The 288,358-nt window shown below is 43.2% G+C and overlaps 1 protein-coding gene across 1 annotated transcript; it reads right to left on the bottom strand.

Annotated features, from left to right (window-relative positions):
- Positions 1-68,872: 68,872 nt before the first annotated feature.
- On the bottom strand, positions 68,873-227,263 carry FSHR (follicle stimulating hormone receptor). Its single transcript, XM_037895925.2, has 10 exons — positions 227,035-227,263; positions 165,764-165,835; positions 128,383-128,457; positions 127,862-127,936; positions 104,720-104,791; positions 101,275-101,352; positions 90,834-90,902; positions 90,660-90,734; positions 84,734-84,919; positions 68,873-71,063 (listed from the first exon to the last, which is right to left on the bottom strand). Exons 1-10 carry the CDS (start codon positions 227,217-227,219, stop codon positions 69,830-69,832), a joined length of 2,121 nt encoding a protein of 706 aa, XP_037751853.1. The 5' UTR covers positions 227,220-227,263; the 3' UTR covers positions 68,873-69,829.
- Between the last annotated feature and the right edge of the window lie 61,095 nt (positions 227,264-288,358).

The following is a 288,358-nucleotide window of genomic DNA, read 5'->3' as shown; positions in this document are numbered from 1 at the left end:
TTATTTGAGCATAAGCTTTCATGAGCTACAGCTCACTTCATCGGATGCATTCAGTGGAAAATACAGTGGGGAGATTTATATACACAGAGAACATGAAACAATGGTGTTACCATACACACTGTAACAAGAGTGATCAGGTAAGGTGAGCTATTACCAGCAGGAGAGCGGGGGAAAAAAAACCTTTTGTAGTGATAATCAAGGTGGGCCATTTCCAGCAGTTGACAAGAACGTATGAGGAACAGTGCGGGGGGGGGGGGGGAGGATAAACATGGGGAAATAGTTTTAGTTTGTGTAATGACGCATCCACTCCCAGTCTTTATTCAAGCCTAAGTTAATTGTATCCAGTTTGCAAATTAATTCCAATTCAGCAGTCTCTCGTTGGAGTCTGTTGGAGTCCCTGATGTCTGGGTGTCTCCAAGGTCTCTGGCTCCTTGGCCCGTGCAGCTCCTGGCAGCTCCAATCCTTCTTGGGTGTATGCAGGTGTGTGGGCATCTGCCTGGGTCTCAGTGCCTCTGGCTCCTGCAGTCTGGGGCTTCAGCAGCTCCCAGGCTGGAGCCTGCCATGTGCGTCCTCCCTCTTTGGCAGTCAGTCTCTAGTGAGCTGAATTGCTCTCTTTTAGGGTATGTCTACACTACAGAATAAGGTCGAATTTATAGAAGTCGTTTTTTTAGAAATCGGTTTTATATATTCGAGTGTGTGTGTCCCCACAGAAAATGCTCTAAGTGCATTAAGTGCATTAACTCGGCGGAGTGCTTCCACATTACCGAGGCTAGAGTCGACTTCCGGAGCGTTGCACTGTGGATAGCTATCCCACAGTTCCCGCAGTCTCCGCTGCCCATTGGAATTCTGGGTTGAGATCCCAATGCCTGATGGGGCTAAAACATTGTCGCGGGTGGTTCTGGGTACATATCGTCAGGCCCCCTTCCCTCCCTCCCTCCGTGAAAGCAAGGGCAGACAATCGTTTCGCGCCTTTTTTCCTGAGTTACCTGTGCAGACGCCATACCACAGCAAGCATGGAGCCCGCTCAGGTAACCGTCACCGTATGTCTCCTGGGTGCTGGCAGACGCGGTACGGCATTGCTACACAGTAGCAGCAACCCATTGCCTTCTGGCAGCAGACGGTACAATATGACTTGTAGCCGTCCTCGTCGTGTCCGAGGTGCTCCTGGCTACGTCGGCTGGGAGCGCCTGGGCAGACATGGGCGCAGGGACTAAATATGGAGTGACTTGACCAGGTCATTCTCTTTAGTCCTGCAGTCAGTCCTATTGAACCGTCTTATGGTGAGCAGGCAGGCAATACGGATTGCTAGCAGTCGTACTGTACCATCTTCTGCCGGGCAGGCAAGAGATGAGGATGGCTAGCAGTCGTACTGTACCATCTTCTGCCGAGCAGCCATGAGATGTGGATGGCATGCAGTCCTTCTGCACCGTCTGCTGCCAGCCAAAGATGTAAAAGATAGATGGAGTGGATCAAAACAAGAAATAGACCAGATTCGTTTTGTACTCATTTGCTTCCCCCCCTCCCCTGTCTAGGGGACTCATTCCTCTAGGTCACACTGCAGTCACTCACAGAGAAGGTGCAGCGAGGTAAATCTAGCCATGTATCAATCAGAGGCCAGACTAACCTCCTTGTTCCAATAAGAACAATAACTTAGGTGCACCATTTCTTATTGGAACCCTCCGTGAAGTCCTGCCTGAAATACTCCTTGATGTAAAGCCACCCCCTTTGTTGATTTTAGCTCCCTGAAGCCAACCCTATAAGCCGTGTCCTCAGTCGCCCCTCCCTGCGTCAGAGTAACGGCAAACAATCGTGCATCTGAGTTGAGAGTGCTGTCCAGAGCGGTCAAAATGGAGCACTCTGGGATAGCTCCCGGAGGCCAATACTGTCGAATTGTGTCCACAGTACCCCAAATTCGAGCCGGCAAGGCCGATTTAAGCGCTAATCCACTTGTCAGGGGTGTAGTAAGGAAATCGATTTTAAGAGCCCTTTAAGTCGAAATAAAGGGCTTCATCGTGTGGATGGGTGCAGGTTTACATCGATTTAATGCTGCTAAATTCTACCTAAAGTCCTAGTGTAGACCAGGGCTTATTCCTGGTCTCCAGTCGAGCATGCCCAGCAGGGCCGAGGGGGGTGACCTCCTCAGCCCATAGGATGGAGTTAAGCCTTGCAAAATTAGTGTGGGGCAAGCACACCCCATCACGCTTCTCAGCAAACTATCGAACTTTATTTATGTTGTTTAGCTTTTATATACTCAGCATTTTTTCTGTCTATAGCAGAAACTCAGTGTTGTTTCTATGCATGAAGATGTCTTCCTTTCAGCTTGGGAACACCCTTAATGTCAGTTGGTTAAAGGAGTGGTGCTAGAAGTCCTGTGGTCCATGGGTAAACTCTTCTTTAACTCTTGCTAAGGCATTGGCCTCACAGAAAAGCCCGAGATAAACTATTATAATAATAAACTGCCTTGGGGAATAGGAGAAACTAAAACAGCAGCCCAGAAATATGGCTGAGATTAGCTGGGGTTTGATGGTTTGATGGAGTTTGAGGTTCACTGTCCTGACACCATGCACCCACTGCTACCAAATTAAAATTCATTTTCACTTGGTTTCCAGGTTTTTATTTCTACACAACTGTTTTCATTAACATACAAGCCTGTAAGCCCACAGAGGCATCTCTCCTTTTAAGCCTTTTATGGATGGAACAGGAATATGACCATGTGATGATCAGTGCAGCATCCAGTATGCTGTGTAGACAGCACACAGTGCTGGACACAGTTCCAAAGGCTACAAGTTTTCATGCGCATAAAGCTGTCACATGAGATTTCCATGATAAGCTGGCATGAAATTCAAATTATGGGCAACTATTGCTTTCCATTCTGCTGACTGTTTATTGGGAATCACGCTAAAGCTGAGCTCCAGGCCATATCTATATTTTAACTTGACCTGACAGACAGAACCCATTGCAGGGTGTCATAACACCATACACCACACAGAACATTTGGAGAGAGTGAGAGGTCCTGAGGAAAAATACTTTTCAAGGTTTTCTACAAAAAGAGGAACAGTAGCCAAGAAAGCTCAGGAGGGAGAAAACTGGCTCAGATTTACTCCCAAAATGTGTGCAATTGAATACCAATGTGCAATTAATAATAAAAAAGTGTTTGGTGTATTCTCCATGTATCGCAACTGAGCATGGTTACGCTAGTCACTTGTATTACTATTATTATATATTGTTTGTATTGCAGAAGCACTTAGAAGTCCCAGTCATGGCCCAGGACCCCATTTTGCTAGTCGCTGTTCAAACACAGAAAAAAAAGACAATCCTTGCTGCTTTGGGTTCATGTCGCTTGCAAAAATAGACGAATTTGACAGTTCTGTTTCATATAATTTAAATTTAATGTAATTTAAACCATTTCCCCCTTGAAGTGATTTAATTTGGGGGGAAATCACAACTTTTTTTCTAGTGAAAGCAAGGCCCATGCTTGGTATTAAGAAGAGAAGAACATGCCCCAAAATTTAGGCTGGCACAAGTGGGTGCCTTATATATGATATAACCAATATATTTAATTGTTCATTCCAATTTCTCTTACTCTTCCCTTCTCCAGTCTTTCTCATATTAGCTGTCTGCTATGCAGAACACAAACTCATAAGCCTTGCAGTGTGAGTCAAACTATTCAATCCATCTTGTTTGAGTGGATTTGAAATTAGATAAAACAAGTTTGTCTATCCCCAATAAATGTGTTTCAGCATAGTATTATTAAATTAGTTTTAGCAAATGTGATGTTAAGGCCACTGTATCTTTTGAGATATTTTGCAGTGTAGTGAGGGGGTGTGAACTCCCTTTGAGATTGACAAGAAGACCATGCCTGCCCCGTTGGAAGCGGTGGGACAAGACAGGAAGTCCAAAAGGTGGGCCCAGCAACTCAGTTGGGCTAGAGCCGCTGAGGGGGACAGATGCTCCCCACCTGCTGTTGGACTGGGAATCTGAATCATAGAGGATTAGGGTTGGAAGAGACCTCAGGAGGTCATCTAGTCCCCTGCTAAAAGCAGGACCAATTCTAACTAAATCATCCCAGCCAGGGCTTTGTCAAGCCAGGACTTAAAAACCTCTAAGGATGGAGATTCCACCACCTCTGTAGGTAGCCAATTCCAGTGCTTCACCGCCCTCCTAGTGAAATAGTTTTTCCTAATATTCAATCTAGACCTCCCCCATTGCAACTTGAGACCATTGCTCCTTGTTCTGTCATCTGCCACCACTGAAAACAGCCTAGATCTATTCTCTTCGGAACCCTCCTTGAGGTAGTTGAAGGTTGCTATCAAATCCCCCCTCACTCTTCTCTTCTGCAGACTAAATAAGCCCACTTTCCTCAGCCTTTCCTCATAAGTCATGTGCCCCAGCCCTCTAATCATTTTCGTTGCCCTCCGCTGGACTCTCTCTAATTTGTCCACATCCTTTCTGTAGTGGGGGGCCCAAAACTGGGTGCAATACTTCAGATGTGACCTCACCAGTGCTGAATAGAGGAGAATAATCACTTCCCTCAATCTGCTGGCAATGCTCCTACTAATGCAGCCCAATATGTCGTTAGTCTTCTTGGCAACATGGACATACTGTTGATTCATATCCAGCTTCTCATCCACCTCGTCCAGGTTCTTTTCTGCAGAACTGCTGCTTAGCCAGTGTGTCCCCAGCCTGTATCAGTGCATAGGAGTCTTCCGTCCTAAGTGCAGGAGTCTGCACTTGTCCTTGTTGAACCTTATCAGATTTCTTTTGGCCCAATCCTCCAATTTGTCTGGGTCACTCTGGACCCTATCCCTACCCTCCAGCATATCTACCTTTCCCCCCAGTTTAGTGTCGTCTGCGAACGTGCTGAGGGTGCAATCCATCCCATCATCCAGATCGTTAATGAAGATGTTGAACAGAACTGGCCCCAGGACCAACTAGACATTGAGCCGTTGATCACTACCTGTTGAGCCCGACAATCTAGCCAGCTTTCTATCCACCTTATAGTCCATTCTTCCAATCCATAGTTCTTTAACTTGCTGGCAAGAATACTGTGGGATACTGTATCAAAAGCTTTGCTAAAGTCAAGGTATATTACGTCCACTGCTTTCCCCATATCCACAGAGCCAGTTATCTTGTCATAGAAAGCAATCTGGTTGGTTAGGCATGACTTGCCTTTGGTGAATCCATGTTGATTGTTCCTGATCACCTTCCTCTCCTCCAAGTGCTTCAAAATGGATTCCTTGAAGACCTGCTCCATGATTTTTCCGGGGACTGAGGTGAGGCTGACTGGTCTGTAGTTCCCTGATTTCTCCTTCTTCTCTTTTTTAAAGATGGGCACTATATTTGCCTTTTTCCAATCATCCAGGACCTCCCCAATTGCCACGAGTTTTCAAAGATAATGGCCAATGGCTCTGCAATCACATCAGCCAATTCCCTCAGCACATTCGGGTGCATTAGATCCAGCCCCATGAACCTGTGCATGTCCAGCTTTTCTAAATAGTCCTTACCCTGTTCTTTCACCACTAAGGGCTGCTCACCTCCTTCCCATACTGTGCTGCCCAGTGCAGTAGTCTGGGAGCTGACCTTGTCTGTGAAGACCGAGGCAAAAAAAGCATGGAGTACTTCAGCTTTTTCCACATCATCTGTCACTAGGTTGCCTCCCCCATTCAGTAAACATTCCACACTTTCCCTGACCTTTTTCTTATTGCTAACATACCTATAGAAACCCTTCTTGTTACCCTTCATATCCCTTGCTAGCTGCAACTCCAATTGTTCTTTGGCCTTCCTGATTACACCCCTGCATGCTTGAAAAATATTTTTCTCCTTAGTCATCTGTCCATGTTTCCACTTCTTGTAAGCTTCCTTTATGTGTTTAAGCTCACCAAAGATTTCTCTGTTAAGCCAAACTGGTTGCCTTCCATATTTGCTGTTCTTTCTGCACATCAGGATGGTTTGTTCCTGTGTCCTCAATAAGGCTTCTTTAAAATACAGCCAGGTTTCCTGGACTCCTTTCCCCCTCATATTAGCCTCCTAGGATATCCTGCCCATCATTTCCCTGAGGGAGTCAAAGTCTGCTTTTCTGAAGTCCAGGGTCTGCATTCTGCTGCTCTCCTTTCTTCCTTTTGTCAGTATCCTGAACTCGACTATCTCATGATCACTGCTGCCCAGGTTGCCACCCACTTCTACTTCTGCTACCAATTCTTCCCTGTTTGTGAGCAGTGGGTCACATGGGCAGAGGGAGAGGGGGTGCAGAGCTACAGGGGAAAGAGGATGGCTGAGGCGGGCACAGAGACACATGGAGACAGGGGTACAGAGACACATGGAGATGGGGGAGGGGGTTGGTTGAGGGGTTGCAGGGACACATGGGCAGAGGGAGAGTGGGTGCACAGCTACAGGGGGGAAGGAGGATGGCTGAGTGGGGGCACAGAGACACGTAGTGATAGGGGGAGGGGCTACACAGACACATGGGGACAGGGGAAGGGGGTAAAGAGACACATGGGGATGGGGGGAGGGGTGTCTGAGTTGGGGGTAGAGGGACATTTATGGACAGGGAGTGCAAGCACACAAGGTGGTACAGAAACACATGGGGACAGGAGCAGATGTCTCTGACTGAATGGGAGAGACTAGGGGTCAGCCAGGGACTGCATGGGGGAAACTCCCTAACTATCCCTCCCTGCCTGCCAACCAAAAAAATCTGTTCCATACTTTTCCCACCCATACCCAACAACCTTTCAAGTTCATATCCAGGCTCCTTCCCAGCAATTACTTCCCTCTCCCGCAGCTCCTCAATTACCCCTGACTCCCGGAAGCCTTTGCACTGCTTCTGAGGGATGCAGGAAATATGGTTCTGTAGTGTAGTTTAAATGAATTATTACTCACAGTTCTGTATTAATATGCTTAATAAGGAGTCTATTTGTCAAAAAACATTTCCTGAATCTTTTTTTACTTTCTGTATTGTTACAGACATACTTGCTGACAGGTATTTTGAAACAAATTACCAAAATAATTGAAACTGTTGTGATTATATCATGTTATTTTGACAAATAAAATATGCAGAATTTTGCAGAATTTTAAAATATTGTGTGCAGAATTTTTAATTTTTTGGTGCAGAATTCCCCCAGGAGTAGAGGATTCAGACTGCTATTGTTTAAATGGAAATATTTTTTCTAACTAGCTTTGCAAAGACACAGAGGAAAGAAATGTTACTGTGTTTTATTTGACGAAATGCTCCAGTGCCGAAGTCCCCTCCTAAAACATGACAACTTCCATGCTTTGCCTAGGGTCAGTTTTATTTTTTGTAATATATATAAATAAACTCATAACTGTCAAGGGAGTGGCAGGAGACACAGTACACTGCACTGTACAACTCAATGGGTTTCTCTTTTGCTTTGTTTTCCAATAGCATGTTTGCTGTCAGGATGACAGATTTACTGGTCAGGTTCCCCCCATCCTCTCAGAAAACATTAGAAAAGTTGACAACAATATATTCCTGTGGGGTATGTGCCCAAAGCTAATCTTATAGTTACTCCCAAGGCTATGCAGAATTGCCTCAGGATCACCAGTTTGTTAGCAAAGTAGCCAGCAAGCAATTTACTTGGGACAGCAATGACGCAGACTCAAAGGAGCAAGGGATGGGGGAAGCACCGTGTGAATACACATATCGGAGAGAAAGGATGTAGGTGTTCCAGATCCCTGTTGATGCACCAGGTTTGTATCGCAATGTCATATCTTCTTGCAAGACCTACAGATACTGGAGGAACAACTTTCCTGTGTTTTTAACTACATGGTTCATATCACAGGAAGCTATTGTGTTTAATTGTAACCCTTCTGCCCGTCAGAGTTGGCAGCAACAAGGGCCGGGTTCAATATCTAGGGGATCCATTCCAATAACACAATGCAAACCGGCTCGAGCCCCCACCCAGTGATCTGGGACAAATATATACCACCCCCGCTGGGCGCCTCCAAGAGGCAGTACTTCCCCTCTCGCAAGCACATAGTCTGAGTATAGCAAAAAGCCTTTTAATAACAGAGAGAAACAATGTGGCATTATGTTGGGGAAACACCACCAACAGGATTCATAACACAACCCATGAGCAAAAAAAACCCACCCCAAGCAAATTGGGGCATGCCCCTTTCCCTTTGGTTCTTGAGTCCAGCAATCCCAAATCACCCAAAGTCCCAAAAGTCCAATGACCCAAAAGTCTCTGTCCCTGGTCAGGGCAGCCCCAAAGTTCGAAAGTTTATCTGCAGAGCTTTACCTCCCACCCTGGGTGGAGATGGGTTGGGGGTAAGAGGCACCTTACATGATCTGAAGCTGACCGCCCCACAGCTCCATAGGCCTTCGCTCCGCTCCGCTCCGCCAGCCGCCCCACGAACTCCTTCACTCAGCTCAGCTCCGCTCCGCGGCCCACAAGCAGCTCCAGCCGTCCCACGAACTGCTCCACCAGCCGGTCCACAAACTGCTCCACGTCCCACCAACAGCTCCCGCCGTCCTATGAACTGCTCCGCCAGCCTGTCCACAAGGCACTCCAGCCGTCCCGCAAACTGCTCCACGATATATCTTCAGGCTCCCCCACTACTTAACACAATGCTCAGTGATTTCAGCTCTTAGTCAGGTCAGCTCTTTGGTAAATTCAGCTTGTAGCAGGGGAGCCTCAGTGCTGGTACACTATTAGCCCAAAGTGAGCTCAGCAGCCTGTAACTAGGCTTCTAATGAAATCAAAATTAGCTCTGATATTCCACAGTAGAGAGAGGAGGAAGTGCAATTAGCATGTAAGGCCCACACCAAGGAGCCCATACCACCAAGTATTAATACTTGTCCCCAGCCTCTCTCTCTTCACACAGTTTTGGAACCCATGACCCTTGCCTAGCAAGTGCTACTTAGTTGATGGTGAGTCCCTCCATCATAACAAAAGGCCAAGTACAGTTCCAAGCACAGTTCCCATAATCAGGGTAATAACAATTTATTCTTCCTGCCCCAATAACAGAGACACTGGGGATCCCACAGCAGCCAAAGTGACCATTTGGGCAGCTATGGCCCCAGTCTAGGCGGGGTGGGTGTGCCTATGCAAATGAGATCGGCCCCTGAAGTTTTTTTCCACAACTTGCCACACCTCACCACCAGATGTCAGGGTGGAGCTCATCCTGACACTGCTTACATCATGTTTCCTGGAGGCACATAGGACTATTGAGTACAGCAGTCATGAATTGTATGAATAGTAATCAGTAAAAGACAGCAGTGTTCATAATCTCTGTGTAACACTGTTCATACATTATGCTTCCTGGAGATCCAAAGGGACTTTCTGACAAACATGTCATGGGCACATGAGAGGAAGGTGGCCTTTCAGCTAAAATGGCATGTAATGAAGGCTGTTGCTGGAGGAAATGGGAAGAAGTACATTTAAGGAAGAGATTAAGCCTGATTCTCCACTTACTTACTCCATGTTTGGTCATTGAGATCTATGCCAGGTGAGTTTAAAACAGTACCAGATGAGACAAGGAGTATTTTACACTCTCCCTGCACTCACTTTGCACAGGTGTGGATGACTCTACAAGACACAGGGAAGTGGAGAATCAGACTCACCAGGTCAGATTTTCAGCTGATGTAACTCAGCATAGTTCTGGTGAAAATACAAATCTTCTGGGTAGCAGAGTAGCTGAAATAGCTAGGAGGGCTTTAAATAAGCATCTAAATGGGAGCGTTCTAAATGGATTAACACAGTACATATGCTCAAACATATAACTCGGACACAAGGAAGCGTGAATATAAGGAATCAAGGCATCAAGGGATGTAAAGAGAAGAAATTCTTCAGTTGTCTACCCATATGAGAAGCCTGGGTAATAAACACTATTCAATATTTTTATCAATGATCTGGAAGAAAATATAAAATCATTGATGGTAAAGTTTGAAGATGACTCCAAGGTTGATGAAGTAGCAAACAATGACAGGGACAGGTCAGTTATGCAGACTGATCTGGATTGCTGGATAAGATGGGCTCATTTGAACAACACACATTTTAACACAGCCACATGTGTTACACATCTAGGAATAAAGAATGTAGGTCATATTTATAAGATGGGGGATTGTATCCTGGAAAGAAGTGACGCTGAAAAGGACTAGATGTCATGGTAAATAACCACTTGAACATGAGCTTCTAGTGCAATGCCGTTGCTAAGTGGATGAATACAATCCTTGGATGTATATGAAGGGGAATATCAAATAGGAGTGGTGGAGATATTACCTCTGTATATGGCATTAGTGAGACCATTACTGGAATATGTGCCCAATGCTGGTGTCCACACTTCAAAAAGGGTGTTGAAAAATGGGAAAGGCCTCAGAAAATAGCTACAGGAATGAATAGAGGACTGGAAACATGCCTGAGAATGAGCTTAATTAGTCTCCCCTATACTTAGTTTATCAAAGAATAGGTTGAAAGGTGACTTCATCACAGTCTACAAATATCTATATGTGTAAGAGATGTCTGATAGTAGACAACTCTTTAATCTATCAGAAAAAAACATAACAAAGATAAATTCAGCCAGATAAATTCAGATGAAAAATAAGGCACACATTTTAAATAGTGAAGGTAATTAACAGTTGGAAAAACTATCTAGGGATATGGTGGATTTTCCATAAATTTCAGTCATCAAGGTTAGATATTTCTGAAAGATATATCTAACTCAAACATAAGTGATGGGCCTGATGTGGAGATTACTGGGTGAGGTTCTTTGGCCTGTGGTACAGGAGTTCAGAGTATATGAGTGAAATGGTCCCTTCTGTTCTTAAAATCTATACATCAGTGAAAGTCAAGGGAGCTCTGCCAATTTAAATGGCTGAGGCTCTATTGCAATGAGTGTAATAGTGCAACTCCCATGAGGTCATGAGTGCCCTCAAATTCCACCGGCTTTAATGGTAATTAAGGGTGCTCAGATGCCCAGAGAATTGAGCTCTTATGAACTGGTACTTCAGTTGTACTGCAGATTTCCTATTTCTGAAATAGCATTAATTGATTTCTCATGCTTTAGCACTTTAATTATGTTGTATAGGTTCAGCTTTGCCATTGCAGGGTAATACTACTTTTTCCTTATGCACAGAAGTGCTCAGTTTAGAAAAACCAAACCTTCTTTACAATCTCAAGCCTTACAATAAAAGTATCTAGCTGGAGAAATTGTAGAATACCCTTTCAGCTTATTTGAAATCAAAGCCTTACATATAATTTTTGAGGGAATCATTTTACTTTAAAATATCTTGTTTGTAGTATATATTAAAATATGGTTTGCTACAATCTAATTCTATACTTGCCAGCACAATTTAAAAGAAGATATGATGCAATGAGTGCACTGACCCAATACATTCGCCATCACCTTATCATACTTGTAAAAGCCAAATGAAACAAGTGTTTTCAATACTATGTAAATAAATATGTATTTTAATAACACCTAATATCAGGAGAAAGCACATTGGGAGCACTCTTGAAAGAAGAATAGCCTCAGTGCAATGGCTTTTGATAGCAAGGGCTCAAAAAACAAAATAAAAAAAACCCCAACAAAAACAAAAACAAAAAACCCAACATGCAAAATGCAGTCTGCAGTGTGAAATAAAGTTCCCAGCTCCACTTTGCTCTTTCTCCCTTATGAAAGGTTGAAAGTGGATAAGCATTATTATGGTATATCAATCACATTGTGGTGGGACCTTTATTGCATAATATTAGCATTTTATACGGTACTGGCAATTTCCCTTCATACTGTTTATGTAGCACATCAAACTAGTGTCTGTTTTTCCTTATGTGAAAGGTATAATAATAATTTTTTAGAAGTGCAGGCCTTGAATAATGCATGTTCACAAAGTGCTCTCTGATACTTCAAAATTATCCACTTTTGATAGATATGTAGCTGTTAAATTTTCATCGTAGAGAGATAGAGGAAGATCTTTTTCAGAGTGTCTCATAAACCTTACAATTACTCATGGTGAGCACTTCTCCCCACCCTTGTCTTGAAATTATACAGGTGCCTCTTGTGATTAATATATAGTGTAGGGGTGAATGTAGAACAAATTATAGGTACACAGATAACTAATTTGCAAAAAAGTCAAGAGATTGGCCTGCATCACAAATTTCAGATCAAGATCTGATCTGTTGCAAAGTTTAGGAGTGTTTGGACCCTGGGTTTTGATTCAGCTCAGTATAGAGTTAAGGTCAATGCACAAAGTTTGGATCCAGGTCCCACCTTCTCCAAAATTGTTGTTATATTTATAATTTGTACAGCACCAAAAATATGCATAGTGAGTAAATGCATCATTATGATGTGGTGTGTGCGGTGACATTACTGAAAAGGCCCTACTAGCCATTCTAAGCATTACTTTGGATAATCCATGTCCCCACTTATTCTCTGATGTGGGTTGACAGCTGATACTGTGATTCCATTTTTGGAACTTCAACTTTTTGGATGGTACTTCTGCAAGTCTCAGAAAACCTCTTTTATAACATACCCACTCCAGGTTAGAAGTGAACAGATGACCTTATGAACTGAAGGGGACTGGAGGATTCAGGAGATGTGAGCCCAATTTTCAGCTCAGCCACTGACTTCCTGTGTGATCTTGGGCAAGTCATTTAAGTTACCCTGTGCCTGTATTCACTATGGGGCAGGGATAGCTCAGTGGTTTGAGCTTTGGCCTGCTTAAACCCAGGGTTGTGAGTTCAATCCTTGAGGGGGCCATTTAGGGATCTGGGGCAAAAATTGGGGATTGGTCCTGCTTTGAGCAGGGGGGTGGACTAGATGACCTCCTGAGGTCCCTTCCAACCCTGATATTCTATGATTCTGTGATCTGTAAAATGGGGTATCCCTTCTCTGCTCTACAGGGATGCTATGAGGATAAAGTCCATTAATAATTGGGAGGTGTTCAGATATTAGGGTGATGTCGGTCACAAAAATTCTACCTTGTTTGTAGTTTTGTGAGGCTAGACACTCCTCACCATGGTTACCCACTAACCATCAGAAAACACTTCAAAGAAATAGGGAAAAATCAAATGTAAGACTATTTTTTAAAAGAAAAATCCTTACATAACCTAAATATTAAGCACAAGCTTCTTGTGGCCACACTACCTCATCAACGTCAGAATATAGCTCTGCATCCTTAGAAGAACAACAGTCTTTGGTGCACTAATACATCATTAATGTGTCTGCTCCTCGCTCAGTGAGATCACAAAAAGAAAAGGAGTAGTTGTGGCACCTTAGAGACTAACCAATTTATTTGAGCATAAGCTTTCGTGAGCTACAGCTCACTTCATCGGATGCATACTGTGGAAAGTGTAGAAGATCTTTTTATACACACAAAGCATGAAAAAATACCTCCCCCCCCCTCCTGCTGGTAATAGCTTATCTAAAGTGACCACTCTCCTTACAATGTGTATGATAATCAAGGTGGGCCATTTCCAGCAAAAATCCAGGGTTTAACAAGAACGTCGGGGGGGGGGGGTAGGAAAAAACAAGGGGAAATAGGTTACCATGCATAATGACTTAGCCACTCCCAGTCTCTATTCAAGCCTATGTGAGATCACAGTGATCCTGCAGGGGGCCTCTGTCAGACACTACAAGAAGATTACTCTCCAGGAGGAAAGGCCTGCTGCTTTATGGCTCTCTGGTATTGCAAAGCAGACTTAGCCCTGGTCTACACTACGAGTTTATGTCAAATTTAGCAGCGTTAGATCGATTTAACCCGGCACCTGACCACATAACGAAGCCATTTTTGTCGACTTAATGGGCTCTTAAAATCAATTTCTGTACTCCTCCTTGACGAGGGGATTAGCACTGAAATCGACATTGCCGGGTTGAATTTGGGGTAGTGTGGATGCAATTCGACAGTATTGGCCTCCGGGAGCTATCCCAGAGTGTTCCATTGTGACCGCTCTAGACAGCACTCTCAACTCGGATGCACTGGCTGGGTAGACAGGAAAAGCCCCGCAAACTTTTGAATTTCATTTCCTGTTTGGCCACCGTGGCAAGCTGATCAGCACAGGTGACCATCCAGATCTCATCAGCAGAGGTGACCATGGAGTCCCAGAATCACAAAAGAGCTCCAGCATGGACTGAACGGGAGGTACTGGATCTGATCGCTGTATGGGGAGACGAATCCATGCTATCAGAACTCTGTTCCAAAAGACGAAATGCCAAAATATTTGCAAAAATCTCCAAGGGCATGAAGGACAGAGGCTATAACAGGGACCCGCAGCAGTGCCGCGTGAAACTTAAGGAGCTCAGGCAAGCCTACCAAAAAAACAAAGAGGCAAATGGCCGCTCCGGGTCAGAGCCCCAGCATGCTGCTTCTATGATGATCTGCATGCAATTCTAGGGGGTGCCCCTACCACTACCCCACCCCTGTCTGTGGACACCTACAAGGGGGGAGTCTCATGCAACAGGGATGAGGATTTTGGGGATGAGGAAGATGAGGAGGAAGAGGAGGAGGATAGAGCACAGCAGGCAAGCGGAGAAACCATTCTCCCCAACAGCCAGGAACTGTTTATCACCCTGGAGTCAATACTCTCCCAACCCGGGCTCCCGGACCTTGAAGGCGGAGAAGGCACTTCTGGTGAGTGTACCTTTGTAAATATAATATATGGTTTAAAAGCAAGCATGTTTAATGATTTAATTTGCTCTGAAGACTTGGGATGCATTTGCGGCCAGTACAGCTACTGGAAAAGTCTGTTAACGTGTCTGAGGATGGGGCAGAAATCCTTCAGGGACATCTCCATGAAGCTCTCCTGGAGGTAGTCCCAAAGCCTTTGCAAAAGATTTCTGGGGAGGGCAGCCTAATTGCATCCTCCATGGTAGGACACTTTACCAAGCCAGGACAGTAGCATGTAGTCTGGAATCATTGCATAAGAAAGCATGGCAGCATGGTCCCAGTGTTTTCTGGCATTCAAGCAACATCCATTCTTTATCTCTCTGTGTTATCCTCAGGAGAGTGATATCATTCATGGTCACCTGGTTGAAATAGAGGAATTTTATTAAGGGGACATTCGGAGGTGGCCATTCCTGCTGGGCTGTTTTCCTGTGGGTGAATAGAAATCATCCCCACTGTTAGCCACGCAGTGGGGGGAGGGGTGAAGAGATCATCCCAGAGAATTGGGTGTGGGAGGGGGGTTAGTTTGGTTTGTGCTGCACGTTAACCTGAAAACATCAGCCCCTCCTTTTAAATGGCCAATGTGTCTTTTTCAATTTTACTCTCCCTTTTTTCCTCCCTCAGCTGCAAATGTTTCAATGCTGCCACTAGCATCTCCGTCCCAGAGGCTAGTGCAGATAAGAAAGCAAACAAAATGCACTTGCAATGAAATGTTCTGTGAGCTCATGCAGTCCTCCTGCCCTGAAAGAGCCTAGCAGAATGCATGGAGGCAGAAAATGTCAGAGTACAGGAAAGCAGAAAATGAACACGAGGATAGGAGGGACACGTGAGAGGATAGATGGCTGGAGCAACAGGAGAGGTGGCAGCAGCGTGATGAGAGGAGGCAGGATGCAATACTGAGGTTACTGGAGTATCAAACTGATATGCTCTGGCGTATGGTTGAGGTGCAGAAAAGTCACAGACTGCCACTGCAGCCCCTGTGTAATCAACAGCCCTCCTCCCCAAGTTCCATAGCCTCCTCACCCAGACGCCCAAGAACGCGGGGGGGGGGGGCCCTCTGGATGCCCAACCACTCCACCCCAGAGGACTGCCCAAGCAACAGAAGGCTGGCATTCAATAAGTTTTGAAGTGCAGTGTGGCCTTGTCCATCCCTTCTCCCCTCCACTTCCACCCCACCCGGTGCTTCCCTTCTCCCCCACCCCTCCCGGGCTACCTTGGCAGTTATCCCCCTATTTGTGTGACAAATTAATAAAGAATTCATGAATTTGAAACAGCAATGACTTTATTGCCTCTGCAAGTGGTGATCAAAGAGGGGAGAGGAGGGCGGAGGGCTTACAGGAAAGTAGAGTGAACCAAGGGGGTGGGTTTTCATTAAGGAGAAACAAACAGAACTGTCACACCGTAGCCTGGTCAGCCATGAAACTGGTTTTCAAAGCTTCTCTGATGCACACCATGCCCTGCTGTGCTCTTCTAATATCCCTGGTATCTGGCTGTGCGTAATCAGCAGCCAGGTGATTTGCCTCAACCTCCAACCCCGCCAAAAATGTCTCCCCCGTACTCTCACAGTTATTGTGGAGCACACAGCAAGCACCAATAACAATGGGAATATTGGTTTCGCTGTGGTCTAACCAAGTCAGTAAACTGCGCCAGCGCACTTTTAAACATCCAAATGCACATTCTACCACCATTCTGTACTTGCTCAGCCTATAGTTGAACAGCTCCTGACTACTGTCCAGGGTGCCTGTGAAGGGCTTCATGAGCCATGGAATTAAGGAGTAGGCTGGGTCCCCAAGGATAACTATAGGCATTTCAACATCCCCAACAGTTATTTTCTGGTCTGGAAAGTAAGTTCCTTGCTGCAGCTGTTCATAGAGACCAGAGTTCCGGATGATGCAAGCATCATGTACCTTTCCTGGCCATCCCACATCGATGTTGGTGAAACATCCCTTGTGATCCACCAGTGCTTGCAGCACCATTGAAAAGTACCCCTTTTGGTTTATGTACTGGCTGCCTTGGTGCTTCAGTCCCAAGATAGGGATATGCGTTCCATCTATCGCGCCACCACAGTTAGCAAATCCCATTGCAGCAAAGCCATCCACTATAACCTGCACATTTCCCAGAGTCACTACCCTTGATATCAGCAGCTCAGTGATTGCATTGGCTACTTGGATCACAGCAGCCCTCACAGTAGATTTGCCCACTCCAAATTGATTCCCAACTGACCAGTAGCTGTCTGGCGTTGCAAGCTTCCACACGGCTATCACCACTCGCTTGTGAACTGTGAGGGCTGCTCTTATCTCGGTATTCTTGTGCTTCAGGGCAGGGGAAGCAGGTCACAAAGTTCCATGAAAGTGCTCTTACGCATGCAAAAGTTTTGCAGCCACTGGGAATCATCCCAGACCTGAAACAGCAGTCCCACCAGTCTGTGCTTGTTTCCTGGGCCCAGAATCGGTGTTCCATGGCATGAGCCTGCCCCACTGCCACCAGGATGACCAAATTGCCAGGGCCCATGCTTTGAGAGAAGTCTGTGTCCATGTCCTCATCACTCTTGTCACCACGCTGCCATCACCTCCTCACCTGCTTTTGCAGGTTCTGGTTCTGCATGATAATGCGTGAGGTGTTTACAATGCTCATAACTGCCATGGTGATCTAAGCAGGCTCCATTCTTGCCGTGGTATGGCACCTGCAGGAAAGCATAGTTGAAGGGGAAGTGGTGGTTGGATGACCAGTTTTTCAGACCTACTGTACCGTCTGCTGCCAGGACACAACAGCTGAGTGGGCTGCATGCTTGCCATGGTATAGCGAGACAAGAGCAGCTGAGCAGAGTTGCAGTGGAAACGGCGGATGATGATGGTCATAAAGAGGACCTGCAAGGTGGATTCATAGCACTCGATGACGACGGTTTGCAGCCCTACTGCACCATCTGCTGAAAGCAGTATGGCGCCTGCACGGAAAAAAGGCACAAAACGATTGTCTGCCATTGCTTTCACGGAGGGAGGGGCGACTGATGACATGTACCCAAAGCCACCTGCGACAATGTTTTTGCCCCATCAGGCATTGGGAGCTCAACCCAGAATTCCAATGGGCAATGGAGACTGCGGGAACTGTGGGATAGCTACCCACAGTGCAACTCTCCGAAAGTCGACGCTAGCCACAGTACTGTGGATGCACTCCGCAGACTTAATGCACTTAGTGTGGACACACACAATCGACTGGTTAAAATTGCTTCCTAAAAATTGACTTCTATAAATTCAACCTAATTTCGTAGTGTAGACATTCCCTGAGGCTGGGCTGACATCTGTCCTAAAATAGTAGCTATCATGTTGCATCATGCATCATATATGAATGATGTATAATATATTTAAAAGATTTCTCTTGACGTGACTCACTTAATGATATTGAGCCCTTGCAGCAGTCTGGCAATGGCAGGGGCAGTGCTGGAGGTGTGGGGGGCTTGTGAGGGCTATAGCCACCTGAAATTTGTCTTAGCCCCGCCATACCCTCCTCGCAGTGCAAAGATCAAACATTATTCATAAGTAAGGGTGGTATTGCTACCCTTACTTCTCCACTGCTGCTGGAGACAGCGCTGCCTTCAGAGCTGGGCGGGCAGAGAGCAGCAGCTGCTGGCTTGGCACCCAGCTCTGAAGGCAGCACTGCTGCCAGTACCAGTGGAAACCACCCTTACTTCTGCGCTACTTCTGGTGGCAGCGCTGCCTTCAGAGCTGGGGGCTTGGCCAGCAGCTACTGCTCTCCGGCGTCCAGCTCTGAAAGAAGAGCGGAGAGGACAGTGGCTGCTGGCTGGGCACCCAGCTCTGTAGGCAGCAACACCACCATCAGCAGCTCAGAAGTAAGGGTGGCAATGCCATACCATGCCATCCTTACATCTGCAGTTCTGCGCTGCTGCTTTCAGAGCTGCCAGCAGCCACTGCTGTCCAGCTGCCCAATTCTGAATGTTGACGATGTCCAGGGCTGGCCTTAGGGGAAATGGGTGAACAGGGAATGGAGGGTGCAGCTCCCTTTACAGTGACCCTTCCCCTCATGGCTGAGGAGTGATGGGGGAAGGAAGTGGGGAGGGGCATGAGGAACTTCCTGCACCCAGGGGAGGTTCCCAGAAGTGGGTCTGACCTGACTCCAGGAGTGGCACATGTAGGGGAAGAGGAAGTTCCATCCTTCCCCAGCCTGACTGGGACTAGCAGCTGGAGCCTGGCACACAGTAGGAGCCTGTGGCTGGGGTATCCCCAGCCCTGCCCCTCCCCAGCTCTGAGCCCAGGACTCAGAGTTAAAGGGGCCTTCAGAGATGCCAAAGATTGGCTGTCCTTAAGAGTGAGATTTACACCCCGAAGAGTGAGATTCAAGGCCAGAGAGTGAAACTTTTCAGGTGGAGTGTTAGGTCACTGCTTAAGACAGGGATTCTCATCTTTGGTCCTTGGTGACATCCAGTAGTCCAGGTTTTTAATACAACTAGCACATAATAGTTTGTTTTAAAATTTAAACTTCTTAATATTGCATATGAAACACTTAAATGTCCTAATTCATACTAAAGTCTAGGGCACGTGAGAATTCTATATGTAATGCAAACCAGTGGATTTGATTAAAAACAATTATTTTTTATCACCTTGTCATAGTGATCATCTATTTGGAAAACACTTTACAGTACAAATATTATTTGGTTTGTATATTATTGCTCATATTACATTTGCAGCAAACTAAAGTAATCAGATTCCAAAATAAATAAATGCAAAATAAGTTAATTAAAATTAAATAATTAAAATAAAACACAACCAAACAATACATTTAATGAATGTAAAAATAAATAAAGTAATTAAATTGAATTTAACTAATTTGAAGCTAACAAACCATAGGTAAAGAATTCAGATTCCACATTTCTTTTAATATCAAATTTGGTTTCAGATTTTATTCATGTGCTTTTTTACATTGCTATGTGCCCTCCTTTCTGTTTTTATAACTTCTTTTGGTAGCTCAAACTTGAAACATGGCTCAGGATTTGCCAGCTTCACTTGGATAATAGAAGACAGTATCCCATCTAGTCCAAGGTTTGGACTGAATGGTGTCTTACTCTTTCAAGCAAGACTGAATACTATTCTCCGGCATTTGAGTAGGTGTGATGGGATGGACTAGGCCCAGAGGCTCCATGCTAGAGGCCTCAGGATCCTGCTACACCCTGTACCAAAGAGGGCAGAAAAGAAGTCCCCCAAGCAGCCTAGAGTGGCTGCAGGGAAAACACCCATACAGAGGGGCTGCAGGAGTGGCCAGCCAGGGGCCAGGAGGGCAATATAAAAAGGAGCAGCAGAGACAGAGTAAGTCAGTTGCTGCCTGGAGCTGGAAGAGAGAGAACCATGTTCCTGGCTGGCTGAAAAAGCAGCAGGACCCTGGACAGCTCAGTGCAGGCAGGACTGGGGAGCTAAGAAGGAGTTCCTGCCTGGTTGCAGGAGTGAGCAAGGACTCAGCCCAGGGACAGTGTCTCCAGTGGGGAAGTGCTGGAGCTGTGGCTCCATACCAGGGCCGGGACTATTTAAAGACTGTATACCCTGGAAGAGGTTTGTGCTGTTCTACCTACATACAGTGTGTGTATGACTCAGTCAGAGGTCTGAGTTATCGAAGACCAGCTGAAGAAACCATTGACAAAAGGGGTGCTCGCAAAAGGCGGGTACCACCCTATTCCACAGACTGAGTGATTGCAGGCCTGCACTCGACCAATGGGGTCCTCATGAGAGGAGGGTGCCACCCTGTTACAGCACCACAAACTGAGAGATTGTTAGGCCCACACTCAACCAAGGGGGGCACTCACAAGAGGTCGGTGCCAACCTCCTTACAGTGGCGTAAAACTAAGGCTATGGCTACACTAAAAGGCTTTTAGTGACACGGCTGTGCCGCTACAGCTGTGCCGCTGAAAGGCGCGCAGTGTAGCTGCTGTTTGTTGGCAGGAGAGAGTGCTCCTGCCGACAAAGCACTGTTCACACCGGCGCTTTTCCTTGGTAAAACTTTTGTTGTTTGTGTGTGTGTTTTTTTAACATTCCTGAATGACAAAAGTTTTGCTGACGAAGTGCCAGCGTAGACAAAGCCTGAGACAGGGGTCAGCAACCTTCAGCGCACGGCCCATCAAGGTAATCCGCCAGCAGGCTGTGAGACATTTTGTTTATGTTGATTGTCTGCAGGCACTGCCCCCGCAGCTCTCAGTGGCCGCAGTTCACTGTTCCCAGCCAATGGGAGGTGCGGGGCGGGGGGGGGGTACCTGCATACGGTCAACATAAATAAAATGTCTTGTGGCCTGCCAGCAGATTACCCTGATGGGCTGTGTGCCAAAAGTTGCTGACCCCTGGCCTAAGTCAAGCCTGGCAACTCTAGCCAGTAATGGGAACTTGAGAAGACCACTGGGGCTTTTGACATTGCTAAGATATACCCACACAGTGTTCATCTTGTATTGCACAGTAGTGCTGTCTGTGTCAGTTTGTAGTGCTGCCTCATCCCATATACACTGAGGGATAGCTGATTTTTGCAACAACAAACTTCTCTTGCTGCTTCACTATCCCAGGTGGAGAGAGATTGAACATGTGCTGGCATCTGCCAACAATGTACCCAACCTGTTCAAAAGTGCAGTTTTCCCTAATCTCAAAGTTCACAAATGCTGTCATCTTCAACATTTCATCATTCAAAGGTAGGTTCTCACATGCATACTTGGCTACACTAGTATAGAATGCGCTGGCTGCACAAAAGAATTTCCATTTTGCAAGAGATCTAATATCCTCTTGCTCTTCCAACTTCTGCACAACCTGTTTTGTGACCAAATCTACAAGCACTGTTTGTTATCTCTGTCAGCAACTGAGTAAAAATATTTTAAATCTTTATATATTTAGTCAGAACAAGTGACATGAGCTTAGGAATGTGTGTGAGAGTGAGAGAGCATGCTTATGAATGAGTCTTACACCTGAAGAGTGGGCCTTGGTCTGGCTGTATGTGTGTGTTGGGGAGGAATTATGTATAATGCCACCCCCCAAATATTCTGCCTAGCCCAACTCAGCCCACCCACCAGGAAGAGGTTGGCACTGCCCCTGGGCAATGGTTCCAAATTATTCAAAGGTTTCTTAGTGTGTGTGTGTGAAACAAAGAGGCAAGCTTCCTTGTAATCATTTCTTTTTATGATCATGGGTTGAAATAACCAAATTCAGTAACTCTTCCTCTTTCCCACCCCCCACCTCTGCTGGTGTAAAATACTTTAAATCAAATTCAAAGCCATGTAAAACTCTCCTGGTTTCCAGTTCCTGATCACTGTAAGTTGAATTTTCTTTGAGCTTTTGAACCTGTATATCATCAGTTGAAATTGAAAGTGGACTAGTTTTACTGTATCTGGAGCTAAGTTCCCCCTAAGCTGCGCGGCCTCACAGTAGTCTATTAAATGTCATGCGGGAGCTCAGGGCTGCAGCAGGGAGATATGCCTCTTCCCCAGCTCTGGACCTGCCGCGGCCAGGGGAGAGGCATCCTTCCCTGGACCCCAATTCAGCCCCTGACCTACTGTGGCCAGGGGAGAGGTGTCCTTCCCCTGGCCCCAACCCAGCCCAACCCCAGACCTGGTGCGGCCGTGGGCCCCTCCCACTGCCCTCACCTAGTCCCGGCCCAGACCTGTTGCAGCTGGGGAAGAGGCACCCTACCCCGGCCCCAACTGAGCCCCGGCCCAGACCTGCCATGGCCGGGGGAGAGGTGCCCCTCTCCCCCAGCCCAGGTGCCTCTCCCTCCCAGCCCAGGTGCTGCTGCGGGGAGAGAGAGCTCGGGGAGTCCTCTCTCCCCATCATAGCCCTGGGGCAGCCTGCACCCCTAACCCCTAACCCCTCATCCCCGGCCCCACCCCATAGCCTGCACCCCCAGCTGGAGCCCTCACTCCCCCGCACTCTAACCCTCTGACCCAGCCCTGAGCTCTTCGATCCCAGCCCCACCCGAGAGCCCACACCCCAAGCCTCTACCCCAGCCCTGAGCCCCCTCCCACACTCTGAACTCCTCGGCCTCACCCCGCCATATGAATTTTGTTATGTGCACCAATATGGAAGTGATTTGTCACACATCAGCTCCATATTGATGCACATAACAAAATTCATTCTGCACATGTGTGGGAAAAATTTGACAGAACACTGATCTGGAGAAGCACAGATTTCTGGTGGCAGAGTATTGTTTACTTGTTTCAGGGTAGATTCAGGTTGATGTCTAAGACTATGTCTACACTAGAGAGCTTACAGCAGCAAAGCTGTACCAATGCAGTGGCACCGCTGTAAGATCTTTTGTGTAGCTATGGGAGACAGGTCTCTTGTTGACATAATTAAACCACCCCTAATAAGCAGTGGTAGCTATGTTGGTGGGAGAAGCTCTCCCACTGACATAGCGCTGTGTACACCATCACTTATGCTGGCAAAACTTATGTTGCTCAGAGGTGTATTTTTTCACACCCCTGAGTGACATAAGTTTTGCTGACATAAGTGGCAGTGTAGACATTGCCTAAATGTCTCATAGCAAGTTTTTTGGTTCCTGGTAGATCAAACCTACTTACATCCATGTGATCAGGATGGATAGTCATGATGCTAGTTGTGATTGGGGGTTCACAATGAACCAGATTCTTCACTTCTTTGCAGTCATTTATATCTATGTCAAATAGGTGTAAAATGCTACTAAATCAGAATTCTCCACTCATTTACACCAGTGGTGGTATTAAACTAGTCACACAGAGGCAAATAGCTACACAAGGCGAGAACCTGTGAAGAATCACTATGGTTAATAATTCCAGTTTCCAAAAGAAAAACAATAGTGTAACTTCTAATTAGTTTTTACAAACAGAATTATTATTTTTGTAAATATCTAATGATGCAATTAAAGAAGGAAGGAGGGTTTTCTGAAAATTATTTCTGGCCTTAGTTGTAAGTTCAGCTAGTAATTTCACCTCTAGATAGAAAATGTAGTGGGAGAAAGACATTGTTTTCCATTTGTCTATAAGGCACCATAAACATAAGCAATATTAATAATATTGTACTTGACTGTGCTGTCCAAATTTCTCAGCTTATAATTAAGGCCTCAAATACAGTCACAGCAGCAGAAGCTCTAAGACATTTTTATTCCTTGTATGATGGCTAGCATTAACTTCATCTTCATCTGTACAGTATCTTGCCAATCCATAAAACCTATTATTTTCACACAGTTAAGGCCTCTTGCATGTCTCAGGAAAGACTGAATAGCAGAGACAGTGTTGTACTGCATTCCTGTATTACCATATTTCATTATTTTTTTTGCAAAATGTAGGGCAGAGCATTTAGTAGGTAGTATTACCAAATAACAATCTGACCACTACTATTCAAATAAATGAACAGAGAACATGTGGTGTTGCAGTTGTTAAACTTATCCCTAATTCACAGAATTCCTCAATTTGCAATGCAATAGGTCTCTTACTCTAACGGAGCAGGGAACTGCTGTAATTTCATTTTACAGGCCAGAATTCCCGGCCATACAGGAAACACAGCAGGTGTTGAAGTAAGCAGCAGCAAAAGCCTAAGAAATTTTCAATCCTCAGTGACCCTGTATCTGGCTGTCTCGCTAATAATTGCATTTCTAAGTGGAAAATATTATTTTATTTTGCAAGCCTGAGTACCCTGCCTGCTGTTAGATCACACATAAATAACTATTTAATAATCCTTGCAAAACAATAATAATAGTAATAGATGGTCAGTAGTAATAGTAGCAGAGGTGGCCTTTCATGTTTGAAAAAGCCTCACAGGCAACATTCCTCAGAAAGGGGACATGCCATGAAGCAGAGTTGGGGATTGTGGCTTCCTCCCATTCATGCAGTTCTGCCTCCAAATGTCAGAAGATGTTGCATTAGCCTTAACATCCCTAACTAGCCATTGAGGAAGCAGGAGTAAGATGCTGCTGAAGTGGCCAACAGACGTGATTCTGGGGATGTCTTTGTGTCACTGAATGAACAAGACATTACCTTGTATGACACAGGGAGGATGTAACTTTGGGTGGTAATACTGCAACAATGAGGATCCGGAGTGCACATCAGAGTCTGAGGAAGGAGTACAAAATAGTACGCATTGAAGGAACAGGCTGAAACCATGCACCATAATGACTTTCACTACTGTACCGCCAAATGCAAGGGAAGCGGCTGGCAGCCTTCTTTCCTGAAGACTACACCTGTGGATCTGAAGGGAGCAGGATGACCATGTAAGACCCCAAAGACTGCATATGTAAGTGGACTGGCCAGCCAGCCTCCCACCACTAAAGATGTTTGGCAGGTTGTTATTATGATTTATTTTTTCTATTACTATAGTGCCTAAGATGACTGGGGGAGAGGATACAGGCCTTCAAGTTTATCCAGAAGTCAACCAAATGTAATTGGGAGAACAATAAAGGCCTGGTGGTGGATAGTGGTCATGCTTTGGGGTTAAAACTAGGCCAAACTTAGTAGTTTCAGCTGAATTTAACTTTGAATGCTTAGGCTCTTCTGAATCTGGAGCTTTAGATATAACCAAAAAGAAACACAAGCACATGCTATGAAATGAAACCAGCAAGGTAAGCATAGCTCTGTCTGCTAGTGAGACCTTTCCTGCTAACTATCCTTACAGGGAATGGAAGAGTATCAGGAAATACCAGCAATGCCTTTTTCTTCTTGCTGTTGTATTTTATGGTTTGTTCCTTTAGTGAAAAAACAAGTGCTATTTTTGCTAGTAACCTTGCAGCTGGGAGCTGTCAGTCTTGTACATTTTGCAGTGGAAGTAGCAGCATTTTGCTGAGCTTTGTGCTTTTGGCTGTCAAAAGATAAAAATATTCTCCAGAGGTTCTAGTAATTACACCTAACAAGCTGCATATTTTATGCTTTGTAATGCATCTCCCTTTTAAAAAATGTACTATTGCATTTAATCGAACATTTAATCTGGTCTGTGTTGACGAGAGAGCTTGCATATACTCCCTCCCAGGGATTTCACATAAAAATGATAACCTCTCCAATAATAACTCCAGGAACACTGGAGGGTTTGTTGGTTTTGTTTCTGTGACTGACCATGGTTTTTTAAAATTGCAACACCACCACTACCACCAACAAAAGCAGTGTTTTTGTGTCCAGACATTTATCAGAACACTCAGAGAAAGCATATCTATGCCCCACTGTGGCTCATAAAAAAGAAACATGAGAATGCTGGGTGGATATATGATGCTTAAGCATTAAATTAACGCTGTTCTACTGGAGAATAGTAAAGCATTTAAAATTCTAGACTTAAGTTGGAATGATATACATTAAGCATAAAATATGACTTTATTTTTAAGGAGGTTTCATCCTAGTTCTCCCAAATTACCCCCATATACAATTTGATATCACTGAATCAAGTGTGTGAGGATAAATCCTTTTTGGAGAGGATCATCTCTACGAATGATGCACTCCTAAATCTTGCAAAGTTCCACAAATATTTCCCCTCCTTTAAACCATCTCTTCTGATCAGCACTCATGCTGTAGACCACCAACTTTTGGCCATGGAGAATTGGGTACAGCTCACTTCAGAGCCCTTGCAACAAAACTTTTCAAGTCTTGTCTGTTCTTAAAAAGTGGCCATGCTTGATATTGGTGGGAGCTGAGGGCACTAAGTACCTTGTAGGAGATGTTCAGCACCTCTTAGCACTGGATCCTTAAATGGGGGTAGTTCCACTTGGGAATATAATGCCTGATGCAAAGCCATTGAAGTCTACGGGAGTCTTTCCATTTAATTAATTGGGCTATAAATCAAGCATCCCCTTTCCCCCATACACAACCCCTAAGATGTTTGAAATAATTTGCATTCTACTTGAGAGGCAGAAAAATTTTGCAGCTCTTCACTGATCAACACAGAGTTTTGCTGAGAATGTGAATGTGCTCAAATGTCTATCTGGGCAAGAAATAAAATGGCCTATTATCTTGAATTCTAATTTAATTTTTCCTTCTAAGTTCACGTACAGGTCATCAGATTCACAGTTTCCTCGCTGATCCTCTGCTTGCATCCCAGCATTTTCGGTGCCTTTGCCTTCTTAGCTGCTGATATTATCTGCAATATAAATTCTTCGTAGTCCGCATCAATGTTCTTGGTGACCTTATACTCAAGGTCCATTGCATTCACTTCCTGTGCAAACGCCTCTTCGTTGAAGTGCCATTTCACTTCGGTTTCTGGCTTCTCTTGACTCGATCTTCATAGTCATTATCAATGCATCGTTTTGAGCACAACATATGATGATGTGAGCCTGTCCAAATTATTTGTTCTCCTATTATTGCTACATTATTGAAGATTCTTCTGGTATCTATCAATACATAATCAATCTGATTCAGTGTGACTCCATCCGGGCTTTTCCGTATCCACTGCCAACGTTGGTTTTTTTAAAATATCGTGTTCATTACCTGGAGATGGTTTGCCTCTGCAAATGCAACCCCAAGATGAAATTTGAATTTGCTCCAAGATGAAATTTGTCCTTTTTTGGGTAGCAAACTGACAAATTTTAGGCTGTGGAAGCCAGAAAATATATTAAGGTGAATACACTTTACGAAGTAAATAATTGCAAGAAGAATGAGATGGCTGGTTTTGCTGGTAAGTGAGAATTTTCTGCCAGGCTCTTGTAGGGGTCATTGATATGTGGTGATATAGGGCTCATTGTTAGATCTGATAAGAAGCATATTGCTTATACAGATCTCCTAGTTCCTGCCAGCTCCAGGAAGGAGAGATACAGTACAGAAATAGAATGTGGGTATCTCTCACACAGCACAGCAGAAACCACCACTCCCTACCTCACCTGCACTGTGCTGTCTTAGCCTGGTCATTTGTTTGTTCTTATTCACTTTTTTGTTCCTTTCAGATGATGTTAAAAAGTATAAAGCAAAAAATGCAAAATGTTTCCTATCCAGAGGGAATTAAATTAGTATATACAGAAAAAGGAATAGAATTAAAAAATACAGAGTCCAAAGTGTTAGTTGTTTTGCTGAGGAAAGCGTATGCCTTCTACTGCATTTGTAATGATTTGCACCTCAGTGCCCAGGCTCTGCTCAGTTTTTTGTGAGTGCCCAAGGGAGAGTGGATGCAAAGAACCTCCCAAACTTACTCCCTTGAAAAAATCCAGGGCACTATGTCCTTTCCCTATCACCCACCAGTCAGGGTGGAACGTATGCTGCACCTTCTAACAAAGTGCCACAGTGGCTGTTCTCCCTTTGCACTGCTCAGGCCTCCAGGAGACATTGCATACCCTTTTATTTTTTTCCAAATATCATGCACATTTTCCCTCCACTGGTCTGCTGAGCTACTATAGGTAGAAGTGCTGGAAAATTCTGCTGTATAGTTCCTGGCCACTTTACTGATTCCATTGAGCATTGTTTTCAGTATACAGTAGTTTATTCATTCTCACCCACCCAGGGGAGATTTCAGGGGAGACAGAGGCACCATGTAACTTCCCCCCAACACACATAAGCACATACCTGATCATTGATTATGGAGGTTCCCATTGGCAGTAAGCAGAGAACAGTATGAGTAACATCATTACCACTTTGACTGAAGGAATCCTTAGACATAAGAACCACCTATGGGTCTAGGTATATTTTTACCATACTTGTGGTGATACGTTTTCTGTTGTTCTTCTTAACAAAGAAAGAAAGTTTCTCTGTGTGGGCATGTAATTTTGCATTTTACACATGGAAAAAATAGAGATTACAGTTTGCTTCAAAAAGATCTATGTAGCTAAATTACTTGGCTCAGTCTGCAGCTGTGCGTGGGAGAGAGCGGTTTGGAATTTCATACTTTGAATGATTCATTTTGAGGTTTGCCAGGGAACAACACTGGCAAGGAAACTCCCCATATTACTAAATCAAAGGCCCCAGTGGCTGCACAGAAAGGCACAGGACTGACACTGCACTGTGATGGATGGCAACCACCCACAGTGTCTGTTTAGCTAGGAGACAGTGTCATGCCAAAGATACTACCTATTAGATAGAGTCATCAGTAGTGGTTCTTACTGGGACCATCCTGACCACTGCTGATGTGATGGCAATACCTAACAGGTTGATTTAAATGAAATGGCCAGACCACCCTGTACAGAGCTGGTGATGGGAATACAGGACCCACAGCACCAGGGCCATGGCACAGTGACACAGCCATGTTTCCTTTTGCCTATTCTCCCACATTTTCCTCCTGAGGCTGGTGGAGTGCGACATCTCAGAAAAAGGGCTGAAGGGAGATTTATCTTGCAGTCTCTGCATGTCCTTTTTTCCTACAGTTCTCCACGGTGGAGGAACAGGCAGCACATAGGAATCTCCAGCACCACACCTCTGTCTCCTGGCCTACACCCCCATTTCTGCAGCTCACACACACAAGCATGCCTGCATTCCTCCATCCAATGGAAATGGTGTATTGGGCATGCTTCTCCTGACTTCTGGCCATGGGGAATGGTGGGACAGACCCTGATCCCATTGAAGTCAATGGCAAATCTTCCATCAATTTTAATGGGAGCTGGATGTATCCTGCAGACTTCCCCTGATGTTTGGGTGCACTTTAGGCCTGATCGTCTTAGGTGCTGAGCACCTACCTCTTCCACTGACTTCAGTGGCAGTTGGGGGTATCTCTGACATCATGTCATTTGTGTACAGATTGCCCAATAGACCCTGTGCTGCCAGGGCACGATTGGCATTTGCACTCAGATTTTCCTTGCCATGAACTCTGTTGTATTCCCAGAGGTAAAACATTTGAATTTTATTTTGAATAATTTTGCTCATGGGAAACAAATCTTACAAAAAGTTCTGAAGTTTTAACTAAAACTCTAAAACTTCTCTCAGCTGCTGCTGTCACAACCCTGGCTTCTATGTCCTTCTCTGAACCTGAATCTCCAACATGAAAAACTTGCGTTGTGTTGCCACAAAGCAAGCCTAGAATTTATTATTATTATTATTTTACTATTATAAAGTGACTGCTGTGAAAACTAATCATAATAAATTCCTCTGGGAGGTAATAGTCTGAATGTGATTAAAGAAACTTGGGAAGCACACCTGTAAGGGAACACTTTTAATCCGCTCACATGTGGAATCAATCACTGTATCTCCAAGGACCACATTACTGCATCTGCATGGTCCTTGGGATAGAACAATAGACTTATAGCAATATACTGCCAGCATGCCTGCATCACAAGAGAGAAAGAGATGGTTGCTATGGAAAGGGCTGTAGTTTTGTAAGCACAGTACATAAAAGTGAGTGTGTGGTGTTCTGGCAGTGTTGTGGTGCTCGTTGGGGGTTTGTTTTGCTGTGGGTGGTGGTGTTTTGGTTTGGTTTGTGTGTCCCAGACTAACAGGACTTAGGTGAGAAGGCTATGACAGACACAGAGGCAGCAGTGGTAGTGACCCAAGTAGTGGAAGACACTATGAAGATGACTGAATGTAGAAGCTGTGGCATGTACATGATCCCCGGGGGTGGGGGTACCTGAAAAGAATTTAATCTGCATGAAGTGCCGCCTGTTAGAGCTGATGGAAGAGAAGATCCTAGATTGGAGATGCAGGTGGAGACTCTGGTTGAGTTTAGAAGGGGCTCGAGCGGATGATGGAGCAAAGACATGAGGAGGCTGAAGGGAAAAGCTCAGAATTGCAGATGGAAGCAGGACCGAAGAACTCTGAGAGAATACTGCTCGGTGAGGAAAGTGGACAGTGGAAGCATTTGACTAGGAGAACTAGGAAGAGGAAAAGATGGGGCAGTGAAGGAGAAATAGAGCTCAGGAACAGGTTTGCAGAGTTGGAAAATGAAGAAGGGGCACAGCAGGTGGTCACTGAAGGTGAGAGGGCATGGAAGAAGAGAAGAGCAGATAGTCCTATTGGAAGAGGGCAAGAGCCAATGGAGATAACAACACCAATATGAGCCCCAGGAGGATACAGGATGGATTGCAGAGGATTGAAAGGGACAATAGGAATCGAGAGGACTTGCGGCCAGATGGAACAGGTGATAGACTGGAGAATCGCACCATCACCAGGAAAAGGCAGGTCTACATGATTGGGGACTCATTATTGAGAAGAATAGACAGGCCTGTAACAAGAGCTGATCCAGAGAACAGAAGGGTGTGCTGTCCGCCGGGTGCTAAGATATGGGATGTGGACCTGAGGCTGAAGAGGATCCTAATGGGAGTGGGAAAGAATCCATTGATTATCCTTCACGTGGGAACAAATGATATGGCTAGATTCTCACTGGAATGTATCAAGGGAGACTATGCCAGGCTGGGGAAGACGCCAAAGGAAATTGAGGCTCAGGTGATCTTCAGTGGGATTCTGCCTGTTCCTAGAGAAGGGCAACAAAGGTGTGACAAGTTTATGATGCTCAACAGATGGCTCAGGCAGTGGTGCTATAAGGAGGGCTTTGGGATGTATGGCCACTGGGAAGCATTCATGGACAGAGGACTGTTCTCTCGGGATGGACTTCACCTGAATAAGGAGGGAAATAGACTTCTAGGATGGACAATGGCACAACTGATCAAGAGAGCTTTAAACTAGGAATTTGGGGGAGATGGTTGGGAGATGTCCAGGTAATCTCCATGCCAGTTATTCTCTTTGAGAGGGAAGAAAATGAAGTAAGAAAGGATACAGCTGTGGGTAGGAGAATGGACATAAGGCGGTATCCAATCCAATCCAATTGGTAATATTGGCAGTAGAATGTCTGTGCCCAATCGGGTAAAGAATGTGAGCGAGGCCAAACAGAAAAAATTAAGATGTTTGTACACTAATGCGAGGAGCCTAGGTAACAAAATGGAGAACTAGAGCTACTGGTGCAGGAAGTGAAACCAGATATTATAGGGATAACAGAAACATGATGCAATAGTAGTCATGACTGGAGTACAGGTATTGAAGGGTATGTGCTGTTTAGGAAAGACAGAAATAAAGGCAAAGGTGGTGGAGTAGCATTGTATATCAATGCTGAGGTAGACTGTAAAGAAATAAGAAGTGATGGAATGGATAAGACAGAGTCTGTCTGGGCAAAAGTCACATTGGGGAAGAAAGCTACTAGACCCTGCCCTGGGATAGTGCTTGGGGTGTGCTATAGACTGCCGGGATCCGATGTGGATATGGATAGAGACCTCTTTAAAGTTTTTAAAGAAGTAAATACTAATGGGAATTGTGTGATCATGGGAGACTTTAACTTCCCAGATACAGACTGGAGGACAAGTGCTAGTAATAATAATAGGGCTCAGATTTTCCTGGACACGATAGCTGATGGCTTCCTTCACCAAGTAGTTGCTGAACCAACAAGAAGGGATGCCATTTTAGATTTGGTTTTGGTGAGCAGTGAGGACATCATAGAAGAAATGATTGTAGGGGAAAACCTTGGTTTGAGCGATCATGAGCTAATTCAGTTCAAACTAAATGGAAGGCTAAACAAAAATAGATCTGCGACTAGGGTTTTTGATTTCAAAAAGGCTTACTTAAAAAAATAAGGAAATTAGTTAGGGAAGTGGATTGGATTGAAAAACTTGTGGATCTAAAGGCGGAGGAGGCCTGGAATTACTTCAAGTCAAAGTTGCAGAAACTATCAGAAGCCTGCATCCCAAGAAAGGGGAAAAAATTCATAGGCAGGAGTTGTAGACCAAGCTGGATGAGCAAGCATCTCAGAGAGGTGATTAAAAAAAAGCAGAAAGCCTACAAGGAGTGGAAGATGGGAGGGATCAGCAAGAAAAGCTACCTTACTGAGGTCAGAACATGTAGGGATAAAGTGAGAAAGACCAAAAGCCACGTAGAGTTGGACCTGGCAAAGGGAATTAAAAGCAACAGTAAAAGGTTCTATAGCCATATAAATAAGAAGAAAACAAAGAAAGAAGAAGTGGGACTGCTTAACACTGAGGATGGAGTGGAGGTTAAGGATAATCTAGGCATGGCCCAATATCTAAACAAATGCTTTGCCTCAGTCTTTAACAAGGCTAATGAGGAGCTTAGAGAGAATGGTAGGACGACAAATGGGAATGAGGAAATGGAGGTAGATATTACCACATCCGAGGTAGAAGCCAAACTGGAACATCTTTACTCACAAACCGGGTAGAATTAGTGGGGGAAGCAAAAGTGGATGGGAATCTGGGAGGCAGTGACCATGAGTTGGTTGAGTTCAGGATCCTGACGCAGGGAAGAAAGGTAAGCAGCAGGATACGGACCCTGGACTTCAGGAAAGCAGACTTCGACTCCCTCAGGGAACAGATGGCCAGGATCCCCTGGGGGACTAACATGAAGGGGAAGGGAGTCCAGGAGAGCTGGCTGTATTTCAAGGAATCCCTGTTGAGGTTACAGGGACAAACCATCCCGATGAGTCGAAAGAATAGTAAATATGGCAGGCAACCAGCTTGGCTTAATGGTGAAATCCTAGCGGATCTTAAACATAAAAAAGAAGCTTACAAGAAGTGGAAGGTTGGACATATGACCAGGGAAGAGTATAAAAATATTGCTCGGGCATGTAGGAAAGATATCAGGAGGGCCAAATCGCACCTGGAGCTGCAGCTAGCAAGAGATGTCAAGAGTAACAAGAAGGGTTTCTTCAGGTATGTTGGCAACAAGAAGAAAGCCAAGGAAAGTGTGGGCCCCTTACTGAATGAGGGAGGCAACCTAGTGACAGAGGATGTGGAAAAAGCTAATGTACTCAATGCTTTTTTTGCCTCTGTTTTCACTAACAAGGTCAGCTCCCAGACTGCTGCGCTGGGCATCACAAAATGGGGAAGAGATGGCCAGCCCTCTGTGGAGATAGAGGTGGTTAGGGACTATTTAGAAAAGCTGGACATGCACAAGTCCATGGGGCCGGACGAGTTGCATCCGAGAGTGCTGAAGGAATTGGCGGCTGTGATTGCAGAGCCCTTGGCCATTATCTTTGAAAACTCGTGGCGAACGGGGGAAGTCCCGGATGACTGGAAAAAGGCTAATGTAGTGCCAATCTTTAAAAAAGGGAAGAAGGAGGATCCTGGGAACTACAGGCCAGTCAGCCTCACCTCAGTCCCTGGAAAAATCATGGAGCAGGTCCTCAAAGAATCAATCCTGAAGCACTTACATGAGAGGAAAGTGATCAGGAACAGTCAGCATGGATTCACCAAGGGAAGGTCATGCCTGACTAATCTAATCGCCTTTTATGATGAGATTACTGGTTCTGTGGATGAAGGGAAAGCAGTGGATGTATTGTTTCTTGACTTTAGCAAAGCTTTTGACACGGTCTCCCACAGTATTCTTGTCAGCAAGTTAAAGAAGTATGGGCTGGATGAATGCACTATAAGGTGGGTAGAAAGCTGGCTAGATTGTCGGGCTCAACGGGTAGTGATCAATGGCTCCATGTCTAGTTGGCAGCCGGTGTCAAGTGGAGTGCCCCAGGGGTCGGTCCTGGGGCCGATTTTGTTCAATATCTTCATAAATGATCTGGAGGATGGTGTGGATTGCACTCTCAGCAAATTTGCGGATGATACTAAACTGGGAGGAGTGGTAGATACGCTGGAGGGGAGGGATAGGATACAGAAGGACCTAGACAAATTGGAGGATTGGGCCAAAAGAAATCTGATGAGGTTCAATAAGGATAAGTGCAGGGTCCTGCACTTAGGATGGAAGAATCCAATGCACCGCTACAGACTAGGGACCGAATGGCTAGGCAGCAGTTCTATGGAAAAGGACCTAGGGGTGACAGTGGACGAGAAGCTGGATATGAGTCAGCAGTGTGCCCTTGTTGCCAAGAAGGCCAATGGCATTTTGGGATGTATAAGTAGGGGCATAGCGAGCAGATCGAGGGATGTGATCTTTCCCCTCTATTCGACACTGGTGAGGCCTCATCTGGAGTACTGTGTCCAGTTTTGGGCCCCACACTACAAGAAGGATGTGGATAAATTGGAGAGAGTCCAGCGAAGGGCAACAAAAATGATTAGGGGTCTAGAGCACATGACTTATGAGGAGAGGCTGAGGGAGCTGGGATTGTTTAGTCTGCAGAAGAGAAGAATGAGGGGGGATTTGATAGCTGCTTTCAACTACCTGAAAGGGGGTTCCAAAGAGGATGGCTCTAGACTGTTCTCAATGGTAGCAGATGACAGAACGAGGAGTAATGGTCTCAAGTTGCAATGGGGGAGGTTTAGATTGGATATTAGGAAAAACTTTTTCACTAGGAGGGCGGTGAAACACTGGAATGCGTTACCTAGGGAGGTGGTAGAATCTCCTTCCTTAGAGGTTTTTAAGGTCAGGCTTGACAAAACCCTGGCTGGGATGATTTAACTGGGAATTGGTCCTGCTTCGAGCAGGGGGTTGGACTAGATGACCTCCTGAGGTCCCTTCCAACCCTGATATTCTATGATTCTATGATTCTATGATCTTAATGGGACTAAATCAGGGGGCCCAGAAAATCTTCATCCAACAATATTAAAGGAACTGGCACATGAAATTGCAAGCCCATTAGCAAGAATTTTTAATGACTATATAAACTCAGGGGTTGTTACGTATGACTGGAGAATTGCTAACATACTTCCTATTTTTTAAGAAAGGTAAAAAAAGCGATCCGGGTAACTATAGGCCTGTTAGTTTGACATCTGTAGTATGCAAGGTCTTGGAAAAAATTCTGAAGGAGAAAGTAGTTAAAGACATTGAGGTCAATGGTAATTGGGACAAAATACAACATGGCTTTACAAAAGGTAGATCGTGTCAAACCAACCTGATCTCCTTCTTTGAGAAGGTAACAGATTTTTTAGACAAAGCGAACGCAGTAGATCTAATTTACCTTGACATTCAGAAAATGGAGGCCAAAAGAGATCTTTGCCCCTCAGACACATGAGAGCAATTCCCAGTGGGACAAAAACTTGAAGGTCCTGAGTAGCTGCTTTTCCCACTGGCTTTTCTTTACATGGATCCTCAGGGCAGGAGCTCAGGAGCTCTTTCACTTCTGGGATGACTGGGTCCAAGAGTCTGAGTGCAGAACTGAGACCGCTCTGTAGAAAAACCTATATATCCTGTCCCTAAGGTTGCCCAGAGGTCAGTTAAGAGCTTGGACCAAACAAATGCATTTTATGTTGCACCCTGAAATGTGCCAGACTTTATAAATGTAAAACAAATATAACTGCTACACGTTGATTATTATTTTGCATGTTTTCATTGTGTATCACACAAATATCTTACCATTATTTTGTTATGTACAGAAAAAAAGGTACACATGCAAGGGCTAGGGTGTGTCTGTTTTAATTCCCACTCTGAAGAGGAGCAGACTGGAGTGGGGAGATGACAGTATTTTTAGTCTCAGTCAAGGGTGAAAGAACAAGTTAATCCATCACTGCATCACAGGATGGAATACTGCAAGGGCAGAGGAGGAAAAATACTTACTCAATGCCATCTTTTGGAATCTCTCAGAGAAGAAGGGATAAACCACTGAAGTTCATCCCTAGAAGACCTTGAGGTTGAGTCCAGAAAACTTAATGATCAGAGTATAAAAAATGCTGAAAGATGTAATGAAATCAGCATCTTATCAAGTTGTACTGTTAGAAGGTGATAATCAGTTATAGATAACTCTATCATCTTTGACCCAGCACTGGATGCTATGGAAATCTAGGAAACCTGGTTCTTGCTTTAAGTGAGCAAGGGAGAATTTCTATTTATTGCTATGATGGGTTGATGTTGTATCCTCTGCATAACTGTGGAATATTACTTTAAAGAGGCACAACTAGAAATCTGGGTGAGTGCTCATATGTCAAATGCATTTGGTCATCTTGTTTCCCTAGTTCTGAGGAGACACTGGCTCACACCACAAAATCACCACGTAATTTGTCAAAATTCTTCATAAGTGGCAGCCGTAGGAAGAGAACAATTGGAAGTTCGCACTAAGTGGAACCTGGCTTAGTCTTAGCTCACTTTATATATTGTACCATTCTCTATCTCTCTCATTTTTATAGTTACCAAATTAACCACCAATTCTAAAGAAAGTGTACAAAAGAAATAATTTCTGGAGAGAAAATTGGATCTTAACCCACTGCATCCCACATTTGGCGTTGCAGAAATATTTCTCATTTCCAGAAAAGCCTGTTGATCTTAACAATTTATAAGAATCATAGAATCATAGAATATCAGGGTTGGAAGGGACCTCAGGAGGTCATCTAGTCCAACCCCCTGCTCAAAGCAGGACCAATCCCCAACTAAATCATCCCAGACAGGGCTTTGTCAAGCCTGACCTTAAAAATATCTAAGGAAGGAGATTCCACCACCTCCCTAGGTAACGCATTCCAGTGTTTCACCACCCTCCTAGTGAAAAAGTTTTTCCTAATATCCAACCTAAACCTCCCCCACTGCAACTTGAGACCATTACTCCTTGTTCTGTCATCTGCTACCACTGAGAACAGTCTAGATCGATCCTCTTTGGAACCCCCTTTCAGGTAGTTGAAAGCAGCTATCAAATCCCCCCTGATTCTTCTCTTCTGCAGACTAAACAATCCCAGTTCCCTCAGCCTCTCCTCATAAGTCATGTGTTCCAGTCCCCTAATCATTTTTGTTGCCCTCCGCTGGACTCTTTCCAATTTTTCCACATCCTTCTTGTAGTGTGGGGCCCAAAACTGGACACAGTACTCCAGATGAGGCCTCACCAATGTTGAACAGAGGGGAACGATCACGTCCCTCAATCTGCTGGCAATGCCCCTACTTATACATCCCAAAATGCCATTGGCTTCCTTGGCAACAAGGGCACACTGTTGATTCATATCCAGCTTCTCATCCACTGTAACCCCTAGGTCCTTTTCCGCAGAACTGCTGCCGAGCCATTTGGTCCCTAGTCTGTAGCGGTGCATGGGATTCTTCCGTCCTAAGTGCAGGACTCTGCACTTGTCCTTGTTGAACCTCGTCAGATTTCTTTTGGCCCAATCCTCTAATTTGTCTAGGGCCCTCTATATCCTATCCCAATCCTCCAGCATATCTACCTCTCCTCCCAGTTTAGTGTCATCTGCAAACTTGCTGAGGGTGCAATCCACACCATCCTCCAGATCATTTATGAAGATATTGAACAAAACCGGCCTGAGGACCGACCCTTGGGGCACTCCATTTGATACCGGCTGCCAACTAGACATGGAGCCATTGATCACTACCCGTTGAGCCCGACAATCTAGCCAACTTTCTATCCACCTTATAGTCCATTCATCCAGCCCATACTTCTTTAACTTGCTGGCAAGAATACTGTGGGAGACCGTGTCAAAAGCTTTGCTAAAGTCAAGGAACAACACGTCCACTGATTTCCCTTCATCCACAGAACCAGTTATCTTGTCACAGAAGGCAATTAGATTAGTCAGGCATGACTTGCCCTTGGTGAATCCATGCTGACTGTTCCTGATCACTTTCCTCTCCTCTAAGTGCTTCAGAATTGATTCCTTGAGGACCTGCTCCAAGATTTTTCCAAGGACTGAGGTGAGGCTGACTGGCCTGTAGTTCCCAGGATCCTCCTGCTTCCCTTTTTTAAAGATGGGCACTACATTAGCCTTTTTCCAGATGTCCGGGACTGGTATTGTTTAGTCTGCGGAAGAGAAGAATCGGGGGGATTTGATAGCTGCTTTCAACTACCTGAAAGGGGGTTCCAAAGAGGATGGATCTAGACTTTTCTCAGTGGTAGCAGATGACAGAACAAGGAGTAATGGTCTCAAATTGCAGTGGGGGAGGTTTAGGTTGGATATTAGGAAAAACTTTTTCACTAGGAGGGTGGTGAAACACTGGAATGCGTTACCAAGGGAAGTGGTGGAATCTCCTTCCTTAGAAGTTTTTAAGGTCAGGCTTGACAAAGCCCTGTCTGGGATGATTTAGTTGGGGATTGGTCCTGCTTTGAGCAGCGAGTAGGACTAGATGACCTTCTGAGGTCCCTTCCAACCCTGATATTCTATGATTCTATGATCATAAAACTCAGAAGATTATGGTACACAGGTATTTGTCTTTGTTAAAATTGGTAAATTCCCATAATGTACTTAACAATTTCAATAATAATTTATAATTACAGTAATTGGACTGGACTTAATCTCCATGAGCCTATGAACTCTTCTGGAGGAACCATATTCTTTGGTTACAAAAGTCCCTTCCAAATCAGGAATCTAAACCCTGTCGGGTTTCTCTGTGCTAGGCAGATGTGTCTCCATTTTGGTCTTCATTATGACCTTCTGGGTTTAGTTTCTCTGTGTGTGTCTATCTCTTTGCTTCTGAATGGAACTGTGAACAGGCTCCTGGTGAGGCATCCCTCCCAACAAACTTTCCTGCACTCTAATTATTGCACTATTTGAAAGCCATTAGCTCAGTGTTTGCTTTCAGAACTGAAGTGTCTCAAAGTTGGCACCACTCCTCAAAGACTAGTCTTGCTAAAAGTCACCACAGTAGTGCAAAAATGAGAATGGGAGGAAAGTGAGGGATGAGAAAAGGAGAGAGAGCAGAGAGAGCAGAGAGAGCTGCTCAGGAAATGAAAAAAAAACATTGCATGAAATATTTGGAAATTTTGAATTTGTTCCCATTTCTCAAGGCTCATTTCTTGGCAGCTTTTGCTGTACATGAAAATGTATATCCATTTAAAAAATCCAGAAATTGATTGTCCTCATTATTAAAATGGTTATCAAAATATTTCACTTACCAAAAAAGCCAGTTTGTGGTAACTGAAAAATGTCTAACCATTTCATAACAATTTCAAGATAATTTTTGATAAAAATATTGACAAAAACCTTGCAAAAAGATTTCAAAAAAACAAAAAATTGGGTAAAAGTCAAGTTTTTCATAAAAATGTTTTTGAAAAAAGATCATACTTCAATTTGAAAAATTTATTGTGCACTGGGGTCAGAGGAGAAATGTAGCCAAATGTATCAGGAAGAGATTGGACTTGAAATGGCAACAAAAGGAAATGGAAAAGGTTGGTGTGTACATGGTGGAGTGAGAGGTATGAGAGAGAAAACATTGAGAGGAAGTACAGACAAAGGCGGTGGAGAGAAACTGTTTCTGAAAGTGGAGAATGTGATGGACTATATGAGAAAGGAGGCCAAAAAAGGAGTGAAGTATCTGTACTAACTAGATGACTTCAAAACCTTAGACAATAACAACTCTCCAGCAATCAAGGCCACTTTGTTCCTCCTCGGCACAATAATAAATAAATGGAATAAAAAACTATGTTGCTTTTAGCTCTTAATATTATTCCCCTACTACACACATACATACAATGTACAGAACAGGCAGGAATGCATGGAGGACAGAGCCTGCAAATGCTACAAAGGTCAGGTTTCTGTGGGAAACTCTGACTCAGTCCCTCAGATTCTAGGCCAAATGTCCACAAGATCTCCTAGTCCTGGTCTACACTATGAGTTTAGGTCGAATTTAGCAGCGTTAGATCAATTTAACCCTGCACCCGTCCACATAACAAAGCCATTTTTGTCAACTTAAAGGGCTCTTAAAATCGATTTCTGTACTCCTCCCCGACGAGGGGTTTAGCGCTGAAATCGACATCGCCAGGTCGAATTTGGGATAGCGTGGACGCAATTCGATGGTATTGGCCTCCGGGAGCTATTCCAGAGTGCTCCATTGTGACCACTCTGGACAGCACTTTCAACTCAGATGCACTAGACAGGTACACAGGAAAAGCACCGGGAACTTTTGAATTTCATTTCCTGTTTGGCCAGGTGACCACGTAGTCCCAGAATTGCAAAAGAGCTCCAGCATGGACCGAACGGGAGGTACTGGTGATCACTGTAAGGGGAGACGAATCCGTGCTATCAGAACTCCTTTCCAAAAGATGAAATGCCAAAATATTTGCAAAAATCTCCAAGGGCATGATGGACAGAGGCTACAACAGGGATCCGCAGCAGTGCCACATGAAAATAAAGGAGCTCAGGCAAGCCTACCAAAAAACCAAAGAGGCAAACGGCCATTCCAGGTCAGAGCCCCAGACATGCTGCTTCTACGATGATCTGCATGCAATTCTAGGGGGTGTCCCTACCACTACTCCACCCCTGTCTGGGGACACCTGCAAGGACACCCTGTGGAGTCTCATGCAACAGGGATGAGGATTTTGGGGACGAGGAAGATGAGGAGGAGGAGGAGAAGGAGGATAGCGCACAGCAGGCAAGCGGAGAAACCGTTCTCCCCAACAGCCAGGAACTGTTTGTCACCCTGGAGCCAATACTCTCCCAACCCTCCCAACCCAGGCTCCCGGACCTAGAAGGCAGAGAAGGCACCTCTGGTGAGTGTATCTTTGTAAACATAACATGGTTTAAAAGCAAGTGTGTTTAATGATTAATTTGCTCTGAAGACTTGGGATGCATTCGCGGCCAGTACAGCTACTGGAAAAGTCTGTTAACGTGTCTGGGGATGGAGTGAAAATCCTCCAGGGACATCTCCATGAAGCTCTCCTGGAGGTAGTCCCAAAGCCTTTGCAAAAGGTTTCTGGGGAGGGCAGCCTTATTGCGTCCTCTATAGTAGGACACTTTACCACACCAGGCCAGTAGCTCATAGTCTGGAATCATTGCATAAGAAAGCATGGCAGCGAATGGTCCCAGTGTTTTCTGGCATTCAAGCAACATCCGTTCTTTATCTCTCTGTGTTATCCTGAGGAGAGTGATTATCCCAGAGAACTGGGGGGGGGGGGGTGGTTTAGTTGGGTTTGTGCTGCATGTTAAGCTGAAAACTGCAACCCCTCCTTTTAAATGGCCAGTGGCTTGGTATAGGAAAGGAGGGCTCTGCTATTTGAAACCGTTCCCATGTTATGGAGGTTGAAGAAGCCAAAAGACTGTGGCTTACCATGTCTGCCTGCAAGCTGAATTCTGTTGCCCTACCCTGCATGTGTGATCTCTCACACCAAACCGGCAGGTCCTCAATATAAGAGGCAAAATGCGACCTTGTACCGAAAGCACATGTGCTATGTAATGTTAACAGCTTGGTTCACTGTGAAAGAGTCTACCCATTGTTCTCTAAAATGTGTCTTTTTAAATACTACTCTGTCTTTTTTTCCTCCCACAGCTGCAAATGTTTCAGCACTCCCCCATCATCTCTATCCCAAAGGCTAGCGCAGATAAGAAGGCGAAAAAAACGCACTCGCGATGAAATGTTCTCTGAGCTCATGCAGTCCTCCCACACTGAAAGAGCTCAGCAGAATGCGTGGAGGCAAACAATGTCAGAGTCCAGAAAAGCAGAAAATGAACACAAAGACAGGAGGGACAAGTGAGATGAGAGGTGGTGGGAGCAAGATGAGAGGTGGTGGCATCGTGATGAGAGGAGGCAGAATGCAATGCTGAGACTACAGGGGGATCAAACTGATACGCTCTGGCGTCTGGTGGAGCTGCAGGAAAGGCAGCAGGAGCACAGACTGCCACTGCAGCCCCTGTGTAACCGCCCGCCCTCCTCCCCAAATTCCATAGCCTCCTTACCCAGACGCCCATGGATGCGGTGGGGGCCCTCCGGGCACTGACGACATGTACCCAAAGCCACCCGCGACCATGTTTTTGCCCCATCAGGCATTGGGAGCTCAACCCAGAATTCCCATGGGCAATGTAGACTGCGGGAACTGTGCACCCACTGTGCACCGCTCCGTAAGTCAATGCTAGCCACGGTAGTGAGGAAGCACTCTGCCGACTTAATGTACTTAGTGTGGACATATGCAATCGACTGTATAAAATTGATTTCAAAAATCGACTTCTATAAAATCGACCTAATTTCATAGTGTAGACATACCCTAATTCAAGAACTTTGATTGAGCAGCAGCAGCATAGTGGACTCCTGCTTATATTAGCTTTGGCTACTAGCTACTCTCTGGGAGTCTTCTAATTATAGAATAATAAAGCTGTAGGGGTGGCAGGGACTTCAAGAGGTCATCTAGTTGGGGATTTAGTTGGGGATTGGTCCTTCTTTGAGCAGGGGGTTGGACTAGATGACCTCCTGAGGTCCCTTCCAACCCTGATATTCTATGATTCTATGATGATTCTATGATGTAGTTCATCCCCCCATAACACAGTGTAGCCAGTGCTGTCACAAAAGCTTATGCTCAAATAAATTTGTTAGTCTCTAAGGTGCCACAAGTACTCCTTTTCTTTTTGTGGATACAGACTAACACTGCTGCTACTCTGAAACTTATCTTTATTTTTTTGTCTCAGCACTTAACAACACACGACAGTGTAGGTGTGAAGAACAAGCCACGTGGCAGGAATCCCTGGCTTCATCTTTGCTCCCTGGTGACATCCCCTTAATATCCATGTAGATGTTTTGCAGAAAGACAGAGGAGGCTACGTGGTGTTGGAGAAAATATTCAGCCTTCTGTCTTCTCTCCTCCTTGCAGTCCTTTGTACTCTGTCAGGCGTTCCCTGGTTTTACTCCTTACATACCACACAGCAGAAGGCAGATTGCAGGCCCAGTTATTTCACATGACATAGACTGCAGCTTACTCTCATACTTTGTATGGAGAAGACTAATTTTGTAAACATGCTAAGGGCTTAGTCCTGTTTTCCAATTTATAGAACGTGTTGCTGGATACCTTGGGAAATCATTTAGTACACTTATATGCACTAGTTCAGGAGCTGATTTGCCAAGATACACAGCACTGATAACATTGGGGTTTGGAGACCAGAAATGAGATTGGTTACAAAGAAATAAAAGGTAAAACACAAGCTGATACCTAATTTAACAAGCTAAGTAAACTTCAAGCAAAAGGGTTTCTCTTAGCACATGCTTACAGCAGTGTGGCTGGATACCTTCAGCCAGGACCCCTGGGTTGGAAGAGACCTCAGGAGGTCATCTAGTCCAACCCCCGCTCAAAGCAGGACCAACACCAACTAAATCATCCCAGCCAGGGCTTTGTCAAACCGGGCCTTAAAAACCTCTAAGGATGGAGATTCCACCACCTCCCTAGGTAACCCATTCCAGTGCTTCACCACCCTCCTAGTGAAATAGTTTTTCTTTATATGCAAACTAGACCTCCCCCACTGCAACTTGAGACCATTGCTCCTTGTTCTGTCATCTGTCACCACTGAGAACAGCCGAGCTCCATCCTCTCAAATCCCCCCTTACTCTTCTCTCTGCAGACTAAACAAACCCAGTTCCCTCAGCCTCTCCACATAAGTCATGTGCCCAAGCCCCCTGATCATTTTCATTGCCCTCCACTGGACTCTCTCCAATTTGTCCACATCCTTTCTGTACTGGGGGGCCCAAAACTGGACTCAATACTCCAGATGTGGCCTCACCAGTACTGAATAGAGGGGAATAATCACTTCCCTCAATTGTCTGGCAATGTTCATACTAATGCAGCTCAATATGCCATTAGCCTTCTTGGCAACAAGGGCACACTGCTGACTCATATCCAGCTCATATCTACCTCTCCCGCCAGCTTAGTGTGAACTTGCTGAGGGTGCAACCCATCCCATCATCCAGATCATTAATAAAGATGTTGAACAAAACCGGACCCAGGACCGACCCCTGGGGCACTCCACTTGATACCGGCTGCCAACTAGACATCGAGCCGTTGATCACTACCCGTTGAGCCCAACAATCTAGCTAGCTTTGTATCTACCTTATAGTCCACCTTATAGAGGAGGAAGGGGGAGTGCTCGGTTTCTTTGAACAATTATTAATAGGCCTTAGGTATTTACTCTTGGAGATATTCACACTTGTGCACAGAGCCAGCACAGGGTCAACACATGGCTTGTGCATCACTTATGCCCTACTTTTAAGACCTTAATTTTCACTAAAGTGGTGCATAGGCTTTATGCTAGCTCTCTGAACACGGATGCTTTTTATCTCCAGTGCAGAACATCACAAAAGTTCCTATGCACTACATAAACCTCACTTAAGAAAAGTGGGGTTTAAGTGTTGCATTGAGGTCTTCAAAAGCCTTCTGCACTGGGGTGAGTTTTATTCTTCTTGAAAAATGGATTTCTTGAACTTGCTACTGTTTCATTTCAAATTGCAGAAAGTTGCAGAGAAATTTCATGTGGTCTTTTTCCTCATCGATTCATTGTTTTCAAAATTACCCCAGTATTTAAAATAACAAATATTTTAAAAAGATTTTAAAAGTCCCCACAGGATTGCCCTAAGACCCTTTCCTCCTCTTGACTAGCTGAGGTTCACAGCCCCTGCAGTTGATTGATAGCAGCATATGTGTCTGTTGGGAAAGGAGACACTAGATTGGGCACTGGAATTATCTCCTACCTACTTAAAAATGCTACAGGATCTTTAATTGCCTGGGGCGTAACTAGAAGCCATTTAGATCTGGCAAGAAACTCAAGACTAGAATTAACATGGGACAGTTATAAGACAAAAAATGTTTGCTAATGAATTATTTCTAAAGAAAGAGCAGACTGAGACATTCCTGAATAGTTCTCTCTCTGCTGGAAACTAGTGAACACTCTTGTTCATGCTGAGATATTTAGGGATCACTCCCTCCACTACTGAAATACTGCCATTGCTGGGGTGAAAGATGGCTGGAGTGAAACAATGCAACACTTTGCAAGAGCTTAGGGTTAGGGCGGTAGCAAAAGAGTAACAGATTCAGTTGAAACAATGGTGAGAACTTTAGGGAAGTAAAACATAATTATACATCTTGTAATTTGGCCACTTTGCCCTTAGGATGACCTCGAGCAGTCAAGATCCTAGACTTGTGTTGTCTGAAAGGCAGGACTTAAAACAGCCTTTCTCAGGGGCACAAGCAAGCCACACAGGGGTTGTGGGTTGGAGGATGGGGATGCCAGGGACAGAGTAGGGGCTGCTGGTTGAATGGGGATGCCAAGAATAATGGATTGTCAAGGCTAATTCCCCACTCTGGCACTTTGAGTGCAGAAGGTGGGGGCCCGCAAGGATTTTAAAAATTAATACTGGCCACTACAGGGTTGTATTAAACTCCCAAAGTTACAGCTTTTCTCAGATCTTGGATTGATAGATGCTGCCATCACCCAAGTTCAGAACCCCTTTGAGAGCCCAGGAAGGCACACTTGGAAATTCCTTCCTGTGACGTACTCTCAAGCCCTTTCATCCCCCCCTCTGGGGAAGAGCTGAGAAAGAAAAGAAAAAAAAGGAAATCAGCTGTTGCCACCAACTAATTAAAACAACATGTGCACAAACCTTTTAAGACACAAAAATCCAATTCTGTTCTAAAAAAGGTAAAATTAATTAATAAAAAAAGAAAGAAAATACATCTGGGAACTCAAGCTATTGCTAGATTTTAAAAGAGCAACTACAAGGATTAAGCACCAAGAATAGCTTTCTTGAGGTCCAGCTTAAAGGTTACAAGCAAAACAAAAGCACCTGGGGTTAGCACAGGGGAATCCATACGCCATAATGAAATAAAAGGGATCAACCTAATTGCATCTTCCTAGACATTCCTGATTTACTTACATATCTGGGGAAAAAACAACGAGGAGTCCTTGTGGCATCTTAGAGACTTAGTGCTAACAAGGCCCAATTCAATGACTCCCCACTTGGTAAGGCAACTCTCATCTTTTCATGTGCTGTAATATATATACTGCTTACTGTATTTTTCACTCCATGCATCTGATGAAGTGGCTTTTAGCCCACGAAAGCTTATGCCCAAATAAATGTGTTAGTCTCTAAGGTGCCACAAGGACTCCACATTGTTTTTGCTGATACAGACTAACACAGCTACCGCTCTGAAACCTGTTACATATCTGGGGTTTTAAATGAGTAGTTTCTAGGTATGATACTGATGATTTTTTTCACACTTGGCCCAAGCTTCTTACAGCATAGCTGGTGCCCCTGTCCCCTCTCCCCAGGAGAACAACCACAGACAGACAAAAGGGGAGTCTTGTTTCAATTTTAAAAAGTTCTAGCTTTCCCATTGTCTCCTTTGGCCAGGTGCCCACTCACTTCCTTTTACCTATGCATAGCAGTGAGACTTTTTAACTCTTTACAGGTAGAGCAATTAGAGAACAGCTACTAAGAGGGATTTTATAGCTACTGGCTGGCTGGGTGTCCATAAAAGGGAGCTATCCGGCCTTCCATTTATCACAGGGAGCTGATGGTGAAACAGGGGTCTTGGACTGTTGGGTGGGTAGGGTTGGTAGTGCGGGGCCTGGAGGGGGTTCCTGAGGCAGCTATGTATTTGTGTGTGAGGGGAATAGTGGTTTGTCTGTGTGTTTATAGCAACTGAGTGGGGTGGTTGTCTGTGACCAGGTGGGGTTGTGATGGGGGAACCTGTCACAGAGGGGTTTGTGGGGGAGTGCTTCTGGGTGAGGACTGGCTGGGTAGAGCAGCAGGATTGGAAGGTTCCTAGGACAGCTGAGACTAGTGCTCTCTCCCTGCCTTCTGTCACTGCTGCTGTGGGTTCTACTGCCTCAGCATTCCCCCCTGCTTTGCTGCTGTTCAGTCAGAGGCATCCCCGGGGCCTGCCTGCTGTTCTGATGGACATGCAGGATCCCAAGGGGTAGGTAGGCAGGCAGGTGCAAGAGGGCTGCTAGGTGCATGAATGCCCTGTAAGCTGTGTGACCCTTGGCAGTCCTGGCTCTCTTGAGGTGCTCCATTCAACTACTGATCCAGCCTAACCCTGTTTAGTTTGTCAGGTCAGAAGGAATCGTAGCACAGCTTAGTACTGGGGACTGGGGGTATCAGGTGTGTCACAGACTGGTGTCTTTGCCTAGTTTAAACAGACTTTGTGTATGGCACCTAATCCTCCACATGGACGGCTGCCAAAGGCACCTCTACTAATCACTTTGTCTGAAGGAGGGGCCTCCCTAACCCCCTTCCCTGAAGTAGTAGCATCAGAGATGAGATCCAGTCTCGTGGAACTTGAAGTTAAAGTTTCAGAATCTGAGATGCATGAAAACTATTTGGAAATATCCATGATAAGGTAAGACCCTTTATCAGTAGAAGGCTTTGATTTCTCTCTCTCTCTTTCTTTTTAATTATAGCTATCAGAAAAATAATCACACAAAATTAGCCTAAAAATGCACAGATCTGCAGGAAAAAAAAGATTTTAGGGAGGCATCTTGTTACTATAGCAATATTATAAACAGTATAAAGTGCTGCAGCAGAAATGGATATTTAACAAAGCAGGGTTATGGAAAAAATCTTCTTACTAAAGCAATTTATTAACTTCACTGTTGCTGAATGTGCAAGGTAGGCTGGCAGCAAGCTGTGTTAATGCTGCTGGCTCTACAGCACTTGGTACTGTGGCAAGACTCAGGACTGGTCATTAGGAGATTTGGGTTCTAGGACTGACTCTACCACACCCTTCTTATATACCCTTGAGTAAATTATCTATATTTAAATTTTCAAAAGTTCTCTCTATTTTTGGGTAGTTCAGACTTTGGTGTCCAGTTTGACACATTTGGGTCTTGTCTGCGGTAGAGAAATTGGGCATGCTTACCACAGTTGGCATGCTGGTAACATGCCATGTGTCCTCACACATGAATGCTTCCAATGGAGACGAGGTGACCATACCAATGTTTAGATTAGACTTTGAGCAAGACTAAGTACCATGTGAATCTCCAACATTCCAGCTTTCATTGGTGTAGGACTGGTGTGGCTAGAAAGCATGGGCTTAAGTGTATAGTCATTTCAGGACCATCCCCCAGGGAATAGGTCACTGCCTAGGTGACCGGTCTGATCTGCCATCTGCACTCAAGTTTGGTGGAAGCCACTTACCTGCATAAATAGTGAGGAACAAGCTGTGAAGCTCATTTGTGTGCTATTTTGCCTGCATTAGCATCTTCATTATGGATTTCCATTAATAGCAAGCATATCTCAGAGGAAGCAGGAAGCATGCTACCAGCTGGTGAGAGGCAGACCTGTGGACAATCAAGATTTTTCCACACTGATCAGTTCTCTCAGCCTCATGGTCTGGTGTTGCAATGCCAGGGCAAGCTCACCAAAAAGGTACAGAAGAGGTTCCATCCCCATTCTAAAGTGATGCAGCTACTACTGGTGATCTCAGGTTTTAAGATCAACTTGACCTCCATCACTCTGTGTTCATGTTTTGGACCCCAAAGTGTTGCTCCACCTTGTGACCCTAATCCTCAATCAGAATCAGTCAGTCCATGAAGGGGGATGACCCTTGCAGCAATAAGTCCTTTTTCTGATGGGCTCAGGCTCTGGCTTCTGCAGATACTATTGGAACACCTTCCACCATCTCTCTCCTTTTTTAAAGCTCTAGACTATCCTTTCTTTCTGTGCAACAGCTGAGCATTCATCCTGACCTCCATTTTGAAAATAGAATTGGACATGGTGCTTGTTCCTAGGGTCCTATTAGAGTGCACCGTAGAACTGTGGGAGAGTTTGACCTCTTCTCCCACAATCTCTCTGGTGTCCCTGAAAGTCTTCAGAAATATGCTACAAATGCTTGTTGTAGGGAGCTGTGTTAGGGCCTGTAGTCAGAGGGCAGAGCAAACACAAGGTGCTGTCAAGTGCTAATGTGGACATGGCTGAGGCAGAACAGCACCATTAGAACTCACATCCCTGCAGCGTTTCTAGTTCAATTATAACAGTTCCATTCTCTAGTGTAAAGAACTTTAGGGTGCCCAACTTAAAGCCTGAGTTTCAGAGAAGCAACAGCTCCTGTACAAGTCCATAAGAGCTATGGGTGCTCACTTCTGAAAGTCAGACCCTCACTGTTTACATTTTTACGCCCCAAAGTCATGACACCTAAAATTAGGGCCAGTTTTGACATTCAGAGAATAATGATGCTTGCTCACAAACCCTTGCTCATAGGGTTGTCTGCGGTATTGAGAAGCACAGAACAAAGGTGTTATCTAGGCAGCAAATTCATTTTTTAAATTCGACTATTAATAGAATGCATCAGTGCAGACTCTGGAGCTGACGATCAGCAGCAAATATATTAAATGAATGGAAAAATGATGTGTAGGCAATGTACGACTGTGCAATAAACGACACCTGAACGTGAAAAAACAGAACATGGCCTCCTTAAAAGCTTCTTCAGCAACTAATGAGTGTCTCAGTTGTGACCACATTGGAGTCACGGGATTAGAACACGTGAAAAGATGCCACCTGCCAAGCAGCAGTGAGAACTGATATTGCTATGGGTGTTTGAGGGAGGCTGAGACAGAGTGAAAAGCCATTACAACACAGTGGTGTGGTGGAGAGAAGTACAGTCGAAGGAGACATAATGGAAGCAGATAGAAGAAACAATCAGACAGGGCTTACAGTCTAGGATAGAATTAATCCCTGGATTAGTGCAGAGCCTGGCACAGGTGCTGAGAGGGGAGTGTCTGTGCCTCCCCATGAGCTGCAGTCCATAGAGCACACTGGTGCAGTTTGAGGGCTGATCTAACTTGCCCCCATTCCAGCAGCTGCCCTAGCCCTATGAGCCTTGCATTAGCAAGGAAGCACTGGATGCAGAACCTCACTGGCCCTGCTTCCTGACTGCTCCAGTCCACTCCCGAACCTGCCTCTGACACACTCTGGACTATCCTGTGCCTTGGGTGGGTCTGTGGAGACCAAGCAGAGCCAGCAAGAGACTGTTCCAGAGGCTATTTATCAGGTAGGGCATACAGCTATTTGTATCCCCTTGGTGTTAGCTGTATGGGGATTAAAAACTATTTAAATACTTAAAATAGGCAGGGACAGACCCTAAAAAGCTGGCACATACAGTCCAGTGCACATAGAAGCAAGAAGGGCATTCTGTACTGCCATTTAGTATTGAGGAAGGTACCCTTCACCATGGGATCTGGGTGAATTTTACATAGGAATGTTTTGTCTAGAACATAAGCTAAGTACAGGGAGCATGTACCCCATCACTTGCTCACAGCTATACAGCTTGAATGGACTAAGATGAGATAAACCCAACCTGGGGGATTGAATGCTAGGGGTGCCTGATTACAACAAGAACCTGGATAATGGGAATGGGGCCAAGCTTGAACTTGGACATAGCAAGAGTAAACTAATAACATGAGAACCACTCAACTCAAGCCCCGTCACCCTGCTCCATCAAGCCTCTCCCAGCTAATGTATATAGCATGGCAGGGCAGAGAGGGAACAGCAAACAGCTAGCTGGGGTCTAGGCATTTAGGGCTTTGTGGATTATTAGCAGCACCTTGAAGGGTACCCAAAAGGCAATGAGGCAGCTAGTGCAGAGTGTGGTGCAGATATATGTCAGCATATGCATTCCCATCTTTTAGCTAGATGTGGTGTACGCACCCACCCACATGAACATAGCTCAAACTTGCCCTCCTTCCTGGAGTTTGCCTTTGTTGCTAGCATACATAACAATGAAATAGAAAGCTTGGCTTAAGCTTTTTCACGATGTTCAATGAAGGTCTCAGCAGGTTTCTTCTACTTGTTTTCTGCCTCAGAAAGAGGCTCCAATTCTTCGTATAGCCTTAGATGGAACTAATAGGACCCTGCTGGCATGAGTCAGCAGAAACAGCTCCATGATACAGCATTATACCACAAGCCACTGGGGTGACTTAGGAGAAAAACCTCATATTCCAATATACAGTCCTAGAATCTGCCACCCTTTTATGAAGTGTAATATGTGCTTGTCAGTGCACCTTGCTCATTTTGCATTAGCTAACTCTTCCATGTGGTCTTTCCAATTAGCCCCAGGTACAGCTTGTTGCAGTGATTCTTCCTGGGAGGTTACAAAGTCATGGCTGACACGTGACATGATCTTCACCAGACAGAAAAGGGTGCACTTTTTTGATAAGCTGAAGTAAAGCACTCCTCAGTGTTTAACTCCGAAAACATATTTTTAATCACATTCTGCATCAATTCCCTTGGAAAAACAATGTTTTCTGAAAAGGTCCTTGTCATAAATATAAAGGGAATGGTAAACACCTTTAAAATCCCTCTTGGCCAGAGGAAAAATCCTTTCACCTGCAAAGGGTTAAGAAGCTAGGATAACCTTGCTGGCACCTGACCAAAATGACCAATGAGGAGACAAGATACTTTCAAAAGCTGGGAGGAGGGAGAAAACAAAGGGTGTGTCTCTGTCTGGGTGATGCTTTTGCCAGGGACAGAACAGGAATGGAGTCTTAGAATTTAGTAGGTAATCTATCTAGATATGCGTTAGATTATGATTTCTTTAAATGGCTGAGAAAATAAGCTGTGCTGAAAGGAATAGAATGGTTGTTCTGTGCTGAATAGAATGGATATCCCCAACCACACTAAGGGCCCCTTTGGTACCTCTACCAATTATTGAAATCCCATTTGAGCGAATAGCTATGGACCTAGTAGGGCCATTGGAGAAGTCAGCCAGGGGTCATCAGTACATTCTGGTAGTACTAGATTATGCCACCCGATATCCCGAGGCCGTACCCCTACGGAACACTATGTCCAAGACCATAGCCAAAGAATTAGTCCGGATTTTTTCCAGAGTAGGGGTATCTAAAGGGATCCTGACAGACCAAGGGACCCCCTTTGTGTCTAAATTAATGAAGGACCTATGTACAATGCTCCATATACGGACCCTCAGGACGTCAGTCTGTCATCCCCAGACCGATGGTCTTGTCGAATGCTTCAATAGAACATTGAAGAACATGCTACGGAAAGTGGTTAGTCGTGACGGGAAAGACTGGGATGCCCTGCTGCCTTACGTGCTGTTTGCTGTAAGGGAGGTTCCCCAAGCTTCCACTGGATTCTCCCCATTTGTGCTGTTATATGGTTGCCACCCCAGTGGCATATTGGACATGGCCAAAGAGGGCTGGGAAGAACAGCCAAACCCCGGGAGAAACATCGTTGAACATGTATTGCAAATGAAAGACAGGATAGCCCAAGTCGCCCCCCTTGTGCGCAAATACCTGGAGAAGGCCCAAGGGGCCCAACAGAAATACTAAAATCGCCAAGCAATGACCTGGAAGTTCCAGGTGGGAGACCGGGTAATGGTGCTCATACCCATGGCAGAGAGCAAGCTCCTGGCCAGGTGGCAGGGGCCACATGAGATAATAGAAGCCATAGGAGAAGTTGACTATAAGGTCCGACAGCTGGATCGCCAGAAGCTAGAGCAGATCTACCATATAAACCTGCTGAAACCATGGCAGAATAGAGAAGTGCATGTGTTTGTGCTAGGGGCACCATCCCCTAAAATCAACCAGCCTGACCAAGTGGGAATATCCCCGGAGTTGACTCTGGAGCAACGATCTGCAGGGATCAGCCTGATTAAACGCAACCAAGATGTGTTCTCAGAAAAGCCAGGTAGGACTACTGAGATTCACCATCACATCCTCACAGAGCCTGGAGTGAAGGTGAACATCAAGCCATACCGGATCCCGGAGGCCAAAAGAGCTCAGGAAAATGCTGGCCTTAGGGGTCATTGAAGAATCTCATAGTCAATGGTCAAGTCCAGTGGTTTTAGTGCCTAAGCCAGATGGCAGCATGAGGTTCTGCAACGACTTCCGAAAGCTGAATGAGGTGTCCCAGTTTGATGAATACCCTATACCCTGGATTGATGAGCTAATTGACAGATTGGGAAAAGCACGGTTTATGTCTACCCTTGACCTGACCAAGGGCGATTGGCAGATCCCCCTGGCCAAGGCCGACAAAGAGAAGACAGCCTTTGCAACTCCAGAGGGACTATATCAGTACACTGTCCTTCCCTTTGGGTTGCATGGGGCGCCCGCTACTTTCCAAAGGCTCATGGACAAACTGTTGGGACCGCATGGCAAGTACGCGGCAGCCTACCTCGACGACGTTATCATATATAGCCCCGACTGGGAGACACACTTGGAGAAGGTGGAGGCAGTACTGGATACCCTGAGGAAGGCAGGGCTGATGGCAAACCCCTCCAAATGTTCACTCGGGCTAGCTGAAGCCAAATACCTCAGGTATATAGTGGGGAGGGGCGTGGGGAGGCCCCAGCTCAACAAGTTAGAAGCTATACAGAAGTGGCCCCGACCACTCCAAAAAAAACAGGTCAGGGCATTCCTGGGACAAGTGGGGTACTATAGACAGTTCATTCCCCACTTTGCCACCAAGGCATGCCCATTAACGAACCTAACAAAAGCTCGGGGCCCAGACATAGTAAAATATGGACGACTGCTGCTGAAGACGCTTTTTCAGATCTATGGACGGCCCTCTGCACTAACCCCATACTCGTGGCCCCAGACTGGGGGAAGGAGTTTATCCTACAAACTGATGCCTCTGATGTAGGGCTGGGGGCGGTACTTTCACAAATGGACGGGGATGACGAACACCCCATCCTCTTCCTCAGTAGGAAGCTCCTGCCTAGGTAGCGGAAATACGCCATTGTCAAAAAAAATGCCTGGCAGTAAAATGGGCAGTAGAAAGCCTCCGCTACTATCTACTAGGACGGAGGTTTACCCTTGTCACGGACCACGCCCCTCTGCAGTGGATGCACCAAAACAAAGACAAAAATGCAAGAGTAACGAGATGGCTCCTGTCACTTCAACCCTTCCACTTCAGGGTACAACATAGGTCTGGAATCCAACATGGCAATGTGGATGGCCTGTCGAGAGTGCACTGTTTGCCGACCCAAGTAGCCCAGCCTTGTAGTGTTGAGCAGGGGTGGGATATGTGGTAAACCCAGGACAAACAGCTACAAAGGGGGGGTAGTAATTAGTCCCAGGGAGTTAAAAGGCCCCTCCCTATCCACTGAGGAGAGATACCAGGGGCAATAAGGTTCAGCTGGAAAAGGAGTTGCTAGGGAACCAATTAGGTTCAGCTGACTCAAACTACTTGAGACCTTTTTAAACCCTCCCCTGGGTGGAAGGAGGAGGAGAGTGAGGGGAGCAGTGAAGCTGCCAGTAGGCTGTTTGGAGGAAGACACCAGACCTTCCCAGTAGAGAGGCTGCACTCGCTCCCCAGAAGGGAAGGAAAACAAGCACAAGGGACTGACTGAGGAGAAGAGTAGCACGACCCTGTGCCACCTATAAGGATCTGCCTTGCCCCAAACGTGAGTCTCCAAGGCTAAAAAGGACTGAGCCTGCTGAGGCGAACAAGATATTTTGCCACAGAATGGAGACTGACCACATTTAACTAACTGGGAATTCCCATGACATGGGTGAGTTTCCAGCAGGCATTGATCTGGCATAGCTGGCTTATATGCCCCAACCATTCCCCTCCCCATCCCTGACTGCAGGGGACATGTCAGGGAAGGGAGGAAATGTGACCAGAAGGCACTGCAACTCTGGCCATCTTCAGCTGGCAGATGGTCTCTTGGGGCCCATTGCCAGCTGGCACAGGTTACAGCAGCCCCTGGGCCCTTCTAACATGAGCCAGAGATTGGCAGAGAATCAGTTCCATCATGGTCCCCCCCCACACTTCTTCTCTGAACTTAAACTAAGTGAAGCAGAGAATCTAGTCCCTTGTTTTTAAAAAAGGTAGAGTCGAGAAATATATATAAGCAAAACTGTTTCTAAGTAAAGCTCTTTTTAAAGGTTTCAGAATAACAGCCGTGTTAGTCTGTATTCACAAAAAGAAAAGGAGTACTTGTGGCACCTTAGAGACTAACCAATTTATTTGAGCATAAACTTTCGTGAGCTACAGCTCACTTCATCGGATGCATACTTTTAAAGGATTTCCATGAGGAAAAAGATGTTCTTATTCCATGAATGAAAGGATTAAACCAGCTAAAACAAAGATTTTGGTGCAACTATGTCATCTATTTCATAACTTTCCCATTTATGTTTCTATGTTTTCTCAGTGTTTCACAGCAACTATAGAGAGAGTTATCTTCAGAAAAAAGCCTTTCATAGAGTGAATTCCTTCAGTAGGTCTCAATGACCCTGCCTGTAGAGGATATGATGGATAAATGGAGCTACAGATAAGTGATAAGGTTTATTATATACTTCATCAGTATATCTGCCTTGAGCTGTGCACTTGTTCTCATGACATTTTGTTTTTTATATTAATTTTCATAAAATAGATTTCAGAAATAGAAGTGTAAAGTAATTTAAAGATAACCCATATAAGCAGATTATTCAGTGCTGAGAAAGTCTGCTCCAGGTACCAATAGGCTGTTGATATCATTCCCCACTAGCTTGACTGAAATGTATTTTATTAATTATTAGTTATTTTTCTTAAAATAAAATTTAAAAAATGTAGGCTTTGTAATAACTACTATCAGGGCCAATGTTCCATACAGACAGGAAGACACAGAACACGCCATCTTTGATCCGTCTTCCAATTTCAGAAATCACTTAAAATTTGTATGCAAAGATTTGAAGTACACCAAAAGGGAAGGAGAGCTATGGGCTATACTGTGTGATGTTCCAATGTCTTGTTCAGAGTTTCTTGTTTCGAAAGTATATCTTTATGTTGGCTAGATGGACCCTGATCCCGTGAACATGTTTGCAAGTGCTTAACATGAAACATGTAAACAGTCCTACTGAAGTCAATGGGACTACCCACGTGTTGAAAGTATATGTATCAGAATTTGCAGGACTGGGACCGTAGAATGTATATTTGCTTGTTTAGAGTATTTTTCAGAGGAAGGAACCTTTCATTTATTCTTGTCTTAAAGTCAATACTGTCGGCACAATGCAAAGGGGACCAGATTCTGCTACCCTTACTCATGCTCAATGGTACCTTACTCCCTGGGTGGTCTCGTTGATTTCAATAAGGCTGTTTATGGAGTAACATATAGTTCAACATAAGTGAGGTAGAATCTGGCCGACAATAATTATTAACAACTACTTCCAAACCAGGGCTGTATGAAATAGTCACAACAAAATACAAAACCCTTGACTTTCAAGGTTTTTGTAACATGTTGTGAAAATTGTCTGGTTTAGCTAAAAATGTGCAACATTCTGCAGGATTTTTTTCTCCAAAATTAGGACTTATTAACAATAATGGGTCAGAATGTGCCAAAAATCATCCTATTTTTAAAAGCCGCAATCTTACATTTTCAAAATTTCAAAACTCAGAATTTGCATTGAAATGTGGGGAAATCAAAATGTGTGAACCCATCCATTTCACGACAGGAAGATTTCTGGCCCCAAAAATGGCTTAGAAAGAATTGCAAATATAGTGTTAAAATAGCCCTTTTTAAGACAATCAGATTATAACATTTTAAAAAGCTGATTGGTCTAACCTCAGGAATTTATACATATTTGCAAAAAATTCTGTAAAGAGGTATGGTTTTATTGTGGTTCCACTGCATGTGAAAAGTGATGGCACTGTTCTTTATAGCTAACTTTGGATTATTGTTACTGCTTAGCACTTATATAGAACCTTCTGTCTGAGGATCTCAAAGCAATTTACAAACATTAATTTACTCCCACTATATATCTGTTGACATAGGAATTTTCTGCATTGCCACAGCTGAGAAAACTGAGAGAAATGTGAAAGAGACCTGCCCAAGATCACACAGACAATCTACAACAGAAAAGAAAACCCAGATTTCCTGTTTTCTTGTCTTGTGTTTTAAACACAAGACCATTCTTTCTCTCTTCCGAGAAGTTATTATGAGAATTCTGATTATATAGTCAGTGAAGCTCCTAGTGGACTGTATGTGCACATAAAGCATTGACCAGTCAAGCTGACTATTCTGCAAAACTTGATTAATTTTCCTTTCTCGAGCATTTAGATATATTATATAAAATATGATATATATAAATGGAAGGAAAAAAAGTAAACTTCTATCCTATTCACAAAGGTGTTGGGATCCCCTGATACTCTCTTCTGCTCAGTACCCAAAAAGTCAGTTTGACTGTGGAATTCGTGACTCAGGTACTTTTATATGCAGCAAAATATGGCCAAACTGGCCAGCCTCAGATGCAGGAGGTGGATGACGGGTACATCACAAATCCAAAGTTATACAACAAAAGTTTTCCTTATATACGTATTTACTAAAACCTGTATTTCTGTCAATACATTGCATCACATGCTTCATGATTGACTTGGTAACTTTTCTGAACCAACCCCTGTACAGTATGCACTGCCCATGTATAACCTGATCTTTACATTCCAGGTTTATCTTGTCCATTGTCTCTAGTACCAGGATGTTTCCACTTATTTTAGCTAGACTAACTCCAGCATAATGCATGTTACATCCGTAATCTTCCATTCACCTTCCCAGTCATGTCCACTGAGCAATGAGGTCTTATGTCAAGTTACTCAGATCAAGTTAGGCCTACATTCCTCTCCGGGCATGTAGGAAAGATATCAGGAGGGCCAAATCGCACCTGGAGCTGCAGCTAGCAAGAGATGTCAAGAGTAACAAGAAGGGTTTCTTCAGGTATGTTGGCAACAAGAAGAAAGCCAAGGAAAGTGTGGGCCCCTTACTGAATGAGGGAGGCAACCTAGTGACAGAGGATGTGGAAAAAGCTAATGTACTCAATGCTTTTTTTGCCTCTGTTTTCACTAACAAGGTCAGCTCCCAGACTGCTGCGCTGGGCATCACAAAATGGGGAAGAGATGGCCAGCCCTCTGTGGAGATAGAGGTGGTTAGGGACTATTTAGAAAAGCTGGACGTGCACAAGTCCATGGGGCCGGACGAGTTGCATCGGAGAGTGCTGAAGGAATTGGCGGCTGTGATTGCAGAACCCTTGGCCATTATCTTTGAAAACTCATGGCGATCGGGGGAAGTCCCAGACGACTGGAAAAAGGCTAATGTAGTGCCAATCTTTAAAAAAGGGAAGAAGGAGGATCCTGGGAACTACAGGCCAGTCAGCCTCACCTCAGTCCCTGGAAAAATCATGGAGCAGGTCCTCAAAGAATCAATCCTGAAGCACTTACATGAGAGGAAAGTGATCAGGAACAGTCAGCATGGATTCACCAAGGGAAGGTCATGCCTGACTAATCTAATCGCCTTTTATGATGAGATTACTGGTTCTGTGGATGAAGGGAAAGCAGTGGATGTATTGTTTCTTGACTTTAGCAAAGCTTTTGACACGGTCTCCCACAGTATTCTTGTCAGCAAGTTAAGGAAGTATGGGCTGGATGAATGCACTATAAGGTGGGTAGAAAGCTGGCTAGATTGTCGAGCTCAACGGGTAGTGATCAATGGCTCCATGTCTAGTTGGCAGCCGGTGTCAAGTGGAGTGCCCCAGGGGTCGGTCCTGGGGCCGGTTTTGTTCAATATCTTCATAAATGATCTGGAGGATGGTGTGGATTGCACTCTCAGCAAATTTGCGGATGATACTAAACTGGGAGGAGTGGTAGATACGCTGGAGGGCAGGGATAGGATACAGAAGGACCTAGACAAATTGGAGGATTGGGCCAAAAGAAATCTGATGAGGTTCAATAAGGATAAGTGCAGGGTCCTACACTTAGGATGGAAGAATCCAATGCACCGCTACAGACTAGGGACTGAATGGCTAGGCAGCAGTTCTATGGAAAAGGACCTAGGGGTGACAGTGGACGAGAAGCTGGATATGAGTCAGCAGTGTGCCCTTGTTGCCAAGAAGGCCAATGGCATTTTGGGATGTATAAGTAGGGGCATAGCGAGCAGATCGAGGGACGTGATCGTTCCCCTCTATTCGACACTGGTGAGGCCTCATCTGGAGTACTGTGTCCAGTTTTGGGCCCCACACTACAAGAAGGATGTGGATAAACTGGAGAGAGTCCAGCGAAGGGCAACAAAAATGATTAGGGGTCTAGAGCACATGACTTATGAGGAGAGGCTGAGGGAGCTGGGATTGTTTAGTCTGCAGAAGAGAAGAATGAGGGGGGATTTGATAGCTGCTTTCAACTACCTGAAAGGGGGTTCCAAAGAGGATGGCTCTAGACTGTTCTCAATGGTAGCAGATGACAGAACGAGGAGTAATGGTCTCAAGTGGCAATGGGGGAGGTTTAGATTGGATATTAGGAAAAACTTTTTCACTAAGAGGGTGGTGAAACACTGGAATGCGTTACCTAGGGAGGTGGTAGAATCTCCTTCCTTAGAGGTTTTTAAGGTCAGGCTTGACAAAGCCCTGGCTGGGATGATTTAACTGGGAATTGGTCCTGCTTCGAGCAGGGGGTTGGACTAGATGACCTTCTGGGGTCCCTTCCAACCCTGATATTCTATGGTTCTATGATTCTATGATTCCTTTTGTTTTTCTTGTCTTTTATGTCAGTATTTGTTTCTTCACGCTATAGTCCGGTCTATCTGGCTTGCTTTTTCAAGTTTACTACCCAACAACACATCCCCAAGACCACAGTAGTTATCATTATTTGAACCACCATTAATACTAGGCTCAAACTAAGAATCTGGGGCTGAAAGCTCACATTCTCTGGTATAGCCCACCAGGGCATTTCCACTGCCAATACAGTATTGTCCCCAGTTTCTTGGTACGCGGCTATTAACTGGGCAATGGGCACCAATTGCTCTATTTTTCTCAGTATTAAATAAGTGGTGTTAATGGAAAAGGGAGGTATGGCTACAAAGAGCTTGTTAGTCTCTAAGGTGCCACAAGTCCTCCTTTTCTTTTTTCTTGGTCAGCAGTAATTCCCATTCAGTGTTGTCTGTCATGTTCTCCATCATGATCTCCTTGTTCCTTACACTTGGCCACAGGGCATGGGTCCCAATCTGAGTCAAGGAAATGAAGTTCAGACAAAATCCATCCAGGCTCCCCTGTCCCAACCAAAAAGTTGTGGTTTCCCAAAGCACATACTGTGTCTCTGAGCTGTACCGCCACTTTCATTCACTCCTTAATGACTAGTTGGGCCCAACCTCCCTTGCCTGTGGACCGGTTCATTTGTGCAGAGTACGGCCCATCTGTTCTTTATTTCTTTACAACAAGATGTGTTTATGTAATCTCCTCCTTGTATTGCCATTTTCACACTGGGAAAATGCTATGTATACATCCCATTCTCCATTGTATCCAGACTGTTAACATATGCCAATTTTTTTAGGATTTCCTGTCCATCTAGGAAGAGCAATCATTATTGGCACAGTCATATTATTAATTTCGTGTGGTGCCCAAGGTCCAGGACCTTCTAGCTTTGCAAATTGCAAATTTTCTTCCCCAATATTATAAATTCTCTTTCCCACTAATGTGGTCCAGATCAGCGTGCTGTTTAATAATCTTGACCATTTGCTCCCCACCACGTCCTATTCCCTGGAATATCTTGCCTCTGAGGCTGGATTCCACTCAAAGAATCTTGGCTTCTGGCACTGAGACTGATGTCTTATTTGACCCGCACCTGTGCTTGACTCTTGCTAACAAATCCTCCAAATCATTGGGATCACGGGGCCAATAGTAGAATATACTCTTTGATTCTGGGGGCAGCACAACTAACGATATTTCAGTACGCACTTAGTCGCCTCTCATTAATTTATTAAGTGCATTTCGCTCTTCCAGATTCCACTGCTGAAGGAGGCAATCTGCTAGTTCCCTCAGACCTCCTCTGGGAGGAGCTTCATGTTGAACACCTCCACTTGAGGTGATCTCAAATTACACAGCACCCTTGCCTAAAGCTGAGTCTTCAAGGGTGTGCCCTAAAACCCACCACACACTCCCCAGGATCTCTGCAATAACTTGTCTCAATCCTGCATAATTAATGGGTTCATTTCCTTCAAAGTCATTCTGTGACATTATCTAAATAAAATATGATCATGTAGATCATTGTTGCTACCAAAAAAAACAATGAGGAGTCTGGTAGCATGTTAAAGACTAACAGATTTATTTGGGTATAAGCTTTCATGGGTAAAAAACTCACTTCTTCAGATGCATGTAGTTACAATTACAGATACAGGCATAAATATATGTTATCACATGAAGAGAAGGGCGTTACCTTACAAATGAAGAACCAATGTTGAAGGCCAATTTAGTCACGGTAGGTGTAGTCCACTCCCAATAATTGGTGAGGAGGTGTCAATACTAAGAGAGGGAAGATTGCTTTTGTAGTGAGCCAGCCACTCCCAGTCCCTATTCAAGCCCAAATTGATGGTGTTAAGTTTGCAAATGAATTGTAGCTCAGCAGTTTCTCTTTGAAGTCTGTTTTTGAAGTTTTTTTGTTGAAGTATGGCTCCTTTTAAATCTGTTATTGAGTGTCCAGGGTGATTGAAATGGTCTCCTACTGGCTTTTGTATGTTACCATTCCTGATGTCTGATTTGTGTCCATTTATCCTTTTATGTAGAGACTGTCCAATTTGGCCAATGTACATGGCAAAGGGGCATTGCTGGCACATGATGGCATATATCACATTAGTAGATGTGCAAGTGAATGAGCCTCTGATAGTGTGGCTGGTGTGGTTGGGTCCTATGATGGTGTCGCTAGAGTAGATATGGGGACAGAAAAGGCAACAGTGTTTGTTACAGGGATTGGTTCCTGGGTTAGCGTTTCTGTAGTGTGGTGTGTAGTTGCTGGTGAGTATTTGCTTCACATTGTGGGCCTGTCTGTAAGCGAGGATTGGCCTGCCTCCCAAGGCTTGAGAGAGTGGGGGATCATTTTCCTGGATAGGTTGTAGATCGTTGATGATGCACTGTAGAGGTTTTATCTGGAGGCTGTACGTGATGGCCAGTGCTGTTCTGTTATTTTCCTTGTTGGGCCTGTCCTGTAGTGGGTGATTTCTGGGTACCCATCTTGCTCTGTCAATCTGTTTCCTGACTTCCCCAGGTGGATATTGTAGTTGTAAGAATGCTTGATAGAGATCTTGTAGGTATTTGTCTCTGTCTGAGGGATTGGAGCAAATGTGGTTGTATCTTAAGGCTTGCCTGTAGACAATGGATCATGTGATGTGCCCTGGATGGAAGCTGGAGGTATGTAGGTAAGTATAGCAGTCAGTAGGTTTCTGGTACAGGGTGGTGTTTATGTGACCATCACTTATTTGCACTGTAGTGTCCAGGAAGTGGATCTCTTGTGTGGACTGGTCTACCACTATAATTGCAGCAAATCTTGTACAAAGTATGTCAAGTAAGGTGTCTATGAAAATGTTATGATTTCCTAAATATGATTATCCTATTTGTATGCATGTATCATTTTTGTATCTGAACTATGTACCTGTATTTCAAATGTTTGCTCATGTGGTAAGGTACTTAGCCTGCACATCTTGAAGGGACTATTTAAGTTAAATGGCTCATCAAGAAACATTTAACTTACAATGGACCATGGAAGATGCCTATCTATCCTTAATGGACTTTCTTGTGATGGCCTCTACTATGACTAAGCATAACATTCTCTGAGATGCTCCCAGTTCCATGCATAGAGCCAGTTAGACAGGCAGAATTGCAGAGTCTCAATGTGTGGATGAGATGATGGTGTAGGAACGAAGGGTTTACATTTATTAAGAACTGGGGAAACTTTTGGGAAACGGGGAGCCTATACAGGAAGGATGGGCTTCACCTAAAACAAAATGGAACCAGATTGCTGTCACTTAACTTTAAAAAGGTCGTAGAGCAGTTTTTAAACTAAGGGCTGGGGGAAAGATGACAGGTGCGGAGGAGCATATGGTTCAGACATCCCTTAGGGGAGGATCTATTAATAGAGAATCTCTATGTCCTAGTGAGGACAAGAGAATGGAAAATGATAAAATACAGGCAGGGTCTGATCAGAAACAGTCAAATAAAAAAGAGTCCCATTCAATTACATTGTGTAATGGCAGACAGCTAAAAGCAGACAAGATTTTAAAGTGCTTATATACCAATACTAGAAGTCTAAATAATAAAATGGGTGAACTAGAGTGCCTTGTATTAAATGAGGATATTGATATAATAGGCATCACAGAAACTTGGTGTAATGAGGATAAGCAATGGGATACAGTAATACAAGGGTACAAAATATATCAGAAGGACAGAACAAGTCATGCTGGTGCGGGAGTGGCATTATATGTGAAAGAAAGCGTAGAATCAAATGAAATAAAAATTGTAAATGAATCAAACTGTACCATAGAATCTCTATGGATAGAAATTCCATGCTCTAATAATAAGAATATTATTAGGGATATATTACCCTATATATTACTATTAGGGATATATTATTATTAGGGATATATTACCAACCACCTGACCAGGATGACAGTGACTATGAAATGCTCAGGGAGATTAGAGAGGCTATTAAAATAAAAAACTCAATAATAATAATAATGCGGGATTTCAATTATCCCCATATTGACTGGGTTCATGTCACCTCAGGACGGGATGCAGAGATAAAGTTTCTTGACACCTTAAATGACTACTTCTTTGAGCGCCTGGTCCTGGAACCCACCAGAGGAGAGGCAATTCTTGATTTAGTCCTAAGTGGAGCACAGGATCTGGTCCAAGAGGTGAATATAGCTGGACCACTTGGTAATAGTGACTATAATATAATTAAATTTAATATCCCTGTGGCAGGAAAAACACCACAGCAGCCCAACACTGTAGCATTTAATTTCAGAAAGGGAACTACACAAAAATGAGGAAGTGAGTTAAACAGAAATTAAAGGGTACAGTGCCAAAAGTGAAATCTCTGCAAGCTGTGTGGAAACTTTTTAAAGACACCATAATAGAGTCTCAACTTAAATATATACCCCAAATTAAAAAACATAGTAAGAGAACCAAAAAAGAGACACTGTGGCTAAACAACAAATAAAAGAAGCAGTGAGAGGCAAAAAGGCATCCTTTAAAAAGTGGAGGTTAAATCCTAGAGAGGAAAATAGAAAGGAGCATAAACACTGGCAAATGAAGTGTAAAAATACAGTTAGGAAGGCCAAAAAAGAATTTGAGGAACAGTTAGCCAAAGACTCAAAAAGTAATAGCAATTTTTTTAAAGTACATCAGAAGCAGGAAGCCTACTAAACAACTAGTCAGGCCACTGGATGATTGAGGTGCTAACGGAGCACTCAAGGACGATAAGGCCATTGCGGAGAAACTAAATGAATTCTTTGCATGAGGATATGAGGGAGATTCCCAAATCTGAGCCATTATTTTTAGCTGACAGATCCGAGGAACTGTCCCAGATTGAGGTGTCATTAGAGGAGGTGTTGGAACAAATTGATGAATTAAACAGTAATAAGTCACCAGGACCAGATGGTATTCACTCAAGAGTTCTGAAGGAACTCAAATGTGAAATTGCAGAACTACTGTACCAGATGACTGGAGGATAGCTAATGTGATGCCAATTTTTAAAAAGGGCTCCAGAGGTGATCCCGGCAATTACACGCCTGTAAGCCTGACTTCAGTACCAGGCAAACGGGTTGAAACTATAATAAAGAACAATATTGTCAGACATACAAATGAACATAATTTGTTGAGGACGAGTCAACAGTGTTTTAGTAAAGGGAAATCATGCCTCACCAATATACTAGAATTCTTTGAGGGGGTCAACAAGCTTGTGGACTAAGGGGATCCATTGGATATAGTGTACTTAGATTTTCAGAAAGCCTTTGATAAGGTCCCTCGCCAAAGGCTCTTACGCAAAGTAAGTTGTTACGGGATAAGAGAGAAGGTGCTCTCATGGATTGGTAACTGGTTAAAAGATAGGAAACAAAGAGTAGGTATAAATGGTCAGTTTTCAGAATGGAGAGAGGTAAATAGTGGTGTCCCCCAGGGGTCTGTTCTGGGACCAGTTTATTCAACATATTCATAAATGATATGGAAAAAGGGGTAAACAGTGAGGTGGCAAAATTTGCAGATGATACAAAATTATTAAAGATAGTTAAGACCGAGGCAGACTGCAAAGAGCTACAAAAGGATCTCTCAAAACTGGGTGAGTGGGCAACAAAATGGCAGATGAAATTTAATATTGATAAATACAAAATAATGCACATTAGAAAGCATAATCCCAACTATACATATAAAATGATGGGGTCTAAATTAGCTGTTATCACTCAAGAAAGATCTTGGAGTCATTGTGGATAGTTCTCTGAAAACATCCATTCAATGTGCAGTGGCAGTCAAAAAACCGAACAGAATGCTGGGAATAATTAAGAAAGGGATAGATAATAGGACAGAAAATATCATGTTGCTTCTATATAAATCCATGATATGCCCACATCTTGAATACTGTGTGCAGGTGTGGTCGCCCCATCTCAAAAAGATATATTGGAATTGGAAAAGGTACAGAGAAAGGCAACAAAAATGATTAGGGGTATGGAATGGCTTCCGTATGAGGAGAGATTAATAAGACTGGGATTTTTCAGCTTGGAAAAGAGATGGCCAAGGGGATATATGATTGAGGTCTATACATTATGACTGGTGTAGAGAAAGTAAATAAGGAAGTGTTGTTTACTACTTCTCATAACACAAGAACTAGGGGTCGCCAAATGAAATTAATGAAATTTCTTCACATGACGCAGTCAACCTGTGGAACTATTTCCCAGAGGATGTTGTGAAGGCCAAGACCACAACAGGGTTAAAAAAAGAACTAGATAAATTCATGGAGGATAGGTCCATCAATGGCTGTTAGCCAGGATGGGCAGGAATGGTGTCCCTAGCCTCTGTTTGCCAGAAGCTGGGAATGAGCAACAGGGGATAGATCACTTCATGATTACCTGTTCTGTTCATTCCCTCTGGGGCACCTGGTACTGTCCACTGTCAGAAGACAGGATACTGGGCTAGATGGACCTTTTGTCTGACCCAGTAGGGCCATTGTTATATTATGTTAAGCATGCACAGACATGTGACTTGCCCATATAACTCCAAAAACCATCTTGTTCCTTGTAATTCTCCACAGTGAGAACAATGTGTTTCTTTTCACTTGGCTGAAGCTACAAAAGGCCCTGGAAACATCTCCATTTTGTCTCTTTCCTGCTTAAATCTCTGGACTATGGACTTATACTAATAGAAGCATTCTAACTACAGGACTGAGGACCTGCCAATGATTGGAAGCAACCAGAGACTTAACAAGTCAGCAGTTTATTCCATCGCTCCCACAAGCCTGATCCAACAACTTTGCAATTATTGTATGTGTTTGATTCCGTTAACCAATTTTAACTCTCACCTTTTTTCCTTTTTATAAATAAACCTTTAGATATTAGATATTAAAGGATTGGCAACAGCATGATTATTGGGTAAGATCTGAGTTATATATTGACCTGGGTATGTGGCTGGTCCTTTGGGATCAGAAGAACCCTTTTGTTTGATTAAATTGGTTTTCAAAACCACTCATCATTAAGTCTAGTGTCTGGGTGTTGAATCCAGGACTGGCATACCTAAGGAGGATGCATTTCTGAATTCTTGTTAGCCAGTGTGGTGATCCAGAAGTTTACTTTTGTTGCTGGTTTGATATATCTCATGGAAGAATAACCACTGGTTTTGGGGTGTGTCTGCCCTTTTTCTCAGCAGCTTGTCCTGAATTTGGTATTCTCAGTTGTGATCCTGGAGGCACAGTGGCACACTCCCTTCAACATGCACTGAGTAAACTTATTCCATCTATCCCTAAGAGGGTGTCCGAAGACCTTAACAAGGGATTCCAGCTCCTAGATGCAAAGGGAATGGGTCTCAGTAGTAACCCTTGTAGGAACCTGCATGGGTCCTGCTGCACAATTACATCCCCTAGTTATGCTATGACCTGTGGGAAACTCTCTAGGATCCCTCACAGCTTTCATTCTTTTCCAAAAATGTCTCATTAGGTTATACCACATGTATTTTGTATATCTCTTTTTGCTCCTCCAGCCATTTCTTTCCTTTCTAATTTGTGGACCTGGACTGTCAAGTTCTTTACCTGCTGATTTAAGGCTCCAATTCCCAATATTAAGCTTTGTAATAACAGCTTTTTGTTTTCCCCTTTCTAAATTTTCTATCCAGCACTATCTGTTGGAGTTCCTTTTAATGGAACCGTCCATTACCTTCCTTGCCATCACACTCTTTGGGAGATGACTGAATTCAGCTTCTGTTTTTTAGGACAACAGTTTAATCAGCCTTGGAAATAATGTAGCTGAAACTGAGTGAAATCTAAGTACCTTTTTTGCACCAAACGATGTCAATTTTATCTGTGGCCATTACACAAAATACTGTAAAAGATGTTCATTTGGAAAAAAAACATATAGTTTGAATACATACTTCTGGTGCAATAACCTTAAATGATAGTGTAACACCCCTCTGGGTAAAAAACATATTTTATCTCATGTATTAAATTCTGGCAGTTTAAGCTCCTTGGTAGATTTTTCTGAAATACCATGAGAAAGGAAATACCCTGAAATTAGATGAACACTATCCACTATGGTTTTTTGAACAGTCAAAACATATATTACTTTATGGGAGGCTTCTCTTTCTTGCTTAATAATCCTACTGGGCAAATGAGAAGGCTGGATAAGGACAGCAGCTTTCTGCTTTCCGAAAGGGGAAAAATACCCAACAAAAATAAAATGTTTTACGCAGATCAAATTCATAGGTTTTCTAAAAAAAATTCAAATCTTTGTCTCTGCTACTAAACAGAATAATAAAGCAGAGAAACACTTTTCCATGGCTGGAGATGGAACACTGGATAATGTGGGCCAGGGCTCTGAGGTGGCACTGAGCATTCCCTCTCTCATAGGTCCTTGGCTGGCTGGTTTTTGCTCACATGCTCAGGATCGAAGTGATCGCCATATGTGGGGTCAAGAAGGATTTTTCCCCCAGGACAGATTGGTAGTGATTTTCATCTTCCTCAGCTGCATAGAGTGCAAGTCACTTGCCAGGATTATCTGGGTATAGCTCACTTAATCATATTGCTGCCATTGCAGGGGCCTTGGGCATTGATGCACCTTGGTCCCTCAGATTCTCTCTCTGTGGCAAATAATAGCCTGGTGTCTTGTGGACTGTAATACTTTGGTCTAATTTTGGTTGTGAGATTTAGTGTGTGGGTATCGATTAGATAATCTGGGGTGGTCCCTTCTGGCCTTAAATTCTATGAACTCTGGGCAAATTATAATCTCAGAAAGACTAAGGTGTTGAACCTGCACTACACAGGTACAAAGTTTTGCAGTTATAAAGCAGGACTTGGTGCATGAGGGGAACTTGCTCTTACATAAATGAGAACACTGATGTGTGGTTGCTAAATTACTCCTGCCAAGTAGCAGGGGAAAAATTTAAGAAGAAATGTAGAATTAACCACCTCATTAACAAGATGAGGATTGCGCCTAAGTGTAGGTCTCCCAACACGTCCAGTCTCCCTTATTGACATTTCACACTTGTGAGTAAGGAACCAAGTGCAAAGTGGACTTGAGACTAACTACAGCTCAGTGTGGAAGATAATATACTTACTACTGAGAAAATTTTCAAAAGGGATCCATGATTCTGGGTGTCTCAAGACACCTTAAAGGGCCTGATTTTCAGATGGCAGATATCCAGCACTTTCCGAAAATCATGTCTTTTTAAGGTTTCTTAAGTTCGGCAGTCAAAAATTAAGGCACCTAAAATCACTAATTGCTTTTGAAAATGTAAGTTCTAGTGCTTAACCTAGCTTGTACCCTTAGCTTCTCCTTGAACTTGTTCTGGAGAACAACCATCTTGCATTCACTCTTGAGCACTGTTTCATGTACCAAGTGCTGAATAATAACATGAGAGGACTCCATGTTTCAAAAACAAATTTGGCTCTTTATTAAGAGAAGTATGTACAATGATGCTGCAACTGCAGCTTGCATTCAAATCATGTGCATACAGATTGGCTGTTGCCTCCTCCAAACTCTGTCCTCCTGCAGCCTGTGCTCTTCCCTCAAGTTCAATGCAGCTTGCTACAGGTGCCCACAGGGATTTGCAGGGTCAAGGTGTTTGTCCATTCACATGTCAGAATCTGGTGGTACAAAGTCACAAATACTCTTAATCACCAGATTCAACCAATGTTGTTTTGAAATGAGAGCGACTTCTGCAACTACATTCAGCTCATTAAGGAAAAGTGCATCAATCATTTGCTAGTGGACTTTTATGTGCACACTGGGACACTTCCCACCACATGGATTTGGATCAGAAATAGACCAGTACTGACTTGAATGTGCCTTTTAGCCTACTGCTTTGGTGATGGAAACAAAAACAATGTGGACCAAAATCTCCTCTTCTGATACCATTGTGCGGGGGTAAGTGAAATAATCTTGCACCTTAGCTCTTGTCAGCTAAATGTGTAGTATGTCAAGTTATTGTACCCTTAACAAGACCTCTAGTAAGTTTCTCAGAAAAACATTTTAATTCTGTATTTTTTTCTTTCAGCCATTGATTGTCAACACTGACTTCTCAAACACAATGCATTACATAGCCTAGCACAACTTTAGAAAAGTGTGGGGAGAAAAGACATTCTCCAGAGTTTATGTAATTCTTGAGAAATTCTTCAAAGACAGTGTTACTGAAGTTTTGTTGGTTGTCCTTCAAGAACTGAAGATGATATGTCACTTTTGCTGGCTGTTCATAAAAATAAAATATACAGCAGAAAATCAAAATGTTTTTCCATTTAAAATATAACTTTACATGTTATGTTAAAATCATTTTACAAATTCACAGTTAAAAACAATCATGCTGCCATATACGTAAATCCACCCGAATATTTCAGTTCAAGTGATTCAGAGGAACTAATGAATAAATAGTTCCATCACTGGTTTTAGAAGCTGGAGTACAATGGCCATTTCTCATATGCGAATTATGGACAGATGAGGAAGTCTCTGTTCTGTAAATTTGGGCTTGCATTTCGCAGCAACCAAACTTGCTCAGTAAAATGAAGAAATCCCTGCGGAAGGTCTTTGTGAAAATCGCATACAAGAAAGGATTGGCACATGAATTGATAGGATAGAACAAAACTAGAAGGATCTTGGATTTGGACACAGTGATGAGAGGAAGCTTGAGTGATGCCGATATTGCAAAAAAAGATATTGGTGCCATGCACAGAAAATCGGTGAAGATCAGTATCGCCATGCGCTTGGCAATTTTGGTGTCACTGTTTGAAGAGATTACATTAGGGTTTCTCACTGTGAAGTAGATGCAGATGTAACAGGCACAGATGATCATAAATGCAAGAACATTCAGTACTAAAAGGAATATGATATAAGCCTGGGAAAGGGGCGTTTCTATATCCATGGGCAAGCAAATGCTGACTTTCATGTAGCTGCTGACTCCAAATATGGGAAGAAGGGCCACAGTGAAGGCAAACATCCAACCAAAAATCATAATAACCATGGCATGCCTAAATCGAACCTTGCGGTCCAGTTGCATGGCATAGGTGATTGTATGCCATCTTTCCAGAGTGATCACAGTCAGTGTGTAAACTGAAAGTTCACTTGCAAACACAGTGAAAAACCCTGCAGCACTGCATCCCGCACCAGTCTGCCAGTCTATGGCAAAGTTGTAATACTGGCTTTTGGTCTGTGTATCAACAGATGCAATCAACAACAGATAGATGCCTATACATAGGTCTGCAAATGCAAGATTGCACATTAGAAACCGAGGGACAGTGAGTTTATACTGACTGCTTATTAAAATAATCAGCACAATGATGTTCCCGGTGATAGCTAGAATGTTGATAAACCATATCAGGACTCTGAGAATATTGTATCCCATGATATCTTCACAAGGATTGAAGGCATCAGGCTTAGGAGAGCAAGCCACATGGACTACTTCATTACATAAACCGTAGTCAAAGTCAAATTCATTTTCTAGTGAGTCAAAAGCTATGTAGTCATTGGAAATGTAGTCCTCAGCTGCAGATCTTCTGTGCATCCTGTCCACAGGCTGCTCATCAGCATCTTGCACGACATCAGATTTATTACATATTGGATGCAACGCAGAACTGGAATGGAAGAACAGAATTTAGTTAGTGCCTAAAAAATACAGCAGAAGAAATAGAAGAAATAAGAGATATCATGCAGTTCCTATTAACAGCTCTGCCCCTCTTAACTGATTATTTACCCCAAGTCAAGATTTGAGGCCCCAGTCCTGCAAATCTTATGCACATGCTTAACTTTACAGAGATGATTAATCCCATTAGTTTCAGTGGGATTACTGTCATGCATAAAGTTAAGCATGTGTAAAAGGGTTTGCAGAGTCAGGGCCTATAGGTGCTAAAGTATAGCTTGGGGTGAAATCACATAAACAATGACAAAATATCATTGCAAAACATACAGCTGGTTGAAAAATGGGGGAGGGAGGGAGAATGCAAAAAAAAATGAGAATGTTTGTTTTAGTTTTTCATTGAAATTTTCCAATAATCTCCTTTTATGCAAAGGGACTGAAATATATATTCTCTTCCCAGAATTTGGTGTGCATCTCAAGAAACAAACCAAGGAAGCCAAGGGGTAGGGAGGGTGTATAATGGTCCAAAAGAGGGTGCCAAAAGTAGACAAATGAGACAAGATGCTCCAGATAAGCACATTACATTCACTACCATCTTTTCCTCAATTTATGCAGACTTGACCAGCACAATTAATTACAGGTAAATTACTTCCTCTGCTTATAGATAGCAGATTTGCATGTCTGCTAGTAAATCATTTTGCTTGTATTTTCTTAATACAGCTGAATACAAAACTTGTTCTAGCACCCAGTAAGAGTACTTATGTGGTTAAACATATTGCTGAATCAGGGTCCTACATATCCCCAAAAAAGTACATGTTACTGTTCTACTGTTCTAAAGCAAGTCTTCCTTTATTTATACAATTCATCAATTTGCTTTCTTTGTCTCAAAATATATTCTGAATCCACTCCAGATTAATTCAACATTAATACTCTGTTGAATATGCTTAAGAAAGAGTATGGAAAAATTTAAGAGTGAGGACTCAGTTATTTGTTTTCCTCTCAGTCTGTCTCAACACACAAATACACAATTTTATCTTATGGTTCCTTTCACAACAGGATGGGCAAAATTTGAAGAACGCTGTGCAAACAACATTCAAATTATATGATTTCATGCTGGCCTTTGAGGAGGGTTTCATCAACCAAGTATTTGAATCCAGATTTAAACATTCTGTCCTGAAAAATCCTTTTTTTGTTATTATTATATATTGCAAGGGATCCATTCTAGTTTTCAGTGTGAAAGAGGAGGTACATGTTAGCTCTGCATATCCCAATTTAATTTTCCCCCCTAAAAGTAAAAACTTATTTAGCATGAAAAAAGATCAAATAAAACTGCCAGTCACTCTGTAAGATTGAAATCACAGACAATTACAGTATTTCATGGTAAAGACTGAGAGTAAAAAGTTCAAAGTACCTATTGACCGTGGCAATTAAGTATAATTTTCAAAAGTGACTTAGGGAGGGCCTAAGGGTCCCAGTGGGACTTAGGAACTTAAGTCACTTTGGCATTTTTGAAAAAAAATTACCCAGTGTCTGGAATTATTTTCTGTACTTTTTCATCACCCCAGTGTCATAGAGTAACTGATCATTTTAGTTATCTTTCATGGTAATTAAAACTCTGCTTTTTTTAAAGGAAAGGGATTTGAATTGTTCTCTGAAGTTGCTCTTCCTAAAGTATTCAGGGGCATGTCCACAGTGGAAATAGTTTATAAAGTCAACAATATCTTGAAAACTTAACTATAATTACAAATCAGTAATTTTCCTTTGCACAGTACCATTCATAGCTACCTGTTCTTGTACAATGAAGAGCAAGAGTAAGTTTCTCTTAGAAGGCACTGGTTCCCTTAAAGGAATTTGAATTGAGGCACAGTCAGATTAAGTAACTTGCTCAAGGTACAAAAGCTAGCATCAGAACTAGGATTAGAACTCAGAAATTCCTTTTTCCAGCCTTGTACTCAATCCACCAAATGAAACTGCTCAAATAAATGGGAAGAAACAACTTAGTAAATACTCCCCCTAGAAGCAGAGAAAATATATCTGTGTTTAGCAACACTATAATACACAGAATATGAACTGTTCAAAACCACAGAGCATAAATGAAGAAAAGAAAGCCAACGATATTGCAAGGCAAACAAAGGGGATAGCTGGGCCTTGAGCTCAGAAATAGACTCAGTAGAATAAATGGGCCAAATCTAGATTCCATACGAGACACTAACTCTAAGTAATTCGGCTTACTGAAAAGTGACAGAGTGAGGCCTGGTCTAAACTACAGGGTTAGGTCAACATAAGCTGCCTTGCAATTGACCTAGCTACGCAAATGTCTTCACTTAAATTTGGCTCCTGCCAATGTAAGTGCCTCTCTATGTCCATTTAGTAACACCACCTTCCTCAGTGGTGTAGATTTATAGTCAATTAGGGCTACACAGTGTGAGTGTAGATACTGTGTTTCTTATGTTGACTGTTATTGGTCTTCAGGAGCCATCCCACAATGCCCCACACTGACAATACAATCAATACAAGTGCTCCTGCTGGGGATACACACCACTGTCACAAAGCGTGCATACACACAAGTTTTTTAATAACTGCGATGGCTGTAAGTTAGGTCAACACAATTTTGTAGTGTAGACGTCCTCTAAAAAACAATTTCAAATGTAAGAAGAAAGTCATATCATCATGATTCTTTTAGAAAGAAGCTAATCTTTACGTCAAAAGAATCAGAACGATGGCTGAAGTTCCTGCTGAGAATTGTCAGCTTCAGGGACACATAGATAGGAGGAAATTATTTTTTTTGAATCACAGATGAAGGAGGGCCTCCAACACAGCCTGCAAAGCAAACCTTTATACAAGTTAGTTTAAAATGTAGTGTATCTTTTATTAGATCAACAGCAGACTTTTTAGTACTATGATTCTATAGACCATAATTTTTAGCCATAAGCTCGCAAAAAATTAGATCTTAGGGCCAGAGCTTATGGGCCAACTGAGCCATGTGTTGTGCAAGACCAGGGAGCTTGGGTGGGAAGGACAAAGGTGACTTATCTTTAATTCATCTTTACAAGTCCTGGATACTGAGCCTGGTCCATTTTTGATTCCCTACACAAGTTAGAACAGCCACAGGGCTCCTGTAACTTACGTTAGTTGCCCATGGCCCCAAAGGGGTTCTTCTGGGAGTCAGGGATCACTGACATGTGGGGGTGCTTTGCTGGGAGAGAGGATAGTGTAGGAGCCACTGTGGCAGCTTTCACCACCTAAAGATTCTCCAGTAGAGCAGATTCCTCAGAGTGTTGCTTAAATGCTGTTAGGGTAGTTTTGAATCAGTGGAGCAGCCAGATGGGGCTGAGGATCTGACCCTGAACATCCTTTGAGGGTTTTCGTGTGATAACCATAAGGCTCAAACATCCTTAAAAATGGATAATCCAGGTTATCAGGTAGATAATGTTTATTCTCCCTGACAAATCACATCCTAACTCTAATCTTGAAGGAGAAATAATAGTCTTTGGATAATGTATGATGAAGTCAAGTGACACCAGTACTCTCATCATGATGATGAATAATCTCCCTTCCACTTATCAAGAGTAGTCCTTGATCAGACAATCATCACAGTGAGGTTGAACATGTCATTAAGAACTCTTCAAAACAACTGAACAGTCCTGAGTACACACAGAGCTTGTGTCAGACACAGAAATGCTTTGACATGGAAGCAGGTGTATCTGCTACATCCTATACCGGGGTGGGAAAACTTTTTGGCCCAAGGGCCAAATCTGGCTATGGAAATTGTACGGCGGGCCACGAATGCTCACAAAATTGGGGGTTGGGGTGCGGGAGGGGGTGAGGGCTCTGACTAGGGGTGCGGGCTCTGGGGTGGGGCTAGGGCTTTGGGGTTGGGGCGTGGGAGGGGTCAGGGGTTCAGGCTCTGGGTGGCACTTACGTCAAGCAGCTCCCAGAAGCAGCAGCATGTCCCTCCTCTAGCTCCTACGCAAAGGCACAGCAGAAAGCTCTGTGCGCTGCCCCATCCATAGGTGCAGCCCCTGCAGCTCCCATTGGCCGCTGTTCCCGGCCAATGGGAGCTTGGGGGGCAGTGCTTGGGGGGGCAGCGTGCAGAGCCCCCTGGCTGTCCCTATGTGTAGGAGCTGGAGGGGGGACATGCCACTGCTTCCAGGAGCTGTGTGGAGCAGGTCAAGCCCCTGACCCTGCTCCCCAGCTGGAGCGCCGGAGCGGGGCAAGCCCCAGACCCCGATTCCCAGCGAGAGCTTGAGGGTTGGATTAATATGTCTGCAGGGCCGGATGTGGCCCCCAGGCCGTAGTTTGCCCACCCCTATCCTATACCCAATATCTAAGCTAATGTGCATGCAAATGACTTTGAGGTTCAGATTCAAAGTATATCACTATTCTCCTGAATTAAAACTTTTCTGTTTTAAATCTCTATAGCACAGGCTAGTTCTTAAGTCACCCAGTTATTTCAATATAAGGATGGGACTTCAATAGAATCTCTTCTCCATGATGCCTCTGCTGAATGACTTGCTCCAGATAAGCTTTTCTTGACTTCTCAGTAGCTTAATTAAAAATAAACAATCTGGATAAAGTTTTGAAAATTAATGTGCTCCATTTTTTTTAAATGATAAGAGTTTTGCTTTTGAAAGAGGGAATAGAGGCTAGAAAGAAGCAAATGCCACTAGCCACATACCTTAGATATAGGCCTGGTCTACACTGCAGGGTTAGGTTGCTGTAAGCTGCCTTGCATCGACCTACCTGTGGAAATCTCTTTATTTAAATTTGGCTCCTGCCGATGTAAGTGCCTCTTTGTGCTGATTTATGCTGTGTCTACACTATGGAGTTAAGTCAACATAAGTTACATTGACGATCATAAGCCACTTTAATTACATCAGTTGTGCATGTCCACAAAATGCTCCTTGCGTCTGCATCTCTGCTGCTCCTGCATTGACAGAGAAAGCATTGCATTGTGGGTAGCAATTTCACTGTGCAATTCACCACCCTCTGCCGCTGGGAGCTGTGGGAATGGATCGTGGTGCATTATCGGGACATTCTCACCGTCCCATGATGCAGTTCTTTCTGTCCCATCATTCCATGGGTTTACAACTTTGTTTCACACTGTTTTTAACAGTCCATGTAAACTGTGTGCCCGCCAACTCTGACTGAAAATGAGGATTCACTTGTGATGAGTGTGATGAACACAATGTGACTGGTCCTGCAATATTTCATGAGTTATGAATCAAAAAGTGAATCAGTGGCCTTCCCTACTGTGTGCCATTGAAAGAAATAATTCAAGACTGCTGCTGGCATTCAGAGAGCACCTGCACATGGTGGACGTCAGTACTGGGCTCGGGAAACAAGCACTGAGTGGTGGTTTCACACCTTGATGCATGTATGCGATGATGAGCAGTGGCTGTAGAACATTTGGATGCGCAAATGCACCATCCTGGAACTGTGTGCAGAGTTTGTCCCAGCACTACAGTGCAAGGACACCAGAACGAGAGTTGCTTTCACTGTGGAAAAATGAGTGGTGATTGCTGTGTGGAAGCTGGCAACTCTGGTGTCAGCCACATATCAGTTTGGAGTTGGAAAGTGCATTGTGGGGGAAATGGTGATGCAAGTGTGCAGGGCCATTAATCACCTCCTGCTATGAAGGACTGTGACTCTGGGTAATATGCAGGAAATAAATGATGGCTTTGAAGCGATGGGATTCCTAAACTGCAGCTGGGTGACAGATGGAACGCATATCCAATTTTGGCCCCAAACCATCTTGCGATGGAGTACACCAACCAGAAGGGTCTTGCAGGCACTCGTGGATCACTGGGGCTGTTTCACTGACTTCAGTGCAGGGTGGTCAGGGAACGTGCATGTGTGCATCTTTAGAAACACTGGACTGTATAGAAAGCTGCACGCTGGGACTTTATTTCCAGACCAGAACATTCAAATTGGGGATGTGGAAATGCCCATGGTGCTCCTTGGAGACCCTGCATATGCCTTCCTCCCGTGGCTCATGAAGCCTTAAATCAGGAACCTAGATAGCAGCAAGGAGTGCTTCAACCACAGGCTCAGCAGGTGCTGAATGATCATTGAATGTGCCTTTGGCAAATTAAAAGGTCACTAGCCCTGCCTTTTTTCGCAGGTTAGACCTCAATGAGGAAAATATTCGGATAGTCACAGCAGCCTGCTGTGTTCTGCATAACATTTGCAAAGCAAAGAGGGAAAAGTTTCCCCAGGAATGAAGCGCTGAGGTAGATCGGCTGACTGCTGATTTTGAGCAGCTGGATACCATGGCAATTAGAGGGGCACAGTGGGACACTATTAGAATTAGGAAGGCTTTGAAGGAGCATTTTGACAATTATTCCCAGTAATGTGTCTTTATGTGATGCATTCAGCCAGGCAATGTTTGCTTGCTCCCTTGAATGACCCCTGTCGTGCTTGCTTCCTGAGCATTAATTGTACTGAGCAAATATTCCTGCCTATAGTTACTATGTTTGAATGTCAGCACCAACTAACATGTATAACACAAATAAAGACTCATTTTATTTCAAAGACTAAAGTTTAATAGCAGGACAATACACAAACATTTTATCAGACAGGGGACATGGTAATGAGGCAAAGTCTCTCAGTTATTGTTCTCACAGCTGCTTGTAACTCCAGCTTTCATTATGAAACCAGTCCCTAGGGGTGGAATGCACAGAGTACTGCAAGGGACAGGGACCATGTGAGGAATGTGGTGGGGGAGTTTGAGGAGGGCATGGGACAGAGTTCTGCACTGGGTGCAGGGGGAGTTGTGCACAGGTGTGATAAGTTTGCAGCGTAATGAGGGACTTGAGCACCTCTGTCTGGCCCTCCTTTCCAGGTTATCCAGCCTGAGTCTTTCATTGATCGTGTCCCTCCAAGTTCTTGTTTCACTATCTGCTGCATTTGTTGACTGCAGCAATTAGCAAAACATCTCCTCCTTACTCCTCCTGGTTCACCGCCTTATCTGGTGGAGACACTCCACCAGTGTGGAGGACTGGGTCCTCAAGGAGACAACTGCAGAAGCCAAAGACACAATGAACAGAGACAGTATTGTGAATTCGCTCACAGCTGTGAATCACAAAAGTTACATACACTTCTTTCTCATTGTCCCTTTGCTAGCACACAACTTGGTGAGAGTCTGAAATATGGTGAGTTTGATTGTGGGGGAGAGTTGGGAAGGGTGAATGGGCAAGAAGGGACAAAGGGTTGTTTGTGAAGAGGGACACTACATATGCCTAGGGAGAGTATTCTGAATGTTGGCACCCTTTTCCAGGTGCCAGTTAGGGTAATCAAACCAATATCTCACTCTTGAGGGAACCAAGAATGCAAAGGTGCATCTCCTGCTCCTCCAGACCAGGTCAATATACTGCTCATCTGTGTGCTGCTTTGGTCCCTGCAGAAATATTTGCTGGTTGCCATGGCAAAGTTTCCTACAGGGAATAAACAAGGCAACTCTGCCAATGGACCTTTGGCAGAGAATTGCAGAATACCTAAAGGAAAGTTTCCTAGAGATCACTATGGAGGATTCCCGAGACAAACTTTTCCACCAGCCCCCACTGCATAGCTGCATAGGCTCATTTGTTAATTTCTGTTCCTTATCCCTCCTCTACCATATAACGAAGTACATGGGAGCTCAATCTCCTCTCACAGTGCAGTATCAAAGCAAAATGCATGCTTACCAGAGCTCGCATCCCCTGCTTCATGCATGCTAGAGCTGGACTGCTGGGACTCGCTAGACCCCTCCAGAGTCAAAAAGAGGTCCTGATGCACCATTCCACTGGACGACCCTGTCATGTGTTCCACATCCTCCTCCAACTCGATTTCGATTTCCTCATCTACCACTTTGTCCTTGGGGTTGACTCCAGTGGCTGCTACCTCTAGTCCGCCCCGAAGTGTCCACAGGGCTCTTGACGGTCAAGATGGGGTCACCACCGAAGATGGCATGCAGTTCCTTGTAGAAGCACCATGTTTTCAGCACTGCACCAGAGCAATGGTTAGCCTCCCTTGCCTTCTGGTATGCCTGCCTCAGCTCCTTGATCTTAGCACAATACTGCTGCATGTCCCTTTCATGCCCCTTCTCTTGCATCCCACTAGCAATGAGTCTGTAGGTATGAAATTTCCTACAGCTCGAGTGAAGCTGTGACTGCACAGCCTCCTCTCCCCACAGACCCAGCAGATCCTACAGCTCCCGGTGTACTTCAGCTGGGAGCTCATCCACTGAAGAAAGCTGGCACAGTTAGCTGGGAAGATGCTGTGTGAACTGTGCAATGTGAGTAAACAGGAAGAGGAATTTTTAAAGTTCCTAGGCCTTTCAAATGGGGGAGGGGCAAATGGCTGTGTACTTTCAGGGCAGTGATTTCAAACTGCTGACCAGAGTGGTCATGATGGGCATTATGGGAAACCTCCTGGGGGCTAATTAGAGTTACATAAGCAAGCGCACTGTTTACACTGACACTGCATTGATCAAGCTTTGTCACAAAAAGCTCTATGCCTCTCTTTGAGGTGGTTTTATTTTGTTGGTGTAGCAGGAGAGTTAAATCAGTGGGAGGAGCATTGTAGTCTGTACACCTCTACTGTTTTGTTGATGAAAGCTAACTTTTGTCGACAAAAACTGTGTAGTGTAGAGAAGGCCTTAATAACACCACCTTCCTGAGGTGATACAAAAGGTTTTGAGCTGCTGTATTTTGTCTCCAAGCACAGCACTGAAAAAAATACTGCTTTGCCGCCATTAACTGAAAAGGGGAAAAATCAAAATAAAATTTATTAAATTGATAAGAAATAGGGTGGCAGCAGTAGACCATAACAGTAAGATGCATGTTTTAACAAATACAGTAACTCCTCACTTAACATTGTCCCGGTTAACGTTTCATTGTTACGTTGCTGATCAGTTCAAGAACATGGTTGTTTAAAGTTGCGCAATGCTCCCTTATAACGTTGTTTGGCAGCCGCCTGCTTTGTCCACTGCTTGCAGAAAGAGCAGCCCGTTGGAGCTAGCTGGTGGGGGCTTGGAACCAGGATGGAGCAGCAGTCCCCCTATCAGCTCCCCTAAGTTCCCTGTGCAGCAACCACCAAGCAGGCTATCAATTGCCAGGCAGTTCAGCTGACTCTCCCCATACTGCCATGTGCTGCTCCTGCCCTCTGCCTGAGAACTGATCCCACACGCCTCCTCCTTGCTGTGCAGAGGGCAGGAGGGAAGAGGGGTGCTAATGCCAGGGTGTCCCCCTCCCTCACTCCTGCACCCCACTCCTGCACCCCATCTCCACAGAGTGGGGGAGGGGGTAGGGACACAACAGGGCTCAATATGGAGGGAGCTTGCTGGCAGTAGCTGCTGTCTCAACTTGCTGATCTACTTAAAAAGGCAGTATACTTAGAGTGGGGTCAGTGTACTTAAAGGGGCAATGTGTGTCTCTCTCACACACACGGTGTGTGTCTCTGTCTCTCCTTTCTCTCTCACTCTCTCTCACACACACAATGTCTCTCTCTCTCTCTCTCTCTCACACACACACATACACACACACACAGTGTGTGTCTCTGTCTCTCTCTGCCATGCTGTTTCTCCTCCCTCCATTGGTGCTGCCTTGTAGAGTGTGATGCTACAATCACACCATGTTAACTCTTGAGGGCTCAGCAGAATGCTAGTTCATTTAGCAGTAAGGCATTCCCTGGGAAATATCCCACCCTCTGACTCCACCACCTCAACCAAGCTTAAAAAATTTCCCTGGAAGCTAACCCCCCCGCATTTACATTAATTCTTATAGGGAAATTGGATTCGCTTATCATTGTTTCGCTTAAAGTAGCATTTTTCAGGAACATAACTACAATGTTAAGCAAGGAGTTACTGTAAGTATATATTAAAGAAATAAGTTGATGGTTTATAGTTTTATAAGTCTGGTAATTTTAAGGGTGCGGTCAATGTTGGCACACAGCCAAGGACAGTGAGCTGGTAGTTTTAAACAGTTCTGCCAAGGACTGGTATGTTGGTAGGCAGAGTGTGGACTGAGGTTAGGTAAAGGTCACTCCAAAACCTGAAGGGAGTGGTCAGTCAAGCATGGTGCAGGTTTTCAGTCAGGTCTGACTTTGATTGACAGATGAGTTCAGCGGTTGTGATTGGTTCATAAGAACAGACCAATCAGGGAAGGCTTAAAGATGATTGATGAATGGGTTTGCTAATCATAAAGATTGAGGAAACAACCAATCAGAATAGACCAAAACCTGTATATAAGGCAGAGAGCTGACAGGCTTGAGTCAGTCAAGATAAGAGCAGGCACAGAAGCAGGAAAGGAAGAAGGAAGATCAGAAATGAGCTGAAATCACTGAAGAAGGGAAGAGCTGTGGAAGCAGTAATAGTTCAGAAGTAGCCATGACAGAGCAAAAGAACCATAGACAGATGAGAGGGAAAGAAGACTGCAGAGAAGTAATTATGATGACCATAGTATAAGGAACCAATAGGATGTATGAGTGTGTATGCTTGAGATAATGAAGTTGGACGTTTGTGCATGTATGTTTGTTACAGGGCTGTTGATTAATAACAGTTAACTCATGCGATTAAGTCAAAAATTTAATTATGATTAAAAAAATTAATTGTGATTAATCGTGTGATTAATCACACTGTTAAACAATAGAATACCAATTGAAATGTATTAAATATTTTGGATGTTTTTCTACATTTTCAAATATATTGATTTCAGTTACAACACAGAATGCAAAGTGTACACTGCTTACTTCATATTATTATTTTTGATTTGCTCTGTAAAATGATAAACAAAAGAAACAGCATTTTTCAATTAGGCTCATCCAAGTACTGTAGAGCCATCTCTTTGTCGTGAAAGTGCAATTTACAATGTAGATTTTTTGTTGTTACATAACTGCACTCAAAAACAAAACAATGTAAAACTTTAGAGCCTACAAGTTCACTCAGTCCTACTTCTTGTTCAGCCAATAGCTAATACAAACAAGTTTGTTTACATTTACAGGAGAAACACTACCCACTTCTTATTTACAATGTCACCTGAAAGTGAGAAGAGGCGTTCGCACGGCACTTTTGTAGCCAGCATTGTAAGGTATTTACGTGCCAGATATGCAAAACATTCATATGCCCCTTCATGATTTTGTTGGTGTTGGTCCAGCAGGGGGTTAGACTAGATGACCTCCTGAGGTCTCTTCCAACCCTAATCTTCTATGATTCTATGCTTCAGCCACCATTCCAGAGGACATGCTTCCATGCTGATGATGTTTGTTAAAAAAATGTGTTAATTAAATTTGTGACTGAACACCTTGGAGCAGAATTGTATGTCTCCTGCTCTGTTTTACCCACATTCTGCCATATATTTCATGTTATAGCAGTCTTGGATGATGACCTAGCACATGTTATCATTTTAAGAACACTTTCACTGCAGATGTGACAAAACACAAGAGGTACCAATATGTGATTTCTACAGATAGATGCTGCACTTGACATAAGGTTTAAGAATCCGAAGTGCCTTCCAAAATCTGAGAAGGACGAGGTGTGGAGCGTGCTTTCGGAAGTCTTATAAAACCAACACTCCGATGCGGAAACTATAGAACCCGAACCACCAAAAAAGAAAATCAAACTTCTGCTGGTGGCATCTGACTCGGACGATGAAAATGAAGATGCGTTGGTCTGCACTGCTTTGAATCATTATTGAGCAGAATCCATCATCAGCATGGATACATGTCCTCTGGAATGGTGTTTGAAGCATGAAGGGACATATGAATCTTTAGCACCTCTGGCATGTAAATATCTTTGCGACGCCAGCTACAACAGTGCCATGTAAATGCCTGTGGTTGTATGCCGGCCTAAGTTAGGTTGACCTAATTTTGTAGTGTAGACATAGCCATTTTCTCTGGAGCCACAGTAAACTACAAATTATCTTCTGTGTGAGAGAGACAAGTTCTATGATGATGTTGAGCAAATATTTGTGTTTCTTAAGACAAGGAAATATATCTTGACAAGGAAACACTTTTTCTAGTGGGAAAATTAACTGAACTTTGAGAGGTCAGTGAGAAGAATTTTAATGCAGTTCTGCTCTCTTTTGCTTTTGTAGCACTGCCTCATTTTTAGCTCCAAAGGTATTTCCTCCGTCATGAGGTACAGTTCATGCTGGAAACACCACAACACAACACAGACATGGACATCTCTAGCTGCTGTATTACAAACACCAAATAACTGGATATTGTAGCTGATCATGAAACCTGACTAAATCCTTCTTTTGCGGGAAAGAAAAACTTAGAACTCATTAACCACCAAGTAAAGAAATTGAGTCTATTCCTACTTCCACTGAAATCAATGGTAAAGCTCCCATTAGCTTCAAGGTGGCAGGATCAGACCCATTGTTGTTTATTAACCACAGAAGCCTGGTAACTGGAGATATAGGTGAAAATATCACCATCTGATAAACTTTCCTACCAAAGAGTCCAGTATTCTGGAGTCACACTGGGCAATGAATAATGATTTCTGCCAGATTTTCCCCTTATTATTATAGCCTTAACCATTAAATTCACATTCTTAAGACAGATAGCACTGTAGTGTCTGAAGGTGATATTTATTATCTACCAGCACAAGGGAGCCCAAATGTTTTTCACTGCCTGATAAAATTAGTATTAATATAAAGTATAAAATTTAAATTAGGGTAGTAGTCTAAGGGCTTTGTCATTTTTATTTTGCTTTAATTTTCTGTCAAGCCCTACATATAGGCAATGTCTAAACACAGAATTCTGGACAACTAGAACGTGGATTGTTCTGACATGGCAATTCCTATCTTTTTAAGGATGTCCAACAAAAGAAAAGCTTGCATCAATATCAAGTGTTTGCATGGATCCTGAACACCACCTACAGCTTTATCAATTATATAAACTGAGGGGATTTATGGGTTGATTAAACTAAGTAATGTGCAGAACTTTAAGAATACCTGATGACATGAAAATACTTGATGAGACCCCGTGAAGACTCAATGCATCCTGCTGATGGCAAGCCAGAAGCAACAAGACAAACCGATTTAAGAGCCTGAAAAGATCACCCCCATACCTGACTTCACTGGAATTCCTCAGGGTACACGTAGCAGATCCCATTTAAGGATCAGGGATTTAAACATGTGTATCAATGCATACATATCAGGGGCATTTAAATCTGTGGATAAATACAGTATCCCTACAACATTTATGTTAGTGTATGATCAATATGTGCATTTGTGTACTACCTTGGGTCCATTATTTCCATCACTCCTTATGACCATCCTGCTGAAGTCAAAGCCAAAACTCCTACGGACTTCAATGGGTTCAGAATTTCACCCTGTTGTCTCTCTGACTGCCTCTCACAACAGGTTAGAAAGTTGTTTCACCTGCAAGGGCTTCATTGTGGCTCCTGAAGGGCCCACCCCAGCAAAGCCCATTGGGCCTTACTGAATGCACTGCAACTAACTAATGTTAATGGAGGTATGACCATTTACACCAGCAGATTATCTGGCTCCTAATATGTACTTTGCTCTCAGTATATACAAATGTATGTATACATAAATGTATATGTATTATAAATCTTTGAGGGAACACTCCATACCTAGCTTTAATCTCTTTTCCATGGATTAAGTTTAATTATTTGATTCACCATCAAAAGTCAGAAATGCAAAGAAAAATGAAATTACTCACATTTGTCTTTTCCAATTTGTGAATGCACAGCAATGGCTAGGATACGTGAGGTTAGCCTCAATCAGTGCAACAAACTTCTCTAAGGCAGGCAGTTTCTTTAAATTGTAGGTAGATCGTGCTCTTAGCTTCTTAATATTTTCTAATCCATAGGCGGGCAGGAAACTGATTCTTGTCTTTGAAATATCCCTTAAAGACATATAATAATCTCAGCAAAAAGGTAAATTAACAACACTCTCCCACCCCTCAGTTTAGAGACAGTTTTGGCTCCTGCACATTATAAGAGACTAGTGATCGCAAAGAAGCTGTCCGGACAGCCACATTGAAAACAGGATCAGAGGATGACATTGTACTTTCTCATTTCGTATATCTGATGTCTGCCTTGGAAAGATTCTAAAAATCACTGATGTGGAACAAAATAAGAGAAGATTTGGACAGGTACAGACATCAAAGACAGTCAGGGCTTGGTCTTTGAAGGGGGAACGCATGCTTAACAAATAGGATTAATTTCCTTGAGATGGTGATAATAAGAATCAACAAATATGAAACAAAAGACCATATAACTAGGCTTCAAGAAGGCTTGCAACACAGCAGTGCATAAAAAAGAAAGAAAGAAACTGCTTATAACATTAGAAAGCAGCTATTGATGGTGAAATCCTAGACTGGATAAAAAAATTGCTTTAGTAACCAAAGTTGAAATATACCAGTACATGGATACAAATCAGGTGGAAGGAAAATGCTAAGAAGGGAAGATCAGTAACGGACATTAAGTCCAATCTTTTTGAAACTATACATCAACGAAAAGGAGGAGGAAACAAATACAAAAGTGTGCCTGCTTGTAGATGATGAAAAAATGATGGAGTGGGTCAATACCAAAGAAAAAAAGAGAGACTGGGTTTAAAGTGGGAGACCCGAGCTGATGTTCATTGAAGAATACTGTTGAGTATTATAGATTCATTAAAAATAGAAGACAAATAATCTACAATCTGTAGAAGCAGTAAAGGATCTGGTACATAACAACTGAAAACCGTTAGCTCTTTGGGAGGCAGGGTTTAGAAAATACTGAAATGCACCAATCAGTGAGGAAGATTATTATGGCACTATACAAAGGGCTGATGAAATCACACCTGAATTATTATTATGGACAATCCTGGACACCTTATTATGGGAAGGAAAGTGAGGAACTGGAACAAAATGCAGAAGGCAACAGATAGGATGATAGAGGTTCATGGGGGGTAACAGCTGTGTGGAAAGGTTGGGAAAATTAAGTTTTGTGTTCATTAAAAATGAGATTAAAGAGGGACAGACATCAAATTTCCAGGAGTGAAAACAACAAAACATTTCCAGAGGGTAACAAGTTCGAAAAGGAGAGAGAGAAGAGACTGAAGCTAAGAAGAGAGCAAGCATTACAGAAGGTGCAAATAAATGCATTTATGTGGAAGGCAGTTACTTTGTGAAATGGACTATCAAAGGTAGTGATGGAGACTGTAATTATGAAGTTATTATGAAAAGAACTAGACAGGCAATGAGAGGGAAAATATTCTGTGATGCAAACAGAAAATCCTTCCTTGTGCTGCACAGAAACAGGAAGGAGATCAGTGGTCCTTCACCTGCTGTCAAGGAGCAGTGCAGGATTTCTCCCCAGTGTTCTAAAGAGTTATAGCTGGCATAACACATCTCATATGGGGCACTGTCTGCTAATGAGGGGGCATGCCTGGCTGGGCCACCTGCCTACTGTATATGCTGTGTCCATCAACATGGGAAAGCAGGGAAGCATGCTGCTTCCTTTAACAACAGCAGTAAAATGAACCGAGCAACATGTTGTCCAGTCCTTCCTGCAGTGCCAGGTATGTGCCCCACATTGCTCTGTTCTCTGTCTTGTGTTATCAAAGAAAAGAACTTGCCCTAATGAAGTAGATGAACTGACCTAATTTGGAAGCATAGCTTTTCTCCATCCTCAAAACATTCAATCTCTATTTCATTGATAACTTTCCTATATCATGGCAATATTTCATTTGATATAAATTGCACATCTAGTGGCCACCAACTGTTGGGGAGATCAAATGTAAATAATAAGTTTCCTACAATTGGTGTGAATGACATTCACATTTAGAGTCAACTTTTCTGTGAAGGGCAAAACAAATACACCTGGAAAAGAATCACACCCAGAAAAGTTTGCATCTGAGCTCACAAACAGCGATTTGGTAACTGCACCCCTAACTACATTTGCTCAAACAATTACCCGAGTTGCATGAGCAAACATGGTTTTTGGTGGTAGCAATTTCTGTGTCCAGATTGCACCTATGGCTGGAAATGTAGAATGACAGTGATGAAGCGACTTGATGCTGAGTGTTGCAGAGCCTAACTTTTAGGCACATAGAAAATCACTCTACTGATACACTGCAATCAACAAAGTCTGTGATAGGCACCCAAGCTCCTATACGATGAATGGGATGGGTGCCTTGGAATGAGATCAATGAAGCCAGAATGGTAGGCAGCAAGCCACCTAAGCCAGCCAATGGGAGATGACGGTCAAAGTGGTATGTGCTAATCCCCCCTATCCCTCATGGAGATAGGATTGCATTTCTACCGCCTGAACTCTCTCTGCTTCACAGTGCACAAACTGTGGAAGAGAGGTGTTTGGCCTCCTATATTGAGTGTGGGATCCAAATCAAAACAACGGGGGTGGAGCAGGACCTCCCTGATGATATTTAACCCAAAGGTTAGGGTACTCAGTCAGGATGTGGGAAATCCCCAGTTCGAGTCCCTCCCCCACCTGAGGGGGAGAAGGAATCTATGGCTCACAGAGAGGTAGGGATTGGGATACCCCTCAAGAGCCTCCTGTGACTCATCAACCTGGTAGCAACAAAGGAAGCTTCACTGCTAATGCCATGAAATGGCTGAATGTTGATGCTAGAAACATTCAGCTGGAAATAAAATGCACATTTTTAACAGTAAGGATGATTATCCATTGGAACTTACTTAAGGATGTGAGGGATTCTCTATCATTTGAAGTCTTTAAATCAAGATTGGATGTCTTTTTTAAAGATATGCTCTATTGCAACCAGACGTTATGGGCTTGATGCTGGAATTACTGGGTGAAATTTTATGACCTGTGCTATACAGGAGCTCAGATTAGATTATCACAATGGTTCCTTCTGATCTTAACATCTATGACTCTCTGAACCTTTTACATTATTTCAATATTTTAAGATGTAAGATACAAGGAGATGCTAATTGCCAGCTAGATACTGTTTCAAGAAGAACAAGAGACAAAACAACAAGATGTACCATCTAATAAAATCTTGCAGTCTGCACCACAAATTTGACATAAGCAATTCTGTTTTTCCCAGCATAGATGTTGTCATAAATATAAAGAGAAGGGTAAACCCCTTTAAAATCCCTCCTGGCCAGAGGAAATATCCTCTCACCTGTAAAGGGTTAAGAAGCTAAAGGTAACCTCGCTGGCACCTGACCAAAATGATCAATGAGGAGACAAGATACTTTCAAAAGCTGGGAGGAGGGAGAAAAACAAAGGGTCTGGGTCTGTCTGTGTGATGCTTTTGCCGGGGACAGAACAGGAATGGAGTCTTAGAACTTAGTAAGTAATCTAGCTAAGTATGTGTTAGATTATGCTTTCTTTAAATGGCTGAGAAAATAGCTGTGCTGAATAGAATGAATATTCCTGTCTGTGTGTCTTTTTTTGTAACTTAAGGTTTTGCCTAGAGGGATTCTCTATGTTTTGAATCTAATTACCCTGTAAGGTATTTACCATCCTGATTTTACAGAGGTGATTCTTTTTTTACTTCTATTAAAAGTCTTCTTGTAAGGAAACCAAATGCTTTTTCATTGTTCTAAGATCCAAGGGTTTGAGTCTGTGGTCACCTATGCAAATTAATGAGGATTTTTACCAAACCTTCCCCAGGAAGTGGGGTGCAAGGGTTGGGAGGATTTTGGGGGGAAAGACGTTTCCAAACAACGGTTTCTCAGGAACCCAGATAAAGTTTGGTGGGTGGCAGTGGAAGTCCAAGGGCAAAGGGTAAAATAGTTTGTACCTTGGGGAAGTTTTAACCTAAGCTGGTAAAAGTAAGCTTAGGAGGTTTTCATGCAGGTCCCCACATCTGCACCCTACAGTTCAGAGTGGGGAAGGAACCTTGACAGATGTTATTACAGGTCAATCATTTCCATAAGTGAAAACATATTTCTGGTGTACACTATGGTGACAGATGACTGGAAGACCTTTCTTTCATGATCTCAGTCAGGATAAAAAGGCAATATACCATCCATATAACTGTGGATGCACTACTAATAGAACAGAATAATTCCTATACAAATAATTCAGTGTCTGAATTTGAACTATCAAATGAATCTGAACTACAGCCAAATCAATTTGATAAACCATTAGAATATAATTGTATTGGCTTCAGCTTGCAAAGGTAATGCATTAGTTTTTCACTACAGGAAACTATGTTCCCCCCTCCCAAAAGAAACAGCAATTGTGTTGGTGCTAAGAAGATGCTTCAATAAGAAATTTATCCAAAAGTTAAAGGCATGTATATGGACTGGTAGCTATCCAGTGTTGAAAGTGGGAGGAAAAAATATGGAGGAACTTCTAAGGTAGTGCTTTATACTAGGTCTTTATTGAGCATCCCAGCATGGAGGGAGGGTATGGCAAGCACAGATATAAGCACTACAGAAGAGTTCTTATCTGATTTTGAAGTTAAATGTTCTATTTTTCTCTCTCATTTTTATATTTTCTAGCCACTCTAACATCTTTTCTGCCACTGAAATAATAAAATTTTCTTCCCACAATTCTAAGGGCAGCTGTTGCTAATATGGGCTGGGGAGGGCACAAGGAGCTTGGCAACACCCATGGGCATTGCCACCCACAATTACAGCCTCCCCCCGGCTTCACTCACTTGAGTAACCCAGGCCTCTCTCCTGCCAGCCTGAGGCATGCTGGATGTGAGCCCTGAGGGAAGAGAGACAGATACATAGATGGGCTGGTGCTGAAAAAGGAATCATGCACTTTCTGTTGCTGCTCATATGAAATTGTGAATAGAAGCATGAGCAATGGCTCACACTTGCAAATAAGTCTCAGAGCTGTACTAAACCTGGGCCTGAGATAATGTTACCAGCTGTCCTCTGCTTCCCAGTGTCAGCCATGTATACGACAATTAATAATATAAAGTGTTACAATAAGAAGTAAAAGCAGTTTAGCACAGTGTTTTAGGGGGCACACAAAGAGTTGATAACAGTGAGTACTGCTGCAGGGCACTTGATGACAGCTTTGGGGTTGTAGAAAATTTAGACGTGCATTGTTAAATGCATTAAAAAGAATGGACAGAGATCTCTGAGAATTCTACTGCTATGGAACCTTTCTGCACAGCTTACTTTCTCCTAAATAACATGTGCAGAGAAGAAGAGACTAGTGAAATTGTGCAAGGTGCAGGGTACGATTTTCAGCTTTAGACCTAGACTCCAAAGATGTAAGGGTAGATTCTCAGCTCGTTCAAGTTGTCCTAGCTCCATTGAAGTTAATGAAGTAGGACAATGTCCAACAGCTGAGGATCTCCCCATTTTGGATTGGATCAAAACAACAAAGGAAAATAAGTAGTGTCTCATTTTGCATAAATTGCATTATAGCCAATTTCTAACAGAGGTTAATAAAAAGTGGAGATAAACATGGATTCAAACTCTCCTAAACGTTGTGCAGGAGTATGAAATCTGAACCTGATCCATATCTATAAAATCTGAACCTGGCTCCAGATCCACATTTTACATCTAGAAACAAACCTCCAAACCTGAACACTCTTGAATTTTTGGGTATTTGAAATTCAGATCTGCCACCAAATTTTAATTTTGTGTCTAGAGCCCATCCCTAATAGAGAGTTAACAATGAGGAAAAGAACATCTGACTGTTACTTACAGAACAACTGGGCCATTGGCTCCTTGAAAAACCTCATTAGGTAATTTTTCTAGATTGTGATTATCACTAAGATTTCTGTAAAACATAACAAGACAATCAGGGATAAATAACTCTGCTACAGTTACTATTTCCCAGTAATTGTTGTGCTGAATACCAAATAATAAGAATAGTTACAGCTCATCCAAGTAGGTTCCATTAAATGCATGATTCTGAATTTCCCGAATTCCATTTTTATTCAGTCGTCTGCAACAAAGAGACACATTTTAAAACACTGACTACAAAAAAACTATGCTTGTTTTGAAGCATCAGTAGAATTACTGGGTGATATAAAATTAGTTAAATAAATAAATGGTGATCTCTAGGATTAACAGAAAGCTATTATAAAATCCCAGCCACTGTTGTTGGGATAAATTGGATTAAATGTGCTGGGCCAGGTTCTGCTTTCACTAATACTGATGTAAAACCAGAGTAGCTGCAATGAAGTCAAAGGTGGTCCTCCAGATTTATACCAGAGTAAGTGAGATCAGAATCTTTCTGACTGTTAGCTTTAAAGCCATACAAACTTTGCATTTGCAACGTGCTGTTCAAACCTTGGGCTAACTGCTGCTCATTACTGCAGAGAGGAGCAAAATGCAACAGGAAAGACTCCAAAGAGGTGGAAGGGGAAGAGCAGGAGCTTCACTGAAAGCATTCACTTGCCTCCAGAAACTGTGAAGGACTCACTGACCCAGTGCTGCAAGATTGGGGTTCAGAGGCTTTGGCATGGAGAAATAGCTGGGGAATGAAAAAGGGGACTCCCAGGAGGCATCAGACTTTTTAGCAATCTCCTCTAACAGGCAAACTTCTCATGAAAATCTGCTGGCACATTAGTGCTGCTGGGACCAGCAGTAACTCCCCATCTGTGCCCTCTCTCCCCCTCTGAGAGATAAGGGCAGTGGCAGAGGAGTGGGACTAGCTGCACATCAAGGCAGTGGGAGGCCACTGTGTGGAAATAGTGCAGAATTTGCTAAGATAGATGCTGAGTTTCTAATGCATCTGCTGCCTTCACAGACTACATCCCCTATATGCTCCACAGCCCCCCTACTCTCTCATGTTGTCCCCTCTGAGAAAAGAATTAGGCAGCAATTCCATGAGTTTAAATTCATGGAGTTCTCTGCTGAGTTTTAACTGTGGTTCTTTAACAAATTAACATTTAATGTCCCTATCCCATGCTCCCTCCATGATCCAAAAAATTTACATTTGGGTCAGTTATATTTATCATTTATACAGTATAGTTTTTCATCTCCTTTATTGTTACTCTGTACCACTCACCCCCTCTGGCACTGAATGACAGGCCTGACTGATGGCACGAAACAAACAATTAAATTAAACTTTCAGAAAACCTACATATTTTACTTTCGTTCACAGTGAAAGCATGCAAACGACCCACTAATCTAAGGTTCAAGATGGTGGGCTTAGGTCAACAAGAAAATCAATTATAGGCCTGGCTGGAAAGATTACCCTTTTGACCATGAAAGACAAATGTACATGGCTCAAAGTCTGCAGTGTGTGTTAGATCAGATCATGGAAACTGTCTCCCATCCCATCCACTCACAGGTGCTATTAGAAATGAGTGAGCCAACACAGAAAGGCAAGATAATCAGATGCTGTTTTTACCATCTGACATATTTATTATGTTACATCATTCATATTAGTTAGCATCTGCCACTCTGACCTGGAGGAAAAATACAGCCACCACTTTCAAGCAAAAAATATATAAAAATTATACGTTTACCTTTGAGCTAAACCCTGGACTCCTCAGTCACTTTTTACTCAACTCTCACATAGCCAGCCTCCCAAACCTCCCAACCTTTGGCCCAAATTCTTCTCTTATTTAAATCAGCACATATCCTGAGCAACTTCAGAATAAATTTGAAGTCTTGCCTGAGTAAGCTGAGTAAACATGGCTTAAAAGCTCTGGGATTTGTCTTCTTGTGTTTATGTTTGATCACTGTATTGGTACATTTACAGTATAAGGGCGAAATTCACTCCTGTGCAGAAGGCCAGCACAAAGCCTATAGCACCACTTAAGTCTCATGCTGAATTGTGAATGTTTAAGGAGGGGCATAGATTTTGTGTTGGGGTGAATTTCAATCTTTTATATATTTTTAGGCATTCTTAACTGACTTTACATAAAACTTCAGTTTGCCTTCCCCCTCAAATCTTAAGATGTGGTTTGACTTTTAGCTCTAAACACACTATTAACCTCTAGGGAGAAATCCTAGAACAAAGAAACCAATAACGATTAGTGGGTATTTAAAAGGATCTGACTGAGAAAGCTGTTGAAGCATAAAACTGACTGGAGAGTGTAAGTGACTCACATTATGCCTTTCCTTTTTAAAAACATCCTTCTGATAATATAATTTTGGGGATTTTTTCTTTGTGAAGCATTTCCTCAACAATAATGCAGAATGTTAATTAAACATTAATTAACATTAAAAACACAATAAAAGAACTAAAAAAGAGCCACCGTGGCTTAACAACCATATAAAAGAAGCAGTGAGAGATAAAAAGGCATCTTTTAAAAAGTGGAAGTCAAATCCTAATGAGGTAAATAGAAAGGAACACAAACGCTGCCAAATTAAATGTAAAAATAAGAACATAAGAATGGCCATACTGGGTCAAACCAAAGGTCCATCCAGCCCAGGATCCTGTCTACCGACAGCGGCCAATGCCAGGTGTCCCAGAGGGAGTGAACCTAACAGAAATGATCTAGTGATCTCTCTCCTACCATCCATCTCCACCCTCTGACAAACAGAGGCTAGGGACACCATTCCTCACCCATCCTGGCTAATAGCCATTAATGGACTTAACCTCCATGAATTTACCCAGTTCTCTTTTAAACCCTGTTATAGTCCTAGCCTTCATAACCTTCTCAGGCAAGGAGTTCCACAGGTTGACTGTGCGCTGAATGAAGAAGAACTTTCTTTTATTATTTTTAAACCTGCTGCCCATTAATTTCTTTGGTGGCCCCTAGTTCTTATATTGTGGGAACAAGTAAATAACTTTTCCTTATTCACTTTCTCCACACCACTCATGATGTTATATACCTCTATCATATCCCCCCCAGTCTCCTCTTTTCCAAGCTGAAAAGTCCTAGCCTCTTTAATCTCTCCTCATATGGGACCCATTCCAAACCCCTAATCATTTTAGTTGCCCTTTTCTGAACCTTTTCTAATGCTAGTATATCTTTTTTGAGATGAGGGGACCACATCTGTACGCAGTATTTAAGATGTCGGCCTACCATGGATTTATATAAGAGCAATAAGATATTCTCCATCTTATTCTCTATCCCCTTTTTAATGATTCCTAACATCCCATTTGCTTTTTTGACTGCCGCTGCACGCTGCGTGGACGTCTTCAGAGAACTATCCACGATGACTCCAAGATCTTTCTCCTGATTAGTTGTAGCTAAATTAGCCCCCATCATATTGTATGTATAGTTGGGGTTATTTTTTCCAATGTGTTACTTTACATTTATCCACATTAAATTTCATTTGCCATTTTGTTGCCCAATCACTTAGTTTTGTGAGATCTTTTTGCAGTTCTTCACAATCTGCTTTGGTCTTAACTACCTTGAGCAGTTTAGTATCATCTGCAAACTTTGCCACCTCACGGTTTACCCCTTTCTCCAGATCATTTATGAATAAGTTGAATAGGATTGGTCCTAGGACTGACGCTTGGGGGACACCACTAGTTACCCCTCTCCATTCTGAAAATTTACCATTTATTCCTACCCTTTGTTCCCTGTCTTTTAACCAGTTCTCAATCCATGAAAGCATCTTTGCTTTTATCCCATTACAACTTAATTTACGTAAGAGCCATTGGTGAGGGACCTTGTCAAAGGCTTTCTGGAAATCTAAGCACACTATGTCCACTGGATCCCCCTTGTCCACATGTTTGTTGACCCCCTCAAAGAACTCTAATAGATTAGTAAGACATGATCTCCCTTTACAGAAACCATGCTGACTTTTGTGCAACAATTTATGTTCGTCTATGTGTCTGACAATTTTATTCTTTACTATTGTTTCAACTAATTGCCCGATACTGACGTTAGATTTACCGGTCTGTAATTGCCAGGATCACCTCTAGAGCCCTTCTTAAATATTGGCATTACATTAGCTATCTTCCAGTCACTGGGTACAGTAGCTGATTTAAATGACAGGTTACAAACCATAGTTAATAGTTCCGCAATTTCACATTTGAGTTCTTTCAGAACTCTTGGGTGAATGCCATCTGGTCCCGGTGACTTGTTACTGTTAAGTTTCTCAGTTAATTCCAAAACCTCCTCTAGTGACACTTCAATCTGTGACAATTCCTCAGATTTGTCACCTACAAAAGACAGCTCAGGTTTGGGAAACTCCCTAACATCCTCAGCTTTGAAGACTGAAGCAAAGAATTCATTTAGATTCTCTGCAATGACTTTATTGTCTTTAAGTGCTCCTTTTGTATCTCGATCGTCCAGGGGCCTCACTGGCTGTTTAGCAGGCTTCCTGCTTTTGATGTACTTAAAAAACGTTTTGTTATGACCTTTTGAGTTTTTGGCTAGCTGTTCTTCAAACTCCTTTTTTGCTTTTCTTATTACATTTTTACATTTAATTTGGCAGTGTTTATGCTCCTTTCTATTTACCTCACTAGGATTTGATTTCCACTTTTTAAAAGATGCCTTTTTATCTCTCACTGCTTCTTTTACATGGTTGTTAAGCCATGGTGGCTCTTTTTTAGTTCTTTTACTGTGTTTTTTAATTTGGGGTATACATTTAAGTTGAGCCTTTATTATGGTGTCTTTGAAAAGTGTCCATGCAGCTTGCAGGGATTTCATTCTAGTCACTGTATCTTTTAATTTCTGTTTAACTAACCTCCTCATTTTTGCATAGTTCCCCTTTCTGAAATTAAATGCCACAGTGTTGGGCTGTTGAGGTGTTCTTCCCACTAATGGAATGATAAATGTTATTATATTATGGTCACTATTTCCAAGTGGTCCTGTTATAGTTACCTCTTGGACCAGATCCTGCGCTCCACTCAGGACTAGATTGAGAGTTGCCTCTCCCCTTGTGGGTTCCTGTACCAGCTGCTCCAAGAAGCAGTCTCTGCATTTCGTCCTGAGGTGACATGTACCCAGTCAATATGAGGATATGGAGATAATTGATATCCCACACTATAATTGACTTTTTAATTTTGATAGCCTCTCTAATCTCCCTTAGCATTTCATCGTTAATATCACTGTCCTGGTCAGGTGGTTGATAATAGATCCCTACTGTTATATTCTTATTAGAGCATGGAATTACTATCCATAGAGATTCTATGGAACATGTGGATTTATTTAAGATTTTTATTTCATTTGATTCTACATTTTTTTTCACATGTAGTGCCACTCCCCCGCCCCCGCATGACCTGTTCTGTCCTTCCGATATATTTTGTACCCCAGAATGATTGTGTCCCATTGATTGTCGTCACTCCACCAGATTTCTCTAATGCCTTTTATATCAATATCCTCCTTTAATGTAATAAGAAAAGCCCAAAAGGAGTTTGAAGAACAGCTAGCCAAAAACTCAAAAGGTCATAACAAAACATTTTTTAAGTACATCAGAAGCAGGAAGCCTGCTAAACAACCAGTGGGGCCCCTGGACGATCAAGATACAAAAGGAGCACTTAAAGACGATAAAGTCATCGCAGAGAAACTAAATGAATTCTTTGCTTCAGTCTTCATGGCTGACCAAAGCAGACTGTGAAGAACTTCAAAAAGATCTCACAAAATTAAGTGATTGGGCAACAAAATGGCAAATGAAATGTAATGTGGATAAATGTAAAGTAATACAAATTGGAAAAAATAACCCCAATTATACATACAATAAGATGGGGGCTAATTTAGCTTCAATTAATCAAGAGAAAGATCTTGGAGTCGCCATGGATAGTTCTCTGAAGATGTCCACACAGTGTGCAGTGGCAGTCAAAAGAGCAAATGGGATGTTAGGAATCATTAAAAAGGGGATAGAGAATAAGATGGAGAATATCTTAGTGCCCTTATATAAATTCATGGTACACTGACATCTTAAATACTGCGTACAGATGTGGTCCCCTCATCTCAAAAAAGATACACTGGCATTAGAAAAGGTTCAGAAAAGGGCAACTAAAATGATTAGGGGTTTGGAATGGGTCCCATATGAGGAGAGATTAAAGAGGCTAGGACTTTTCAGCTTGGAAAAGAGGAGACTGGGGGGGGATATGATAGAGGTATATAACATCATGAGTGGTGTGGAGAAAATGAATAAGGAAAAGTTATTTACTTGTTCCCACAATATAAGAACTAGGGGCCACCAAAGAAATTAATGGGCAGCAGGTTTAAAAATAATAAAAGGAAGTTCTGCTTCACACAGTGCACAGTCAACCTGTGGAACTCCTTGCCTGAGGAGGTTGTGAAGGCTAGGACTATAACAGGGTTTAAAAGAGAACTGGATAAATTCATGGAGGTTAAGTCCATTAATGGCTATTAGCCAGGATGGGTAAGGAATGGTGTCCCTAGCCTCTGTTTGTCAGAGGGTGGAGAAGGATGGTAGGAGAGAGATCACTTGATCATTACCTGTTAGGTTCACTCCCTCTGGGGCACCTGGCATTGGCCACTGGCGGCAGACAGGATACTGAGCTGGATGGACCTTTGGTCTGACCCAGTATGGCCATTCTTATGTTCTTATGTTCTTTTTAGTTGGTCTATACTGGCTAAAATGTGCAGCAGTGATCAGATATGCCTGCCAAGGCTGGAATATGGAATACAAATAACATAGTGATGCTGGGGGCTTTACATGATGTAGGATCTATTTTTTTTAAATATAATAAACTTAGTTCCATAGATTACTATTTCTGATATATTTCACAATAGTGCAAGTGAAGGAACATTAAGGTTATGTGAGGATGGAGGCAAATTTGGGTTTAAAATGAGGTATTTCTTTCCTATGGAGAGATATGCAATACTGCGAGGTATACCAGAAGAAGATCTTATTAAAGGTATACCAGAAACTGAATAAACTAAATACTATACTTGTCATAAATATAAAGGGAAGGGTAACAACTTTTATGTATGCAGTATCATAACATCCCTCCTGGCCATAGGTACAGAATCCCCTCACCTGTAAGGGGTTAATCAGTGCAATTAACCTAGTTGGCACCTGACCAGAAGGACCAATGGGAAAGGAAGATACTTCCAAATCGGGGAGGGAGGGGGAAGATTTTGTTTGTGCTCTCTTTGTTGGTTCTCTCTCAGGACAAAGAGAGAGACCAAGCAGGTAATCCAGCTCCTTCTGAAATGATACATCTAAAATTACAGAAATTGTAAATTATAGCAAGGAAATGCATTAGATTATCTTTTGTTTTAGCTTGTGAATTTTCCCTGTGCTAAGAGGGAGGTTTATTCATGTTTTTGTAACTTTGAAGTTGAGCCTAGTGGGGAATCCTCTGTGTTTTAAATCTTTTTATTACCCTTTAAAATTACCTTCCATCCTGATTTTACAGAGGTGCTTCTTTTACTTTTTTCTTTATAATAAAATTCTTTTAAGAACCTGATTAATTTTAGCGTCCAAAACATAAAGGGTCTGGTCTGTACTTTTATTAAAACCTATTGGTTGGAATATTATTCTCAAGCCTCCCTAGGAAAAGGGGTGAAGGGGTTTGGGGAGATATTTGGGGGGGGGGGTAGGGCTCCAAGTGGCCCCTCCCTGAATATTTGTTGAAATCACTTGGTGGTAGCAGCAATACCATCCAAAGACAAGAAAAGGAATTTGTGCCTTGGGGAAGTTTTGAACCTAAGCTGGTGGAATATAAGATTAGGGTGTCTTTCATCCGGGTCCCCGCATCTGTATCCCAGGGTTCAGAGTGGGGAGGGAACCCTGACAGTACTTCATTCCTGGAAGAAATTAGCTCTACTTTCTGTATAAAAGCAGAGTAGCTGCAATGAAGTCAAAGGAGTGTAAAAGCAGCTTTCTCCTATTTTTCTGTGGCCCATCCATGATATTCCCTGTGGGTGAAATTCACCCGTGTAGAGGGCTACCACAGAACTATGCACAATTTTAGGGGATGTTGATATGAATACTTAGTTTGTCGCAAGCTGCAGTGTAATCTACCTTGTTCTATCCTGCCACACAATAACTGTCTGTGTGGACTCTCCTGCCATGCATTAATAGTTCTGTGGTGCACTTTTAATCTATTCCTATTTCAAAGCAGGGAAGATCAAAGTGCACTATGGATCTTTTAGTGCACTGCAGCAGGTCCACATGGATACTCAGTGTACAGGCAGGATTTACACCCCAGTTTTCTGCGAACTAAGTGTTTGTGTAGACAAGCCCTAAGGGCTACCTCTGAACTCCATCAGCCTCATATCCCAAAATCATCCCATGTAGCAGCATGAGACCATCTTACCCATCTTGTCTTCATGTTATGGGTCACAGTCAAAAAAAAAAAAAAAAAAGACTGAGATCCACTGGTCTAGTTAAGTGAGAATGGGGCTGGGAGTCACAGACTCTTGAATTCTAATCCTAGCTGTGTCATTGGTTCATTTTGTGGCCTTGAATAGGTCACCTAACCTGTGTGTCTGTTTTCTCTCTATAAAATAAAGATAATGGGCTGGACTTTCAGCTGCACCCATTGTCCACTGGATGCAATTTTTTGGTAAGGCAACTTGAAAAGGAACATTAAAGGTTGATGTCCAGGTTTGTCATCTACTTTTTCACTCTTCAGAGAATACTGTCCACATTTAGTAGATTGCGGATGGATGGATAAATGGTGGGGTAGACCAGTGGTTCTCAACCAGGGCTCCGGGGCCCCCTAGGGGACCTCTAGCAGGTTTCAGGGGGCTTCCAAGCAGAGCCAGCATTAGACTTGCTGGGGCACAAGCAGAAAGCTGAAGCCCCATTGCATGGGGCTGAAGCCCAGGTCCCTGAGCCCCGCCACCAGGGGCTGAAGCTGAAGCCTGAACAATGTAGCCTCGTAGGGGCCCCTGTGGCATGGGGCCCCAGGTAATTGCCCTGCTTGCTACACACTAACCCCAGCCCTGGCTTTTATATGCACAAAACCAGTTACTGTGACATAGGTGGACCATGGAGTTTTTATAGCATGTTTGGGGCGGGGGGGGGGGGGGCGCTCAGGAGGAAAAAGGTTGAGAATCTGTGGGGTAGACAATGGAGGGGTGATAGTAGTTAATCTTGCTATAGCTCTATTTTCAAATATTGAGGCTCTTATCCTGCTTCCACCCTAATCAGTAAGATTAGAATTGGTCCCTTGCTGCATGACCCCTGCTTCCTGAATTTGAGTCAAGCTGCAGGGAGTAATGGGTAAATTTTCCAAACTAGGCATTTGCCTAGGTGGAATGAAAGCAGCTTTTTAGTAGAGCGAACAAACTTTCAATGTTCCTATAAAAGGGATCAGGAAACCCAGCTAGTTCATTAAAAAACATCATTGTTAAGTCAAATGAGAAGTCATCTAACTACACAGCATGAAACTGCATTGTGAAGTGGCCTGTAACAATACATTAATGTTATGTACAAGTATACAATATTTTACACATATCTACATGCAATTTGCTTGAATAATGAATGTCTTTGAATGATGTATCTTACTGCAAATATGGATGAGCTATATGTCCTTTGGAACACAATTTGTATTATGTGGAACCATCATGGTCTTTAACCTTGGTACCATTAATTATTAAATGTTCTCTATGGTCTGCTCTGATTCTAAAATACAGAGCTGACATGAAAAGGCTGGAGGGAGAGAGCGATTACTGAATATTGAAAGTATAAAAGAAGACAAGAGATATTTCTTAGTTAGGAGCTTTGCCCATTTGCAAACCCATTTAAATATGGGGGGGGAGGGGTTTAAAGTGGGTTCTGGGTTCAATTTCTACTGAGGAAAAACTGGGGGGGAAGGAGCAGAAAGGGGTCAGAGAGAAGAAACCCAGTGAAAAATGAGGGTGTCAAATGGAATAGAGCACAGACAGAGTGAAGAATAAACAAAGGCTGTGTAAAAAGAGCAGTGATAATGGGGGAGATGGAAAAAAGAGGCTATCTAATGATTCTCTGCTGTCCTGAGTTTATACTTGGAGGAGACAGCCATCAGGCTTATTGGTTCCATGATGCTCTGCTGGCCCTATTTGTATGCTTGCCAGCTTAACTTTTGGGGGGCAGTTCTATCCCTGATGCACAGCACATATATAGCTCTCGCTGTTGCCCCATCCCTTTGGCTTCCTCCCATCTGTTTCCTGTATCTACATGCTGTCTCCTGTTACATACTTTGACAAATATGTAGGACAAGAATCATCTTTTTGTTCAGTGTGTGTCGCACTGGGGCTCCAATCCCTGCCTGGTGTCTTGAGGGGCTGCACAATACAAATATTTAACAAGACAGGTTTCTTCCAGCCAGAATTTGTTATAAATGAATTCAGTCTTCTTGGGGTAAAAAACCCCACATGGGTTTGAATTACAGGCTAAAATTAGTTTTGCAAAACTATAAAATAGCACTCAACAAGGTTTCTCAGGCTCTATTCTGGAGAAGATGTAAACTAACATGATATTTGCCAGTTCTTACTCACATAATGACACTTTCAGAACTCAGGCCCATGAAGGAATTCCTTTCAATTGTACGTATATTTATATTATCTTGAATATCTCTGAAAAAGAAAGTAAAGTAAAATTAAACAGTTTTGTAGCTCTGTGATCCTTTAATTTCTTTGACAGGAAATAATGCTTCAAACACCAAAATGATTTTTCTTCATATTAGATCTGAGAAAATATTTTACATGTAGGTTTCCTGAACGATATCACTAAGTTTGTCCAAGAAAATATTTTACATGTAGGTTTCCTGAATGATATCACTAAGTTTGTCCAAGTACTGCTGGGGAGTGAAATGGGAGCAATCACTTCCATACTATTGCTTTTTGCTTTCTAGATCCAGGAAAGAGACCAAAGCCCTGAGGTAAGTGGGGAAGTGGGATACCGGGAGGAAGCAGGAGCGCGCGAGAGGGCAGGGCTCCTGCCTCATACTGAGAAAGAGGGACGATCAGCGAGTTATCTCAAGTGCCTACACACAAATGCAAGAAGCCTGGGAACCGAGCAGGGAGAACTGGAAGTCCTGGCACAGTCATAGAATCATAGAATATCAGGGCTGGAAGGAATCTCAGGAGGTCATTTAGTCCAACGTCCTGCTCAAAGCAGGACCAATCCCCAACTAAATCATCCCAGACAGGGCTTTGTCAAGCCTGACCTTAAAAATATTTAAGGAAAGAGATTCCACCACCTTCCTAGGTAATGCATTCCAGTGTTTCACCACCCTCCTAGTGAAAAAGTTTTTCCTAATATCCAACCTAAACCTCCCCCACTGCAACTTGAAACCATTACTCCTTGTTCTGTCATCAGCACCACTGAGAACAGGCTAGATCCATCCTCTTTGGAACCTCCTTTGAGGTAGTTGAAAGCAGCTATCAAATCCCCCCTCTTTCTTCTCTTCCGCAGACTAAACAATCCCAGTTCCCTCAGCCTCTCCTCATAAGTCATGTGTTCCAGTCCCCTAATCATTTTTGTTGCCTTCCGCTGGACTCTTTCCAATGTTTCCACATTCTTCCGTCCTGAGGACAAGGACAAGTGCAGAATCCTGCACTTAGGATGAAAGAACCCCATGCACCACTACAGACTAGGGACCGAATGGCTCGGCAGCAGTTCTGCAGAAAAGGACCTAGGGGTTACAGTGGACGAGAAGCTGGATATGAGTCAACAGTGTGCCCTTGTTGCCAAGAAGGCCAATGGCATTTTGGGATGTATATGTAGGGGCATTGCCAGCAGATCGAGGGACGTGATCGTTCCCCTCTATTCAACATTGGTGAGGCCTCATCTGGAGTACTGTGTCCAGTTTTGGGCCTCACACTACAAGAAGGATGTGGAAAGATTGGAAAACGTCCAGCAGAGGGCAACAAAACTGAGCTTTGAGCAGGGGGTTGAACTAGATGACCTCCTGAGGTCCCTTCCAACACTGATATTGTATGATTCTACCTTAAGCAAGACAAAATCAACAGTATGCACTTAGGGTTGGATCCTACGACCCTCAGACCCATGAATAATACTGCCACAACAAGTAATTAAAGAAGTTGCAGGATTGGCCCCTAAACTAATGCAGACAAGAGTTGTCTTTTTTGGGCCTGATTCATGAAGGTACTTAAGCATGTAAGTAATTTCTCCACTAATGTCAACTACTCGTGCTTAAAACTAGGCCAGGCTAAACTGGGGCTTCTGACAGTCTATTGCATTGACAAGTATTCATTTCAGTCAGTTCCACAGTAATATATTTTTGACTGATATATAAAAGGATATACTCATACACATTTCTGTTACTTGCTCAAAATACAGTTCCAAGTAGTTAAACAGTATCACTCATAATTTAGACAGGGAGAATTGTTGTTTTCATGCTGTTTTTAATGGAAAGCAGTGAACATAATGAATTGCTTGCAATGCCTGAAACCTATTGCAGCTCTAAACTTGTCTCATTCTGAGTGCTGTATATGGCCATGATACTGAATTATCTGATAGTTAAACAGGGGCCTCATTCTGCAAGTGTAACTCCGATTGAAATCAACAGGAGCATCAGTAAGTGAAATTCACACCTGTACAAAGAGCCAGGACAAGGCCTTATAACATTTATACATACATGCACACACACACGCGTGCACGCACACACACACACCACTAAATTCCCACTTATGGAGTGAAATCCTGCCCCTCTGAAGTCAACAGGAGTGTTGCAATTGACTTTAAGAGTGCCAGGATTTCAACCAACATCTATTTTGGGACTTAAATGGTGTGTAGGCCTCATGCTGGCCTTCTGCAAAGGGAGGAATTTCACCTCAGGCAAATAACCCGTGATTCACTAGCACAGATCGATCCAGAGTAACAAGTCTGAAGATGATTACAAAGCTTCCTAGAAAAAAGATTACATGGGTCCTTGCATGCTGTACCTGCTATATGGATTCACAAAGAGCTAGAGTGCAATTCCAGAAACTCCATACTTGACAAAACACAGTACCAATATATTTGCATAGCAGTACCCAAAATAGGTGGTGGATTAATATTGCTGAAGATTAATGTCATATAAGATTTAAATCTAAGCAAGAGTAATTGAAACATACTCCAACTTTCTATTAATATACCTCAACACCAGCCACCTGTAAGGGTAAAACAAGAGTGCCTATTCATTCCCTGGCTGTTCTGCTTGTGACTGCCAACTAGGGCTGCTGAAAAATTTCTATCAAAACTGTGTTTTTGATAGTGAATTCCTATGAAAGTCAATTGCAAAATTCCTACTGACTTCAAGGGGTCAGGATTATCAAAGCTGGTTTTTGATGGAAAATTTGGGTTTTTGACTAAATGAAAATTTTCACAGAGAGTGCCTGCTTTCCATGGAAAGTGTTGACTTTTTGTTGGAAAAAAAGAAAAGAAAAGAAAAATGTTTGTGTTTTTGGTTTTTCAACAAAGGTCAAAATTTTCCATGGAAAAGTTTAAATTAATGATTTGTTCTCCATTTTTGTTGAAATTTTCTAAGGGAAAAATTACCCTATTTTCCAACCACCTCTGTGGCCAACACGGGTGTTGACAGCAGTGATTTTTTGTGACCTGTCCACTGGGAAGTGGATTGAGACCAACTCATTTCACACTGATAATAGAACAGTCACCAGATGACAACAAATTTCTGTCTCTACCAGCCTGGCTTGAATATAAATTGGAGACTTAGAAGTTAAAGGCTATTGTCGGTCCCATGAACCAAATAAAAAGTTCTCTGTCACACGCCATATATCAAATCTGGTATAGAGAAGTCACAGGAACACTCAAATAATGTAAAACAAATTATCAATGCACACAAGATTACAACTGGTGATGAAGTAACAAAGTCACTAAACAAATGCAAAGGAAAATGTGTCCAAGATCTTATTAGAGGAGCAGACCATTCGGATGAAGATAACAAATAGTTAAAAGCAGCCAATATAAACTTACAATAAAACTTTCTGGAGAGATTGTAGCTTATGTACAGTAGGTAAAAACTTAATGCCAGTGTTTGATATTGACCTAAAGAGGGAGAGAACAAATGAAGATTATTAGCTGTGGCTCAAGAATAAAATAAAACTAACAAAGAAGAAATACTGGAATAAAATTGGCAATCATGTAGGGTATAATTAATTCGTGTGCAGAAGGCCTATACACCAGGGAAGCCATACTTATGTTGTATAGTATGGGTGGGATATTCGAAAGTAGTGGCCTAACCCTGAAGTCAGGAGTAAAACTCTCACTGATTTCAATGGGAGAGGAGTAAGGGCAATGCTGACTGCTTTCTGAAATGCTACTTTCAGGACTTAAACTGGTGTTGCCTAGGGGTCTTTCACTGATCCCCTGCACAGGGGTGCATTTCAGCCTTCATTTGTTAGGTTTCAGAAATATATTTTGCTTAGATGTCAGTTCATCAATAGTGCTTTAGTTCAGCAACTGAAAGATCCAGGTTAGGGATTGATTTTAGGATGCCCAAAATAAAATGAAAGAAGGGCATGCCTATTACACAGATTGGGGGGACCTAAGAATCAAGAGTAGAAAGCATTCGATTTCTAGTTTTACAACTTTTATTGATTTAATAAAGACATGAACTACCAGACTGAGAATAATTAAAGTACCTGACCTTCTGGAGTGAAGAAAGATTCTGTCATGGCGTTTATTTCTCCACTATCTTTTAAGCTGATTAATCACAGTGATACAGAATAACATATTTTTATAATATGCATTTGTAAATATGAACCCATTTTTAAACACAATTTTTAACCTTCACTTTAGTGGAATTGTCATTTCCACTGGAAAATGCCCGGTTTCTTGCAACAGGGGTTGTGGTTGAGGCCTGTGAACATGCTCTTCAGAGTCCAAGATAAATTAGCTGGCAGACTTGAGTAGGACTCAAGGGCTTGTCTATACTTATGGCTAGATCAGCACTGCTGCGATTGATGGCAGAGTGCTCTCCCATTGACTCTTCTGTTTCAGCTCCCCAAGAAGAGTAAGGTAAGTAGGCGGGAGAGCATCTCCCATTGACACAGTGCAGTGTAGACACCGCTCTAAGTCAATCTAACTTAAGTCGACTTATGTAACTGAAGTAGCATAACTTAGGACGACTTACAGCTGTAGCGTAGACCAGTCCCCAGAAGTCCACAGGTTTTATTTGGCAAGGGTTACCCTGCCACAGTCTACTTAGATCCTTCAGGCTAGTCACAGGTGGCACAGAAAAGCCCTATGGTCTTTTGCAGCAGAGCAAAGAACTAGTCCCATGGAGAAAACAAACACAATAATCCTGTCCCAGGCCTACCTTCCTCTGGGGAGACTCTGGCAATCAATCTTGGGAGAGGTACTGAGCATGCCCTTTCCTCTTACTGAGCTTTCCTCTTTCCTTTTTAACTGCCCACCTTACTACCTGACAGCAAGTGCAAATGTGGCAGGGCAGGGCCGAGTGGGCTCCGAGCAGCTGGTTAACCCTTGCTGGCCCAGGATAGGGATGACACATCCCAACACAAGGCCAAACCAGAATATTACAGAACACAATACTTTTTTTGGCTCATAAAATTTTATCCAGTTTGATAACATTGATGATATATTGATAACCTATAAACAGTGAAAGGACAGTGCCACAGGTATCAGCAAAGCTGCCTGGGCTTCTGGCTTAGGCCAGTTGCATTACCAGACAAAGAGAAGAGCGGGCTTCAGTTAAGGCAAATTGCTTGTATGTATCTACTATGTGAGGTGGTATTGGAGGTAACCTTGAACTGAGAATACTGTTTTTTTTGTTTTGTTTTTTTTTAAGAAATATATTAGTGGTATATCGAATGTTTTGGGTATGTCTACATTACACACTTCAGGAACAGAAGAGGTTATGCTATCACTGTAGTAAATCTACCTCTCTGAGTGGCAGTAGCTAGGCTCATAGAAGACTTCTTAGGCTTAAGTTGGCTTCATTACATTGCACAGGGCATGACATTTTTCACAGTCCTGAGCAAAGTAGTTAAGCCAACTTAATGTCGTAGGCTAGCCCAGGCCTTTGTATTAGCATCTACACAGAATAGTGGTCTTCTGTTATTGGATGTAATTTTTTTTTGCACACTTACATTCTTGAATAATTAAATGATGATGAAAAACTCTGGCTGAGACGCTGGAAAACATAACGAGCATTCATATAATGTTCAATGTGAACCTGAAATGTTCCTGAAAAGTTGTTAAAAGACCCTTCAGGTATTCATGAGCAAACGTGGAAATCTAAACAGGACATCCAAATCCCACATTTGGGCATTTAAATTGACACTTAGGTCCATAAAATGGCCATTTATATGCCTAAGTGTTGATTCAAGCTCTCAAATGCGGAATATGGATACACTATTTAGACATGATGAAAAATGGGTTCCTTGGTGGTCTCATTTTATAACCACAATCCTTTGCATTACATGAAAGAACATTTAAAGGGATGGCACTGAATATGCAAGAATACACGTCGGGGACAATTTCTTAAATGTCACAATTACTTCGTCTTGGGAACAGGCATGCTTGTACTGGATAAAAACAACTCCAACTTGTCACAAGTGATCAAGAAAGTGCAACAAAATGTACTTTGCAAAACTAACATATACAGATAAATCGAAAGGCATTATTAATGCAGCAGGTGAGTCATCACAAGATTTTTATTTTTAATGTACATCTTGCAGTGCTGTACCCTGAATAGAGTTAGCAAAACAACCATTAAAAAAGGTAGAAAGACACTGCCTGTATCACCTTCCTTACAGTACTTAAAGTTCAATCCCTAAATAAGCTGAGAATTGTGTGGGGTTTGAGCTCCACAGCTGCCTTTGATTTTCAATGAGAGTCCTATGGCTACAATTCCATGCAATTGTTTAAGGTGTTAAATGTGAGAATCACTTGTATTTAAATACAAATTATACCATGCATTTGTTTTAATAACGTCTGTGCTGAGGCAGATAACAATCTGTTGCCAGATTGTGTAGGAGTATAGTAGGGCAGAGGGGAGGGAATTAATAGCTTTCCTCCCCACATCACTCCCCAGAGCTTAGCTTGTTCCTTGTGTTCAGACAGTGCAAGGACTACAGTACTCTCGCACCACCACCATCACCACCACCACTAGGTCCCCCAAAGGGTGGGTCATGTTGGTCAGCAGAGCTTGCACCCCACAAGTGGGAAGGGGAACTTGTAATGTCTGCATGATACAGCAGTCACTATCCTTCTGTTTTCCCAAAGGTATTGGGCAGGATTCTGTTCTCACATCAGGTATGTGTAACTCGACTGGTTTTAATGGCATGGGATTATGGAGTATAAAATTTAGAAAATCATAACACTTTTATTAAATCTACAGGTGGTGCAGTGTGTGGAGTGCACTGGTGGACAGGACAATGATTAGAAACAGGAGAGACTGTTTTTTAGCAACTCATGTGGCAGAAAAACTAAAAACACTGGTTAAACCATAGTTCTGTCGGGCCTCCCTCTCTTGTACTCAGACAACAAATCTCTAGAGTGGATAATCTTGTAATCTTGTTAGAATGTAGATAATCCCATTTACTGGATATCCGTCCTGCAGGACAGTTTTGTCAATATATTTACCATGTAATATATATGTTCTGTTGATGCTACCTTTAAACAAGCGTCTCCTTTAATCTACATTATAACTGAATCCCATCTACCATACATATAAATAGCTCTGTAGCAGCTCGCTTCTCCTCAGATTGTCAATGGCTACATTCCAAAGTCATAGTTGTCTTTTAAAAAAGGTTACACGGGATGGAGTGTTTTTTTCCAAAAAACATAACACCCACCCACATCTCTCTTGGGTTTTCTGGCACTCATTTGCAGATATTGAGCCAAATTCCACTCTTATTTATGCAACCATAGGAGATGCCCCATAAAATTGAGAGCATGGTTTAACTTATTAACTTATTGTACATATTTGTTAAAGGAACCAAATACGTAAGTCAGAGACAAAGATGAGATTTCTAAATATTTCATACTGGTTTATATTATAAACATATATATATATGTACCCACACATATCCTAATAAAATAAACAAACTAAGATCAGAAGTTAGTTTTAAATGCAGAAGCCATTTGAGATATAAGTCAAGAATTCAGCAGTTAAGAACACACTCAAATAACCTTTCAGAACAAAAAGTCAGATCGGCCAGATCCTCAGCGGAAGCAAATTGACATAGCTCCAGATCTGGCCCTGTATGTTACATGCAAATCCCAAAAGATAGTTACGTATAATGTGGATGAGGAATTCTAAACGAAGTGGGAAAACCTCAGACATTTTGGTTGGAGTGTTTCAATTCTAATACTTGAAAATGATCCAGTGGAATGTCAGTTCTGTAATGAAGCTCTAGCAGGCAAACACGAACCAAGTAATTTGGTATATGCTAACATTCCACAGGAAGGTGCGTAGTGTGTAGGGAAGATTACCATAAAACTCTCAGGGGCAGACTGAGCCACTTAGCCACAGTCCTGAGTTGGAAGAACTGCAGAGTCATCATCCCCCAGGGGGAGCTTGTGGAAGGGATTGTACCTCAGGGAAACATAATTAATTTCTTTTGAAGCTCCTTAAGGTATCTTTCAGGTGGTGCAGCCTGCTCCTTTACAATGTGCTCAGCCCAGTCCATGGACTGGTACAATCAGAGCTGTATAGTCAAAGTGCTTTCCCAAGTGCAAGGGCTACAAATGACCTTGAACCTAGAGCAGAGCATGCATATAGGTGGGGAATGTCTCTTTGTGCCAGCCTGCATTCCCTTCCTCCCCTGAGGACACACTTAAGGACCAGGGGTTATGTGGAATTCAGTGTTAATCATCATTATGCTGTACTGTATCCTTGTAGCAAGGCCAAAGATCTCTGTATTTAGGAAGCATGCTATTAATTGTTTGTGCCAGCTCTTCCAAGAAGTCATGTCCTGCATGCACAAACACAGTGATGGAAAGCCTGTGACAGTAGGTTTGCCATCTACAAAGCAAACTAGTTTACACATAACCTGAACATTGTTTCCACTTTTTCCTGAGACCTAGTTATACAGCCACAATAATGTTCTGAAAATGTTATATTTAAATACTGTTTTCCTTTTAAATTGAAATAATTCAAGGTGGGAGCTGGACATACCCACTGTAACAGCATCATAGGACCTAGATTACAAATGTGAACTAATTTTGGAAAGAAAAGAGAGGTTTGAAAAGGCATTGCTACATGCCAATGTACAATACCTCATCTTACTATCCTTCCCCCATATGACAGTTAGATAAATTATCTTGTACCTGTGAAAAGGTCAACAAGTTACCATTTTGAAACAGACTCTCTCTCTTTGGCATATACCCAAGAAAGCCAATTAACAATTCTGTCTCTGCTTGAGAAAGACTGGTGAGGAAGTTTATGGTGTGTTTTTCAGTTTGATGATGTCTGACCCAGAAAAGTTTATTATATTTGAGTACAGTATTTTTTCTCAGACTTTTTTCCAGTGATTATATAGGATGTTAATGGGCTGCAGAGGACTCCATTACTGCACGTGGGGATGTACTTCTACCAGAGCTGACAGGCAATACCATATTAATATTCGGTACTTAGAAAATGTAATTATCCCATAGGTTGATGGGAGCACTGAGAAATCTAGCCATCATTTCTTCCCTAGCCATAATAAAGAGCTAGTAATAGTATTCATATGTTTGAAGAATCTTATAGAAAACCCCTTAAGCAGCATACTGCAAAGTTCATTAAATTGATGGGCTACTGATATTTTAATACTTTTCCCAGTGTCTCTCCATCTCATGCATTGACAATGTTCTGTGTTTTATATTGTCTTCTGCAAACTGACAATAAGTACCTATTTTTGCTTTAGTTTTTTTGAACTGGGTTTTGACGATCCGATCACAGACGACATACTGGCTGTGGATCTTAGAACATACGATTTGGCATACTGACCAGGCCAGTAGCCCATTTAGTCTGATATCCTGTCATTGACATTGACCAATATCAGAACCTTCAGAAGAAGGTACAAGACTCGCAGTAATGGGCAATTATATAACAACCTACAATTTCTTCCTAGCTTCTGATGGTTAGTCTGAGTTATGTTATGGTGCATGAGGGTTTGTTACTCCCCTTACAATTTTTTTCCTATTTTATGAGTTGTGGATGTTCTCCATATATATAGTCATATACATGCCCAATCCTTTTTTGACTCCTACTAAGCACTTGGCTTGAATGGAATCATATGGCAGGGAGCCCCACAGATTAATTATGCAGTGAGTAAAAAAAGTATTCCCTTGTCTCAGTTTTAAATTTCTTGCCTTCCATTTTCATTGACTATCCCCTTGATCTTGTACTATGAGAAAGGGTAAACAGGAGAAGCTGATTTACCTTCTTTCTATCAGTTGTTCTTTTGTACATTTCTATTGTGTCCCCTCTGAGCAATTTCCTCCCTAAACAAAACTATCCCGATCTTTTCATCATTAAAATAAATGTATCTCTGTCCTCTAAAGAGAGGTTGAGAAAAAGGCAAATGGTAGCCTGTGAAACAGTCAAGAGCATGGAGAACATTGGGGTATTTCATCTAGAAATGTGCCAAGGAAGGACATCTGGGTATCACTGTAGCATAGGAGGGCATAAACAGCTTGAAAGTATAAAGGGTCCATCACCATCACAGCACTCATTCTTTCTCTCTTTCTCGTTCTCAACAAATGACTATTACAGGGTGGATATATATTAAATAGACACTGGGCTAGAGAGAGGAGGTGGGAAGCCTTGAGTGCAGTGCTCTGAGGCTACCTACCAGATCAAGGCCCACATGGAACTTGGGCAACTGAATGTCTATCTTCCCCAGGTTTGCAAATTGCTCAGAGATTTAATGGAAGATAGGCTACAGTGGGGCAGAAGTGTGCGTACCACAGGGTCCAAAACTTAGGGTGCCTAGGAAACTTTGACAGCAGAAAGTTAGCGTGAGTTTATGCACCGACAGGGCTAGACAGAAGCCAACCAGGAGTTTTGTGGATCGTAGTGGTGCTGTGCACAGGTACTTAGATGTCTAACTCTGGAGTTTAGGTGCCCAAGGTGCTTTGTGAATTGTACCCAGGGAATTAGAAATCATCAGAACTGGTTGAACAAACTGTTATGTAAATCAGCACAGCTCCATGCTGCTACAGTGATTTACACCAGCTGAGAATCTGGACCAACATTCATACCAACTTTTGGCAATTTCTATTGAGTAATTATTCAAGTTTATAACTGAATAATACTGCAAGGTTTGTCATTTTAGCAATCAAATAACTGTTTGGAAATATCTTTCCCCCCATTAAACTGTAGTAAGCACTGTCCCAAAGGTGCTGTGGAGGGGAACTTTAAGGAGAAATTGAACAAAGGTTTAGGGAAAATAAGGGAAAGAAACACAAAGAAATGGAAAGGAAAAAAGGAACCAGAATGTGAAAGAGCTGTTGGCAGGATTAATACTGGTGACAGGTCAGGCTATGACAGCTATGTGGGGAGAGAACTAGCACAACAGTCAATGCCCTATAGTGAGCAGAGAATTGGGTGGGTTTGATAGTTTTGAGTTCAGTTTCCACGCATTCATAAGTGTGGATGTTTTCTCTGTTACACATGACTGTCTTGTAGCTATCTCACTTGGGCCATAATTCAGAGCCCTTTGAAGTCAAAGGAAAGAGTCCCAATGGTGCCAACATATAACTGGGCTGGGGAGGCTTACCCTTTCCTTGAGCATCCTATTTCATGCATTCCTACTTGGAAAAAGAGTGAAAACAGTGTATTGATATCTATGCAAAGACAGATGCTTTTCTGTTTCCATATATCAGTTAGTTATATTTGAGAAAATATGCTGTTGTTCACTCTTTTTTGTAGGCATTGCTAGTCCTGCCAAGTAAACTATATTTGGCATAGGCTATGCATTCTTTGCTGCTTGCTGTGAGGATTTTATTTAGGGTAAACAATGACATACTTTTGCACCTATGTAGCCGTCTATAGTCAAACATAAAGGTGTAGTAGTTCATAGAGTATGGGGTAACATTCAGTCTGGCAGCCAAAGGAAAAAGGCACGTGAATTCTACTCATGACAACTGGAATATCATTCATTTTCCCCATTGCCAAGTAAATATGCCTTTACCCCACAAGAAGATGTTTGCATTGTTATTTCCCAATTAAACACCCTGACATTCAGTTAGTCAAATTTCATTGTGGCTTCAGCTAGTTTTTGTACAGCAGACTCAGCCAGACTCTAGCCAGGTTACAGCCCCATTGCTTCTCAGTGGCAAATGCCCAGCACAGCATCCCACTGGAGAAGGGGAACTCTCTGCTGGAACACTGCGCAGCATCAGGCCTGTGCCTCTGCCTACTTCCTTGTAAAGAAGTTGGGGATATGGTGTGATGGAGGCTGTGCTCTGCTACATCAATCCTCCACTGCGGCAGAGTCCATTACGGTTCCTCTATCACTGGCACAATTCAGAGCTGCTTGGCTGCAACTGGAAGTGGCTTCGAGGCTGCCTCTGGCCCTGTGGATTAGGGAACTATAAATTGCTTCATGACACATGCCCCCACCTCTTGCACTGAGTGAATTTAGTTCTAGAACTTCATCTCCACTCATTAAAGGAATGCTGCACAACAGCTCAGCAGGGGCATACTATGGGGACAGAGAGGACTCCAGCAACACACAACTCAAAAGAGGGGATTTTTTAAAAATATCTTGGGTCAGATCAGATCTATAAGATGTCTAGTGAACTGAAATGCACAGAACAGACAAACTTCATTAGCATTGCACGAAGGTCCAAGATCTTAATTAGCAGACAATTGTGATGGCATTGCTCCTTAATGACAAGAAGCTTGCAACAAAATATTAGTGATATGGCTAACATTTAGAGGAGAGCATTCTGAAGCTCCAGTGGCAGAATTACTGCGTCTGATTCCCTTCTCACACCATTGATTCCTATAGAGTTACTACTGATTTACACCACTGTGAGAGGCAGCTCAGGGCCCACTATTGTATTAAATCAGTGGTGAATCCCAGCAGGTGAAGATTCCTCACAGTCTGAAAAGGTGTTTATTTAGGGTTGTCGATTAATCGCAGTTAACTCATGCGATTAATTCAAAAGAATTAATCGTGATTAAAAAATTAATAGCAATTAATCACACTGTTAAACAATAGAATACCAATTTAAATGTATTAAATATTTTGGATGTTTTTCTATATTTTCATATATATTGTATTCTGTGTTGTAATTGAAATCGAAGTGTATATTATTTTAATTCAAATATTTGCATTGTAAAAATGATAAACAAAAGAGAGAATTTTTCAATTCACCTCATACAAGTACTGTAGTGCGATTTCTTTGTCATGAAAGTGCAACTTACAAATGTAGATTTTGTTGTTGTTACATAACTGCACTCAAAAACAAAACAATGTAAAACTTCAGAGCCTACAAGTCCACTCAGTCCTACTTCATGTTCAGCCAATCGCTAAGACAAACAAGTTTGTTTACATTTACGGGAGATAATGCTGCCCACTTCTTATTTGCAATGTAACCAGTAAGTGAGAACAGGCATTTGCATGGCACTTTTGTATCCGCCAATCCACATCTGAGATTTCCTGGGAAAGTTCAAACTAAAATGTAAACAAAGGCGTCGTCTGAATCATTCATGGACATGTGACTTGCCCAGGTGGCTACAAACTCCATCCTGTTGCTGTGATTTTGCACAGGAGAACAAAGGGGTTCCACCCACAAGAGAGAGAATATAAAAGGCCCTGGAAGCCCCTCCCCCATTTTGTCTTCAGCTGGCTTAAGAGATGGCCTCTCCACACCAAAGAGATGCCTGAAAGAAACTGGAACAAAGGACAGTAACTATGGGAGTGTGAGTGATTGCTGGACCCAGACTAGGAAGGAAGCCAGTCTGTGAAAGAAGCTTATTGGAACATCTCTGGGGGTGAGATTTCATCAGTAATCAGTTTCTTAAATTATTAGGCTCAGACTTGTGTGTTTTGTTTTATTTTGCTTGGTAACTTACTTTCTTCTGTCTGTTATTACTTGGAATCACATAAATACTACTTTTTATATTTAATAAAATCACGTTTGCTTATTAATTAACCCAGAGTAAGTAATTAATATCTGGAGGAGCAGACAGCTGTGCATATCTTTCTATCAGTGTTATAGAGGGCAGACAATTTATGAGTTTACCCTGTATACACTTTATACAGGGTAGAATGGATTTATTTGGGGTTTGGATCCCATTGGGAGCTGGGTGTCTCAGTGCTAGAGACAGGAGCACTTCCTAAACTGTTTTCAGTTAAGTCTGCAGCTTTGGGGATGTGGTTCAGACCTGGGTCTGTGTTGCAGCAGGCTGGCATGTCTGGCTCAACAAGACAGGGTTCTGAAGTCCCAAGCTGCAGGGAAAATGGGCTCAGAGGTAGTCTCAGCATATCAGGTGGCAGTCCTAAGGGGGGGTCTCTGTGACCGAACTTGTCACAGTCCCCTGTACTGATTTACCTGCATTCTGTCATATATTTCATGTTATAGCAGTCTCAGATGATGACCCAGCACATGTTGTTCATTTTAAGAACACTTTCACTGCAGATTTCACAAAACACAAAGAAGGTACCAATGTGAGATTTCTAAAGATAGCTACAGCACTTGACCCAAGGGTTAAGAATCTGAAGTGCCTTCCAAAATTTGAGAGGGATGATGTGTGGATCATACTTTCAGACGTCTTAAAAGAGCAACACTCCAATGCGGAAACTACAGAACCCGAACCAACGAAAGAGAAAATCAGCCTTCTGCTGGTGGCATCTGGCTCAGGTGATGAAAATGAACATGCGTTGGTCTGCACTGCTTTGGATCGTTATTGAGCAGAACCCATCATCAGCATGATCGCATGTCCTCTAGAATGGTGGTTGAAGATGAAGGGACATATGAATCTTTACCGCAACTGGCATGTAAAGATCTTGCAATGCCTGCTATAAAAGTGCCACAAGAATGCCTGTTCTCACTTTCAGGTGACAATGTAAACAAGAAGTGGGCAGCGTTATCTCCTGCAAATGTAAACAAACTTCTTTGTCTGAGAGATTGGCTGAACAAAAAGTAGGACTGAGTGGACTTGCAGGCTCAAAAATTTTACATTGTTTTATTTTTGAATGTGGGCTTTTTTCTATATAATTCTACATTTGTAAGTTCAATTTTCATGATAAAGAGATTGCACTACAGTACTTGTATTTGGTGAATTGAAAAATACAATTTCTTTTGTTTTTTTTAAGTGCAAGTACTTGTAATCAAAAATAAATATAAAGTGAGCACTATATACTTTGTATTCTGTGTTGTAACTGAATTCAGTATATTTGAAAATGTAGAATACATTCAAAAATATTTAAATAAATGGTATTCTGTTATTAACAGTACGATTAATTGTGTGGTTAATCGCAATTAATCATGATTAATTGTTTTAATAGCTATTAATCATGTGATTAATCCCGATTAATTGTTTTAATCATTTGACAGCCCTAGTTTACTTATCGGCTTAACAAGTGTGATTTAACAGGGCTGCCTAGAACACTAATGTGGCCACAGAATGCTGCAAAAGCACTTCCAAGCTGTTCAGCAGGACAATCTTGCACCTGCACTGCACAATGAGAAGGCCCATTAAACATCAGACACCGAGTCATCTTTCAGCTTCCTTCACAACTGGAATAAGGATTTATTTATTGATACTCATACAACTGGAATTTCTGGTAATTCCCTGTGAAGATTATTTCAGTTTAACATAATTGTGGGACTGTTACAGGAACTTGCTCATAGAATGGAATGTGGGGTTGGAGTGCAGATAGGCCATAGGATCTGATACTGAAAGGTACTGTGGGCCTTGAAACATAGAATCATAGAAAATTAGTGATGGAAGAGACCTCAAGAGGTCATCTAGTCCAACCCCCTGCTCAAAGCAGGACCAACCCCAACTAAATCATCCCAGCCAGAGTTTTGTCAAGCCAGGCCTTAAAAACCTCTAAGGATGGAGATTCCACCACCTCCCTAGGTAACCCATTCCAGTGCTTCACCACTCTCGTAGTGAAATAGTTTTTCCTAATATCCAACCTAGACCTCCCCCACTGCAACTTGAGACCATTACTCCTTGTTCTGTCATCTGCCACCACGGAGAACAGCCGAGCTCCATCCTCTTTGGAACCCCCCCTTCAGGTACTTGAAGGCTGCTAACAAATCCTCCCTCACTCTTCTTTTCTGCAGACTAAATAAGCCCAGTTCCCTCAGCCTCTCCTCATAAGTCATGTGGCCCAGCCCCCTAATCATTTTTGTTGCCCTCCACTGGACTCTCTCCTATTCGTCCACATCCTTTCTGTAGTAGGGGCCTCAAAACTGGATGTAATACTGCAGATGTGGCCTCACCAGTGCCGAATAGAGGGGAATAATCACTTCCCTCAATCTGTTGGCAATGCTCCTACTAATGCAGCCCAATGTGCCATTAGCTTTCTTGGCAACAAGGGCACACTGCTGACTCATATCCAGTTTCTTGTCCACTGTAATCCCCAGGTCCTTTTCTGGAGAACTTCCACTTAACTAGTTGGTCCCCAGCCTGTAGCAGTGCATGGGATTCTTCCATCGTAAGTGCAGGATGCTGCACTTGTCCTTGTTGAACCTGATCAGATTTCTTTTGGCCCAATCCTCCAATTTGTCTAGGTCACTCTGGACCCTATCGCTACCCTCCAGCATATCTACCTCTTCCCTCAGCTTAGTGTCATCCGCGAACTTGCTGAGGGTGCAATCCATCCCATCACCCAGATCATTAATGAAGATGTTGAACAAAACCAGCCCCAGGATTGACCCTGGGGCACTTCACTTGATACTGGCTGCCAACCAGACATCGAGCCGTTGATCACTACCCATTGAGGCCGATGATCTAGCTAGCTTTCTATCCACCTTATAATCCATTCATCTTGGACTATACCGTACTTCTTTAACTTGCTGACAAAAATACTGTGGTTGACCGTATCAAAAGCTTTGCTAAAGTCAAGGTATATCACATCCACCGCTTTCCCCATACCCACAGAGCCAGTTATCTCATCATAGAAGGCAATCAGGTTGGTTAGGCATGACTTGGGTCATCACCTCTTCCTTAGCTGAACAAGTTTGTTTGGTCTCTAAAACAAAATTGAGTACACTGGCAGAAGAAGATTTCATACCACATTTTAATGAAATCAGTGAAAAGAATAAAATTCACCACTTTTTGTTCTACTCGTGAAACTTCCTACAATCTTTATTGACTGGAAGCACAGCTGCAATTTGAGTGCAAAGATTGTGCTGTGCCAAGAGGAGACAAGGTAACTTTTACAACAAATAATAGAAAAGTTACTGGTGATAAACCCTTCTCTTTTTATGTTCCCGAACATTCTGGCACTTAATGAGATTATTTCCTCTTGTCAATTACAGCAGTTATTTTATTAGGTAAATATAAGTTGATCTAATATAATGAAATGACTGGAGATAATTCATCATCTTTCACAGTACCAAGTATTAAAACTAAGGTATAAGAGTCTATTCTTTATTGATTTTGTACGTACGTAGCCCTTTTTGTTCATTGTTTTTCATATTTCCTCTCTATTAATAACTTCTTCTATTTGCCATATATAATGTAGCTTCTTTCATCCCAATGAAATACACATTTAAGACTATGGGAACATAAGGGTAGCCTTACTGGATCAGATTAGTCCACTATCCTGTCTCCTACAGCAGCAAGCATACAATGCTTCAGATGAAGGTGCAAGAAACCCTGTAGTATGCAGACATGGGATGATCTATCCCCAGGAAAGTCTCCTCTCCCTAACAAAAATTGCCATAGGGCCTGAAGTATGAGGTTTCATATCCCTTCCAATGTTTAGCAGTAATTATGACAACTCTGGATATTCTTGTTATCCATATACATTTCCAGCCCCCCTTTGAATTATCCTAAATTCTTGAACATACCCGTATCATGTGGCAATGAGTTCTGCAGTCTAATTAGACACTGCATGAAAAAAGTATTTGCTTTTATCAGTTTTGAATTTGCCACCTTTCAATTTCATGGCATGGCCTCTTGTTCTTCTGTTATGGGACAGCAAGGACAGAAGGGCGGACAGAAGCTCTCCATTTACCTTCTCCAAACCCTTCAGCATTTTATATACTTTTATCATGTTCCCTATTTCTCTCTTTTCTAAGGTGAATACTGTCAGAGCCAGGGAATGAGGGGTCCTAGCTGGCAGGGCCTGGGAAAGAAGCAGAACCAGAAGCTTTGAAGAAGCTGACCTTGGGCAAGCACATCAGTTTGGGTTTTGGCTTCAGGAGTGATGGAGATAACACTCCAGGGGCATCAGCAGCAGGGGTGCCTGTTTTCCAGCGTCCTTAGCATCTGGAGGGGGCCAAATGTGACCTGTACTCTCAGTACTAGCTACAGTCCTCTGTGCCATGCTCCACTGAATGGTCACAGGGAGACAGTGGAAGTTTTGGGGAGGAATGATGCACTAACCAACCTGGCAGATGGCAAACTCTTTTCTGTTCTATGTAGGTTCTTATACCCGCCCCCTCATCATCATTGTCTCTGAGAACCTAAAAGGATGTTACCCTCTTCACTTGGCAGCCCAAAGGAAGGCAGTGAGATTGTGAAACTGCTCATCCACCGGGGACCCTTAAACTCTAAAGTGAACAGAATGCTCTTTGAGAGCAGAGAACTCAAAAAGTACAGCTCTACATCAATCCCAAGAATAAGAGTAATGAGAGCACACTGCCCCATGCTGCCCAGCACAGCCATACAGGTGAAGGTTCTCCTGGAGGAGCTGATTGACTCAACTGATTCTGAAGTAAAAATATCACTGCCTGAAGTTTTATCTTGGAGTTTTCCATTCAACTGTCAGCCAAGACAAAGCAGCCTTAGCTTGAGAGATAAAATGATATCATAGTCCAAACTGATGTTCTAGATTTCTTCTATGTATGTTTCATATGAACACTATACCACTAATCATAATCAATAAGTGCAGTGAATTATTTTATAGTGAAAACAAATATTCTTATTGTAAAAGAAACATGAGAATAAATGATGATAAATTGAATAGATTATTCCAGCAGCCTGTGATTTCTTTTACAGTGATAGTGCTAGTCTTTTCCATTGTGAAAATTCTAGTGGAAAATTTTCAACTGGTTTCAGTTGGCACAATAATTTATACTAAAGGAGTAGGTAGATTTTGAATTATAGGGGTGAAATCTGGGATCTCGTGGTCAGTAACAAAACTCCCATTGACTTCAGTGGAGCCAGATTTTCACCGTAAGTATTTAAGTTCTACATTGAGAAGATGCAAATGGTTTCCAAACAAATAACTGTGCATGCAAAATATGCAGTGGATAGTGGCATGTGCAGTTACTGGTTTTGTATGTGCAACTGTATATTTTTGGAATAACTATCACTTTGCACCTCCATTTGCATGTTTTGGCCTAAAGTGCACTTTTGAGGCACAGCTATGCATATGGGTTGGTGTGGTGTTGGGGGTGGTGTGGAGCCATACTGACCTAGTGGGACTTCAGGGATGCACAATCCTCCCCTGAGCTCTCTGATGCATGCTGGCAGGTGAAGGGGACGTGTTGCTTTGTTTGCCTACATAACTTGTAGAAAACATCCTCTAACTAAAAGGAAGTAAGAGAGAGGTGGAACATGGCTCCAACCCAGTATATGCTGAGTAACTCAGTTAACCTCTTGATGACCCCTTTACTACAATCTGTGTGATCAAAACATAGCCTCCCATCCTTCAAAATGTAATCCTAAATGTTTACATAAAAGCAGTTATGTTTTGTCCAGTTGGGATTTTTCTAAAGTGCTGGCCAGTCAATGCTTTCTGTCCTTTTCCTGTCTTGCTCTCGTGTCTCTTTCTCCTTTCTCATATTGTCTCCATCTAACATGTTTAGTAGAAAGAGGAATCTTAATAGCTCCTCTAGTTCTCTAGTGAAAGGTGCTTGTAGAAGGAAAATAAAATCCAGATTTGGCAGCGATACCAGAAACAACCTCTTCTCTTTCCAAGGTATTTGGAAATGACAGAAAGATGTTCTAGTCTGATGCTTTGCTTATCAAACAACAGTTTGTCCTTCCCAGCTCACTCTGGACCATATAATCTGCTAAAATACATAGCAAAGTATCTGGTAAGAAGAGACACATCTCCTTTGCTAAGCCCCTCAGCTGGGAGTTTGTAGAGACAACACAGACTGAGATGAAACACAGCATTAGGGACCGAATGGCTAGGCAGCAGTTCTGCGGAAAAGGACCAAGGGGTGACAGTAGACGAGAAGCTGGATATGAGTCAGCAGTGTGCCCTTGTTGCCAAGAAGGCCAATGGCATTTTGGGATGTATAAGTAGGGGCATAGCGAGCAGATCGAGGGACGTGATCGTTCCCCTCTATTCGACACTGGTGAGGCCTCATCTGGAGTACTGTGTCCAGTTTTGGGCCCCACACTACAAGAAGGATGTGGATAAATTGGAAAGAGTCCAGCGAAGGGCAACAAAAATGATTAGGGGTCTAGAGCACATGACTTATGAGGAGAGGCTGAGGGAGCTGGGATTGTTTAGTCTGCAGAAGAGAAGAATGAGCTGCTTTCAACTACCTGAAAGGGGGTTCCAAAGAGGATGGCTCTAGACTGTTCTCAATGGTAGCAGATGACAGAACGAGGAGTAATGGTCTCAAGTTGCAATGGGGGAGGTTTAGATTGGATATTAGGAAAAACTTTTTCACTAAGAGGGTGGTGAAACACTGGAATGCGTTACCTAGGGAGGTGGTAGAATCTCCTTCCTTAGAGGTTTTTAAGGTCAGGCTTGACAAAGCCCTGGCTGGGATGATTTAACTGGGACTTGGTCCTGCTTTGAGCAGGGGGTTGGACTAGATGACCTTCTGGGGTCCCTTCCAACCCTGATATTCTATGATTCTATGATTCTATGATTATGTTGAAAGACGGCAGACTGACAAGGTTTCCTTTTCTCACTCCATAATGTAGGCTTGTGGTTCCAGATGGCTGCTGAGCTTGTACTAACACCCTTAAATTCCACATATTGCAGTTGTCCCATGATTCCTTCCTACTGCCATTCACAAGCTGAAATGCCAGAACCCCAAATAGACAGGAGAAATTGAAAAATTACTAAAGAGGGAAAAATGACAAAATTTCATCAGGATTGCACTGAATACATGACAGCAAAGAAAAGAGGTGTCATCTTCTGTCTCCAGATTCTTCTATCCATCTGACATATGCCACTGCTGCTGGATATGCTAGGTAGCTGATTTATTACACTGTATTCCTGTGGCTAAGGCATGGGTTCTGGTTAGAGGAGTGAGAGGCACAATGTGACTTCCACTATTAGTTGAAGAGTGTGCTAAAGTCTTAGAAATGTCAAACTCCAGGTGTGTCACTTTGATGGATGAACTAGATGAGAAAGTATTCTACAAAGGAGATCCATTGAAGCAAATGATGTTTACAAAAGTATAATCCTCTGAGGCTTGTTACTGTTTTAAAATGCTTTCCCAAGCTTTAACTCATATGGAAATGAGTTTAAATATGACTTGGGTCTTGGAACTTGAAAAGGAAAGCACAGATGGAGGACAGCATTCAATTGACTAATCATACAAGTATGGCTAATGCTTTCTCTACCACCCTTGACTCTTTTCACCCTTTCCTCTATGCAAAGTCTGCCTCACAATTCCCCAGCATCCATATCCTCAGCTCCTGTTCCATGTCACTGAATGCCTCTGCAGAAAGTCCCAAGAGCAGGTGGATTTTCTCCACAAATCTGTTTTTTTCTTTCTAAGTTCTGCAGTCTTCCATATCACCCTTATTCTCCCATGCCCACAAACACTGTCACCTTTTGGCTACTTTTGACTCCAGTTTCAATCATCCTTCTCCGCTTTCTGTGCAAGATCTTCTCTTGAGGGAGTCAGGAAGATAAAAATCTGCTATAGCCTTCCTCTTGCTCCTCTTCCCCTTGAATATTCTCCCCTTTCTTCCTTCTTACTGCCATTGACATTTCTTGTCAGGTTTCCACCACCTCTGATTCCTTTATCCATTCCAAAGACTCTTTCCCCTTCTGTCTCTTAACCTCCCTTGCTAACATCCTCTCCCTTACCTTCCTCATTAACCTTTGGTTCCTGTAAACAAATGCAAGCCTCTTTGTTCTCCCCCACTCCTGAAAAACTGACCTCTCCATCTCCCCTTCATCCTTGAGTTCATCTTCATTATTTGCCCCCCCACTTCTCACTTCACACCTTTTTTGGGGTAGTGCCTTGTATCATTCCCCTCCTGATTGCTGGCTATGGGGGAAGGGCATCCCTTCACTCTAATGCTCTGGCTGCAATAATGGCCTGCGAGGATAGCTGTGTGAAAGTTAGAGCAGCCACCAGGGAATTACATTGGCCCCAGGACTGGGGGAGCACAATTAAGAAAGAAATGCTTTCAGCTGTATTTGCATTATTGTAGTGTGACAAAAACAGGACTGGTTCTCCTTTCATTTGCACCAGTTTCATGCTGGTCTAACTCCATTACAGTTACTCCTGATTAACATCACTGGGAGAGGAGAACCAGGCTTTTTGCATGCATGTTAAGGTTGATCTAATTTACGCCTACTATCGTCAGTTACAAGGAGCTGTTTTGGCAGTTGGGAATCACTGGGCTTAAGGGAATTCTGGCCAACCTCCTTTTCCACATCTGTTGTACCAACTGCCAGGAGTGGGAGGTGAAGCAGGAGATACCCAAAGAGTCCTCTACCCAGGGAATCCTCTAGTGGGTGTCTAAAAGGCCTCCAGGGCAGGCTCTGGGCCAGGAAATAAGTGGGAGTGGCTGATTCCACAAAGAGTGGCACTAGGTTCAGGTGGAATTAATAAAAGAATACTGTCTTTTCAGGAAAACACAGTGATGAGCTTCTTCTGTTGGTCCTGGGGCTGGTTTTGTTCAATATCTTCATTATTGATCTGGAGGATGGTGTGGATTGCACCCTCAGCAAGTTTGCAGATGATGCTAAACTGGGAGGAGTGGTAGATACGCTGGAGGTTAGGGATAGGATACAGAGGGACCTAGACAAATTAGAGGGTTGGGCCAAAAGAAATCTGATGAGGTTCAACAAGGACAAGTGCAGAGTCCTGCACTTAGGACAGAAGAATCCCATGCACCGCTACAGACTAGGGACCGAATGGCTAGGCAGCAGTTCTGCAGAAAAGGATCTAGGGGTTACAGTGGACGAGAAGCTGGATATGAGTCAACAGTGTGTCCTTGTTGCCAAGAAGGCTAACGGCATTTTTAGCTGTATAAGTAAGGGCATTGCCAGCAGATTGAGGGATGTGATCGTTCCCATCTATTCGACATTGGTGAGGCCTCATCTGGAGTACTGTGTCCAGTTTTGGGCCCCACACTACAAGAAGGATGTGGAAAAATTGGAAAGCGTCCAGGGGAGGGCAACAAAACTGATTAGGGGACTGGAACACATGACTTATGAGGAGAGGCTGAGGGAACTGGGATTGTTTAGTCTGCAGAAGAGAAGAATCAGGGGGGATTTGATAGCTGCTTTCAATTTCCTGAAAAGGGGTTCCAAAGAGGATGGATCTAGCCTGTTCTCAGTGGTAGCAGATGACAGAACAAGGAGTAATGGTCTCGAGTTGCAGTGGGGGAGGTTTAGGTTGGATATTAGGAAAAACTTTTTCACTAGGAGGGTGGTGAAGCACTGGAATGGGTTACCTAGGGAGGTGGTGGAATCTCCTTCCTTGGAGGTTTTTAAGCTCAGGCTTGACAAAGCCCTGTCTGGGATGATTTAGTTGGGGATTGGTCCTGCTTTGAGCAGGGGGTTGGACTAGATGACCTCCTGAAGTCCCTTCCAACCCTGATATTCTATGATTCTGTGTCACTAACTGGGCTGCAGGTATTTGAGGTTAGGTGGGAGCAGGGCATGGGGTGTGAACGAGGAAGAGATTTAGAAGATGGTGTTGCCAGTGACTCAGGGATTCAACCCTTGCCTCATTCATTTGGATACTTCTGATGCTATACCTGATGGAGCAAGAGGTAGGTGTCCTATTCATCTTATTAACGGCACACCATAATAGTAGAGATGGAACTTTGGCTACTGAATCTTGCCTTAGAAAAGTAAAATGCTCTGACCTGAGTATAACTGATTCTACCAACTGAAACTATATGCTAGAGCAAAACCTTATAATTTCTTATCTTAAGGGAAAAAAATCTAATTCCCAATTTAATTCAAAACTCTGAACAAAAATGAAAAGTTGGGGGAGCTTGTCAGTAGAATCCGAGCTGGTAGAGGTTCTCCGGATTCTATAGATTAGATAAACCTGACAGAATAACTGACATTAGTAGAATGAAGCAACATCATAACGAGGTCTAAAAGCTACAAAATGAAACGGGAAGATTACACTTATTAGGGGAGCGGAGCAGCAGGGTATGCGAAAGGGTTGCTGAGATTAAACTATAATTTACTGAATGAAAAAGAGCAAAATCCAGCTGGCTGACAATTACAGCAACTGGACACGATGGGAAGGGAATGTAGTGTAAACCTTATTTAAAAATCAATAGATAATTTTCCCACGTGTTGCAATATGAAAGGTCAGAAGTTAAGGTAAAGGGAAAAAGTACCTGCCAACAAACACTATTTGGAGAAAATAAAAATCAGATCAACAAATTTACACTTAGTTCTTAGTTCTGTAGTTTAAGCACATTTCATGAGTTTTTTGAAAATCACTTTTGGTTTCTCAGTGAAGTGTGTAACATTCTGATGAACTACACTAGTTTTTCATCTATGCTATCACCTGATCAGCATGAAATAAAATCACAACCAAGACTATATTGGTGCAACATTTGTAAATATATAACTACAATGCAATAAAGATAATACAGAAATCACAGAGTACAGCAGCTCAAGCCATGTATTTCCATTTACCAGGGTTTAAATAATGAATGTTTGTGCAGCTTTAAATTGCCACAACTCAGCCCAAAGTCTATGATACCATCTGCTGGACAGAACTGAGCAGTGGCCTATGAGGCAGAAAGTCCATTAAGGGTGAGGCTACTGCTGCCTCAAATGTCCACAATTACTTCGCTGTTCAGGAGGCCAGTGTAGCAACCAGAAAATGGGCATTAAAAAGACCTGTCCAGGGGTATGTTGACTCAGCTGTCAGCAGATATCTAAAGTGGTATCCATGTAAACAGGGATCAATTTTGAACAAGTGATGGTGCTGTCCCAAGAGCCAACAAAAACCCAAGCTCCCATAAAGAGGAGAAAATTGAGTAGGTGTACAGAGATGATATTACTCAGTGCTTAAGATGCTTGCAAGAGCTTTTCTATATTACGTGTCCAGTTCCAACTGACTGTGTATAACAAGAGCTTCACACCAGATCATGATTAGTATCAGGGACAGACAACTCAGAGAGAGACTACTAGAAGATCCCAAATTAACCCTTGAGAAAGCAATTAGCATTTCCAAGCAAAAGAAGTCACCTAGTCCAGACTGGAGTTTATGGAGGGTGGACACTGCTCTGACACTGTGGACATGGTAAAGAATTAATAATACTACAGGAAAAGAGACCTAAAGCAGAAAGGCATGTGGAGCTCAAAGCTGGAAACCACCAAAGACAGAACATGGCACTGCACACACTGTGGCAAACAACACAAGCCACGAAAACCCATGGCATATGGAAAAAGATGCAAGAACTACAATGGATTACAACACTTTGCAAAAGCTCTGCTTTATTCTAAGTACAGTCCCAACTAGCTGTGCTGAACAACAACAAGAGCTTCTCAGCACCCTGCCTAGACTCTCTTTAAGGGCTGAGCTTCCTAAACAGACACAATCCCACAACTATAAGAATGATTTGATGTCTAGTGAATGTGTCCTTCAGTGACTTGTGAGGATCAATACATTTTGCTTATGACAAAACAAGTTCAGAGGTGCTTTAACAGGGTAATAATGACCTATCTACTGGTACCTCTCAAGGTTCACAGCACTTGGAGTCTGATCCAAATCCCACTGAAGTCAAATAAAGTCTTTCCATTGACATCAGTGGGCTTTAGATCAGGCCCTTCATTGACCAGATAATTTTAATCGCCTGTCCATATTGCACATTATATTTTTCTGGTTGCAAAAAAGGGACCAAATCCATTCAGGAGAGCCAACCTGACAAGGAAAGGGTAACTTTTCATGTATGTCTGTGCAGATGCCTTTAAGGATTTTTTCTATCTAGTAACCAGTTGTAATACAGAATTTAGTGGCCTTGGATTTCTAAAATTAGCTCGCTAACTCCCTATTTACACTCCTAACTAAAAGAAGTCTCAGCTGCAGACGTGTTGTGCACCCACAATGTTTACTGAAGTAAATGAGAAATGTGCCTGCTCAGTTTCTGAAAGTCAGTCCACTTTTACCTAGGAGCCTAAACAATGATTTAGGTGTCTAAACGTAGACACCCACATTTGAAAACTGTGGCCAATGGGACTGCTTACATGAGTAAGGCAAGCAATATTTAGGCTTTTATCTTTAGGGGTGTGGGTTAGGGCATGAAAAAATTAATGTGATATCCTGGACTATCTCTGGCTGTACATCAAAGATGACCCAGGGATCTTATTTAAATTTGCAGCCACTAAACACAATTACTGTTAAATAGAGTCCATTGGATTTCATTTGTTTTTTAATACACAGCTGTGGAGAGATCATCAGTCAGATTAAGGTCTCATGCTAAAAGACGCAAGAATATTTTTGGATTATACTTCATTTTAAGGGCAAATTTAATTATCACTGAATTATGATGACATCCCCATGGGAGCAGATATGGCAACTGCAGTAGTGCAAGCGACATTCACAATGAGGAGCGCTATTTAAATGAAAATAAAATTAAGCTGAATACCAAATGAACTCATATTAAAAGGATTTAATCATCCAATGCCAAGTATAAATGAAAGCCATTGCTGAAACACTGCCATTGTTGAAAGGAAGCAGAGTGAAAATGTTTATGACCATTTGTATAAAAGATAATTGAAATGCATTCATATTGTTTCAAACAATTATCATAATTACAAGTGCAAAAATTCTTACAGATATTTGAGGCTTGGAAGATTCTGAAAGGCGTCTTGGTCAATGTATACAAGGTTATTTGCTTTCTCAATTCTTCTGCAAAAGGAGAAAATAAAACATTACAGCAAATGGATCAGTGCCTTTTTAAATAGATCCAGGGCTTTGCTTAGATAGAGGAGAGCAATAAATTGGGGGCATTTCTGACAGGGGATAACTCTACATGCCTCCAAAGGAGCAGCCAGCCAGAATTTAGCAGAGTCAGAATCCCAGCCCTCTACCTATTTTACCATATTGCCAATAGTTGAGGAAGTGTTTTAGATCAAAGAGTGAGAGTGTTGAGGGCAAGAGATGAGGGAAGCATCTGGTTGAAAAAAGGAAGGGGCGGTGGGAAGTGAAGGACGTAGACAGATGAAAAGAGAGATCCCAAACATACATGTGTGCATTTGAATTTTTAAAGTACATCTGAACCAAACCCTTTGATATCTGGCCACCACTAGTCTTTAGATTTCTATCCTACGATCTTATGTTGCTCACTTACTTACATTTCATGTAGTTTGGGAAGGTTGGAAAACACATTAGCTTCTATGACTTCCAAGGCATCATTCTGGGAGATCTCTCTGTGGAGAAAAGAAGTTGAGATATTTCATGCAATGCTACAAGTGAAAAGATAAACCAAAGAAGTATGGGTATTTGGTGAAGAATGATACCTAGAATTTATATGGCACCTTTCATCCACAGGCCTCAAAGTACTTTATGAAGGAGGTAAGTATCATTAGTCCCATTTTATAGATGAGGAAACGGGCCCAGAGAGGTGAAGCAGGCCTGTGGCAGAGCTGGGAATAGATGCAGGTCTGCTGAGTCCCAGTCATGTGCTCTATTCACTAGACCATACTGCCTCCCAAAGGTATTATAAATTTTGACAGGTGCCTGCACATATGAAATTACAGTGCAGGATCTATGGGCCACAGACTGTTTACTGGATCTCACTGAATTTCACTGGATCTCACTGTTTACTGGATCATCACTGAATGTTAATATTGATTTAGCCAAAACTTTCATAACCTTATGATGCGGAGAGGGGAACTTTAAATGTAACAGCTCTGAAGAGGTAGGATTTTTGATTCCATAGTAACACATACTATGATTTCGTCCTGGTGTAAAATGTTCAGCTTACTTTAAAAATGTTATAGCAAACACATTTCCAGAGTTCTGCTGTCAGAAGGCAGGAAGCCACAGAGGCGGTACAGCTCTCCCGTCCCCAGCAGAACAATCTGAAGAAAGCTCCACCTAATCTAGCTCATGATATTTATATGTGAGTGATGCCTCTTATGTATAGTTTCAAAATCGCAGAACAAAAATGGGTACAGTTTTCTTTTATGAGCTGAAACTGCAGCTGTGCCAGAATACATGCAGCTGAACACCACCCTTTGCTCCACTTATCTCTGGGAGAGTTTCAGCCCATGGTGTAACTTAGAGTAGCCACAGGACTGCTTTATATTACACCAGTTTGTTATGGTCACCAAAGGGCTACCAGAGAGAAACTGCCATACTGCAACATGCTCTGGCCAAGCCCTCTATGTTGAGGGGCATCAGGAGAGGCAGGCTAGAGCTGGCTATTCCAGAGGGTTACCAATCTGCCAGTTTAGAGATCAGAACAAAGGATCCATTTCTCAGGCTTGGAACTGGTCCATGAAGTACATTTTGAGATTCAGATGTAACTCACTAATGGGAGGACACACCAGCACACAGCTGCCAAATGAAGCCCTGTGAAATGGGTCATATTGTATATCAGACACCCCTTATTTATGGTTATTTTGTTCTTTTGAAATTAAGGTAGCTATTGCAAATGGATTCATACAAGGCCCAAAGTAAAATAGTAAGAGACAGTAACTATAGGTAAGAGATCAATTATAAAAATAGTTAAAAACTAATATATATGAAATATCCCTCTTTGTTTTGAGCAGCCACTGAACTATGCCTACCAAGTAGGCTGCCCATTAAAAAAAAAAATCTTGCCTGCCTCTTTATTATGTATTTTGTTTGTTTGTATTTAAATAAAAAAACACTACTTTTTTTAAACATTAGCAATTCAGATCTTGTCAACTCTCAAAAACTCTACAGTGACTGGAGAACAAATGAATTTATTGTATCCCAAGAGACTGACTGATGAGCAATTGAGAAAGGACATGATTTTACCCACACTGCAATGGGAATTGCATTTATTTAGCTGAGGGCTTTATTGCTACAGAATCCTCACCTCACATACCAGCTCCTCCTTATTATTTATTTATATTACAGTTGCACCAATATGCCTCAGCTGAGTTTGGGGCTCCACTGTGGTATGAATTATAGGAACACATAGTATGAGACCCTGCCCCAAGGATCCTACAAACCAAATAGACAAAACTTGGGAGGGAAGACAGAGGCACAGAAAAGTGAAATGGCCATCAAGGGTTAAAATCAGTAAGTTAATGACACAGCTGGGAACAGAAACCAGGTGAGTCCCGATCCACTGTCCTAGCCATTGGATCATGCTGCCTCCAGAGTTTACTATAGTGTACAGAATTAAATCCAACCAAAATATTTTCCATTCCATTCCCATCTTCTCACGATGACATATAAAATATGCATGATGAGTAATCACCTTTTATTGTATATTTATATGATACTGCAAACTGCTTGCTCAAGTACACTTTAAAAGACTGAATGAAACCAATGTTGTTTGAAGCAGCCTTTTAAGAGTTCCTTTTATTATTATTAATTATTATTATTATTTATGAACAGCACATTTGCTGCTTTGGGCAATCTAAAAATCTGTCATCTACAAAAAGGCAAATCCACAGAAAACGCAGAACATTTTACACCTCCAAATGAGATTAGTCAGGAGAAGTCCATGCTGCAAAACAGCACAGAGACAAAGGCTGCAGATTTATTTGCCCTTTGTGATGTAGGTTTTTTGCAGGGCACAATAAAGGCACCGAGATACAGTAAACTATACTATATGAGCTCTCCAACAGATGGTGCTGCTGAGGTTAATAATGTTTCATGAGTTGACCCAATAAAATGTGTGAATCCAGTGCTTTGACAGGGCTGGAAAGTCTTATCTGGCATATATTTTGGGTATGTTTTTAGAAGAATGCTTATTTATTAAATGGTTCTGCGCCAGAAGTATGCTTTTGACTTTGGGAAATTATAGAGGGTTTTGTGTTACTTTTAAGAAAACTGTTTAAAGGAGGTCAGGCTAAAGCTTGGGCTAAGCAGTCCACAATGTTTTCAAAAGGGGAGAGGAGACTAAATGATTAAAAAAGAAGGGAAAGGAAGGAAGACAGAAATCTCTGGTTTTCTTTTAAAATATTATTTTAAAAAAATCTAACCACACCGTTTGCACAAAGTGGGGTTTTGTTCACCAAATGTTTGGGGAATAAATATTCACGTTCACATGCATATAATGGTATTTGTGTGCAAGCAAGAGTATTTGTTATTAGTTATCCACTGTCTGTCATTTGTTATTCTCCTGTTTAAAATTTTCATTCAACCAGGTAAGGATGAGAAACAACAGCACGATTTAGGTGACCAATCACACCCCACGAATAGCGAATGGAAGTGAGCAGTTTGCAAACAGCACAATTGATGATGTTTGTTTTCATTAATTGATGAATAGTGATTAAATTAGTCACACTCCTAATCTGTTGATGGACAAAACACAAACATGTGACAATTGTTCTCTTGGCTGACACTGGGGATTGAACAGGGGAATCTCAAGAACTAAGAGTACGAAGCGCTAGACCTTAAGTGAAAGGACCAGTTGAAAACAACCACCTCCTTTGTCGGTCAGGCACTGATGAGAACAGGTAGTACACTAATACCATATAATAGTGAGCTACGAACAGAAAAAAGGACTACATTTACTGGATAATTTATGTGCAATAAATAATACTATCTGCTTTAGTACCAGCAATCATTGCAAATCCAGATAGGAATTGAGGCATCATTTCTGATTTATACAAGTTTTTGCACAGGTATGTGCAGACAATCAGGAACAATTTCCAAAATATCAAAGAGGAAACAAACTAAAGCCCTGTTCTTGCAAAGCACCTCCATGCATGCTTATAGAATCATAGAATATCAGGGTTGGAAGGGACTTCTGGAGGTCATCTAGTCCAACGCCCTGCTCAAAGCAGGACCAATCCCCAATTTTTGCCCCAGATCCCTAAATGGCCCCCTCAAGGATTGAACTCACAACCCTGGATTGAGCAGGCCAATGCTCAAACCACAGAGCTATCCTTACTTTGCACCATAAGTTTAAGTACACAAGTTGTTTCATTTAAATCAATAGCACTACTCATAATCTTCAAATTAATCATGTGCATTAAGTGCTCTGTTGGATCAGGGCCTAAACCAAGAAAGAGAATACAAGACAGATGTTTGTCAGAAGACATAATGCAAGTTTGTTTCTATGATTCTATTACTCAGGTACTTTGCTATGATTCTATTACTCTATGTTACCAAATGGGCTCAAAATTACGTTACTAGCTATGGCCTATTACATTCAAGTTGGCAATACAAAGGCACTCTCTTGGCTGAAAGACTATATTTGTCTGGCAGGTTAAAGCCTCAAAAGTCTTTTAATTCCAGCACGTTTCAAGAAAGAACTGTCTCTTCTGTGGTGGATGTTTGTATTTTGTAGGAAACGGGTTTTACTTGCCTCTCCCAAAAGCCCACATCTTCACAATCATCTTCCCCAAACCAATTAATAGAATCATAGAAGATTAGGGTTAGAAGAGACCTCAGGATGTCATCTAGTCCAACCCCCTGCTCAAAGCAGGACCAATCCCCAACTAAATCATCCCAGCCAGGGCTTTGTCAAGCCAGGCCTTAAAAACATCTAAGGATGGAGATTCCACCACCTCCCTAGGTAACCCAGTCCATTGCTTCACCACCCTTCTAGTGAAATAGTTTTTCCTAATATCCAACCTAGACCTCCCCCACTGCAACTTGAGACCATTGCTCCTTGTTCTGTCTTCTGCCACCACTGAGAACAGCCAAACTCCATCCTCTTTGGAACCCCCCTTCAGGTAGTTGAAGGCTGTTATCAAATCTTCCCTCACTCTTCTCTTCTGCAGACTAAATAAGTCCAGTTCCCTCAGCCTCTCCTTATAAGTCATGTGCCCCAACCCCTAATCATTTTCGTTGGCCTCCACTGGACTCTCTCCAATTTGTCCACATCCCTTCTCTAGTGGGGGGCTCAAAACTGGATGCAATACTCCAGATGTGGCCTCACCAGTTTCGAATAGAGGGAAATAATCACTTTCCTCGATCTGTTAGTATAGGGGCAAGGTTGCAGAAGATTGGCGAGGAGCTAAGTGGTGGACTGAGTATGTGACTGGATGTAAGCGGAGGATGCAGGCAGTTTCAATTAACTTTGTCCAACAGACCCTGCCAAAAGACATTTTAGCATAGCTCAGCATATTTTTGCCTGTAAACAAGTCAGTTTATGTAATAAGCATAAATCGTACATATAAGAATGTAGCCAGCTGTTGACCCCATGTAACCCTGAGATAAGCACGGAGAATATAGTGCTGCAGAGGACTCCCCCCAGTGGAGTCCTGCCTGGTCAGCTGTCCCGAACGGCCAGAGTCCCCTGCAGCCCCTCCGCGCATCCTAGGGGCTCCCCGCGCAGATTGGAGTGTAAGTTCTTCCTTCCTTCAATAAAGCATAGTTTACTATTATTAGGCCTGAGAGTCCTCCTTTCGCTGGTATCTTCCCCCCCAGCCCTTGCGGGCACAGTTGGCAATGTTCCTACTAATGCACTTCAGAGTATGTGACTAGATTAATTTATTGCCACTTATCTTTTATTTTGTTACTTTTCCTCTTTGTTTTGATGGTTTGTCTATAATAATTTAGAAAATTTTGATCAGAGAAAAACCAAATGTCAAATTATTGAAATCCTCCAGGAAATGGAATTACCTTTCTCTGCCCAACTCTTGTGTAGTGTCATTTGTTTACACTGTGATGGCTTCACTCTTTATAATCAGATAATTATCCCTTGCATCCCATTCCCCTATTCACATCCTGTCCCAATATTTCCTAACCTAATCCTCAAATAATTGGCTCTAGATATTGCCAAACATTCAAAAATCATGAGTCAGAGCTGCTCACCCTCCCCCACAAAAGAATGAGGTTGATGTTTAAAAAAGAGAGAGTTATATGTGATTCTTTTTATTTGCATTTGGGTTGTTGAGCTGCTAGGGTTCACGCAAGTCACATTTTCCAGTTATCCTCTATAACTATGAGAGCTGAGATTCTCATGAATGCTCCAGGAGCTGTGGCTTTTGTAAGAACACCAAATATCATGAGACACAGGATAGAATCACAAGAGTAGACAATACTGACTTAACCAGGAGATCTTCAATGATCTAAAAATTAAAAAAAAAAGAGTCCTACAAAAAGTTGAAACTAGGTCATATTACAAAGGATGAATATAAACAAATAACACAAGTATGTAGGGACAAAATCAGAATGGCCAAGGCACAAAATGAGATCAAACTAGCTAGAGACATAAAGGGTAAAAAGAAAACATTCTACAAATATTTTAGAAGCAAGAGGAAGACCAAGGACAGGGTAGGCCCATTACTCAATGGGGGCGGGGGGGAATAATAACAGAAAATGTAGAAATGTCAGAAGTGCTTAATGACTTCTTTGTTTTGCTTTTCACCAAGAAGGTTGGTGGTGATCGGATGTCTAACATAGTGAATGCCAGTGAAAATGAGGTAGGATCAGAGGCTAAAATAGGAAAAGAACAAGTTAAAAATTACTTAGACAAATTAGATGTCTTCAGGTCACCAGTGAAATGCATCCTAGAATACTCAAGGAGCTGACTGAGGAGATATCTGAGCCATTAGTGATTATCTTTGAAAAATCATGGAAGATGGGAGAGATTCCAGAAGACTGGAAAAGGGCAAATATAGTGCCAATCTAAAAAAAGGGAAATAAGATAACCCAGGGAATTACAGACCAGTCATCTTAACGTCTGTACCTGGAAAGATAATAGAGCAAATAATTAAGGAATCAATTTGCAAACATCTAGAAGATAATAAGGTGATAAGTAATAGTCCTCATGGATTTGTCAAGAACAAATTGTGTCAAAGCAACCTGATAGCTTTCTTTGGCAGGGTAACAAGCCTTGTGGACGGGGCGGGGGGACGGTAGATGTGGTATATCTTGACTTTAGTAAAACTTTTGATACTGTCTCACGTGACCTTCTCATAAACAAACTAGGGAAATGCAACCTAGATGGAGCTACTATAAGGTGGGTGCAAAACTGGTTGGAAAACCATTCCCAAAGAGTAGTTATCAGTCGTTCACAGTCATGCTGGAAAGGCATAATCAGTGGGGTCCTGCAGGGATCAGTTCTGGGTCTGGTTCTGTTCAATATCTTCATCAATGATTTTGATAATGGCATAGAGAGTATACTTATAAAGTTTCTGGATGATAGCAAGCTGGGAGGGGTTGCAAGTGCTTTGGAGGATAGAATTAAAATTCAAAATGATCTCGACAAACTGGAGAAATGGACTGAAGTAAATAGGGTGAAATTCAATAAGGACAAATACAAAGTACTTAATTTAGTAAGGAACAATAAGTTGCACACATACAAAATGGGAAATGACTGCCTGGGAAGGAGTACTGCAGAAAGGGATATGGGGGTCTTAGTGGACCACAAGCTAAATATGAGTCAACAGTGTAATACTGTTGCAAAAAAAAAAGCGATCAGCATTCTGGGATGTATTAGCAGGAGTGTTGTAAGCAAGACACGAGAAGTAATTCTTCTGCTCTACTCCGTGGTGATTAAGCCTCAACTGGAGTATTGTGTCCAATTCTGGGCGCCACATTTCAGGAAATACGTGGACAAATTGGAGAAAGTCAAGAGAAGAGCAACAAAAATGATTAAAGGTCGAGAAAACATGACCTATGAGGGAAGATGGAAAAAATTGGGTTTGTTTAGTCTGGAAAAGAGAAGACTGAGAGGGGACATGATAGCAGTTTTCAAGTACATACAAGGTTGTTACAAGGAGGAGGGAGAAGAATTGTTCTTCTTAACCTCTGAGGATAGGACAAGAAGCAATAGGCTTAAATTGTAGAAAGGGAGGTTTAGGTTGGATATTAGGAAAAACTTCCTAACTGTCAGGGTGGTTAAGCACTGGAATAAATTGCCTAGGGAGGGAGTGGAATCTCCATCATTGGAAATTTTTAAGAGCAGGTTAGACAAGCACCTGTCAGGAATGGTCTAGATAATACTTAGTCCTGCCATGAGTGTAGGGAACTGGACTAGATGACCTCTCGAGGTCCCTTCCAGTCCTATGATCCTGTGATCATATAGGAAGAACAGTACAAAAGAATGGCATCTAGTTTTTAATAGCAGTACACATACATACAAACACCATTAGGGGAGAATTCTATTACTAATTCTAATACATTAAACGAAGTAGTGAAGCTGAGAACAGCAGGTGCCTCATACTGGCACAGTATACTCTCAGAAGGAAAACTGAAAACCTCTTACTCTTCTGATTTGGCTGTAAAACTAACTTCCCAAGTTTATGAGCAGACTTTGAATATTCACCAAAGCTGAACATACAAGTGTGTCACCCCCACATCAGTGAAAATAAATCACAAGAGATTTTTTTTTAACCATTTCAGACATTAGTTCATGTTTTCTTAATTAATCATTGTGACATAAAAGAAGGAGTTGATTAAGAGTGGCCGGTCTGGTGCCTCTTAAGCCAATCATGGGAAAAACAGTATATATTAATAAATATATTAACAACAACAATTGCAAACTTATTGCACAAAGATTTTTTGTCAGATGCCAACCTTATGTTCTTTCTACAAACATCTCTAAAGTGTTTCTCTAAAGCAGTGGTTTTCAACCTGTGGTCCGTGGACCCTGGGAGTCTGCAGATCATGCCTCATATTTCCAAAGGGGTCTGCACCTCCTTTTGAAATTTTTTAGTTGTCTGTGAATGAAAAAAACATTGAAAACCACTGCCCTAAAAAGCCTTCAGCCTCCCTGAGTCTGAGTAACACTTTCTCTGCGCAGTGCCTATTTCTGGCACAAGGATTCCCCTTTTGTTTGTTCTCTACAGACTCATTTTCTCCCTCCACAATAATAAGTAATTATTCTGGTCTTTTCTGCCTAATTTATGACTTGTTCCTGCAAACATTTATACACAAGCTTAACTTTAGGCTTAGTGAGTAACTTTAGTGACTTATCTCACTGAAATCCTATTGCATCGATATCTACAGAATTGGGGCCTTTGGTTGTAATCTCCTTCAGAGGACGACCTCTTCTTTTATTCTTGTAAAGTGACTTCCACATTTATGCCATTATATTATAATACACAGAAACAATAAAATCCTAGCAAAGAGCTAGTGTGCATTTCAAAGACTTTGGGAAGAAGGAGGACTATAATGATGACATACAAACTGCAACACTGCACTTGGGACAAAACTGTGTCCAGCCGTCACCCAGAAACCTGGGACAACTAAACACACCTCCTACAGCATGCCCTTTACAGGCAGAACTTCCCCACTCACAAGCACTCTGAGACTTCATACAAACAAAGAAACCTTTATTAGAGGAAAAGGGACACAATCAAAACCTGGGGAAAACACAGTAAAAGAAATATATATGTAATGAAAGAGGAAAATACATTCCCCCTCCCAGTAACTTGGCAGTAATGTATCTAAATCCCTTCCCTCCTGCCAGAGAGAACATCCCACAGGTAATAGTCCATTGACCACACCTCACCCACCCACCAAACCCACGCTCAGTTTGGATCTGCAAGTATCACTAGTCCAAGTGTCTCCTTGTAGGGGTGTCTCCCGTCTACCACCTAGCCTAGTGAGCAAACTTCATTAAGGGGCTGGGTAGGCGGGAATTTACCACAGTCCACTGAGCTCTGTTGCTGTCCTCTGCATCTCTTGCTACAGAGTCTCTGCGCCATCTCTCACAGCAAAGTCCTCACTCTTTGTGGTCTCCCACAGCACAGTACACATGGGAGGACAGTCAGGAACACTTAGGCTCTTTGAACAGAGTCCTCACTGCTTAGAAGCAGGTGCTTTGCCACAAAGCAAAACTCTGTCCCTTCTCTGGGAGCACACTACCCGCCCCCCCGAATCCACATTTATACCTAGTTATGGTGACTCCCAAAGTGTCACAAGAGGAATTGTGGGTAGGTAGCTTATACAAGTGAAGTTCTCCAGGACAGCACTTTTCTCTTTTCAAGACTTGAGGGGATAGAAAGCTCTTTCCTGTCTGGAGCTTCTGGCAATAGGGTTTACAGAAAGAGTTGCTTGCTTATAGCACTGAACAAGAAACTTTATTAGAATACAGAACACAGCACTGTCCCCAGTGTTGCCATGTCTCATTCCCTGCTGCACAGGACATTTCCCAACCCACTCCTGACTTCCCGCTACCGATTTAAAGAGCGACTCCAATTATGGTATCCTTACACCACACCAACCTGGTAGAACAATGAGGTTTTCTATAACATTTTGAAAAAAAAAAGACATTTTTCATGAGGAACCAATAAATTTGACGTCAACAATTTTGAGAAAATTTTAATTAAATAAACCCATTTTTAATCAAAAATAGTTTTTGTTAAAAAAATTCCTATTAGCGCTAATAAATAACTGTGATTGTCTGCACTGGAGAAAGTAAAATCAGCACTTAATTTGGGCTGTGGGAGATTGTACATGTTGTGGTAGTACACATAGAGCCCAACGGATTTCAGTGGATTGGGGTCTGTATTTACACTGACATTCTTAACTTTAGAAAATGGCACTCTTTTCTGGACCATGACCCTCCCCCCCCGCAGCTTTTAAAAAAATAAATAAATGAAAGCTGCTGCATCGTATTTGCGGAGAATCCGTTGAGATTTAGGCTGTGTCTACACTAGAGACCTTACCGTGGCACAGCTATATCGATGCAACTGTGCTGCTCTAAGATCTCTTGTGTAGCCACTCTATGCTGATGGGTGAGAGCTCTCCCATCAACATAATTAAACCACCCCCAGTGAGCAGTGGGAGCTATGTCGATGGGACAAGCTAAGACATGATCTTAGTAAAGCTCAGTTACCCAAAGTACTATACACACACATATTCAGAAAAGCAAAATACAACTCAGCAGATGAACTATGGGAGCAGTTGAGTTTTCAGATTCTCAGGAATGTTTTATGCATGCATGTATTTTAGAAAAACACTGCATGCCTAATTAAAAAATAAAGGCTAATTGCTACATCATCCATCCATGTTGTCGAAAATAGTGATACATTCCACACACAAAGAGCAACCCATATACTTTGAGACTAGGTAACTTATTTTAGATTAAGGAAAACAAAGAACAAATATAAAACTCCAGTATATTTCTCATGCTGTAAGATCATTTTCAATTAATTAACATCCCTCCAGAAAGGTAGCCCTTTTAAATTTAAAGTGTACGTACACAAAAGACAGAAACAGAAATAGCTACGTACCCTTCATTCTTTGATAGAATAAAGTAAGGGTTAAAGTCTTTATGCTGCTAATCAATTAGCTATGGGGACATTATGCTTTTTTTACAAGCTTGGTTCCCATTCAACATTAATGTACAGCAGAGCTTCAAAATGGTGCAAAACCCTAAAAAGGTGCTCTTCTTTTGGGGGGAAGAGTGACTTGATTTTGATTTAGCTTAAACACAGTCCTAATTGATTTAAGATAAATCAATATAGGGCAGGTTTATATTGATTTCAGAGTGTCCAGACAACCTTTTGTAGTGATTTAACTAAATCAATTTTAAATCCCACCTTTAATTAAACCAGTGAAATTTAGCATGTATGCCAGCCCTGGTTTGCAAAAGAGGGTATCTAAGGCATTTAATTCGGAAAATACATTAAAGGCAATTTTATGTTGACAACAGTGACTGCATTTTACCTCACCTACTGCTGTAAACTCTGCCAGCCTACAAGTGCATTTAAGGACTTGAGTGGTATATAGGACTTTATGTGAACTTTTTGCAACAGCATACAGTAAGTTCAAGTATTTCTGCTGTTCAGTACAATACCATCTACCATACAGACATGTGATCCTGCTGAATGCATTTAATCTCTCAGTTCTCTCCACTTCAAGGAGAACAGCAAGCTCATATACCATGTGAGACCACTAATTTGTTATAATTTGGTCTGTCTTATAAACAGGTGCTCACATACTTAGCATGAGTGGCATGTTTTTTGTGTGCATGTATTTTTAAATGTTTTTTGGCAAGGGAAGGAAGTGGCAGTTCTGTGCTCAATAGTGACAGAAATACCCTTTTTGTTTGTGCTCATATTTGAAAAATAATGTAAAGTGAAGGTATTACTTATGACAGGAACTGGACCAGCAGCCCTGGAGACTGAAGTCCTCCATTTATCCCCAGAAGAGGCAAGGCCGAGCCAGTGACAGGGCATGCTTCCTATAATGCCTCATTAGTATGACTGGAGCACACTAATGGGTGGGAGGCTAGCCTTTCAACCTTTGGCCAACAAGGTTGCCAATTCGTGTCAATTGTGGCAGTGAGTTGAAATATGGACAACTGCTCACTAGGCATTCCTGCTTTGAGCAGGGGGTTGGACTAGATGACCTCCTGAGGTCTCTTCCAACCCTAATCTTCTATGATTCTATTAATTGGATTGAGATCATCAACTCATTTTACACAGGCCACTGTGTAATTTTCCATCAGAAAATAAACTTTATGGCCCAGCAACCTGAGCTGTATTTGAGAAGGTGACCTAGAAATGCAAGACTCTGTATTCCATTATCTCTTACCTAAGTTATCTGTCATTTATCAAACTTATTCTAATATGTTTTGTGTATTTTTTTAAAAAAACCCTTTTTTATCCTTTAGCTCTAAAATTATACATAAATTAAAGAACAGAAAAATAAAAGAGTAAAAATGAGGATGGAGGGAAAATGTGGTTGCAAAGGAAAAACTTTCTTGTTGCATATTACAACTTCATATGAATTTGAATGAATTATATTTTTAATTTGTACAGTTTAGCTGCATAAGTGGTTTTCTAGCAGTATTGTCTCTTTAAATATATGACTCAAGAGTTACCATCGTAACTTGCTTTCTAATTAGCCTTCAATTGCTAACCATCAATACAGTTAGACAAGGTCAGAGCTGGAGTAAGCCCTACAGATTTTTTTAAAAGCCTATAGAGAGTCAGTAACAGCAAGAAAGAAGCAGACTATTGAACAATCTCTACCCAAGGCTGGATACTATTCCTTTATTACTTGCTATCTGTGTAAACAAAAAGACATGTCCAATGGCAGAAAGCTTTTAACCTGCCAACAACTACACAAGATATGGAGATGAGAAGTGTAATTAAGATTTGCACTTTTAAAAGGAGACATCTCCCTTTTATTATGCTGGGCCTGATTCTGATCTCACATTAGCATAACTCAGGAGTAACTACTAAAATCAGTGGAGTTACACTGTGTAAATCTAATGTAATGAAATCCTCTGTGTCTGGAGGATTTAACTCTAGGGAGTGTGACACTGGAGAGCTTCTGTCCTCACTGCATCATAGCACTTACATATTTCTTGTCTTCAATATCAACCTCTTTGGGGGGCTTTCCTTTTTGTGACCAGGAGCAGTTGCTATCACTGGCATAATATTCTACTCACTTTACAGAGATTCTTCCTGTTGCTGATATGCTATGTCTCATCCTGAAAGTACAGCACGTGGTAACACAGTAGTCTGAAAACATAATATGCGTCTTAACTTATGTCTACTTTGCAATTGGGGTATGTTTTTGCAGCCTATGTAGACATACCAGAGTTAGCCTTAATCTACCTAGTTTAGGTACCAACACCAGTGAAGTTGTAACAGTATGGGCTTCAGGATAGGCTGTAAAAGTTTGCCTGGGACGCTGGGTCAGGGTTCTCTCTAATTTTCCCCATGCATGTGTAGACATAATTTTGTTATGTGCACCAATATGGAGGTGATGTGTGGCAAAATCCATGTGGCAGAGATGGGGCCGAGGGGTTCGGAATGTGGGAGGGGACTCAGGACTGAGGCAGAGGGTTGGGGTGGGGGGAGGTGAGGGTTCCGGCTGGGGGTGCGAGCTCTGGGGTGGGGCCGGGGATGAGGGACTAAGGGCTGGGGCAGAGGGTTGGGGTGCAGGGGAGGTGAGGTGGTGGAATCTCCTTCCTTAGAAGTTTTTAAGGTCAGGCTCGACAAAGCCCTGGCTGGGATGATTTAATTGGGGATCGGTCCTGCTTTGAGCAGGGGGTTGGACTAGATGACCTCCTGAGGTCCCTTCCAACCCTGATATTCTATGATTCTATGAGGGCTCCATCTGGGGCTGCGGGCTCTGGGGTGGGGATGAGGGGTATGAGGTGTGGAAGGGGGCTCTGGGCTGGGGCAGGGGGTTGGGGTGCAGGGGGGAAGGGCTCCAGCTGAGGGTAAGGGCTCTGGGGTGGGGCCAGGGATGACAGGCTGCCCCGGGGCTATGGCGAGGAGAGAAGACTCCTTCTATTTCTCTCTCTCCCTGCAGCAGCACCTGGGTTGGGGGGGAGAGGCGCCTATCCCCGCCGTGGCAGCTTTGGGGCTGGGGCTGCGGGATAGGCACCTCTCTCCCAGCTGCAGCAGGTCTGGGGCTGGGTAGAGCATCTCCCCTCGCTGCAGCAGCTCCAGTGTTAGGTGCTTAATAAGCTGCTGTGTGGCCATGCCGCTTAGAGGGAACTTAGTCCTGGGTACTTACTCAGGTAGATTGCTCACACTACTGAGGCTTTGCTGCTATTGGTTTCTCAACTAACTCGAATCTTGCTAACTTGGTTATGCTTACATGCACTGCAATCACTCCTGTGATTATGATATAACTATACTGGTAGAGGCTCTCCTTGTACTCTAGGTTCCATTAATATGAAAGAGGCAACTTGTACAGCCAGATATCATGAATACATATGGTAGCTGGGAACACATGGAAAAATAGACTCGCTTTTAAAAAATGATGTGTGTCTAGGTTCAGATTTTAACTGCCGGGAAGAGTTCCATTGAGCGCCTTTCAAGAAACACACCTTATAATACGAAAGAGAGCAAATACTGCATTCTGCTTCTAAAATCTTTTGTTTTGGTGATTAAAAATTTGGGAACAATTCAACAGGAGCCATAGAAATGGTCGAATTTAGGACATCCTAGTTAGTTTTCCAGTGCTTGAAAGATTTTTCACATCTGGCCGACTCTTTAAAGCCACTTCTGAAAACACGTGTGCTTAACTTTAAACATGAAAGTGGTCCCACTGTATTCAGTGTGCTGTTAGAATGCTTAAGCACATGCATAAATCTTTGCAGGATTGGGGGTTAAAAGTCTGAGGCCTTAATCTCCTTTCACTTATATCAGTCAAATATCAGTGTAAGTGAGATCAGAATAAGGGAATTCACTGCCAAAAAGTATTAGTTAAAGATTTCATGAAGGACATTTCATAACTAATTATAATATAATGTCCCTACCTTTAAAGAAGTAGCTAGAAAAAAGCTTGGAATTGTGGACTGTTAAACCTCACTTCAGTTCCAGGTAAATTGCTAAAAGTGATAATTAAAAATAAAATTATAAAACATGTAGATGAAGATGATATGATGAGGGTAAGCCAGCATGACTTCTGTAAAGGAAAATCATGCCTCTCTAATCTACAATAATTCTTTGAACAGGTCACACAAATTCTGGAGAAAAGAGAACAAACTGATATATTTTATATGGACTTTCAGAAAACCTTAAAGAGAGTCCTTCAAAAGAGGGTAAGAGATAAGAAACAGCAGAGATAAATGAAGATTTTTCAACATGATCAATGTTTAACAGAATTGGTACTCTTATTAATTTATATATTTATTAATGATCAGGGAAAGATAGAATGCACAATTAGCAAAATATGCAGGTGTGACGCAGCAGAGAGCAGGGTGGACTGACCGGGGAATGCCGTCTTGGTCTGCTGGGACTGTCTGCATGGGGATGGGAGAGCAGGGGATGACTCCACTGGAGTGACAGGTTTCAGAGTAGCAGCCTGAGCCTGTAACCTGAGTTGGGAGAGGGTTGGACCCAGGTGACACCTTTGCCTGGGAAACTGGACAAAGGCTGGAAGAGGAGCCGGCTGGAGGAGGAGTGAGACTGAAAGAGGGGGGTTTTGGTTTCAGTTTTTTTGGTCGAATGCAGGGAACCCCAAGGCTGGGATCTAAACTCCCTGCCCCCCAGAAGGACTTGACTGAGGGGTCCTGGTTGTACCCACAAGCTCTGTTTTAGACTGTGTTCCTACTGTCCAATAAACCTTCCATTTTACTGGCTGTCTGAGAGTCACGGTGAATCCCAGGAAGAGGGGTGCAGGGCCTGGAATCCCGCACACTCTGTGACAGCAGGGGACATAAAATTATGTAGGTAAGCCAAGTCTAAAATTCAGAGAGTGGATTAAATTCAGTGTCAATAAATGCAACTTAATGGATACTGAAAAGAATGATTTAGACTATAATATTCATGCACATTGATGGGGGTCTAAATTAACCGTATCTACTGAGGAAAAATATCCTTTCACAGTGGACAGAAAACTGAAATCCTCTGCTCAACATGCAGAAGTGGGCAATATTCAACAATGTTAGACTGCATAAAGAATAGAAAATAATTCTCAAAATATTCTAGCACCACTATGTAAATCAATTGTATGCCACTCTGTTTAGTTTTGGTCACTATCTCAGAAAGCATTTAGCAGAAAAAGCAGATGATGAGGGGTCTGGAGAGACCTTTGTATAAGGCAACATTGACAAGATTTGTGTGTATGTGTGTATGTGTTTAGCTTAGGACCTGATTCAGCAAGATATTAAAGCACATGCCTAACTGTGAGTAGGACTAGTGACTTCAGTGGCGGGGGGGTCTTAAGGCTTGAGTCTAAAAAACAACAACAACAAGCAGTCTGAGCCCAGACCAGCAAAGCACTTTATCATATAGAATATTAGGGTTGGAAGAGACCTCAGGAGGTCATCCAAGGGTGCTAAAGGAGTTGGCGGGTGTGAATGTAGACCCATTGGCCATTATCTTTGAAAACTCAAGGCGATCGGGGGAGGTCCCGGATGACTGGAAAAAGGCTAATGTAGTGCCCATCTTTAAAAAAAGGAAGGAGGAGGATCTGGGGAACTACAGGCCAGTCAGCTTCACCTCAGTCCCTGGAAAAATCATGGAGCAGATCCTCAAGGAATCAATTCTGAAGCACTTAGAGGAGAGGAAAGTGATCAGGAACAGTCAGCATGGATTCACCAAGGGCAAGTCATGCCTGACTAACCTAATTGCATTCTATGATGAGATAACTGGCTCTGTGGATGAGGGGAAAGCAGTGGACGTGTTATTCCTTGACTTTAGCAAAGCTTTTGACATGGTCTCCCATAGTATTCTTGCCAGCAAGTTAAAGAAGTATGGGCTGGATGAATGGACTATAAGGTGGATAGAAAGTTGGCTAGATAATCGGGCTCAACAGGTAGTGATCAATGGCTCCATGTCTAGTTGGCAGCCGGTATCAAGTGGAGTGCCCCAAGGTTCGGTCCTGGGGCTGGTTTTGTTCAATATCTTCATTAATGATCTGGAGGATGGCGTGGATTGCACCCTCAGCAAGTTTGCAGATGACACTAAACTGGGAGGAGTGGTAGATATGCTGGAGGGTAGGGATAGGATACAGAGGGACCTAGATAAATTAGAGGATTGGGCCAAAAGAAATCTGATGAGGTTCAACAAGGACAATTGCAGACTCCTGCACTTAGGATGGAAGAATCCCATGCACTGCTACAGATTAGGTACGGAGTGGCTAGGCAGCAGTCCCGCAGGAAAGGACCTAGTAGTTACAGTGGACAAGAAGCTGGATATGAGTCAACAGTGTGCCCTTGCTGCCAAGAAGGCTAATGGCATTTTGGGCTGTATAAGTAGGACCATTGCTAGCAGATTGAGGGACGTGATCATTCCCCTCTATTCGGCATTGGTGAGGCCTCATCTGGAGTACTGTGTCCAGTTTTGGGCCCCACACTACAGGAAGGATGTGGAAAAATTGGAAAGAGTCCAGTGGAGGGCAACAAAAATGATTAGGGAGCTGGAGCACATGATTTATGAGGAGAAGCTGAGGGAGCTGGGATTATTTAGTCTGCAGAAGAGAAGAATGAGGTAGGATTTGATAGCTGCTTTCAATTACCTGAAAGGGGGTTCCTAAGAGGATGGATCCAGACTGTTCTGTCAGTGTTACCATATGACAGAACAAGGAGTAATGGCCTCAAGTTGCAGTGGGGGAGGTTTAGGTTGGATATTAGGAAAAACTTTTTCACTAGGAGGGTGGTGAAGCACTGGAATGAGTTACCTAGGGAGGTGGTGGAATCTCCTTCCTTTGAGATTTTTAAGGTCAGACTTGACAAAGCCCTGTCTGGGATGATTTAGTTGGGGATTCGTCCTGCTTTGAGTAAGGGGTTGGACTAGATGACCTCCTGAGGTCCCTTCCACCCCTGATATTCTATGATTCTAGGAGCTAATCCAGGGGTCTCAAACACGTGGCTCGCGGGGTTCTTTCATGCGGCCCACGAAGCTCCCGCGTGCCCCCCTGCCCTTCTGCCTACTCCGTGGTGCCACGAAGCGCACCTCTCACCCCAATCCCGCACCGCTCCCTGAAGCGGCCAGAACTGTTAGGATATAAAAAGAAAAGGAGTACTTGTGGCACCTTAGAGACTAACCAATTTATTTGAGCATGAGCTTTCGTGAGCTACAGCTCACTTCATCGGATGGAGCTCATGCTCAAATAAATTGGTTAGTCTCTAAGGTGCCACAAGTACTCCTTTTCTTTTTGCGAATACAGACTAACACGGATGTTACTCTGAAACCTGTTAGGATATAGATATTCAGGCCTGTCTGTAAAGGCCTATACTCTAAGAATTTAGGTGTATTCTTATCACTTAGCTAGTTATAGAGGTATAAAAGAAAGAATCAAAATCACTGTCTGCTGGTGTAAGGGCCTTCTCTTACTGTGATAGTCTGAGGCCCTGTTGTTAGGCTAAGATCTCGTGGTTCCAGCTGCTTCCTGGAGCGGAGCAGAGCAGAGCAGAGCGGCACAGGGCCGGAGCAGAGCAGAGTGGCGCAGGGCCAGGGCAGGCAGGCAGCAAAACTGCCCTGGCCCCGGTGTGCACCGCTGCCACCCAGGAGTCGCTGTAGGTGAGCTGCGCCGGGCCAGAGCCCGCACCCCAAACCCCTCCTGCACCCCACACCTCAACTCCCTGCCCACCCCCTGCCGCATCCCACACCCCTCCTGCACCCCAACTCCATGCCCTGAGCCCCCTGCCGCACCCCACACCCCTCCTGCACCCCAACCCCCTGCCCGGAGCCCCCTGCCACACTCTGTACCCCGACCTCCTGCTGCACCCCTCCTGCACCCCACACCCCAACACCCTGTCCTGAGCCCCCTGCAGCACCCTGCACACCTCCTGCACTCCCTGCCCTGAGCCCTCTGCCGCACCCTGTACCCCGATCCCCTGCCACACCCCTCACCCCTCCTGTACCCCCCACCCCAACTCCATGCCCTGAGCTCCCTGCCATATCCTGCACCCCTCCTGCACCTCAACTCCATGCTCTGAACCCCCACCGCATCCCACACCCCTTCTGAACCCCCTGGGGGCTGGGAGGGGGCGGAGTTGGGGTGGGGACTTCAGGGAAGGGGTTGGAATGGGGACAGGGAAGGGATGGGAAGAGGTGGGGCAGGGGCGGGGCCTCACGGAAGGGGTGGAGTGGGGGCAGGGCCGGGGCAGCAAGTGGGGGGTGTCAGTGATGTGGCCCTCAGGCCAATGCACTAGTCCTCATGTGGCCCTCGTGGTCATTTGAGTTTGAGACCCCTGATCTAGTCCAATCCCCTGATCAAAGCAGGACCAACACCAGCTAAATCATCCCAGCCAAGGCTTTGCCAAGCTGGGCCTTCAAAACCTCTAAGGATGGAGATTCCATCATCTCCCTAGGTAACCCATTCCAGTGCTTCACTACCCTCCTAGTGAAATAGTGCTTCCTAATAGCCAACCTAGATCTCCCCCACTGCAACTTCAGACCATTGCTCCTTGTTCTGTCATCTGCCACCACTGAGAACAGCCGAGCTCCATCCTCTTTGGAACCCCCCTTCAGATAGTTGAAGACTGCTATCAAATCCCCCCTCACTCTTCTCTTCTGCAGACTAAATAACCCCAGTTCCCGCAGCTTCTCCTCGTAAGTCATGTGCCCCATGCTTAACTTTAAGCACGTGAGTAGGCCCATTGAGGTCAACAACAGTACTTAAACATATGCTTAAAGTGTTTTGCTGGATCAGAGCCAGAGTTAGTGTTCAGTACCTGGCAGAATGCTGCCCTTATAAGAAGGGACACACAACATAATAAAGAAAGGATAGAGAAGGAAATTGGGGTTATCCTATTTATCTTTTCTCATAATAAACTATTTTTATAAACATTTAAATCTTCATGATTCAGGACACAAACCAGCCACAAAATGATGGGGAATTAGAGGAAAAAAACCTCTCCCTCTGGACAGGTAATTCCCTAATGGTTCAATACAAGGCTTCATACTTTTATTGGAAGCAACTGGTATTAGACATTGTCAGACACAAGATTCTAGACTAGACAGACTTCTGGTCTGTTACTCTATGTCAATAAGTAAGTTCTAATAAGCTGCTGAATATATTTTAAAGTGCACAGCCAGTAGTATTTATCAATATTTTACATTATTCTCCTGTTAATTTGTAATTTCAAACTCATATGTTTGCCTTGTTAAACATGTCAGACTGCTTTCATTCTAAACCATAACAACTAGAATTTGTGCAAGCCAGCCAAGTAAACCTTAAAAATATTCTATTCTTAAATGTACTTTTTATATATTATATTTTATTATTTATTAGGTATAGATTACCTGCAATGTGCCTGGTGCTTTACAGACAAAACATAATGTACCTGTCCCACAGGGACTATGTATGCTAGGCACATAAGGCAACTGAACAGTTACCATCTGTGATGCCTGCACCAGATCCTGAAAATAAAGTGCGAAGACAAAATACCAAAACACAGAGGTGCTGGAGCACACAAGACTGACACATTTAGAAACCATTATTAAGCAGATGAAGGTGCAATTGCTTGGTCATATCAGAACAACGGGAGGAGACAATATCCCCAACAATATTTTATACAGCGAGATTTGTGATGGCTCTAGAAAGCAGGGTCTCTCTTTATGGCAGTACCATGACGTGTGTAAAAATTATATGAAGTTGTCCAACATCAATGTAGAAAGCTGGGAGGAGTGTGCAGAATCCTGTCCAATCCAGAGGCAGTATTTGGCACTGAGTGCAGCTCAGAGTATGGAAGCAAAGCGAGAAAGAAAAAAGCAGCATGCTATATCTTGGATTCCAACTCAGAAAATACATGGATCTGTGAAACTTGTAACAAGCTGTGTCACTCTCAAATTGGGCTTGTCAGCCATAAGCAAATTATGACTAGACCTCTTACGCATACACCATGATCTAGGTGACTAACAGTTGCCTAGACCTGTCCCAAAAATCTAAACAAACTATTTTATGAGTAAGCTGTTCTGAGATTGGCTAAAGTGCACAGTGGGCTAATTTCATGCTTGCTGTACACTCATTGAAATCAGTAGATTTACACCTAGGATGAATTTTGTCCAGTGAGTCTCTTTTATAGAACAATCAGAATACACCTTACTAATAATGGTAGAATAATTACCTGCCACTCCACTTAATCAGGTCAGAATTGAGAACCTGCTACGGCTCTGACCATAAGGAGTACAACCTGTATTGGTCAGTGCCGAGTGCTGGGTGGCTGTTAATTAACGAAGAAACTTCAGGAAGTGCCAACAGCTTCAGCATATGAGTGCCTGAGGAGGGTAGTGGAACCCCTGATGGAGGAAATGCCTCAAAAGGCGGGTGAGCAAATTCACTCAGTGTATTTGCCAATGGCATCCATGCAGGTCAGATTGGGCCTTTCAGCTGTGGCTGACAACCAATCTAGGAGTGGAGCCTTGAAAGGCAGGCAGATGGACTATCTCCTCTGCACTGGCAACTCCTTCATCATAGCTGGTTCCAAATGTATCAACTCCCACCCTTCCTTTGGTCCAAACCAGTGAAGTCAGGAGGGGAACGCTGACACATGGGCAAAGCAGCACCTCCATATTAATTGCCCAGGCTATTGCAGCCACATTACATGGAGAGGGCACTCCATCCTTTCTGGTAGCATGGAAGGTGGCAGTTACAGGTTATAAACTCTCACTTGACTGATGTACAGGAGGGTCACCTTGGACAGTGGGAGGAATCATTGCATTCCACTGGTCAGCCATGGCCCGCCACAAAGCAGCCCCTGGACAGTTAGGTGGTGACCCGCCACTGTCTGTCTGCCTCATGGGGTGCATGGGGCTAGACCAAAAGTTGCAAGGAGGACAGAAAACCTGGCAAAAATAAGAAACCAAGAACTTTCTGGATTGGAAGCTGGAATGTCAGGACCATGTGCCTAGGATTGATAGATGTTGATGACCTACAATACACAAGCAGCAAACAGAAGTCTGCTTTACTAGACCATGAGCTGTACAATCTCAACCTTGACATTGCAGCACTCCAGGAAACAAGACTGGCAAATGCTCGTTCTGTCCAAGAGGCCAATTATACCTTCTTTTGGCAAAGTAAAAGTAGCGAAGAAAATCATCTGCATGGTGTCGGTTTTACTCTGATAAACAAATGGGTAAAGCTCCTACAAACACCCATTGGGAAGTCAGAGCGTATTATCTCACTTAAATTTCAGGTGACCATCCGTTCTGTGAACATCATCAGTGCTTAAACTCAAATCTAGCCCGTAGGAAAAGGATACATTTTATAGCTCTCTGCATCAACTCATCAAAAGAATACCATCAACTGAACAACTTTTCCTCCTCGGTGACTTCAATGCAAGGATCAGCACAGACAACAACTCATGGCAAGACTGCCTAGGACATTTTGGCATCAGCAAGATAAACGAGAATGGCCAACAACTTCTTGAATTCTGCGCTCAAAATCAAATGTGCATTACCAATTCATATTTTACAGGAAAAGTGTCTTGGCGAAATCCATGATCAGGCCACTGGCACCAACTAGACCTTGTTATTGTCAGGAGGAAAGACCTACCCTCAGTACAGAACACTTGCACGTTCCTCAGTGCTGACTGTGACACTGAACACTCTTTGATTATTAGCAAAGTGAAGCTTACAGCCAAGAAATTACATATAGTGAAACCTAGGAGCAAACCTAAAATCAACACTACTAACACCAAAAATCAGAGGAAATGCCAGGAATTTGTGAAGTCTTCTGAACTCAGTATGCATAGGAAGTCACTACCAGAGAAGGAAGAGGAATTTTGGGAAGATTTAAAAACAACAATCCATGAAACAGCTTTAGCTACATTTGGGGGAATGTATTCACCATACACACAGGAAGGTGAGTGTCCCCTATTCTGGCTACCTGTTTTTGTATCGTGAAGTTCATAAAATAGGAACCATAAATGATGTTCTGGGTGATTTTTCTGTCAAACACACTTCAATTTTTACTGTCAGCTTTGTATTAGAATAATTAAATTATGACACTACTAAAAATTAAAACAAAACAGTCATTCTTGCTAAATAGAAGAAAGCAATAGCAAAACATATTTGTATTTCTTTCTAAATATATTTTATCCAGGTAGCAAGTAGCAGTAGTAAAATACATAATCATATGGAAGTAACTATGAAATTAAAATAAAAAAAATGGAAACATGTGCTTTAATTTACATATGCAAATACAAACACAATATTGCGATCAGGGCTTTCTTGTAGATTTTTTTAAAGTAAAAAATTGGAAAAAACAATAGTATTGACGTGAACTGATTTTACATTTATTCTATTCAACTCTATTTTTAAGGAACATTATTTTATTTTTAATACCGTTCACTCCAAAAATTAGCAAAAGCATGGAGATCAGGTTAGGTGGAGATGTTATGTATTTACTGAAACAATGAGGAGTCCAGTGGCACCTTAAAGACTAACAGATGTATTTGGGCATAAGCTTTTGTGGGTAAAAAACCCCATTTCTTCAGATGCATGGAGTGAAAATTACAGATACCTATGTATTTATGGGGATATTATAATACTCTGACTGAAATCTCTGCTCTTGGACATCAATTGTGAGTTACTGGCACTGGTAATTAAAGAGCAGTTCACTTTTCTGTATGTCTGTGAGGAATGACAAGAGTAACACAAACTTCAAGGTCTCTCCCACAGATAGGCCTTGGCAAGAAAAGGCAGAATACCAGGTGGTGTTGTAGCACAAGCATTCTACAGATTAAAATTTAAAAAAGATAGTCTTAATCCATTATTGATTGCATTTAGAATACAGCACATATCCTTTATTCCCAGACAATAAACTTAATTAAGATAACAACATGCCACCTGTGTTCTTACATTCAGAAAACTTAAGATAACTATCCTAAAAGGAGTATTTGCAGGAGCAGGAAACAGAGCATTATTGGTAGTGAGTCCACATCTTGAGAATTTAAGATCAAAAATACAGATCTACAGAGAATATTTGATCAAAATACAACTCAACCAAATCCAATCACATTGAGAAGCAGCAGCAAAATGAATCTCAGTCTAGGTTTTGCACTGACAGTATATTGTGGAACTCTTGGGAAAGTGGAGCATAGCCATTCACCCAGCCAAAATAGGAATAAACTTCAAGGGGAGCGTGTGGTGTCAGGGGAGGTGACGATTCTACGCTCATCTGTGTGTGCGCATGCCATACAGGACACTGTTTATCTAACAGAGCAAATACAGTGCCTCTGTGTTTGTATGTACATATATATGTATGTACGTATGTATATATGTATAGTAGTAATGAACGCTTCCTTACATTGTTTTGCTATTGAACTACAGGCCTGAATCAGAGGTATCATCTCCAGGGATTAGAGGAGGAAGTGTCACTTGTAGGTTTCAGAAGAGAATGATCAGTCCTTCTGCCCATTCAGTCCTTGGCCTGGATACTCAAACTGCAACTGTGATGCTGTTGTTTAGGATGTGGAATCCCACCAGGAGGAACAGGACCAAGATCTGTGATTATTCATGACACACAGATGATCAAATATTTATTGGATGGTAGCAATCTTCAGTCACTGCTGACCTATACTGCATTCCAGATGGTGAATCAGGCATAAAAGGTTCCATATTACATCATCAGACGCATGAGACATTCAGTCTCTGGCTTCTCAGTTTTAACTTTGAATTTCCTCACTTTTGTTGATTAATGTAAAAGTCCTTACTTTAAAAAAAACATAGTTCTCTATTGTCTGAGAGAAAATGCATATTTAGACTCATGTAAATGCAGTAGCAGGCTTATTTGTATCTTTAGCTATTCCCATTATACAGAAAATTACACAAAACCTCCAACAAGGTAAATTAGAATATAACACGTATGGTGGTAAATCCTTGAATATTTATTGTGAAAAGCATGATCTTTATGTATTTTTCTATGAACGCCATGTGTAGCTTCTCTCCCTTGCAGTTTGTGGTGTTTAATACTTTTGTGGATGCACATTTACCTGATAGATCACAACAGCTCCTGCAAATCCATATTCTGCCTTTTTTCAAAGACCATAGGTTTGTCCAGAGCAGGGGTCTCAAACACATGGCCTGCTGAGTTATTTCCTGTGGTCCGCCATAGGCGCTGACTCCACCGGCAGCCAAGCTCCTCTCACCGCTCGCCCCCCCCTCCTTCTCCCCTCAGAGCATGCCGCGTCCCCTCTCCTACGCCTACCTCCCAGGGCTTCCCACCGCCAAACAGCTGTTTGGCGGCACTTAGGACTTTCCAGGAGGGAGGGGGGAGGAGCAGGGACCTGGCGTTCTCAGGGGAGGAGGCAGAGAAGAGGAGGGACCAGGGTGGGGATTTGGGGTAGGGGTTGGAATAGGGGCAGGGAGGGGGCAGAGTTCGGGCGGGGAAAGGGGTTGGAATGGGGGCAGGGAAGGGGTGGAAAGAGGAGGGGCAGGAGCAGGGCCTCATGGACTAGATGAGCAGTCTGAGGTATGAAGTTGAGCATGTATGATTCTTTGCTGTGAGTAGTTAGGAAGAATGTTTGTTAAAAGTGGCAACTTATTTTGTACGAATAGTTACTTTAAAAAGTTCCTGCCATTACAGCTATGTTGATAGACTGTTAGTGTAGATCATCATCAGTGTTACTGACCACATAAGGAATAGTTATAGGTGTTTATATTTTATTAAAACCCCTCTTCACATTACAGTTTTTAAAAAGTTAATACATTGACTTTTAATAGCATACTATATTACTCTTCATTTTTAAAATTTTTTACTATACTTTTGTATCGTTGTATGAAAAGATTTCAGTGATGTGGCCCTTGGGCCAATGTACTAGTCCTCATGTGGCCCTCATGATGATTTGAGTTTGAGATCCCAGGTCCAGAGGGACCATAATTGTCCAGAATGTCTCTGCTATCTAGAACCAGTTTCCAGGGGTCTCTGTTATGTTCATGTTTTAAAAGTCCTCAAAATAATTCAAATTACTATTTTCTTTCTTACCTGCCCCACCACTACCAAAAGATGAGGTACACAATAAATTCTGAAGGAAAAATGAAAAGGACTGGTAACACTGCAATTTCCAAAACTGAAGCATTTTTGGTAGCACCAGACTCAGGCTGCCCGTCTTTGCCTGATGATGTATGTGCTATCCCTTATTTGGGACATACATCATAGAATCATAGAATAATAGAATATCAGGGTTGGAAGGGACCTCAGGAGGCATCTAGTCCAACCCCCTGCTCAGAGCAGGACCAATCCCCAACTAAATCATCCCAGCCAGAGCTTTGTCAAGCCTGACCTTAAAAATATCTAAGGAAGGAGATTCCACCACCTCCCTAGGTAACGCATTCCAGTGTTTCACCACCCTCCTAGTGAAAAGGTTTTTCCTAATATCCAACCTAAACCTTGCCTACTGCAACTTGAGACCATTACTCCTTGTCCTGTCATCCGCTACCACTGAGAACAGTCTAGAGCCATCCTCTTTGGAACCCCCTTTCAGGTAGTTGAAAACAGCTATCAAATCCCTCCTCATTCTTCTCTTCCACAGACTAAACAATCCCAGTTCCCTCAGCCTCTCCTCATAAGTCATGTGTTCCAGTCCCCTAATCATTTTTGTTGCCCTCTGCTGGACTCTCTCCAATTTTTCCACATCCTTCTTGTAGTGTGGGGCCCAAAACACAGTACTCCAGATGAGGCCTCACCAATGTCAAATAGAGGGGAACGATCACATCCCTCGATCTGCTGGCAATGCCCCTACTTATATAGCCCAAAATGCCATTGGCCTTCTTGGCAACAAGGGCACACTGTTGACTCATATCCAGCTTCTCGTCCACTGTAACCCCTAGGTCCTTTTCTGCAGAACTGCTGCCGAGCCATTCGGTCCCGAGTCTGTAGCGGTGCATGGGATTCTTCCATCCTAAGTGCAGGACTCTGCACTTGTCCTTGTTGAACCTCATCAGATTTCTTTTGGCCCAATCCTCTAATTTGTCTAGGGCCCTCTGTATCCTATCCCTACCCTCCAGCGTATCTACCTCTCCTCCCAGTTTAGTGTCACCTGCAAACTTGCTGAGGGTGAAATCTACATCATACTCCAGATCATTTATGAAGATATTGAACAAAACCAGCCCCAGGACCGAACCTTGGGGCACTCCACTTGATACCGGCTCTCAGCTAGACATGGAGCCATTGATCACTACCCTTTGAGCCTGACAATCTAGCCAACTTTCTATCCACTTTATAGTCCATTCATCCAGCCCATACTTCTTTAACTTGCTGGCAAGAATACTGTGGGAGACTGTGTCAAAAGCTTTGCTAAAGTCAAGGAATAACACATCCACCGCTTTCCCCTCATCCACAGAGCCAGTTATCTCGTCATAGAAGGCTGTTAGATTAGTCAGGCATGACTTGCCCTTGGTGAATCCATGCTGACTGTTCCTGATCACTTTCCTCTCCTCTAAGTGCTTCAGAAATGATTCCTTGAGGACCTGCTCCATGATTTTTCCAGGGATTGAGGTGAGGCTGACTGGCCTGTAGTTCTCAGGATCCTCCTTCTTCCCTACACTACATGTAGTGTAGATGGGCACTACATTAGCTTTTTTCCAGTCGTCCGGGACTTCCCCGGATCGCCATGAGTTTTCAAAAATAATGGCCAATGGCTCTGCAATCACATCCACCAACTCTTTTAGGACTCTTGGATACAGCACATCCGGCCCCATGGACTTGTGCTCGTCCAGCTTTTCTAAATAGTTTTCTAAATAGTCCCGAACCACTTCTTTCTCCACAGAGAATTTCGTACAAGATTGTGCCACTATGCTGGGTCTGTGTGAAGTTGCAACTGATTACAACTGATAATCTTCGAAACAAGAATGCTAAATAAATAAAAAAGAGAACTGATTTAATAATTTTATTAAGATAATGTTGAAGTAAAAAGAAAATGGTACAGAGTTTAGTCATAGAAGTTTCTGGTTATCAGGGAATAAGGTACAGATTATCAAGAGGTGAAATTCGGTTTAGGAGTGGGTGGCGTAAAGAAAACATAATCTGCAATCTTACCAATAGTGACACTATCCTGTGTGCCAAGTTCCAGCCATGGCAAGCATTTTACAGCCAAGGTAGAAGTGCTTAAAACTAGGGAGTTTTAGGCTCATATTCAGCAAAGTACTTAAGTATATGCCTAATTATAAGCACATAAGTGGGCATATTGTCATCATGAAACTTGCCATTTAATGCCTTCATTCAGCAATCACTTGGTTTTAAACAATTTTTTTTGTTAAAAAATGCAGTTGTGTCTAATCCAAAGCCCACTGAAATCAGTGGAAAGAGTCCTCAACTTCAGTGAGTTTGGGATTCGGATCTTGTGGAATGAACATTTATGGGAGACTGGATAGCTCAAGTTTCAGCCAGTATGGAAGTTTCATAGAGTTTCATAGATATTAAGGTCAGAAGGGACCATTATGGTCATCTAGTCTGACCTCCTGCACAACGCAGGCCATAGAATCTCACCCACCCACTCCTGCGATAAACCTCTCACCTATGTCTGAGCTATTGAAGTCCTCAATTCGTGAGTTCTTAGCACTGTACAGCTGCTTAGTTGCCTTATATAAAATATTGGTGGTCTCAGTCATGTCTTGTTCCTAGTAGATCAATATAAATCACCATGAAATATGGCACTGATTGTCACTTTGTTGGTAGTCCCAGCAGAGAAGCTAAAGGACTGAATATGCCTAGTGACAAAATTAGCCTCTTATCCACAGATGACACCTCTAGACTACTGGTGAAGGACATTAGTGGGGAGATGAAGAGAAACCAGTGCTTGTATTGCCACTGTCTGTTCTATAGACAAGAGGACTTCAATCTTGAGGAGTGCTGATCTGGCAGTTTTCTTGAGCTCTGAGGTTTTCATGATTTTCAAGATTTAGGAGTACGACTCCCATTGTCCTCCAATATAATCTGTGCTCCTAAATCCCTCAGGAACTTTTTGAAAATCTTTGTTAGGACACAGATATTCAGGCCTGTCTGTAAAGGCCTATACTCTAAGAATTTAGGTGTATTCTTATCACTTGGTTAGTTATAGAGATATAAAAGAAAGAATCAAAATCACTGTCTGCCGGTGTAAGGGCCTTCTCTTACCGTGACAGTCTGAGGCCCTCTTCTTAGGCTAAGGCCTTTGGCTAAACAGCAAAGGCAGCCATAAGCTGGGAAGCGAATGGTCACATCCTTACATTCCAAACTAGTCACATTGAAATAAGGTGCTATTGGGCTATTAGGAATACAGTCCTGTCCTGATAATGCCTATCACCTCCAGAGAAAGGGAATTGCCTAGGAGATGTAAAAGAAAACTTAGTTTGATAGCATCTTGTCTGGCAAGAATCCTCATTTCTGTGTTGTTCTATCACTGTAGTCCCCATTTCCCTATTGTTTGCTTGTATAATCTCTGTCTGGTTCTGTGATTGTTTCTGTCTGCTGTATAATTAAGTTTGCTGGGTGTAAACTAATTAAGGTGGTGGGATATAATTGGTTAAATAATCATGTTATGATATGTTAGGATTGGTTAGTTAAATTTCAATAAAATGATGGTTAAGGTATAGCTAAGCAGAACTCAAGTTTTACTATATAGTCTGCAGTCAATCAGGAAGTAAGTGGGGGGCGGGGGGAATGGGAACGGGAACAGGGACACAGGTAAGGCTCTTTGGTGTCAGAGCTTGGAAGGGGGACACTAAGGAAGGAAACTGGAATCATGCTTGCTGGAAGTTCATCCCAATAAACATCGAATTGTTTGCACCTTTGGACTTTGGGTATTGTTGCTCTCTGTTCATGCGAGAAGGACCAGGGAAGTAAGTGGGTGAAGGAATAAGCCCTAACAATCTTTCCCTAAAATCATTAAAAAACTCCCATCCCCCAACAATCCCAATAAAGCTTTTTCCTTCTCAGTAACATGTAGTCATAGAACATAGTCACACACCAGGGTGAATTTGTCTTTGACTGAACAAAAGAGGAAGGATGTTTCATTCCATCATAGGTCAAAGAGTGGATGGTGAAATGAAACATTATGCTTTAGCATTAGTCTTACAAAAGAGGAGCTATGAATTCTCAAAGGATCATGTCTTAGGGAAGAATGAAGCTGTGGCACAGAGGCCCATTGGTACCAGCTGGCAAAGGGTTCACTGTTCCATAGAAACTCTTAACAGCCTGACAAACTGACTACCCCTAGCACACTGCTACAATATTTATGTATAAAGAACTTTGTGTGAGGTCTTTAATGAATAATAGGGTCACAATGGTCATTAATATTGTTGTGACATGTATGCACAGATACCATGTACGAAGTTATGTATATATATATAAAATAGGTTCCTAAAAGTCTGAACAAGGCATGGTTGATGAACAAGTTTCTGTCACATAAAAGGGTGTATAGTCACATGTAAATGAAGCATTGTAAGCCCTGTTTGCATACAAAGTCAACGTGAGTCAAAGTCACCACACCAGGGATAAACCATGGTGAGTCATCCTGACTCTGGGGACAAACAAAAGACTCTGGAGGATATAAAGAGAAGGCAACAGGAAACCATTTTATCCTGCACCCGAGGAAGTAAATAGACAGCATGTTTACATTCATGAAAACAGGATCCCAACCAGCTTTGTTTAGAAACACTGCAAAAGACATGTGGGGTATGATAAACTTATTTAGACAGATGGTTAGTCTGTTAGAGTTAAGTTTAGTCTCCAGGAAACATATTATTTTGTTTTATAAGGTTTCTGTTATCTTTAATCACTATCTCTTAAATCTTAACCTTTGATAATGAAGTTATGCTAGTTTTCACTCTAAATATATCTCAGTGCTGTGATTTTATATAGGATCTGATGCTCAATTGCATCAAACAAGCTGCTGTGTGCACTGTCCCCCTCAGGATAGCAAATCTGGTATTTCTGTGAGTAGCCAATAACAAGGGCGGGATATCTCAAGGGAATGCTCCAAAGGGGCTCTAGGACTGAGGTGCAACTATTGTTATCCTGCAAAGCAAAATGATGGCTAACATTGTCCTGAAGAGGTTGTTTGGGTGGCTAACAGACTGGGACATGTCAGGGAGCTGACACCCAGGTAAGCACAGACATAACTCTCTCTTTTTCTCTCACTGGCGGCAGGGGAGCAACAAGGTGACTCACTGTGCTGGGTACCCAGAGGAAGTGTCATAGATGCTTGTTTGGTCTTGAATGGAGTAAGGAAGTCATGACCCTGCACCTTCAGTATCACAGCAGAGAGATCTGATCACAGTGTCTCTCCAAACAAAGGTTTCAGAGTAACAGCCGTGTTAGTCTGTATTCGCAAAAAGAAAAGGAGTACTTGTGGCACCTTAGAGACTAACCAATTTATTTGAGCATGAGCTTTCGTGAGCTACAGCTCACTTCATCGGATGCTGTAGCTCACGAAAGCTCATGCTCAAATAAATTGGTTAGTCTCTAAGGTGCCACAAGTACTCCTTTTCTTTTTTCTCCAAACAAAGGTGCACCTAAATAGAATGACCTAGGTTCTCAGAGTGCCTTCCTTCTAGGTCTCCAGTGACACTTAAATATTGAATATTTAAGTACTGAATATAAGCTTGTCATTTGATTTTGAATTTTTTAAATGTCACTGCCATGGCATTTCTATCGCTCATTTCTATCAGTCATTTGCATCTTTCCTTGAATAAAAAAGTGCATCCAATCATCTCTACTATATAGTTTCTATTCTTCCTCCAGTCTCATTAAACAAAATATTAAATTATATCATCACAGACAACTTATATTAAATACTTTTTGATTTTTTTACTTACCATATGTGTTTAGAGAATTCAGTACATCTCCAACTTTCAGATTTAGGGGCAGAGAGAGTGAGCAAGCACGAGCACGCAACTCAAAAGGCTAACTACCCATTAGCATTTCCCTCCCGACTTCAGGTCAACTATTTAGTATCAGGCCTAATTACATCTAAACCGCTATGGTATCTGGGGTTAGACTAGGCATTGTCACATCTGCATTCAGCACCCCTGCCATGCTAAACTCTGGAAACCTGAGGAAAGTTTATAGAGAGAACACTGCAAAGAGAACCTTCTTTTATATGCCTCAGATTTTCTCTCTTTCTAATTAAGAACTTTTCAGCCCACAGTAAGTAAATAGCTTATAGTGCACCTAGGTCAGCAGCAGCAGCACACATACAGGAGTTTATAGGAACAGATAAATTCCTATTGGCTAGAAGTGGAACAGAAAAAAAGGTGTAACTGGTATAACTAATGTTCTTGACTGTATTCCTATTTACTAAATTAGAGTGGAGACACGGCAGAAGAGACGCTTGAGAGCAGCTGGTGAGAAGGTCACCAGTTTCCAAGCTGGTTAGGCTGCTGTTTAGATCTCTCGTTCTTTGAAGTAGCCTTCTGTGAGAAAATAAATTCCTTCATATCCCTAATTTTCTGCTAAATACAGGTATGATGGCCCTAATCAAAACTTTTTTTGAGTCTGCATGAGAGTATAAGACTTAGGATTCTTATCCAGATTTTCTGGAGGACCATCTATTTCTCCCCACCCTAGTTTCCCAGAATACTTCAGTATACTGGCAGGCCCTCTCTCTGTGGCAGCTCCACTTCTAATAGCAGGTAAGCTGGTGTCCAAGGTGGGTAATTACCTGCTAAATTATGGGCCTTAAGACCAACCCCATTCACAAAAGCACAGTTACAAACGGTTCTGACAATCTCTCTAATAGACACATTGTAAATAAATTAAAATGGTCTTTTAGGCTGTGGGAAATCTGATTTTCCCTTACATGTCTCATTCACTAATATACGCAGCAAATTTAGTCAGTCTCTTGATTTTTAATCTTTCAGTTCCATGTAAGCACAGTATGTACAGTATAGAAAAGTATCTAATTTGTATACATCAGGCAAACCAAATTTGACCATATTAAGATATCACATTATTAATAGCTGTTTCCTTTAAATAGCCTTCAGTTTGCTTTAATCTTCTTTTTTGTGCATGATCTTGTGTGAGAAAAGAGGCTTTCATTCAGAGTTCTATTTTTATATGCAAATATACCATTTGATTATATATATTTTTTGTCCCTGTGTTATCATGAATATTTGCAATGAATGATATATGGGTTATATTTATGATTTGTGAGCTATTTCATATTATAGTTGCTTTCCTGCTCATCTGCATATACAACATCCCTGTTGATGTTGATTTGTCTCATTTACATATTAATCACACTTCTATTTTCAAAGATACTTTGTTATAAACAGTTTTCCCCCCAGAGTTATAATAGCACAAAGATGTATTTTCAACTGAGCTCATCTCCATATATAATTTTTTGTTAACAATAAATCACCACTTTGTCACAGCCACCATATTCAATATTGACACACATTATATACCTCTGACATATGGCTTCTGAGTAATTAAAGATCATGTAAACAGTTTACAACTCACTTTGCAAGCCACTTCACAGTCCAATGACTTTAATAATATTCTGCAAATACCAAACAAAAAAGGAAACCAGCAGAGTCTGTGAGAAGCAAGTGCCAGCAAAACTAACTGCATGATCAGAGCTGGTTTTATTCCTAACTGGTAAACTCCATGACCATACAAAACGATGACTGTTTGCTGTATTCAAATGATGAGCAACTAAACAGTGCAGGAAATCCTTTGAAATAAAATTTAGTAGGTCAGATTAGCCATTGTGTTACTCCAATTTAATGCTCATTGAGTTCAACGCACTGATGTAAAGCAGCTGGAGTAAAGCAGGGGAGAATCAGGCCCTCTAACTGGGGTGAACAGATGTCTCAGGGTATTGCTATAAGGTTCCCTTCTATGGGACCATCTGCACCAATAACTTCTGTATAGATGCCCCTTGACTGCAATACAGTTTTCCTCCCAACATGGTTTAATCTTGCTGTGTAGGTGGACCAAATTGTGTTTTAACTAGGGCTGTCAAATGATTAAAAAAATTAATCACGATTAGTTGCACTGTTAAACAATAAAATACCATTTATTTAAATATTTTTTGATGTTTTCTACATTTTCAAATATATTTATTTCAGTTACAACACAGAATACAAAGTGTAAAGTGCTCATTTTGTATTTATTTACGCTTACAAATATTTGCACTGTAAAAAACAAAAAAAATAGTATTTTTCAATTCACCTAATACAAGTACTGCAGTGCAATCTCTTTATCATGAACGCTGAACTTACAAATGTAGAATTATATACAAAAAATGCATTCAAAAACAAAACAATGTAAAACTTTAGAGCTTACAAGTCCACTCAGTCCTATTTCTTGTTTAGCCAATTGCTCAGATAAAGAAGTTTGTTTACATTTTCAGGCGATAATGCTGCCTGCTTCTTGTTTACAATGTCACCTGAGAGTGAGAACAGGCATTCACATGGCACTGTTGCAGCTGGCATTGCAAGACATTTGCATGCCAGCTGCGCTAAAGATTCAAATGTTCATTCATACTTCATCCACCATTCCAGAGGACATGTGTCCATGCTGATGACAGGTTCTGCTCAATAACAATCCAAAGCAGTGGGGACCAACACATGCTCATTTTCATAACCTGAGTCAGATGCCACCAGCAGAAGGTTGGTTTTCTTTTTTGGTTGTTCAGGTTCTGTAGTTTCCACATCAGAGTGTTGCTCTTTTAAGACTTCTGAAAGCATGTTCCACACCTCGTCCCTAACAGATTTTGGAAGGCACTTCAAATTCTTAAACCTTGGGTTGAGTGCTGTAGCAATCTTTAGAAATCTCATGTTGGTACCTTCTTTGCGTTTTGTCACATCTGCAGTGAAAGTGTTCTTAAAATTAACATGTGCTGAGTCATCATCCGAGACTACTATAACATGAAATATATGGCAGAATGCAGGTAAAACAGAGCCGGAGACATACAATCCTTAACCAAGGAGTTCAGTCACAAATTTAATTAACACATTTTTTTTTAATGAGCGTCATCAGCATGGAAGCATGTCCTCTGGAATGGTGGCTGAAGCATGAAGGGGCATAGAAGCATTAGCAGCATTATCTCCCATAAATGTAAACAAACTTGTTTCTCTTAGCGATTGGCTGAACAAGTAGTAGTACTGAGTGGACTTGTAGGCTCCAAAATTTTTCATTATTTTGTTTTTGAGTGTCGTTATGTTCCAGTAAGTTCCAGTTTAACGATAAAGAGATTGCACTAAAATACTTGTATGAGATGAACTGAAAAATACTATTTCTTTTACCATTTTTACAGTGCAAATATTTGTAATAAAAATAATATAAAGTGAACAGTGTACACTTTGTATTCTGTGCTGTAATTGAAATCAACGTATTTGAAAAAGTAGAAAAACATCCCAAAATATTTAATAAATTTCAATTGGTAATCTATTGTTTAACAGTGTGATTAAATTGCGAGTAATTTTTTTAATCATGTTTAATTTTTTGAGTTAACTGCAATTAAATCGACAGCCCTCATTTTAACTATGCTCCTGAACCATGAACATGAGCATTGATGAGGATCTCATCTAAGCTAAAAGACCAAATAGTATTTTAAACGTGTTGAGAGCTACTGAGTTGTAATCAGGTACCCCAACATGGTGGTAGTTACACATTATGGTGCAGATGGGACATAGAGTATCAGTTCTAATTCAGCCCTTTTTTCATGATTGAAAGCTGTTACTATGTGACCACTGTTCAGTGACTTACATTGAAATGTGCTGATGGTCTGTGTGTAGGACCTAGTTTACAGATGTCCACTTCCACAAAAGCACTTCTGGCATTAATTGGTATGCACCCAGGCAGTATGAAAAGAGAGACGAACACTGAATGGGCCATGGAGTCTGGGCTACACTATCACCCTTAGAGGTAGTCCCTCTACTACTTCATAGCTGAGGCTGCACTGGTGGGTTGTTATAGAGAAATGTGTAACTGCTTCGTAGTCAAAAAGTCAATTTATTATTTCATCCTCTTTTAAAAGAAAAAAAAATGTTATTTTTATGAAGAACCCAATCTAATTGCATGAAGTGAATTGGAAGCTTTTATATTGACTTCATTTCGGAGTTGAATTGGAGATAAGAGGGGAAACACATTTAATCAAAATCAAATACATGTTATTTTGCTAAGGGTCTGAAGTCACATTACAGTGTGTTACAGAAAATTCACAACTGCCAATCAAATAGGCTTTTTTTTTTCTTCCAATGGGACTTAAACATGCACTTAAAATTAAGCATATCCTTTAAGTGTTTTGCTAAATTGGGATGGTACCACCAACATGCTTAGAGTTAAGCAAATGCTTAAGTGCCTTGATGAATCAGGGAGTCTGCCAGTATAGGCTCTGTGATACTTAGAGAACTGGACAAACAAAACAATACTACTGGGCAAAGGGATTTAGTCTCAAGAGAAAGTCAAAGGGTTGCATGTAAGAATCAACAACATGCTGGAGGCAATATTCTGGGAGCTGGGGCAAGGAGAATGGTGAGGAGCCAAGTAAGGAAACAGAGTAGATTACCACAATAGTCCCTTCTGATCTTATAAGCTGAGTCTATGACTTTCAACAGCAAAAGAACACTGGTCAGACTACTTGTTCTTTTTCCTCCAGTGGTGGAGGTGCACTGGGAACAAGGCTGTGTCAGAGAAATAGCGCAGAAATGGGTGCATTACACACCTGTTTACCAGATTAATTAAACTCATAATTAATCAGACTGATTAATAACAGCTCAAGCCCTCTGTAATTATATGTACTTATTCATCATGGTATCTGAACACTACAATTAATAGGAAGTGGACATCTCTATCCTGTGGATGGCTTTGTAAAATCTCAGCACAAATCAGTAACTCCCCTTGCTTCCCATAAAACATACAGCAAACTAGTCCAATTATTCACTGGTGAAAGGGAAATTGGTTGACCCACAGTTCTGAACAGCAGTGCTGATTCTGAGTTGACATACTGTAATGAAGCACTGTAATGAATTCTCAGATTGCCATGGACTTTTGCTATGACATTTTCCTCATTAATTATGCTGACATTGTGTGCAGATCTCAACCCTTGCCCAAACACTATTTCTTGCAGATGTATTTGTGACAATGTTGTTTTGGAATGCTGGTTTATCTTTATTGTTTCAATTTTTCACAGATCTGTAACTAGATGAAAAACATATCCCTGCAGTGCAGAGAGAGAGAGTGGCTTGCTTGCAGAACAGGACAGTAAAAGAATCTGCAACCCCAAATCACTGTTTAAAATAACACAGTTTGGTTCCTAGTGAATGCAATACGTACATTTTCTCTAGGTCACCGAGTCCTGAGAAAGCTCCTTTTGCAATGACTCTCACCTTGGTGAGGACAAATCTCCTGAAAATAAAGAAAATTCATGCTGATTATTTATTATGTATATCACAATACTGCCCAGTGGCCCCAGTCAGGATCATCGTTCCACTGTTCTCTGGATGGCACAAACACAGAGGCAGAGAAGATTTTTTGCCCCGAAGAATTTACAGTTTAAGATGTTGAGCTGTCATTGTCATCATCAGTATGGATAACTCCCCATGTAGCCCTTACGCTTTAATAGTTTGCCCTGAGCAAGGGGCAGCATGCTGTTGTGCTGCCACTGAAGCATCCCAGGAAGCCAAATGTCACTCAATGAGTCACAGTTTCCCTTTTGGTCTCCACTGCTTTGGCAGGGAGTAAACAGTTCTGGGTCGACACCTGGGATAACTATGCTGTCCAGTGCTTTGTGAGGCAGGGGATGGAGACATTCCCCATCCCCTCCTGCCCTCTCCCAGCCACCTGCATGTGGTGGTGGAAGAAATGGTTCTGTGGGGCCTTATTCACCTTCTGTACTGTGAGTGGTGGGATAGGTCACTGACACAAGGCACTAAAGGGTTGCCTTATACTCCCTGTACCTTGCACACAAGTCAGGCCACAATCTGACCCTAAATAATAGAAGTGCACAGACAATAGGGTGTCCGGTAATATCTGCTGTGGATGTAACTTTAGGACTCTATAGGGAATACTGTGATTAACAGTTTGTGCTGATAATTACGCAGAGTATTCCACAGAATGGTGATGGAACTAATGAGAACTTCAGAAAGTACTGCATGGTTCATGGAAGACTCTTTTCCACAAAAAAAATCTAAGAACATAAATGTCAGTGCACTGCTTTAGGCCCCTTCTACTAATGAAGGTTCATCTCTTTTAGCAGAGTAAACACAGGAAAATACAGAAATGTCCTGTAGTGCTTGACAAACAAAAAGGAGGGGTACCTACTGGTCCTTGGATAAATAACATTATCCTAATTAAAGGCTTTTCCCCACAAATTTAATTATGTATAGTGGTGAAAAAATAATGAATTACTTATGCTAAAATTACCTGTTTATAAGGTTATTTAATACTACCTGATAGGCTATTATGTGTTAGAAGCCAGGACAAGCAGCTGTGATATGGAGGGAATGAGCCACACACCATACAGTATGTTGGTAAAGGTTTCAGAGTGGTAGCCGTGTTAGTCTGTAGAGACTAACAAATTTATTTGGGCATAAGCTTTCGTGGGCTAAAACCCACTTCATTAGATGCACAGAGTGAAAAACACAGTAAGCAGTATACAGCTTATATATACAGTATATATCTTTTACAGCACATGAAAAGATGAGAGTTGCCTTACCAAGTGGAGGGTCACTGCTAACTAGGCCAATTCAATTAAGGGAGAAGTGGCCTATTCTGAACAGTTGACAAGAAGGTGTGAGTATCAAAGGGGGGGAAATTACTTTTTGTAGTGACCCATCCACTCCTAGTCTTAAGTCAGGCGTAATTTGATGATGTCCCGTTTGCAAATTAATTCCACTTTTGCAGTTTCTTGTTGAAGTCTGTTTTTGAAGTTTTTTTTGTTGAAGAATTGCCACTTTTAAGTCTGTTATTGAGTGTCCAGGGAGACTGAAGTGCTCTCCTACTGGTTTTTGAATGTTACAATTCTTAATGTCTGATTTGTGTCCATTTATTCTTTTGCATAGAGACTTGTCCAGTTTGGCCAATGTACATGGCAGAGGGGCATTGCTGGCACATGATGGCATATATCACATAGATAGATGTGCAGGTGAATGAGCCCCTGATTGTGTGGCTGATGTGGTTAGGTTCTATGATGGTGTCCCTTGAATAGATATGCAGACAGAGTTTGCAACGGGTTTTGTTGCAGGGATTGGGTCCTGGTTTCATGTGCTGTAATATTTATATAGCTTACTGTATGTTTCACTCCATGCATCTGATGAAGTGGGTTTTAGCCCACGAAAAGGTATGCCCAAATAAATTTGTTAGTCTCCAAGATGCCACAAGGACTCCTCATTTTTGTGTTGGTAAAGGAATTTATCCTTATTTCCAGAACTGCTGTTGGCAACTGAAATCACACTCAAACCCTTTCAGGTACAAAGACAGATGCTGGCCATAAAAGAAAAAAAAGGGACCTTTTTAATCAAAAAGCCACACACAGGTATGTCAACTATGCAATTCTCTCTCTCAGTCTATTTTTCTCCAGGAATGACATCTAATTGTTTCTTGAATTACCACAGAGGTTTTGGCTCAACAGCCTCACCTAATAGCAATTCCTTGCTTTTATCATCTCAGGGCCAAGAACTGTTTCCTAATGGTTGTTTTAAATCTGTTACCTTTTCATTTCCATTGATGTTGCCTTATTTTAACATCTGTACAGGGCTGGAAACAGGAACTTAGATTGATATTACCTACTGTACACCATTGCAGTTTATACCTATCTTTTAACAATCTGCACTTCAAGGCTAGAGAGACTTTTTATCCCATTGTTCACATCAAGTATTCACAGAATCTACTGTCCTCGTTATGCTATGTAATTAGTCTAGAATTTCCATACCATGATCTTGTTTTAATTAAAATCTCAGGTAAGGATATTATCTTGCTGGAATTCCACTATAATGAATTTTTACTATGTAGCTGCATATCTTTGGTGGAATATGGCTCCTCATTTAGATCTCTGAATTTAAGTAGTTCAATATTTAAATACCGTGGGTGAAATTCATGTCTGGTTTAACTCCATTAACTTCCATGGGGTTATACCAGGAATGAATTGGCCCTCTCATATTTTCATTTAGTGAAAGATGATTGATTAAGTCTATTTTGGACTTCACCATTCTCCTATTATTATTATTATTATTATTATTATTAATTGAAACTGTTCAGAAATTGCTTCCATATACAGTGTCGCATAAGAATTGAGGCACTGAGATCATTATGCAAATGTTGAAGGATTAAAGAGCTTCCAGAAAAGGCCTAACCTGGATTAGGCAATTTGTAAAGCTTTCCCCAAAACACGGTGAAGGTAGTTCATTCAAAGCTATGTCTGGACTTTCATAGTTCAGCTAAATACAATGTAAGCCTTCAAAATACCCAGTAGGCTTAGTGTTACATAGCTGAATCAATTAGGGAACTGTTTAGCTTTGATCTACTTTGAAACCTGTTCCAAACACCATTTTGTAGCAATAATTCCTTGACTAGGGATCCCTAGAAGGCATGTTCAGTATGAACAGCCATATATATTTTTGCCAGTATATAGAAATGCTCTAAATCAAATCCTCTTGATATGGAGGCAGAGCATCAAGATGTGTATATACCTCTAATTAAGAGCTGGATTCTGCTACCCTTTAGTTACCCATGGTTCATACAATTACACACATGTAACTACATTCATGTGAGTAGGCCCATTGAACTCAGTGACACTACTCATATGAGTAAAGCTACTTGTGTGTATATAAGTGTTTGCAGAATCAGGACCTTACTTTGCAACTTTAATCTGAATAAGTCATTTTGTCGAGTAAAGTGCTACTCAGTGTGAGTAAGGATGCCAGAATCAGACTGTTTTTTAATGTATTGGAGCTGTTAAAATTTAATTGGTGTTTAATAGCTAAATCTTGAACATCACTTAGAAAAATTTAGGACCAATTGTTCAATAAACCAATGTGCCTAACTAGGCTGTAATAAAGTTAGTCTTATTGATGCAAATAACATTGAAGGCATGTCTACACTGCAAGAAAATACCTGTGGCTGGCCCATGTCAGCTGACTTGGGCTCCTGCTACAGGGCTATAAAATTGCAGTGTAGACTCTATTCATATAAACTTTTAAATTGCAAATTAGACACATCACTAAACAAATATATAATCCAATTTGCACACACACTCTACACTGCAATTTATAGCCCTGCAGCCCGAGCCTGAGTCAGCTGACATGGGCCAGCCACAGGTATTTTCTTGCAGTGTAGATATACCCTACAAATCTAATTTAATCCAAAGAGGCTACTTGTTAAAATTATCAACTATATAATGGATATGTATCTATTACAACCAATGAAGTCATGTATAGTTTATAAATCTCAACAATTAAGTGTTAAGAATTAGCCTGTATATAAATGACCTCAAATAATAGTTAAGTAGCAATTCCCTGTTTGAAGTATCTACATAAAACATAACCAACAACCGACCACTTCTTTAGTTTTTTTTTTTAGAATAATTTTAGTAGGGTCACATCTGACTAACATAAGTATTTGTGCTTAAGCATTTTTATGCCAAAACACAGAATAAGTCATAAGAGTCAAACTAAAAGATTAGAAAGGTTTACATACAATGGAAAGAAGCACATCTCTAATCACTGTACAACAGCCCTGGCTTGTGGGTGTTTTGTTTTTTTGCGTTTATTTTTAGTAGCTGTATATGTTTTTTTCAATACTTAGTTGATTTTTATTAATTGCATTGTATAATAGCTGAGTGTGCAAATTGGATTATATATTTGTTTAGTGAAGTGTCTAATTTGCAATTTAAAAGTTTATATGAATAGAGTCTACACACTAATGGCCATAGCTCAAGCCCATTGGCGTGAACGGAAAGACTCCCAATGACTTCAAAGGATTTTTGGATCAGAAAAGAAATGGAACAATATAAAAAACACAATAAAACTTGAGTCTTGGGCACAATTTATCAGAGTTCTGTTTCCTAATCCAGTTTCTTCTTTCAGTACAATCAGTGATGAGTAGCCAAGTGTCTAGGTACTTGTTGTACTTCTTTTTTTGTTAGGCAAATCATGGTGTCTAACCTCCATATACAAACTATCAGTCTTGCAAGTTGGAAGACACCTCTAATAGGTCATCTGGTCCCCTTCTGGGGTTTTGTGGTAAGATTTTATCAGTAAGCCAGATTCTGATTTCATTTACCATGGTGTACGTTTTGAAAAAACTCTAGTGACACTAAAGCTTTTATTATTATTTGTATTATGGAAATGCCTACGGGCCTCAACTGAGATTAGAGTCCCATTGTGCTAGGCACTGTACAAACACATAGCAAATATCCCTGCCCCAAATATATTACAATTTACATAGACAAGACAGGCACATGTGGGAGGAGAAATAAGCACAGAGAGGTGAAATGATTTGCCCAAAATCACACAGCAAATCAGTTAATTAGCCATAAATGGTTCTCCAGGGTCCTGACTCCAGTAATTCCAGATTTACAGTATGTAACATAACTGAATCTGGCACATTATTCCTAAACCATCCCTAATATACAGTATGTTTCTCAATCAAGCCTTAAATATCTCCACTGATGGTGACACTGCAGTCTGCTGTGGAAGCTTGTTTCATTTTATAATTGTTTTTTTATAGTTAATGTTCTAATATTTAACATATATTTTCCTACTCCAGCCTAAACCTGTTCTTGTGACTAATGAGGATAATTGATTTCTGCTATATTTGTAACATCCTTTTGTGTCTTTATGTACAATTATGTCTCTCCTCATACTTAGTTTCTTCGCATTGAATATGCTCAGGTCTCTCAACGGTTTTTCCAAACGTTTTATCATTTTAGTTACTTTCCTATGAACTGAAGGTCTGTCTTTTAGGAAAAATGGATGCAACAGTGTTCCATTTAAGGCCTGATCAGTGCAGAGTGGAAAAGAACCTTCACTTGTTGATTTATTCAGGATATAATACAGATAGATCTAGATGTAGTTATTTAAAACATTTCAGAGGCACTATTGATAAGAATCTAAATGCTGTTCAATAATCAATATACAACTTCATGTCACAATGAAAGAACAAACAGCTCAAGCACACAACTAACTAGAACCAGAGGATCTGGTGTAACCAAAATGCCGAAGCTACAGGTAAACCACCCAGCCAATGAAAAAGTTACCTGACACAGAAGATGGGAATTAAAAGGAGGCAGCAAATGATCATGAATAAGCTCACCTAAACACATGAGGCATGCCTCATGCTCTGAAGGCAGCAATCAAAGGATTCTATTGAACCTTCTCCTGGAGAAAGAGTTTTACAGCTGAAGATCCTCAGGCATGACAGACAAGAGATAGATGGTGTCAGGGATAGGGGAAGGGGCAGTCTTGCCTAATGGTTAGAACAAGAGCCCAGCCAAATGGTTAGAGCTGAGAACAGGAACCAGAGCCAGAGCCAGAAGCTGGGCAAAGGCACAGGGCCAGAACAGATGGGAGCGGAACAGGAACAAGGCTAGGAACAAGACAGTCACAGAAGAGATCACAGCCAAGGCAGAAGTGCTGAGTAGCTGCTGAGCTTAAATGCAGACCTGTTGTCTCCTTGCATCCAGCCCATCAGGCAATTCTGCCACTGCCCAGCTGGGCTTATTAACTGGCCTGAGAGCTGAGCTGACTAGCCCCAGGCTCAAGTGAGAGAACTCAAGTTCACAGTTCCTGACAGAAGGGGAAGCAGAGACACAGAGAAGAAAAGTGAATGTCCCGACCTCCACCTGGTCCAAACTGAACTAATGATGGAAAGCAGACCCATCCCAGCATATAACAACTCTCAAGAAGGAATAGAGGGCAAGAAGTAATCATGCAAACACCTGGGACCTATATTATGAATAAGTCTTTAAAAAGCAGATAAATCAGAATGCAACAAAACTGGCATTTCAGGGCCAATTTTTTTTAAGTACCAAAGTTGGATATGCAAACCATGCATGGGTGCATAGACAAGTATTTGTGCATGCAAAACATGTAGTTTATGCACCAATAGGCACTTACACATGCAGATATATGTTTTGTGTGCACTGTTAACTGTTTATACCTGAATGCCAATATATTTTGCATGTCTAACATAGACACCTGGTTTGGAGGAGTTGGTCCTAAAATACCTTCTTGGCTGGCACTTGGAAGGCCATTTAGGCAAAGGCCTTTACCTAACCATGAGCTAGATTCTTATCCTTACTTCACAAAGTAGCTAAACTGAAATCAAACTACCAAATCCTATAGCAACTATTTCCAACAGCTGCCAATAACCTTGTAGAACGAAGGACTTTTGCTGATTATCATAGGTTATATTAGCAAGAAAAGATTAATCTCTGCATCATAAAGCAAACATGAATTTAGGTCTTTCAAAATACTCTTTAAAACTTATTTCACTGACCTATTTAAAAGTCACACACAGTTAATCAGAAAGCATATGTGTTGTAGAATTATCTTCCTTGGCTCATGTAAAATGCAAATTCATGATGTTAAAATGAACTACATAAAGCATGTACCTAAACTTTAGAATTTAAGTAAAGTACCACAATAAAAAGAAAGAGCCAAGACTCAGTGACCATAATGCCAAATCACCAGATTCCGTTCCAAAGAAATAAATATGATAGGATTTGAAGAACATTTTACTTCAATTTCTGAGGTAATAGACTGATGTTATCACCTTCTAATCCTCTGCAGAAATGTGTATTTTGTCAGAAAGAAAGATTTACTGAGAAATTTAATTTCCTCTCTTTGCAAGTTTTCCCCCCGTTTTGTGCTCCAGCACAAACAACAACAAATGAGTCTCTACTTTACAACAAAAGCCATGAACCCTTTTCTGTACACTATTTCTTTCTCTTGCTAATATGCAAAAAAGAAAAAAAACCTGTTCCAAATTGTTATTTTTTTTCTTGATAGACCAATGGAACACTTTACTTTTTATGTAACAACATTAGGAAAATAGACGTGATGGACAAGAGCCACAAGTGATGTAATTCAGTGTAGCTTCATTGATCTGGCTCTAAGCTTATGATCTTATTTCCATTGGAGTCAATGGAAAATTCCTTTGGGCCCAATTCTGATCTCACTTAAACTTGTGAAAATCATGAGTAACTGTACTACATTAAATAGAGTGAGATCAGAACCAGTCCTATTGACGTCAGTAGGATTAAGGTCGGGGCAATGAACATAATTTTGCCAGAAAGGCCTATAAGCACAAATACATTAGCATAAAGATATTTTCCTCAACAGTATGGGAAAGGACCAGTATTTTCAGTAAGAAAAATACCTTATTAACTAATGTAGTGTGACAAGTCCTGCTGCTCCTATGGTGAAGTAGGTTTTCGGGTCCAAGACGCCAGGGCTATGATTTTGGATTGGAAAGTCATATGACCAATTTAGAGGTTTTTATTGGAGTGTGTTTGTTGTTTTTGGCAATGCCTATTAATATGTAAAAAAATCATTCAGCACGTGTTCTAAGTTTCCCTTTAAACCAACCATACAAACCCAACAGGAGTCTCTGAACTTCATTACACCATCAGTTTTTAAGCAGAACTCAACACTGATTTGAAAATCCTGTCTAGTCGTGGGTTAGCAGTGGTCCCTCCCTGTCTGGGTCAGTGCGAGACCACTCCACCTCACTACATCACTGAGCATCGCCCACGGTCAGGGAATTAGCAAAACACTGCACAGACAATGTCTCCAGCCTGCAGTCCAGGTAGAGCTGCAGATGAATCTCTGGGCACCAGGCCTTCCATCAGGACAGGGCTGCAAACAGTTTAAGGTCTACAGTCTACAGTCAGGGCAGGGCCGCCGAGGTCCATGAGCCCAGGGCCTCAGTCAGGGCAGGGCAGCAAACCGTTTATGGCTCTGGCCTACAGTCAGGACAGAACAGCACAGGGGTCTGCCATCCTAGCTCCAGCAGATGGCCGATAAACACAGGCCTCTTGGCCTAGAGAGGGGAGGCTGCCATCCCAGGGGTGGGGTGGCAGGGGAACCCGGTCCCACCTGACTCCACCGGGCCCCAACCCAGAGCCCTAATGGTGGCAGAGTATTTCACCACTGGGGAATCCAGCCACAGCACGCTGACTGCAGTCTTCCAGCTCAGGTTCAGGCAGGAAGTATTTATCACTTTCAGCAGCTGCAGTCCAACTGAGCTCCAGGACCCGCCCTTTATACATCCTGTCCCACCTCCTGACTTCCAGTGGGAGGGGTGAGGATGCTCTAGCTCTGCCCACTTGTATTCAGAGAATGGTCCCTCCCCTCTTGCTCAGTAGAAGGCCACTCCATCTCAATGCATCCTGTGTTCCCAGTTTTTCCTAGAAAGCTTATTTTATTGTAGCCATCTCATGCCTCAGTCCTCCAGAGCTAAATTGCTCAACCCAAGGAAGGGCTTCAGGAAGCCCTGAAGACAGAGGAACCAACATACTTCTCTTGCAGAGAGAGTAGCATGCAGCATGTGCCCAGTGGGTCCACAATCTTGCACATCCTGAAGCACTGGTTGCAATTAGGAGATCTAATAAAAACTAATGGCATGCTATTGCCCTGTAATTTTTAATTCTGAAACGCTCCAAGTTCTTGTTATAATTTTCCAAGATGGAAATAGCTCAGAATGGTTGTTTCTGATGTTCTATTAATGTTTGTCACCAGAAATTAGCTTCTGGAAACAATCTGGTAAATGTAAACTGGTTTCAGTGAGTGCTGTGGCACTCAGCACTTTTCAGAAGAGAGGGTAGCACTTACTAGTATCAGGCTCCCAGTTGGCCATTTTTCAAAATATGTATTTTAGTTTTCTTTTGCTAACAAATGCATTTATTTATGTTTATGTGTAGGTCAGTAGACAGTTTCCCAGACTGTGGTCTACAAAGCACTTGCTGGTTGTTTGCAGCCCCAGAGTTGCAAGCCTCCCAAGCATCTAAATATCATTAATTAGGTCCTAAGAACCCATGCGACTGGCTTTAAAATGATGAGATTTAAAAAAAAAAATACATGTTGGGGTTTGTGACTGGCTGTACCAGACTCTCTGAGGACCCTTGCTGGAGGCCTCATGGCCCTGCCACACCTTGCCCCAGAAAAGGGCCATGGAGCGGGTCCTCTAAGCTGCCTAGAATGGGTGTGTGGGACACAGCCAGTTGGAGCCCAGCAGGCTAGTATAAGAAGAGCTGCGGGGCCAGAGTGAGAGCAGTTCCTTGCGGGAGCTAGAGGAGTGTAGACAGTGTGCCTGGCTGCCAGGACCTTGGACAGAGCAGTGCGGGCAGAAGCTGGAGGGAGCAAGAAGAAGCCCTGGGCTGGTTGCTGGGACTCCATTAGTAGGGCCCTGCATGGATACAAAAATGTGTATCTGCATCCGACTCGCGATCTGCAAAAATTGTTTGCAGATGCGGATATCCACGGACTTGAAGGCCTCTAAACAACTCCAACAGGTCACTGCGTAGCAGCGGTAACAGTGATGCTGGAACCAGGGGGGCAGGGCCCTCCCACTTTTGGAAAGTGGGGGAACCTGGCCCATCCACTTTTCACTGGCGCTGACCCTGCCCCCTTCCCCTCTCCCCCCCCCCCCCTCCGAGGATACACCGTCCCTGTCATAAATATAAAGGGAAGGGTAACCACCTTTCAGTTTACAGAACCATAAAATCCCTCCTCGCCAGAGGCAAAACCCCTTCACCTGTAAAGGGTTAAGAAGCTAAGATAACCTCGCTGGCACCTGACCAAAATGACCAATGAGGAGACAAGATACTTTCAAAGCTGGGGGGGGGGGAGGGCAAAGGGTCTGTTGGTCTGTGTGATGCTTTTGCCGGGACCAGGTCAGGAATGCTCTTCAGAACTTCTTATAAATTAGTAAGTAATCTAGCTAGAAATGTGTTAGATTTTCTTTTGTTAAATGGCTGATAAAATAGGTTGTGCTGAATGGAATGTATATTCCTGTGTTTTGTGTCTTTTTGTAACTTATGGTTTTGCTGAGAGGGATTCTCTGTGTTTTGAATCTGATTACCCTGTAAGGTATTTACCATCCTGATTTTACATAGGTGATTCTTTTACTTTTTCTTTAATTAAAATTCTTCTTTTAAGATCCTGATTGCTTTTTCATTGTTCTTAAGATCCAAAGGTTTGGGTCTGTGTTCACCTATGCAAATTGGTGAGGATTTCTTTCAAGCCTTCCCCAGGAAAGGAGGTGTAGGGCTTGGGGGGATATTTTGGGGGGAAGACGTCTCCAAGTGGGCTCTTTCCCTGTTCTTTGTTTAACACGCTTGGTGGTGGCAGCATAGGGTTAAAGGACAAGGCAAAGTTTGTACCTTGAGGAAGTTTTTAACCTAAGCTGGTAAGAACAAGCTTAGGGGGTCTTTCATGCAGGTCCCCACATCTGTACCCTAGAGTTCAGAGTAGGGAAGGAACCTTGACAACCCCTCCTCCCAGGCCAGTATGGAACCCAGCCGAGGAGCTAGGGCAGCTGTGGGGAGCTGCGGTGGACCCTCCACCTGCCCACAGTTCCCACCCCCAAGACTTTCCGCATGGCCGAGGGCAGGTGGAGGGTCCATGGCTCCATGCTGGCTCCCCATAGTTGCCTGCGCGGCTCTCCCCGACCCAGTTCCCCCACTTCTCCCCAGAGACCTCCTTCCCCAATGCCTGCTATACCCCCACCATACCTTGTTCTGTGATCTGGGTAGGAAGGCTACAATCCTGGGCAGTGCCTCCTTTCCAGAGTGGGGGAGAGCTTGGACATGCCTATGCAGCTGTGGGGGGCTGTAATGCATGCAGACTTGGCCCAGGCACAGAGTGGCAATAACTACTCTCCCTTGCCAACCCCCTAGTTTAAATTACAACACCACAGCTCTTTCAAAATGGGGCTTGGTTCACTCCCTTCTGGGAGTTATAGTTTACCTCCTCTGTCCAAGCAACCTGGGGACTACAACTCCCAGAATGCCCAACAGGCTAGCTGCATGATTCAGAGAGCCGAGCTGGAGCCTGCAGGCTGGATGACAGCTGCTTTTAGGATGACCAGACAGCAAGTATGAAAAATCAGGATGGGGATGGGGGATAATAGGCTTCTATATAAGAAAAAGCCTCTAATATCGGGACGTCTGGTTACCCTAACCGTTCTGGTGAATCTGTGCTGCAGAGCCCTGCATGGAAACAAAATGTGTATCCACTTCTGAGCTGCTAGCCACAAAAATGGTCCGTGGATATAAAGCAGATACCCACAGATTTGCAAGGCTCTATCCATTAGAACAAGGCCCTGAGGTAAAGGTGAAGAAGGTTGCTGGGCTGTGGGGAAGTGGCCCTGGGAATCAGAGCAGCAGTGTGGCTTAGATAAAGGGTCATGGCTGCTATTTACAGGGTCCCTTGAGTAGTGTGCTCCTCATTAGCCACTGGGGGAAGTGGTCTGGACTTTGAGGCATCCCAGAAGGGGAACTGAACCTTTTAGTGGCCCAGCAAGAGAGCTGGGGCCTGAAAGGCCCAAAGAGGCTGAGGACATTGCCTCCAGGAGGGAAGTCCTGGAGTACAGCTTGATGCCAGGGCCAAGTCCATTGATAGACTACAAGACTAACTAAGGACCTAAGCCCAAGGAGGTCTACAGCGAGAGAAAGTGCAGAGACGCATGCACTCAACCAGCGGTCACTCACTAGAGGTACGTGAACCCCATCACAGGGTTTTTTTTATTTTCCTTCTGGATTCAGAGCCTACAGGTGCACTCATGTCATGTTTAGAAGCTTTTTTCCAAAACCATGAAGGATGAAAACTTACTTTAAAAAAAAAAAAGAGCTGAGAGTCTCATGAAACCTCTTGATTCCAGGAGCTAGAAGGGAAAAAATATCAAATATCACATGGCTCATGATAAAATTATGAGAATTGGCAACACCACTGACAGCTGAGGCTCTGCATTCTAGGCTTGTTTCAGCTCTAAATGATCTGAAGGTAAAGTCCTACGTACCGCACATTATAGTAGCTTCACTTCAAAGTGACAGATATGTGGACTAGAGCCAAATATTAAAAACAACCACCAGCAGCTTTACAAAGCAGGATGAGAATCTACTGAGGTCACAGTAGTGGGCGGAGGTCAGAGTTTCAAGGAGAAAATAGATAATATAAATTTTTATGGAGAAGAGTGAAAGATATTTCTTCAGTGAACTTCCCAAGATAGACTGACAGACCAAATAAATGTCTTACTCTTACATATTGTTTTTAAATGAGCAAGACAAGGTAGGTCAGGTAATACCTTTAAGTCTAGGGATGGAAGCAGACTGTCTGAGCTAAACAGAAATTGGGAAAGATTGTTAAGCAGAAGGTGTAACATATGTTGGAGGCAGTCACTTGAAATGAAGTGGGCAATGAGATTAGTTTGTTATACATAAAGGATCTGAAGCAGACAATTAAGGGTAGTACATAAGAACATAAGAATGGCCATACTGGGTCAGACCAAAGGTCCATCCAGCTCAGTATCCTGTCTGCCGCCAGTGGCCAATGCCAGGTGCCCCAGAGGGAGTGAACCTAACAGGTAATGATCAAGTGATCTCTCTCCTAGCATCCATCTCCACCCTCTGACAAACAGAGGCTAGGGACACCATTCCTTACCCATCCTGGCTAATAGGCATTAATGGACTTAACTTCCATGAATTTATCTAGTTCTTTTTTAAACCCTGTTATAGTCCTCGCCTTCACAACCTCCTCAGGCAAGGAGTTCCACAAGATGACTGTGCGCTGTGTGAAGAAGAACTTCCTTTTATTTGTTTTAAACCTGCTGCCCATTAATTTCATTTGGTGGCCCCTAGTTCTTATATTATGGGAACAAGTAAATAACTTTTCCTTATTCACTTTCTCCACACCACTCATGACTCTATATACCTCTATCATATTCCCCCTTATTCTCCTCTTTTCCAAGCTGAAAAGTCCTAGCCTCTTTAATCTCTCCTCATATGAGACCTGTTCCAAACCCCTAATCATTTTAGTTGTCCTTCTCTGAACCGTTTCTAATGCCAGGCTTCCTGCGCAAACAACTGATTCGTGGGAAGCCGGGGGGGGGCAGAGAAGCAGAGCGGGGCGGCGCATTCAGGGGAGGAGGCGGAGTGGAGGTGAGCTAGGGCTGGGAGCTGCTGTGGGTGCTCTGCACCCATCGAATTTTCCCCGTGGGTGCTCCAGCCCCAGAGCACCCACGGAATCGGCTCCTGAGGCGCCACTTTTGGCTGGTTGTTAAATTTAGAAGCCCTTTTAGAACCAGTGCGAATCGGGTGCAGCTCACCACTGCCTCTATTATGCTGTCTTTGAAAAGTGTCCATCCAGCTTGCAGGGATTTCACTCTAGTCATTGTACCTTTTAATTTCTGTACCTTTTAATTTCTGTTCAATTAACCTCCTCATTCTTGCATAGTTCCCCTATGCATAGTAGGCAGCGTGGTGTTGTAATGAGTCATAAAACAAGTGTCCCTGTTAAAACTTTGTCTAGCAAAATTATGAATTTAAGTCCCCAGGCTTGCCTTTTGAAGGGATTGTGCAGGTTTCCCTTGAAGACAAATACTGAAAGATGAGAAAAAGTGTTCACCCTTGGGTAATATGGTGTTTTTCTCTCACCATTTTTTCCTGTGGAGATTCATTTGAGAGCATACTGATAATCTTGTTTCACCCACATAGTTATTGGGGCATTTGATGCACCGGAGGTACACCATATGTTGGGATAAGCATGTGTAGGCCCCATGAATCTTGCAAGGAGCTTTGTATGGGGTATTGTTCATCATAGCAGTGGAGATATGTCTGCAGGTTTTGCATCTGTTCTGGTAGGATTTAGTGCTGCTTTGAATTGGTCTGAGGAGTTTGCTTCTGGTGATGAGCTTGGGGAGGACAGAGGGTTGGTTGAAGGCCAGAAGAGAGGGTTCATGAAAGATTTCTTTCAGGATATGGTCCCCATCAAATACGGGTTGTATATATTTGATGATACAACATATGGGTTCCAATGTGAGGTGGTAGGTGAGAAGTGGTGTTCAGTCAGTGAGTTTCTTTTTCCTGTATTGAAGCAGGTTCTTCTGGTGTATTTGGGTGGCCCTTTCCATGATGTGATCTATTTCTCTGGAGCGTCCTTGTTTAGTGAAGGCAGTTTTAAGTGTGTTAGCTGTGTAACCTGGACTTCCTCTTGGAGCAAAGTCTTTGGTATCTGAGTGCAGGCCTGTAGATAACAAATTTGTTTGGTGTGCCTGGGGTGGTTTCTGGTCTGTGGTGGTAAGTGTGGTGATTCCTGGGTTTCTCATATATAGTTGTTTGTAGGGTTCTGTTGTTTAAGTTAAACATTGTGTTCAAGAAGTTTATGCTGGTGTGGGAGTGTTCTAGAGAGAGTTTGATGGTTGTGGTTGAAGTTGTTGTAAAAATCTAAAAAGCTCTTCTATCCAGAGGATGAAAATATAATTGTATCTTAGGTATGTCATTGCTTTGTGGTGCATTTTTCCAAAAAATCTGCCTTGAGGTCGCCAATGAAGCAGTTGGCATTTTGGGGAGCCATCCTAGTACCCCTGGCTGTCCCATGGTTTTGACAAACTGTTTGTTGTTAAATGTGATGTTGTTGTGGGTGAGGATGAAATGAATGAGTTTGGCAATGTGTTTTGGGTGGATTTCTGAGTGCTGTGCATTATCTTGTATGTGTTTGAGGAAAGCAGTGATGCCTTCCCAGTGAGGGACACTCGAGTACAGGAAGGTGACATCCATGATAGCAAGGATGCTTTTCTGAGGGAGGTTGTTAATGTTGTGGAGTTTCTGGAGGAAATCAGTATTTTGCAAGAAGTTAGAATATCAGGGCTGGAAAGGACATCAGGAGGTCATCTAGTCCAACCCCCTGCTCAAAGCAGGACCATTCCCCAACTAAATCATCCCAGAGAGGGCTTTGTCAAGCCTCACCTTAAAAACCTCTAAGGAAGAAGATTCTACCACCTCCATAGGTAACTCATTCCAGTGCTTCACCACCCTCCGAGTGAAAAAGTTTTTCCTAATATCCAACCTAAACCTCCCCCACTTCAACTTGAGACCATTACTCCTTGTTCTGTCATCTGCTACCACTGAGAACAGTCTAGATCCATCCTCTTTGGAACCCCCTTTCAGGTAGTTGAAAGCAGCTATCAAATCCCCCCTCATTCTTCTCTTCTGCAGACTAAATAATTCCACTTCCCTCAGCCTCTCCTCATAAATCATGTGCTCTAGCCCCCTAATCATTTTTTGTTGCCCTCCACTGGACGCTTTCCAATGTTTCCACATCCTTCTTGTAGTGTGTGGGCCAAAACTGGACACAGTACTCCAGATGAGGCCTCACCAAAGCCGAATAGAGGGGAATGATCATGTCCCTTGATCTGCTGGCAATGGTCCTACTTATACAGCCCAAAATGCCGTTAGCCTTCTTGGCAACAAGGCACACTGTTGACTCATATCCAGTTTCTTGTCCACTGTAACCCCTAGGTCCTTTTCTGCAGAACTGCTGCCTAGCCATTCGGTCCCTAGTCTGTAGCGGTGCATGAGATTCTTCCATCCTAAGTGCAGGACTCTGCACTTGTCCTTGTTGAACCTCATTAGATTTCTTTTGGCCCAATCCTCTGATTTGTCTAGGGCCCTCTGTATCCTATCCCTATCCTCCAGCGTATCTACCACTCCTCCCAGTTTAGTCTCATCTGCAAACTTGCTGAGGGTGCAATCCACACCATCCTCCAGATCATTTATGAAGATATTGAACAAAACCTGCCCCAGGATCGACCCTTGGGGCACTCCGTTTGATACTGGCTGCCAACTAGACATGGAGTCATTGATCACTACCCGTTGAGCCTGATGATCTAGCCAGCTTTCTGTCCACCTTATAGTCCATTCATCCAGCCCATACTTCTTTAACTTGCTGGCAAGAATACTGTGGGAGATCGTATCAAAAGCTTTGCTAAAGTCAAGGAATAACACATCCACTGCTTTCCCCTCATCCACAGAGCCAGTTATCTCATCATAGAAGGCAAAGAAGTCCACTCAGTCCTATTTTGTGTTCAGCCAATCACTAAGACAAACAAGTTTGTTTACATTTATAGGAGATAATGCTGCCCTCTTCTTATTTACCATATCACCAGAAACTGAGAACAGGCATTTTCATGAAACTTTTGTACTTGGTACTGCAAGGTATTTACATGCCAGATATACTAAACATTCATATGCCCCTTCATGCTTTGGCCACCATTCTGTAGGACATGCTGATGACGTTCGTTAAAAAAATAACGTGTTAAATAAATTTGTGACTGAACTCCTTGGGGGAGAATTGTATGTCTCCTGCTCTGTGTTTTACCCACTTTCTGCCATATATTTCATGTTATAGCAGTCTTCGATGATGACCCAGCACATGTTGTTCATTTTAAGAACACTTTCACTGCAGATCTGACAAAACGCAAAAAAGGTACCAATGTGAGATTTCTAAAGATAACTACAGCACTTGATCCAAGGTTTAAGAATCTGAAGTGCCTTCCAAAATCGGAGAGGGATGAAGTGTGGAGAATGCTTTCAGAAGTCTTAAAAGAGCAACACTCTGATGCGGAAACTCCAGAACCCAAACCACCAAAAAAGAAAATCAACCTTCTGCTTGTGCCATCTGACTCAGATAATGACAATGAGCCCCTGGAATGGTGGTTGAAGCATGAAGCGACATATGAATCTTTACTGCATCTGGCATGTAAATATCTTGTGATGTCAGCTACAACAGTGCCATGAAAACGCCTCTTCTCATTTTCAGGTGACATTGTAAACAAGAAGCAGGCAACATTATCTCCTGCAAATGTAAACAAACTTGTTTGTGTGAGTGATTTGGCTGAACAAGAAGTAGGACTGAGTGGACTTGTAGGTGCTAAAATTTTACATTGTTTTATTTTTAATGCAGTTTTTTTGTACATAATTCTACATTTGTAAGTTCACCTTTCATGATAAAGGGATTGCACTGCAGTACCTGTATTAGGTGAATTGAAAAATAATGTCTTTTGTTTTTTTACAGTGCAAGTACTTGTAATCAAAAATAAATACAAAGTGAGCACTGTACACTTTGTATTCTGTGTTTTAATTGAAATCAATATATTTGAAAATGTAGAAAATAAGCAAAAATATTTAAATAAATGGTATTTTATTAATGTTTAACAGTGGGTTTAATCAATTTAATCACGTTATTAATCATGATTAATTTTTTTAGTTGCTTGACAGCCGTAGTGGTGAGTGATTTAAAGATGGTTTCTATTTCTTCAATAAGAATGCTTTGGCAAGATACGATGGGGCTTCATGGGTTCCCTTATGTGTGTGTCTTGGAAAGCACGTAGAAGGTCCACGGGTGGGTTTGTGGGGGGTGAGGTTATAGAGTTTTTCTTGGACTTGTTTGGGCAAGTATTTGATGGTATACTTAAATTCCTGTTGAACTGTGGTATGAGGTCTTCCTTGAGTTCTTTATAGTAGGTGGTGTGAGAGGGTTGTCTGTTGGACTCATTGATGAAGTCATCATGATTAAGTGGCCCCTATGACTGCAGGTTTGATCTCTATCTTGTGGTTGGATTTCAGGGACTGTACAGCTATCCTTTTGATGGCAGAGAGATTGTGGTAGATGTCATGTTTGAAGATTTCACAATTAATTTTTTCCCCTGAAGCAACTGATGTAATGATCGGGGGGAGGGATAGCTCAGTGGTTTGAGCATTGGCCTGCTAAACCCAGGGTTGTGCGTTCAATCCTTGAGGGGGCCATTTAGGGGATCTGGGGCAGAAATTGGCGATTGGTCCTGCTTTGAGCAGGGGGTTGGACTAGATGACCTCCTGAGGTCCCTTCCAATCCTGATATCTATGATCCATTGTCTATCTTGGCCAATCAATAAAAATTACTTTAAGGAAATTAACAGTTAAAAATTCAGAGAAAGGAATTTCCTGCCAAGAATCTGGTGTCTTTTCCTTTTTATCTTAGAGGACAGGAGAAATTAATCTGAAAATGTTTTTGCATTTTTTGTCTTCAATAGAATCAAATTTCTACCATTTGTACTGAGTAGACTGGGCAACTTTAGAAAATGGCTACATTTTCTGACCAAGAAACAAATCTCTCCCTTTCTGGCATATTTTGGTTAAAACTTTCCTGTGCCTTTAATTGTCAAAAAGAAAGTAATAGAAGTAAAATACTAACTGAGAAGGACCAGTTCCTCAGCTGGTGTAAATTGCGGTAACTCCACAGAAATCAGAGCCATGGTGACTTACGCCAGGTGAGAATCTGGCCTGAAGAATTTAGATCCATTCAATCATCCTTTGCCACTAAAGCATTAGAAAGTGATCCAAGCATCCTAAACATTGTCTTCCTAGAGCAGTTGAGAAATATTTTATGCAAGCTCTAACAATTCTGAGATTTTTACAGTAAAGTCCACACAAATGCTGAAAATCTACTCTAAAAGTATTTAATGGGAATTAGGTACCTAACCTGATTAAGTGCTTTTGTAAATCCCACTAGGCACGTACCTGCATATTTAGGTATCAAAATCCTTTGTTGATCTGGCCCCCCAAGCATCCAGTTCTGCCATATACCTTACTTCTCAAGTAATCCCACTGAATTCCATGGTCCTACTCACTGAGTACTACTCAGTGGGATCAGTGGGGGTAGAATCGGACCCTAAATGTTAAAGCCCCTCCACATGATCCCTCTCCCCCCCACACACACTTTTTAATTTCAATATATTATTTTTATTCCTGTAGCACCTAGAGGCCCCAGCTGAGAGTAGGAACCCATTGTGACAGTTACTATACAAACACATAGTCAGAGACCATTCCTTTCCAAACAATCTAAATAGACAAGACAGTCAAAGTGTTGAAGAAATTATCCCCCATATTGCAGGTGGGCAACTGAGACACAAGAGGAAATCCTTGTCCCATGAAGATCAATAACAAAGCTCCCATTTACTTCAATGAGACCTTGACTTCACCCCCCAAAATTAAGTGACTTCCCAAGGTGTCAACGCTGAATCCCCACTCTGTCACTCCAAGTGCAGAAAGTGGGAGCCTTTTTTAATTCTAAAAATTAATACTTGCCACTCCAGACTTGTATTAAACTCCCAAGGTTACAGCTTTTCTCTGACCTTTGCTTGGTAAGCGCTGCCACCACCCGAATGCAAAAAAAACCCTTCAACCCAGGAAGGAGCACTTGGGAATTCCTCCCTGTGGGGTACCCTCAAGCCCTTTCACCCCTCTCCGGGGAAGAGCTGAGAAAGAAAAACAAAGGAAATTAGCTGTGGCCACCAGCTAATTAAACAACATATGCACAAACCTCACAGGACACCAAAAATCCAATCCTGTTCTTAAAAAAGGTAAATTTTATTTAAAACAAAAAGAAAGAAAATATATGTAGAACTTAGGCTTTTGCTAGATTTTAAAAGAGCAATTCCAAAAAACTAAGCACCCAAAATAGCTTTCTTGGGGTTTCAGCTTAAAGGTTACAAGCAAACAAAAGCATCTGGGGTTAGCACACAGAAGATCCACAAGCCTTCAACAAAAATAAACCTGATCACGTCTAGCTAAACATTCTGATCTACTTACACCTTTGGGTTGTTAAAAGTAGTTCTAGATATGATCTGACGATTTTCATATCTGGTTCAAACTTTACACAGCATTCCTGCTGCCCTGTCTCTTCAGCTCAGAGAGCAACAGACAAAGGGAAAAGTCTCTTTCCCAATTTTAAAAAGTTCTACCTTCCCTTTGGCTCTTTTGGTCAGATGCCGTCTCCTTTTCTTTTACCTGTGGGCTTATTAACCCTTTACAGGTAAAGCAAGCGGAGAACAGACCAAGAGGGATTTTACAGCTAACTGGCTGGCTGGGTGTCCATCAAAGGGAGCTACTCCCCACCACCACTCCCTTATGTATCTCACAAGGTCACAAAGGAAGTTCACAGCAGAGCCAGGATTTGAGCCCAGATCTCCTGAGTCTCAGTCCAGCGCTGAAACCACAAGACCATTCTGCCTTTCTATTGTACCTTCTTTCTTGTCTTCTTAATTCCATCAAAATGCAAACAACTTGTTTACAGTTTTAGCAACCCAGAAAGGAAATACAAACTATTGAAAACATTAAACTTTTACAAGATCTACTGTAGTATAATTCATAAAATACAAAGGCATTACATTGATGTGCTAACTCATATGCTCAAGTTATAATAAATAGGTACCTCTTCAGATCTGGGAGTTATAGAGATAGAAATCTCCTACATTAATTAAAATGTTTCTCTATATGCTATTAGATGAAGCATTATAAAAACAAAGCGGATTTTTAGAGATGGGATGAAGCCATTCCTACTTCTTTGCAGATCTGAATGTAATGAAGACAATTTGTGCAGTTCTTTCTAAACTTATTGAGATTATTATGTAGCTTGTGAAAACTGCTATTGAATCTTCAATAGTGGCCCCTGTTGCACAGTATGTACACTGTCCTATTTCAGGGTGAGGGTGAGGTATTTTCTTTCTTTTTGTTTTTAATAAAATTTACCTTTTGTGATATCACCACGACGACTGTCTATCAGATGATCCTTAGGCTGAAGGCAGCATGGCTCAGTGGTCAGGGACAAGATGGTTGCCCCCAGGCAAAGGGCCATGTGGTCTAGTGGCCAGAATCAGTACGGCTGCCCTTGAGTTCGGGGTTGTACAGCCTAGTGGCCAGAGTCTACAGAGACCCGGGCCCTGCCCCTCCACCGGGTCCTGGCCCAGGGCCCTGTCAGCAGTGAGTGTGGTCATCACCCAGTCAATGGGGATCCTACTGCAACACGCTGACTTTCTTCAGGTGGAAGATACCACTCATCTCGCCTCTCTGGGCCACTTCCTACTGTGAGTCTTGAAGCTGGGGTCTGTTTGTTGTTGGAGTCTCAGAGTCCCAACAAGCTACCTGCGCTGGGGAGCTCGGACTCCTGTAGGCTGGCTGTAGGCAACCAGTCTCCTGTCTGGGCCTTAGGATCTCTGGTTCCTGCAGTCAGGGACTGAAGCAACTTCTGGGCTAGAGCCTCCAGCGAGCGTCCTTCCTTCCCAGTGGTAAGCCTAGAATGAGCTGGGCTGCTCCCTTTTATACTGAGGCAGCAGTTGGAACATGCCCAGCATTGTTTGAGGTGTGGGACTTCCGCTGCTCATTATGTGGGGTTAACCATATCTCGGCCTAAGGCGGGGAATGCCCACCCTGTCACAACCCCCTTAAAAACTTTTTGCCCATTTTATCTTTTTATAAGTAGATAAAAAGATATTAATAGTACCAGTGGTATTTCCAGTCTAAGTGTGAGGAATATTGGCTCACATCAACAGCGAACTACTGAAAGGAAACTTTTTAAGGGCATCCGATGTACATGGCACATAACTGATGTATATATCTTTAGTTTCAGTCCTGAGCTGGTATTTCATCAGCACAGTGTGCCTTAGACATTAACATTATAGTATCAGGCTATGCAATAGAACAAACCTATGTTGAGATGACAAATTCAGTCCTATCCTACACTGGTATCCATAGTATTTTCTTCCAGAAAAGCCATTTTTTCCTTTCCAAGAAACCTGCTTAAGTCAGCTAACTCATTACCCAAGTTTCCCTGTCACCGGGCCTCTCAGGAGAGACTGAGAGGAGAGGCTGAAAAGAAAGCATAAAATTCCTGTGAACAGTGAGTGCCTTGGCACTGGTAAAATGTTGTGCTGCACAAGTCATCTCTCAAGCAACACGGCTTTAAGCTTATTCTTTGTATTATTCCCCAAAACATGGTCTGTTCAGTCTCAACACTGATACACTTTTCATTTCAGGACAAAGCATCCACTGTCCTTAATAACATCACTCATCTACCACTGCACTCCAGATAGCCTCTGTTCAAGGCCAGACATGCAGGCAGTTAAAAATAAAGCCATAAAAACTTTTCAAATACCTTAACTTGAATTTACCCACATGAGGGTAGAGTGTGTGTTGGGGGGGGGGAGGGGAGTGGAGGGTTCTGGGTTTTTTGTTTTTTTTGTTTGTTTTTTTAAGGAAAGGAAAAATAAAGGTTGCAAAGCTTAGAGTCAGAAAAGGAATTATGTGATGCTGCTGATTTAGCTCAATTTGGGCCAACTTAAAGTGAATGCAGTGGAGCAGATTCTCAGCAGATGTAAACTGTCCAAGCTCTGAGGGTCTGTCCTACTGTACTTGTTTTGAGTTGGCTGAGGCGAAGGTAAAGATGAAAAGAAATTGACTTCAGTAGAGCTATGACAATTTACAGCAGCTGAGGCTCTGGGTCAACTCAAGTGGGTCAACTCATCTCACAAAGAAAACATCTGACAAGTGATTTTTTTCCCCTCTAGATTTAGATATAGTGAGGCCCAAGCTTGTAATCTATATACACACAATATATGTTTATATTTGTTAAATTAGTGATGTAGATTAGAACCTTTAGCCTTGCTGTATCTAAATCTAGAGCAAAAATCACGTCAGATGTTTTCTTTGTGAGATGAGTTGAGTGACTCCAGAGAGGTGGTGAGAATCCTTCACCACCTATCAGAATCCTCCTCCTATCTGTGTGTCTGACCCAAATGCTAAGGCCTGTATTTTAAAGGGCTACAATTGGTAATTTTATTCCAGTTCTTCAGATATTTGATCTCATTCAAGCTTGGTTATTTCATCTAAAAGTATGTTTAGTTCTTTTACCTCTGTTTCCTTGTATAACTCATTGGAATCAACAGACTTTGCTTAAGGGAGTTCTGCAGTTCTCAAGGCATCAGAATCCTCCCTTCTTGGCTGCCGGGTGGCAGTACAGCCATTCTGTTCTTATCCTCTAGAGCCACTGCACCCATTCACTCCCTGATGCAGGACTGGAGATTGGCCAGTGGATTCATGTAGTTGCAGGTCAACTGGCCACTCCCCCACACTGCCCCCAATACTCCTTGCACCATTACAGTAGTTTGAACCACCACAGAGCAATGCTTAAACTGTCAGCACCTGGGGGAAGGAACTGTCTCTGTTGTGTTTCCACAGTGCCTAGCACCATGGGGCTGAGGTCTCTTGCTGCTGCAATACATGATCAAGTGCTTCTGCAGGTAGAGAAATTGTAGATACCTTACCCAGTTCTACATCTATGAAAAAGAATCACAATGGTTCTTCTGTAGCTGAGGTCTCCTGGAGAAGATGGTTTGGCCCTTTGACAATGATATGCCTATAAAAAGGCACATAGCAAACTAAACATGCAGTTACCAATTGCATGTACTATTTTCAGAGCCATGCTCAGAAAAATATTTTGTATAAAATAAGAAGCACAAGTGACTGAAACTATCCTGTATTTGTTACTAAGAACCAGAAAGTAGTGAGTGCTTGCTCTATAGAAAATTATATAATATGAACACGGATTACCACCCATGGTACCATTCTTTAATTAAACAAAAAATTCACACCCTCTTCTTCAAGGTTTCTTCACATGGACCTCCTAAAAATATGAGGCTGTTGATAAGAGGGCATCATCCTTGACAATACATCTTGTTGTCTGCAGCCATTTTAACAGTGTCAGGCCATTAAAAACGTGAGATTCATTCACCACGAGCAAGTGTTCTGACACCCACACACATTTATAATAAGATCACATGAATACTTCCCTGACAGACAAAAGGATCATTACATAACCACTGGGTATTTTATTCTTTCACAGTGTGTGTTTTACTTTGTGTTCTTTTTGGTAACCTGTGCCAACCCTATGAATCCAAACAGGGTTATGGAAAATGTCTAAAAATTCAGCTGACCATTCTTCTTCCCAGGTATTGTCTTTGTCAAAACTCTGCCCACCCCTTTGATGCCAAGCAAGAATAATCATCCACCACAAACACAGCTGGTCACTTTGACTCTTTCACTGTTGCAAGAATGTGTCAGGAAAATCTTCTGCTTCCACATGAGGGAGAGAGCATCTCTCTATTCAGGACATCAAAGGAAAGTGAAAAATGCTTTGTGCTTCGAGTTTCTACATCTAAGGACTCAAGGACCTTCTATGTTGGCTCATCTATCCAAAATGGGATTTTTATTGATTTCAGTAAAAGCTGTCCAATTACAAAACTCTGAAGTTCTGTGTATCTTACTGTACGTAAAGCTTCCTTTAGGAAGCAAAACCAAAGGCATAAGTTGTTGTTGACCTTTACAATGATCACTGTTGGGCAATATACCAAGTGCCTCCTCTCTATCACTTTATTTTGTTGGACAAAATTATTAGCGAATTAGTTCTACTCTTTACATCCTTTTTCACATGGGCAGCAGGTATCCCCAAACAGCCAGGCATGGCCTTGCCCATACTCCGCCTCCCCCTCCTGCTTCCACTCTGTGGCTCCCCCTGTGTGGTGGCCCCTGCTCAGGCTGCCACTCTGGGGCTGGGGCCACGCTACCTGCCTTGCACTCCAGGGCTGGAGGGGCTGAGGCCATGCTGCCCATTCTCCCTGTGCTCTAGGGCTGAGGGCGCTGGGACTGTGCTGCTCGCCCTCCCGGTGCTCCGGGGCTGGGGAGCTAGCCTGGGGCAGGGACAGGCGGCCACAGTAAGGGGGCTCTGGGCTCCAGCAGGGGGGCAAAGGAGGGGCGGGGCCTTAGGCAGAAGGGGTGGGGCTGGGGGCTAGCTTCCCACAGCTGGCATTTCATATGCCACCCATGCTTTTTCCATCTATATCCTCACAGCTCCTATATCAACGCTGTTTAATGAGACAATCCTGTTAAAGTAGATGAAAAAAAGGATACTCCCTGCCAATTTCTTTAATTAGCATGCAGATGATAATCAGCACTAGGGGCCCACAGTATGTTTGGTTTCATTTGGATAAGCAGACACAATCCAGATGTTTGTTTCCTCCTTTAGCAGGATATCCAATGCTCCAAATCATACAGGAAAGTTTTCTGGTGTTCATTACTGACCAAACCAAGAAAATTCAGAAGCTCCTGCTTAAAATCAAAGTCCCTGTTGTTCTCTTCTAGTTCTGCTGCAGTACAGGAGTAAATCTGGGATAGGGTCTCACAAGGGGAGGATAAGCAGTTCTGTAGCATGCACCACCCTTCTTTCAAACCAATTCACACCAGGTACATCAGAAGGCTGCAGATTTGACATAGCTGGTGGGAAGTGTCAGGGGCTGGACATACTCTGAGGCCATCATCCCATGGGTGTTTTCAGAATAAGTTATGTATAGATTTTATGTTGCTTCCTTTTCTGCAGAGTAAAACCCCACTGAGGGGCGGGCTTTGGAGTGGGCTCTGAAAAGGAGACTAAGGGAGCATAGCACAGTATCAACAAGGAGCCATACTGTCATAGGATAGGCCCTGAAAAGAGCAAGAAAGCACTAGGCCTCCAAACCCACTACCCCAGGCCACTATGTTCTTTCACCACACAGGTTGGACCATCTGGAGATTTGGAGGGTCAATGCCATTGCCTTTTCTACAGGAGATAAAAGGTGACAATCATCTGTACGAAACTCCAAGTGTTTCCTTCTTGCTACCAGGTATTCTTTCCTGCGCTGTGGATGGTATGGCCCAAAGACTTTTATCCAAACCTTTTTGAGAACCTCAGAAATTCAATACACATTTTGGGCAAAGATCTAGCATAGTTCTTTCTTTAACCAAACATGTCCCATAGCTGCTGGGCAAGTCACACTCCTCCTATCCATAAATCCTAATAGCCACTGGGGCTTTTCTCCTTGTTGTTCAAGAGTTAAAGAATATATAGGTATAGGTTTTCCTTTGCCTCATAAGCTGTTAATTATGTGACAAGCAACACTTGTTGGGATTAGGTGTGGGGAAGAGGTCTCTTTTTATAATGTTGTGGGAAAATACATCTTGCTTTCAAAAGGAATATCTTCTATTCTAGGGATTTGGGAGTTACGGATTAGAGAGTGCATACTGCTGGGGGAAAGGATGGAGCAGTTGTGTGTTTGGAATCAAGTACTTTAGCTATGTGCTCCAGCATAGGAGGAAGAGAAGGGGAAAAATTCATATCAGATTCTCATAATACTTAGCTCTAGAGCTGTTAAAAAAACAACCCAGATTTTCCCTTTGGCAGGAAATGCTGCCATTTTGAAATTTCAAACTGGAAAAAATATTTAAAAAACCAGAAAGCTTTGTGAAATGAATTTCAAAAAAGTCATGTTTGAAGGGTTTAAACACATATTTTCCATTGTGAATCAACATTTTGAACATTTAATTTCAAAGTATTATTTCAAAACAATGTTCATATTAATTCTCCCAATCGGAATATTGAAAAGTTTCATTACATTTGACATTTCCCGACTGAACTAGTCAATTTCAACAAAACTACACTTTCTGACAAGGAAATTTTTATACTGAAAATTTCCAGCCAGCTCTACTTAGCTCTTATCCAACACTTTTCATCCATAGGTTTCAGAGTGCTTTATAAATGGAAGTAAGGATTAAATCCGCATTAACAGATGGGGGAAAACTGAGGAAGAAAGAGGTGAAGTGACTTGCCCATGGGGACACAACAGAGCTAAGAACAAAACCCAGGACTCTCGATTCCAAAATGTAGGGCCCTGTCCACTGAACTACACTGCTGTTGTTGATATTTACTTTATTGGATTAATATTTAGAGCTAGCTTCTGCTTGGCCCTGGGCTGGAGGGGGAAAGGGGTGGAGGAAGCAAAGGGCTGGGCAGCAATAAATCCAGGCAGAATGTCAGTTCATTCACCCCTGCATTCAGGGGTGCTCTCTAATTCAGGAACTGCTCTCTAATTATTCCCTTGAGTGGTATGGTTCCCAAAGGGGGTGTGGAGAGGTAGAGAATGGGGAGTCATGGCTCTGCATGGGCTGGCCAACAGAAGTGGCTAGATGTACTATTTTTAAAGGAGTGCAGCAGCTGGCATTCTTCTGCTGCATGCAATGTAGCTTTGGGAAGAATTCTGCCCGAGAATGCCTCTTGTGCTAGTTCCTGGGGCAATGAAGCTCTGCACTGCTCCACTGCAGGGCTGAGCCTGCAAGACAATAGGGCTGTCCTGCCATGGACTCAGCATACACTGTTGATGCAGTGTCCCATCTGAGAGAGGAAAAAGTGCAGGTACACATACTTGGCTGAGGGGAGGCTCATGAGAGGTGAGTGTACCCTGTTACACTGGTTCCAGAAGTGTAGATTTTGGGGCTGACCCCTGAAACAAGGGGTCAATGGAAGAGTTGATAAGGCTGCTGGTCCAGCAGTAGCACAGATCTACTGAAACCCAGAGGGCACTAGTTGAAGCGCAGCATGAAGCTCAGTGGGGTGCTCAACAACAGCAGGCTGTGCTTGTGCAGGTACTTCAACTCCAGCAGCACTAACAGCAGCAGGAATTCCAGGAGGCATTGTTGCAGCGACTAAGTAGCTCAGCAGCCTCCTCAAACCAGTTGAACTCTGGGCCAGGGATACCACTGGCCAGCTGGGGCTGAATCATGATCCAGAGGCCTACTTAGTCACCTTTGAGTGGGTAGCCACAACCGATGCTTGGGATAAAGATACCTTGGCCACTTGCCTGGCCCCATTTCTGTCTGGGGAAGCTCAGGCATCTTACTGGGCCCTGGATGACGAAGTGGCGAGAGATTATTGGACAGTAAAGGCTGCCATACTCAACCATCTGGGAGTATCCCCAGAAACCTACTGATGCAGGTTCCACTCAGAGCTTTTTCCCCTCAGGGACTTGTCCCCCGGGCCGTAGCCCAATGCCTTAAAGACCTTGCCACCCAATGGCTATGCCCTGAGGTCTACACGACTGCCTCAGCTGATGGACGACACCCAGTCTGAAGGGGGAGAAACACCTTCTGATCCAGGACACCCTGTCCAGGAGGTTCATCCTCCCAACATAGACTCAGCCCATTTAACCCAGACCTATGACTTCATACGTGGGCAAAAGGAAGATGACACAGACATATGCCCGGATAGTGGTGATTGACGGGACTGTTACTCAGGAGGCCCAAGCTGCTCAATTTCCCCATTGTGAACTAAAAAATGATATGCTCTATCAAGTTGACCTTGATCCAAAGGCAAGGGAGGCCTGCTACCAACTCCTGGTGCCCCAGAAGGCCTTACAGCTGGCTCATTCAATACCATCAGCCAGCCACCTTGGCTGGGGAAAAAACATTAGCTTGCTTATTGGCTTGATTCTTTTGGCTGGGGATCTCTAAGGAGGCCGCTAATTTCTGTGTGTCCTATCCAGATTGTCAGCAGGTTACATCAAAGGGTTCAGGGCGGACTCCTCTCATACCCCTACCTCTACTAGGAATACCCTTTAAGATAGGGATTAAGATTGTGGGCCTCCTAGAGAAAAGTGTCTGGGGCCACCAACACATACTGGGCATGGTGGACTATGCCACACTGTATCCAGAAGTGGTTTCCATGCTCTCAACAGCACAAACTGTAGCAACAGAGCTAGTTCAACTCTTCTCTCAGGTGGGCTTACCTACTGAAATCCTGACTGACCAAGGGACAAATTTCATGTCGTGGTTCTTTAAAGAGGTGTGGACACTTCTCAAGGTTAAGCGTTTCAGGACCTCTGTGTACCACCCCCCAAATGGATGGCCTGGTGGAGAGGTTCAATCAAACGTTGGAAAACATGTTGAAAAAAAATGTATAAACACGGACCTCGCAATTGGGACCAACTTCTGTCCTATTTTATGTTCGCAGTATGAAAGATACTGCAGGCATCAATGGGATTTTCCCCATTTGAGCTGCTTTATGGCTGGTGACCCTGAAGGATACTGGACCTTTTTAAGGGAACGTGGGAAGAGCAACCTTTCCGAGCCCAAAACGTAATTCAATATGTGTTACAAATGCGTGAATGACTAGATCAGGTAGCCAGGTTTGCCAGAGGGAATCTGGAATGGGCCCAACAAACCCAGGCTCACCACTATAATAAAAGGAGCTCAGGAGAAAGTCTTCCAACCCGGTGACCAGGTCTTGCTATTATTACCCAGCTCCGAGAGTAAGTTCTTGGCCAAGTGGCAAGGGCCCTAGGAGGTCAGAGGACAAATAGGGGATGTGGACTATGAGATACGTTGCCCAGATAAGAGGAGGGAAAAACAAATTTTCCATGTAAACTTGTTAAAAGCATGGCAAGCACAGGAGGACCTATTCATAGACACCCCCCCCCCCCCCAACCCCCTCGTGGGACCTGCTGGATGATTTGGGACTAGAGGTGCAATCCCCAACAGGCACTTCAGATGTACCCATAACAGAATGCCTCCCTCCACACCTGCAATGGCAGGCCAGGAACCTTCTGGGATACTTTGATTTCTTCTCCCAGCTGGGTTGGATTCATCTAGTGGCCCATCAGATCTGGATGAATCCGACTGCCAAGCCCAAACACAAGACCTACTGAGTTCTCAAAAAGCTCCGTGAGACTCTAGAACTAGAGGTTCGGGCAATGCCGGGGGTTATTGAAGAATCCCAAAGCCCTTGGTGCAGGCCAGTGGTCCTGGTAACCAAACCAGAGGGCACCACCTGGTTCTGTGTGGATTTCAGGGCCCTAAATGCAGCCTCACCGTTCAGTGCTTAATCCAGGCTCTGAGTTCATGAACTCTTGAATTGGCTTGGAAAGGCATAACATTGGACTTAACCAAGGGGTATTGGCTAATACCCCTTACAAAAGACTCCCGGGGAAAAAACTGCATTTGCCAGCCCCCTAGGGCTGTTCTATTTTATAACTATGGCCTTTAGATTACATGGGGCGCCAGCCACCTTCCACTGCCTGATGAATCAGGTACTCCGTCACCATGGGCAATTTGCAACTGCCTATTTAGACGATTTAGTGATCTTCAGTGAAGATTGGTGGTCACACTTAACGGACGTAGCATCCGTTCTGCAGTCAGAGAGGCTGGACTCACAGCAAACCCAAAGAAATGTAAGTTTGGTATGCAAGAGACCAAATACCTTGGGTATCTGGTAGGGAATGGGAAGATACAGCACCTACAAGATAAAACTGAAGGTCTAGAAAAAACTCCAGTTCCAAAACCACAAAACAGGTCTGGACCTTACTAGGCCTGGCCAGTGATTACTGTTGGTTTATCCCCCATTTTGCAACACTAGTGGTACCACTGACAGACCTGACCAAAATGTCGGCACCGAAATGGTACTGTGGACACAAGAATGCCAGGTGGCGTTTCAAAGCATAAGACATTTTTGGGCAGCAGCCAGTGCTCCAATGCCCTGACTTTTCCTTACCATTTATCCTGCACACAGATGCATCCACTGCAGGGTTGGGGGCTGTACTGTCCCAGAAGTTCAAAGGGGCAGAATATCCAAGCCTCTACCTGAGCAAAAACTTCAGCCATGGGAGATTAGGTTCTTAGCCAAGCACTCTTGTTCTATGGTGATCGGCTGGGCAGTGGTGGCACTGCGTGACTACCTACTGGGAGCCACGTTCAAACACTTCATGGACCACGCTCCTTTGAAGTGGATGACGTGAAAGACACAACCCTCCTGGATTACACTATGGTATCTGGTGTTTCAATGTTAAGCCTTCAGAATAGGACATTGCCCAGGATCCCATCATGGAAATACACATTTCTTCTCCTGAACAGGGGTCGACACTGTTTTCGGGGAGACACCCCAACCCCAATATTTTCTGTGGGGGGAGGTATGTGACAGGGTATACCAGACCCTCTGAGTTGAGAGAGTCCTCCAAGCTGCCAAGAGTGGCTGTGTGGGACAAAGCCACACTGGGTCCCAGCAGCCTAGTATAAGAAGAGCTGCAGGGCCAGAGGCAGTTCAGTTCCATGCTGGAGCTGTAGGAGTGTGGATGGTGTGTGGATGGCCGATAGACCAAACAGAACCTGGACAGGGCAGCGCTGCCAGAAGCCAGGGAGAGCAAGAAGGAGCTGTGAGCTAGTTGCTGGGAGTTCATCAGGACAAGGCCCTGAGGTAAGGGTGAAGATGGCATGAGGCCACGGGGAAATGGCCCAGGGAATTAGAGAAGCCATGCGACACAGTTAAAGAGACACAGAAGACAGTTGCTACCTACAGGGCCCTGGGCCTGGATCCCCACCACCCCCATTAGCCACTGGGCCTGGACACTGAGGCACCTCAGAGAGGGAATTGAACTATAGTGGCCCAGCTGGAGGGCTATAGCCCAGAAGCCCAAGAGGGCAAAGAAATTGTCTCCAGAGAGGGAGCCCTGGGGCACTGCTCTGGGATAGAGCAGTGCCCTATCAGAGAGAGAGAGAGAGAGAGAGAGAGAGAGAAAGAAAGAGTGTAGGCACACCCACTCTGCCAAGAGGGCACTCACGAGAGGTGAGTGTACCCTGTTACAGTAAGTTTTTTAATGCTTCAGAAAGAGGATGGCTTGGCAACACCAGGAACTGAATCATCAGTTTATGTGCAGAGCAAATGTATACTTAGTACTGTTATTCTTCAGAGTGCTTCACAAACATGAAACAGTTAATCCTCTGAACATTCCCATGGGATAGGTGAACAACCATTAGTCAATAATTTACAGAATAGTGAAACAGAGGGGCCAGGGGATCTGCATGGGCCCCATAAGTCTAAATCATAGCTAGGAGTATGAGAAGGGAGGTATGGACTTCCACTTTTTTGCTCATACCTCAGCTCTCTTTCAAGTACAGCACTGCAGTACTAGCATTCTTAGTCCCTGCTAGTTGGAATTATCTCAAGGGGAAGGTGGTGGGTCAGTTTTTCCAGGGACAGTGCTGGGGAGATGGACCCATATGGATTTTTATTTATCAGAATTAAACTTTATTAAAAGAAAGTCTCTCCCTCCTCTTCTTCCTGCATCCCCCTCTTTGGTTTGCCTCTCCCTGTCTCTTTTCTGATCCTTCCCTACAACTTTATCTCTGATGCAAAGCTTTTCCCATTCCCACTAAAGAGCGTGTTACTATTTCTGTGTCTGTTTCTCCCAGAGTCTAATTGCTCCTTTCTCTCGATCTCTTTTCCTCCCGAGTGGAGTTCTTGCCCTCCTGATCCTCTATTTGTTTTCTCATTCCTTCTCTCATCTTTCTCATTCTCAGATTCTTGCCCTACATGGTCTTCCATACTCCCTCCTCAGTTTGCTCTCCTGATAATCTCTTGTTCTTTCCCTCACTTTCATTCCATTCCTTCTCTCATACATTATTCACTGCTGCCCATACCACATGTATCCACCTAGTCTCTCCAGCACACGATTCCCTCCCTCCCATTCACATACAGTTACATGTGCCAGTGCTTTCTCCCTTGGGACACATACACAGGCGTACCCCTCCAGCTCAAACACTGACACTGACTCCCAGTACACATACATGTGAGTACATATGCATGCTTGCACACAAACAGACACTCATGGGAGTTCTCCCTTGCGTTGCAGCCCCTTTGTACTAGCTAAATCAGTACAAAGGCCTCCATGGAGAAAAGCCACAGGGCAGAAGGCTCTTATGGGAGTTGGCATTATGCATCTCCATTCATGGTCCCTATTGCAGAAGGTATTCCAGTCCAAGAGGTTTAGAGAGGGGTCCTGCCTCCTGGTTATTCTGCAGTACTGCAATGGCCCATAGAAGCCACTGCAGAGAGGTGCTACCTTCACCCATATTGAGGATGGGAATCTTGGTTTTTGAATAAGGGGTTCAGAAGCACCGTTCACTCTTTAACACCTTAAAGATGCGACTGCTGTATAGAACCTTGCACTTTCTCCTGCAAGCAAAGCTGACAGTATGATTTTATCATTTATAAACACAAATCAGGGGTGAAGCTTTCAATTATTTATTTGTATCCAGGCTCCATTCCAAAGGTTTCCCTGAAATGTCCTCAAGAGGAACCTACCTTAGTAAAAATGGATGCCACAACCTAAAAGCCTTGCTTTACTTTAATTAAAAAAAAAAAATTAAAAGAATACTTCACTGTACCACATCCATCCTGCTAGGTCCTTTATATGATCTACTTCATAAAAGTAAGAAAGATGAACTGCCACAGTCCAGAACATTTTTTTTATTCAGCTGTTTTTTCACCCAAATCACTTTAATCAAAACCACTTCTCTTGTGAGGATGTCTGCTTTACTCTGGACACATCAAGCTCCAGTACATGATCCGCTGCAAATTGCTTGAATCCGACATGGTCACAGCAGTTTCTTTTAATCATGAATTAGGTGCTTAAAAGTCAGGTATTGACTACATGAAAGGCAATCCCCTGCTCAATTCACTGCTTGTAGACAGTGTGAACTCAGCCTCTCACATCCCACAAAACACACCCCAATCCAAAAACTCTGCAACCAAAGAGAAATTATAGGAGTACATTTCCCTCCAGTACTGTAAGGGAGACATTCCCATAACCTCCCAGAATTTCTTATGGGGTTTGTGCTCCAGCTGGAGCACAAATCTTCCTCAATCCTTACTAACAAGTAGTGAGAACTGAGATTATGCCTATGTTTGAGAGTGCATAGATATTCCACGTTAAGGATGGGGTTAGCTGTATACAAAGAGAACTAGGCAGAGAACCTGCCCCAGCTTGAAGAAGCTGTGCAACCTGCCCTCTGGAGGTTAGGGGGAGCCATGCTTAGGCCCAGGGAGGACACAGGGTCAGGATGTAAACCCAAACTGGAATCAGGAAACAAAGAGAAACTGGGAATGGGACTGTCCTGCTGGCACACTAAAGAGTGTGTTACTTACCAGAGATTAGGGGCTTGTCTACATGAACATTTAGTTCACAGCAAGCTGGGGTATGAATCTGCCCCACACGAGCTGGTGGTGTACTAATCGTCCATGTGGACCCTGCTGACCTGTTCTAACAATTCCTTGGGGCACTTTGATATAGTCCCATTTCCAAGCACAAATCAAAGAACACTAAGGAACTGTTAGTGGGTGTCAGCAGGCTCCACGTGGACAGTTAATGAGCGGCAGGCTAATGCAGGGCAGATTCACACCTCAGCTTGCAGTTCATGTAGACAAGTCCTGATTTAAGTCTATTTCTCTCCTCCTACCAGTCTAGCTGAAGAAATTTTTCTTGGTTTAGCATTTTACACACTCTTTTTGAACCAGGCTGAGGAAAAGCCATAGTTTAGACTCTCTGTACTTCGGAGCAGGATCCAGAACTCTGTTCAGAAGGCTGAATGCCTTAAAGTGGTGGAAATGGAACATTCCCGCCCCTCCCACCCTTCCCTTTGTTTTTGCCTTTTTGCTGATAAGGAGGCCATACCTTCACTTACAACCGTTCTAAATTTTACTCCAATTTCAGCAAAGCTTCTGATTTGCACCGAAAGGCTTCATTAGAAATTGTGAGTGAATTTAGTTGCCATGAAAGTCAACCACTAACAAGCACTGCTTAAAGCAGGCAGAGCATGCCTAGAAGGTGGTATAGGGTGCCCTATAAACTTCTGCCAAAGTAACTCAATCCTGATCTCCAGCACCCATTCCAGGCTTTTGGCCTAGTTTCCAAAGGGAAATGCAAGGCAAAGTCTGCAACACTCCAAGAATTTCAACTCATTGAGTGTGCCGTCCAAAACAAGTAAGGTTTAGGAAAATCTGGATTTATAAGCAAATATCTGGATGCATGTTACAGCACTGGTCTAACTAAAGCAATATAGTGTGCACTAACAAATTACTGTGTATTTGTATATCCATCTATGACTGTGATGCCTTTTTTCAAGGAGTGCCCTGTACTGGGTCTGTTTTTGGGCAGGATCCCATTGTAAACAAGCTGAAATGCTTTGGCTTCATATCATACCTGAGATACATTTTTTGCTTAAATACACAATTCATGGTAGTTGCTATCAACCTATTTAAATATGATCAAGGGCTGTATCTGTGCTACCCAGGATATGGCAGAAGCAAAGAAGTGCCAACAGCCTAAATCCTCATTGGGATCCTTATTGGCATAGCTCAAAACAGAAATATTCATGATATCTTTCCTTGCCTGTAACATATTGACTAGTACCAATTTTAAAATACAAAATATAACATTTCAATGCTTACTAGTTTAAGAATTTTATCAGACTTGTGTTTAGTAAATGAAGAAATGTAGCTTTATTTTCTGTATGATTGATCATAGCATATGATTGTGGCACTTTTCATGGGAAATCAGTCTGAAGTCTTTAAGGAGAAAGGTTTCAGAGTAACAGCCGTGTTAGTCTGTATTCACAAAAAGAAAAGGAGTACTTGTGGCACCTTAGAGACTAACCAATTTATTTGAGCATAAGCTTTCGTGAGCCACAGCTCATTTCATCAGATGCATACTGTGGAAAGTGTAGAAGATCTTTTTATACACACAAAGCATGAAAAAATACCTCCCCCCATCCCACTCTCCTGCTGGTAATAGCTTATCTAAAGTGATCACTCTCCTTACAATGTGTATGATAATCAAGTTGGGCCATTTCCAGTACAAATCCAGGTTTTCTCTCCCCCACCCCCCACACAAACCCACTAAGCTGTTGGTAATAGCACAAGATCAAATCCGCACAGACACACCCCTAGAATATCCCAGGTCGGGGTTCCATCTACTACCCAAGATCCATAAACCTGGAAATCCTGGGCGCCCCATCATCTCAAGCATTGGCACCCTGACAGCAGGATTGTCTGGCTATGTAGACTCCCTCCTCAGGCCCTACGCTACCAGCACTCCCAGCTACCTTCGAGACACCACTGACTTCCTGAGGAAACTACAATCCATCGGTGATCTTCCTGATAACACCATCCTGGCCACTATGGATGTGGAAGCCCTCTACACCAACATTCCACACAAAGATGGACTACAAGCCGTCAAGAACACTATCCCCGATAATGTCACGGCTAACCTGGTGGCTGAACTTTGTGACTTTGTCCTTACCCATAACTATTTTACATTTGGGGACAATGTATACCTTCAAATCAGTGGCACTGCTATGGGTACCCGCATGGCCCCACAGTATGCCAACACTTTTATGGCTGACTTAGAACAACGCTTCCTCAGCTCTCGTCCCCTAATGCCCCTACTCTACTTGCGCTATATTGATGACATCTTCATTATCTGGACCCATGGAAAAGAAGCCCTTGAGGAATTCCACCATGATTTCAACAATTTCCATCCCACCATCAACCTCAGCCTGGTCCAGTCCACACAAGAGATCCACTTCCTGGACATTACAGTGCTAATAAACAATGGTCACATAAACACCACCCTATACCGGAAACCTACTGACCGCTATTCCTACCTACATGCTTCCAGCTTTCACTCTGACCACACCACACGATCCATTGTCTACAGCCGAGCTCTGCGATACAACCACATTTGCTCCAACCCCTCAGACAGAGACAAACACCTACAAGATCTCTATCAAGCATTCTTACAACTATAATACCCACCTGCGGAAGTGAAGAAACAGATTGATAGAGCCAGAAGAGTTCCCAGAAGTCACCTACTACAGGACAGGCCTAACAAAGAAAATAACAGAACGCCACTAGCCGTCACCTTCAGCCCCCAACTAAAACCCCTCCAACGCATTATTAAGGATCCACAACCTATCCTGAAGGATGACCCAACACTCACAAATCTTGGGAGACAGGCCAGTCCTTGCCTACAGACAGCCCCCCCCAACCTGAAGCAAATACTCACCAACAACCACATACCACATAACAGAACCACTAACCCAGGAACATATCCTTGCATCGTTGCCAACTGTGCCCACATATCTATTCAGGGGACACCGTCACAGGGCCTAATAACATCAGCCACACTATCAGAGGCTCGTTCACCTGCACATCCACCAATGTGATATATGCCATCATGTGCCAGCAATGCCCCTCTGCCATGTACATTGGTCAAACTGGACAGTCTCTACGTAAAAGAATAAATGGACACAAATCAGATGTCAAGAATTATAACATTCATAAACCAGTAGGAGAACACTTCAATCTCTCTGATCACGCAATTACAGACATGAAAGTTGCGATATTACAACAAAAAAACTTCAAATCCAGACTCCAGCGAGAGACTGCTGAATTGGAATTCATTTGCAAATTGGATACAATTAACTTAGGCTTGAATAGAGACTGGGAGTGGCTAAGTCATTATGCAAGGTAACCTATTTCCCCTTGTTTTTTCCTACCTTCCCCCCCCCCCCCCAGACGTTCTTGTTAAACCCTGGATTTGTGCTGGAAATGGCCCACCCTGATTATTATACACATTGTAAGGAGAGTGGTCACTTTAGATAAGCTATTACCAGCAGGAGAGTGGGGTGGGGGGAGGTATTTTTTCATGCTTTGTGTGTATAAAAAGATCTTCTATACTTTCCACAGTATGCATCCGATGAAGTGAGCTGTAGCTCACGAAAGCTTATGCTCAAATAAATTGGTTAGTCTCTAAGGTGCCACAAGTACTCCTTTTCTTTTTAAGGAGAAAGTAACAGAGCAACTTGTCTGCAGTATATCACAAGGCGCAGATGGTATTAATCCAAGAATTCTTCTTATGGAAATAAAATATGACACTGTGGGAGATACGAGTCAAGAGATGAAATAGAGGCAAAGCCAACCCTGATATCCTCTCAAACAGAAAACTCCCAATAACTTTTAACTGACTAACGTATTTGGGATTAGTCCAAAGGATGAAGATTAGATTCTGATTCTTGCTCACATAATTGTTTTAGTTTAAGTACAGTAAGCACATGCCAGTTTGGAAAAGAACACTGAAGAAGGCAGTTCCAGAGGAGAGGTGAGCAGGGATCATCCTTTGAAACAGGTGGGATGATAGTGTGTGTATATACATACACACATATATGATCAATTCTCTGTAACTGTGAGGAGCAGGGCTTGCAGGCATCAGTCTTTCCTGTTTTTCTCTATTTTTGTGTGCAGAGATTTCAAACTAGAGATGGGTCATTAGGGTTGCCAACTTTCTATTGGCACAAAACCAAACAGCCTACCCCTGCCCCGCCTCTTCCCCATGGCCCTACCCCCCACTCACTACATTCCCCTTCCCTCGGTGGCTCGCTCTCCCCCACCCTCACTCAGTTTCACTGGGCTGCGGGTTGGGGTGTGGGTGGGGGCTCTAAATGGGGGTGCAGGTTCTGGGGTGAGGCTGGGGATGAGGGGTTTAGGGTGCTGGAGGGGCTCCAAGCTGGGGGGTGGGACCAAGGGATTCAGCGTGCAGTAGGGGGCTGCAGGTTGAGGTAGGGGGTTGGGATGCAGGAGTGGGTGAGGGCTCTGGGTTGGGGGTGGGGATGAGGGATGCAGGAGGGAGCTCTGGGTTTGGAGGGCTCAAGGCTGTGGGTTAGGGTGCAGGAAGACGTACGGACTCTGGGATGGGGCCAGGGATGAGGGGTTTGGGTTTGGGGTTGGGTTTACCTCAGGCCGCTCCCGGTCAGCAGCACAGCAGGGTTAAGGCAGGCTGCCTGCCTGCCCTGGGGCACCGCACTGTGCCCTGGAAGTGGCCAGCAGGTTCGGCTCCTATGCAGAGGGTGGGGGTCAGGAGGCTTCGCATGCGCTGCTCTCGCCAATGGGAGTCCAGAGTGGGTGCTCCTGGCAGGGGGGCAGCACGTGGATACCTGTAGCCCCCTGCCTAGGAGCCAGACCTGTTGGCTGCGTCCGGGGTGCAGCACAGTGCCCCAGGATTGGTATTGACTAGCCTGATTTAGCTCCGCAGCACTGCCAACAGGACCTTTAAACAGCCTGGTCAGCGGTGCTGACCGGAGCAAGCAGGGTCCTTTTTAGAAAACCGGACACCTGGTCACCCTAGATGAGTCCCAGGTAAATTTGTAGAGCTAGCTGAAGTTCTTTTGCACATAAAGTTCCTTTTGTTGGAAAGAGAATTTTTTTTTCCAAAGTGAAACTTTGTGTGAAAACTTTTATACTGAAATTTTCCCAGTTTTCGACCAGCTGTAAAAAATCTGGATCCAGATTACCAACACTTTGAAACTAGAGGGTGTCTAGATCTGGAGGTTTAGTTTAGTCCACTGTAGGAAAACTCTGAAATCTGGATCCTTTATTATCTCTGCTGGGGTTTTGGTTCAGGCCACTCATTTATTACAAACGCACGGATCATTTGCTTTGGAACATGTGCACAGTACATGGACATTAATATTATGAAAATACTATATGAAACAACAACCAAATATTTTTTAAAAATTAAAAATATTTATAGCTGCCTCCCCAAACAAAATATGAAGTACCAGCCCTGAATACACTTCAACAATAAAATATAGTATAAATGCAGAGACTTTTGGCAGGCCACATGCCATCCCAGAGGTGGGAGAACAGTGTAAGACACCAATCACCACTGTTAGCTTCTGTTCAGTCTGGTTAAATGGCTGGCATGAATTATGTGGGTTTTGTGCTCAGAAATAGTACATAAGATATCCTATCATTGTTGTGGCTGAATTATAGATAAATAGTGAAAAGTGAATAATACCCTTATAATAACAGAACAAACACGTGACAGATGTTCGTTGCATTGTTTAATACACTACTAGAAGGTGCTCAGATACTATGATGACGAACACTGTATAGGAACCTATATACAACTGTAGAATGGCCTTCTTTCCAATAGCTATCCAGAAGCCTTTCACAGATCTGACTTTTCTTTTATATCTTCAGAGACATAATATTGAACATTTGACAGAAAATTAAGTTTAAATCCATAAGTGGTTTCTATTGTGATCCAATCTGCGGTAGATTTCATAAAGTTTTATGGCAAGCAGTGGCCTTGCCAGCAGACATACAACTCCCTCAGCTCCAGCAGAAACAAGAGGTTGACTATATTCTGGCTAAAACTCCAGCAAAATACCAATTATAATTCAAGGGCAGTGTAAATTATTTCATATTCAGACAGGAAGAATTGATTTTCCCAGCAGTGTCACTTACACTGTAATGATTATTGGATGTAAAACAACAAAAATGATGGGAAAAAAAAACAAATTAGATGGGCTGGAGATCAATGGCTTATCTGGGCTGCTCACCTGGAAGGCAGTTAGTAAAACCATATTCAGTATTGAGTATTATGATATTTGGAACTTCCCCTTCCCTCCCCAATATTTCTTACTAGAATTTCAAAATAGAAAAAAAGAAAAAGGAAAAAAAAAAAACCCACGAACCCACCCCACACATTACCAGCAGGAATAGAAATGTAGAGCTGTAAATCTTGTCATTCTAAGGAAGGTTGTTTAATTAAAAAAGCAAGAACTTGCTGCCACAGAGAATAATTAAAGGGATCTAATTTGTAGAAGAATTTAGCTTTCATTATAATGTTTTCTTCAGCCTATAGACACAACCATTGATGACTCACGTGAGAACAATGCTGGCACAACTCAGCCTCTTGTGTTAGCCTAGATGTCGGTGCTGATTACCAAATATTAAGATAATACAGTAAAAATTATAGCCCTCTATTAGGGCCTGATCCAAATAGAATCAATAGGAGACCTTACCTGGAATGCAATAAGTTTTGGATAAACTCTATGTACTGTATGCAAGCTTGAATATTAGACATGGGGCTTAGCCATTTAATGACATAATGATAAACCTTTTTACCTAAACATCCTGAGCTGGAATATTTTAACTTGTAATATCACTTTATATCAACAGTTTATACCAAAAACTGTTGACCTTACATTCTTATTAGACTGTATCCACAATCAGCACATGGACTGTACATTAGGTACTGTACATCTTATCTAACTGATAGTCTTTGGTGCAAAAGGCTCATACTCAACTGGGCCTCATTTTGCATTGGGAATTCTGGTTTTTCATTAATACCTGCAAAAAGGAAAGACTGTGACACTACCATTCTTGAAATTTCTTTGTGAAGTTTCATGTATATACACATTTCAAGAAAAACTTTCTTCAGAGGTTTTATGAAGTTTCATACCTTGTCTGAATTTCTGCCTCTAGTTATGATCTCATTATGTAGGGATATATTTTTGCCCTGTTTTGTGAGGTGAATAGTTTGCTCAAGAGTTAAATGATTAACTGGATTTGCAAAAAGAATGAGAGAGCTGTGTATTTTTGTAGTTGATTACTCACTTGAGAAAACATACTATCTAGGTTAGTATCTAAAGTTTTCTGAATACATTAAGTAGAATTAATTTACCATCTCTGAACTCTTGGGGTAGTCTTAGTGCTCAGCAATTCAGTACTTTTATCTAAGTTTCTTTTTTATTTTACAGCTACATGCAATTTGTTGCTGGAAATACCTTAGTCAAATGGTAGCTACAGTAAATATTACTGGAGAAGGTCATTCCGTCTCTGACTATCTCAAAAGAAAACAAGCTATACTTTGCTGTACTAAGAAATTGAACATAGCACTGTGAGTCTGTCACTTCTAAAGGATGTTTATTTCCTAGTGTCTTGCTTATCACGCTGCAGTGTTTAAGAGATTGTTACTACTGCAGCAGTTCAGTAGTCTTATTGTGTGAGTATCATTGTTATTACAATTTACCAACCCAATATTTAGGTCACCTGTTCTGAATTATTTAAGGCTATTAGTACTCAGAGGAAACACTGAAGTAAAGTATAGAAAGAGAATAACTTAATTGTCTAAGTTGGCTTTGTAGGTGTTCATAGAATAGCAGTGTTGGAAGGGACCTCAGGAGGTCATCTAGTCCAACCCCCTGCTCAAAGCAGGACCAATCCCCAATTTTTGCCCCCGATCTCTAAATGGCCCCCTCAGGAATTGAACTCACAACCCTGGGTTTAACAGGCCAATGCTCAAACCACTGAGCTATCCGTCTCCCCCCACTGAGCTATCCATCTCCCCTGTGTTCTTTTAATCTTTATACCTCTCCATTGCTCTCTTTCATTCAAGGTCAACCCTACAAATACACAGACTGTATCTGCCTACCCATTTCTGCTGGCAATGCTAGCACCTGATGTAATGAGTATTACTGTTTCAGTATTTGGAATGGGGGTAGGGCGAGAACAGTGCTTATTGGTTGATTTGGCACCTTTTTGATAGCGCGTTTCAAGTAACTATCACCTTAATTTAAAACTGAATTTTTAAATGAGTGACAAAGAAAAAAACTGAAGAATTCCAGGATTAATGCACCAGCTGAATTTATCTTGGAAATGTTTGGTGTTAGTCTGATCGGTACGAGAGGTGTGCCTATGAATTCAATACAAAGCTACATTATATAAAAAGAGGGACTTGTCAGCTGCCTTGACCTTATACTGTGAAAACAGCCACAGTGATGCAGTAAAGCCAAAACCCTACTTGGAAGGAGCATATTTAGGCCAGCGTGGAGTCTGGGTGCTCTGCATACGCAAGAATAGCATATACTGTACAGGTTTCAGAGTAGCAGCTGTGTTTTTCGTGAGCTACAGCTTATGCTCAAATAAATTGGTTAGTCTCTAAGGTGCCACAAGTACTCCTTTTCTTTTTGCATATACTGTACAGAAAACTAAGGCCTGATCCAAAGCCCATTGAAGTCCACTTTTAAGCAGAAGGGATTGAGAATTTAATCTATTGCTTATAGATGTTTGATACTAGCATATTGTGGTTTAGAATAGTTTCTAAAATGAGCATGGTGGAGGCACTAAAGCTAAAGAGTGAGGCACTGACAGTAAAAAGAAAAGACTCCCATCTCGCCAAAGTAAATTCTAACAAGCACTCCATGGATTGTAGAAAATCTTCAAGGAGACTCCCTGGTGGAGCTCTGAAGCAGCCCCTGCCTTATTCCCTATTTCTGCTGATAACCGCCACTGTGTTCCTTCAACTTGGAGGACATTAAGCAGCTGAATCTATACCTAGAACCAAGGCCATTCTTTGGCAGCCTGAAAGGGAAAAAAGATTCAAAACCTTGAACAAAAATGTGGCCTCCCTGTTTCCCAGTGTGTGAAAGCATTTCTCCAAGACTGTGTTCATGTCTCTGCCAGACAAACATAATGGCAAGCATAAAGTGTTGGGATCCCACAATCCTTAAAACTACAGGGCAGTCCCCTTCCATACCATTAACTTAGGCTTGAATAAAGACTGGGAGTGGTTAAGTCATTATGCAAGGTAACCTATTTCCCCTTGTTTTTCCTACCCCCCGCCCCCCCAGACGTTCTTGTTAAACCCTGGATTTGTGCGGGAAATGGCCCACCTTGATTATCATACACATTGTAAGGAGAGTGATCACTTTAGATAAGCTATAACCAGCAGGAGAGTGGGGTCGGGGGAGAGAAAACCTTTTGTAGTGGTAAACACCCATTTTTTCATGGTTTGCGTGTATAAAAAGATCTTCTGTACTTTCCACAGTATGCATTCGATGAAGTGAGCTGTAGCTCACGAAAGCTTATGCTCAAATAAATTGGTTAGTCTCTAAGGTGCCACAAGTACTCCTTTTCTTTTTACAAGACAGCAGGTATGCACTCCATGCTGCTTAGTGTAAAGCTTTTCTGTGATGAGAAAAGTTATTATAAAGGCATATGAAGGTACAATAGGTACTTAAAAAAGCCCTAGAAATATATTGCAAAAGGAGTGTAGACTAGAGATTAGTGCACCGACTGGGTTTTTGTTTCACCTCTGCTATTGATTTGTGATTGTGAGTGTGTGTGTGTACCCTCTTGAAAGTCATTTCTCCTTTGACTGATGGGTGACTAGGTGTCCAGTTTTTGACCGGAACATCTGATCAAAAAGGGATCCTGGCGGTGCTGACTGGGCCATTCACTGTCTGGTTGGTGGTGCCACACAGAGGAACTGGCAGGCTCCCGGGAAGCAGCCGGAATGTCCCCCTCTGGCTCCTACGCATAGGGGCAGCCAGGGAGCTCCTCATGCTGCCCCTGTCCACAGGCACCGCCACTGCAGCTCCCATTGGCCACGGTTCCCGACCAATGGGCACTGTGGGGGCGCCAGTTGGTGCAGGGGCAGCTTGCGGAGCCCCCTGGCTGCGCTTATGCATAGGAGCTGGAGGGGGGACATGCCACTGCTTCCAGGAGCCACCTGAGGTAAGCACCTCCCGGAGCCTGCACCCTTCCCACGCCCCAACCCCCTGCCCCAGACCTGATCCCACCTGCTGCCCTCCAAACCTTTCATCCCCAGCCTGGAGCACCCTCCTGCACCCCAAACCCTCATCTGTAGCCCCATCCCAGAGCTTGCACCCCTAGCCAGAGCCCCCCTCCCCCCCTCACTCTCACAGACCTTGGGAGGCAGGCCAGTCCTTGCTTACAGACAGCCCCCCAACCTGAAGCAAATACTCACCAACAACTACACACCACACCACAGAAACACTAACCCAGGAACCAGTCCCTGTAGCAAACCTCGTTGCCTACTCTGTCCCCATATCTACTCTAGCAACACCATCAGAGGACCCAACTACATGAGCCACACCATCAGGGGCTCATTCACCTGCACAGCTACAAATGTGATTTATGCCATCATGTGCTAGCAATGCCCCTCTGCCATGTACATTGGCCAAACCAGACAGTCTCTACATAAAAGAATAAATGGACACAAATCAGACATCAGGAATGGTAACATACAAAAGCCAGTAGGAGAGCACTTCAGTCTCCCTGGACATTTAATAACAGATCTAAAAGTAGCCATACTTAAACAAAAAAAACTTCAGAAACAGACCAAAGAGAAACTGCAGAGCTACAATTCTTTTGCAAATTTAACACCATTAATTTGGGATTGAATAGGGACTGGGAGTGGCTGGCTCACTAAAAAAAGCAATTTTCCCTCTTTTGGCATTGACACTTCCTCACCAATTATTGGGAGCGGACCACATCCACCCTGACTGAATTGGCCTTGTTAACACCGGTTCTCCACTTGTAAGGTAACTCCCTTCTCTTCATGTGTCAGTATATTGATGCCTGCATCTGTAATTTTCACTCCGTGCATCTGAAGAAGTGGGTTTTTTTTACCCACGAAAGCTTATGCCCAAATAAATCTTTCAGTCTTTTAGGTGCCACCCAACTCCTTGTTGTTTTTGTGGATACAGACTAACACAGCTACCCCTCTGATATCTTTCTCTGAGTGTGTTTGTTGGAGCCCTGAAAGCAATAATGCACTGTATCTATGTCACATGATGAAATGGGAGGCAAGGAATCAGAGATGAATCTGAAGTTTGAAGTTAAGATCCAGATCCTAATTCTGCCAAACCATGGGGTGAGGGGGAGGGGATGAGTACAAGGGTGAGAGGACCAGGTCCATCTCCAGATAAATATCTGGAGCTGTTACAGAGGGCAGTATGACACGGACTTCAAGCAGGTAAATAAAGAAAGCCGGTCACATTCTTAACCTGCCAGCTTGACAGTCTTCCTCTAAATTTTTTAAGAGGTATTTTTAACTATTTTCCCTTCTCCACCCATTTTGTCAAAAGAATATTTCAGTTACAAAAAAGACAGCACCTCCCTCCCCTCCTTGCACTCTCCCCTGGTAACTTTATCAAATATGAAAAAAAGAAGTGCCAATATAATTGTTCTTCTATCTCCCTTGCCTATCTCCTAGGTCACCAGCTTTTTAAAAAAAAAAAACAAAAAAAAAAAAACGGTTTCTCTCTCCCCCCTACTAAAAGAAACCAAATGAGGAAAAAGCAAAGCTTTTGCCTCATCCCCATCTTGCAGGATTCTCACTTTCACGCTATGTTTGGAATGTGCATATAGTACATCAGAAGCCCTTTTATCTAGCTCAGAACAAAACTGTGTCCTCCTCTTTCTCCCCCATTCCTCTCAATAACATTTTCATTCCTTAACAACATTGATGTTCCCAAACCCAAAGTTTCCTGAGCTTCATTTAAAAACATTTCAAAGCATTACAGTAAATAGTGTTCCCTCCCCCACCCCTGCCTCCCTCCTCCTCCTCCTCCAGAGAATTTGAGCAGAGAGTTCTGTTTCCAGAAACATTTTGTGATGTTCCTATCTGAGTTTAATAACTGATCGTTCCATCTGTCTGGAGAGTTTGTTTTTTGGGAAATTAGATGAGATACACAGCATTTGTCCCATTAGAAAATAGTACGCTTTCTAAGCCTGAACTTGAGAAACGTTTTTGTTATTGGGCCTGGGACGCTTAAGACATTTTTGATATTCCAAATTATTTTCTGGAATTGGATGATTCTTCTAACGCTTCTGTCAGTGTTTGTACAGAACGGGTTGTGATGCTTTTTGGCCACATACATAAATGGAGAGTTCTTTGTTTTCTGCTCTTGATTCCACAAGCAATGGACCTGAATCCTGGAGACTAGAAAGATAAATATTGGAAGAGATTGAAAGGAAAAAAAAAAAAAAAAAAAGAGATCAAGTAAATTTCCTGCAACTCTTACGCATGCATGGATTTCAGTGCCTCTTCATGTATCGGTATATAATGCCTGCATCTGTAATTTTCATTCCATGCATCTGAAGAAGTGGTTTTTTATCTATGAAAGCTTATGCCCAAATAAATCTGTTAGTCTTTAAGGTGCCACCAGACTCCTTGTTGTTTTAGTGAAGCAATATGTATAAGAACAAAGGCCAAGGTGTTGCTATGCCCTGTGTTACAACGCCTATCTGATTTAGGTTTCAGAGTAGCAGCTGTGTTAGTCTGTATTCACAAAAAGAAAAAGAAGGAGTACTTGTGGCACCTTAGAGACTAACCAATTTATTTGAGCATAAGCTTTTGTGAGCTACAGCTCACTTCATCGGATGCATTCAGTGGAAATTACAGTGAGGAGACTTATATACACACAGAACATGAAAAAATGGGTGTTGTCATACACACTGTAAGGAGAGTGATCACTTAAGATGAGCTATTACCAGCAGAAGAGCTTGGGGGGGCGGGTGGCAGAGAAGAAAACCTTTTGTAGTATGGCCCACCTTGATTATCACTACAAAAGGTTTTCTTCTCTGCCACCCGCCCCCCCAAGCTCTTCTGCTGGTAATAGCTCATCTTAAGTGATCACTCTCCTTACAGTGTGTATGATAACACCCATTTTTTCATGTTCTGTGTGTATATAAATCTCCTCACTGTATTTTCCACTGAATGCATCCGATGAAGTGAGCTGTAGCTCACGAAAGCTTATGCTCAAATAAATTGGTTAGTCTCTAAGGTGCCACTAGTACTCCTTTTCTTTTATCTGATTTAGGATTATCAATGGGATTTATGCTCCCAAGGGCCTAAATCCCTTCTGAAAATGAGATTGAGGATTCTAAATCACTTTTTGCAATGCTAGATATTATTTAAAAATCTGGCCCTTAGCAAGGATTGCAGGATTGGATTAATATTTATATGCTTGAGTAAAGATGGCTCAATAGGACTCCTTATTAAAGCTAATGTAATTGCAAGGCAATCAGGAAGAATAATTTTCTATATTCTCAGAACTTGTGTGAAATCCAGGCTTGAATCTGACCTATGACTTGATATTTTAATGACCTAAATTTTATTGCTACAGAGAGCAGTCTAATCAAACGAGAGGCAAAGAGTGTAAAATAATTTACATGTTTTATCTGGAAAGGTCAAGTTCTGAAAAAGAATGTGACCATTTCTACTAAGGTGTTTACCCATCAAAGGCAAAAACCAATATACTCCATTATGAAAAATAGCACATACCTTTTATAAGATATTTTTTGGCACAAAGATTAATCATAACCAGCAGCTGCTATTAAGAGTTAGTGGTCTTCCACAATGAACAGTTGACAGGGGCCTGATCCTCAGCTGGTGAAAATGTCAGTTTAAGTTAACTGTGGACTTGTCCCAAATACTTTTAGACTTTCAAAGCGGTCACGCTGTTCACTATTTAGTGTTTCTACTTTAGATAGTTTTCCTAGAAACTGTTTTCTTATTTCTAAGAAAAGGAAAAAACAAATAGATGAAAGATGGTAAATATTTAATTTGCTGATGCTTTTCCAATGCACTTCTAATGACCCCTACAACATGTCAAAATAATTTGAACCCTTCAGCATCACAACTTAAACTAAAGGAATAACCCCATAGTTTGTTGCAGTAGTAGGTGGTTATCCTGTGTGAATTAGCCACAACTATGACACTTACTTTTCAAGAGCATTTAACAATCTTCTTGAAGTGTTTCAGTGGGCACCTTTAAAAATGTAAAGGAGTACTTGTGGCACCTTAGAGACTAACCAATTTATCTGAGCATGAGCTTTCGTGAGCTACAGCTCACTTCATCGGATGCATACTGTGGAAACTGCAGAAGACATTATATACACAGAGACCATGAAACAATACCTCCTCCCACCCCACTCTCCTGCTGGTAATAGCTTATCTAAAGTGATCATCAAGTTGGGCCATTTCCAGCACAAATCCAGGTTTTCTCACCCTCTGCCCTCCCCCCCCCCCCCAAACTCACTCTCCTGCTGGTAATAGCCCATCCAAAGTGACCACTCTCTTCACAATGTGTATGATAATCAAGGTGGGCCATTTCCTGCACAAATCCAGGTTCTCTCACCCCGTCACCCCCCTCCAAAAACCACACACACAAACTCACTCTCCTGCTGGTAATAGCCTATCCAAAGTGACCACTCTCCCTACAATGTGCATGATAATCAAGGTGGGCCTTCTCACCCCCCCATCCCCATACACACACAAACTCACTCTCCTGCTGGTAATAGCTCATCCAAAGTGACCACTCTCCTCCACACAAACTTCCTCGTGGCTGGATTTTACTAAAACTAGACAAGCCATTTACAATGCACACTTTGCTTCTCTACAAAAGAAAAAGGACACTAAACTTTCTAAACTACTACATGCTACAAGGGGCCACAGCAATGGTTCCCTCAACCCACCCAGCAATATTGTTAACCTATCCAACTATACTCTCAGCCCAGCAGAAGCAGCTGTCCTATCTCGGGGCCTCTCCTTCTGCCCCTCCACCCCCACGAACATGATACAGTTCTGTGGTGACCTAGAATCCTATTTTCAACGTCTCCGACTCAAGGAATATTTCCAAAATACCTCTGAACAACATACTAATCCACAGAGGCCTCCCTACCAACATTACAAAAAGAAGGATTCTAGGTGGACTCCTCCTGAAGGTCGAAACAGCAGACTGGACTTCTACATAGAGTGCTTCCGCCGACATGCACGGGCTGAAATTGTGGAAAAGCAGCATCACTTGCCCCATAACCTCAGCCGTGCGGAACACAATGCCATCCACAGCCTCAGAAACAACTCTGACATCATAATCAAAAAGGCTGACAAAGGAGGTGCTGTTGTCATCATGAATAGGTCGGAATATGAACAAGAGGCTGCTCGGCAGCTCTCCAACCCACTTTCTACAAGCCATTACCCTATGATCCCACTGAGAGTTACCAAAAGCAACTACAGCATTTGCTCAAGAAACTTCCTGAAAAAGCACAAGATCAAATCCACACAGACACACCCCTGCAACCCCGACATGGGATATTCTATCTACTACCCAAGATCCATAAACCTGGAAATCCTGGGTGCCCCATCATCTCAGGCATTGGCACCCTGACAGCAGGATTGTCTGGCTATGTAGACTCGCTCCTCAGGCCCTACGCTACCAGCACTCCCAGCTACCTTCGAGACACCACTGACTTCCTGAGGAAACTACAATCCATCGGTGATCTTCCTGATAACACCATCCTGGCCACTATGGATGTGGAAGCCCTCTACACCAACATTCCACACAAAGATGGACTACAAGCCGTCAAGAACACTATCCCCGATAATGTCACGGCTAATCTGGTGGCTGAACTTTGTGACTTTGTCCTTACCCATAACTATTTTACATTTGGGGACAATGTCTACCTTCAAATCAGTGGCATTGCTATGGGTATCTGCATGGCCCCACAGTATGCCAACATTTTTATGGCTGACTTAGAACAACGCTTCCTCAGCTCTCGTCCCCTAACGCCCCTACTCTACTTGCGCTATATTGATGACATCTTCATCATCTGGACCCATGGAAAAGAAGCCCTTGAGGAATTCCACCATGATTTCAACAATTTCCATCCCACCATCAACCTCAGCCTGGTCCAATCCACACAAGAGATCCACTTCCTGGACACTACAGTGCTAATAAACAATGGTCACATAAACACCACCCTATACCGGAAACCTACTGACCGCTATTCCTACCTACATGCTTCCAGCTTTCACCCTGACCACACCACATGATCCATCGTCTACAGCCAAGCTCTGCGATACAACCGCCTTTGCTCCAACCCCTCAGACAGAGACAAACACCTACAAGATCTCTATCAAGCATTCTTACAACTATAATACCCACCTGCGGAAGTGAAGAAACAGATTGATAGAGCCAGAAGAGTTCCCAGAAGTCACCTACTACAGGACAGGCCTAACAAAGAAAATAACAGAACGCCACTAGCCGTCACCTTCAGCCCCCAACTAAAACCCCTCCAACGCATTATTAAGGATCTACAACCTATCCTGAAGGATGACCCAACACTCTCACAAATCTTGGGAGACAGGCCAGTTCTTGCCTACAGACAGCCCCCGAACCTGAAGCAAATACTCACCAACAACCACATACCACACAACAGAACCACTAACCCAGGAACCTATCCTTGCAACAAAGCCCGTTGCCAACTGTGCCCACATATCTATTCAGAGGACACCATCACAGGGCCTAATAACATCAGCCACACTATCAGAGGCTCGTTCACCTGCACATCCACCAATGTGATATATGCCATCATGTGCCAGCAATGCCCCTTTGTCATGTACATTGGTCAAACTGGACAGTCTCTACGTAAAAGAATAAATGGACACAAATCAGATGTCAAGAATTATAACATTCATAAACCAGTCGGAGAACACTTCAATCTCTCTGGTCACGGAATCACAGACATGAAGGTCACTATCTTACAACAAAAAAAACTTCAAATCCAGACTCCAGCGAGAAACTGCTGAATTGGAATTCATTTGCAAATTGGATACTATTAATTTAGGCTTAAATAGAGACTGGGAGTGGCTAAGTCATTATGCAAGGTAGCCTATTTCCCCTTGTTTTTTCCTTACCCCCCCCCCCCCAAGACATTCTGGTTAAACTTGGATTTATGCTGGAAATGGCCCACCTTGATTGTCATGCACATTGTGGGGAGAGTGGTCAGTTTGGATGAGCTATTGCCAGCAGGAGAGTGAGTTTGTGTGTGTGTGTGTGTTTTGGAAAAAGGGGGGGGGGTGAGAAAACCTGTATTTGTGCTGGAAATGGCCCACCTTGATTTTCATGCACGTTGTAAGGAGAGTGGTCACTTTGGATAGGCTATTACCAGCAGGAGAGTGAGTTTGTGTGTGTGGTTTTTGGAGGGGGGTGACGGGGTGAGAGAACCTGGATTTGTGCAGGAAATGGCCCACCTTGATTATCATACACATTGTGAAGAGAGTGGTCACTTTGGATGGGCTATTACCAGCAGGAGAGTGAGAAAACCTGGATTTGTGCTGGAAATGGCCCAACTTGATGATCACTTTAGATAAGCTATTACCAGCAGGAGAGTGGGGTGGGAGGAGGTATTGTTTCATGGTCTCTGTGTATATAATGTCTTCTGCAGTTTCCACAGTATGCATCCGATGAAGTGAGCTGTAGCTCACGAAAGCTCATGCTCAAATAAATTGGTTAGTCTCTAAGGTGCCACAAGTACTCCTTTTCTTTTTGTGAATAAAGACTAACACGGCTGTTACTCTGAAACCTTTAAAAATGTGTATGATTTCAAAAGATTCTACCCTTTCTAGAGGGATTCCCCTGTATATAGTTTCAGAAATATTGCTGGAAATAGTAAAATATTTCAAAACACTAAGGTAAAACTTTAAAGAGCACAAAAGGCCGAGTATTGCAAGGCCTAAAGTGCAGATACATCCCTTTTGAGTAGGTGCCTAACTCCTACTAAAATCAATGGGATGACTAACTCCCATGTTCAAAAGGGAATTAGACACCTAAGTCTCATTGAACGTGAATGGGCTTAGGCTTCTATGTACCTAAGTCATTTTTGAAAAAGGGACTTATATTTTAAAGGTATTTAGGGGTGGGTATAGGGTGGCAAACTTTCTAATCGCACAAAACCGAACATCCCCAACCTGCCTCCTGCCCCGCCCCTTCCCTGAGGCCCTGCCAGTGCCCCACTCCTTCTCTGAAAGCCCACCCCCTGCTTGCTCCATCACCCCTCCCACAGTCGCTCGGTCTCCCCCACCCTCACTCATTTTCATCAGGCTGGGGCAGGGGGTTAGGGTGCCAGAGGGGGGGGTGAGGGCTCTGGCTGGGGGTGCAGGCTCTCGGGTGGGGCCGAGGATGAGGGTTTTGGCGTGCAGGAGAGGGCTCCGGGCTGGGGCAGTGGGTTGGGGTTCAGGGGTGTATGCGCACTGGGCTGGCAGTATAGGCTCCGGGTGGGGCCAGAAATGTGGTTCAGGGTGTGGGAGATGGCTTCAGGCTGGGGTAGGTGCTTGGGGTGCAGGAGGGGGTGCAGGGTCCCAGCAGCTCTTATCACAGCCCTAAGGAAGTGGCTGCCAGGTCTCTGCAGCCCCTAGGTGGCCAGGGAAGCACCATGCGCTGCCCTCACGCCTGCAGGCGCCACCCCCACAGTTTCCATTGGCCATGTTTCCCAGCCAATGGGAGCTGCAGATCCAGCACTTGGGCAGAGGCAGCGCTCAGGGCCTCCTGGGCCGTCCATGTGCCTAGGGGTTACAGGGACCTGGCAGCCACTTCAGGGGGCCACACGGAGCCAGGGCAGGTAGGGAGCCTGCCTAAACCCCAGGTCCCCACTGTGCCACCGACCGGACTTTTAATGGCCTGGTCGGCAGTGATGACTGGAGCTGCCAGGGTCCCTTTCTGACTGGGCTTTCCGGTCGAAAACTGGACACCTGGAAACCCTAGGTCAGAGGTGGGCCAACTATGGCCCACGGGCCACATCCAGCCCACAGGACCATCCTACCTGACCCTTGAGCTCCCGGCTGACGAGGCTAGCCCCCGGCCCCTCCTCTGCTGTCCCCCCTCCCCTGCAGCCTCAGCTCACTGCGCTGCCCATGCTCTGGCCTGCCACTCCTGCTGGACAGCACAGCGGCATGGCTGGCTCCAGCCAGGCTGCTAGCTCCTGCTACTCTGAGCAGCATGGTAAGGGGGCGGGGGGCGGTTGGATAGGCATGGAAGTCCCGGGAGGGCCTGTCAGGGGGTGGGGGTGTGGATAGGGTTCGGGGCAGTCAGAGGACAGGGAGCAGGGAGGATTGGATGGGGGTGAGGTCCCGGGGGGGCAGTTAGGGGCAGGGGTTCCTGGGAGGGGGTGGTCAGGGGACAAGGAGCAGGGGGGTTGGATGGGTCGAGGGTTCGGGGGGGGGGGGGCGGCACGGTAAGGGGACAGGGAACAGGTGGGGTTGGATAGGAGTGGGAGTCCCGGGTGGCCTGTTGGGGTGGGGGGTAGATAGGGATCAGGGAGCGGGGGGGTTGGATAGGGGGTGAGGTCCTGGGAGGCGGTTAGGGGCGGGCGGTCCTGGGAGGGGGTGGTCAGGGGACAAGGAGTAGGTGGGGGTTGGATGGGTTGGGAGTTCAGAGGGGGGAAGTCAGGGGATGGGAAGTGGGAGGGGGCGGATAGGGTACGGGGCCGAGGCTGTTTGAGGCACAGCCTTCCCTACCCAGCCCTCCATACAGTTTTGCAACCCCGATGTGGCCCTCTGGCCAAAAAGTTTGTCAACCCCTGCCCCAGGTGGTCTTAAAGATTCATATAGGTGCCTAGTGGGATTTTCCAAACCATGTATGCCCAAATCCTTAAAGGTATGTAGGTTCCTATCAGCCTTTTTAGGCTCTAAGTGCATCATTTAGGCACCACTGACATTTTCAAAACTGCTTCTCAGCTGCCTGCTCACCCTGCAGTTGCCTAAGTCCCCAAGGCACCTAGGTTTCTGCTGGTCTACATTTGCAAAGCTGCCTAAGCCTTGAGACCTTCCACCCCAGCTAATGAGCAGCTCTGATCCCTAACTCAAGCCAAAGCCTTGGAACCCACAAAGTGAGATTTTCAAACTAGGCAGGGACCACCTATCTCACCAGCCAGGCCCCACTCATAAAGCATGTTCTGAGCATGCCTAAGACCTGATACCTGCCACTCCCCACATCATGAGGGCCCAGTGTAGGCCACCAATAGGTTGGAGGTGTGGGGGGCAGCACAACACCTGCACAAAAGACAGATGGGGCACAAGAAAACATATGACTAGCATAAAAGGTATCAGGCATAAGCAGAAGACAGACAGAGGGTTTTGGCTGCTAAGGCAAGGGCTACCTAAGTGGTTGAGCTGGGTTAGGTGCCTAACTCCAGGAGAGGGTTCACAGCTGAGGATCCTGAGCAGAGGGAGGTACATCTCTCTAGTCCATCACTAGGTGCACCAGGTCAGCTAGTTAAGTACTTAAGACCCAGGGTATGGGAGACTCAGGTTCAAATCCCCACTCTGTCCAAGAGGAGCAGGAATTCGGGAGGTGGGAGACCTTGGTTTAAGTTCTTGCTTCTCTCGGACAGAGTATGGATTTGAATCTGTCTCCCATATCCTGTGAATGCTCTAGGGCTATTGGCTATAAAGGGCCACCATCTGTAGGTAAGGCAGCCTCAAAACATACCTACTGGATCAAGCCCCAGAGGCTTAAGAGGCAGAGGAATGCCTAATTTGTGAATCTGCTGGGGTTTAGGTGTGAGCTAGGCATCAGGTGGCAGCATGCATGCCCACTGAGGGACACTTGGGTGCCTAAGGAATTTAGGTGCCTACAGGGTTAGGCAGCCCCTAAGCAAGGTTTGTGAGGATTTAAAGGCCAGATTTTGAAGCCTAAAAATGGCAGTTAGGCACCTGAATCTCTTCGTGGATCTAGCCTAGAGAGTGTCTAGCTTGGGACCATTAGGTGGTAGGCTACCCCAGGGTTATATATTGCAATGCTGAGTGGCGCAATGCCTGAGTAACTTTGAGGATCTGGGACCTAAATCCCATTGATAGCAATGGAAATTAGGCATTGAGGTGCTTTTAAAAAGCTCACTAGTGCCTATCTGCATTTTTAGGTGCCTAAATATTTTTAAAAATCTGGCCCTTAGGTCTTGCAATGCTAAAAGCCAAGCCCTGAGTCCCATTGTCCACACCTTAAAGTTAGTCTAGTTTAGTAGTGTGTGAATTTAAAGTGAAATAGCTATTCCAGAGAAGACTCCACGTAAAGACACTTTTATTCCACATTAAGAGTGCCTTTTTCAGGTTTTGCATAGTCCACGTCCAAAAGAGATCAAGCTAATTCAGAACAAGGAACTATTATTCCAGACAAGTGTCCGCACATGAAGTTATTCCAGAATAGCTGTTCCCAAATAACTCTACGAGCTTGTCTACACTTATCGGGGGATTGATGCACGGTGAGCAATTCATTGCCACTCAAAGACCCGCTAAATCAACTGCAGATTGCTCTCCCATCGACTCCTGTATTCCACGGGAACAAGAAGAGTAAGAGAAGCTAACAGGAGAGCATCTCCAGTTGATATAGCACAGTGTGGATGCCACAGTAAGTAGATCTAAGCTATGTCAACTTGAGTTATGCTATTCACATAACTCAGATTGCATAGCTTAGATCGATTTTCCCCTGTAGTGTAGACAAGGCCTCAATGCAGATAAATCCTCAGGCTTCTGAGGCTATGTCTACACTTACAGTGCTGCAGCTATGCTGCTGTAGCACTTCAGTCAAGATATCCACTGCAGCAATGGGAAGGGTTGTTCTGTTGATATATCATTTTCTATGTTGGGGGTTAGATCAGCATAGCTACAACTTTTAGGCATGTGTATTTCTCACACCTCTGAGAGACACAGCAGATGCAAGTTGTCAGTGTAGTGCCAGCCTTCAGTCTCTTTCAACAATGGGACTTAGGGTAACATTGTCAAAAGTACCTAGAACTTTACATGCACCCATTCTAACTACAAACAATGTTCACATTTTGATATCGTCAGGATTTCCTTTGCCAAAGTATCTTGGCTACCTCTGAGGGCATGACAGATGTGATTAATGAAATTTAACATTAAACAAGAACAGTCAATGAACACTAAGACATGCTGTTTTCATTTCCACAAGATCCTCTACGATGCTGATTCATTGAGTCAGGAGAAGTTGCAGAAATAATATATATTGTTGAAGAATTTGTGTCACAGGAAAATGAATGCTGAATGCATGGTTCTTCGCCATCTGGGTATGAATTCATATTCTACTCAGATGAATTGGAGGTTGGATTCTATCTTCTATCTTGCCCTTGCAAGTCTCTCAGGCATCCTGGCTCCCTTTCCCCTCACCACAGCTTAGCTCATACTCCATCTACCTTTGACCTCATAGGTCTCTCATCCTGGCTGTGTTTCTGCATTAGACCTTCATATTGTATGCTCACATCTCATACACTATGTACTCTGGGAAACTCCTCTTAGGTACAACTTGTTGTGCCATGTTTGACTGGAGTAGCACCAGGGTTCAGGGTAGAGATGAAGACATGCCTGACTCATTGAGATAATAAAATGTAGTACCTGCATGGGGCTTTTCACATTCCAAACAATAACTAGTTTATACAACATTGTGCGGTAGGCAACTTATGACTATCAACATTGTACAACTGAAGAAACTGAAGCATGGATTCACCAAGGGCAAGTCATGCCTGACTAATCTAATTGCCTTCTATGACGAGATAACTGGCTCTGTGGATGAGGGGAAAGCAGTGGACGTGTTATTCCTTGACTTTAGCAAAGCTTTAGATATGGTCTCCCACAGTATTCTTGCCAGCAAGTTAAAGAAATATGGGCTGTATGAATGGACTATAAAGGTGGATAGAAAGCTGGCTAGATTGTCAGGCTCAATGGGTAGTGATCAATGGCTCCATGTCTAGTTGGCAGCCGGTATCAAGCGGAGTGCCCCAAGGGTCGTCCTGGGGCCGGTTTTATTCAATATCTTCATTAATGATCTGGAGTGGATTGCACCGTCAGCAAGTTTGCAGATGACACTAAACTGAGAGAAGGGGTAGATACGCTGGAGGGTAGGGATAGGATACAGAGGGCCCTCGACAAATTAGAGGATTGGGCCAAAAGAAATCTGATGAGGTTCAACAAGGACAAGTGCAGAGTCCTGCACTTAGGAAGGAAGAATCCCATGCACTGCTACAGATTAGGGACCGAATGGCTCTGCAGCAGTTCTGCAGAAAAGGACCTAAGGGTTACAGTGGATGAGAAGCTGGATATGAGTCAACAGTGTGCCCTTGTTGCCAAGAAGGCCAATGGCATTTTGGGCTGTATAAGTAGGGGCATTGCCAGCAGATTGAGGGACGTGATTGTTCCCCTCTATTTGACATTGGTGAGACCTCATCTGGAGTACTGTGTCCAGTTTTGGGCCCCACACTACAAGAAGGATGTAGAAAAATTGGAAAGCGTCCAGCAGAGGGCAACAAAAATGATTAGGGGACTGGAACACATGATTTATGAGGAGAGGCTGAGGGAACTGGGATTATTTAGTCTGTGGAAGAGACGAATGAGGGAGGATTTGATAGCTGCTTTCAACTACCTGAATTGGGGTTCCAAAGAGGATGGATCTAGCCTGTTCTCGGTGGTAGCAGATGACAGAACAAGGAGTAACGGTCTCAAGTTGCAGTGGGGGAGGTTTAGGTTGGATATTAGAAAAAACTTTTTCACTAGGAGGGTGGTGAAGCACTGGAATGTGTTACCTAGGGAGGTGGTGGAATCTCCTTCCTTTGACGTTTTTAAGATCAGGCTTGACAAAGCCCTGTCTGGGATGATTTAGTTGGGGATTGGTTCTGCTTTGAGCAGGGGGTTGGACTAGATGACCTCCTGAGGTGCCTTCCAACCCTGATATTCTATGATTCTATGAGTGTTGTGACACCCTGCACCCCCTCACCCAGAGTTACTGCTTCTGCCCCATACTGGGCTACAGGCAGCCCCATCCCCCACCCCCAGTGAGGCTACGGTGAGGGGCAGCAGTAGTGGGGGAAGAGGGTTAGGGGGAGTCCTCCTCTCTGGCCCTAGCCCCAGGGCAGCCTGTCTGCACCCCAGGCTCCTCAACCCTGGTCCTGCCCCATCCCAGAACCTGTGCCCACAGCCAGAACCCTCACCCCCTGCACCGCAATCCGCAGCCCAGACCCCGCACCCAAACTCCCTCCCAGAGCACATCCCCCACACCCACTCCTCCTGCCCAGCCCAGCCCCCATACCACAACTCCCTCCCAGAGCCCATCCCCTGCACCCCAACTGCCTGCCCCAGCCCAGACCCCACACCCCAACTCCCTCCCAGAGCCCACGCCTTGCACCCAAATGCCTTCCCAGAGGCGACCCCCTGCCCCCTCCCACACCCAAACTTCCTCCCAAACCTTTAGGGAGGTGGGGTGTGTGTGTGGGTGCGTGTGCGTGAGAGAGAGACTTGGACCTGTTCTGGCACCACCAAAAATTATACAAACCTGCCGCCCCTGTTTAAACCTGCAAATGACCCGTGCCCATGCTGAAGAGGAAAGTGAAAAACATGAACAGTACTGTATCTCTGCTCTCTCTCACAATCAGCACCTGAGTGAAAAGCAGCTTACAGAAGCTGAGCCCAGGCATAAAGATATGATGCCAGTAGAAAGAGGAAAGCGTTTGCCTCTTTTATAGCACCCCTCATTACTGATTATTACTATTACTATTATTACTGTGGATCCTTTTGGACTCCTACGTGCTGTTGAAGAAATGCAAGGTTAGAGAAGAATCTAGTTTTGTTGAGAATCTGCAGTGCTAGTTGGAGTGCAGAGCTAAATCAGTACATCTGATCCATAGCAAAGTGTGCCTTGAGCAGAAAGGTGCCATTTTTACAGTCCCTTTTCTAACACATCATGGACCTTTAAGTCTAGTTCTGACACTAGTTCTGACACAGTTCATAGTGAGGGTCTAGTTCTTTGCTCATTTACACAGATGTATATTAGGATGACTATGGGTAAAATCCTGACCTTACTGAAATCAATTAAAGTTTTGTCCTTGATTACAGTGGGGACAAGATTTCATCAAGGGATTTAAAACTGGTGGAAGTGAAAAGACAGTCTGGCCTGTGTTTCTAACTCTCATGGCTATTTTCAGAGTAGCAGCCGTGTTAGTCTGTATTCGCAAAAAGAAAAGGAATACTTGTGGCACCTTAGAGTACTTGTGGCACGAACGCTTATGCTCAAATAAATTTGTTAGTCTCTAAGGTGCCACAAGTACTCCTTTTCTCATGGCTATATAATTCGATGCTTTCTTCTTGAAATATTATTTATTTATTTACTGTTTTTAAACATACAAAGACTTTCCTCCAAATAGCCTGTTTGACCCACAGGGTCAATAGTCATTCTGAGAAGCTAGCTAATTAGAAATCCCCTGATAACTCCTTAAATGGCTGACCACTCCTTAACAAGCCCCCACTGTAACAGGTGCGTATGTTTTAGAGTTCCATTTCCTTATTAAAATAAGGATATACTGATTTATGTGGTCCCTAGATGGCAGATTCTAGCCGTGTAATCTAAAGAAACAAATCACAATTAGCTATCTATACCTGGAGTGTGGTTCACCCAGGATTTAGGCCACCCAAATTGTACATGGATTATTTTCCTCTAGTTGGTTGTATAATGATTTAAATATTCACTGTCTTCCTGTAGTTAATTTAGTCATTTTTTCGAGAGTCTCACTGCAGTCTATTGCTTTTATTTAAGCTGAGTGCCTAACACAAATTTTGACCACTCCTTCTGTTGATTAAAAATAAAATCCTTTGTGCTCAAAAGCTGTGGGGTAATTTTAGCATAACAGATGTAAAATGGTTTGCAAGATCTAGCTAGTGAACCATCAGCTGTGTTATTCTGCCTTGGCCCTTCCATCCAAACTGGCTGCTATAATTACTATTAAAGGATTTACCCAGGTATGCTCATTTTACGTTAGGTTTCTGATATTAGCTGATAATGGATGAAAGTGCTTTAAAGCAAAGAAAGAGAGAAAACACTTTGGCTTATTTTAATGGTCAATATTAGCTTTGAGAATTATCTCACTAGTCTTGTCACCATATTGGAAGATATCTGATGTCTAGTACTGTACATGTCATCCTATGGGAAACAACTAGAAACTCTAAAAACTATAAAGCAATTAGCTGAGACAACGCTAAATCTTTGCTTTATTTATCATCATGAATGCAGTCAGTGTTTCAATGAATGATGAGAATCACCTTTTTATTCAGAAATTTTTGGGGGGGTGTGGGTGGGAGGGACTGATAACCCTGTAAAGTGCTGCATGACTGCACATGAAAACCACAAGTTCCTTTTTGGCAAATCAACACTTCTCTAGAGAGTTACTACTGTACAAACAAAAATGTTTCCAAAGTTCCTTATGGCAAACAAAACATGGTACATATTCCACTCATTTTCAGTTATGCTAAAGCAGGTTGTAAGGAAAGCTTAGATTACTAGATGCTAGGATAATACTAATAATAAAAAAATAGATTCCTTTTGAAGCATACGCTTTGCAATGTTTAACTGATCTTTTCTCAACAAAGGTGTTAAAATAGAGATTAGAATAACAGAGGCTCTTATTATACAGAATATTAAGGTTTTGAGGGGGATATGGTGGTTTAATGAGTGTGACAGAGTTCTCTGCTTTTAAAACAGCTGGTATAAGTCTCTTAGACAAAGCCCTGGACTCCTCCAAAACTGAGCATGTTGACTTGCCAAGCAGCAGTTTATTTTGCAAGGTAACAGCAAAGCCGCTGCTTGAAAATTGCAACAGCTCCCTTTCCTTACTTACAGTTCAGTGGAGTTTCTGGGAATGTCCCGAGGAATCTGGATCACTTTGCTTTCCTGACAGATGAATATCCTGTCAGAGCACTGACAGAGATGATGCTGACATCCAAAGCAACCACCCAGGAAAACCACCAAACAGATTAAAAAAAGAGACATGTTTGTCTTTACATCTGTGCTCTCCTCCCTCATTTAAAAGGAAGGCTCTACAGCCTTCTACTGCATGACTAGGAATGACTCCTCTAATTGAAGATCCGCCTTAAAAGCTGAAGTGAATCATGTGATTCTTAGGGGATGACTTCTTTGCAAGTTTCAGTTCATGGCCTGTGCTCCATAAGCATTTTAGGGAAGGTGTGGAGGGGAACTGTATACTAACAGGAACTTGTTATGTGATAAAACTTACTTTATGTTTCAAGTTGTGTGGATGAAGCCACAGAACCTTAATAATCTAATTAAAGTGTTTTAAATATTTTGCATATTTACAATGCAAAAAGTTCTCTTTCTACAGCTGTGTTTTACATGTACAATATTAAACAATAACTAGTAGGGACCAAGAACTTTTACCTGTTATTGCTGGATCCCTCTCTCCTTACAAATGCTGCAGTGTTTATATTTGTATGCTGGCTTTCCTAGTCAAGGACTTGAATTCTTCACTAGTACTTTGTGACTTCCTGTGACAAGCACACAAGAATTCTATGGTGGATTTTACTGAATAGGGTCTTGACTTTAAAAGGATGCAGCACCCAAAACCAAAGCAAAATACACATTTTTAATTAACATTCTTAGGGCACAGTTTGAGCACATTTGTTGGCTTGTGTCTTTGGAGAAACCCTGGTGAGAGTAAATGGCAGTAAATGGTTCCTGATGAACAAGGAGTCAATTTAATCTTCACCAGGGGTGAAAGTAAGGCGGCATGGGCTGGTATGGCGTACCGGTAAAAAGTAGCTGCCAGTACCAGCCCTTACCACTGATTTTAAAGTGCTGCCACAACAGAGCTTTAAGGATACTGCTTAAACTGCTGCCACAGTTGCACTTTCACGTCACTGCCCCTTTTGCGCCCCTTTAAATCACCGCTGGACCCGCCCGGGTGGCGCAGGCCAGGCAGCACAGATGGGCCGGTAGGGATGCTGACCCCAGCCCCATCCCTTCTGCCTGAGGCCCCACCCTTTCTAGGGGAGCCAGAGCTGGCCCCGTACTGGTAAGAGCTCCATTTCACTTTCACCCCTGATCTCCACTCCCCTGTGGAATAACAGGGGAAGGGCTACAAGAACAGCTATCTGGGAGACAGAGGAGGAAATGTCTCCTGGAAGGCAAGACTCCTTAAAGGCAAGTCACAGGACTCTATCTTGGGGAGTTTATCCATTTACTTTACACTCATGTTAAATTATTTTTCTGTCCTGTTATAAAATAAGAATCCTTGAGGAAGAGACCTTGCTAACTACAACTGTTTCCTTTCACTGAGTCATTCTACCAACTTACACCAGCTCACGTCCACAAGAAATAGGAATTTAGACCTCTCCCTCATTTTCTAATTGAAACTTTGGAACTAAAATTAAAAGGCCACACCCTGTGGTCTCTTTCTAAGTCCTCTCTCAAACAAACTGCCATTGATTTCAATGGCAAATTCTATATTACTTCACTGAAGCTGGCTTGAGTAAAGACTTAGGGATTTGGCCAAAAGTCAATAGGACTAACTAAGATTAGTAAGATTTTTCTGTGTTGAATTTCTAGTTCTTGAAGCCTTTCAGCTGAAATTGCTGTTGAAAGTACCAAGATATCAGAGGTTTCTGTGGGGCAGAAGAACATGTAGCCAAAGAGAAATGTCTTAATCTTTTATGTTGAAACTTATTTATATCAATGATCAATATATTCACTACATGAATATGCAAAATATTTTGTAAATGCAATAACACTATGTGAACATGTCCATTAATTAATACCATTAAGAAGACATACCAATGCAGGTCTCAATTTGATTAATTTTGGGTCCATAAACCCAGCAACATCTATTGTTTGGTCATGGTAGAAGCCATATATGCATATGAATTGGGATGCAGGAAATTAAATTTAAACCATCATCATGGGACACACAAGCATTTTCCCAATTATTGAGTTTTAAATCTACAGCAATCAAGATATAAATCAAGCTTTGCTTTACCAGTATTGCCAACTCCAACTGTTTAAAAATCATGAGTTAAGCCCCACAAAATCATCAGATTTTTTAGAGAGATGGATTCTTCTGTTTAACCCTTGAGGATTAATATTTTCAAGATTTTCTGTGCAATCATGAAGGCTAGACTTTTTTTTTAAAATAAAAGCTGAGATTTTCATGAAATATTATGAGTCTAGGAGGCAGGACTTTAAGAAAAAACACCATGTGCAGTGAGACTCAGTAAAATGATGAGGAGTACTTGTGGCACCTTAGAGACTAACAAATTTATTTGAGCATAAACTTTCATGAGCCACAGCTCACTTCATCGGATGCAAGTTTTACTTTGTGTAATGACCCATCCACTCCCAGTCTTTATTCAAGCCTAAGTTAATTGTATCCAGTTTGCAAATTAATTCCAATTCAACAGTCTCTCATTGGAGTCTGTTTTTGAAGTTTTTTTGTTGAAGAATTGCCACTTTTAGGTCTGTAATTGAGTGACCAAAGAGATTGAAGTGTTCTCCGACTGGTTTTTGAATGTTATAATTCTTGACGTCTGATTTGTGTCCATTTATTCTTTTACGTAGAGACTGTCCAGTTTGACCAATGTACATGGCGGAAGGGCATTGCTGGCACATAATGGCATACATCACATTGGTAAATGTGCAGGTGAACGAGCCTCTGATAGTATGGTTGATGTGATTAGGCCCTATGATGGTGTCCCCTGAATAGATATGTGGACACAGTTGGCAACAGGCTTTGTTGCAAGGATAGGTTCCTGGGTTAGTGTTTTTGTTGTGTGGCGTGTGGTTGCTGGTGAGTATTTGCTTCAGGTAGGGGGGCTGTCTGTAAGCAAGAACTGGCCTGTCTCCCAAGATCTGTGAGAGTGATGGGTCATCCTTCAGGATAGGTTGTAGATCCTTGATGATGCGTTGAAGAGGTTTTAGTTGGGGGCTGAAGGTGACGGCTCGTGGCATTCTGTTATTTTCTTTGTTGGGCCTGTTGTGTAGTAGGTGACTTCTGGGTACTCTTCTGGCTCTGTCAATCTGTTTCTTCACTTCAGCAGGTGGGTATTGCAGTTGTAAGAACGCTTGATAGAGATCTTGTATCAAGTGTTCTTACAAGAAAGTAAAACTATTTCCCCTTGTTTATTCCCCCTCTCCCCTCACACTGTTCCTCACACATTCTTGTCAACTGCTGGAAATGGCCCACCTTGATTATCACTACAAAAGATTCCCCCACCCCCACCCCCGCTCTCCTACTGGTAATAGCTCACCTTACCTGATCATTCTTGTTACTTGTAACACCCACTGTTTCATGTTCTCTGTGTGTATAAAATCTCCCCACTTTATTTTCCACTGCATGCATCTGATGAAGTGAGCTGTAGCTCATGAAAGCTTATGCTCAAATAAATTTGTTAGTCTCTGTCATAAATATAAAGGGAAGGGTAAACACCTTTAAAATCCCTCCTGGCCAGAGGAAGAATCCTTGCACCTGTAAAGGGTTAAGAAGCGAGGATAACCTCGCTGGCATCTGACCAAAATGACCAATGAGGAGACAAGATACTTTCAAAAGCTGGGGGGAGGGAGAAACAAAGCCTCTCTGTCTGTCTGTGTGATGCTTTTGCTGGGGACAGAACAGGAATGGAGTCTTATAAATTAGTAATGTAATCCAGCTAGACATGTGTTAGATTATGATTTTTTAAAATGGCTGAGGAAATAAGCTGTGCTGAATGGAATGGATATTCCTGTCTTTGTGTCTTTTTGTAACTTAAGGTTTTGCCTAGAGGGATTCTCTATGTTTTGAATCTAATTACCCTGTAAGGTATTTGCCATCCTGATTTTACAGAGGTGATTCTTTTTACTTTTTCTTCTATTAAAATTCTTCTTGTAAGAAACTGAATGCTTCTTTTCATTGTTCTTAAGAGCCAAGGGTTTGGGTCTGTGGTCACCTATGCAAATTGGTGAGGATTTTTATCAATCCTTCCCCAGGAAGGGGGGTGCAAAGTTTTGGTGAGGATTTTGGGGGGAAAAGACGTTTCCAAACAGCTCTTTCCCAATAATAAACCCGGTTAGACTTTTGGTGCTGGCAGTGGAAGTCCAAGGGCAAAAGGTAAAATAGTTTGTACCTTGGGGAAGTTTAACCTAAGCTGGTAAAAGTAAGCTTAGGAGGTTTTCATGCAGGTCCCCACATCTGTACCCTACAGTTCAGAGTGGGGAAGGAACCTTGACAGTCTTTAAAGTGCCACAAGTACTCCTGTTCTTTTTGCAGATACAGACTAACACGGCTGCTACTCTGAAACCTGTCAATAACATGATGGGAACTGGCAGCACGCAATACCCTCTGCATTAGAGCCAGTCACTGATTCACAACTCACAACAATCACCTAAGAATGAAAGGAGTTTCTTAAGCCTACTAGAGTTGATACAAAATTTTCAACCTTTTCTCTTATGGGACAAACTCTGCTCTCCTATGTCACTTTGAAGTGGGAGTTGCGCCATTGAATTCAGCCAAGTTATTCTCAGATTACATCAGTGAAGGCCACTGACTATATTAGTTTACACCAGCTGAAGATCTGTCTCTAAAATACTGGTACAAGGACACGAAAAAAAATATAATCACTGACTTTTAATACAGTCCCAACATCAATTAGACTCATTAACCATTGCCTTAAAATAGTAATCTGTGACCAAGCAACTATGTATGAAAAAAGAGTGAGGTCTGAGAAAAAGCAGCAAACTAAGTAAGAGAATAAAGCTCTTTAGAGCTCTTCTAAATATCTTCACTGATCATCATGGCTATAGCTATAGCTATCCTCCACCTCAGAATCTATGGTTTTGTTGCTTTCAGTACTTATTTCTGATTTACAATTATCCACCACTGACATGGAGTTAAGACTCTTCCAATATTTTGGGGTTGTTTAATGCAAACACTCAAAAATAAATTACATCGTTATTTAAGGCACTTAGTCATAGAATATCAGGGTTGGAAGGGACCTCAGGAGTTCATCTAGTCCAACCCCCTGCTCAAAGCAGGACCAATCCCCAACTAAATCATCCCAGCCAGGACTTTGTCAAGCCTGACCTTAAAAACCTCTTCAGAAGGAGATTCCACCACCTCTGTAGGTAATCCATTGGAATTTTGGTAACCCACTTGGAATTTTGAACATTTTGTTCCCCTTTTAAAAGAAGTACTAGAGTGCTATCTACCAAATTTTAGGACTCCCTCAACAGAAGAGCGATTCACCAGCCAGTGTATCCCCTCATGGCTTTGTATGGCACAGCAGGCTCCTCTTCCCTGCTGCTCCCTCTCCTCAGGCACTCAAACTTGTGGTGGTCCCTGTGTGACTCAGCCTCTGACCAGGTTATATTCAGTCCCATCCCTTAAACTTTAAGGCTTAAAGGTAACAGAATTCCATAAACAACGGTCCAGTGACACTATGCCAGGTCTTCAGCCTGACTCTGGGATCAGTGGGTTTACACCTCTTATCTTATGTGCTTTCATGCCACCTTTCTTGGTGGCTGGTAGGGGAACACAGGCCCTCCTTCTACACTAGGGACAGTGTAGTAAGCAGCTAAGGCAGGGGTGGACAAACTTTTTGGCCTGAGGGTTACATCTGGATATGGAAATTGTATGGCAGGCCATGAATGCTCATGGAATTGAGGATTGGGGTACGAGAGGGGTGAGGGCTACGACTGTGGGTGCAGGCTCTGGCATGGGGCCAGAAATTATGATTTTAGGTGCGGGAGGGGGCTCAGGGCTGAGGCAGGTGGTTGGGGTGCAGGTTGGGGGGTGAGGGCTCTGGCTGGGGGTGTGGGCTCTCGGGTGCGGGAGGGTGGGACCAATGGGTTCAGAGGACAGGAGGGGGGTCAGAGCTGGGGCAGGGGGTTGGGATGCTGGAGGGGGATCAGGGGTGCAGGCTCTGGGCAGTACTTATCTGAAGCAGCTCCTGGAAACAGTGGCATGTCCCCGCCTCTGGCTCCTGTGCGGAGGCATGGCCAGGCAGCTCTGTACACTGCCCCATTCGCAGGTACCACCCCTGCAGTTCCCATTGGCTGTGATTGCCAGCCAATGGGACCTGCAGGGGCAACACTTGGGGCAGGGGCAGAGTGCGGAGCCTCCTGGCTGCCCCTACACATAGGAGCCTGAGGGGGGACATGCTGCTGCTTCCAGGAGCCACACAGAGCCATGGCACTTGTGGAGCAGGGCAAGCCCTGGACCCCGCTCCCCGGCAGGAGCTCAAGGGCCAGATTAAAATGTCTGAAGGGCTGGATGCAGCCCCTGGGCCATAGTTTGCCCACCCCTGAGCTAAGGCCTACTTCCTCAGACTGCCTCTGCCTCCCTGGACAACTTCCTACCTCAACACCTTCTTGGGCTCACTCCTCCACAAACTCTTAGAATATCAGGGTTGGAAGGGACCTCAGGAGGTCATCTAGTCCAACCCCCTTCTCAAAGCAGGACCAATCCCCAATTAAATCATCGCAGCCAGAGCTTTGTCAAGCCTGACCTTAAAAACTTCTAAAGAAGGAGATTCCACCACCTCCCTAGGTAACGCATTCCACTGTTTCATCACTTCACCCCTTCACAGACTCTGCAAAATTCTTTCCTGCTCTTTTAACAAGCAACATCTCTCAGAATTTCTCCTTGGAGACTCGGCTTCTGTCTGCCTCTCTCAAAGTTCTTTGTGTGTCATTCTCTCTTTCCTTAGGACACCAACCCAGGGCTGCCTCCCTGCGGCCTTACCCTTTTGTCAAGATTCACGTCATACAGGACCTTGCTCCACTCCATGTGGCTCCCAGTGTTTCTCATGGCCCTTTGCCACAACTCAATTCTTGAGAAAGAAGCCCTACTCTCCCAAGAGCCTTCTGCCTCCTTTCTACTGCCTTGAAGTCGCTCCTCTATTAGTCACCTTGCTATTCTCAACTAGGACTCCTTAATTCTGCCATGCAGCAGGTCCTATTCCTAAATTCTGCTTGGCCCATATTCCAGGTGCACAAATTGCTCTCTGACTCAAGCTGATTCTTTCTCTGCAAGTGAAGGATATACACTCAATCACAGCCTTTTTGTTTCCATTACAAAATGTTACAGTGCTAATTAGTTTATTTTAAAAGAAAGATTCATAGACTCATAGAACATTAGGATTGGAAGAGAGCTCAGGAGGTCATCTAGTCCAACCCCCTGCTCAAAGCAGGACCAACACCAACTAAATTATCCCAGCTAGGGCTTTGTCAAGCCAGGCATTAAAAACTTCTAAGGATGGAGATTCCATCACCTCCCTAGGTAACCCATTCCAGTGCTTCACCACCCTCCTAGTGAAATAGTGCTTCCTAATATCCAACCTAGACCTCCCCGATTGCAATTTGAGACCATTGCTCGTTGTTCTGTCATCTGCCACCACTGAGACCAGCCAAGCTCCATCCTCTTTGAAACTCCCGTTCAGGTACTTGAAGGCTGCTATCAAATCCCACCTTACTTTTTTCTTCTGCAGACTAAACAAGCCCAGTTCCCTCAGCCTCTCCTCGTAAGTCATGTGCCCCAGCCCCCTGATCATTTTCGTTGCCCTCCGCTGGACTCTCTCCAATTTGTCCACATCCTTTCTGTAGCGGGGGGGTCCAAAACTGGATGCAATACTCCAGGTGTGGCCTCACCAGTGCCAAATACAGAGGAATAATCACTTCCCTCGATCAGCTGGCAATGCTCCTACTAATGCAGCCCAATATGTCATTAGCCTTCTTGGCAACAAGGCCACACTGCTGACTCTTATCCAACTTCTCATCCACTGTAACCCGCAGGTCCTTTTCTGCAGAACTGCCACTTAGCCAGTCGGTCCCCAGACTGTAGCGGTGGTTGGGATTCTTCCGTTCTAAGTGCAGGACTCTGCACTGTCCTTGTTGAAACTCATCAGATTTCTTTTGGCTCAATCCTCCAATTTGTCTTGGTCACTCTGGACCCTATCCCTACCCTCCAGCATATCTACCTCTCCCCACAGCTTAATGTCATCCGCAAACTTGCTGAGGGTGCAATCCATCCCATCATCCAGGTCATTAATGAAGATTTTGAACAAAACCAGCCCCAGGACCAACCCCTGGGGCACACCACTTGATACTGGCTGCCAACTAGACATTGAGCCGTTGATCACGAACCGTTGAGCCGGACAATCTAGCCAGCTTTCTATCCACCTCATAGTCCATTCATCCAATCCATACTTTTTTAACTTCCTGGCAAGAATACTGTGGGAGACTGTATCAAAAGCTTTGCTAAAGTCAAGATATATCATTTCCACTGTTTTCCCGATATTCACAGTGCCAGTCATCTCATCATAGAAGGCAATCATGTTGGTCAGGCATGACTTACCCTTGGGGAATCCATGTTGACTGTTCCTGATCACCTTCCTCTCCTCCAAGTGCTTCACAATGGTTTCCTTGAGGATCTGTTCCATGATTTTTCCAGGGACTGAGGTGAGGCTGACCAGTCTGTAGTTCCCCGGGTTCTCCTTCTTCCCTTTTTTAAAGATGAGCACTATATTTGCCTTTTTCCAATCGTCCGGGACCTCCCCCAATCTCCACGAGTTTTGAAAGATAATGGCCAGTGGCTCTGCAATCACATCAGCCAACTCCCTCAGGACCCTCGGATGCATTGCATCCAGCTCCATTTACTTGTGCATGTCCAGCTTTTCTAAATAGTCCTTAACCTATTCTTTCTCCACTGCCGGCTGCTCAACTCCTCCCCATACTGTGTTGCCCAGTGCAGCAGTCTGGGAGCTGACCTTTTCCGTGAAGACTGAAGCAAAAAAAGCATTGAGTACTTCAGCTTTTTCTACATCATCTGTCACTAGGTTGCCTCCCCCATTCATTGAGGGTCCCACACTTTCCCTGACCTTTTTATTGTTGCTAACATACCTGTAGAAACCCTTCTTGTTACCCTTCACATCCCTTGCTAGCTGCAACTCCAGTTGCATTTTGGCCTTCTTGAATACACCCCTGCATGCTCAAGCAATATTTTTATACTCCTCCTTAGTCATCTGTCCAAGTTTCCACTTCTTGTAACCTTCCTTTTTGTAGTTAAGCTCATTGAAGATTTCACTGTTAAGCCAAACTGGTCACCTGCCATATTTGCTATTCTTTCTGCACATCGGGATGGTTTGTTCCTGGGCCCTCAATAAGGCTTCTTTAAAATACAGCCAGCTTTCCTGGACTCCTTTCCCCCTCATATTAGCCTCCCAGGGGATCCTGCCCATCAGTTCCCTAAGGGAATCAAAGTCTGCTTTTCTGAAGTCCAGGATCTGTATTTTGCTACTCTCCTTTCTTCCTTTTTGTGAGTATCCTGAACTCAACCATCTCATGGTCACTGCTGCCCCGGTTGCCACCAACTTCTACTTCCCCATATGGCCGCCCACTTCTACTTCCCCATATGGATTCTTCCATATGGAATTTTATTACATTTTTTTTATTTTTCTGTCTAGATTCTAATGATTGATTGTTAAACATTCAAATTGATAAGCGGGATGGGAATTATATATATTATACTTAATATATATTATGTTATATTTGTTAATACTTGTTAATTTGTTAATACTTGGTCAGGTCCTAATAATTTAGGGCCTGACCTTAAACTTCTTATATTGGCAAAAATCCCAGTCAAGTCCACGGGAGATTTGCATGACTAAGGATCACAGGATCAGTACCTTAAAGTCAACTCCTGATAAGTACAGAATACTTACAACTTCCTTTGGAATTGTAGGTGATCATTATGTTCCAAGGTCTGGATTGCTCCCTTTTCATGGCTAAAACTCATGGAAAGAGTAGAAAATTCTAAGGTTCCTCCCAAATCCCTCTACTGGGAAGAAGAGCTTGCTACACCTTATGGAACACCTCTGGACCTTAAGAATATATACAGATCTGAAAAAAGAACAGGAGTACTTGTGGCACCTTAGAGACTAACAAATTTATTTGAGCATAAGCTTTCGTGGGCTAAAACCCACTTCATCGGATGCATGCAGTGGAAACTACAGTAGGAAGATTTTATATACACAGAGAACATGAAACAATGGGTGTTACCATACACACTATAATGAGAGTGATCAGTTAAGGTGAGCTATTTTTATTTTTATGTTTATTTTTCCCCCCTACTGTTCCTCACACATTCTTGTTAACTGCTGGAAATGGCCCATCTTGATTATCACTACTAAAGGCTTTTTTTCTCTCCAGTTGGTAATAGCTCACCTTAACTGATCACTTTCATTACAGTTTTCAGAGCAGCAGCCGTGTTAGTCTGTATTCGCAAAAAGAAAAGGAGTGCTTGTGGCACCTTGTCTCATTACAGTGTGTATGGTAACACCCATTTTTTCATGTTCTCTGTGTATATAAAATCTTCCTACTGTAGTTTTCACTGCATGCATCCAATGAAGTGGGTTTTAGCCCATGAAAGCTTATGCTCAAATAAATTTGTTAGAAATTTGTTTCTCTAAGGTGCCACTAGTACTTCCGTTCTTTTTGCGGATACAGAGTAACACGGATGCTGCTCTGAAACCTGTCATTATGCAAGGCACTGAATTTAGCCGTATGGAGTGGAAATCCATCAACTTCATGAAAATACTCATACAGATACAGACAGACATCATCTCCCTTTCCAAATGAAAACAGATGGACATCATTCCAAAAGGACTGAAGCTAAAAAATCCACTACAATCTACATACCACACAGACTATGCTGACAGATTGTGCCATACACTCTCAAAGAAACTGCGGAACCACCTGATCAACATCCTATACAGGAAACAGGGAAAGATTAAGAATGAGCTCTCAAAACTGGATACTCTCATAAAGAAACAACCTTCCACACAAACTTCCTCTTGGCTGGACTTTACAAAAACTAGACAAGCCATTTACAACACACACTTTGCTTCTCTACAAAAGAAAAAGGACACTAAACTATCTAAACTACTACATGCCACAAGGGGCCACAACTGTGGTTCCCTTAACCCACCCAGCAATGTTGTTAATCTATCCAGCTATACTCTTAGCCCAGCAGAAGAATCTGTCCTATCTCGAGGCCTCTCCTTCTGCCTCTCCACCTCCACGAACATGAAACAGTTCTGTGGGGACCTAGAATCCTATTTTTGACGTCTCTGACTCAAGGAATATTTCCAACACACCTCTGAACAGCATACTAACCCACAGAGACCTTCCTACCAAGACTACAAAAAGAAGGATTCTGGGTGGACTCCTCCTGAAGGTCGAAACAACAGACTGGACTTCTACATACAGTGCTTCCGCCAACGTGTATGGGCTGAAATTGTGGAAAAGCAGCATTGCTTGCCCCATAACCTCAGCCGTGCAGAACACAGTGCCATCCACAGCCTCAGAAACAACTCGTACATCATAATAAAAAAGGCTTACAAAGGAGGTGCTGTTGTCATCATGAATAGGTCGGAATATGAACAAGAGGCTGCTAGGCAGCTCTCCAACACCACATTCTACAAGCCAATACCTTCTGATCCCACTGAGGGTTACCAAAAGAAACTACACGATCTGCTCAAGAAACACCCTGAAAAAGCACCAGAGCAAATCTGCACAGACACACCCCTAGAAACCCGACCAGGGGTATTCTATCTGCTGGAAATCCTGGATGCCCCATCATCTCAGGCATTGGCACCCTGACAGCAGGATTGTCTGGCTATGAAAACTCCCTCCTCAGACTCTACACTACCAGCACTCCCAGCTATCTTTGAGACACCACTGACTTCCTGAGGAAACTACAATCCATCGGTGATCTTCCTGAAAATACCATCCTGGCCACTATGGACGTAGAAACCCTCTACACCAACATTCCCCACGGAGATGGACTACAAGCCGTCAGGAACGGTATCCCAAATAATGTCACGACAAACCTGGTGGCTGAACTTTGTGACTTTGTCCTCACCCATAACTATTTCACATTTGGGGACAATGTATACCTTCAAATCAGCGGCACTGCTATGGGTACCTGCATGGCCCCACAGTATGCCAACATTTTTATGGCTGACTTAGAACAACGCTTCCTCAGCTCTCGTCCACTAATGCCCCTACTCTACTTGCGCTACACTGAGGACATCTTCATCATCTGGACCCATGGAAAAGAAGCCCTTGAGGAATTCCACCATGATTTCAACAATTTCCATCCCACCATCAACCTCAGCCTGGACCAGTCCACACAAGAGATCCACTTCCTGGACACTACGGTCCTAATAAGCGATGGTCACATAAACAGCACCGTATACCAGAAACCTACTGACCGCTATTCCTACCTACATGCCTCCAGCTTTCACCCAGACCACACCACACGATCCATTGTCTACAGCCAAGCTCTTTGATACAACTGCATTTGCTCCAATCCCTCAGACAGAGACAAACACCTACCAGATCTCTATCAAGCATTCTTACAACTACAATACCCATCTGCTGAAGTGAAGAATCAGATTGACAGAGCCAGAAGAGTACCCAGAAGTCACCTACTACACAACAGGCCCAACAAAGAAAGTAACAGAATGCCACTAGCCGTCACCTTCAGCCCCCAACTAAAACCTCTCCAGCGCCTCATCAAGGATCTACAACCTATCCTGAAGGATGACTCATCACTCTCACAGATCTTGGGAGACAGGCCAGTCCTTGCTTACAGACAGCCCCCCAACCTGAAGCAAATACTCACCAGCAACCATACGCCAACAAAAACACTAACCCAAGAACCTATCCTTGCAACAAAACCCGTTGCCAACTGTGTTCACATATCTATTCAGGGGACACCATCATAGGGCCTAATCACATCAGGTGCCACAAGTTCTCCTTTTCTTTTTGCGGATACAGAGTAACACGGATGCTACTCTGAAACCTATACAGATCTGAGAATCAATAGGAGCCCAGGGCCTCTCATACAGATGCAGTTCTGTTAATCTCAAGAGATTATAAAAAATCAGCAGTCAGACGCCCTAAAATCATGAGTTAAGATTTTATTGGGTTTTGGGTTTTTTTGGTCAGTCTTGATTTTTGAACTCCCTCTACCCATCTCCAGCATGTGTGGGGGACAATTAATGTTGTCCACTCTCCCAAGTTTATTGGCTAAAGTTATTTTGGCCCCTGCTTCAGGAGCTCTCATTCTCACACCTGCCAATTCTCTGCCCTTAGCCCCCATAATTTCACTCCACCCCTCCCCAACCTCACCTCTTCTCCTCCAGGGGTTCTTCACTCCCCTCTCCCAGGCCTAAGAGGCTGCAGGGGGTCACCTCTCCCTTTTCCAGGATGGGCGAGGGCATCTCCTGGGGCTCTTCACCTCCCTCTGCCCCTTCCCAGAGCAGGTGTTGCAGGGGAGGGAGGAGCACTCGCACCACCTGTCCCCACTGCACACAGAAGGGGAGGAAGGAACTGAGCCAGCCTGAGCTGCAGGGCTCTTTGGTCCTACCTCCACAGTACTGTGAGAATGGCTTTGGGTTGCTGAGAACTCTTCCTGGAGTAGCACCGATTAGTTGCTCAGCTAGTGCTTAATTTGTGCTGGGTTTGCCAGGGCTGGGCCCTAGCACCTCTAGGTTTGGCAGTTCATAGCCCTGGCACCACTGAGCTTGCTGCATCAGTTATGAATGTAAAAAAATTGCTTGAGCCCCCTCACTTCTTTCATTACAAACTAAACACTGCCCCAGAAGATGTATAAGTGGGCAGGTGGCCAATCAGAAAGGGTCCTCTCTGCCAGGCAGGGATCAAATTTGCTATTGGGATGGAGCTTCTGGTTTCAGCCCCAGCCAAAATCCCATCACTCACAAAAAGTTATGACACCAGGCAACACTACAGATGCCTTATGCCAGCTAAGTTCCCAATGACTCCTTATGCACTCTGTGCTAGCTTACCTCCAACAGTGCAAGGATAATATACATTCAATCCTTATCAAGTCTGCTCTCACCACTCACAGAGAGCCACCTCTGCAGAGTCTTAAGGAGGAGCAGGGAATTGTACTGTGGAGATGGCTGACCCACAATGTACTAGATAAGAACGAAACCTAACTGAGGATTTGGCATCTATATAATAAGTGAAGGGACATCTTCCTCAATAAATGTAGCCACTAAATCATCTCTGAATTTCTATTTTACCATTAACGTTTTAATATATATTTAATATATATATATTTTAAAATTTCCTTAACTCTAGCTCCTGTCTTAGGAGCTGGCTCCTTCATTTATTTACTGATGGATTTGCACACTTGGTGGCCAAATTCTCAGCTAGTGTGAACTGGCACACACAAATATGCACCAGCTAGGGATCTGGCCCTAGGAGTGTGAACTATCTTCCCTGATGGGCAAATAGAAGCTGCCAAAAATGGAAGCAGCTTGGCAATAAACAAGGAGATGAATAGTTTAATTAAATATGACAACTAAGCTAAATATTTATATGGGTTACATAATTAAATTTCTGCTGGGGTAGACAGAAGTTAAGGAGAGGACTCAGCATTGGCCTAACTCTGCTCTGGTTGACTACAGTGGAAATAGTTGGGCCAACATAGAATGTTTTTACAAATCTCACCCTAGCTGTATGTATGTATGTACATACAAACATAAACCCCTCCCTGAACTCTCCCCTCCAGTCCCTAAAACTGCCATAAGTACTCTTAGCCAATTATTCATGGAAGAGGGCCTACTTCCACATAGAAGGGGGACTTAGTCATTTCTGAGACACTGACCTTGTGACCCTGATGGAAGCTTGTCCACATGGTCTGAAATAAATGGGACGCCTTGCTCCACCACAGACCTCAGACTACGCAGACAGGCCTTCAAAGGCCTGGCAGGGGTGGGAATTATGCTGCAGTGGTGGCTGAAACCTCTTCTATCTGGAAGTGAGGAGATCCATACATGGATGACCATGTTTTGCCTCACAATAACTGGAGATTTTTTCAGGTCATGTCCTGCCCAACAAAGCTGATGATAGATAATCATCACTGCGATGCTTGTGACATCAGCTTGTGAGTGGACACTGATGCTAATGCATCTATCAGCCCATTTAATTTGAAGAATTTTATTCATACAGCATTGATATTACTTCTCCAGGACCTTAAAATGTCTCCTATATGTTGTCACATGTTTGAACCTCATACATCACAACAGCTTTGTAAACCATAAGTTTGGTTTTAATTCTGATGTCACAATCTTCAAAAACCCTCTTTCTCAGATGACCAAAAGCTTGACTTGCACATTTCAGCCAGTACTGGATTTCTTTGTGTCATAAATATAAAGTAACCACCTTTCTGTATACAGAACTATAAAATCCCTCCTGGCCAGAGGCAAAACCCTTTCACCTGTGAAGGGTTAAGAAGCTAAGATAACCTCGCTGGCACCTGACCAAAATGACCAATGAGGAAACAAGATACTTTCAAAGCTGGAGGGGAGGAACAAAGGGTCTGTCTGTCTGTGTGATGCTTTTGCCGGGACCACGTCAGGAATGCTCTTCAGAACTTCTGTTAAGTTAGTAAGTAATCTCGCTAGAAATGTGTTAGATTTTCTTTTGTTAAATGGCTGGTAAAATAGGTTGTGCTGAATGAAATGTATATTCCTGTTTTTGTGTCTTTTTGTAACTTAAGGTTTAGCCTACAGGGATTCTCTATGTTTTGAATCTGATTACCCTGTAAGGTACTTGCCATCCTGATTTTACGGAGGTGATTCTTTTACTTTTTCTTTAATTAAAATTCTTCTTTTAAGATCCTGATTGCTTTTTCATTGTTCTTAAGATCCAAGGATTTGGGTCTGTGTTCACCTATGCAAATTGGTGAGGATTTTTATCAAGCCTTTCCCAGGAAAGGGGGTGTAGGGCTTGGGGAGATATTTTGGGGGGAAGACGTCTCCAAGTGGGCTCTTTCCCTGTTCTTTGTTTAACACGCTTGGTGGTGGCAGCATAATGTTAAAGGACAAGGCAAAGTTTGTACCTTGAGGAAGTTTTTAACCTAAGCTGGTAAGAATAAGCTTAGGGGGTCTTTCATGCAGGTCCCCACATCTGTACCCTAGAGTTCAGAGTGAGGAGGGATCCTTGACACTTTGTCAATGTCAGCTGTCTGTGACAGGTGGCTTCCAAGATATGGGAAATGCACAACGTTCTCTAGATGGTTATTGTGGATCTGGACTGCTGGTGCTAGGAGCTGCACACCAAGAGCTTGCTGATAGAGAACCTTTGTCTTCTGGATGTTAAGTGTCAGTCCCATTTTCTAGTATGCTTCAACAAAGACATTGATGATAGCCTGAAGATCTGTTTCTGAGTGAGCACACACTACAGCATCATCAGCATATTGAAGTTCAGTTACTAGAATTGGTGACGTTTTGGTTGTGTCCTGAAGAGATTACAAATCTATATAAGATGAGAAACAAGGAGGGGAAGTTAACTGTAATTTTTTAAAATGTAATTGACTTTTCAGTGACTGACCTCTTTGTCTTTGTTCCACGTGAGCCTTGATTCAGCAGAGCACAGTAGCGTATGAACTTTCCTATTGAAGCCACACTACAAATGTGCTTAAAGTAAAGCATGAGCATTAGGGCAGGTCTACACTACACATTTACATCGGTGCAGCTGCAGCATGTCTGGTGAAGACACTCTAAGCTGTTGGAAGAGAGCTCTACACAGGGGTTTAAAGTCATTATAACTACATCACTCAGGGGTGTGAATTTTTTATACCCCTGAGTGATGTAGTTATTCCAAAGTATGCAGTGTAGACCAAGCCTATGTCTAGTCTGAAGGTATAAAAGTATAATTAAAGACATTTTCTAGTTTGACCTTTTTCATGCATGTTGAAAATTAATATTTTAAAATACATATAAATGGTCAGACATTGTTTACCCCCCCCCCAGTGTTTTGTATACAAATAAAACAACGCCCCCAGATGCTGGACTGATTAATGAAAGTACTGGTTTCACACCCAATCAGCTCTCTTAGCTACAAGCTTGCACGCAGCCTTTTGTCAAACAGCAAAAATGTTAAATTATACACTAGAGGGAGCTCATTCACCCTCAGGAACAGAAACACTGAATCCAGCAAAGGAAAAATAACAGATAAAAAAAATAAATTATATTGAGTTGCACAGACATGCCCAGTATTAGAGATCAAATTTACTTCATTGTTTTTGTCGAGCTTTTGATTACATAATTGTCTATGACTAACCTGCCTATTAAATAGCGGTTTTGCAGATGATGGAACAGTGAACAGGTCACACAGGAACACACAGACTAAGGAGTTACATTTATCTTGCCAAAACCCTACATTTCTGACCTCTCCCCACTCTTCCAGCTTCTTATGGCTTAATTACTAGCTAATATAAATGGCTCTCCCTAAATGTTGAGAACAGAGCTAGAGGAGCTAGGCTGCATCCCCCTTCACATGTTTTCCCTGACTGACTTTCACTCAGCCAAGGAAACGCCTGCCCTCATGTAAGGATTTTAGAGGATTCTTTAACTCTGCTTAGTGGATTTCCCTAATTTTATTCTCAAGAGTGGGATTCAGGATTTATGCAGCTGAAATGCACCAGGGCTGGGATAGACTAAATTCATATCCTCAACCCAGAACCACAGAATCAGAGCAGTGCCCCTTCCAATGCTAGCCCAACCCTGCTATAGAATCATAGAATCATAGAATATCAGGGTTGGAAGGGACATCAGGAGGTCATCTAGTCCAACCCCCTGCTCAAAGCAGGACCAATCCCCAACTAAATCATCCCAGCCAGGGCTTTGTCAAGCCTGACATTAAAAACTTCTAAAGAAGGAGATTCCACCACCTCCCTAGGTAACACATACCAGTACTTCACCACCCTCGTAGTGAAAACGTTTTTCCTAATATCCAACCTAAACCTCCCCCAATGCAACTTGAGACCATTACTCTTTGTTCTGTCATCTGCTACCACTGAGAACAATCTAGATCCATCCTCTTCGGAACCCCTTTTCAAGTGGTTGAAAGCAGCTATCAAATCCCCCCTTGTTTTTCTCTTCTGCAGACTAAACAATCCCAGTTCCCTCAGCCTCTCCTCAGAAGTCATGTGTTCCAGTTCCCTAATCATTTTTGTTGCCCTCCACTGGACGCTTTCCAATTTTTCCACATCCTTCTTGTAGTGTGGGGCCCAAAACTGGACACAGTACCCAGATGAGGCCTCACCAATGTCGAATAGAGGGGAATGATCACGTCCCTCGATCTGCTGGCAATGCCCCTACTTATACAGCCCAAAATGCCATCGGCCTTCTTGGCAACAAAGGCACACTGTTGTCTCATATCCAGTTTCTCGTCCACTGTAACCCCTAGGTCCTTTTCTGCAGAACTGCTGCCTAGCCATTCGGTCCCTAGTCTGCAGCGGTGCATGGGATTCTTCCATCCTAAGTGCAGGACTTTGCACTTGTCCTTGTTGAACCTCATCAGATTTCTTTTGGCCCAATCCTCTAATTTGTCTAGGGCCCTCTGTATCCTATCCCTACCTTCCAGCGTATCTACCTCTCCTCCCAGTTTAGTGTCATCTGCAAACTTGCTGAGGGTACAATCCACACCATCCTCCAGATCATTAATGAAGATATTGAACAAAACCGGCCCCAGGACTGACTCTTGGGGCACTCCGCTTGATACCAGCTGCAAACTAGACATGGAGCCATTGATCACTACCCACTGAGCCCGACAATCTAGCCAGCTTTCTATCTACTTCATAGTCCATTCATCCAGCCCATACTTCTTTAACTTGCTGGCAAGAATACTGTGGGAGACCATTTCAAAAGCTTTGCTAAAGTCAAGGAATAAAACATCCATTGCTTTCCCCTCATCCACAGAGCCAGTTATCTCGTAATAGAAGGCAATTCGATTAATCGGGGATGACTTGCCCTTGGTGAATCCATACTGACTGTTCTTGATCACTTTCCTCTCGTCTAAGTGCTTCAAAATTGATTCCTTGAGGACCTGCTCCATGATTTTTCCAGGGACTGAGGTGAGGCTGACTTGTCTGTAGTTCCCCAAATCCTCCTCCTTCCCCTCTTTAAAGATGGGCACTACATTAGACTTTTTCCAGTCATCCGGGACCTCCCCCGATCACCATGAGTTTTCAAGGATAAAGGGCCAATGGCTCTGTAATTACATCTGCCAATGCTTTTAGCACTCTTGGATGCAGCGCATCCAGCCCCATGGACTTGTGCTCATCCAGCTTTTCTAAATAGTCCCGAACCAATTCTTTCTCCACAGTGGGTTGGTCACCTCCTCCCCATGGTGTCCTGCCCAGTGCCGTACTCTGGGAGCTGACCTTGTTTGTGAAGACAGAGGCAAAAAAAGGATTGAGTATATTACCTTTTTCCACATCCTCTTTCACGAGGTTGCCTCCCTCATTCAGGAAGGGGCCCACACTTTCCTTGATCATCTTCTTGTTGCTAACATACCTGAAGAAACCCCTTCTTGTTACTCTTAACATCTCTTGCTAGCTGCAACTCCGAGTGTGATTTGGCCTTCCTGATTTCACTCCTGCATGCCTGAGCAATATTTTTATACTCCTTCCTGGTCATTTGTCCAATCTTTCACTTCTTGTAAGCTTCTTTTTTGTGTTTAAGATCAGCAAGGATTTCACTGTTAAGCCAAGCTGGTCGCCTGCCATATTTACTATTCTTTCTACACATTGGGGTGGTTTGTCCCTGTAACCTCAATAAGGATTCTTTAAAATACAGCCAGCTCTCCTGGACTCCTTTCCCCCTCTTATTATTCTCCCAGGGGATCCTGCCCATCAGTTCCCTGAGGGAGTTAAAGTCTGCTTTTCTGAAGTCCAGGGTCCGTATTCTGCTGCTTTCCTTTCTTCCCTGTGTCAGGATCCTGAACTCGACCATCTCATGGTCACTGCCTCCCAGATTCCCATCCACTTTTGCTTCCCCTACTAATTCTTCCCGGTTTGTGATCAGGAGGTCAAGAAGTGCTCTGCCCCTAGTTGGTTCCTCCAGCACTTGCACCAGGAAATTGTCCCCTACACTTTCCAAAAACTTCCTGGATTGTCTGTGCACCACTGTACTGCTCTCCCAGCAGATATCAGGGTGATTGAAGTCTCCCATGAGAACCAGGGCCTGTGATCTAGTAACTTCCCTTAGTTGCCGGAAGAAAGCCTCGTCCACCTCATCCCCCTGGTCCAGTGGTCTATAAAGGACTCCCACGATGACATCACCCTTGTTACTCACACTTCTAAACTTAATCTAGAGACTCTCAGGTTTTTCTGCAGTTTCATACTTGAGCTCTGAGCAGTCATACTGCTCTCTTACATACAATGCAACTCCCCCACCTTTTCTGCCTTGCCTGTCCTTGCTGAACAGTTTATATTCATCCATGACAGTACTCCACTCAGGTGAGTTATCCCACCAAGTCTCTGTTATTCCAATCACATAGCATAATTCCTTGACTGTGCCAGGACTTCCAGTTCTCCCTGCTTGTTTCCCAGGCTTCTTGCATTTGTATAGGCACTTAAGATAACTCGCTGATTGTCCTACTTTCTCAGTATGAGACAGGAGCCCTCCCCTCTTGCGCTCTCCTGCTCGTGCTTCCTCCCGGTATTCCACTTCCCCACTTACCTCAAGGCTTTGGTCTCCTTCCCCTGGTGAACCTAGTTTAAAGCCATAGCTGATACCCAGGCTATGGGCTGGAAAAGCAGTCACAACCCCTCTGCCCATCTCTACCAGATGTTTCCATATAAACACTTTTTTCATTTCCCTGCCCTCAACAATGGTTTGTGCTGGGGCCCCACAGAATGACATAGGAATGTATGGAAGCATTTCCACAGCCCTATCCAGGGACTAAAGTTCTTCCCAGTGCCCTCCCAAGGGTTTTTCCACAGGATGTGGTTATCTGGCACAATGTAGGGACAGGCTACAGGATTGGCCATATAGGTATAAAGCAGTAGATAAAAGGGCAGATTTTTAGAGTCTTTCAGCACCCAGTTCCCACTGGAAGTCAATGGGGATTCGGCATCTACCTGCCATATGTGCCTTCAGAAATTTCCCCTGCAATGTTTAAAATGCCAACAGAGACCACACCCTTTCTCAGAAGTCCACATTCCCAGATTCTTTAGAGCAGGCTTACAATATTTAACTCAGCTACTAACCCAAGTCAGGAACAATCTTTTAACACACAAATAAAACATTCATTTTCATCATAATGATAAGAATGGGATAGTAACATTTCCCTGACAATCTCACGCAACTGTTTATCCTCCTGAAGTTCACAAACTTAATATCCAGGAAGCTTTGCAGCATAATATCCACTTTAAAGCTCTTATTTATTGAAATGTAAGAGATCTTAGATGCACTAAAGTACAATTCATTATGAAATAATATAAATTAGATTAAAGAAACAGTCTAATGAAACCTTCAAAACATGTAGAATCTTCTACTAAGCAGAGATACAAGACTGAAAAAGCATAAATACTTTCTATCAAGCACTGAAATGCATCAGAAAAAATTAGCTTTATACCTCTGGCCCAATAGACTGGCTATAAACTGTATTAACAACACACAACTTGGCCAGTGAAATTAAAGTCCATTGAATTTCTCTCAAATTGGATGAACGTCAAGCATTAAAATATATCAAAGATGCATCAATGGAGATATTTTAACAGCACACCATATGTCATTTAAACTTTCTACTTCTTACGTCTTTACTTTCAAGATACCATGCAATGTGTAAAAAATATCTCCTCTTTTCTTGACCTCATGCTGATGAGGAGAAACCAGCTCTGCGTGAGAAAAGGAAGAGTTCTGCACTAACTGATACATGAAAGACAATGAAGAGCCTTCAGGAAATGCTTTTGATCCTGACATGTAATGAAATAAGGTAAAATGACAAATTAACATTTGTTAAACTCTCCAAAGAAGATGCAAATGACTAACTAATCCCAGTAGCAGATTGAAGGAAATGAAAGCACCATGCAATAAATTCAGGTTATTTATATTGATAGAGGATGGTTAAAAATGACCCAATTGCTTTGTAAAGTGTTACAGTGCGTTGCACACTTCTTACCATCATGATAGGTGAGCTAAATAAACCACATAAGTGCTAACCAGGGCACTAACTGCCACTAGCTATTTTGCAACATTATGGAAAGAGAAACTGAATGTCAACTATTTGTTTTAAAGCATCCCCAGAAAGGCAGCTGATGATAATTTTGCTCTGGGGTTTCTGCTGTGAAACAGGAATTTTTAAAAATTTTCAATATATTCAATTGAAATATATATATTTATAAATATATTCAATTCAATATATTCAATATATATTTCAATATATTTTCAGTTCCATGAAGTAATAATAGGCTCTAAATAGCTTATCTCTAAAACATCCATCCCCATGTTATATCACTGTTGTCCTACCATTCAGGGCCAGATTTGGATCTCTGCTACTTACGTTGAATAGTAGTTTATTAGAATCATAGAAGATTAGGGTTGGAAGAGACCTCAGGAGGTCATCTAGTCTAATCCCTTGCTCAAAGAAGGACCAACACCAACTAAATCATCCCAACCTTGGGTTTGTCAAGCAGGGCCTTAAAAATCTCTAAGGATGGAGATTCCACCACCTCCCTAGGTAACCCATTCCAGTGCTTCACCGCCCTCCTAGTGAAATAGTGTTTCCTAATATCCAACCTAGACATCCCCCCACTGAAACTTGAGATCATTGCTTCTTGTTCTGTCATCTGCCACCACTGAGAACAGCCAAGCTCCATCCACTTTGGAACCCCCCTTCAGGTAGTTGAAGGCTGCTATCAAATCCCCCCTCACTCTTCTGTTCTGCAGACTAAATAACCCCAGGTCCCTCAGCCTCTCCTCGTAAGTCATGTGCCCCAGCCCCCTAATCATTTTTGTTGCTCTCCGCTGGACTCTCTCCAATTTGTCCACATCCCTTCAGTACTACAGGGACCATGAGTAGTTCCACTGAAGTCAATGGGATTATTCCACTATGGGATTAGTCTACTATTCCATATTCCCATAATAATGGGATTATTCTACTATTCCATGAGTAGGGCCACTGAAATCAATGGGATTATTTGTAGAATATGTGGCTACCAAACATGAATAAGGATATCAGAATCTGGCCCTTAGCATACATAATGGAACATGCATATAGACCCCAATCCTGCAAGCACATGATTAGCTTTGCCTTCACTACCCATTTACTTAAAGTTAAACACTTGTAAATCTTTGCAGGATTGGGGTCATAGTGAAATAACTTTTCCAAGTGGCTTTAATAAACTTTAATTCCTGTAATATTTCATGCCCCTATGAGAATTCAACTGTACTATTCCTCTCTGCTGAGGGCTTGTCGAGGAAAAGAAGTTGCCACTATTCCATGAAAGGAGGCATAGGAAGGAATCTCTGATTCCTGATCTTCCTGCACATATTCCCAGCATGGAGGAAAAAAGAGCCGGGTCAATCTGGTGGTAGTGTGCTCCCTTCTGAGAGTGAAGATATGACTTCTCAACCCTTTCCCTTACCCAACATTCCTGTGTCCCCTCTAACTGATGGGGGTGAAGTGAGGTCCTTCCATCAGTTCCAGGGCAAAGAGAGAAGTGCTAGTAAAACTCTGCATATAGTGAAGGAGAAGTTTCACGCTGTCAAGACCTTCTATGGACTTCATTACTGTAGTATTGAGCACCTTTCAATTTTTAATGGATGTTTTCCTCTTAACACCCAGGTGTGGTAGAGAAGTGTTTTTATCCCCATTTTATAGATGCACCAAACTGAGGGACTAATTGACTTAACCAAGGTCAAACAGGAAGTCTGTGGCAAAGCAGGGAATTGAAGCCAGTTCTCCTCAGATTCATGCTAATTTCCTAACCACTGGACTACCCTTTTTTTCGCTCTAAGATCCCATTATTCCTAAAATTTATATGGTACTTGTTATTCAAAAGTATCCCAATTAACTTCACGAACCAAAGGTAAGAGGGATCTTTTCATCTAGCAAAGAAATATAATTACTTTAATTGAAATTTGGTCAGGGCACCAAAATACTCTGACTACTTCAAAAAGTATCACAAGATTTTAATGACAGGTTTCAGAGTAACAGCCGTGTTAGTCTGTATTCGCAAAAAGAAAAGGAGTACTTGTGGCACCTTAGAGATTGGTTAGTCTCTAAGGTGCCACAAGTACTCCTTTTCTTTTTACAAGATTTTAAGGAATTGCATGTGGTCAGAACTTAAGGTTTACATCTGCTCCCAAAAAGAGAGCCCTCCAGCATTCTCTGGCCCCCAGAACAATGCTGGAACCTTGATGGGTCAGAGGAAGATGCTAAATATCTGAAGCAATTGAAAGCTACTGAACATTTTAAATATAAAAGCAGACAAAATACCAAAAAAGCCACCCTCAAAAAACCAAAAAAACCCAAAACCCCACTATGACATTCTATACCTTGGGGAGTGTCCTGGAACCCCCATATTCTTCATTTTTATATAATTGCGATCTGACATACAACACATGCCTTGTAAAGTATCAGGGGAATATTTCATCTTTCTGTGCCCCAATGGAATTTTCTTTATCCTTTGATTTACAGGCTATGGTTTGGTACTACACAATTTATCAACTATTGACATATCCTATTGTGTTATGTCTAGCTATGAAGAATAATAAAAATGCCTTTTGGATCAAGCTGACAATAACAATTCAAGCCACAACAAGCCAAACCCAAAATTGTATGTGAATGGCTGCAAACTATTTTTACAAACCTGGATCACTTTTTCTTGCCCTTTGTGAGTCACACAGCACAAAAGGAGAACAACTGCTATTAAGAGATTTAAAAACCTCCACCAACATAGGAAGTGAAGGTCAAACTTCAAAACATTTGGAGGCTCACTTGAGCCCCAACAGATTGAGAGATTCATTGCTGCACCTGTTGGAAAGACAGCCCAGAGCACACAGGCTGGGGAAGGATTTAAACCAGCTTTGCACCCTCCCAATCCTTGGCTGCTCTATGGGCTGGCAAGGCCCCTTTCTAAGTTATGCCAGCTTCCCTCTTGGGCTACAGTATAGATCACAACATTGGCTGGAATCTCCTTGTTCTCAGCATTGTTCTTCAACTCTGCCTTTGACATGCCCCTCTTACCCCCTACACTTGGGACTGTAATGAAGTCCTCAGGATATCCCCTGCAGCACCTATGCCAGGTGATTTCTTCCCATCCAGATATGGGTTTTATAGGGCCACTTAACACCATTCCACCCCTTTTACACAGTGTAATGTGGTGTAGATCCAATCCCAGATTGTTCTCTGAAATTTATCCAAACTTTCAGAGAATGTGAAGAGAAAATACCTCCAGTGCTCCCCATAATCCTCTTGATGTCTCAGTACAAAGTCCCAAGCAGTCTGAAACCCAATAGTCAAATCTATACAGGCCAGATCCTCAACTGGTATTAATCATCATAGCACCATTTAAGCTACACCAATTTACAGCAGCTGAGGATCTGGTCCTTGTGAGTCTATATACCATTACAAAAATAAGCTATAGTGCCCACAAACCTACCAGAAACTCAAATAAAGGGGACCAGATCCTCAGAGGGTGTAAACTGGAATTACTCCATTGACTAACGGAGCTATTCCAGCTTTCCTCCACTGAGGATGTGGCCCATACTAGTATGGATATGCTTCTAGTGGTCTCTGGATCAGGATACTGAGAGTGAGTATGATGCTTAATGAGATCAAAGAGTCAAAGATCTAATAAAACAGTAAATGTAGGTGAATTCATGTAACCTAATATTGAGCCACATTATATCATCAGTTTTTATATGGCAGTTTCCATTGCCTTCTCTTAAAGGCTAACTGCATGACGTGGCCCATTGTCTGGTCCAATGTCTTATGAAGACTGTATTGGCACAATACCGATTTCTTCTAGGAACATCTAGTGTGGAGAAGAAGAGGAAAAGCTATTCTTACCTTGCTTCTAAGTAATAAGTGCTGATACAAGAAGTAGCTGTAGTTAAGCATCTAGTCACTATAATTAAATTCAGCATCCTTAGAGGACTAATTTTACGGAAAGCTAGCACTGTGACACTGAACTGTAGAAAAACAAAAGATTTTATTTTTAAATGAGAAAGCTGGTGAGAAAAAAAGATCTATGGACAAAACATTAAGAAATTAAAATCTTTAGCATCAGCATGACTGTTATTTAGGGCAGGTCTGCACTTAAAATGCTTCATAGGAGCAGCTGTAGCGCTTAAGTGAAGATGCTCCTACACTGATGGGAGAACTTTTCCCATTGATGTAGTTAATCCACCTCCACGAGAGGGAGAAGCTCTCCCACTGACTTAATCCTGTCTACACTGGGAGTTAGGTTGATATAAATGCATCTCTCAGGGATGTGGACTTTTCACGCCCCTGAGCGACATAGTTATACCGATATAAGTCTGTAGTATAGACCTGGCCTTAAGCATGCCATGATCTAGATAATACTTAGTCCTGCCTTGAGTGCAGGGGACTGGACTAGATCACCTCTCAAAGTCCATTCCAGTTCTATGATTCTACGATTCTATATTAGAATTGCAGCAAGTATGTCTATGTCTAAAGAAAAAAAATTCTCATGACAACACAGTATGCTGCATAAATATATAGCAAGAGACAAGCATTTAATTAGGCCAAAAAGATAGCCTTCAAGAAGTGGAAATCCAGCCCACATGAAGCCAATGGAATGTAATAATCAAAGCCTCAGCTGGAATAGTGCCATTGGTATCAACCAGTTCTTGGCCAAAAAGGATGCTGGCTCCATCAGAGAAAGTTTCCAGGGTAGATCTTGGGCCAATATTAATTTTAAAAACCATCAAAAAGTAGATCTTTATTCATCAGCCAGTCAGCCTTTGGATGGAGCATTCTCCAGTGTATGGAGGAGGTAGAAGCGAAGGAGACAGCAATAAAACTAAATCCTGCTGCTGTAAATAGTTTCAGTTCCTCTCCCTCAGTACTCTGCCTTTGTCTTCCATATATGGATTTAAGGGGAGATTGGTTGGCTTCTGACACCAGCACCAGACAGCTATATTCACTACAGTCACTGCAGTACTTAGGGACTCAGATTCTAGAGTCTCATGTTGAGATTGGAATCTCTGCTTTCATTTAATACATACATATTCCTAGACCCCATGAATGCAAAGAACTTCATAATGTGAATGGAGTGTGAGTAGTGCCTGTAGGAAGCCTGAAACAATAGTTCTAAGAATGTGAACTGTCCTCTTCATAGTAGCAGCCGTGTTAGTCTGTATCCGCAAAAAGAACAGGAGTACTTGTGGCACCTTAGAGACTAACAGATTTATTAGAGCATAAGCTTCGTGGGCTTCAGCCCACTTCATTGGATGCATAGAATGGAACATATAGTAAGAAGATAGATAGATAGATAGATAGATACAGATAAGTTGGAAGTTGCCATACAAACTGTGAGAGGCTAATTAGTTAAGATGAGCTATTATCAGTGGGAGAAAAAAGCTTTTGTAGTGGTAATCAAGATGGTCCATTTAGACAGTTGACAAGAATGTGTGAGCATACTTAACTTAGGGAAATAGATTCAATATGTGTAATGACCCAGCCACTCCCAGTCTCCATTCAAACCCAAGTTAATGGTATCTAGTTTGCATATTAATTCAAGCTCAGCAGTTTCTCGCTGGAGTCTGTTTTTGAAGCTTTTTGGTTGCAAAATTGTCACCCTTAAATCTTTTATTGAGTGGCCAGAGAGGTTGAAGTGTTCCCCTACCGGTTTTTGAATGTTATGATTCCTGATGTCAGATTTGTGTCCATTTATTCTTTTGTATAGAGACTATCCAGTTTGGCCAATGTACATGGCAGAGGGGCATTGCTGGCACATGATGGCATATATCACATTGGTAGATATATCACATATATCCATTCTATGCATCTGATGAAGTGGGCTGTAGCCCACGAAAGCTTATGCTCTAATAAATTTGTTAGTCTCTAAGGTGCCACAAGTACTCCCGTTCTTTTTGTCCTATTCATCTGAACTCTGAAACCATATGCCACCTCAGAAAGGGGCAGAGCAATGGCATAAACTGGGGCAAAGGGGTGTGCCTAGGGCCCCAGATTGCCTTAATTTGCTCTTTTTTGTCACTGATATATAGGGCAACTACCTTCAATATTGAGACCATATTGTATTGTATGAATTGTGGGCCAAGGATTGTATGCACTCCACAAGAGGAGGTTTACCATAGCTCCTACAGGAAGTGAAAACAGTAGGGGATGATCAAGACAAATCACTCAGGTTAACATTCAGGGAAGGCTTGCGTATTCTGCTTCAAACTGGATTCTCCAGAAGCCAAAACAACAAAGAAAGGACTTTTGGTTCAACAGCCAGGGCTTCACTTGACTCAGGATTTCATTGTGAGTCACAGTCTAAAGACTGATGACTTATAGCCACAGGGAAAACTCAGTTGTGGGTTTTGAAGGACTAAAACCCAGGGCCGGATGAACCTTTTGTGGGTCCAGCAGCAAACATATTTGTGGGCCTCCATGGGGAATGGAGCATGGTGTGTGTGGGGGGGGGAACTGGCCTCTGGAGCAAGGGGCTGGCCAGGGGTATGGCATGGCAAGAGCAGCCCCACTCTGCCCAGCCCAGTGCAAAGTCATTATTTACAAACTGGCAGTTGCCAGACACACAGTGGCCTGCACGGCCCTGTGCTGCCAGCATGCCCCTTCCCCTTCCGGGGTGGGCCCATGCTGCGCTACACATCCCCCCCGTCCAACACCGGAACACCCACCGCCTCATAGCCCAGCACCACCCCAGGTCCCCCAGAGACCCACTCCCCCATGCCCTGCCTCCTGGCCACACTCATCAGCTCTGCTGGGAGGTGGCTGAGCTGCCAGTGCAGCCAGGGCTGGTCCTGGGGCGGAGAATCACTCCGGCCCCTCGGGAGTGGCACAATCAGACAGGCCAGGGCCTGCCCCAGCCAGTCTCCCTCAGGACCAGCCTGGACCCAGGAGTGGCCCACACAAGTCCAGACCCAAGCACGGCCAGAGCAGCCTGGCCTGAACCCAGGCAAGGCTCAGGGTGGCGCAGACCCAGGAATGGCCTGGCACAGCCCAGACCCAGGTGTGGCTGGGGTGGCATGGACCCAGGTGTGGCTCAGGGCGGCGGAGACCCAGGAGTGGCCTGGCCAAGCCCGGCCCCTAGCACCGACAGAGCGGCCTGGCCCAGCTCAGACTCAGGTGTAGCCAGAGCGGCCTGGCCCGGCTCGGACCCAGGTGCAGCTGAAGCAGTGTGGCCCAGCCCGGCCCTAGCTGTGGCCAGGGTGTTGTGGACCCAGGTGCACCCAGACTGGACCCAGCACCCCTCCCCTGGCCCGAACCCATCGCCAGCCCGAACCTGCTTGGGCCAGGGAAGGGGCACCTATCCTGCAGCCCCAACCCTGGAGCTGCCGCGGTGGGGAGAGGCACTTCTCCCTCACAGCCCAGGTGTTGCTGCGGGGAGGGAGAGCTGGGGGGAGTCCTATCTCCTTGCCGTAGCCCTGGAGCCCTCTCCCACGCCCCAAACCCCTCATCCCCAGCCCCACCCAAGAGCCTGCACCCCCAGCCAGAGCCCTCACACCCCTCCACCCCAACCCTCACATATCACCTCCATATTGGTGCACATAACAAATTAATTCCGCACATGGGTGGGAAAAATTAGCAGGAACACTGCCCAGGACCGACCCCTGGGGCACTCCGCTTGGTACCAGCTGCCAGTTAGACATTGAGCCATTGATCACTACCCATTGAGTCTGACAATCTAGACAGCTTTCTATCTACCTTATAGTCCATTCATCCAATCCATACTTTTTAAACTTGCTGGCAAGAAGCCGGCAGGTGGGGCCGGGGGGTGGAGAGGAGCCCTCAGCCAGCTGGTGGGCAGGCCAAGAGGAGCAAGTGGTGAGTGTGTGTGTGTGTGGGGGGGGGGGGGTTGGCAGGATCTCAGGGCACAGTGCAAACAGAGCAGGCTGGGGCCCCTTCTGAGCATGGACCCACTGCTAAAACCTACTGGAGCCCTATGTTGGAGTTGGGGGTGATGTCAGGTAAGATTTCTAGATTGCGTGTAGGTTCTTTTATTATTTTAATAAGTTTTCTTCTGTAGTGCTTTTACCTTAGGAATAAGTGTGCTTGCTTAGTAGGTGTTGTGTGTTAAACTTATAACTGCAGGCAATACACTGGTCACAGCCTTCAAAGATTAAGCAGAATGCAGGCACTAGCCTTTTAGGCAATCTGGCTTGCTGGGAATATCACAATGTAAGGCAGGGAGCTGTGGAGCATTAAAATTCAGGAGGGATGAGATGCTGGTGTCTGGCCAAGAGAGATGATAGCTGAGGAGCCAGAAGCCTAAAGTGGGTGGCCTTGGTGGACCATAGAGGGGGAATACAGGCACAGTTACTCTAAAAATGTGACAGTTTAATTTGATCTCTACCTGCTCATTTATCTTTTAAAATAAAGAGTGTGTTCGATCAATCCATCCCTCCTCATATTGTCTTTGGAGAGTGCATATATGTGAAGAGATATTAATTTACCTATTTTTTAGCTAAAGTGAGTTATAAAGAGGTAACTTGACAATTGTGGTCCACATCCTCTGCTGGCCATCATTAGCTTCAATGGTGTTATGCTGAGTAACAGCAGCTGAGGACCTGACCCACAGTTTCACTATATCGATACACCACTTTGTTAGTGTCAGGATTCCCTCCCCACTCTGAACTCTGGGGTACAGATGTGGGGACCCGCCTGAAAGACCCCCTAAACTTAATTCTACCAGCTTAGGTTAAAAACTTCCCCAAGGCACAAATTCTTCCTTGTCCTTGGACGGTATTGCTGCCACCACCAAGTGAGTTAGACAAAGATTCAGGAAAAGGACCACTTGGAGTTCCTGTTTCCCCAAAATATCCCCCCAAGCACCTTCAGCCCCTTTCCTGGGGAGGCTTGAGAAAAATATACCAATCAAATAGGTAAACAAGGTGAGCACAGACCAGACCCTTGGGGTTTTAGTACATTAAAAACCAATCAGGTTCTTAAAAGCAGAACTTTATTATAAAGAAAAAAGTAAAAGAAGCACCTCTGTAAAATCAGGATGGAAGGTAATTTTACAGGGTAATAATATTTAAAACACAGAGGATTCTCCTCTAGGCAAAACTTCAAAGTTACAGAAAACACAGGAATAAACCTCCCTCGTAGCATAGGGAAAATTCACAAGCTAAAACAAAAGATAACCTAACACATTTCCTTGCTATTACTTACAATTTCTGTAATTTTAGATGTATCATTTCAGTAGAAACTGGATTACTTGCTTGATCTCTCTCTTTATCTTGAGAGGGAACACACAGAGAGCACAACCCCCCCCCCCCCCGATTTTAAAGTATCTTCTTTCCCCATTGGTCCTTCTGGTCAGGTGCCAACAAGGTTAATGGAACTGATTAACTCCTTACAGGTAAGTGATTCTGTACCTGTGACCAGGAGGGATTTGATGTTACTGTATATATAAAGGTCATTACCCTTCCCTTTATATATATATGACAGTTAGCATATAAATAAAGCACTTACTCAAACTATCAAGGTAATAAGCCTTTTCCTTTTAATATTTCTAATAACGCTATTGTATAATAGCAATAGCAGTGGAATATTCCAATATAGCAACTTCTACAAAGGGTGTGTGCATGCCGCATGCACAGTTGCTGGAGATTTTTCCCTCAGTGGTATCCGTAGGACCGACTCTAGTGCCCCTTGGAGCCACACACTTATGCACCGGAATAATGCATATGCCACTGGCTCTGCACCCTCTCACTTCCTTCTTGCCAATAACTTTAACAGAGGGTTAGGAAGGTGGGTCATGAAATGGACGCGAGCAACACATCTTGAAGAACAACAGTTACGAAAGGTAAGTAACCATTTTTTCTTTATTGAGTGCTTGCTCATGTCCATTCCATGCTATGTGACTCTCAAGCAGTACCTCTGCTGGTGGGCTCAGAGTTTATGGATGTGTTGATGGCAGTACTGCTCTTCCAAAACTGGTATCTCATGGGCCTGCTGGGTGATGGTACAGTGGGGCATAAAAGTACGAACCAATGACCATGTTGCAGATCTGCAGATGTCCTGGTTTTGTACTTGTGTGAGGAACACTGCTGACAAAGCCTGAGCTCTTGTGGAATGAGCGATGATGATGGCTGGATGTAGAACCTTCACCTGCTTGTAGCAAGCCCAGATACAGAAGGTTATCCAGGAAGAGATTCTTTGGGATGACACCAATAGCCCTCTCATAGAATCATAGATTCATAGAATATCAGGGTTGAAAGGGACCTCAGGAGGTCATCTAGTCCAACCCCCTGCTCAAAGCAGGACCAATCCCCAATCAAATCATCCCAGCCAGGGCTTTGTCAAGCCTGACCTTAAAAACTTCCAAGGAAGGAGATTCTACCACCTCCCTAGGTAACGCATTCCAGTGTTTCACCACCCTCCTAGTGAAAAAGTTTTTCCTAATATCCAACCTAAACCTCCCCCACTGCAACTTGAGACCATTACTCCTTGTCCTGTCCTCTTCTACCACTGAGAATAGTCTAGAACCATCCTCTCTGGAACCACCTCTCAGGTAGTTGAAAGCAGCTATCAAATCCCCCCTCATTCTTCTCTTCTGCAGACTAAACAATCCCAGTTCCCTCAGCCTCTCCTCATAAGTCATGTGTTCCAGACCCCTAATCATTTTTGTTGCCCTTCGCTGGACTCTCTCCAATTTATCCACGTCCTTCTTGTAGTGTGGGGCTCAAAACTGGACACAGTACTCCAGATGAGGCCTCACCAATGTCGAATCGAGGGGAACGATCACGTCCCTCGATCTGCTCGCTATGCCCCTACTTATACATCCCAAAATGCCATTGGCCTTCTTGGCAACAAGGGCACACTGCTGACTCATATCCAGCTTCTCGTCCACTGTAACCCCTAGGTCCTTTTCCGCAGAACTGCTGCCTAGCCATTCGGTCCCTAGTCTGTAGCTGTGCATTGGGTTCTTCCATCCTAAGTGCAGGACCCTGCACTTATCCTTATTGAACCGCATCAGGTTTCTTTTGGCCCAATCCTCCAATTTGTCTAGGTCCCTCTGTATTCTATCCCTGCCCTCCAGCATATCTGCTACTCCTCCCCGTTTAGTATCATCTGCAAATTTGCTGAGAGTGCAATCCACACCATCCTCCAGATCCTTTATGAAGATATTGAACAAAACCGGCCCCAGGACCGACCCCTGGGGCACTCCACTTGACACCGGCTGCCAACTAGACATGGAGCCATTGATCACTACCTGTTGAGCCCGACAATCTAGCCAACTTTCTACCCACCTTATAGTGCATTCATCCAGCCCATACTTCTTTAACTTGCTGACAAGAATACTGTGGGAGACCGTGTCAAAAGCTTTGCTAAAGTCAAGAAACAATATATCCACTGCTTTCCCTTCATCCACAGAATCAGTAATCTCATCATAGAAGGCTATTAGATTAGTCAGGCATGACCTACCCTTGGTGAATCCATGCTGACTGTTCCTGATCACTTTCCTCTCGTGTAAGTGCTTCAGGATTGATTCCTTGAGGACCTGCTCATCCTTTCTGCTACTGCTACAAAGAGTTGCATAGACTTGCAGAAGGGCTTAGTCCTCTCAATATAGAAAGCTAGGGCCCACCTAACATCTAAGGTATGGAGCCGATGTTCCTCAGCGGTCTTGTGACAAGAAGAAGACAGGAAGAAAAATGTCCTGGTTGTTGTGGAATTGTGACACCACCTTTGGTAGGAAGGCCAAATGGAGGTGCAGCTGGTCCTTGTCCTTGAAGAACACTGTGTAAGGGGTCTGACATTAGGGCTTTGACCTCAGAGACCCTTCTGGCCAAGGTAGTCACCACCAGGAAGGCGATCTTCAAAGGGAGAAGCAGTATGGGGTAATATGTCACTGGCTTGAAGGGAGGCCCCATGAGCTTTGACAGGACCAGGTTTAAGCCCCATGGGGGAATCAGGTCACGAACCTGAGGACAGAGTCTTTCCAGGCCCTTGAAAAACCTGACTGCCTTCTCAAGGGAGAACATCGGTCTGCCTGGAAGGCTGAGATGGCTGCCAAATGAACCTTAATAGATGAGAGAGCCAGATCTTGATGTTTTAGGTGGAACAGATAATCCAAGATAGACTGTAGAGAAGACCGGGATGGAGAAAGATTCTCTTCAGAGGCCCAACAAGTGAAACGTTTCCACTTGGCAAAATAGGTAGCCCTGGTGGAAGGCTTTCTGTTACCTAGCAAGAGTGTTGAACCTGTTGCAAGCAGGCCTGCTTTTCAGGCTTCAGCCTTACAGCATGCCATCAGGTGCAGTATTTTGTATATATTACAACATGACATATTATAGTTGCAATCAAATACCATATTCCACAACATCACTGTGCTTTTAATAGTCAGAAGCAGATATAAAGAATAAAGTAAAAGGTTGCATGTCAACTGAAAACTCTACAGGCAATAAAACTTAACTGAGTGAAATGCAGAATGTTTTTTTTAAAGCAGCACTTAGGATACACTGATAAAGTCACAGAAAGTCAAAAAGGGTCCAACAACAACGTTAACTAAGCCATATTGCCCATCCTGTCTGCACTATGGTATAATTTTAGGACATAAATAATAACATATTATATTCAGCATTCAACAGGAGAATAGAAGAATATATCGTATGTGCAATTCAATCAAGCTAACATTATAGTCAGAACCTTACCATTTGCAATTCTTAAGTTATTTTTAACTGTGCAACCTTAACACTATATTTATGTCATTTCCCTCCTATTAAATTGTTTAGGTTTCTTAAAAGGTAAAAGAGGCAGACAAGAAAGTACTCATTGTGCAGTTCTCATTTCTGCCACAGACTTCCTGTGTGACCCTGGGTAGTTTATTTATCTCTGTGCCTCACTTCCCCATCTGTAAAGTGGGTTAATAGCACTTCCCTATCTCACAGGACTGGTGTGAGTACGTTTATTAGTATCTCTGAGGCACTCTGATACTAAGGTTACCAGACCAAATAAACAAACACTTTCATTAGATTAGAAGAAATCCAGTATCTTCACCAATGGATCTTGCCCTGAAGCTTGTGGAATTGACAAGTTAACTAGCAGAGCTTCTAAGTTTCTTGCTCCAGCATTTTTTGGCTCGTGGATCTTACAGACTCCACCAGCATCATCAGCATAACTAAGTGTGGTGTGTATATTCCTTTAGAGCTTGATCCTGCACCACTGGAACTCATGGAGCTTTTTACTGTTGTCTGTAATGGGAACAAGATCAAATCCACAACCATAATTATCTGCACACGCATGAACCTGTGCAGCACAATTTAGCAAACACCCATCAGACTTACTTTTTTCCCTAAAATTTGACAAAATATTATCTCCTCAATGAAAACTAATTATATGCCAAGCAATTATTCCAGTAGCCTCTGGAGACTTCAAGAGCATGGCCCCATTGTTCCAGCATTATACAGAAAACATAGAACGAGTCCCTATCCCCAATAGCTTGCAATCTATTAACGTCATTAAAATTTTAAAGATACGTATACAGAAAAAAATATACCCAGCTATAATAAACTTCTCAAAATATGCAAACCATTTTTACCTAATCTTAACTATATTTGAAACTTTTAATATGAACGGTTAAAATGTAAATCAATTATATATATTACACAATTTACAAAACACAATGTGTTTACAAAAATCCAACTAAAGAAAAATAAATAGATAGCAAATAAAAGCAAAGTTCAGAGCAGGGAAGATAGAGATGGGGGAGAAGGAAGTGGGGGCGGGACATCCATTTAATAGGATAATTTGGATACATGAAAACATCACATATCTCCAAGAATTTTGGGGGGATATTTCTGTTATGGTATACAGTTCTTTCCATGGTGGCTGTCATAAATATAAAGGGAAGGGTAAACCCCTTTAAAATCCCTCCTGGCCAGAGGAAAAATCCTCTCACCTGTAAAGGGTTAAGAAGCTAAAGGTAACCTCGCTGGCACCTGTCCAAAATGACCAATGAGGAGACAAGATACTTTCAAAAGCTGGGAGGAGGGAGAAAAACAAAGGGTCTGTGTCTGTATGCATGCTGCTTTTGCCGGGGATAGACCAGGAATGGAGTCTTAGAACTTTAGTGAGTAATCTAGCTAGGTATGTGTTAGATTATGATTTCTTTAAAGGGCTGAGAAAAGAACTGTGCTGAATAAAATGACTATTCCTGTCTGTGTGTCCTTTTTGTTACTTAAGGTTTTGCCTAGAGGGATTCTCTATGTTTTGAATCTAACTACCCTGTAAGGTATCTACCATCCTGATTTTACAGAGGTGATTTCTTTACTTCTATTAAAAGTCTTCTTGTAAGAAAATTGAATGCTTTTTCATTGTTCTCAGATCCAAGGGTTTGGGTCTGTGGTCACCTATGCAAATTAATGAGGATTTTTCCCAAACCTTCCCCAGGAAGTGGGGTGCAAGGGTTGGGAGGATTTTGGGGGGAAAGACGTGTCCAAACTACGTTTCCCAGTAAACCCAGTTAGAGTTTGGTGGTGGCAGTGGAGATCCAGGGACAAAGGATAAAATTAATTTGTACCTTGGGAAAGTTTTAACCTAAGCTGGTGAAAGTAAGCTTAGGAGATTTTCATGCAGGTCCCCACATCTGTACCCTAGAGTTCAGAGTGGGGGAGGAACCTTGACATGGTGGCAGAGTGGTGGGATTAACCTAAAATCATTTTGAGATCAATTTGAGATTTTTTGAACTAGAAATACAGATTTTAAAAAGGAAAAAAAAAATTTCCTTTGGGGCTCCTGGAAAGGAGGTCCAACTGAAAGCAGCTAGTTTTTTCTCTGCTTTGGGGCCAGAGCAGAGACAAAAGGGGATTATCTTTGTGAATTGCAGGTTTTCTTTGCCTTGAGGCAGGGTACTTAACTCCTGCAGGGAAATTCACAGTCTTCCAAACCAGAGTTATTTTTTCCCTAAAAGTAAATGGGGGGAGGGGTGTTTACCCATTTGCCTGGAGACAAAAGTTGCAAGAGTTTTTTTTTTTTAGGATTTTGATTTTTTGTTTTACAAGGAGCACAGTTTTGAAAAGGAATTTTTTTCCTTTGGGCTGCTGGTAAGCAGGTTTCCAAGTAGTTGGAGGTTTTTTGCTTTGATTTGGGGCCAGAGCAGAGACAAAGGGAATTGTCTTTTTCTGTAGGCTGACAATCACTATCAGAGAATAGGTATCCTATTCCAGCACAGCAAAATTTTACAGCCAAGTTGTGTTTGTTAATTTCTAAACCTTGGGTGTAAAGTTAGTTAAAAACAGAGAGGTTAGGATGACAAAATCCACGGCTCAACAAAAGCTGGAATTAGCCAGATTTCAGGCTGAGGAAAAACAAAAGGAACATGAAAGACAGATAGAACTCCTGCGGCTGGAGAAGGAGGTACAGGAGGCTTCCCACAGGAAGGAAATGGAGGCAAGGAAGCATGTGGAGGAGGAGAAGGAAAAAGAGAGGAAGCATGTGGAGGAGGAGAAGGAAAAAGAGAGGAAGCATGCATTGGAGATGGAGAAAGTAAAGGCTCAGCAGAATATACCAACAAACCCTAGCAATCCTTCTCCAGGTACCACTCCCCATCCCAGAAATTTCCCCACCTACAAGGCAGGCAATGATACGGAAGCCTTCTTAGAAAACTTCGAAAGGGCCTGCCTTGGGTACAGCATCTCTACCGACCAATACATGGTAGAGCTGAGGCCGCAGCTCAGTGGACTCTTAGCTAAGGTGGCGGCTGAAATGCCTAAAGAACACATGAACAAGTATGAACTGTTTAAATCCAAGGCGAGAGTCAGAATGGGGATAACACCTGAGCAGTCTCGTCGGAGGTTCAGAGCCGTAAAGGTGGAAACCAGACGTGTCATTTACCCAACATGCCTATCACATTGTGAAACATTGGGATGCCTGGATATCAGGAGCCAGTGTTGAATCTCCAGTAAATTTTTCCTTCCTAATGCAAATGGAACAATTCTTAGAGGGTGTTCCTGAGGAAATAGAAAGATACATCCTAGATGGGAAGCCCAAAACTATAATTGAGGCAGGAGAGATTGGAGCCAGATGGGTGGAGGTGGCAGAGAAGAATAAAACTGTTCGCAGTTGGAGCGGAGACCAGAAGGGACAACCCCAGACCACACCCTATTACCGGGGGCCACCCAAAGCCCCACCTACCTCCCAAAGAACCCTCCAGACCCCTTATCGTCCCACCACCCTGTTCTCCAGCAACCCACCTATCCCCAGTGACCCGTCAGCTGGACGATGTTTTAAATGTAACGAGCTGGGGCATGTAAAGGCCAACTGCCCCAAGAAACCCAACAGATTACAGTTCATTGCACCGGAATCACACCAGAGGTCTTCAGGCCCAGATACCTCCCATATACCCTTGGAGTGGAGGGAAACTGTGAGTGTGGGCGGGAAGAAGGTCACCGCATGGAGGGACACTGGAGGACAAGTGTCAGCTATCCATGCTTCCTTAGTGGACCCCAATTTAATCAACCCCGAGATCCAAGTGACGATTCAACCCTTCAAGTCCAACTCTTTCGATTTGCCTACAGCCAAGTTGCCTGTCCAGTACAAGGACTGGTCAGGAACGTAGACTTTTGCAGTCTATGATGATTATCCCATCCCCATGCTGTTGGGGGAAGACTTGGCCAATCATGTGAAGCGGGCCAAGAGGGTGGGAATGGTCACCCGCAGCCAGACTAAACAAGCCGTCATGCTTGTTCCGGAAACTTCTATCAGGACCCGGTCAGAGGTGATGGACCCGGACCCCATGCCAATGTCTGCAACAGCAGTAGTGGATCCAGTCCCAGAGACCCAGACGGAACCAGTCCCAGAACCGGAACCAGCAGAACAACCAACACCAGACTCATTGCCAGCACTGAATCCAGTACTTGCAACCTCAACAGCAGAGGGCCCCACCGAACCTGAACTGGCAGCAGCCCATAACCCTACACAAGAGGCTCAGCCAGAGCCTGAACCCCAACATAGTGTCCCAGCGGAGAGCAGTTCACAGTCAACGGAAACAGCCCCATCCCCTACATCGCTTCCAGAGGGACCAAGCATAGGTCCACAATCCAATGAGGAACTGATGTCTCTAGCATCAAGGGAACAGTTCCAGACTGAACAGGAAGCAGATGAAAGCCTCCAGAGAGCTTGGACGGCAGCATGGAGCAACCCCCCGCCTCTCAGCTCTTCTAATCGATCCAGTTTTGTTGTAGAAAGAGGACTTTTATACAAGGAAACTCTTTCTGGTGGACGCCAGGAAGACTGGCATCCTCAGACACAGTTGGTAGTTCCAACTAAATACCGGGCCAAGCTCTTGAGCTTAGCCCACGATCACCCTAGTGGCCATGCTGGGGTGAACAGGACCAAAGACCGGTTGTGGGGGTCATTCCACTGGGGGGGAATGGGCAAGGATGTTTCTACCTATGTCCGGTCTTGTGAAGTATGCCAAAGAGTGGGAAAACCCCAAGACCAGGTCAAAGCCCCTCTCCAGCCACTCCCCATCATTGAAGTTCCATTTCAGCGAGTAGCTGTGGATATTCTGGGTCCTTTTCCGAAAAAGACACCCAGAGGAAAGCAGTACATACTGACTTTCATGGATTTTGCCACCCGATGGCCGGAAGCAGTAGCTCTAAGCAACACCAGGGCTAAAAGTGTGTGCCAGGCACTAGCAGACATTTTTGCCAGGGTAGGTTGGCCCTCCGACATCCTCACAGATGCAGGGACTAATTTCCTGGCAGGAACTATGGAAAACCTTTGGGAAGCTCATGGGGTAAATCACTTGGTTGCCACTCCTTACCACCATCAAACAAATGGCATGGTGGAGAAGTTTAATGAAACTTTGGGGGCCATGATACGTAAATTCATAAATGAGCCCTCCAGTGATTGGGACCTAGTATTGCAGCAGTTGCTCTTTGGATATAGAGCTGTACCACACCCCAGTTTAGGGTTTTCCCCATTTGAACTTGTATATGGCAGTGAGGTTAAGGGGCCATTACAGTTGGTGAAGCAGCTATGGGAGGGATTTACACCTTCTCCAGGAACTAACATTCTGGACTTTGTAACCAACCTACAAAACACCCTCTGAACCTCGTTAGCCCTTGCTAAAGAAAACTTACAGGATGCTCAAAAAGAGCAAAAAGCCTGGTATGATAAACATGCCAGAGAGCGTTCCTTCAAAGTAGGAGACCAGGTCATGGTCTTAAAGGTGCTCCAGGCCCATAAAATGGAAGCATCGTGGGAAGGGCCATTCACGGTCCAGGAGCGCCTGGGAACTGCTATTTATCTCATAGCATTCCCCACCTCCAACTGAAAGCCTAAGGTGTACCATATTAATTCTCTAAAGCCCTTTTATTCCAGAAAATTAAACGTTTGTCAGTTTACAGCCCAGGGAGGAGATGATGCTGAGTGGCCTGAAGGTGTCTACTACGGAGGGAAAAGTGCTGGTGATGTGGAAGAGGTGAACCTCTCCATGATCCTTGGGCGTATGCAGCAACAGCAGATCAAGGAGCTGTGCACTAGCTATGCGCCAGCGTTCTCAGCCACCCCAGGTCTGACTGAACGGGCATACCACTCCATTGACATAGGTAATGCTCGCCCAATTAAAGTCCAACCTTACCGGGTGTCTCCTGAAGCTAAAACTGCTATAGAACGGGAGATCCAGGATATGTTACAGATGGGTGTAATCCGCCCCTCTGGAAGTGCATAGGCATCTCCAGTGGTTCTAGTTCCCAAATCAGATGGGGAAATACGTTTTTGCATGGACTACCGTAAGCTAAATGCTGTAACTCGCCCCGACAACTATCCAATGCCACGCACAGATGAACTATTAGAGAAAGTGGGACGGGCCCAGTTCATCTCCACCTTGGACTTAACCAAGGGGTATTGGCAGGTACCGCTAGATGAATCTGTCAAGGAAAGGTCAGCCTTCACCACACATCTCGGGCTGTATGAATTTAATGTCCTCCCTTTCGGGCTGCGAAATGTACCCGCCACCTTCTAAAGACTTGTAGATGGTCTTCTAGCGGGATTAGGAGAATATGCAGTCGCCTACCTTGACGATGTGGCCATATTTTCAGATTCCTGGGCAGAACACCTGGAATATCTACAAAAAGTCCTTGAGCGCATAAGGGAGGCAGGACTAACTGTTAAGGCTAAGAAGTGTCAAATAGGCCTAAACAGAGTGACTTACCTTGGACACCAGGGGGGTCAAGGAACTATCAGCCCTCTACAGGCCAAAGTGGATGCTATCCAAAAGTGGCCTGTCCCAAAGTCAAAGAAACAGGTTCAATCCTTCTTAGGCTTGGCTGGTTATTACAGACAATTTGTACCGCAATACAGCCAAATCGCTGCCCCACTGACAGACCTAACCAAAAAGAAACAGCCAAATGCCGTTCAGTGGACCAAAAAGTGTCAGAAGGCCTTTAACCAGCTTAAAGCGACACTCATGTCTGACCCTGTACTAAGGGCCCCAGAGTTTGACAAACCATTCCTAGTAACCACAGATGCATCCGAGCGTGGTGTGCGAGCAGTTTTAATGCAGAAAGGACCTGATCAAGAATTCCACGCTATAGTGTTTCTGAGCAAAAAACTGTCTGAGAGGGAAAGCAACTGGTCAGTCAGTGAAAAAGAATGTTATGCCATTGTCTACGCCCTGGAAAAGCTACTCCCATATGTTTGGGGACGGCATTTCCACCTGCAAACCGACCATGCTGCACTACAGTGGCTTCATACTGCCATGGGAAATAACAAAAAACTTCTTCGGTGGAGTTTAGCTCTCCAAGATTTTGATTTTGACATCCAACACATCTTAGGAGCTTCTAACAAAGTGGCTAATGCACTCTCCCGTGAAAGTTTCCCAGAATCAAATGGTTAAAATCGTCCTTGAGATGTGGAAAATATTGTTAGTCTTCATGTACTTGGTAGTATATTTAGAGGTGCATGTGTCTTATTAACTCTGTTTTTCCTAGAGCTCCAGGAAGAAATCCCAGCCAGCGTTTCACCCTAGCTGAGATTTGGGGGGCATGTCATAAATATAAAGGGAAGGGTAAACCCCTTTAAAATCCCTCCTGGCCAGAGGAAAAATCCTTTCACCTGTAAAGGGTTAAGAAGCTAAAGGTAACTTCGCTGACACCTGACCAAAATGACCAATGAGGAGACAAGATACTTTCAAAAGCTGGGAGGAGGGAGAGAAACAAGGGGTCTGTGTCTGTCTGTATGCTGCTTTTGCCGGGGATTGTCAAAGTTTGACTCAGACTCACAATTTATCAGAACACTCTGTTTTATTAGCAAAGCTGCTCTGCTAATACATTTAGAAGTGAGCCCCCCGAGTGGGGCTTGTGTCTTTTAATTTATACAGTTTTTTGGAGAACAAGTTACAGAGAAGTTACAGACAAAAGAAGAAAAAGATTTTAGTCACCACCCTTCGAGATCCCTGAGACCAGTCACGTATCTTCAATTACCTGCCACCCTTAACAATCTCCTTTAACAGCTTCCAGTTAACTTAACTAATTGCCCTTCACACCTTCCATTCTGATGCCTGCTTCTTAGATGTGCTGGCTCTATCTTAATTGCTTCTCCATTCAAAAGCTAACTGTCCCTACATGTGCTCCCTCAGATACTTTGTAACATGTTTTGGCATGCCCTCTCATATACAATGTATCCAGCATGTCCCCTTATACAACGTTATACTTATACAATGTTATACTTCCACAGGATAGACCAGGAATGGAGTCTTAGAACTTTAGTAAGTAATCTAGCTAGGTATGTGTTAGATTATGATTTCTTTAAAGGGCTGAGAAAAGAACTGTGCTGAATAGAATGACTATTCCTGTCTGTGTGTCCTTTTTGTAACTTAAGGTTTTGCCTAGAGGGATTCTCTATGTTTTGAATCTAACTACCCTGTAAGGTATCTACCATCCTGATTTTACAGAGGTGATTTCTTTACTTCTATTAAAAGTCTTCTTGTAAGAAAATTGAATGCTTTTTCATTGTTCTCAGATCCAAGGGTTTGGGTCTGTGGTCACCTATGCAAATTGGTGAGGATTTTTCCCAAACCTTCCCCAGGAAGTGGGGTGCAAGGGTTGGGAGGATTTTGGGGGGAAAGACATGTCCAAACTACGTTTCCCAGTAAACCCAGTTAGAGTTTGGTGGTGGCAGTGGAGATCCAGGGACAAAGGATAAAATTAATTTGTACCTTGGGGAAGTTTTAACCTAAGCTGGTGAAAGTAAGCTTAGGAGGTTTTCATGCAGGTCCCCACATCTGTACCCTAGAGTTCAGAGTGGGGGAGGAACCTTGACAGTGGCCAACTTACAATATCTATGCTTCAGTCTTCAATTGTTCATTGCTTTTTGAATTTCCATTTTTTGTAGTACTAGTCCTTTAGAAATTATTAGTGCTCTGCTAAGCTGGAGTTTTTCAGATTTATGAAGCTTCCAATTAACATCCATTAGGTATAAAATTATGTGCTTAGCGTGTAACACAATTTTATTTGATAGGAAAAAAATTAACTCTGCAGTTAAGTTTTGACCAAAACATATGGGTGTAGGAGCATTCCCAGAGCATACGGATTAAGGGCATGGCTACCCTTGCAGATATAGAGCGCTGGGAGTTAAACCAGCCCTCAGAGACCGCAGCAGGGAAAGCGCTGTAGTGTGTTCACAGTGTCAGCTGCCAGCACAGTGGCGTGGCCAAATTAGCAGCTCTTGCAACGCCACAGAGAGCAGTGCATTTTGGCAGCTATCCCAGTGTGCAAATGGCTGCAGTGTGCTTTTCAAATCACCGGGGTGGGGTGGGTGGAGTGTGACAGGGAATGTGTTGTGTGTATGTGGGGGGAGAGATTGTGTTTTGGGGGGCAGAGAGTGTGTCAGCATGCTGACTTGTAAGTTCAGATTGTGGCAGAGGGAAGGGGGAAACCCCAACATTAGCCCCCACCCCTGCCTCTCTCTCTCACACACACACACACAAACACCTGCCTCTGCAGCAGGAGCATTCCACAGTGATGGTTTGCTTTGTCCCGGCTCACTATTACTAATCCACAGACTGTATGAAAGTATTATTTGTATGATGGTAGCACTTGAAGACTTTATCATAATTGAGGCCCCACTGTGTTGGCCACTCTGAATTCACACATTAAAAGATAAGCTCTTTGGGGAGGGGACTACCATCTAAATAGACTAAGGTGGGAGAATCAGAATATTATCCCCATTTGACATAGCGGTTAAATGACTTTCCCAAAGTCACACAGGAAGTCTCTGGCAGAGCTGGGAATTGAATCCAGATAGCCTGAGTTCCAGATCAATGCTTTAGCCACAAGAGTACCCTTCCTCTCAACAAGTACAGTAAACTGGATCCCAGCATGACCAAAATAAACATAGCAACCTGTAAGTAGGTTTGCCAGGCCCCAGTATTGCCAAAATCTACATAGTAACATGCAGTTAGCCAGATTCCACCATTGCCAATATACACTCTTAGAAGTATATGTGAACTTTCATGATGGCCAGTATACATATTGTAACAGTAAACCAGCACCATAATTACCATAATGTGAAATTCTACTTTGCTGGTGCCAGTTTCCTGCATATGCATGTGGAAGAAATGCATGCAAGAAATTAGCTTCAACAGAGCAAGAGCATGGTTGCATATTAATGTTGGCGAAGCCACCAGAGTTTTGTAGTTTCGTTCAGAAAAACTTTCATAGAATCATAGCATATCAGGGTTGGAATGGACCTCAGGAGGTCATCTAGTCCAACCCCCTGCTCAAAGCAGGACCAATCCCCAACTAAATCATCCCAGCCAGGGCTTTGTCAAGCCTGACCTTAAAAATATCTAAGGAAGGAGATTCCACCACCTCCCTAGATAATGAGGGTTCCTATCCTATGGAAAGTGCGCACCAGACCATGCCACCTTCTGATCCTGGATAATTAAATCCCCTTGTCCTAACACATGCTTTCCTCCCCCAGTGACAATCCCTCAGCACCTTTACCAGGTAGCTTTTGATAGCTAGGGAGGAACTGGTTGAGAGTTTGAAAGTGCAAAGCAGCTTGGGTGAAAGTCATCATGAAATGAGAGTTCATGATTCTCAGGAATGGTGGGAGGCAAAACAGCAGAAAAAGATACTGATTTTCAAGAAGGCAGGCATTAGCGAACACAGGGAGTTGGTAGGTCAGATCCCATGGGAAGCAAGCCTAGGGGAGAAAACAGCTGAAAAACCTGGGGCACAACTAAGGAACCATTGAAAGACTTGCCAGAAACAGAGAGAAGTGGTGGCAGAGCCGGCTCTAGGTTTTTTGCTGCCCCAAGCAAAAAATTTGCCGCCCCAAGCTCCAAGAGCGCAACTGCCCAAGCAACAAAAAAAAAAAAAAGAAGGGTGGCCGGAATGCTGCCCCTGACATTGTGCTGCCCCAAGCAAGTACTTGTTTTGCTGGTGCCTAGAGCCGGTCCTGAGTGGAGGAGCTTCGTTGCTGCCCTAAATGCCAGAGGTATAATGATGATGGCTGTATTATAAAAGATCCTAGTAACCTTTTCTTTCACAGAAGCTTACACCTCCATTGATTGCCTTTGATATTTGACCAGGGAAATGCTTTGGGACTAAGGAACTGCCTTTCCTTTGCTCCATGAAATTCCATTCAGCTTTTGCAGATATATAAACTGTTAAAAAAAATCACTACTTCCCTTCTTACTTATGTTCCTCAGAAAAAGTCTGGCAGGCTGCCACACTAGTTACTGAACACATTAACATTTCAAAGTGCTAGGCTCACACTGCCACCAAAGCAGCAGCTGCCACTGTACAGGAAATGCCTGTGAACTACCAGGTGGAGAGAGAGCTGAGCTGAGTTTTGTTTCTGGGTGTACACAAACAGAAAGAGGGAGCCCAATCAAGCCTATAAGCTCTTTGGGACAGTGACCATTTGCTGGTTCTGTGTCTGTACAATGCTTAGCACAATGGGACCTCGGCTCATGACTAGGGTACCTAGGGAGGCTATTGCAATAGATATACAACTAATCTTTAATTATATGACCGCATGCTGTTTTTCCACAAGACCCCTGCATCATTCAGTGCACAGGATGGATGCACAAGCAACCATAAGCCTGGCATTTCCTAACTTTCAAATGCTTGATGTTGTCACCACAATAACATTCTTTTCCTGTCTTTTATGTATGTCATTTAACATTAATATTGCAATAGTGACTAGAGGCCATCAAAGTCAGGAATCCATTCTTCTACGCTTTCACAAATATACAGAAGATGACAACCTTTGCCCCAGAAAGCTCTTAGACTAAAGAAACAAACAAAGCAACTGAGCCAAACAAGTGGCTAGAATTGAGGAGAGGAAATAAAATAACACCCCAACAACAACAAAAAATACAGGATGTGCACATTTCTTAGCTGTCAGGAGCACTGATCATAACTCATCACCAGCCAAGCTGCTACCAGGTTGCAGTTTACTTTTCAGAAGAGGTGAGTTTTGAGGGAGGATTCCTGTTTGGCTGTCGTTCCCCACTCATTTGCCTCTTGGAGAAAGACAGCCAATCTGAACTGATCCACATGCTGAGGGGGTCTTCAGCACATGGAGCAGACAGAGATCCTACCCTAGTCCTGCCCTCCCTTTTCCCCGTACACAGCAGAAGTGAACCAGATGCATTCAGCCCTGCTGCTCTACATCTGGCTTTGGAGCTTCTTCTTTCCAGCTCCCAGTGCAGCCCTCTATGCAGACATGGGACGGGGAGAAGGGGTTGGGGTGCAATGAGATAAGGGAGGAAAAGATAGCCCCTCTTCCCCTGCATCCTTAAGTTAGGGAGTAGAGAAGCCAGAAGAGAAGCAGAAGCCCAGTGCTAAGGAGAACCATAAGATGGGAGGCAAAAGCATCAAGAGGTGTTTGGGGGGTAAAATTGGTGCTGGGGTCTGTGGGTGGGGTTGATTAGTTCATTGAGGGGAGATCTATGTTTTGAGACAGACGGCACATTAATTCATTGGGTGCGTGCATGTGCATATCAATTAAATTTGAATACCTGATAGTGCATAGGCCTCCAGCTCCTCTCCGGTGGTATGGTTTCCAATAGTAGAGTGCAAGACAGCTCCTCTCTTGCAACCACACTACCACCATGTCTAAACTAGGGATTTGGCCTGATTATATCCATCGGTGGCCTATGATTGGTGTAGCTGCACCAGCTTTGTCTCTTCGCACTAGTGGAGTTTGAAACCCTGCAATAAATTCTACCAACACAGGTAATAGCTTTGCCAGTCTACTCTAAGGGTTGCACTGATACAGCTACACAGATGGCAGTAATCAGGGTAATTCCCCAGTCTAGAAAAGTCCTAATCCAATGAGTGCAAATGTATGCACATTTAAAATTGCACTGTTTAATAGAAGAGTTACAGTCAGTCTGTGCTAATTGCACTGCTAATACTCTGCTATGGGTTCCAATTAGACTTGTGCAAACCCCAGCTATTTTTGGTTCTAGGGGTCCACATGAGACTGTTTTGGTTCAGCTTCAGTTCTGGTCTCACCTTGCACTTCACTCCGAGTTTCAGGTTTGAAGGAACCCCAAAATTAAAAACACGCAGGTGAAAAAAATCATTGAGTTTTGCCTGACTTCAGTGAGAAAGTGGAAGAAAGTGGGTTCTTCCAAAGTGTTTGTCCTTAGGCATCCTTTTGAGAAAGATGGGCTGAGTACCATATTTTGTAATGAAATCTGAAACCAGACAAGTTTCACATAGTTGTGATTTTCAGCACAAATTTTTTGCAGAACTACAATTACAACACACATACAGTGCCTGATTTACCATTCTATTACTCCAGGTTTCCACCAGTGTAATCTTGTATATAATATTTTATGTATAATATTAAGTAACCTCTTAATCCAGTTTTTCCTGTCCAATACAGATCACATTTGTTCAACTTTGCCTTCATAAATAACTGCACAGTGTTTAAAAATCCAAATCTTCTCTTAGGGCAAGGAATGAAGAAGTAATTACATGTGTCAGATGCTAGCCACTTTGTTTAATTTAGATTTAGAAGGTGCTCAGATACCATTAAAAACTTAAATACATCAGACTTTCATCTAGAACTGAAAAGGAAGTCTAATATCATTATGCCCATGGGGATACACACAGAGGTGGAGAGACTTGACCACGGTCACACAGGGGTTTATCATCAAAGCTAGGAATCCAAGTTTCCTGACTCCCAGGCCAGTGTCTTATGCACTGGACCCCATCTGACATATCCAGCACATGCACATAAAAATCAAAGTGAGTAAAACAGTACCCTAATACAGAATTAACAGAAAAACCCCCTCAGTTTTAAAATAAGATTGTTATGTACTACAATTAAAAACACCTTATTCATTCCTGCTTCACAGCTTCCTGGTGCATATAGATTGCTGCATCTGTCCCTCTGCAAAGGTAGGTCATATGGCAGTGTAATTTCAATTTAATATCTAACATTTTATCTGAATTCTTCTTACTCTGGAAACAGACTAAATGGGAACTTTTACAACTAAACAAACTTAAAAATAGAGAAAAATGTACTTAACCAGTAACTGTCTGTTGTTCCCTTCAGCCTGAAGAGCTGAGATGGGGATCCAAATGAGCCACATTATCATCTGAATTGCGGATGAGCTTGAGCGAGTCTGTGCTTAGGAGAGAGCATCATGTGACATGGTAATGTTTGCATCCAAATGCAACACCATCATCACAACTCCAAACCAGAAGAGTCCTGTATTTCACTACTTCATTTCCTGCATACAGGAAGGAGTTTGGGCTCAGGTTTAAAAAAATGAATAGAAAAAGTGAGAAGAAAGGTGGGCTGCAGTGTTGCCAACTCTCATGATTTTGTCATGAATCTCATGGTAATTGTTTTCCTTAAAGCCCCAGCTCCTGGAGTCAAGTGGATGTGTGATGATTTCAGCCTTCATTCTTAAAGAAAAAGTTAGTTTCTAGCCCTCATGGCTGTGGAGAAAGCTTCAAAATTTGACCCCAGTGCACCCTTAAGGCTCAAAAAGCAGAAAGCAAATAAAAAAATATTTATTATTTTACTGGTGAGCCTGACTCATGATTTTTTAACATTTTGGGTTGGCAATACTGCTACAGCTAGGGCAGAAGTTCATGTTTTTGGCCCTTGAACAGAATTTGCAACTTTTACTCTTTGAATGTGCAGTGTTTTTTTCAAAATTGTTTTAACAGAGAAGGTTTTTGAGAGAGCTCAACTCCCAATTTAGCATTGAAACAGTGGCAGATGAGAAGGTCACTCATCCTGTGCAGTAACTCAGATTCTTTCAGATGTGTGTCCCTATGGGTGCTCTACTGTACGTGTGGCAGCACCCCCTGCACCTTCATCATCAGTGCCCTTCAAACTGCACATGTGCTCCTCCCCGCTCACGCCATGAGCTGGACTGTATATATAGTGCTGTGCGGTCCAACTGCCTGCCAGTTCCTTCTCTGCCACAAAGCTTATCTTTCAGCTCCGAAATAGAGGGGAGGAGGGCAGGTAGTGGAGCACCCGCAGGGACACACATCTTGAAGAACTTCAGTTACTGCACAAGGTGCATATTTCTTGAATATTTATACCTGCCTCTGGAAATTTCCACTACATGCATCTGACGAAGTGGGTATTCACTCATGAAAGCTTATGCTCCAATAAGTATGTTAGTCTATAGGGTGCCACAGGACTCTTTGCCTGCACAAGGTGAGCATCCTTCTCTTTGAGTGATGTCCCTATTGGAGCTCCATTGTAGGTGACTGTAGAGCAGTTCCCCTAATTGGAAGGCTGGGGCTTTGGAGTGACATTTATGGCCGATGATAGGACAGTGTGTCCTAGTAAAGTAGCTGATGTGGCATCCTGAGTAATGGTGTAGTGATGGTTAAAAGCGTCCACTGATGCCCATGTGGCCACTTTGCAAATGTCTGCAATTGAGACATTGTTGAGAAAGGCAACTGAGGGGGAGAGTGAGTGGGTGGAATGTGCTCTAGTTCAGAGGAGGAGGTTGTTGTGTAGTTGGTAGGACAGATGCATACACTGAGAGATGAAATGTGGACATAGTGTAATCTTGTCTTCATGAAAAATTGTGTATGGAGGCTGGGGTATGCCATAAGTGCTTCAATTTCATCAACCCACCAGGCAGAGGTGATAGTGACAAGAAATGCTGTTTTCATAGATAAATGAAGATAGGAACATGTTGCCATTGATTCAAATGGAGGTCTAGTAAGAGATCATAAGATGAGGCCGGGGCCCCAAGCCGGTGTCAGATCCCCTATGTGAGGGTAAAGATTTTGGAGGCCCTTCAGGAATCATTTTTTGAGTGGGTGGGTAAAGACAAAGTGGCCATCTATCTCGTAGTGAAAGATCGTGATGGCTGCCAAATGCACACAAATGGAGCTCATGGATAACCCCGATTGTTTAAGGTGTAAAATATAGTCCAGGATAAGTGACAATGGAGCGCTTATTGCCTCAATCTGATTGGAAGCGCACCAGGATTGTAATCTAGTCCATTTGTGGAGGTAAGAGCATCTAGTCATATCATGCCTGCTATTCAAGTGTACTTGTTTAACTGCTTCTGAACAGGTTATTTCTGAATTCCAGAACCATGGAGGAGCCATGATTTCAGTTGGACCAACTGTGGAGTGGGATGTACATCCTGTAAAAGGAATCATGGAGTCACATGGAGAGATGTCGGAGGGCATACCGTCATGGAAATGAGGTAAGTATACCAGATCTGTCGTTGCCAGGTCAGAACTATAAAAATGACATGGGTTTGTCCTCCTGGATCTTGTGGAGTACCTGAAACAGAAGGGGGAAGGGAGGGAAGGTATAGAGCAGTGGTGTATCTCATGTGATGAAGGATGCATCTCCCAGGGATCCATGTCCTAGGCCCACTCTCGAGCAAAATTGAGGGCAGAGGGCGTTCTCTGGTGTGGCAAAGAGATCTATGGTGGGGAATCCTCAGTGACTGAAGGTGTATTGAAGGGCTTGCATATATAGTTCCCACTTGTGATCATGGAAGAATCTCCTGCTCAGTGAGTCTGGCTGTATCCACCGGAGTAGTGAGTCCTTGACCTTCATAGGCATGGACGGGCGGTTGGGAAGTGTCTGTGAGGTGAATTGATTGTACATAGCCATGCCTGGAGACATCACATGTGTAACCGTGCATACTTTACAACAAACGTGGCCACTGCCATGTGGCTAGACATGTCCTGGCTGAGATCTGGGGGCAGGTTCTCAGTGTGGATACAAAATCAACTACAGTTGGAAATCTGTGAGCTGATAGGAAGTCTCTGGCTTGTATGGCATCCAATTGTGCCCTGATAAACTTCAGGTGTTGCACCAGTGTTAGTGTAGATTTCTCCAAGTTTACGTGAAGGCCAAGACTCGAGAAAAGGTCCATTGTCATTCGGACAGCGTCGGTTTCAGAGGAGGCAATCCTCTAAGTATGGAAAGATGATAACACCCCCTTTGCATAGGTAGGCAGCCATTGCCTCAAGGACTTTGGAGAACACATGAGGGACTGTCGAGAGTCCAAAGGTCTGTACCTTGTACTGATAGTGATCAGTCCCCATGATGAACCAAAGTAACCATCTGTGGTCAGGGTTTATTGTGATATGAAAATACATGTCTTGGAGGTCGAGGGCTGAGAACCAATCCCCCTGTTCCAATGCTGGGATAATGGTGAAGAGGTTAACCATCTTGATGTGTTGCAGTTTGATTAACTTATTTAGGTTTTGAAGGTCTCCACCTGCCAGGTTTTTTTTTTTTGGACCAGAAAATAATGGGAGTGAAAACCCTTCCCTCTGTGCTGGGATGGGACTGGCTATATGGCTCCCAGTTTCAGAAGGTGATTTATTTCTTCTTGTAGAATGGGTTCATAAGAAGGGTCGCTGAAGAGGGAAGGGGAGGGAGGCTGGGTGGGATAGAGGATCCTTGATGATGTCTAGCACCCACTTGTCCGAGGTAATTAGCTGCCGTGATGGAAAGAAAAGGGACAGACGGTGACCAAACCAATGGAATGTCAGAGATAGTTGTTGTGACTGGAGCAGGGTTGAGGCTTCTTGGGGCCACACCTTCCAAGTTGTTGTTTGGCCAAATGTCCATGAGAGGTAGCCCATTGAGGAGTTGTATGTCTGCGCTTGGTAGGGGGTTTCTGTCAATGGCACTGAGTATCATAGTGTTGCTGGGGAGTGTATTGAAGTGATTGGGATTGTGGGGGAAGTTGGTATTTCCCTGCGTGTTTTTTCAGCACTGATGTGAAAATGCTGAGAGATCAGAGAGTTGAAAGTCCTTAAGGGAACGTAGGGACTCATCCATATTTTCTGCAAATAATTTCGGGCCCTCAAAGGATAGGTCCTGGATGGTGGTTTGTACCTTCTTAGGAAGGTTGGAGAAGTGCAGACATGACACTCATTTCATGACCCTGGCAGCCGCGATGGAACAGGCAGCAGTATCTATGGAGTCCAAAGAGGCTTTTAAAGCTGTATGGGCCAAGAGATGTCCTTCAGATATGAGTGCCTGGAGTTGGACTTTTTATCATCAGGAAGATCTTGGCAGAGTTCCTGTATTTCAGAATATTTGAGATATTGTACTTGGCTATGACAGCCTTGTAATTGGACATTCGGAATTGGAGTGTAGTGGATGAATAAGCCTTGTGTCCAAATAGATCCAATTGCTTCCAGTCTCTGTCATGAGAGATGGATTCAGGTTAGTATTGGTGTCCCTTTCCATGTATGGCATGGACAACTAAGGAATTTGGGGTGAGTATGAGATATAAGAAGTTCCATGTCCTTTGTGAGAACATAATATGTTTTGTATGTCTGCTTTCAGGTCAGTGGGATGGATGTTGGGGTCTGCCAGAGCACCTTGGCAGGATTAAGAAGGGCCTCATTAACAGGGAGGGCTATTTTGGAGGATGAGAATGTGTGCAGGATGTTGAGCAGTTTATGCTGTTGATCTTTAACTTCTCCCAAAGGAACCTGGAGGGAGTCTGCATTCCTGTGAAACACCTCCTGGAAGTGTTTGAAGTCATCAGCTGCAGTAGGTGGTGGAGTCACAATAGCCTTACCAGGGGAAGAAGAGGAGAAGTGAAGTGGCAATGGAACTTCCTCCTCCTATTCTTCCTCCTCATCTGCTATGGGAGAGGCTTAGTCTCTGGTAGTTGAGAGACTGATGGAGATGGTGAACGTGTAGGCTTCTAACTTTGCTCTATGGGAGGCTTCCCAAACTGTGCCCTGTACATGGCCCAAGGATCCCAATATGGCCAATGTGGAGGGAGTGGCACATGGGGTTGAATCCATGGTGGTCCATACCAGGGCCCTAGTCTGGTTGTGGATTGTGGATAGTTAGGACATATAGAGTACACCTTCTGTGCCTGTCCCAAGTATGAGGGTAGGATGCAGTACTCCTCCTCTGCATCTCTGGGGAAGGGTAGTGCTGTCCTTGGAGGAGAAACGGAAGAATGGTGTAACACCAAAGAGGAGGATGAAAGTGGATGGAGGTCGTGTCTAAGTAGTGGTGACTCAGAAATATCAGATACAAGTAGGTCCTTGGGGTATTTGAACTTGTGGGGAGGATGGAGGAGCATCATCGGCACTGGCTCATGCATCAGTGCCGAGAGAGAGGTGCATTCTCTTGAACAGGCAGATGGAGTTGAAGATGTAGTCGTTGACGAGAGATTGCTCTGTGCTGAAATGGACATTTGGCACTGGTAGGGCTGTCGGTGCCATAGTACCTGAAGTTGGTCTGGTCAGGGTAATTGGCACCATTCTTGAAGGTCTTGTGTCTCAGTTAGGGTCTTTAGACCTTTGCTTATCTCTGGTACTGGAGATACCCAGGTGGTCCCTGGAGCTGTATCCCTCTCTGAGAATGTCGAGACAACTGATCTCGCAGAGGATGGCATTCTGGCGGGAGGTGCCTCAGAGAGTGATGAGGGACCCTGTTTCTTCCCATTAGTGCGGGAAAGAGTCATTTCTGTTCTTTTGACAAATAAATCATTTGAGTCAGGGCTGCATTATAGAGGTTTCCCACCCCCCCATGTAAGTGCTTGTAAAAGTTATCTAAGGGTTTATTGGATCACGTTAGTAATTATTTCTGTAAGCCTTTCTGCCTAAGGGATTCAGGGAAAGTGAGTTTTATGAAAGGCTTCTCCACCCCACCCTACACACAGTCTGAATAAATTAATTCTTCAGAAGAAAAGAAGTCAGGAACTACTTGTTTGTATATTGTTTGAGATTATTAGTCAAAAAATGCTCTACGATCAAATTAAATAGGTGATTTTTTAAATGAAACAAACAAACAAAAGTGTATGGATGAAATGTAAATTGTATTTGCAGCAAGTCATGGGCAGAATGCATTAATAGCTGTCCTTACCTCCCCCCCTCAGAAAAAAATGGTTTTGAACACTATATGCTGAGTTGACAAAATGGAAGCATCTGTTTGATAAACTGCCAGTGAGTGGTGACACAGAATGCATTCCTAACAAAAGGAAAGGATTTTTTTTTTAAAATGACTGCAGTATACCACTCCAGTGGTTTCAATGGCAATATACAGCGGGGGTGGGGAGGGAAGAAGTGGGGAAATGACGTTTAAAGAACCTCTAATCCTATTCCCAGAAGATCATCTTTGATGTGTGGCTCCTTACTATACCTTAATAGTAAACTGTAAACTGTCCACAAAGATGGACTACAAGCCGTCAAGAACACTATCCCTGATAATGTCACGGCTAACCTGGTGGCTGAACTTTGTGGCTTTATCCTTACCCATAACTATTTTACATTTGGGGACAATGTATACCTTCAAATCAGTGGCACTGCTATGGGTACCCACATGGCCCCACAGTATGCCAACATTTTTATGGCTGACTTAGAACAACTCTTCTTCAGCTCTCGTCCCCTAACGCCCCTACTCTACTTGTGCTATATTGATGACATCTTCATCATCTGGATCCATGGAAAAGAAGCCCTTGAGGAATTCCACCATGATTTCAACAATTTCCATCCCACCATCAACCTCAGCCTGGTCCAGTCCACACAAGAGATCCACTTCCTGGACATTACAGTGCTAATAAATGATGGTCACATAAACACCACCCTATACCGGAAACCTACTGACCGCTATTCCTACCTACATGCCTCCAGCTTTCACCTTGACCACACCACATGATCCATTGTCTACAGCCAAGCTCTGAGATACAACCGCATTTCCTCCAACCCCTCAGACAGAGACAAACACCTACAAGATCTCTATCAAGCATTCTTACAACTACAGTACCCACCTGCGGAAGAGAAGAAACAGATTGATAGAGCCAGAAGAGTTCCCAGAAGTCACCTACTACAGGACAGGCCTAACAAAGAAAATAACAGAACGCCACCAGCCGTCACCTTCAGCCCCCAACTAAAACCCCTCCAACGCATTATCAAGGATCTACAACCTATCCTGAATGATGACCAAACAATCTCACAAATCTTGGGAGACAGACCAGTCCTTGCCTACATACAGCCCCCCAACCTGAAGCAAATACTCACCAGCAACCACATACCACACAACAGAACCACTAACCCAGGAACCTATCCTTGCCCGTTGCCAAGTGTGCCCACATATCTATTCAGGGTACACCATCACAGGGCCTAATAACATCAGCCACACTATCAGAGGCTCGTTCACCTGCACATCTACCAATGTGATATATGCCATCATGTGCCAGCAATGCCCCTCTGCCATGTACATTGGTCAAACTGGACAGTCTCTACGTAAAGAATAAATGGACACAAATCAGATGTCAAGAATTATAACATTCATAAACCAGTCGAAGAACACTTCAATCTCTCTGGTCACGCGATTACAGACATGAAAGTTGTGATATTACAACAGAAAAACTTCAAAACCAGACTCCAGCGAGAGACTGTTGAATTGTAATTCATTTGCAAATTGGATACAATTAACTTAGGCTTGAATAGAGACTGAGAGTGGCTAAGTCATTATGCAAGGTAACCTATTTCCCCTTGTTTCCCCCCCCCCCCCCCCATTCCTCAGACGTTCTTGTTAAACCCTGGATTTGTGCTGGAAATGGCCCACCTTGATTATCATACACATTGTAATTAGAGTGATCACCCTAGATAAGCTATTACCAACAGGAGAGTGGGTTTGTGTGGGGGGGTGGGGAGAAAACCTGGATTTGTGCTGGAAATGGCCCACCTTGATTATCATACACATTGTAAGGAGAGTGATCACTTTACATAAGCTATTACCAGCAGGAGAGTGGGGTGGGGGGAGAGAAAACCTTTTGTAGTGATAAACACCCATTTTTTCATGGTTTGTGTGTCTAAAAACATCTTACGCTGGAGGGGAGGGATAGGATACAGAAGGACCTAGACAAATTGGAGGATTGGGCCAAAAGAAATCTGATGAGGTTCAATAAGGATAAGTGCAGGGTCTTGCACTTAGGACGGAAGAACCCAATGCACCGCTACAGACTAGGGACCGAATGGCTCGGCAGCAGTTCTGCGGAAAAGGACCTAGGGGTGACAGTGGACGAGAAGCTGGATATGAGTCAGCAGTGTGCCCTTGTTGCCAAGAAGGCCAATGGCATTTTGGGATGTATAAGTAGGGGCATAGCGAGCAGATCGAGGGACGTGATCGTTCCCCTCTATTCGACACTGGTGAGGCCTCATCTGGAGTACTGTGTCCAGTTTTGGGCCCCACACTACAAGAAGGATGTGGATAAATTGGAGAGAGTCCAGCGAAGGGCAACAAAAATGATTAGGGGTCTAGAGCACATGACTTATGAGGAGAGGCTGAGGGAGCTGGGATTGTTTAGTCTGCAGAAGAGAAGAATGAGGGGGGATTTGATAGCTGCTTTCAACTACCTGAAAGGGGGTTCCAAAGAGGATGGCTCTAGACTGTTCTCAATGGTAGCAGATGACAGAACGAGGAGTAATGGTCTCAAGTTGCAATGGGGGAGGTTTAGATTGGATATTAGGAAAAACTTTTTCACTAAGAGGGTGGTGAAACACTGGAATGCGTTACCTAGGGAGGTGGTAGAATCTCCTTCCTTAGAGGTTTTTAAGGTCAGGCTTGACAAAGCCCTGGCTGGGATGATTTAACTGGGACTTGGTCCTGCTTTGAGCAGGGGGTTGGACTAGATGACCTTCTGGGGTCCCTTCCAACCCTGATATTCTATGATTCTATGATTCTATGATTCTATATTTTCCGCAGTATGCATCCGATGAAGTGAGCTGTAGCTCACAAAAGCTTATGCTCAAATAAATTGGTTAGTCTCTAAGGTGCCACAAGTCCTCTTTTTCTTTTTGCGAATACAGACTAACACGGCTGTTACTCTGAAACCTATAAAATAAAATTGCCTTAATGATCTATCATTGCTTTGCGCTTTGTGACAAGACATTATTTGGCTGTGTGCTGTACATACTGTAGGGCAGGTGTCAAATACTAAAATAACACATATGTCAGAGTTATAAAAACTGAATGTGATTGCACTCTTCCTCTCCCCACATTGCCCTGCTACTGATCGTCATCCTGGTCTACAGAGCTTCATCTTCTTAGGCCTGGTCTACACTATGAGTTTTTGTCAAATTTAGCAGCGTTAAATAAAATTAACCCTGCACCCGTCCACACAACGAAGCCATTTTTGTTGACATAAAGGGCTCTTAAAATTGATTTCTGTACTCTTCCCCGACGAGGGGATTAGTGCTGAAATCGATATCGCCGTTTCGAATTAGGGTTAGTGTGGATGCAATTAGACGGTATTGGCCTCCGGAGCTATCCCACAGTGCACCATTGTGACCACTCTGGACAGCACTCTGAACTCGGATGCACTGGCCAGGTGTACAGGAAAAGCCCCGGTAACTTTTGAATCTCATTTCCTGTTTGGCCAGGCAAGCTCATCAGCACAGGTAACCATGCAGTCCCAGAATCAAAAAAGAGCTCCAGCATGGACCCAATGGGAGGTACTGGATCTGATCGCTGTATGGGGAGATGAATCCATGCTATCAGAACTATGTTCCAAAAGACGAAGTACCAAAACATTTCAAAAAATCTCCAAGGCCATGATGGACAGAGGCTACAGAAGGGACGCAACACAGTGCCACATGAAACTTAAGGAGCTCAGACAAGCGTACCAGAAAACCAAAGACTCAAATGGATGCTCCGGGACGGAGCCCCAGACATGCCACTTCTATGCTGAGCTGCATGCAATTCTAGGGGGGGCCGCCACCACTACCCCACCCCTGTCCGTGGACTCCGATGATGGGGTACTCTCCATCATGCCTGAGGATTTTGTGGACTGGGAAGATGAGGAGGAGGAGGATGAGCTTGAGGAGAGCACACAGCACACCGTTCTCCCCGATAGCCAGGATCTTTTTATCACCCTGACTGAAATACCCTCCCAACTCAACCAGGCTGGAGAAGGGGCGTCTGGTGAGTGTACCTTGATAAATATAATACATGTTTTAAAAGCAAGAGTTTTTTAATGATTAATTTTCCCTGATGTCTTGGAATGCATACGTGGCCAGTGCAGCTACTGGAAAAGTCTGTTAACTTGTCTAGAGGTTCCTTCCCCACTCTGAACTCTAGGATACAGATGTGGGGACCTGCATGTGGGGACCTAAGCGTATTTTTACCAGCTTAGGTTAAAACTTCCCCAAGCTACAAATTATTTTCCTTTTTCCCTTGGACTTTATTGCTGCCACCACCAAGCATCTAACAGATATATAACCGGGAAAGAGCCCTCTTGGAAATGTCTTTCCCCCCAAAATCCTCCCCAAACCCTACACCCCCTTTCCTGGGGAACACTTGATAAAAATCCTCACCTATTTACATAGGTGAACACAGACTCAAACCCTTGGATCTTAAGAACAATGAAAAAAGCAATCAGGTTCTTAAAAGAAGAATTTTAATTGAAGAAAAAGTAAAAGAATCATCTCTGTAAAATCAGTATGGTAAATACCTTACAGGGTAATTAGATTCAAAACACAGAGAATCCCTCTAGGCAAAACCTTAAGTTACAAAAAGACACAAAAACAGGAATATCTATTCCATTCAGCACAGCTTATTTTCTCAGCCATTTAAAGAAAACAGAATCTAACGCATATCTAGCTAGATTACTAACTAAGTTGTAAGACTCCATTCCTGTTCTGTTCCCGGCAAAAGCATCACACAGACAGACAGAGAGAGACTTTGTTTCTCCCTCCCTCCAGCTTTTGAAAGTATCTTTTCTCCTCATTTGTCATTTTGGTGAGGTGCCAGCGAGGTTATCCTAGCTTCTTAACCCTTTACAGGTGAAAGGGTTTTTCCTCTGGCCAGGAGGGATTTTAAAGATATTTACCCTTCCCTTTATATTTATGACATGCCCCCCAAATCACAGATAGGGTGAAACACTGGCTGTGATTTCTTCCTGGAGCTCTAGGAGAAAACAGAGTTAATAAGACACATGCACCTCTAAATATACTACCAAGTATATAAAGACTAACAATATTTTCCACATCTCAAGGACAATTTTAACCAGTTGATTCTGGGAAACTTTCACGGGAGAGTGCATCAGTCACTTTATTAGAAGCTCCTGAGATGTGTTGGATGTCGAAATCAAAATCTTGGAGAGCTAAACTCCACCGAATAAGTTTTTTGTTATTTCCCGTGGTGGTATGAAGCCACTGTAGCGCAGCATGGTCAGTTTGTAGGTGAAAAAGCTGTCCCCAAACATATGGGCGTAGCTTTTCCAGAGCGTAGACAATGGCCTAACATTCTTTTTCACTGACTGACCAGTTGCTTTCCCTCTCAGACAGCTTCTTGCTGAGAAACACGACAGGGTGGAATTCTTGATCCAGTCCTTCCTGCATTAAAACTGCTGCCTCACCACGCTCGGACGCATCTGTAGTTACTAGGAACAGTTTGTCAAGTCTGGGGCCCTTAGTACAGGGTCAGACATGAGTGCCGCTTTAAGCTGGTTAAAGGCCTTCTGACACTCTTCAGTCCACTGAACGGCATTTGGCTGTTTCTTTTTGGTTAGGTCTGTCAGTGGGGCAGCGATTTGGCTGTATTGCAGTACAAATCGTGTGTAATAACCGGCCAAGCCTAAGAAGGATTGAACCTGTTTCTTTGACTTTGGGACAGGCCACTTTTGGATAGCATCCACTTTGGCCTATAGGGGGTTGATAGTTCTTTGACCCCCCTGGTGTCCAAGGTAAGTCAATCTGTTTAGGCCTATTTGACACTTCTTAGCCTTAACAGTTAGTCCTGCCTCCCTTATGCGCTCAAAGACTTTTTGTAGATGTTCTAGGTGTTCTGCTCAGGGATCCGAAACTATGGGCACATCATCAAGGTAGGTGACTGCATAGTCTCCCAATCCTGCTAGGAGACCATCTACAAGTCTTTGGAAGGTGGCGGGTGCATTCCGCAGCCCGAAAGCGAGTACATTAAATTCATACCGCCAGACATGGGTGGTGAAGGCTGATCTTTCCTTGGCGGATTCATCTAGTGGTACCTGCCAGTACCCCTTGGTTAAGTCCAAGTTAAAGAAGAACTTGCCAGCAAATTAAAGAAATATGGGCTGGATGAATGGACTATAAGGTGGATAGAAAGCTGGCTAGATTGTCGGGCTCAACGGGTAGTGATCAATGGCTCCATGTCCAGTTGGCAGCCGGTATCAAGTGGAGTGCCCCAAGGGTCGGTCCTGGGGCCGGTTTTGTTCAATATCTTCATAAATGATCTGGAGGATGGTGTGGATTGCACCCTCAGCAAGTTTGCAGATGACACTAAACTGGGAGGAGAGGTAGACACGCTGGACGGTAGGGATAGGATACAGAGGGCCCTAGACAAATTAGAGGATTGGGCCAAAAGAAATCTGATGAGGTTCAACAAGGACAAGTGCAGAGTCCTGCACTTAGGATGGAAGAATCCCATGCACCGCTACAGACTAGGGACCGAATGGCTCGGCAGCAGTTCTGCAGAAAAGGACCTAGGGGTTACAGTGGATGAGAAGCTGGATATGAGTCAACAGTGTGCCCTTGTTGCCAAGAAAGCCAATGGCATTTTGGCCTGTATATGTAGGGACATTGCCAGCAGATCGAGGGACGTGACCGTTCCCCTCTATTGGACATTGGTGAGGCCTCATCTGGAGTACTGTATCCAGTTTTGCGCCCCACAGTACAAGAAGGATGTGGAAAAATTGG

This window comes from Chelonia mydas, chromosome 3, assembly GCF_015237465.2.
Source record: "Chelonia mydas isolate rCheMyd1 chromosome 3, rCheMyd1.pri.v2, whole genome shotgun sequence".
Classification (NCBI taxonomy): Eukaryota; Metazoa; Chordata; order Testudines; family Cheloniidae; genus Chelonia; species Chelonia mydas.
This window is presented reverse-complemented; position numbering and strand designations above follow the sequence as displayed.

Coding starts and splice junctions, on each gene's coding strand:
- FSHR (XM_037895925.2), bottom strand. CDS start 227,219: ATGAGGGAGGAGAGCACAGATGTAAAGACAAACATGTCTCTTTTTTTA. Junction 128,458..165,763: donor CTCGGTGACCTAGAGAAAAT/GTACGTATTGCA, acceptor TTTTCTCCACAG/AGAGATCTCCCAGAATGATG. Junction 90,903..101,274: donor AGTTCTGAAAGTGTCATTAT/GTGAGTAAGAAC, acceptor TCTTTGTTGCAG/ACGACTGAATAAAAATGGAA.